The 284,713-nt window shown below is 50.5% G+C and overlaps 6 protein-coding genes and 1 pseudogene across 16 annotated transcripts; 4 read left to right on the top strand and 3 right to left on the bottom strand.

Annotated features, from left to right (window-relative positions):
- The first annotated feature begins 33,752 nt into the window (after positions 1 to 33,752).
- Positions 33,753 to 40,548, top strand: Stmn1 (stathmin 1). Of its 4 annotated transcripts, none has more exons than XM_038333953.1 (5): positions 33,753 to 33,918; positions 36,220 to 36,292; positions 36,757 to 36,929; positions 39,551 to 39,742; positions 40,044 to 40,548. In XM_038333953.1, exons 2-5 carry the CDS (start codon positions 36,280 to 36,282, stop codon positions 40,113 to 40,115), a joined length of 450 nt encoding a protein of 149 aa, XP_038189881.1. In that variant the 5' UTR covers positions 33,753 to 33,918; positions 36,220 to 36,279; the 3' UTR covers positions 40,116 to 40,548. The 4 variants fall into 4 exon arrangements, with proteins under 4 accessions (XP_038189881.1, XP_038189880.1, XP_038189879.1 ...); XM_038333952.1 differs by having other exon boundaries at positions 33,753 to 33,945; XM_038333951.1 differs by lacking the exon at positions 33,753 to 33,918 and adding an exon at positions 34,490 to 34,547.
- A 25,286-nt stretch (positions 40,549 to 65,834) lies between these two features.
- Positions 65,835 to 77,641, top strand: Paqr7 (progestin and adipoQ receptor family member 7). 2 transcript variants are annotated; one of them, XM_038335232.2, is made up of 3 exons: positions 65,835 to 65,995; positions 67,001 to 67,038; positions 75,661 to 77,641. In XM_038335232.2, the coding sequence occupies exon 3, from the start codon at positions 75,682 to 75,684 to the stop codon at positions 76,717 to 76,719; it is 1,038 nt and encodes a 345-aa protein (XP_038191160.1). In that variant the 5' UTR covers positions 65,835 to 65,995; positions 67,001 to 67,038; positions 75,661 to 75,681; the 3' UTR covers positions 76,720 to 77,641. The 2 variants fall into 2 exon arrangements, with proteins under 2 accessions (XP_038191160.1, XP_038191159.1); XM_038335231.2 differs by lacking the exon at positions 67,001 to 67,038 and having other exon boundaries at positions 65,836 to 65,995.
- Positions 77,642 to 79,645: 2,004 nt separating this feature from the next.
- On the top strand, positions 79,646 to 95,131 carry LOC119817185 (aurora kinase A and ninein interacting protein). The gene is made up of 3 exons (XM_038334374.1): positions 79,646 to 79,732; positions 92,725 to 92,851; positions 94,066 to 95,131. Exons 1-3 carry the CDS (start codon positions 79,646 to 79,648, stop codon positions 94,851 to 94,853), a joined length of 1,002 nt encoding a protein of 333 aa, XP_038190302.1. The 3' UTR covers positions 94,854 to 95,131.
- Positions 95,132 to 97,139: 2,008 nt separating this feature from the next.
- On the bottom strand, positions 97,140 to 108,139 carry Mtfr1l (mitochondrial fission regulator 1 like). Of its 6 annotated transcripts, none has more exons than XM_042055274.1 (7): positions 108,059 to 108,139; positions 105,385 to 105,516; positions 104,893 to 104,997; positions 103,153 to 103,262; positions 102,762 to 102,973; positions 101,206 to 101,491; positions 97,140 to 98,096 (listed from the first exon to the last, which is right to left on the bottom strand). In XM_042055274.1, the coding sequence occupies exons 2-7, from the start codon at positions 105,397 to 105,399 to the stop codon at positions 97,991 to 97,993; spliced, it is 834 nt and encodes a 277-aa protein (XP_041911208.1). In that variant the 5' UTR covers positions 105,400 to 105,516; positions 108,059 to 108,139; the 3' UTR covers positions 97,140 to 97,990. The 6 variants fall into 6 exon arrangements, with proteins under 6 accessions (XP_041911208.1, XP_038190141.1, XP_038190140.1 ...); XM_038334213.2 differs by having other exon boundaries at positions 101,206 to 101,527; positions 108,059 to 108,138; XM_038334212.2 differs by having other exon boundaries at positions 101,206 to 101,527; positions 108,035 to 108,078.
- Positions 108,140 to 110,252: 2,113 nt separating this feature from the next.
- Positions 110,253 to 124,902, bottom strand: Selenon (selenoprotein N). Of its 2 annotated transcripts, XM_038333633.1 has the most exons (13): positions 124,720 to 124,902; positions 124,193 to 124,310; positions 120,959 to 121,092; positions 118,430 to 118,639; positions 118,123 to 118,247; positions 117,537 to 117,674; positions 115,707 to 115,788; positions 115,370 to 115,558; positions 114,982 to 115,087; positions 113,684 to 113,796; positions 113,495 to 113,596; positions 112,095 to 112,296; positions 110,253 to 111,694 (listed from the first exon to the last, which is right to left on the bottom strand). In XM_038333633.1, exons 1-12 carry the CDS (start codon positions 124,900 to 124,902, stop codon positions 112,117 to 112,119), a joined length of 1,680 nt encoding a protein of 559 aa, XP_038189561.1. In that variant the 3' UTR covers positions 110,253 to 111,694; positions 112,095 to 112,116. The 2 variants fall into 2 exon arrangements, with proteins under 2 accessions (XP_038189561.1, XP_038189560.1); XM_038333632.1 differs by having other exon boundaries at positions 110,253 to 112,296.
- A 10,730-nt stretch (positions 124,903 to 135,632) lies between these two features.
- On the bottom strand, positions 135,633 to 278,689 carry Man1c1 (mannosidase alpha class 1C member 1). Its single transcript, XM_038335379.1, has 12 exons — positions 277,424 to 278,689; positions 217,935 to 218,031; positions 167,203 to 167,318; positions 165,404 to 165,484; positions 159,116 to 159,210; positions 155,765 to 155,882; positions 153,022 to 153,115; positions 148,622 to 148,737; positions 141,309 to 141,528; positions 138,727 to 138,899; positions 137,084 to 137,199; positions 135,633 to 136,422 (listed from the first exon to the last, which is right to left on the bottom strand). The coding sequence occupies exons 1-12, from the start codon at positions 277,916 to 277,918 to the stop codon at positions 136,296 to 136,298; spliced, it is 1,848 nt and encodes a 615-aa protein (XP_038191307.1). The 5' UTR covers positions 277,919 to 278,689; the 3' UTR covers positions 135,633 to 136,295.
- Positions 223,837 to 224,256, top strand: LOC119817916 (annotated as a pseudogene).
- Positions 278,690 to 284,713: the final 6,024 nt, after the last annotated feature.

The following is a 284,713-nucleotide window of genomic DNA, read 5'->3' as shown; positions in this document are numbered from 1 at the left end:
GTTTGGAGACAAGATCTCACATAGCCCAGGCTATCCTCAGACTTACTATGTTGCCGAGGTTGGCCGCTCCTGGTCCTCTGGCCTACACCTCCCAGGTGCTGGGATTACAAGTGTCTGCTCCCACCGCCGGCATCATGTGCATTTCTTTGTACACACTGGTTGGGTCCCCCCTCCACCTTAATTTTTTTAGATGTAGAAATTGAGGATTAGAGAATTGAGACAACTTGTCAAAGACTACACTGCTTTATGTCTGTTTGTGTTGACAGCCAGGACGAGAGCCAGAGCCCAGACACCCTGAGCCTTGGAGTCATGTTCCGACCCTGACACCCAGCCCCGGCTCACCGGAGACCTGGCCCTTCTTGCCGTCTTTTCTCTTGGCTGGGTGGCTCTGATCTCCCACTTTGTCCTCTGACATCGCCTCTCTCCCTTTCATCATCCTGCAGTCCCTGATCCCCCGGGTCTCCTGGGAAGCGGAGCAGACAGTGACTAATGCTGCAGAGACCCAGCCTCATCCTCCGGCGCCTCTGGCTCTCTGTGGGCTGACGCTGTTTGCAGTCACATGGGCCTCTGTGTCCTCTCCCCTACCTGCAGTGCTGTCTGGCTTCGCTGAGGCAGGACAGTCGACTTTAAAGAGAATATAGTATTCTCTCTCTAATCTTAAAAATAATGATGATGGTGATGATGATGATGATGGTGATGATGATGATAAGGAATCCAGCCTGGGCCGGTGGCTCAGAGGTTGAAGCACTTGCTGCAGAAGCAGGAGGGCTGGAGTTCAGGGACCCAGGGAACCACATAAATGCTGGGAAGGTATGGTAGCCGCCTGCAGTTCTAGCCTAGGAAGGCAGAGATGTGGGATCTCTGGGGCTAGCTGGCTAGCCAGACTGTATCAGTGAGCTCTGGGTTTGCTTGAGAGATCCTGCCTCAGTGAAGAGTTATCAAAGGTAAGCCCTGGCCATTAATCCCGAGTCTCCACTGTATTTGCACATATGTGCACCTGACACACGCAAAAACATGCATGTGCACACATACATATCACCCATGTACATACAAAAAAATGGAAAAAGAGAAGAAAAAAAGGAAGAAGAATCAGAGGCTTAGCCATGAAGGTTCATGAGTGCAGGTGTGGACGAGAACCAAGATGCCCGGACTGTACCAGGGTGGTGCTAGGCAACAGAAGTGGATTAAGTGATGTCCACTTTGTGGAAAGGAAACCCACCCAGCACAAATGAGACAGTTGATGGAAAGCAGGGGATGTGTGATCCTTGGCTACACAGGGATCACATCCTCCCATCATGGCAGGGAGGGCATGGCGGCTGGGGAGTGGGGCTCTTCAGGATGGCTCCTTCACCACTGGGGTGAATCTGGAAGCAGAGAGAGAGAGAGAGAGAGAGAGAGAGAGAGAGAGAGAGAGAGAGAGAGAGAGAGAGAGAGAGAGAGAGAGAGAGAGAGAGAGCGCTACATCCAGAAGTTTCCACAATCCTCCAAACACTGGAGGCTGGAACCAAGTAGCTAGGAACCACTAGCTAGGAACCAAGTGCTTAAACACATAAGACGGCAGGGGGACATTTTACAGTCAAACCACAACAATAGATAAGGTGTTGGTTAGTGTGGAAGGTTGGCTGTGCAGGCTTTTAGAGCACAGGGGGTCCCTTTCCAGGATGACTGTGTGACTGTGCTGTGTGTGGATATGTGAGCATGGTCTGTCAGTACGCAACCGAGTTCCCTTTGAGATTTGTTCGAGTCTAAGCAACAAGGGGACTTACTGAAGTGGGAAATCTGAAGTAGGGTTATCAACTCTCCGCACGGAGGCAAGATGGTTGCTGGCAACCCCAGGCTCCCAGCATCCTTTCTAGACCACAATCCTGGAAGACCTTGGCTCTGCTTTCTCTCTGGGACCAGATTAATGGACCCCTGAGGTGCAAAGTGGTGCTGCGTGGGCAGTGTGTCCCCCTCTTAGACCTGTCCCTGTGAACAGGAGGGGGGTGGGTCCTGAGACTGGCCAGGCCTTGTCTTCACTTGCCTCTTACACCCGAGAGTCTACATTGGGCTGTGTTTGCATGCCAGACCACAAAGGAAGGCAGAAGGACAGAGCGCATGCCAAAGCAAAGGATTCCAGAAAGACCACAGGTAACCTCACAAGGATCATCAGGTGTGCCGTTCCTGCAGCTTCCTCCTCAGACCTCTGACCTCTTCACCTGGGAGCTTTCCTAAATCTCTCCGTGTAGAAAACCTTCCGCTGGGTGGTGATGGCACTTTTAATCCCAGCACTTGGGAGGCAGAGGCAGGAGGATCTCAGTGAGTTTGAGGCCAGCCTCGTCTACAGAGCAAATTCCAGGACAGCCAGGGCTGTTACACAGAGAAACCCTGTCTCGAAAACCAAAAGAAAAAGGAAAAAAAACCTTCCAGCACCTACACCTTCCATGCCCTCTCATACTTCCTAGTGTCGTTCAATCATGCCTCTGAGTCCAACCAGGACATTCATTTATAAGACCAGATAGTCATGCATGTTTTAAAAGATTTTATTTCTATCATTTTTACTTATGAGTCTCTGTGTGTGCGTGTGCATGCAGCAGCCCTCAGAGGCCAGAAAAAGGGGTGTCAGATTCTCCTGCATTTGGAGGTACAGGCAGTTGTGAGCCGTACAGCATGGGTATTAGGTCCTCTGAAGAGCAGCCAGCCTTCTTTCTCTCCAGCCCCTGAACTAATGTCTCTAACTTTTTTTTTTTTTTTTTTGGTTTTTCGAGACAGGGTTTCTCTGTGGCTTTAGAGCCTGTCCTGGAACTAGCTCTTGTAGACCAGGCTGGTCTCGAACTCACAGAGATCCGCCTGCCTCTGCCTCCCGAGTGCTGGGATTAAAGGCGTGCGCCAAAATGTCTCTAACTTTTACCCTGAAGTGTTACCTGCAAAGCCAACATCCCACTTTCCCTCTGAACCTCAGCCTGCCCCAGTTTTCAGCTCTGGAAACCAGGAATGATCCATCAGGGGTTGGGGGTCAGAGGCCTGGTCACAGTCAGGAAGGTCAGTGGTGGCAAAATGGTACTCAGGCTGGGGGAGCCTCAGAAAGCAAGCAAGGGCTGGATCTTGCAGAAACAACCTGGTTTTCTATTCTATTCAATGCTTTGATAGCAAAACTCCTCTGGTATCAAAAACGTCCCCTGTATCCCTTGGTTTCCCTATCCCACCCCCACCCCCACCCCGGCTGCCCTTCTGTGAGGCACAGTTTGACTGGGATTCCTAAGGTAACTCCCAGGCCAAGGCTCTTATCTGCTAGGGCACAGTGTTGAGCAGGGCGGATTCCGGCTGACTCTACCCTCATCTACTGCCTGAGCAAATGCTCCGCCCTTCTCTGGTCTCCCACACACTGCATTCCTTTCCTCCCCTAGTTGCAGGTTTGGCCAGTGAGGGTAGAGGGGATCAGCCGCTTCCACCGGGACTTCCAGCCCCGGGCCCTGTCATGGCGCTCCAGACTCCCTGTGTAAAAAACAGCTGAGGCAGGGGAGTAGTTTCACCTTCTTGCTCTACCGAGGTCACAGCCTGGATGGAGCTGCAGAGCTTGGAAGACCCCACTCTAAACCAGAGAAAGGTCAGAGCCCCCAGGTCCCTGTAGAAAAGCCCCAGGGAGCCATCCCTTCTCCGTTTTGGGTCTCTGCCTGACGTCCCTATTTTAACTTGCTTTGGGTTTGAATTTCTCTGGGCCTCATTTGCCCCCCCCACCCTGTGTTTCACACCTCCCACCCCACCTCTTCATTTGTGAGAAACAGATGCTGTCTCTTCAGCACAGGCTGCAATGACAACGATAAACCAGGCTAGGAGTCAGAAACAGGAAACAGCCGCTGAGGTCCACTACCTACGAGACTGGGAAGGCCGAGTTTAACGCTACTTGAAGCCAAGGATGGCGGCACGTGCCTTTAATCCCAGCACTCGGGAGGCAGAAGCAGGCGAATCTCTGAGTTCAAGGCCAACCTGGTCTACCTAGAGAGTTCCAGGACAGCCAGAGCTACACAGAAAAATCTGGTCTCAAAAAAAAAACAAAACAAGGGGTGGTTAAGAGCCCTGACTGTTCTTCCAGAAGACCCGGGTTCAGTTCCCAGCACCCACATGGCAGCTCACAACTGTCTGAAGATCCAGTTACAGGGGATCTGACACCGTCACACCAATGCACATAAAATAAAGTTAAGTAAACCATAAAAATATTTTTTTAAAAGGTACTAGATGGGTTGGTTCCTAGTGGGTTCCCCACTTTGGATGGCCACCATTGTGTCCTGTTTGCCGTCTCTCACGTGGTGCCAGAACAGGGCAGCTTTTCCTTCCTTTCCACTGACTGTCCCCTCCTGTCCCATCCTCCTCCTACAAGGACATTAATCAATCATGGCGTCCACTCCCATGATCTCTTCTTTCCCAAACTGCCTTCCAAAGCCCCCATCCCTGGTATCATTATATCACAAGTTATGGTTTCAACATGTGCCTTTTGGGGGGCTGGGGCGAGGACAGGGTCTCATGCAGCCCTGGCTGGCCTTGAACTTGCTATGCAGCCAAGAACGACCTTGAAGTTCTGACCCTCCTGCTCCCACTTCCTGAGCACTGGGTCACACGACAGGGCTCAGTTTATGTAGTGCTGGGGATGAAACCCAGAAGCCCAAGCATGCTAGGCAAGCACGCCACCGACCAAGCTACATCTCTAGCCTCACGTGTGGATCTTACTGGAGGACACTCACGCATAATGGGTTCAGTATAGAAAATCACAAAACGGGCTGGAGCAATGGCTCAATGGTTAAGAGCACTGGCTGCTCTTCCAGAGGTCCTGAGTTCAATTCCCAACAACCACGTGGCAACTCATTACTGTCTGAGTTTACTCAGGAGATCTTGTGTTTTTCTACTTCCCATGTAGATTTTTTATTTTTGCTTCTTTATCGAAAATCAGGTGTTCGTAGGTGTGTGGATTGATATCCGGATCTTTGATTCGGTTCCATTGGTCCTCCTGAAAGACCCCCATCTTAAAAGATGAGGGATGGCATCCGAGAAACACCTGAAGTTGACCTCTGGCTTCCGCAGACACATGCACATATGTATTCATGCATCAGCACACACACAAACATGTATAAATATATATACATATAAAAAGAGAAGGGAGAGACACCGGGCAAAGACTCTACTGAATATGTCCACAGTGGTCCCAAGTCATCACTGTCAGGGGCAGATACAGGAGCTTGGGGGCCAGGGTACCACTCTCTCTGCAGGACTTGAACGGGGGCAGCCTATATTTGCCCGTTAGTATTCCTGGGCTTCTGCAGTTTGCTAACTCCTGTCTCATAAACACTTCGTTCCTCTAGACATGTGAATGTTTAGCAATAAAGTTTTTCAGTCTGTCTCCTAGCAGTGGTACCCAACTCCTGGTTCAGTAGGCTCCAAAAGGCTTAACACTCTCAGAACTACTTGCCAAATAGTACCTGGTCAAATGTGTATTTCTCAGAGAGCTTGTAGTGTTTACCAGAGTTTTAAAAAGAGATTTTTTAAAATTTGATAGTGGGTAGTGTGAGCCGCTTTCCTCCTTCACCCCCAACGTGCCATGCTTTGCCATGGGCAAGGCTTTTCCAAGTGTGATCTTATCTAATCCCCACTGAAGCTGAGCCTGGGCAAACTGAAGAAACATCTCACTCAAGTGACTTTCTAAATCTCTTGTCTGGACTAGTCAGTGTTTGTGCTGTGGGCAAGCCTTCTTTAGCCTTTTATCTTCCTAGATGAAGAGGCAGGAGGAAGCATTGGCAATACGCAGACAACCCATGCCACGTGGCATTGTGGAGCGGTTCTGCCCCGACTCTGAGCCTTCCCACCTGGCCTGCTCTCCAGTTGCCTGCGCGCCCTTTTCTTGTTCACTTAGCTCTGTGTCTGCTAAAACTGACTTGCGAATGAGCACCTTCTGCCCCATCTTATCTCCTGTGGTCTGGATGCCACCTCCTGTAAACACCCTTCTTCCCAGGGTGCCCTGCGCCTGGTCGTCTTCCTTTTATCCCTGCAGAGTATAGAAACTATAAGCTCCCTAAAGGTTCCTGGATTATTCTTTTTTTTTTTTTTTTTTTTTGGTTTTTCGAGACATGGTTTCTCTGTAGCTTTTTGGAGCCTGTCCTGGAACTAGCTCTTGTAGACCAGGCTGGTCTTGAACTCACAGAGATCCGCCTGCCTCTGCCTCCCGAGTGCTGGGATTAAAGGCGTGCGCCACCGCCACCCGGCTCTGGATTATTCTTTATCAAAAGTGGCACATACCAGTGATCCCAATTGTCTTAGTCAGTTCTATCGCTGTGAAGAGACACTATAAACACTGCAGCTCTTATAAAGGAAAACATCTAATTGGGGCTGGCTTACAGTTCCAAAGGTTCATTGTCATCAGGGCAGGGAATGTGGAGGCACACAGCAGACATGGTGCCGGAGAAGGAGCTGCAAGTTCTACATCTGGATCCATAGGCAGCAGGAAGAGAGACACACTAGACCTGCCTTGGGCTTCTGAAGCCTCAAAGCCTGCCCCAAGTGATACACTTCCTCCTATAAGGCCACACCTCCTCATCCTTCTAAGTACTAATACTTCCTGATGACTAAGAATTCAAACATTTAAACATTTGAGCCTATGGGGACCTTCTTCTTCTTCTTCTTCTTCTTCTTCTTCTTCTTCTTCTTCTTCTTCTTCTTCTTCTTCTTCTTCTTCTTCCTCCTCCTCCTCCTCCTCCTCCTCATTCTTCTTCTTTTTTCCCCCACAGAACTTGCTTTATAGACCAGACTGGCCTTGAACTCACAGAGATCTACCTGCCCTTGGCTCCCCAATGCTGGGAAAGGCCATTCTTATTCAAAACCATTCTTTTTTTTTTTTTTTGTTTTGGTTTTTCAAGACAGGGTTTCTCTGCAGCTTTAGAGCCTGTCCTGGAGCTAGCTCTTGTAGACCAGGCTGGTCTCGAACTCACAGAGATCCGCCTGCCTCTGCCTCCCGAGTGCTGGGATTAAAGGAATGCGCCACCACCGCCCGGCTTCAAAACCATTCTTATTCCCACTCCTTGGCAAAGGCCATTCTTATTCAAAACCACAACACTTAGAGGTTGAGGCAGGAGGATTGTCTAAGTTTAAAGCCAATCTGCATTATGGAATGAGGCCTTATTCAATAAGCAAACAGGTGAAGAAGAATCTACCAGGTCTAGTGATGTAACAGAAAGGAAAGAGGCAGGTACACTGACTGCCAGGGACAAGGTACTTCCTGGTAAATCAGTTGGGGAGGCCTTGCTATGAAGCAACAATTGAACCAAAGTCTCTATGGCCCCGAGAAAGCCTGGGTCTGGGTGTTAGGTGGGCTTTTGTCCAAATCCTTCCTCTGGACTATTTGGTTTGGTTTGGTTTTGTCGTATTTCAAGACACAACCTTGCATTTATACCCTTGACTATAGACCAGGCTAGCCTCAAATTTGTGGTGATCCTCCTGCTTCTTTCTCCCAAATGCTGGGACTGCAGGCATGCACTCACTACATGGCTGACTTTTTGTTTTGTTCTGTTAACTTCTAGATTACGTTTTCTCCTTGGAAGTTAGAGAACTTCCAAGGGCTCAGTTTTCTCCTTCCACTGAGTGGGTCCTAGGGATCGAACTCAGGCCACCAAACTTGGCGGCAGTGCCTTTACCAGCTGAGCCATCTTGCTTGTGTTTGTTTTAGTTTGTCTGAGACAGGGTCTCCAGCCTAATGTGGTCTCCAGCTCCCTACGTAGTCAAGGATGACCTTGAATTCTGATCTTCCTACCTCTACCTATGGGAGGTCCTTCTGTCTATGGGTTGCTTTGATTGGTTTAATGAATAAGGAACTGCTTTGGGCCACAGCAGAGCTATAGGGGAACAGAGTTTGGCGGCAGGAAAAACTAAACAGAATGCTGGGAGGAAGAAGGTGGAGTGAGGGGACACCATGGATCTGCCACTGAAGGAGGATGTGCTGGAACTTTGCTGGTAGGCCACAATCTTGTGGTGATACACAGATTAATAGAAATGGGTTAAATTAAGATGTAAGAGTTAGCCAATAAGAAGCTAGAGCTAATGGGCCAAGCAGTGATTTAATTGATACAGTTTCTATGTGATTACTTCAGTTCTGGGCGGCCAGGACAACCAAGGGGCCCTCCTTCTACATCCACCTCCCGAGGGTACTGGGATTACCAGTATGTTCCACCACATCCAATTTATGGGTACCAGAGCTCAAACACATGGCCTCGTGTACACTAGGCAAGCATCCTACTGACTCACTACATCCTCAGCCCTTATTTTATTTCTGAGACAGTGTCTTACATATTCAAGGCTGGCCTGAAACCTTCTGAGTTGTTGTGACTAGATTTGAACTTCTGATCCTCCTGCCTCCTCCTTTCCAGGGCTGGGACCCACGTGAGCAGCACCAGGCCTGGTTGAAAGAGTGGCTCCCTCTTCTCAGGTGACTCTAGTTGGTGTCAGCGGGACAAGAAAAACCAGTACCCTTCCCTTGAACCCTAATGCTGCAGAACAAAGGGCGTGACAAAGTCTAGAGGCCACGTGTGTGTAATGTGTCTGGTACCAGGTTTCACATGGGAACCACTCTCAGGTGCCCTCGTTTCTGCAGCGTCTTGCTTTGATCCAAAAGCTTGGGAGAGGGACTGAAGTCCACCTGTCTTTCTAGAAGTTGTCCCCAAGATGCAAATTAAGTCTTGCTGGGAGGTAGTTGTGCACACCTTTAACCCCAGCACTGGAAAGGCAGAGGCAGGCGGATCTCTGTGAGTTCGAGGCTAGCCTGGTCTACAAAGCGAGTTCCAGGACAGCCAGGGCTGTTACAAAGGGAAACCCTGCCTCAGAAAGAAAAGGAAGAAAGGAAGGAAGGAAGAAAAAAAAAGAAAGAAAACTAAGTCTTCTCTAGAAAGGATTGCGAAAGCTCTTCTCCACACAGAGGAGATTAGTTTTTTGGTGTAAGCTTTTAAGTTTATTTATTTATTTACTTATTTATGTCTATGAGTGGGCACGCATTTGCCATGGCATGCACTTATAGGTCAGAGAACAACTTGGGGGGGGTCAGTGCTCTCTTCCCATCATGTGGGCACCAGGAATCGAACTCAGGCTGTCAACCTGGGCCGCAAGCCCCTTTACCTCCACGCCACCCTGTCGTCCCCAGGGTTCATTCTCCCTCCTCCCTGCTTAATAAAGGAGTGGTCTTAAATCCACTGGTTAAAAAAGAAAAGAAGAAGAAGCCTGGATTGCTTCAACACTTGATCTATTTTCATCTCCCTACCACTTGCTCAAAATAAAGAGCTCATTGCTATTCTGCCCACGGCCGCATCTAACTCATAACTGGACTGGGAATTGAATTCATTTTTCTCTCTTCTGCTAAATACCATTTTTATCTTGGCTCAGCCCATGAATCCTTAGATGATAGCATCTGCTTTAGCAGTCCATGCCTGAACCTGAAGGAACAGACGATAAAGGACCCCTCCTCAGCCCCCCCACGACTGTCTTTCTTCCAAGGGAGGATTCTCCCACCCACAGAGCCAGGCCGCTGAAGCTGCCTGTCAGGTGCCTCTGGCGTTTGTCTTTTCCTTCTCCCTTCCCTGTTTCCTGAGTGAGGGATGGGGGCCTTCAGGGTTTCACCACTGAACTCCGACTCCCCAGACTTCTGACTTCCTCTCTTTGAAAGAGGAAAATGAGTAAACGGTGAAGATGTGGCTCTCTGAAGGCAGGCTCATATTCCTACGTTAAAAAGAGACTCCTAGGTTGGGCATGGTGGCACACGTCTTTAATCCCAGCACTTCGGACGTAGAGGCAGGTGGGCCCCTGTGAATTCAAGGCCAGCCTAGTCTACATAGAGAGATCGAGGCTAGTTAAGGCTACGGTGAGATTCTGTACCAAAATAAAACAAAACAAGGGGTAGGTTGGGGAGAGATTCTTGGGGGTGGGAAGATGGCTCTGTGGGTAAAATGGTTTCCTAGCAACCATAAGTCCCTGCATTTGATGCCCAGATACCAGGTGAAGTGGTGTGTGCTGATCATCCTAGTATTGGAGCAGTGCCGCTAGATGGGTCCCCAGGGCTCACTGGCCAGTTGCTTAGCCTACTTGGCCAGTTCCAGACCAATGACAGACTTGATCTCACAAATAAGATGCCCAAAGGACCCCTGAGGATGTCTTCTGGCCTACACACACACACACATACACACACACACACACATACACACACACACACACACACACACAGAGAGAGAGAGAGAGAAAGAGAGAGAGAGAGAGAGAGAGAGAGAGAGAGAGAGAGAGAGAGAGAGACTCTTGGACTAGGTTAGTGCAAGGCCCTGGGTTCAATCCCCAAGCCAGGGCAGAGAAATAAGTCTTGATTCCCGAAAGGAATGATGTCATGTTTATAGTAAACCTGAAATTCTTGCTTTTTCATCTCTAATCTCCTGTCCTGGCCTATGTCCTCTCTTCCCCCCAGCAGGGTCAGCCTCGACGTCATCACTTCATAAGTAGAAGAGCTTCCCCACCCCACCCCCGTCGCCCGACACACCCTCCCCCCTGCTCCCACCCTCTGCCTGCCGCCCATCACGTACACTCTGAGGGAGTCAGCAGGCCAAGTCTAGATTAGGATGCCAGGCTCCCCTGAGGACAGCTGGGGCCGGAGGTGTCTTTCAACTGCATCATTATTTTATTCATTATGAGTTTTCCCTTTTCAGTTAGCACCTGTGAACAGAGGTCCCCGAAACCCGCCACTGCAAACTCTGGCACTAAGGAAAGACATCGGAGAACAGGACTGAGAGTCCTACTCTGCAGCTGGAGCGCCGATGGGAGCACCGTAGGGAACTGGGAAGGCAGGAAGGGTGAGAGTCGGAGAGTCTGGATGGAAGTGCGGGTGCCTCAGCCTCAGCCTGAGCTGTGTTCCAGCTATGGAAACAGACAGAATCTGATACCTCTCAGGCCAAGCCTGAACCTGTTGTCTGGAGGCCATGCCGCCCTGGATGTGTTACTTGTCTTTCTGAGCTGGTCTCTTCATTCGCAAAATGGAAAGACTACTCTTTCCTATTTCCAGGACTTGGGTGGAGCTCAGTGGTGGAGCTCTTGCTGAGCATGCTCAGTGCCTGGGCTTAATCCCCAGTGTTCTTAGTCTGTGAAGCTGTTGAAAAGAGCAGATGAGGCCTGTCTTGCACAAAGCCCTGGGTTTCATCCCACCACTGAGTAAACAGCATGGCCATGCACACCACACCTGTAACCCCGGTTCTTATGAGATAGAGGGTCAGAAGTTCAAGGTCATTAGCAACTGTATAGTGAGGTCAAGGTTAGCCTAGGATGCATGAGACCATGCCTAAAAATAGAGCATCTGACACAGGATGCACTCAGCGGTAGTCATACTACTTAGTGCCTCCAATATGCCAATCCCATGCCAGCCGCTAAAGAGCTGATGTGAATAAGACAGGATCCTACACTGGAAGCTTGGGGCTAAGGCAGGTAAGGGGGCATGGCCCCCACTGCCCATTGGCAGTGGTGCTGGCTGGAAGGGACTGTGGAATGCATACCTGGCGAATACAGCTTCCTGCCTGCTGGGGAAGTTACTTGGGTGAGGTAGAGACTGAACTCATGGCTTCCGATAGTGGGAACATAAAAGTCACTAATGACAGAGCAAGGACGGGCCAGTTCCAGGGGGGTGTGCAAAATGTCATGGCGGTCAGGGATTTTGCTTTATCCTCCACAAGGTCTGGTAAGACTTGGTGCTAACTGAAGAGATGAAGGTGGTTTTTCTGGAGACTTGAGCGACGTCATTGTCCCTCAAGCCCTGCAATGTCAAGTTCACTTCCTACTGGCACAGTTAAGACTGCCAGGGTTCATGCTTTGAATCACATGACCCCCAGCCTCATGGAAGGAGACTATGTCGAAAAGTAGCAGTCAGAGACTGGCTGCTCTTTCGTTTCTGAATGCCCTGACCCGAACAATCACACAGAAACTGTATTAATTACAACACTCTTTGCCCAATAGCTTAGGCATATTCCTGGCTGACTCTTATATCTTAAATTAACCCATTTCTAGTAATCTGTATCACCATGCTGTATCACCATGAGGCTGTGGACTACCAGGTAAGGTTCTGGCATGTCTTCCTTCGGCAACTACATGACATCTCTTTGACTCTGCCTACCTTCTCTCTATCTCTTCCAGCCTGGCTATATTCTGCCCTGCCATAGGCCAAAGAAGCTTCTTTATTAACCAATGGTAATAAAACATACTCACAACATACACAGGTAAATTCCACATCATCTCCCCTTTTCTGTCTAAATAAAAAGGAATGTTTTAACTTTAACATAGTAATATTACATATAACAAAACAGGTATCAAGCAAGAATTACAAAAACCTTTTTTATTTAGACAGAAAAGATGAGATCATGTGGTATTCCCCTCTCTATGCTGTAAATATGTTTTATTATGATTGGTTAATGGCTATAGCTGTTTTGGCTAATAGCTTAGCAGAGCAAAGCCAGGCAAAAAAATAAAAGCAGAGATAGAGAAAGAGAAGGCGGAGTCAGAGAGACACCATGTAGCTGACAAAGGAGACAGACACTGGACCATTATCAGTAAGCCACAGCCTCGTGCTAGTACACAGATTAATAAAATTGGGTTAATTTAAGATATGAGTTAGTTAATAAAAAGCTTGGGCTAATAGGCCAAGCTCTGTAGCTTCTGTGTGATTGATTATTCGGGTCTGGGAGGCCGGGAATGAAGCACAGTCTCCAACAACAAAAAGTAGCCAAAGAATTATGTGGGGAGAGCTGCTGCCCAGAAGTTGCTGGATCTGCGAGCTGGAGCAAATGGGTCTTTTTCATGAGCACAGGAAAAAAACAACAACTCCTCCCTGGTTTAGGCTGACATGAACTCTGCCCTGCCCTTCCTTAGTTGAAAATCAGGGGTAGACCCTGAACCTTCCCACAGTGTGAACCCTACCATCCCCTGACAGGCATATGACCCGGGATCCCCACCATTTCTGTAATAGTTCCATGAAAGAGGCACCTGTGACCAAGGAAACTGAGGCTCAGGGAAAGCAAACAACGTAATTAAATGGGCAGCCAGGTGTGGTGGCAGGTGTGTGAGCTCAGCACCTGGGAGGCTCAGACGGGAGGGCTGTGCACTCAAGGCTAGTCTGGACCATATGACAAGACCCTAGCTCACTTCTCCCCTCATTCCACAAGAAAAAGGATCACGTGGGAAGAAAGTGGACATCACAGCTCTGCAGGTTCTGAGTCCTTATGTCCATGGTCCTTCCCTGCAGTCCTTGACTGGGTTTATGCTAAGAAGAAATGACACACACACACACCCCAAGTCACAGGATTCTTCCATTTCCAGCTTGCTTATTCCAGACGTTAACAGGGCACTTACACCTGGCAGAGGAGGCCAAGTGAACCCGGGCCAGGGAGCGGGGCTTTCTAGCAACTCAGCTCCTCTCTGACCTTGAGCACTGGGATCCTTGTCAACTACAGGGCACAGGTTCCCTTTCTTTGTGTGCCTCTTGGGTGTCGTGAGAAGCAAATAAAACTTGCAAAGTCAGGAGCATTTTGGAAACACTGAAAGCACTGCACAACCTCAAGGCATGATTCTGAACATCTTCATTCAAATGGGAGCTACAAGGGGCTGGAGAGGTGGCTCAGTGGTTAAGAGCACTGGCTGCTCTTCCAGAGGACATGGGTTCAATTCCCAGCACCCACATGGCAGCTGACAACTGTCTGTGATTCCAGGGAACATGACTCCCACGGCTGAACACCTTTGTACATAAAAAATAAAAACAAACAACAAAATGGGAGCTGGAGGCAGCAACCGGCTCCTCCCTCTTTCCATCCATTCATTCCCACCTGACTGGAAAAGCACTGAGAGAATCCTGCCCCTGTACCAGACGCTGTTTCTTTCTCAGGGACCAAGGACACCCACAGGCTCTCAGGAGCCCAAAGGGAGGAGGGAACCGATCTAAACAATAATTAGGACTCGTAGATATGACACCTGTCTATTTTGAGACAGGATCTTGCTGTGTAGCCCAGGCTACCCAGCTGTTGATGGGAGGCCTTTTAGAAAGAGGTTCCATTTTCCTTGCGGTGTTCAGGAAGTTGTAAAGCCTCTAGAAGAAGGCAGGGAGGGCTGGGCATGATGGCACAGGCTCACTACCTCAGTGCTTGGGAGGCTAAGGCAGGAAAACTAGGAGCCCAAAAAGTCCTTCCTCAGGAACCTGGCTGTGTGACTGAAAATGGCCCCAGTAGAGGATGACGTTATACTGCGCCCAAGGAGGAAATATGTAAATCTCTGACTGCCTGTCCTTCGATGACATCTGGGGCAGGTGACCCAGGCCTATTTTTATTTCTGTCTCGTCTTCCTAAAACCAGACAGGCCACAGCAAGACTTCCGGATCCAGCCCTAGACCAGTAAGAGCACAGAGGAGTCTGAGGGAAAGGAAAGGGTGCCATTGGGTGGCCTCCTGGCATATGGCCTGTCTCCTAAGTCGTGTGTGCTTACAGATCCCCACTCAGTAGCCCAGAGCATCGAGGGGGAGGCTGGTGGTCTTAGAAACACAAATCATTGGTGATTAGAAAGCCAGTGGGTACCACACTCTTTGTGTTTCCTGACAGGGATTCAGGGAGTGTCTTTCTGGCTGGCACTGAGCCTGCTGTCCCCACACAGTGGCAGGGACTGGGACGATGGTGACAGAGACTCCAGGGAGTAGCAATGGCCTGGCTTCTAGAAAGACAAGTTGAAAACCCAGCTCCAAGGTAAGCTCCAGAGCTGGACCCCGGCAAATTAGTCTTTTGGCCTGGTTGCCATGGAGACAGACAGGCAGCAGCTGCTAGGGAAGAAGAAACTGCAGCTTCTACATCTAGCATCTGAAGACAACCGCGATGGGGGAGGGGTGCATACCCTCCTTTTTTCCTGCATGCAGAGGCCCCTGTCTGTCCCCAGCTCTCAGGCTCCCCGGATCTTCACAGTAGCCAAGTCACAAAACAAGAGATAAGATAAACCCCATTTTTTTTTTTTTTTTTTTTTTTTTGCCTCTAGGCCAACGCCCACCCCAGGATACCCGTTGCCTTCTGTTCAGCTTTTGGCGCAAACAGACCTTCTAGGGCTGACGCCTGGGGCCCCGGGAGGGTTTCTGAGACACTTCCCCAGAGGGACCAAGTCCTTAGAGGTGAATCCCAGGGTGTTAGCCACCAGGGGCCAGTTTGGCCAGCTTTCTGTCATTCTCCCTGGCTGGTCAGAAAGTCTGTGAACTGCCATTGTCTGGGTAGAGAGCGAGCTGAAGCCAAGCTCCGAGGCAAATGGCAAGTGACAGGGTTTATTGTCCCCTCATTTGATGCTACACTGATATCATTAATTTGCTGCCTGGCAGGCATCCTTCAGGCTGGGACCTTGCAGGCCAGAGCTCCCCACCTCCCCAACAGGTTATCTCGGGAAACCAAAGATGGGAGGGGCCTGGGATCCAGGTCGTCGGTCCTCTTTCCCAGCAGGACTGCCAGCATCTAGCTTTCGTCTTATGTGAAAGGAGATGCGGGGTTGGTGTTATCTGGGGCTTTGAGCTCGTGCACTGGGCATGTGAGCAGGGTCCTTATGTAAGAGAACAGAGACGAGTGTGGAGGAGCAAGAGAGGACAGAGCAGAGCGCAGATGAGCCTGGGCTTCCTGGGCAGCGGGCAGCGGTTTTGAATCGTGAAGGTAGTGTAGACAGGGGCGGGTGTTATGTAAGAAAGAAAGCCTGCGCCAAGGAACACAAAGGCAATGATAAAACTTCAAACCATAATGAATTCTCTTGCGCAGTCTTCCAGCTCTCTGTGTGCTCACTCCCACTCCATAATACTACTGTTTATAAATTACACAAAGGATACCAGAGCACCTTTTTAATGAAAAAATACTACATGTGCCTGCATACGCGTGTGTGTATGTATGTGTGTGCGCAGAAGTCAAAGGACAACTTGTAGAAATTGGTTTTCTCTTTCTACCATGTGGGTCCCCAGGGCTAGAACTCAGGCCATCAAAGTTTGGTCACGACTGCCTTTGCCTTTACGTACTGAGTCACGCTGTCGGCCCAGCCCGGCCGAGAACCCCTTTTTATAAAAGACGCAAACACCAGAGATAAAGTGGCCTTTATTGAACCCCTCCTTTCTCCCGACAGTAATAGTTTCGTGTCCTGCTAGAGTCTCCGTTTTTCTTTCTCAAGCATAAATGAAGCCATCACATCGCTTTGTCCCTGTAATTTTTCTCACAGTTGCGTCCTGCAGCCGCTGCCGCTGCCGCCCCACACTCTCCATTACAGAGCATGGCGATTTGTTTGCACCAGCGCGAACAGTCACATGCTATTTATAGTCTTTTGTTAATACGAATAATAATGCTTTGGCACACATACAGCTGCTCGTGTGTGGAGGGAGGAGTTATTTCTAGATGTGGAACTGCTGGGGTAACATGTCTGTGTATCTAATTTTCCTAAATATCATGGGGACTTATTTTTAAGCTTTTTGGTTTTGTTTTTTAATTATCCCAGACAAAGCTGTCCATTGGGGAAAATTTTTTTTTTTGAAAACCATGCAGGGAGGGGGAAAAAAATCACTCAGTCTTTTTATCCAGCAGTCACAACTGTTTACAAAATTTGGGGCATGTTTTTCTTCCAATTATTTATTTTTATTTTCCTCTTTCTCTCTCTCTCTCTCTCTCTCTCTCTCTCTCTCTCTCTCTCTCTCTCTCTCTCTCTCTCTCTGTGTGTGTGTGTGTGTGTGTGTGTGTGTGTGTGTGTGCGTGAACTGGGTAGTATAGAGTTGATTCTCTCCTTACACCTTTCGTGGGTTCCCGGGATCAGACTTGGGTCCCCAGGCTTCTGGGGCCCCACCTTATCATGAGCCACCTCTCTGCCCTATTGTTTATGCTGTTATTGGTACAGCTGGCCAACCAGACTGTATCATTTTTGAATCAGCCTTTCTAAACCTTTTGGCATTTCCCTGCATCACTAAAGTATTTGTAAAACAATCTTTCTATGATATTATGATGGCCATTATACGAACATACCTTAGTTTTTAAATCCCATTTCTCTATTGTTGGTCTTTAAGTTGCCCACATTTTTTTCCTACTACATGATCCCAGTGATTTTTTTTTTTTACTCTGTGTCCTAATTCCAATGATTTTCTTTCTTTTTCCTTTATTTTCTTGATTTTACGTTCTAACTGAAGTTTCCCAGCCTCTCCCCCACCTTCTTCCCCATCTTCCACTGCCTCTCTTCAGATACAGGCAGGCCTCCCATGGGTATCAGCCAGCCATGGTATCGCCAATGATTTTCTTAAGCAACATTCTCCAAAGGAGTACCAGTTCCAAAACCAGAGATTTTAGCAAATCTATTTTGTCAGTTAAATTTTGCATTGCTAATGAGTGCACATGACACAGAATTCCAAAGGAATGGGGGATTACGTGAATGAAAAGAACCTCTTTCTCTTACTGGCCCCACGGCATGTTTCTTCCCTATAGGCAATTGATATCTACTTGGCATGTTTTTGTTTGTGAGAGTCACATTGTGTAGCCCAGGCCAACCTGCGACTTGCAATTCTCCTGCCTCAACCTACCAAACACTGTGATTCACAGGCATGTACCGCCATACCCAGCTTTGTGTATAGTTTTTAATGGGGAAACTTTAAACACACCCTCCTTTTCATACAGAAGTGATGGAGCATATCAGAGGCATAATCTTACATTTTTTTCTCATAAATTATTGGTTGGTCTTTTTATGAAAACCGCCTGATTTTTCTGAAAAACATTGCATAGAGTTCATTTAGATTAATGTATCCTAATTAAATTAATCAATTCTATTGACGTAGTTTAGGGTTTTTTTTCTTCCATCTTTACGTATTGGGCCAGTGTAATAATGAGTATCATTGTTCATAAACCATTCCACACACATCTGAACAATAGATTCCTGGAGGTGGAACCGTGTCCCAGAGATTGGCCTCTTACAGACCTTCGGTAGCGGTTGCTCTTTCCTTTATAAGTGACCATTTCATCATCAGAGGCAGTGGACAAGGCTAGCAGCTCTTCATACAAAAGGCCAGCTGGGAGACACCTGTTTGCTCTCACTGGCTCCCTCCCGCCTCCCACTCGAAGTGAAACAGGTTGGCTATTTGCACAATGTCTGTCCTCAGTCGTCTTTTTGAAAAGGATCTGTTTAAAATTAGCGAAATTGATCTTTAAAATCTTTTTTTTTAAAGTGGTCAGTTCTTAAATCTTAAAATACATTGATACAGACTTGTAATCCCAGCACTTGGAATCGGAGGCAGGAGAATCAAGGAGTTCAAAGCCAGCCTCAGCTAATAAAGAATTTGAGTACAACATGGGCTACACGAGACCGTGTCTGCAAAACCCTAAACCAAACAAACATTTCAAAATCGGGATCTGGGAATTTCCTTACCCCCAGTTTTACCACTTTTTCCGTGTGACCTTGGCATAGGACTCCTCCTTGTGAGCCCGTACTGCCTTAGAACTGTTCGGCGGAGGGAGTGACAGGCACTTGGTAACGAGTTGTACCCCCCCCCCCCCCCACTCCACCCCGCACGGTCTCAAAAAGGTGGCAGCTGCCGGGTCAAACCTAAGACCTGAGGAAAGGAGGGTTCCCGGCTGAGAAAAGGCGGCTGGGCGGGGCCGCGGCTTTGTTCTTTCAAAGGCTGGCGCTGGCCTTTGCGGCACTGCAGGGGGCGGAGAGCCGGTCCCCAGTCCCGGGGGTGAACAGCGCAGACCCCCGCCCCGGGGCCAGAGAGCTGCGGCCGGACTCCGTAGGGCTGACCGGGTCGCCAAAGCGTCCCTGGCCCGTGCTGGGCGCTGGGCGCTGCAGTCGCGCTCGCACCTGCGCCTGCATTCCGGACGGTCCCTGCGGGCTTCGCCGGAGTCCATTGAGCCTCGTGCTCCGGCCCCCAGCACCCAGCTGCAGCGCCCACAAGTCAGCGGCGGAGACGCCACGGCTCTCCCCGCCCCCCCCCCGCCCCGCCCGCGACCAGCCAAGGACAACGCCAGTGTGCAGCTGTGCGCGCTGCAGGTGGCTTGGGAGCAGCTCCAAAGAAAGGGGCGAAGCCATTTTCTGGGCGGTTTTGCAAAAAATTTCCACTCGTGGTGTCATCACCATGTTGGAGCATCATAGCCGTGCCCTCCCCCCACCCTCCCTTTCCTTTCTCTATCGACTTGATTTCTCAGGGAAAGCAGACGCCGACCGCTTTGTGCTCCTCACGTGGCCCCACCTGTTTGGCGGGGGTGGGGTGGGGTGGGGAGGAGGGTTGGGGGGGAGCACTGACCTTGAGGCTTAGTCTACATTCTGCCCCAGACGGCGCAGGACTCAGCCCCCACATCTCAGTCTTTTCATCTGCGGAAGGGAAGGGAAGGATTAAAGCCAGACCAGGGGAGGTATGGGTGAGGTGAGCGGGGAGAGGGACATAGACTAACCCAATTTGTCTTCACCTAATAAAACTAAAAATGTTCACTACGCGCCTGTCATTCTAAGGGAGTTTGTCCTCTTTAGATTGTATCTAAAAGCAAACCTTTGCTATAGTTCAAGGGCCAGGATTACGGAATGTGTAAGCAAGAGGGAGTCTGTGAGGGTTATGGGTCACTAGAGGAAACTGGAAGCGGTAAGCTAACTATGTGCAAAGAGGTACGTAGAGCTTAAAATATATTAAATACGAGTAAAAGGGTGAATCCAGAACAAAGCACACAACGTAATATAATTCTTGCAACATAGCAAGCAAAAACTCTGTTTTTTATAATTATATTCAAACACATAAATAATAAAATAATATTTTTAAAAAGAAAGGATGAGAGACAAATGGACTCCTAACAGGGATTGTCTCTGCGGAGAGGGCAGCGGCTGCATATGGTGAGTAGAGAGGAGGATTCGGGGGGCTGGGGTGTAGCTCAGTGGTAGAGAGTTTCCCAGCATGCCAGGTCCTGGCTTCCGACTCTTGCACGTCATATAAATATCTTCGAAAGCCAAGTCATTCGCAGATCACTGCAGGCATTCTAAGTTGTACATTTGTGAGAAACACTCAGCCGCTGTTGAGATGGCTCATTGGCTAAAGATGCTTGCTGCCAAGCCTGATGACCTGAGTTCAATTCCTGGGATTCACAGAGGAGAAAAAGGGCTAAGTGGGTTGTCTTCTGGACTCCACACACACACCGTGGCCCAGATGCCCATACTCACAGGGCTGGGTGGTGATGCCGTACTGCACAAATCTTTAATCCCAGCCCTTGGGAAGCAAAGGCAGGCAGGCGACTCTCTGTGAGTTCAAGGCCAGCCTGGTCTACAGAGTTCCAGTTCCGGAACAGCCAAGGTTGCACAGAGACCCTGTCTCAAAAGCAAAACAAACAAACAAACTACACGTACACAAATAAATATTTTAAAAATAATTTTAGAAAGAAAATACTTAGGACAAATACAACTAATCCTAGGCAGTAGATTAAGTTTTTAAAATATTTCCTCCTTTGTACTTTTTTTGTTTGTTTTAGTATGTGTGTATGTGTGTGTGTGTGTGTGTGTGTTGGGGTGTCAAATCTCAGATTTTGCACGTTCCACCAACGTGCTACACCCCAACCCAGCCCTCACACTAGTTTTTGTTTGTTTGGTTGGTTGTTTTTTTGAGACAGGGTTTCCTTTTGTAGCTTTGGAGCCTGTCCTGGAACTAGCTCTTGTAGAACAGGCTGGCCTCGAACTCACAGCGATCTGCCTGCCTCGGCCTCCTGAGTGCTGGGATTAAAGGCATGCGCCACCACTGCCTGGCTCCTCACATTAGTTTTTAAACACTAACAGAAGGAAAGAGTCAAGGCTGCCTGACTCCCCAAATCCCTTGGCTCAAAGAGTCTGTTGTCCTGTGATTTTAAGCAATCGCCTCTAAAGTACCTGTACCCGCACTCTACCCACAGAGCTTGCTCTGCCACCCCAGACCCCTCCCTGGTTTCAAGTCCAGTGGCAACTCCCTTCCACTTGACCCCTGTGGGTTTGCCATCCAGGGCACACCCCCAGCTTCCCCCAGCCGTGCCAGGCTTTCTGTTTCCTGTTTCCAGCACCCTCTACCCTTTCTCTGCCTGCAAACTTCCTTCCTGTCTCTTTCAGATGTCCCTTCCCTTAGACAAGCAGTTTTCAACCTGTGGGTCACAACTCCTTTGGGGGTCAAACAACCCTTTCACTGGGGTCACCTAAGACCACTAGAAGACACAGGTTGGATATATTGCTATTCACAACAGCAGCAAAATTACAGTTATGACGTAGTTTTATGGTTGGGGGTCACCACAACATGAGGAGCTGTGTTAAAGGGTTGCAGCATTAGGAGGGTTGAGAACCACTGCCCTAGAGGGCTCCCCTGCTTGGGTGAGGGCTGGCTGTTCTCAGTGCTCAGAGCTGATGGTTTATCTACTGGGGCCTCCTTGAGATTTGCCTTCCAAAGACACCTCTGACATCTCACGGGTTCCTTATCTGTTGAATGGGCAGAGAGATCAGCAGCTTCGAACTCAGTCTCTGGGATGAGTTCTCCGATGCTTATCTGATACATCAGAGGGATTTGCTCCTGTTAAGAAGCCGAACCAGGACTTGAACTTACAGACTGTGGTTTCAGAGTCCATACTCTTTCGGTATTTTTTTTTTTTATGCCACAAAATAAATCAAATGCAACTTCTAAACAAATAGCTCCCTTCGGAAACCTTTGTGAAATCCTTCACAACGAAAGACATATGAACATCATTCAAAATTCACTGCCTTTTAAATATGGATATTTCCATATTGTCTGTATGTGTGCATGTACATGGTCATAGAAGTGCTGGTGTGTGCAAGTCTGTGAGATTCCCCCCTCTAAGAGCTCACAGTAATCTCCTTCCTGTCTTTCAAATCCGTATTTTCTATTTCATTGTTATTTACTTATAGGTTTATACATATATATTCCTAAAATAATAACTGCAGACAAAATACTCCCACACATAAAATAAAATTTAAAAATGATGTATAAGAAAATCTTTCCTGTAATAGGATCCCCCTGGACCCTTATCTCAGGGGTGAGGGGAAGAGCCGTGCTCGGTCCAGGAAGAGATCACGGTAGCAGGCCTGGAGAGCAGTTTGAGAGAGGGTACCGACTTGAAGAAGGAGAAAGCATGGAGGGGAAGACCAGGGAACCTGCACTGGGTCACATCTTGGCTCATCTGTGCTTCTGGATCCCGCCTGTCAGCACACGCATGACCTGTTCTGCTTTCCCGTGGCACCTTTCTTATCCCATCAAACATGCCTGGTCCTGGTCCTGGTTCAGGCAGAAGGCAGAAGTGCAATCAGGTAACGGCAAACGGGCTGTGTGGTGTGGCAGAGAATCTTAGGGGATGGTAGAGACCTACAGAAGGAAGAGGCTAACTCTGAGGGATGGGGTGGCCGGGGAAGGCTTTAGAAAGCTAACGACAACAAGATATAGCCTTTCAAAGATGGCCAGGAAATACTCCGTAGGCTGGAGATGACAGAGCAAGACCAACAGAAAGACGTGGCAAGGCACAGAGGGGTTCAAGGTACAGCTTGTGCCTCGTCATGGCTGGGAGACAGTAAATACTCTGACAGTGTTGTACTGGTTGAGGGTGTAATGGAACCATAGGGAAGGACCCTTGGGATGAGCAACAGTTGGACTCTTGCCGTAGGATATTTGTACACTGTGCGAAGATGTATTTGCACATGTTCCACCAACGTGCTACACCCCAACCCAGCCCTCACACTAGTTTTTGTTTGTTTGGTTGGTTGTTTTTTTGAGACAGGGTTTCCTTTTGTAGCTTTGGAGCCTGTCCTGGAACTAGCTCTTGTAGAACAGGCTGGCCTCGAACTCACAGCGATCTGCCTGCCTCGGCCTCCTGAGTGCTGGGATTAAAGGCATGCGCCACCACTGCCTGGCTCCTCACATTAGTTTTTAAACACTAACAGAAGGAAAGAGTCAAGGCTGCCTGACTCCCCAAATCCCTTTGGTGTAATAAAAAGCTGAACGGCCAAGTGTTAGGCAGGAGACAAAGGTGGGATTTCCAGGGAGGGAAAGGAAGAGGAGGAGGAATCTAGGCATGCAGGAGACACACAGGAAACAGGAAGTTCCAAGATGGAAGAAAGGTAACACCATGTGATAGAATGTAGGTTAATATAAATGGGTTAATTTGAGTAATAAGAGCTAGTTAGGAGCAAGCCTAAGCTATAGGATGAGCTTTCATGATTAATACGAAGTCTCTGCATCACTCTTTGTTAGCTGGCTGGCGGGACAGGAAAAGACCCATTCCAGTCTATGGATGGTATCATGTGCTTTGATCCATCTCATGGGCACCAGGTGATTACCAAAGCTTAGAAAGACCCTTGGGGCATTAGCGGCAAAGGCCGACTCATTTTCAACTGGAAAGTTTATTTCTATCTGACTAGATGTCAATACTTAAATATCAGAAGGTTTTTCTTGGCTCACATGGTTCTAAGGTAGGCATTACTGAAACTGAGTAGAGTATACCATTCTGAACTGAATCCTGGCCTCCTAAAAAAATGTAGAAGTCCTGACTCTCCCATCCCCCATCCTCGTGACCTTATTTGGAAGTTGAGTCTTGGTAAATGGCCAAATTAGAATGAGGTCATCAAGCTGGGCACCAATCCAGTACTACTTCTGTCAGACAAGTAAGGCATTTGTGGACTCAGAGGCAGACAAAGGCAGGTGGGAAAATGAGGCAATGACTGAAGGAGAACTTGGTGTCCATCAACCTAAAGCTGAGGTACCAGAAGCCCAAAGAAGATTGGAATAGATCCCACCTTGGAAGAAACCAACCCCGTGACACCGTGACTTCAGGCTGCCAACCCTAGAAACTTGAGACAGCACATTTATTGAAGCCGCCCAATTTGAGACACTTTGTTAAGGCAGCCCAGACAGAGGCTGACCCATCCCCATCCCCATCACCTTTACAGACTGTGTCCTCCCCCCTGGCCTCCTGCTGGACTGCTCTGTCCCTGTCCCTCTGTGGGGGTCTTAGCTGGCGCTGTACCCTAATCTGGTGGAGTGATGGCCCTGAATGTGTCACTGTCGTCTGTGGATAGAGGCCTGAGCTCCACTAGGAGAGACTTTGGAGGAAATACCTGCTATTTCTTCTTATTACTCAGCATCTCTGCTTCTCTGCCTGACTCCAGCCACCTCCACAACTTTCTAGCTTGAATTCCACTCAGTGTAGACTTCCACCCCGCCTGCAGGGCATGTGATTTCAGCATCCTCCTTTTAACTTCTGGGCACAGCTGTAACCTCAGTCCCCTTGACTTGCTGACTCCTGACAATGTTGATTGTTTAGGAAGACTGTAGGGACTGAGAATGTTTCCTGTGGGAGGCTATGGGATAGCCCTGAAATATAATGAATCCAAAGAAACTAGCGATTCTCCTCTGCCCATAAGAGCTCATTGGGGACGTAACCAAGGGCCTGGCCATGTAGCTCACTTGGAGAGCACTTTGCCCAGCGTGCCCAAGCCCTGGTTTCTGTCCCCTGCATCACATAAACCAGGAGTGACAATTTATGCACATGCCTGTAATCCTAGCACTCAGAAGGCAGAGACAGGAGGATTGGAAAAGCAGTTATCCTCAGCCACAAAGTGACTCAAGGCCAGACTGTGATCCAGGAGACCCTGTCTCAAAAGTAAACAAATAAAAATAAGTAGACTAGATTGAAAATGGAAAATTTACAAGTGTGGGGACACACATAATCCTAGCATTGGGCACACAGGGTTAGGAGGATTAGAAATTCAAGGCCAACCTAGGCTACATGAGACCATCTCTCAAATACATACATACATACATACATACATACATACATACAAATGAAATTTGATGGCACGAGATAGGATAAAATCATTCTCCCAGTCCCATGTAGGAAGACCAGTCAAATTATTCCCCTGAAGCCGCAGAAGCCCAGCAGAGGTGGGGGCATCCATTTTCCATCTCCCTTCCCCATACCTTCTCTTCCCTCTCTGGATCTCTTGCTCTCCCTCTGATTTGGAGACAGGGTCTCACTCTATACCTCAGATTGGCCTGGAATTCACTATGTAAGCCAGGCTATCCTTGGATAATCTTACTGCCTGGGGTTTCCCGAGGGCAGGGATTATAGGCACAGGCACCACACCCAGTTCACACTATTTATTTCTCGTTTGCATTTTGACCATCCAGAAAAGACTGGGTGGGAAAAGCAGTAGAAAGCAATCACCCCAGCCACCCCAATAAAGAAATGACATCAACTAAGGAGACGAGACTCCCCATGCAAGCTGGAGTCCTAAGATCTTGGAACAGAAAGAAAAAAGGCCTGGTGGTTGGCAGCCACCCCTTTAACCCCAGCTCTTGGAAGACAGAGGCAGGAAGATCTCTGTGCATTTGAGACCAGCCTGGTCTACAAAGTGAGTTCCAGAACAGTTAGGGCTATACAGAGAAGCCCTGTCTCGAAATACCAAACCCAAACCAACTAACCAACTAAGCAAGCAAACAAGCCAGTGTGAGGATGGAAGAGGCATTTGGCCAGCTGTTTAGTTAACAGCTGTGCACTAATGCAAATAGCCTACTTCGGATAAGTGTCGTCTATTAGTCCATGTGGTCCTGACACAACCCGAGTGGTACAGGGGCTTCGTGCGCTTTCATGAGATGGGGGAGACACACCTTGAATTCACACAAATGTGCTGAATGGGACCTGCACCAATGGACAAAGCACAGGATGAGAAGTCCCTTTGTGACACTTTGGGTCTCTCTGGGCAAACGTCTTCAGTTCTCTGACCACAGTCCTCATCTGTAAAGAACAGGAGTAGCAGTTAAGATAATGCAGGGTGAGTGATTGCTCAGATTGCGGAGACAGAGCCAGACTAGACGAAGAAGCTCTGTTGCTTCCGAGTGGCCTAGTTGGACTGGTGATGTAAGCTCTGCAGATCTGACGCTGAGCCAGGAGTAGAAGAGAGAAGCCAACACATCGTATGTGCTAGTGTTTCAGCTACAGATCAAGTCCACAAACCAGTTTTTAAAAATGCATGCTCTATTCTTCCACTGTTATATAGCCTAGATATACATATTTGAGTTGAGAACTCTTTTTTTTTAAAAAATTGCATGTACATGTACGTAGTGTTTGTTGTATATTTGTATATGATATATGTACTTATGTAAATGCTTGTATGTAGAGTCAAGTGTCTTTCCTTGATCTCTCTCTCTCTCTCTCTCTCTCTCTCTCTCTCTCTCTCTCTCTCTTTCTGTTCTTTGAGACAGAATTTCTCTATGTAGCCTAAGCTATCATGGAATTGGCTTTGTTAACCAGGCTAGCCTCCAGTTGGGCTGTGATGACACACACCTTCAATCCTAGCACTCAGGAAGCAAGCAGATCTTTGTTAAGTTCGAGGCCAGCATGGTCTACAGATTGAGTTCCAGGACAACCAGGGCTACACAGAGGAACCCTGTCTCAGAAAAACAAAAACAAAAACAAAAACAACCCCCCCCCCCCCCCCAAAAAAAAAGCCCAGGCTGGCTTTGAACTCACTCTTCACCTAACTCTGCCTCCCAAGTACCAGGTCTAAAGGCACATGCTACCATGCCCAGCGCCTTGATCATGCTCAACATTTTTTTTTGATGGGTATGTGCACACTAGTGCAAGTACCTTGGAGGCCAGAAGAGGGCGCCAGATCCCATGTAGATGGAGTTACAAGCTGTTGATGGGGTTACTGTGAACTGCTGGGCTGTCTGTAAAAGCAGTAGATGTGCTAACCACTGAGCCATCTTTCCAAACCCTGGCTGTCCTGGCACTCGCTCTGTAGACCAGACTGTCCTTGAACTCAGAGAGCCGCCTGCCTCTGCCTCCCCAGTGCTAGGACAAAAGGTGCACACCACCACTGCCTGGCTGACTTTTTTTTTTTTTTTTTTTTTTTTGGTTTTTCGAGACAGGGTTTCCCTGTAGTTCCTAGAGCCTGTCCTGGAACTAGCTCTTGTAGACCAGGCTGGCCTCGAACTCAGAGATCCGCCTGCCTCTGCCTCCCGAGTGCTGGGATTAAAGGCGTGCGCCACCACCGCCCGGCTTTAATTTGACTTTTTTAAAAAATATTTATTTATTTATTTATTTATTATATATACAATATTCTGTCTGTGTGTATGCCTGCAGGCCAGAAGAGGGCACCAGACCCCATTACAGATGGTTGTGAGCCACCATGTGGTTGCTGGGAATTGAACTCAGGACCTTTGGAAGAGCAGGCAATGCTCTTAACCTCTGAGCCATCTCTCCAGCCCCCTTAATTTGACTTTTAAAAATGATTTATTTTATGTGTGTGGGTGTGCTGTTGACATGTATATCTGTATACCTCTTGTGTGCCTGGTGCCTGAGAAAGTCAGGAAAAGGTGTCAGATCCCCTGGAACTGGAGTTATAGATGATTGTGAGCTGTCTTGTGGGTGCTGGGAATCAAACCTGGGACCTCTGGAAAAGTATACTGCTGAGCTATTTCTCCATTTTTACTGTGTGTGTGTGTGTGTGTGTGTGTGTGTGTGTGTGTGTGTGTGTGTGTGTGTACTGTGTCTGTCTGCCTGAGCCATCTCTCCAGCCCCAGTCTTTATTTTTTAAAGGGTCTCTCAGTGACCCCTGAGGCTCAGGAAGTTGATGAGATTAGCTGGCCAATGGACTTTAGGAATCTGCCCACAGCCAACCTGGTGTCCCGTTACAGGCATGCCCCTCTGTGACTGACTTTTCACATGTGTTCTGGGCATCCAAATCCAGGTCCTCACGCCTGTGTAGCAGGTACTTTGCTGACTGAACCATCTCCCCAGCCCCAAGTTGAAAATTCTTGGATTGCCTGAAGCACCACATATGTGTGAAGTCAGACCCTTCATTTCCCATTCCCAGCCCCCATGTGCATCCATGGACCATAGGCTGCAAGAATTATCCATGGTTTGGGTGCACTCACAAGTAGGAAGCTTGGGCCTGAGAGGAAGAAGCTGGCATACATACACCATCATTTTGGCAGGGGGTTTCTGCAAGCTGACCTAAAAAACAGGGTGTCCAGGCCACTGAGTTCCTTTCTTTGGCCTCAGGATAGTGAGCTCAGGAGAAAATTAGAGAGTCACTCCATAAAAGCAATCATTAGAAGAAGGCAGAACCTTCCATAAACACAGATGAGGCTTGGAACATGGAGTAAGAATCAGGTGTGGGGGTGCACACTGGAAACCCGGCACTCAGGAGGCTGAAGTAGGAGGACTGTGGGTTTGAGACAACCTGGGCCACACAGGAAAACTCTGTCTCAAAACATCAAAAATTGAATAAAGAGCCAATCCTGATGGTGCATGCATTTAATCCCAGCTCTTGGGAGGCAGAGGCAGGCGGGAGATAAAGGCAGGCAAATCTCTATGAGTTCAAGGCTAGCCTGGACTACAGAGGAAGTTCCAGGACAGCCAGGGGTACACAAAGAGAAACCTGTCTCAAAATTCCCCCACAAAAAAAAGAAAAGAAAAGAAAAAAGAAAGAAAGCAAAAAGCAAATCTAACGAAGAACATGGGACAGCGATATCTTTATCTTAACTATTTTGTGCACACACATAGCGTAGACATATCTCCACACTTGATAGTAATACTTGCTTGTAAGTTATCACCAAGAAAAGTCACTGTCAATAATCCTAATATTTCAGGATCAGAAAAATGTAGGAGAGATGTAGTTTGAAATTAACCAAGTAATATCTGTGTCAGACATTGCATGCATGGGGCAGGGAGGGGTACAGAGATGTGGCGGGGGGGGGGGGGGTAACAGAGAATAGCAAGGAAACCCTTCCTTCAAAGAACTTCCACCCTCTGAGTGACACCTGCAGAAACTTGCACAAGACCTGAGAAAATCACTCTGGTGCAGCCTGAGTTGTTCTGAGCTCAGTTGTTTCTCTCTGAGCCTTTACATGGGTTATTAATATACTCGAGGAACTGACAGCCAAGCCTTCAGTGGCTTTTCTCCTCCCCCTGCTTTCCCCGGAGCCTGAGATTTCCAGAGACAAAGCCTTTCAAACCGCTCTTGAATGAACTGAGAAAATGAATTAAACCACCACATGGTAAGTGCTGAATTGGTACCACACTCGTGGCAGGCAATTTGGCACTACCCAAATTCCAAACGGACTGGTTCTTTGACGTTGCAGTTCCGTGTCTAGGGGTGTGTCTTGCACATAGGCTCACCTACATGGGAAATGTCAGGTGTACTGGGTCGTTTACCACAGAACCATTTGAAATAGCAAGTAGCAGGGGGGGGGGGGAATGACCTGGGAGCTATGGAGTAAGCGCGGTTGAACTCAGTCATGGGATAGTCGTACTGTGGGTAGCAGAAAAAGGCAAGCTAGATGTAGCGAGAATGAAACAGTTAAATACAGAAGAGTCTTGGCCACATGTAAAAACGGTCAGGAGCACGTATCAACAAACACTGTGACACACAGAATGCTGAAGTGATGATCATTGTGACCAGAGAGGAAGGTGGAGAAATTAGCAGGTAGAGATCAATAAAGTAGGAGGGATATATATTTTTTTTTGAGACAGGATCTCTCTATGTAGACCTGGCTGTCCTGAAACTCTCTTGTCCTTGAAGAGAAGAAAGTTTTATACTTAAAAATATATGACATTTATTCTGTGAGCAAATACATGTATTCATGTCTATGTGTGTATGTGTGTAGGTACGCCATACAGCACATATGTGGATGTCCGAGGACCAAGTTTGGAGAGCCAGTCATTTCTATTGTGTCGGTTCTGGGAACTGAACTTAGACTTGAGGGCAAGTAACTTTATGTACTGAGCCCTCTCGGCAGTCCTATCTGCTCCCCGCCTTAAAACTTTCTTTTCTAGGTGACTGTTTTGTCTGCATGTTTATCTGTGCACCACCTTCCTTTAATGCCCTGGCAGCCAGAAGAGGGCCTCTGATCCTGGAACTGTAGTTATAAATGGTTGTTAGCTGCCATGTGGGTGCTGGGAACTGAACCCAGGTCCTTTGGAAAAGCAGCTAGTGCTCTTAACTGTATAGTCATCTCTCCAACTCCCCCCACCCCGTTTTTCTTTAAGTAGGGTCTCAGTATGTAGCCCATTTGCAATAGCCCTGCCTCTGAATCCTGAGTGCTGGGATTATAGCTATGTGCCCTTGTACGACTGTCTTATTTTTAAGTCATATGAATGTTTTCTAGGAAACATGTGAAATTAATTGAATTAAAAAAAAAACATACTCTGTGGGGAGCTGAACAGATAGATGGCTTAGTGGGTAAGAGTGTTGCTTTACAAGCAGGAGGATCTAAGAGTCCCCAGTACCCAAATAAGGAGCTGTGTGTGTGTGTGCGTGTGTGTGCGTGTGTGTGTGTGTATAGCCCAGCACTGATGGACAGAGACTGACATATCTATACAGCTCACTGACCAGTCAGAAAAGCTGAAATTTCCCCTATACAGTGAAAGCCCGTGTCTCAAGATAAGAAAGGGGAGAACAATAGAGCATGCACACACACGCACACTCACACACGCACACTCACCCATGCACACTCATACATACACAGCTCGCACACTCTCTCTTTCTCTCTCCCCCCATGGGGAGGCAGGGGTGTTCATTGCTTGCCTAGCTTGCAGAAGACCCTAGGTTTGATCCCCAGCGGTGCAAAGGATTGACTGATTAAATCAAATCCCTTAGTGAAAGGCTGAGAACGTAGCTTAGTAGAGTATGTTGAAGATGCTGGCTGGTTCAGTGCCCAACCCCCCAAGATGAAGTCACATAGAGGGTTCCTTGATGTCTTAGTTTTCCATTGCTATGGCAAAACATCTGAGAAAGTAACCTTGAAGAAAGAAAGGTGGATTTGAGCTCAGAGTGTCAGAGGTTTTGCTCGTGGTCACCAGCTCCATCGTCTCTGGGATAGAGGGGAGGTGGGAGACAAAAGTACCCCTCATGGAAGCAGACACATACTCCAGTGTCCCCAAGGAGTGGGTGGGGAGGGGCTGGGGCAAACACAAACACCCCCTTCAAAGGCATACCTACTGAGACCTACTCCCTCTAACCAAAGCCCACATCCTAAAGTTTCTGGTGCCTCCAGGAAGTCATTAAGCTATGAATTCATCACACTTGCTTTACAGTGGCCCCACCTCTGAACACTGCTGCAATTGGAGACCCAGCAGTCAACACACATCTCTTTAGGGGAACATTTCGTTTCCATACCGTAACACTAAGCATGCGCATGGATGGCCCTGGTTGTTCCCTAGCACCACAAGAAAAAATAGCTTTAGAAACAAAATAATGCTGGGGCCAGAAAGATGGCTCAACAGTTAAGAGCACTGGCTGCCCTTCCAGAGGACCAGGGTTCAATTCCCAACACCCACATGGCAGCTCACAACCATCTGTAACTCAGTTACTGGGGGCTCTGACACCAATGCACATAAAATAAAGTTAAAAAAATAATTCCATGGGAAGATTTAACTCAGTTAAGGACAATAGCAATCCTAAGGATAAAAGTCTAATATTCATTCATTCATTCAACAACTTCTAGCAATCAAGAAACTTCACTATAGCAATGCTGGCTATTGCATGCTCGACACCAAGGCTGAATGAGCCTGTGCTCAGGGCTTTCGGTGCATCCTCACAGACCCCACTCCTGTAACGGAGGCTCTAACAGCTTAGGACAGGAAGTTGGGTGTGAGAGAGAGCTCTTCCACCTCTCCTCTACAAACCTCTAGGCCCTCACCATGTATGAAGCCCTGTACTGGACACTCAGACAAGACATGACATCGCCTCTACCCATTACGGGAGACAGATGTGTGAAATATGCTCAAAGATAGGGTTTGAACAGAAACAGGTACATCAGAGCCTGGGTCCTGAGAACTAGAGACAAAGGGAACAAAGACGCTTCAACAATAAAACTGACTTCTCCCGTGACACCCCCTGGCTGAAGACAGACCCCGGGAGCAGCGGTGGACCTCAGAGGCGCCTATGTGGGAGACAAGCTCTATGGCCTCAGAAGCAACAATGAACAAAGGCTGTCACCTCTCTGGGAGTAACAGAGATCTGACAACAGCCTGGTACGTTTTCATCAGTGTAGACATCCTTTCTCGGCTTTGAAGCCTGAAGTACTCTCCTTTGGCTGTCTACACAGATCAAATAAGCTGGACAGCTGCCATATCTAGACTTCACTTTGTGCTAATCCATAATCACAGCCGGCCCCATCACAATCCTACCAAACCATCTGAGCAGAAGCAAAAAATAATTCTCAAAGGCAAAGACAGGCAGCTTGGAGCCGGAAACATTAACCCCTCGCTGCCTCTTGGAGAGGGCGGAGATCTTGCTGGTGTTAGGGGAGAGGGAGGTTGGGACCCTTTCCACAGGGCAGCCGCAAAGCCGCTGGCTACCCTTTCCGGTCCTGGAGACCAGCCGTGAACGCTGAGAACTGGCTTCCAGAGAAGCAACCCCAATCTATCACCTTGCCACCCGGCACAGGCAAGCACCTTGTTATGCACAGGGTCATTCCAGGAGGAAACTTAACCCCACCCCCATCTTCCTAAGCAGCCTTAAGAATCGCAAGTCTTGTCAAAGATGCCAACACAAGCAGGCACCCAGCAACAAATCCAGAAGCCCAGAGGCATTGCTAAAAAAGATGAAAAATCTCCATGAGTTCTAACATCCACTTCGTGCCTAGCTGTGGTTTCCATGGAAATAGACATCTGCTCTGGGGAGAAAGGTGTGTGTGGGGGTGGGGTGGGATGGTATCAATGCTTTAAAATAATCAGTGTTTTGAAGGATTAATTTTTCCCTGTCACAACATTAATGGAAATATGAGATTTTGGGGTGGCAATTACTTGTATTTGGGGAAGAAAATGCAACACATGGGTGGGATCTGCCACGTACATCTCCAGATCCAGTACAAAGACTTGAAGACAAAGTGCTGGTTCAGGAGGTCCCAGACCTCTTGGCATTGGAGGTCTTTGCTCAATTGTGTTACCCCTGCGGTCAATGTTCAGAAAGGACATAGTCTCGTTCCTGTCTAGTGTTTAAATGATTTCTGAGATCCATTCAGAAAACTGAAGCACCTGGCTGTTCTGAGGCTATGTTTGTGAAAAAAAGAAGCCTTTCAGCGTGCAGAATCGGCTCCCGCAGCTCACACCCTAAGCAAGAACCATTCAGACGGGCTGGGGTGGGGGCAGAGAGAGACTGACCCCACACAAGAGCAATTGTTGGAAAATGTGTCTCTGTAAGCATATTTCAGGCAAAAGCACTCTGCCAGTTGCTTGTTTTGTGCCTTGTCTGCTGCCTGTGTAATAGTTTTCATTGTCCTGTGTACCTATTGTTTTTTATCTCGGGTACTTTCCTATTGGTTAGCCAGATGTAGGATTTGTTTAAAATTAGAACCGTGGTTCCACGGAGGTCGTTTTATGTGTGGTTTGGTTTTCGGGAGACCAAACCCATTAATAAAATATTATCCCTCTGTATAGCGTTTCTGAGCAGGTGCCTTGGGGAAATGACCACCACACGGGAACACAGCTTTGGTCAGAGGAGAGAAGGAGTCTAAGGGAGACAGGGTCAGGCTAATTTCCTTTTGTGTCACTGTTATAGTTCCGCTTTATCCAAGCCAGAGGGAACTGTGACCTTGTGGCTCCTTTTGTTTACATTCTCAAAAGAGAGCCCAGCCCCGCTTCGGGGAGCACGTGCTTTCAGAACAAAAGCAGCCCTTTACTGCAGTCGGTGTATCTCGAACTGCCATCGCTCTTCCCTTTCCTGTCACCGCAAGGCTTTGGCAGGGCAGATGGTGTCTGCCTTTAAAGCTTAGTGTCTTTGTTAGACCCAAGATCAGATTCCAGAGCCTCACGCAGCCCTGCACAGATCCCAGTGTTTCCAGCTCGGGAAGCTGAGGAAGGGGGAGAATGCAAATAGACGAGGGAAGGACCACGCCCGTGACCTGTCAGCACGAAACGGGTTAGCGACTGCGATGTTTCCTCACAGGTGACAATCTGGCGTGTGTCCGTGGTAGGACGCCAAGGGTAGAGGACCGTGCAGGAGGGCAGAGAGGCACTGTCTTGTCACAGGGGCTCGGGCGTCTTGGGCGACCGGGCGGGGTGTGGCATCAAAAGGGACACTGCCTAGGGAGCGAACCTGACTCGCGTGGCTCAGCTGACGGAGTCCAGACGGTCAAGGTCTACGCGACCAAAGTAGGTTAGGACCGACCCCTCCCTTGCGCCGTGCCTCGCCTTGCTCTTTTCCTAGAGATGTAGTCCCGTAGCTGATTTAGTCCTGCGGCCAAGGCAAGTGCTTTTCCGCGCAGAGACCCGGGGTCCAGCCCGGGTTCACACCTGGGAGAAGACCCCTCCGGAGCACCCCACCCCTTGCATTGTCCTCCTGCCCCACTGGCCTGGACTACACTTCCCAAGATGCTCCTCTCCAGAGGGGCGGGGCACTCCAGGCTTGGGGGGGTGGGACCGGCACGTGCCGTCACTCTCAGCCAATGCGGAGCCCCGCGGCTAGATCACGTGCCGCTGTTTGGCGCTTTTGTGCGCGCCCAGGTCTGTTGGTGCTCAGAGTGTGGCCAGGCGGCTCGGAGCGAGCAGGTGGGTGCTGGCTTGGCTTAGGCTGCGGAGGTGGCTGGATAGGGACCATCCAGGAAGGCGGCGGGCCGCCAACGGGGGACGCTTGAAGAGGCGGGGGCCCTGAGACCTGGCGGGCAGGGGGCGTTCGTCTTTTGTGTGAGGCTCTGGCGGAGTCTCGGCTTTTGTCCCTGGTCCCTGGGGACGCGGCTTGGTGGGGAGGGGGCGCGGCCAGCTGTGGGGTTCAGCCCCGGGTACCAGCGTGGAGACAATAGGGGCGTGGGCCGTCCCTGCTTCCACCGCCCGGTGGGCGCGGCTCTTCAGGGGTCCCCATTGTCTGATGGAGAGCCAGGCTGCGGGCGCCCGTGCTCTTGAGGGGCGGCGCCCGCCCGGGCTCCCGGGGCTCCGTGGCGGAGGTCGCGGGCAGCTCTGGGGACTCGAGCTGGGGGGGTGGAGGTGGTGCGACCGATCCCGCTGCAGCCACCCCAGGGCTGCGTAGCCGCGAGGTATTTTTGGCGGGAGTTGGTGGGGGGGGAGACGGCCGCGCGCTGCCAGCCTGAGAGGGGCGGGGCCACCCCGGAGAACCGTTAGCCCCGCCCATCCTGTCGCTGCCCACGCGCGCGGGCTCCCGAGTGTGGAGAGGTTCGGGGAGATTCGAAAAGGCGCGGGGAGCAAAGGGGCGGGACCAGGGGCCGGAGCGTAGGGCGGGTTCTGATTGGCCCGGGCCGCCAGCCTGCCTGCCCGGGCCAGGACCACGCCCATGCTGGGTAGGTGCTGCGTTGGGTGCTGTGCTACAGCTAGACGTTTTTTTCGGTGCCTTGGAATTCAATGTCTAGCATTTGGAACCTTTAATCATACGCTTCGAGTCTAAAAGAGTGGGAATCTCTTTAAAAAATAATCGACAACTGTCGAATTTTTTTTTTTTTTTTTTTTCGACATAGGACAGCAAACGAGGCAAACCTAAGACGGGTGTGGTGGTTGGATATCTAATCCAACACCCAGAATAATGTCCCCAACCCCCTTCACGTGGTCCTCGAGCCCGGGGCTTTGCAAATGTTAAGCCACTGCTAACCCACTGGGCTAAACCCCACCCTTCTACACTGGGGGCGCTGAGGCAAGAGGATTGCAATTTCAAGGCCAGATTGGGCTAGATAGCTAGACCCTGCCGTCAAAAGAAGCCTAGAGGTTCATAATACTTCATTTTCCCAATGTTAGGCGAGTAGCTTAAACCCTAGGAACAATGGGACTTGAATACCATTGGCTGCTAGCTTGGGTGTTCTCCACCATGGCAGACACAGACAAAGCAAGGGTGGGTATTTCAATTGCACAATGAGTGTACACAGAATTAAGATGGCTCCGATCGCATTGTTGGGTTGAATCTGGAATATCTTACGTTGGATGGAAAGAAATTGAGGTTATGGGAAGGAATCCTTCAATCCTGTGACTGAACCTTGATTTTAAGATTACAGGTTTTTTTTTCTTTTAAGAACATCATTTAATTTTCTGCCGCCAATATTATTCAGTTTAAATTTCCCAATATGTTTCGGTGTTTCTAGATGATTTTTTTAAATGATGTCACTTGATTCCACCTAACGATTTTCCTGACATTGGCATGGGTGTGATTTGAGGTTCCTTTGTGCTGCTCACATAGAGAAATACAGAAAAATTGATTGCGTGTTTTGAAAATAATTTTCAGGACTCTCTTTACCAGTGGATTGTAGAGGGTGCACTGCCAGTCTCTTGTCTTCTGTTCAACATGGCATCGTCTGGTAGGTAATTGATTGAGAAAAGCTGAAACAGACGGGCTTACTGCTTTAGAATTGGAAGTGGTGCAGGTCTTAGGCTTTTTATTGGGCATTTGTGTTCTTTTCAAAACTGAATTTACAATAAAAAAGACAGAATTTTATCATTTGGATAAGTATATGGAAAGCTCATCATCATTTATAATTGGATAAATTGATTTGCAAAGCAAGTCACAAAGCAAAATTGTGAGGTTTACTTCATTCTTTGTTTAATAAAATGGTTGTCAAATACTAATTCCTCCTCAATGGTATTTGTTAGCCCAAATGTTGAGGGGTGGTTTTTTTTTTTTTGAGATGTTATTTGATTTCTTACCTACAGCCTAGCCTTAATTCTGTTTATTAAATTGTTGATTTTTAGAAAATTATAGAATTCTTTATTTTAATAAGCAAACTGGGTTTTCCTCATTTATCATAAATCTGATCAACTCCAGATATTCAGGTGAAAGAACTGGAGAAGCGTGCTTCAGGCCAGGCTTTTGAGCTGATTCTCAGCCCTCGGTCAAAAGAGTCCGTCCCCGATTTCCCCCTTTCTCCCCCAAAGAAGAAGGATCTTTCCCTGGAGGAAATTCAGAAGAAATTAGAAGCTGCAGAAGAACGGCGCAAGGTAAACCAGATGATTTACAGGAGACAGGGCACTTATTGGTGTAACGAGGCAAACCGGTTTAATTTTCAGAGAAAGGAAGAAAGAATTGTAGCTGTACTGTGATCGTAGGTAGGAAAGGTCCAGTGCCCATCGATGGTTGGAAGAAAGCAGCAGCTATCGCTTAACGAGCTCCTATCAGAAGCTCGCTCCTTGACTCAAGCTTTCTCTAGCAAACGGAGCCTCCATGGTGGGAACTGTCTCAGCTAACATACTGGAAAATGGTGTTATTAAGTCATTTTCCTAAAGTCCTATTCCTGAGTGCTGGAGGCAGAATTTCTCCTAAGACCCATGTTCCTGCAGAAGCTCATGCTTCTCCTCTTTGAAATACAGGACATTTGTTGGCAGGTAATCCTTTGTTTCCTTAGTTTTGCTTTTTGGGAGCTATGCAATAAAAACTTCAAACTTCCAGGGATGTGGCATTGTAACTCTTTCTCCTTCTAAACAATTCCGCTATCAAGGACGACCTTTGAATCCCAGTGAGGCCTGGAGGAGTGGCTCAGCAGTTAGGAGCACTGCTGTCTTTCCGTGTGTGGTTCCCAGCACCCACATGGTGGTGCACAACCATTAATATAGCTCCATTTCCAGGGCATCCAGTGCCTTCTGGTCTTCATGGCCACCACACATACAAGTAGTGCACTCATAGATGTGCAAACCAAACAATCATGCACATGAAGTAAAGAAGACCCAATGAGAGGCTGGATGTGGCCCAGCTGTGAATAGTGCATGTTCTTGAAGAAGACCAGAACGTGATTCCTAACACCCAGGTTGGGTGGCTCACAGCTGCCTGGAATTCCAGTTCTAAGGGATCTGATGCCGCCTTCTGGCCTCTGAAGGCCTGACATGCACATGTGCATATATTCACACAGACCATACACATAAAATAAATAATGAGAAAATTTAACAGTTGTTAATATTATAAAAGAGTTGAGAAATGGAATTATAACTGGAAATCTAAGATGATCAATTCATTTCCCAGAAATATCCACTCAGCAAGATTCTTATTAAGGACTTTAGATAGGGGCTGGAGAGTGGCTCAGCAGTTAAAACCCTTGCTGCTCTTGCAGAGGACCCGGGTTTCCATTACCAGTACAGCTGCCTGGAGCATACAGCAGCCTAACTCAAGTTCCAGGAGACCAGTGCCCTCTTCTGGCCACAGGCACCAGGCCTGCTGCAGTACACTTACATGCAGGCAAGACACTTGTACGTGTAAAATATAAACAAAAGAATTTCACATAAATTTTCATTAACTCTCCCCAGCAGCTATGATTTAGGTGAGTGGATATAATTTTAAGTTGGGGAAACTGGGGCACAAAAAGGTAAAGTGTAAAGTAATAACCAGTCACACGTGAGCACCCTGGGACAATTTGTGGTCTAACATGACACATGTCCTTTTCAGTTCTTGAATCCTGTTGTTAGCACTTACTGTCTGCAGGGAGAATGGGGTGTTAGCTGGGTATGTCTACAGTCCTAGTACTTGTGGGCAGGAGGGCCAGAAGTTAAAGATCATCCTTCGCTACCTACCCAGTTGGAGTCAGTCTGGCCGTGGGGTGGGCTCATTGATAGAGTGCTTGTGTGGTATGCATGAAGTCCCAAGTTCAGTCCCTGGTGCTGTGTCATCTCGGGACTTGGGAGGTTGTGAGTTCAAGGCCAGCCTAAAGTCTGAGACCTTGTCCCAAAAAGCAGATGAAAAGCTGACAGCATTTACCCTGGTGTGCCATCTGCCCGCTCTTTGTTGTAGGTTGGAGTTGGTGGAGTAGGAGGAAGCAGTATAACCAGAAACTAGACAGGAAAGCTGGGCCTTGTGCGCAGTAGCCCTGTACTAAGTGACCGCCTTAGTGCACCTCCCATCCGGACAAAGGTGCTGTGGAAGACAACCGGCAAAACCAGTGGCAAATGCCCTGTGCTTAGACCCTGCAAGTTCATTCTTCAAAATATGTCTGAATCTGTTCATTGGCCACTGCTAAAAGTTTGACAGGGATTCTGTGTGTAGCCACGGCTATCTTGGAACTCACTCTGTAGACCAAAGCTGGCCTCAGATTCAGAGATCCACCTGCCTCTTGTCTGTGAGAGCTGCGATTAAGGGTGTGTACCACCACGGCCAGCTGACAATGCCCCCCCCCCCTTTTTTATAACCTTTGGAGTTAAATAGCAGAAATTCATTAAAGTGCCATTCCTAAGTAGATTACTCAAGTCCTCTAAATACTTTGCATCTTAGAAGGATTTCCTTATAAAATCTAGACAAGTTAGGTTGGTGTGGTATATGGTTATAATCCCAGTGCCAGGAAGTAAACGCAAGAGGATCATGGGTTCCAGTGAGCCCTTGCTACATAGAGAGTTCCAGGCTAGCCTAGGCTGCATGAGATCTTGTCTCAAAAACAAAAACTTGAACAGTTTTCCAAAGTAAATACAAACATTGGTTAGAAAACAAGGGCAATTTTTCACTGTTTCAGAAGATACTTCGGCTTCTCGCTTGAGCATTAGTTCCAGGGTTCCTTTCTTCTTCCCGTCCCCTGACGATAGTCTCTGTCACAGTTCTAGCTAATGCCTGAGGCACTTCTGAGGGCTGTTGAACTCTTTTGCAGTCTCATGAGGCGGAAGTCCTAAAGCAGCTCGCCGAGAAGCGGGAGCACGAGAAAGAGGTGCTGCAGAAAGCCATCGAGGAGAACAACAACTTCAGCAAGATGGCAGAGGAGAAGCTGACCCACAAGATGGAAGCTAACAAAGAGAACCGGGAGGCGCAGATGGCTGCCAAGCTGGAGCGTTTGCGAGAGAAGGTTGGTTTCTTCTTTATAGAGGAGTTAGGAGCTTGAACTGTCTTGATAAGGACTGGTTGTTCCTTTTTGTCATCATATTCAGTAAGAAGGAAGTTCATCTTAAGATAGAATGTTCTAGAATTCTCAGCATGATTTTATATTGGAAGAGCAGTTAGAGGTTTAGCTGTTGTCATCCCAAGAGGGCCAGCAGGTTCGAAGATGATGTCGTGGGATTCCCAGGGGCTGTGTTGCACCTCCAGGTGGGCAGGACAGGACTCAGCGATTTGTTTGACAGATGACACTTACACAGAGTTTCTTCTAGGACAAGCACGTTGAAGAGGTGCGGAAGAACAAAGAATCCAAAGACCCTGCGGATGAGACGGAGGCTGACTAATTTGTTTTGAGAACTGACTTTCTCCCGACCCCTTCCTAAATATCCAAAGACTGTACTGGCCGGTGTCATTTTACTTTTCCCTCCTGACAAATATTCTAGAAGTTGATGTAGGACCCTAGAGGTAGATCCAGACCGTGAGATGTTTTAGGGGCTCAAGGGGAGAAACTGAAAGTGTTTTACTCTTTTCTAAAGTGTTGGTCTTTCTAACGTAGCTATTTTTCTCGTTGCATCTTTTCCACTTGAGCACACTCGGTGTGCTGGGTTAATGGCTAGTACTGTATTGCCTCTGTGGAAGACGTTTGTGAGGAGTGTAGTGGCTTCTTCCGACCTGTTAGATGCTGATTCTGTTCACACCTGCGATCCCAATTCTGTCCCAATCTTATCAGATGCTACTGTACTTGAATGGTTAATAAACTGCACAGTGCTGTTGGTGGCAGTGACTCCTTTCTCTTCAGGTAGTGACCCGTTGTGACTGCTTCACGGGGCTGCTGCTGCAGACAGCCGCTTCTCTACTCCCCATCTCTGAATTGTCCTTCCACAATCACGGCTTTGTGTGGTGCCTCACCCGGATCAGCTGTTATTTTCTTTCAGATGTTTATGTGCAAACAAGCAGTGTTTTGTTCCCTTAAAAAGGAAGACTACAGGCACAAGTAGTGTTTTCTAGAGCACAGTTTCTCGCAGTGACCTTAAGGTCTTAGGGTATTTAATGGTTTCTCTGCTTAACAGGACAGTTGGGAGTAGAGGTGTCAGCTAATGCTCCTTCCTTCTCAGTGAGGTCTTGAAATTCCGAATACCCATGAAACCTGCGAGCTGTTGTGGTGACCTCTGTGGAGTGGGAAAGGACCATTGAGGCAGACACCTGGTGTCCAGAGGCTGCACTCATTGCTACTGTCAGCACACCACACCGCCCCTCAGGTCAGGGACAGCCCAGGCAGCTTTCCTATCCCCTTTGGGAAATAGCTTTAATTACATACACTCTAGCTGCCTTGCTTCGGCATAAAAGCTTTTAGAAGCTAAGCATCCACAGTAAGAGCCTGCTTGCAGGAGGGCTAACAGTGCCTTGGGGACCAGGCTTAATGGCTTGTGCCTGTAATTTCAACACTTGGGAAGCAAGAGACTAGAGGGTATTGTGGAATTGAAGGCCAGCCTAGGCTACAGACCAAGCCCCCACTCTAAACAAAGAAGTGGAGCTCCCCATGACTGCACTGTGCCTCTGCAATCCCGCCTTCACCGTGTTTCCCAAATATGAGCAAGAGCCATAGGGACCTCCTGTCTTAAGAGTCGGTTGGGGGGATGGAGTTTGACTGTGGAGCGATGGTTAGAACAGCTGTCTATTTGGCACACTGATTCATAATCATGACTATTGTTTCCAGCAATGAGTGATCCATTTCTGCTCTTGAGCTGGGCATGGTTATGTGGTGTTGGTGTGCCTCCAGATGACTTTCAAATTGTGTAGAAGGCAGACCATCGTAGTTCTGAGAAACAAAGTCGGGTGTGGCTGCATAAGTGCTGTGTACACCAGAGAGAGGTTCTGAAAGGCTGGCCTAGGCGAGCTAGAGAGGTGCTGAAGGCTGGCCTAGGCGAGCTGGTCAGGACTGAGCAGGTGGAATTCAGAGGCAGCCTGGAGGGAGGAATTAGCAGTAATGTCTGTGACCTACAGATGGTACCACTTCTGTTGGAAAGATAGCAGAAAAGGGAGTAGTCTGGAAAAAGCGAAGTGGTGATGTGGGTCTGAAGGACATACCCCAGTTAACAGCCAAGCCAGTGGCCCCAGAACCACAGTGCACACTCTTCATGACAGCACTGTTCCAGGGAGCTGCAGGGATGCATCTAAACATAAAACCAGGAGCCCTGACCTTAGGGGAAGCATTTACTCCTGGGCCCGTTTCTCAAGACTGGTGGCCGCGACTGCCAGTATCCCTGTGGAAAAGAGAGTCATGGGGATCATCTTGGTAATGCACTTTTTAAAAAGCTGTGCTAGGGGTCACAGGATGCCACACACTAGGTAAGCACACTGCTGAGGGGCGTCCCCACCGCAGAGGGGTCAGGGCTTTTTCCTAGGCCTGGGTGCTTAGCTGCCTTAGGAGCCTGCCTCTCACCCAGAGGGCCAAGTACCAGGGCTTCTCTCATGACGTTGACTCTTTAGGTCAGAGTAGGTGAACTATAACCAGGGCCTGCCACCATGGAACATTCCTTTCATCCTGAGTGGAAAATGAGACTTGTCCCTCCCTAAGAATTGTTTGCTTTAGTGGGGTGGAGTTCAAGACTGGGTTTCTGTGTGTGGCTCTGGCTACTGTGGAACTCGCTCTTGTAGACCCGGCTGGCCTCGAACTCACAGAGATCTGCCTGCCTCTGCCTCAAGAGTGCTGGGATTAAAGGACGAGTGGCACCACTGCCCGGCTCTCCCTAAGAATTTTATATTGCTTGCCTCTGTAGAAGAGGGCTGGGCCAGGAGGTAAGACATTTGTCGGTAGATGAATTTAGAGACCTGCCTCTGCCTTCATCTCCAAGTGCTGGAATTAAAGGCATGGATCTTAAAGAAAATACAGGGGAGTGACTAGATTGTGATGAGCCCATGGTTGGGGGGGCTGGAGGGCTCTAAAGGGGTTCATGTAGTAGGGCAGTGGTGGCGTACCCCTTTAATCCCAGCACTCAGGAGGCAGAGGCAGGCAGATCTCTTGAGTTCAAGGCCAGCCTGGTCTATAGAGTGAGTTCAAGGACAGCCAGGGCTACACAGTGAAAAGCCAAGATAGACAGACAGACAGATGATTGATAGGTGGTGAAACCCTGTCTTGGAAAAACCAAAATAGATAGACAGCTAGATAATTGAGAAATGGGTTCATGAGCCTTACAGTGAGGAGCCACCTGGACTGTGCAGCTGCCGGGAAGTGGGAGAGAAAAAGCACTCAGTGCTAACACGGGAAAGGACAGCAACTGTTGGAGCCTTGGAGGGCAACAGAGCCTCCGTTGTCGCTACACCATCATTACATTGTCCTGTAAATGATTGGAGGAGGAAGGAATGGTCAGGAGCAGGTCACATGTCCCACTTGAACCTGTAAGAGTCCACCTCAGGCCCTGGGCTGCCTGAAGGGGGGTGGGAGTGGGGAACCTGGCAGCCCAGTGTCCTCTAGCCTGGGATAACCCACAATCCTACTCTTGCATCCAGACTCCACCAGGAGAAAGCTCTAAATGCAGCCAGGGCCACGCCCTTAAAGGCAATTCCCAACCCTCTTGTTACTCTGGCGTGTGCAGAAAGAGGTTGTCAATCCCTGCACCTCATACAGCGCCTCCCTGTCTTCTGCATGTTCTCACAGCAGGGAGCTGTGGTCCCCAGTGCTGGCTGACCTTTCCAGGTAAGTCTCCTGTAGCGTAGCTGTCTTCACAACTCAGCTGGCTTACCTGGTGTTCAGTGTAATAACTGCACGGAGGTGCTTTCCTGTTTGGGTGCAGGTTAGGATAGGTGCCCTGGAAGTTACCTGCCAGGTCCAAGACTGGCTTTCTGGCTGGACAGCTGCTTCTGGTCATGTGGAGCACCGAGGCCCGGGCATCACTCTCAGTGGAAGCCTGAGTTCTGCACGTTAGAGATAGCAGAGGCTGAGGGTGGAGCTTAGTTGGCAGAGTGCTTGCCTCACGTGCTTGAAACCCTGGATTCTGCCCCCAGGACCATAGAAATCAGATGTGGTACTGCACTTGTAATCTTGGTACCGGGGAGGTGGAGGCAGGAGGATCAGAAGTTCAAGGGCATCTTTTGTTGTATAATGAGATACATGACACCCTATCACAAAAAAAAAAAAATAATAATTTAAAAAGGCACAGGAAGCCAGGCGGTGGTGGTGCACGCCTTTAATCCCAGCACTCAGGAGGCAGAGGCATGCAGATCTCTGTGAGTTCGAGGCCAGCCTGGACTACAAGAGCTAGTTCCAGGACAGGCACCAAAGCTACAGAGAAATCTCATCTCAAAAAAAACCAAACAAACGAATAAATAAAAATTAAAAGAAAAAAAGGCACAGGAAAAGGTTTTAGACTCATACACGCATGTAGATTTTTAAAGCTTAGTTGTGGGGTTTGGGGCTCTAAAAGGTAGCACTTTGGGCAGGCCCTTGCCAACATGACTGGGTTATACCCTTAAATCCAAGAGACAAGATGCTTCTAAGGGAAGACACAAGCTAGGTCTGTACTAATCAAAGAGCTTCAGGTTCAGTGGGAGACCCTGTCTCAAATCCTAAGGCTTTGAGGAGGAATGCCCAAGACTGACCTCGGCCCTACACACACACACACACACACACACGTGCACACACAATCTGGAAAGAGCCAGATGCCCCATGACTGTCATCTCTGCAGATGGCAAACGAGAGGATGACTGACCTCAGGGGATACAAGGGCTTCTGGGTCAGGACTTCAACCCCTACAGTCCCCTTGCTCTCCCCAGGTAGTCACTGCTTGGGAGCTGGAGGGCGGGCTCTCCATGCTGAGCTTGGCGCCTCCCAAAGCTCTCACAGATTTTTGTGCTTTATAGTTAGTAATCATTTGCGTGAGCTCATCGAATCCCCCCGCATAACCCTCAGATGAGTCCACTTGTCCAAAGTGGTAGGGTCGGATCTAACAGCCTCTGTGACCCTGCACCTAACAAATGTACCTATCTCCTTCATGTATCCAGCTGGGACACAGCAAGGGCTGTCCTCACACGAGTCCCATTGAGTCTTCAAACCTGGCTTATAGTGCGATGTTAGTTTAAAAAGTGCTGAAGGGGGGCTGGAGAGATGGCTCAGCGGTTAAGAGCATTGCCTGCTCTTCCAAAGGTCCTAAGTTCAATTCCTAGCAACCACATGGTGGCTCACAACCATCTGTAATGAGATTTGATGCCCTCTTCTGGCCTGCAAGCAGACACACAGATAGAATATTGTATACATAATAAATAAATAAATAAATATTTTTTAAAAAAGTGCTGAAGGGGCCAGCGAGCTAGGTAAATAAAGGTGCTTGAGTTCAGTCCCCAGAACCCCTTGCCTGCACCTACACAATACACCAAGGAAGTAAATGTAAAAAAAAAAAAAAATAGTGCTGAATTAATGATTCCCACAGTCCACCTCAGGTCACCTGCTTTGTCCTGTAGACCCCGAGGAGAATCGGTTGAATTTTCTGGAGGCAAAAAGCTAGCTCTGCCTCAGCTCTGCCAACTAGGCGCGGAGGTACCCAACTCGTAATGGAATCCTCCTACCCCCAAAGGCAAAAGCTGACAGGTTGGTGGCCTGCAGCCAGCAACGGTCTGCAGGCATGTTGCTGGCCCATGCTGTGTCTTAGATGATTGAATTAACCGACATTTCCACAGAAGAATCTGATTCAGGCTTCTTGAAAAACGGTTAGCTTTGGCTTACAGCCCCACCCACAACCAGCTCCTGGTGGCTGCTGCCCCCTGGCGGCAGGAATTGTGCACCACAGCTCCCCTCCTCCAGGTGTACCTACTGGCCCGTACAGGCCCTCACCTGCAGGAGGCCTGGGGCGGCTGGCCTCAGTCTATCCTAATTAAAAAGCTCCAGGTTTAGTGGGAGACCCTGTCTGAAAATCCAAGGTGGGGACTGCTAAGTCCTGCGCTGTGAACTCCTGGGGCACAAGTGTGGATGAGTGGCCATTGGGGTGTTCCGTCGAAGGCTCATCCTGGACTGGGAAGGCACCTGTCTTGAGGCTTTTGCGGCTGCAGGATTTCCTTCTGCCTCAGGTGGCGCGCGTTTTCCTTCAGTCCCCACCTTGGCCTCTGCTGGTAAGCCCCTGGGGTTTGATGGAGTCTACCCTCTCAGAAAAACCTCGGGCTACAGAAAGGACTTCTCAGCTGTCTCTAGGCAGTTAGCAAAGGTCTCTCAGAGATCTTTCAATTTCCGTACAGCAGCCAAACAAACTGTTTTTGAGTCACAGACAGTGAGATTCAAGGTCTGGTCTAACAGCTGTATGGGCTTTGGGCATCATAATCCCCTCAGCTGGGTGGGAGGAGCTGGGTGCGAGGTTTAAGGAGGTGACACCCAGGACCTGCCTGCCCTCTCTGCCGCAGTGACTGATCCACAGCTTCATGGGTCTTCTCAGCCTGCCCATGACGGGAAGGCCCTTGCCTTCCTCACGGAGAACAGGCTCACAGCCCACTGCACTGGCCCAGAGGATCACCTCTCTGCAGCTGGCTTTCTGGATTCATCTGAACCTCTGTCTAGCCTCTGGGAGTCTCTGCCCTTCCTGAGACTTAAAATATTTGTAAGGCTAGTATTGTGGTGCACACCCTTTCATCTCAGCACTCAGGAGGCAGAGGCAGGCGTGTCTCTATGAGTTCAAGGCCAGCCTGGTCTACAGAGTGTAGACAGGAGTACTCAAAGCCAGTCTGGAGGGAGGGGTTGACCCTTGAGCGCTCTGTCTCCTCTGAGAGGATGAGCTCCAGTCCGCCAGACCCCACTGTCCCTGTGAGCCTGTGCTATATGCGCGTTTGTTTTTCTTTCTCTTCTTTCTTTTTATGACATTAGGTTCTCTAAGCTTTTACTGATTTACACATTTAATGTTTAAGGTTTTGATTTTTTTTTTTTTTTTTTTTTTTTTTTTTTTTGGTTTTTGAGACATTTCTAGCTGTCCTGGAACTCAGTCTGTAGATTGGGCTGGCCTCAAACTCACAGTGATCCTCCTACCTCACAAGTGCTGGGATTAAAGGTGTGTGCTACCATGCTAGGCCAACACATGCCATTTTAATGTTTGAAATGGCCTTGTGATGTGAATCCTCTCTCATCCCGTCTCATGGTTTACAGGGCATTGAAGGTTGGAGTTACATGCTCAGGCTCCGAGTTTGTTTCCTGGGTCCCTTTCTGGTTCAGATTCAGTATGTCAGATGTGGTTGGTACCCGTGTTTACCATCTCCTCTACCCCATGTTGTGTCTACCCCCACTCCCACCCCCACCGATTACCACCACAGTTTTCTTTTCTCAAACATCCCTGATTCTGCCCCTGTTGCAGGATCACTTGGGCAGGCAGGGGTTGGGTGGCGATGGGGGACCTCATTACTTCTGGTCCTGACATGTGTATCACCCCCACCCCAAATCTTCTTCAGGTTTCCAAGTGCTAGAAAGTTCCCTAAGAGATTACTCTAGCTAGCCTCTGTACTTGCTCAGTCATAGCACCTCTCTCTCTCTCTCTCTCTCTCTCTCTCTCTCTCTCTCTCACACACACACACACACACACTGTCCTTCCTGCCAAGCACGGCTCTGGGCCCTGGCAGTACAGTTGTGGGAGAACGAGGCCGTGCCTCCTGGTTTACGCTCTGGTGAGGAAGGCTGACAGAATGCTTTCGGTGAGTGCCATGGGGAGAACGAGGAGGGAGATGGCAGCAACTGGCAGGGGAGAAAAGCAGGGACCCCTCCCTGGAGCGGGGAGCCTTCCTGGAGGTGGGGAGAGGAGCCAGTGAGTGCAAAGGCCCCAAGCAGAAACCAGCAGGTGTGAGGAGGGAGCCCAGGTGACTGGGCAAAGTGAAAGGGGGGGGGTCTGTGAGGGAGGGCAGTCAGGTGGCAGCCTGCGGTCCAGGGCAAGGGTTCTGGGACAGTCTGAGTGAGGAGAGCCTTTGATGTGACCGTACTTTGTGCAAAGGATCTTGCCACTGTGAGGAGAATGGACGGTAGAGGAGGGAGAGGGGAGGGAAAAGGGAGAGCAGCCTGGACAACACAGGAGGGAGACAGGGCAGATCTAGGCTGAGCTGACAGGATGCCAAGATTGTCAGTGGCCATAGGCCTGGAGATGGTTCTGGGCTTACACCTGGGGACATGAGGGACTGGAGGGAGGCACTGTTGCTGTCATGAAAAAGCCAGCAAGAGTTGGCGATACAGCTTGGTAGACTGCTTTTCTAGCACAGGAAGGCCCTGGGTTCAATCCCAGTATAAACAGCAGCAGCGCTCAGGGGGTGCAGGAGGGAGCGTCCAAAGATCAAAGAGTTACAAGTTACAGTCAGGCTGGGTTACAGGAGACCCTGCCACAAAAAACCCACAAACAAAATCGAACCAGGAGCCCATGGGGAGCATGCTGGGGAGAGAAGCAGGGGCTCCATCTGGTCATTGTAGGCTTGCTAGCTGCCTTCCCCGGGATCCATCCTTTCCTGATAATGAGCATGGCTTTTCCCAAGCCGGGTCTAGCCCCCCTCCCCCGACCCCTGCTCACACATGCCCCCCTTTCTGCCATCCTCATGCCCTACCTGGAACAGAGACATAATGTTTGGAGTGCAACAATCATCTTGTGACCAAGAAGGTAAAATTCCATGATAAAGGTGACTGAATCAGGGGACAGAAAGACCTAAGGTCTTGGTGATATCATTTAGCTGCCTCGTTATCTAGTACTCACCAGCCGGGTTCTGTGGCAGGAGGCAAATTAATCCAGTTGCCTATTTAGGCTCCTGGTTGACTCGTCGTTGTTGTTGAATAAAGTCAGTGTTAATAGATTCAGGCTGAGTGTGACGTGGGCGAGAGCTCCAGTGGATCTGGAGCTGGGGTGGCATGGTAGCAAGTCCCCGCACCCACATTGAAAGTCGGGCATGGGGCACATCTGTGACCCCAGTGCTGGGAGGTTAAAGGGGAGGGGGAGACCGATGGCTCCCTAGAGCTCTCTGGCTGGTCGGTATAGTCAATCAATGAGCTGGGTTTTTGTTTGTTGTTTTCTGCTTTTCTTTTGGTTTTTGGTTTTTTGAGACAGGGCTTCTGTGTAGCCCTGGCCCTAGCTATCTTGGAACTCGCTCTATAGACCAGGCTGGCCTCAAATTCAAGGATCGCCTGCCTCTGCCTCCCCAAGTGCTGAGACTAAAGGCGTGCACCACCACTGCCCAGCTAATGAGCTGAGTTTAATGAAAGAACTTGTATCAAAAAAGTTAGGTGGGATGGCCATGGTGGTGCAAGCCTTTAAGCACTTAGGAGGCAGAGGCAGGAGAATCTTTGTGTGTCCTAGACCAACCTGGTTTACATAGTGAATTCTAGGCCAGCCAGGGCTACATAGTGAGACTCTGTCTCTAATAAAAATAAATATAATAATATGGAGAGCAATTGAAGACACCCAGTCCTCCTGTCCTTCTAGCCTCCACTTGAATGTGTACACACATGCATGTATACCCAAACACACACACATGTCCATATCCACATGAACACATAGCATACCACCTATATAAGAAGGAAGAAGAGGAAGAGGAGGAGGAGAAGGAGGAGGATGAGGAGGAGAAGGAGGAGGAGGAAGAGGAAGAGGAAGAAGGAGAAGCAGAAGCAGAAGCAGCGTAGGGGCTCCCTACTTATACCAAGTTATCTACTCAAGTCATTCAAAAATATATTAAGCGCTGGGGTGGTGTTTGAGTATGTGATTAGAATGCATAAGGCCTTGGTTCAATCTCCAAATCAAAAATAAAAATAATATTTGCAGAACTATGTAGCAGACACTATCCCAGGGGCTGAAAATTAGCAATGATGCAATAGACAGAACTCCAGCCTTACGAAGTGCGCCCTCTGGTGGAATCTGGAAGACAGACCAGGTTTCTGCACCACAGAATTTAGACGTTCCTTAGGTGCTGGAGTTTGAGGTCCCAGGTGGGGTGGGGCATACCTGCTCTCACAGTCCTTACCCACACACGACCTGAGACAATCTGAATCACCAGCATTTCTCCCAACGTTCTGCATGAGCCAATTACCGCGCCACCTTCTCTCTGAGGGAGGTGTCCTTGCCCCCATTTTATAAGAAGACAGAGGTCAGTCATGTGGCTAATAACGACTGTGCTGGATTCAATCCCAGAGCTTTTGATTCCAGAAGCTTTTGATTCCATCTACCCGCCATCTTTTTCTGGGCCTCTTCTGTTTACAGGGAACACGTCGTCTCTTGTCACCCACCCTTTGTGATCAGGCACCCGGAAGGGTCTTGCACCCTTCACTTATGTGTGTGCTTTTGATGACAATTACTGTGTGCTGGGTGCTAGGAATGGAGGACAAGTCCCAGGACAGCACACATGATCCGTCCGTGTGCAGACAGCGGATGAGCCTCATGGTATGACAGGGGCTGGTGGGGTCATTCGTGGGACTGATGCCAGCCCAGAAATGTGCAACTAGCAGTCAAGCTTCCTAGAGAAGGGAGCAGCCGAGTCCCGTGGGAGAAGTGGGGATTGAGTACAGTTAGCAGAAAAAGTGTTAAGGAGATGATACAGCCAAGTGCGCGCCGTGCAAACATGAATTCCGTTCTCAGAACCCATGTGAAGATGGTGTGGTGGTGTGTGGATAATTCTAGAGCTGGTGGGGCAAAGGCAGGAGGATCCTGGATGCTCAGTGTCAGCTTATGTGGCCTACTTAGTGAGTTCCAGGTCAATGAGAGGCTGTTTAAGGAGGAAAAAAAAAAACAAAAAAAACAGAAGGAGCCCAGGGCTGGAAAGATGGCTCAGTAGTTACGATCACTTGCTGTTCTTGGGGACGAACCAGGTTCAGTTCCTAGCACCTAACACAGTGGCTCACAATTACCCACAACTCCAGTTCCAAGGGATCTTACACATAAGCCTTCTGTTCTCCATGGCACGGGCACACACATGGTGTACACCAATGCGTGACTGCACGTACACGTACAGACTTTAAGAGATCTGTTTAAGTGGATAATACCCGAGGAGTTGCACCCAAGGTTGCATGTAGAAGGGCCAACTGGAGACGTGGCAGTGTGCGTGTGTGCGTGCGTGCGTGTGTGTGTGTGTGTGTGTGTGCGTGTGTGTGTGTGTGAGGCTGGGGAGGTCACCAGCCGCACTTATGCCGCGGTTAGGTAGGCGGACAGGAGCAGTGTGGCCTGGTTGGAGCCGTCTGGGTACTCACAAAGATACTCACAAAGAACGTCCAACAGCAGTGGTGACTATGGAGTGCCTGTCATGTGTCCTGCAGGGCAAAGGACAGGGGAGACAAGTAAGTGAGCTGGCAGTAGAAGGACAAGCCATCCGTGTGCTTGGACACAAACCAGCACCACCTGCCTCTTCTCCATGCCCTGCCTGGCCCCCACTGTTGGTACCAGGGTTGCTGCTGCAGCCTCCACACTAGCCCCCTGGTTCTGCCCTTGCCCTGGACAGAGTATGCCCCATGGGCAGTCTTGAGATCTTATAAAGCCAAGTTCCCCACCCCAACTTTCCACCGAAATCAAATAAATTGCTACACTCGTCTCTGACGTGACGTAGACAAAGCTGGCTATGGGACACGGTAACACGAGTCAGGAATACAGGTGGTTAGCATAGGGCAGGAGGAGAAACGTTGGGAATCTGTTGATCAGGGTTTCTGGTTGGCTCACTATGCTGGCTAACACAGCACCTTACGTCACCGGACACCCAGGCGTTAAGCTGCCTTGAGAAATTGACATCTGCTTCCTAAAGCTCTGACAGAATCCAATCCACAGGGGATGACCCAGGGCCTGCAGGTGCCAAACCCTGCATGCACCATGCCAGGGTGGCACCCGTCCCTGCTGCATCTGTCCATACCACTGACATGGCTGGCAGCTCTCTGGAGGTGGGTACCTGGTGCCCATGCCTGAGGGTCACGTCCCCCGTTGGCCTCTGGACTTTGCTGACTTGGCATGAGAGGCAACTCAGGAAGGTTCTGCTAGGAAGAGCTTCCAGGCTGGCTGAGTGCTTACCTAGGGTGTGGGAGGACCTGGGTTCCACAAAGAAAGAACAGTCAGCTTTCCCACAGCTGCCTCAAGAAGGGCCAAGGAGGCGAGCGGCCATGTGGCTTGTCTCAGAGTCGTGCCCAGCTTGGTCCTGCAGTGCGATATTGTCACCTGAGACTTGTCATCTGCCAACATGATCTTGCCAGGCTCCCACCTTAGAAGGCCCAGGGCTGTGACAAGGATGAGGGCTGCTCCCTGGTGTCGAGGGCCCTGAGTTGGCCAGTCAATGCTACTTTCTCCCATCCCGTCAGAAACTGAGTCATAGAGAGAGGAGGGTGAGCAGAGACCTGCTCTGGCTGCTCACATCTCTAAGTGTGGTGGTCACAAGAGAGGAGGGTGAGCAGAGACCTGCTCTGGCTGCTCACATCTCTAAGTGTGGTGGTCACAAGATCTCCCAGGAATCCCTTCCCAACTGACTGACACACTTATGGTGGCCTCACAGGAAGGGAAGAAGCCTTTGAGAAGCCTCCCAAGATCAATGCCACTCATCTGCTAAAAACACCTCCCATGGGATCTCCATGGCACCAAGTGGGAAATCCAGTCCATAAGAAGGCCAGTGGGTTCCCAGCACCCGAAGCTCTTCCTCTGCTGCCCTCCCCTGCCTCAGAGCCTTTGCACCTGCTATTCCCTTGCTATTACAAACATGACTTTCTCTAACACAGCCACTGCAGACCCCAGCATTCTTCCTTGTCCCCAACCTTGCTGTGCCTTCGTTCACAGTATTTATGTGGATCCCTGCTCCTCGACAGTTAATACTGTCACTTGACAGGATCCAGATTTGCTGAACAGAGAAATCACTAGACATAGCTGTAGGCAGAGGTATGTGATCCAGAGCCTGAATAAAAGGATATCAAAGATTTATTAGGGAACACTCATGAATAACAACAAGATAGAGAGCCGCTGAGGTTTTCCGCTCTGCCAGGGAGTGAATGGAACCAGTGGACCTGACCAGCAAGCGCCTGTCTCTGTTGTTTAAAGGTCTCAAGTCAGCGAACAAGAAACTCTGCCTTTACCAGGCCTGATAGCCCAAGGTCATGGGCGGGGTAAATACCCATTAAGCGTGGCTACAAGGAATTATCTAGACTGGGTGAATTGAGGTGGGAAGTTCAAGTGTGGACTGCGGGGTGGGACTCAAAAAAAGAAATGTGAACTGTACCATTCCACGGGCTGCTGACCCAGACCCAGACTGGAGAGGACAGAGAGCTAAGCACAGTCATTGCTTTGTGTTTCTTCCTCCTCCCCCTTCTCTCCTTCTTCCTCCTCCTCCTCCTCATCTTTCTCCTCCTCCTTCTTTTTTGACTTTTTTGAGGCAAGGATTTGTCTGTGTAGCCCTGGCTATCCTGGAACTGGCTCTGTAGACCAGGCTGGCCTCAAACTCATCGATGCACCTGTCTCTGCCTCCCGAGAGCTGGATGCACAACCAAGCCCAGCTACTTTCTGCTTCTTGACTGGAGCAATGCAGTCAGCTGCTCCTGCCTCGGAGCCTTTGCTTCCACGATGTGCTGTGCCCCTGGAACTGTAAACTGAATAGATGTTCCTTCCATAAGCAGCCTTGTTTGGTCAGGATTCTTGTTGCAGCAGTGAGAAACTTAAGTACCCACCTCCCCTGTGACATCCTTCAGGAAGGTAGAGATGTCTATCCTGTTAGCAACCATGTCCCTGGTAACTGGAGTAAGCTCTAATATGTGTCAGGTAGCATACTCAATGTTTCTAGAAGAAAGAAAGATACCTGGACCCCTGACTATCCTCCATGTAGCAGGAACCGGAAGCTGTCCTACATCTCCTCCTGCTGTGAGGATCATTGTCTGTCTTTAGCTCCTTGTCACTGAATCTCCTGCCAGCTTGCACTCTCTCCTTTTCTTCCTTCCTCCTCCTCTCTCTCCCTCCCCCCCCCCCTCCCTCTCTCTCTCTCTCTCTCTCTCTCTCTCTCTCTCTCTCTCTCACCCCTCCCCTCTCTGTGTGTGCATATCTGTGTCTCTGTGTGTGGAAATTTCCACTTGGAAGCTTAAAGGACAGCCTCATTTCCCTGCTGGGCTAGAGGGGCCGAGTGGAAATTTCCATAGCCGCACTGTGTCCTGCTGTAGAGTGAGTAGTCTGGCAGGGTCCTGTGGGGATGCTCACTGATGCCAATGTGTGCTCCTCTGCCAGGCTTGGAGAATGGGTGGAGTCTGACCACCTGTGGTCCTTCAACTGTGCTTACTGCACTGGAGGGTCCAGCCTATCTAGTTAGGATCGAAGGGGTCTAATTCAGTCTGTTTCATTAAGACAAAGCAGGCATCTTTCATCTGTTCTTTGACAATTCCATGTCTATAAGTAATGCATTTTGATTATATCCACGCCAGCCCTGCTCTCTTTATCCCCTCCATCACGTCTTCTGCCTTCTTGTTCTCTCTCCCCCCAGATAGGATCTCGTTATGTAGACCTGGTCTAGAACTCACAGAGATCTGCCTGCCTCTGCCCACCCCACCCTCCTTAAAGATTCAATAGCCCACTGAGTCCTCCTGGTCCTGTGGGACTGTGGGACTGTTGACCACGTTGAGTTAATCTTGTACTGTAGCCCATATTTCTGTATGGCGTGGCAGCCAAGCCGTCAAGCCATAGGCCACACCTGAGACGGGTCACATATCCTGTCAGGCTGGCTGGCAGGTCAGGATGTTTTGCTCCTTTCTCTGTAATAACATACAGAGCAGACAGGTAGTTGTGGACATGACAAAAGGCCATTCACCTGGTTACCTAGGAGACAGAACGCTAATGTATTTCACCCTCAGTTAAGTTTTGGTATAAAGGCTGTTTGGAGAATAAATGAGAGGAAATTCTTCAGGATGTGAACTCAGGACTTCATGAGGGACCACTGAGCATCTCCTTCCCGATGAAACCATGTGAGTCGTGTCTTTATTCCCGTCTCCTCCACGCTGGTCCAGAGAGAGATAGTTTATGTTGGGGTCTGGTAGAGAAATAATTGAGGGTCCAGGCCAGCCACCAAACACTGACATTGTATGGATAACCACAGCTGCAGGGGGCTGCTGATCACGGCAGCCAGACCACATCCAGAAGATAGCTCGTCACAGCCCCCCTGAGGACAGTGGCCACACCAGTCCAGAAGACAGCTCGTCACAGCCCTCCCCCATGGACAGTGGCCAGATCATGTCCAGTAGACAGCTCGTCACAGCCCCCCTGAGGACAGTGGCCACACCAGTCCAGTAGACAGCTCGTCACAGCACCCTCCCCAGCTTCTGTCTCTTTTCACCTGAGTCTTAGTGGAGGCAGTGGTGGTGATACAAATGTCCCGTGTGTGACTGAATGATCAACTGTCACTTATTATCAATGTGCCCAGATTACGACCCCCAGAGAGAGACTACCAGAGAGGCCCAGACTATAATAAGCAAGGTTTAATCAGCATAATGTAAACATGTTTGGAACCCATCTCTGATCTCGCTGCAGTGAGGTAGAGAGGAGTTGTATCTCCTCTGTGGGGTAAGCTTTTAAAGGCGTAACTACAAAGAGGCTTTTTGAAGCTGCTTTGGCACAGGTGCAAGGACTTTTGCTCCCTCCCATCCTGCTAATTCAGCTTTCTCCCTGTTTTCTTGGGATCACCAGGTGGCTGGCTGGCTGGGCTAAGTGACCTTGTGCTCGGAATCTCCCAGGTGGAATCTTCCCAGGGGAAGGCCACTATCTTCCTGGGAAAACGTTCTGCTAGGAAATGAGAATAAGGGGTGAGGGTCCTACACTCAACACTGGCAGGTTGTGAGTCTCTGCCCCTAACTGCTGCCCACTGTAGAGAACAGCTTCCCTGGCCAAGGTCGAGGCCAGTGCTGACCTGTGGGTTCAAGCATAAAGGATTAGAAGTTGGCTCCTCGTAAGAAACTGAGGTCCAGAGAAACAGCAAGTCGCCCACACTAACAAAAATGAACACAGACAGACTCAACATCATGATCCAGGCAGGGGTTCGCTTTGCTATCCACGTCTCCCTCTGTCCTGCGCTCAGCTTATCTTTCCCCATACACCTGCTATACGCCAGTCCCTAGTCCGAACTCGAGTTCTCTGCCTTAGAACCTCAGGTTCCCCATGGCTACACCGTTGCTCCTTAGACATCAAAAGCTGCTGTCCCTCCTCTCTATACCCTGTCCCTTCCATGAACTGCTATGCTTAAAAACTTGAGGTGTGTGTGTGTGTGTGTGTGTGTGTGTGTGTGTGTATGTAATCTGTGATTAAGAGCACTTGCAGATTAACTGCATTTGCAGAGGACCTGGGTGCACCTTCCAGTACTCATCATCCGGTACAGATGATGGTTTTGCAATCATCTGTAACTCCAGTTTCAGTGGATCAATGCCCAAGCATCATACAGTACACATACATACATGCAGTCAAAACTCCCCCCTCCCCCCGAGGCAGGGTTTCTCTGTGTAACAGCCCTGGCTGTCCTAGAACTTGCTTTGCAGATCAGGCTGGCCTCAAACTCACCGAGATCCACCTGCCTGTTTTACAAGTGCTGGGATTAAAGGCATGTGCCACCACCTGAGAAGGCAAACTCTTGAAATAAATTTTTAAAAAGTATCTGGGTGGTGGTGGTACATTCCTTTAATGCCAGCACTCAGGAGGCAGAGGCAGGTGGATTTCTGTGAGTTTGAGGCCAGCCTGGTCTTCAAGAGCTAGTTCCAGGACAGGCACCAAAGCTACAGAGACACCTTGTCTTGAAAAAACCAAAACCAAAACAACAGCACCAAAAAATGCATGGCTGGGCAGATCTCTGTGAGTTCGAGGCCAGCCTGGTTTAGGGACAGGCTCCCAAACTACAGGTTTTGAGAAACCCTGTCTCAAAAAAACTAAAAACGCATGCCTGTAATCCAAGCACTCATAAAGGATTAGAAATTCAAGACCATCATCTTTTGGTACATAGTTCAAGGCCATCCTGGGCTACATGAGACCCCATTGCTAAAACAAAAACAGAGTGGGGTGCACAGATTCTCATTTTGATTAGACTTGAAACATCTAGAACTGGCCTGAGGTGGTTCCACTCTACAGTCAGAGCCGGAATTAGTGGCTCCTCCTCCTTTGCCTCCAGGAGGAGATGACCTGAAGATTCATTTGCTCCCAGGGTTATTTTCTGGACCGTTACATTCCGGCCTGGCCCCCGTTCAGACCTTACCTGAAATGTCCTATTTCTGTGTCCTTTGCCCAGCCCTCCAGGCCATCTGGGTGACCTGAGGTTGACCTGTATCTCCGGCTCTAGGTGCTTAAATATTTACTGGTGATGATGCCAGTGACCTCGAGGCTAAAGAAGAGCCTGGGCCAGAGGATCCTGAATGTCAAAGATGAGAGACAAGAAGGACCACGAGGACAGGCATACTTGAGTTTGAGTACCAACCAGTTCTGCTGGCTGTGCCTCAGTTACCCATCTGTGGGTGGGGTGGGGGCTGGGTGGTAGAAATGCTGACGGAGGCTTCCCGAGGAGGACCAGCAATCCCACCTAGCATGTGCAAAGGGCACAGGCAGTCCTGAGCTGTGGTAGGGACAGTGCATTCTGTCTCTCTTGGTAGAGAGAGGTGAGAGCCTTCAAAAACAGCCACTCCTGCCCAGCATCTCTCTTTCTCTCTCCCCCTATCTTTATCGAGGGTAGCCCTGGCTCTCTTGGAACTCACTCTGTAGACTAGGCTGCCCTTGAACTCAGAGATCCAACAGCCTCCGGAGTGCTGGTATTAAAGGTGTACCACTTAGCTTCTCCCTATTCCCTATACTGAATTTTAAAACTCATGGTATTTATGTAGACCCCTGTGTGTGTCCCAACCCACAAATTATATAGTGTGTGTACCAGGAGGGCGGGGACTGTCTCTCCAGTGAGGACCTGTGTCCCTGAAACAGTAAGGGGTGTTCTCCATCAGTATCTACGGGAGGAAGGTGCCTGGGCTTCCGGCCGTGTCAGCTTGACCTGAAGCGACAAGTTCCCGAGGAAGAACTTGACTCTTGACTCCCTTGACTCTTGTCTTCAGCTTCCGATGCTGGCCAGCAAAACCTTCAGAAGAAAGGTGATTATGTCTGAGGCTTTTTATCGTGTGAAAGCACCATGCCCAAGCAAGGTTCTCCTACTGCAGCTGGATATAAATGCAGACACTGAGGGGTAGAAAGCACACAGGAGCAGCCTTGGGGTCGGTTCGATCCAGATACAGTGAGACCCACTTACAGGTCAATAGAAGCCTTTCCTACATCTTGCCTTTTCCTCTTACGAAACTGCCTTGGCAAGCAAGGTGTGGAAATGATGCCAGGATGAGCCAGTGGCTCACATTGGTAATCTCGGGACTTGGGGGTTGGCCTCAGGTGGACCAGATGTGCACGGTCATTATTAGCTACTTAGAGCATCCCAGGCCAGCCTGGGCTACATTTGACCCTGCTTAGTAACAGAAGAAGCCGAGGAACTGGGTGATGTTGCTCCATCATCGGTAGAGTGAAGGCAGTTATTGGTGCTGTGTGTGTGTGAGGGTGTGACCCACAACTGTAAATTTAATACTCAGGAGACAGAGGCAGGAGGCTTGTGGTAAGTTCACAACCATCCTGGTTAACAGACGCAATATTAAGCTACCAGTGCTCCTGCAGAGGGAGACCCTGTTCCGATAAAGCTAGGAGGAGGGAGGGAGGGGGGAGTTGACACATTCCCTTCTGCCCAGCTATTCCAGAGCAAAACAGGCAAAGGTTTAGAGGACCCACCTTCCATGCCTAGAAGTCTTGGACTATAGACAGGTTCAGGACCATCCTACCCCAGGCCGAAGGGTTCTAGGAGAGTCCCAGGGGCTCTAGGAACCAAGCAAGGGACTGCCTGCACCAAACCAGATTGCTTTCATGCAATGGGTTCCTTGGTAGTCTCCAAGGAAAGCCAGTCTGTACTTGCATATTGGTGAGACTGCCACCAAGGTGCCTGGGTGCTGGGCCCTCTGTATTCTGGGCCCTGTTTCTTCAGTTGGAAGTTGCCTCTGGTCAAAGGGTCCACCCAGTCTTTGCTAGTCTATGAAAGATCCCGGGACTCTCAGTTCTAAACAGGAAAGCAGTGAATTCAGAGCCCAGGGCTTGATATAAACTCTGAGAGGCCTCAGGAAACCAGGCATTGAGGCTGGGAAGTATTCTGTTTATTTAGGGCTGGGTTTGTAGTTGAGAGGCAGGATGCTTGCCTGACCATGTACCTCAAGAGGGCCTTTTCCAGGTAGGAGAGGGAGCCTGACCGAGTCTCGCTGTCCCTAAGGGCTAGTCACTAAGTCACGGCTGCTCCTATGTATTTCTCCGCCCACCGTGCGTCCTTCTTCTCCTGCAGAAGTTAATGAGACTGTGCAACTCGATTTGACCAACTCTTTAGGACATCTGATGTATGTTTGTCACAGCAGAGAAAGCAATGCTTCTCCAAATATAGCTGCTTTAGAAATCCATATAAAGGTGATGGAAGGTCTTTAAAAACCAGCTTAGAATCTGGTCTTCCTGACTTCCCGTGCTCCTCACACGAACAGTGAGGGGGATTCCTTGGACTACACATAGACCAGATTGCTGAAGTCAACTTCCATTCACACCCTAAGATCCCCTTGCCTATCCAGAAAACAAGACCAAAGCCAGGAACCACACCCAGATGGGTTTCGCTTGTAAAGCAAACATTCTCTTGGGTCACTCAGAGTTCAAGAATTATTGTGGAAGTTCATTTCTGTCCTCATTTACTTATTTGTTTTGATTATTTATTTATTTTTGAGTTTTTTCGAGACAGAGTTTCTCTGTGTGGCCCTGGCTGTCCTGGAACTGGCTCTGTAGACCGGACTGGCCTCGAACTCACAGAGATCCGCCTGCCTCTGCCTCCCAAGTGCTGGGATTAAAGACGTGCACCACAACTGCTATTCCCCTGTTTCCATGTTAATACATTTATATGGTTTTGCTGTTTAGTCTTCCCTGGGCTCAGAGGGGAGACATGGAAAGAGAATACATGGACCACAGCACACAGACTCTGCAGTTGGGGGTTGCTGCTTTACAACCCAGCTTGTCCTTGGGGGCCAGAGAGATGACTCAAGAGTTAGCACTCTTGCTGCTCCTCCAGAGGACCTGACTTCAGTTCTTAGCCCCCATGTTGGGGGCTAAGGGGCTCATGATTCCTCGTAATTTCAGCTCTAGATTAGATTAGATTAGATTAGAAGAGGCTGGCCTTCCAGGATATCTGCGTGTGCATTTACACACACACACACACACACACACACACACACACACTGAAAAATGAGAAACAAATCTTCAGCAGGACATGGTGACGCACACTTTTAGTCCCAGCACTCAGGAGGCAGAGGCAGGCAGACCTTTGTGAGCTCAAGGCCAGTCAGGTCTATATAGTGAGTTCCAAGCTAGATCCTGGAGAGAGAGAGAGAGAGAGAGAGAGAGAGAGAGAGAGAGAGAGAGAGAGAGAGAGAGAGAGAGAGAGAGAGAGAGAGAGAGAGAGAGAGAAGGAAAGATGGGTCTGGGAAGACGACTCGATGGTTAAGAGCACTTGCTGCTTTTGCAGGAAATTCTGGTTGATGCTCTGCACCCACTCGGTGGCTCACATCTGTCTGTAACTCTGTTCCCCAGGGATTCCGTGCTTTCTTCTGTCCTCATGGGCACCAAGCCCTTAACTGCTGTGCCATCTTTCCAGACCCATCCTCCATGGAGTTCGATGCAGACCCAGCAGTACACGCTAAAGAGGAGAGGAGATGGTGCTCTAGCAGAACCAGCCGGCCCCTCTGCAAGTTTTGAGGTCAGGTTCTCTGATCTACACCGTGGCTCCCTAAACCATTTCTCTTTGACTCAACTCTTCTGTGTCTGGGACTTTGCCCCACAGAAATCCTGCCTCAGCAAAAAACGATGTAGGTGAAAGGTCAGCCAGTGCAGTGCTGTTTGTAACCAAAGATCAGAGGCAGGGAGACGTCTGGGAAATGAGGCAGGAATTAAACCTGGGGGTGGAGGGGACCACTCAGAGTGGGCATGAGTGTGTGGAGTGTACACTACAGAATGTGAGAGACAGAGAGAGCTCCAAACACTAAAGGGGATTTAGTCATTCGTGTAAATAAAAGGATTAGGGATGAATGTACATAAAGGGCCAGCACACCCAACAAGGTGGGACCCCTAGTTCTAGAGAAAATGATTTCCTGTGCCTTCGGGACCCCAGTACCTTTTGGGATACTTCTTGTGGACTGGTTCTGGTTTCACGGCCAAAATCATTCACACTTTCTGTAACTTGACACTCAGATTTTTAAGAAAAATGCTCCCAATTACTTTATCAGGAAAAAAAAAACTATTGATTTTATTTCTGAGACAAGATCTCACTATGTAGCCCTGGCTAGCCTGGAACTTAAATTTGTGTGTGTGTTTTGTCTTCATCTGTTTGCAAATCATTTGCATGCAGTACCCAAAGAGGCCAGGAGAGGGCGCCAGATCTCCCTGAAACTGAAGTTAGACTGTGGACAGCTGCTCTGTGGGTGCTGAGAATTAACCCAGGTTCTTTAAAACAGCAGCCAGGGCTCTTAACTGCTGGTCCGTCTCTCCAGCCCCTCTCCCAAAGCCTTTAGATCACTAGTCTCCTTTGGACAACTGAGTTGTATTCAAGAAACTGCTTTCCTAAATTTAGATCAGCTCCAGGCCTGAAGATCTGCCCCCTCCCTCCTTCCCCTCATCCCTCCTTTGTATTCATCTCCACAGTACTTTCTGGGCGTCTAGAATGTTCTGAGATACCACAGTGACCAGGTGCCACCCAGGAGGCCTGGGAGCTGACATTCCCGGGGGGTGGGGGGGGGCAGGGGATCGATCCTTCCCGTCCAGGAGTGGAAGGCTTTGACGGAAGCTGAGGGGGGCAGGCCCTCTATGATTAGGTAACATTTAAATAGAGATTGGGGTAAAGGTCAGACAGGCATGACACTCTCTGGACTGTGTGGCAGTCCCCAGGTCTACTAAGGAATTCTCCATTGCCGTCTTGAAATCTTAAGGTTGGTGCCTTGGTTTTATACAGGTTCCACATATTCAGTTGCCAGTCCCGTCTGAGGCATGTCAAGTCACCTTCCCACACACCCCAAAGGACACCATGAGACGTGCAAAGGTCACAGGGCTGGGCAGCTGTTGAGCCTTTGAGCCTGGAGTGGGAATGGAGTTTCCAGGCCTTTGTACCTTCATACTTCCTTCCCATTGTGCTCCCTCATCCTTCCCATTGTGCTCCCACCTCCTCCAGAACCCAAGCAGGTGAAGGAAATAACAGTCCATCCCAGATTGCTGCTTAGGTAACAGAGCCTGTATCCTGGGGCATCTCAAACGCAAACAGGATAAGTGGTTTTCTCAGGCAAGATGCCAAGCCGTCTCTTCACAGGAGATGCCTGGCTTGCTGAAGCCCCGTCCCCATCCTATCCCACTCTCTCCAGAGTCCTGTCACGTCTCTTCCCCCAGAAGCCCCATCTGCTCTCAGCCCACAGCTCCATTTGGACAGGAGGCCAGACCTATACAAAAGCTCCCAGACAGCAATGTGTCCCCAGGGTGCCAAATGTCCGCGCTAGCCGACAGTCCCCAAGGCAGGAAAGTGGAGGTGGCTGAGTCAGTGAGCGTGGTGGAGTCCTCCACTGCTGAGGCTGAAGCGGAGATGGGTCTGGCCTGTGTCTGTCACACTGGAGATTCACTGTAGGCTCGCCACCTGAAGATCCCTGCCAAGGGGAATCTCTGCCAGCAGGTTGTCTGGGACCACTCCCTTTCCCAGCCATCCTGAGGGGCCCAGCCCAGGCTCAGGGTACCTGGGGAGATGTTCCTGTAGCTGGCTCTGTCCAGTGGCTCAGGCAGCAAACGCACCCGGCCCATCTCCATAGAGATGCAGCACCCTCCACTTTGAGGCCTTTGCTGGGCCATTTTTTTTTTTTTTGAATTCTCAGGCAAGATGCCAAGCCATGTTGTCACAGGAGACACCTGGCTTGTCACAGCCCCAGCCCTGTCCTTTCCTACTCTCCAGAGTCCTGTCACGTCTCTCCCTTCCGTACCCTAGAAGTCCCACCTTGCTCCCAGCTCCAAGGTCATGGCCCATCAGTCACCATCCTGAGTCTTGGCTTCTTGGCCTTTGGACTTCCTCTTTCTTCTGCCGGAAGTCCTCTTTGCTCCTGAGGGCCTGAGGATCTTCATCCTGGGTTACTGGTCCCAGGAGAACCAACAACCTGGAAAGTCATCCTACCCCAAGCCTGGCTGCAACTGAAGTCTTCATCTAGACCCTAGGCTTTCAATACTAGCTTTGTTGTGTGTGAGGCCAGGAAGCCTTCAATGAAGCCCAACCTCAACCTTCCTGGGCTACTTTTTTGTTTCTCATTTTGAGCAAAAGTTGGTGGGGAAGCAAAGTGTGAGATAATAGACTTTTGGGCAGGCAGGAAGGTTTGGTGGGCAGAGGCACCTACGGCAGGAAGGCTAGGTGGGTGGAGGCACCTGTTGCTTAGCCTGGTGGACACGCATTCAATTTCTGAGACTCAGGTGGTGGGAGAAGGGAATGGACTCATACTTTGTGCACTGACATCCACACTTTCTCTCTCTCTCTCTCTCTCTCTCTCTCTCTCTCTCTCTCTCTCTCTCTCTCTCTCTCTCTCTCTCTCTGAGATGTATCCAGAGAGGGTATGTGACTTGCTCACGGTAACCCAGCTGGTGCCTTGCAGAGATCCAATGCTCGACCTTGCTGGGGATGGCACAGGCGCCACCTGTTGATCCTTTTTCTTACCATGAGCAGCACCTTGAAGGCCTTTCCAGCTCACAGCCTGGCTTCTGAGGCCTCTTGACTTCTGCCAGAGGCTTAGGAGACACTGGCCCAGGAATCCAACCTCACTAAAGACCTTGTTCTTAGGATCTGAGACAATTGGACAATACCAAAGGATTCTGGGGGTTCCGTCTGTGTCTCTGGAACATTGAGTCCTTGTCTTGTCCAGTGGCCTGAACTGTGGGAGGTGGTGTCCCCAGTGCTGTTTTCCTGCTGCCTGGGATGGGGACAGGCGTTGCTGCATAGCAGGACACGTGAAGGAAGCACCCAGGGTTACTCCTTCATACCAGCCCTGTGCCACAGATAAGAGCTGACCTGGATTCGGGCCCAGTGCTAGGCGCCTGGGTGGCCTAGGGCCGGTAGCACACTGGAACCTGTTTCCTTAGCTGCAGACAAATACGATGACAGAACATGCTACAGATGAACAGCATACGTGATGGGCTCTGCATAGGGCTGGTAGGCAATGGAGGTCCATGACTGACCACCACTGTCCTTACGGAATCACCGGGCTCTCAGATATCCACAGTGGAGGGGCAGTGCCTGCATGATTACACCTCCCAGGCCGTTTCCCAGAGCCCGGGGCAGACACATCTAAGCTGCCTGGGCTGGGACACATCTTTCCCGGCTCTCGGCCTCAATTTTTCTATCCATAGAACAGTGGTTGCCACATTCACCTCAAAGGAATGCTCTAGGTTTAATCTGGACCATCGAAAAGGCCCTTGTCACCTGTCCGAGCTCACTTCCGTCTGTGCAAAGTGAGTTAAACGGAATACCTGTTTCGCAGGATTGTTTGGAGCAAGAGAGGTCCCCATAGCAACTGTTTGGCTCATTGCTTGTCACGTGCCAAGCACATTAAGTGTAAACTGTGGATCTGAAAACAAGCTGGGGGAGGAGGGATGTGGTGATGCCCACAGGCTCTGCACTTGGGAGGTGGAGTCAGGGGGATCAGGAATTTAAGGCCAGCCTTTGCTACATAGTGAGTTAGTTCTAGGCAGAAGCTGCATGATGTTCTGTCTTTAAAAACATACAAATGAGCAAAGAAACACAACAACAATAAAACCCAAACCAAAACATAACAAAAAATAAAAGCAAGCTGAGCTTGGCCTTCCTTCCAAAAATGGCAGCTGAATCCATGGGGTTTTGTTGTCTTTGTTTGTTTGCTTGGTTGGTTGGTTTTTCAAGACAGGGTTTCTCTGAGTAGCCCTGGCTGTCCTAGAACTTACTACGTAGACCAGGCTGGCCTTGAACTCAGAGACCTCGTTCCCCACCTCTGCCTCCCAAGTGCTGGGACTAAAGGCACGCATCACGATGCCCCGCACGTCTTTAGTTTTTATTCGTCCTTTTGAGACAGGGTTGCTTTGTGCTGCCCAGGCTGGCTTTGAACTCCTGGGCTCAAACAATTCTACTGCCTCAGCCTCCAGAGTAGCTTGTCGCATGGATTTAGGAAATTGGGGGGGTTTGTCTGAACTTGTTGAAGGAGAGGCCGGTTTTACACTATTCCATTAAGATCATATGCTTCGTCACGGTTCAGAGTGAAGTACGCATTCTGCAGTTTTCCAGGACCCCATGCCGTTTGACCTAACCCCCTAACAGTCTTGCTAGGTAGCACTGGTCTCCCTAACACTGAAACCAGAGACCGAGGAGGTTTGCCCAAGGTCACGTGGTTAGCTGGGCAGCAGCACCGGGCTCCAAGCCTGTTAATGTGCCTGGGCACCAGACTCAAGAGCTCGCTAACAACAGAGACCCAGCCTCCATCCGTTAGGCCCTAAGCATTCAAGACCCAGTCTGGGTCTCCATTTTGGTTAGGTACTATGGGGTCTCTGCACATCACAGGAAGTGGCACGTGAGGCACCGTGAGCCAGTATTTACCCTGCCTTTTAAAAATGCTCAGGGATGTGCCCACACCTGGAGGGAGATGTGACAATAGGGAGTGGCTGTTGTGACACTAGAGGTCTAGACAAACCAGGACAGGGGAGTTATCCGAGGTCATGGGATGAGACCTCACGATAAGCCAGAGAGCCCAGTTTGGGGAGCAGCTCCCCAGGCAGATCTGGACTACAGTAGCCCCGTGAGAAATGAGCGATGTGGGTTGAGCTCAGAGCCCTGGCTGGGACACTCATCTCACGCCAAGCTCTTGCAACTACCACCAGACTGAAGCCTGCACTTTGGGGAAGTGGACCAACTTCAGCAGGAGTTTGCAGCCCCATTGCCGAGCCTAGGATCTCTGGACCTCCTATTTCAGACTGTACTGTGACCACAGGAAGTCCTGGGATGCAGCCGGGAGTGACTCCTCCGGCAGCCCGAGCTTGCATAACGCCAGGCGGGAGGCTGCAGGGTGGCGGAGGCAGCTAAATCCCTGGTGCCCAGCGCCGCCCTCTGCGCTTGGGGTGTGGCCGCCCCTTTATCTGCGACTCCAACGCCGGGACGCAGCAGACAGCTCTCTGCTCTTCTCAGGCCACAGGTAAGGCTGCGCCTGGAGATCCCGGGGCTGGGATGGGAGTAGAGAGATCCTCCTGCGGGCGTGGGGGTTGGGGGTGTGCTCCTAGCTCTACATGTGAGCGGTGCCCAGTGGCGGAAGTGGAGGAAGGGGGGGTCGAGGTCGAGAACAACAGGACTCTGACAGTCAAGTAGGGGAGCACCTCCCAGTAGGGTCGGGAGAGGCCACCAGGGGAATCAGCAGCAAGGAGGGGACAGGAAGAAGCAGAGTCCGAGGTCATCCTCCGGGAGGGCAAGAGGAATAGTGGGGAGCACTGTAGCTTGGGGCAGAGAGCAGAAGTATGGGGGGACCAGAGGCAGCGTGTCGAGGAGGGAAGGAGGACCAGAACCGGAGCATGGTTTATGAGCTGGCAGGATGGAGGGAGTACTTCAATATAGTCTGCGGGAAGATAGGCAAAGGGACGGGTCTGCAGGATCACAGCCTCACTCTAGAAGGAAGGAGATAATGGGGCAAGAAGGGACATGAGTGTCTGTGGTGTGTGTGTGTGTGTGTGTGTGTGTGTGTGTGTGTGTAGGGTGCAGATCCTGTGGAGAACCCTGAGGAAAGTTCTAGGGAGGTGGGAGGACCACCAGGTCACAGTATTGACCCCTCCCTGAATGTCTGGAAAGCCAGATTGCCTCAGGGAAGGACAGGGACAAGACGCCATCATCCACAGCACTACCCTGGGAGGTTTTCCCCAGCAACCCCTGCAGACCCCGAGTCGGCCTCAGGCCGTGTGCTGTGAGGTTTGGTGGATTCTCCAGGCTGGCCTGTACTTGTTGGACATGGGGGCACCCTGTAGAAGCTCCTGTCAGTAGGACTGTGTACCTCAGGTCCCCGCCCCTGGAGAAAGGGTTCCCTATCCAGCCTCCGCCCCTGTCACAGATAACCCTTGCTGGTCAGCGGTGCAATTCAGGTTCCTGTCCTGTGTCCCATACTGGTGACTGCAGCTAGCTGGCCCGACTTCTCTGGGCTGTCTCCCCTTTTCAGGATACTCTCCTTGGAGCAGTGGGGTGTCTGAGCTCCGGGTAAGAATTTTCTTAAAAATTACTCATTCCATTCTGGTCACATTTCTGAGTACAAACCGAGGCCCACGGCAGTTACAAATACAGACGGTTTTGTTCCACCCTGGAAGCCACGGGGCATGGGGGGGGGGGGGGGCTTTTTCTTTAAACTGGTTGAGCTGAATTGGAGAATTGGTTTGCAAAGAGGGAGGTGACTTGGTTGCCGAGAGATCTGAAGGCCTGCCAGCGCTTGTCCAATCTGCATTCATCCACTGGGTGCACATGCATTGCCCGGAGCTCTGCTTCTGGAGTTAGCGTTGGTGTTAGACAGCATCGGTGCTATCTTGCCTCTGGGCCTGGATTACCAGATGGACCTGGGGTTTGAAGTTCTGCAGAACCGTGTGGGAAGCTGGCTACTGTAGCTAACTGATAGAACACCTAAGGACAAGCATTTGGGGTCCTCCGTGGCTAGTCTTCCCCTCAGGACCCCTTTGGAGGCTTTGCCTCCCACACTCCCAGTGTTAATTCTGGCTAGACTTCTTGTTGCTAGTCTTTATCCTTGGTAGCTACCACGTGGACCTTCTGCCCCCAAGTAGGTGTTAAATTATTTTTTTTAAAGCTTTTAAATGGAAGGCCCATCAAGACAAAGTTTTTTTTTAAAAAATATTTATTTATTTATTTATTATGAATACAGTATTCTGTCTTCATATATGACTGCAGACCAGAAGAGGGCACCAGATCTCATTACAGATGGCTGTGAGCCACCATGTGGTTGCTGGGAATTGAACTCAGGACCTCTGGAAGAGCAGCCAGTGCTCATAACCTCTGAGCCATCTCTCCAGCCCTGTTAAATTATTTTTGAGGCAGGGTCTTATATGTAGGCCAGGCTGGTTTGGAACTCTCAGTACTCATGCTTCTCCTCCCAAATGCTAGGGTTATTTTTTTATTGTTTTGTTTTTGAGACAGGGTTCCTCTGTGTAGCCCTGGCTGTCCTGGAACTCACTCTGTAGACCAGGCTGGCCTCAAACTCAGAGATCCATCTGCCTCTGTCTCCCAAGTACTGGAATTAAAGGCGTGCACCACCATGCCCAACTGGGTCATTTATTTATTTATTTATTTATTTATAAATCTTTTTTAAGATTTATTTTTTTATTATGTATACAGTGTTCTGCCTGCACACCAGAAGAGGGCACCAGATCCTATTACAGATGGATGTGAGCCACATTGTGGTTGCTGGGAATTGAACTCAGGACCTCTGGAAGAGCAGCAGCCAGTGCTCTTGACCTCTGAGCCATCTCTCCAGCCCTATTTATTTGTTTTTGACAAGTTCATAGAAACATGGAAAATTAGGTGGGCATGGTGATGCAGACCTGTAATCCCAGCACTTAGGAGGCAGAGGTAGGGGAGTCATGAAGGCCAGTCTGAGCAACATGGTGAGACCATGTTGAGTGGTTGCTGGATAAGCCCAAGGGCCTGAGTTCAGATCTCCAGCACCCACATGGAAACCTGTAACACATGGGCATGCACACACGTGTACAAAGCCACACAAAAAGACGAAAGGAGGGAATAGGGAAAAGAAAGAGTGGAGGAAGGGAGAGAGATGACGTTTGTACACGGTGTCATTTCTGGATCCTGGCTTTCTTTATTCTCTTTATCTAATGAGGTTAAACTTTGCTCTTCATGGCAAGATAAAATAGACTTTAAGAGAATGTGCTGAGTTGTCAGGGTCCACAAAGTAACAGTGGAGCTTTGTGTGTCAAGGAGGTGGGCCTAGTCCTTAAATATGTCCCCAAGGATCAGGTAAATGTTTCAGGGGACAGTTATCCACCCACTCCCCAAGACGATCTCATGCAGCCCAGGTTAGCCTTGTTCTTGTGACATAGCCAAGGATGACCTTCAACTTCTGATCCTCTTGCCTCCTCCTCCCAAGAGCTGAGCTTATGGGTTGACGCCACCACACCAGATTAGTTAGGGTACAGTTAACTTTCTGTCCATCCATCTGTGTTCCCACCAACCCCCAGCCCCCTTTCCCCTACCCCATCCCCAACTCCACCCAGATTCATTGGCTCGGATGAAAGGTTTTTTGTTTTTGTTGTGCTGGGGTGGGACCTTGGGCCTCACGCCACCTGCCAGGCCACACTTCATTCCAGGGACAGATTTTTGAAGAACCCATCAGGCTGATCTTAGGCTGAGATTCCTCTAACCATTCTACTGGTATTCCTTGAAACAGCAGTTGTGGTTTACCGAGTCCCTAAACGGTATTCAAACTTGGTTCCCGTCCTTTAAATTTCTGCAGCAATCTGCAAGGTGTGTGATTTTGTCATTCCCGCAGGGGAGCTAAGAACCAGAGGGTCAGTCAGTGGCCCAAGGTCATGGAGCTTGTGTTTTATGGGATCTAGTGTCACATTTGATTGTCCCTAAAGTCCATCCCCCAACAAGTCCTTCTAAGAAAGTGACCGCTTACTCCCCCTTCATCCCCCCTCCTCCCCTCACCACAAGGCAATGTTTCTCTGTGTAGCCCTGGCTTGCTCTGTAGACCAGGCTGGCCTGGAACTCAAAAATCCTCCTGCCTCTGCATCCTGAGTGCTGGGACCAAAGGCGTGCGCCACCCTTCAGGGCTTGCTTACTCTTTTATCTTTCCTTTTGATTCCTATGCATTCGGGGTAGGAACCCACCAAGTGCACCTGCTATCCATCTCCCAGACCCCAGCCACTTGGTACCAGCTGGCTTGGCTCTTCCTTTTTTATACGATCCTGGTATGCCACAGCTTTCCAGACAGCAATACACTTCAGCCACAGAGGTGTTGTTTGTGACTGAGCCTGGATTTTACTAATGCGGGGGTCAGAAAGAAAGGGAGAGAGAGAGAGAGAGAGAGAGAGAGAGAGAGAGAGAGAGAGAGAGAGAGAGAGAGAGAAAGAGAGAGAGAGAGAGTCCCACCCTCCCGAGACATCACACAGGACACTTCCAGGCTCCACCCCTAGTGTCCCTTACCTGTGCAAGTGCCATTTAGCACTGGGCATCTGGTGATCTCATGCAGTTCCACAGAGATGTCATTGGCCCAGACTCCAGAGAAACACCCCCAGGTTCACAGTGCAATTTCAGGGGCCTAGTGAGTGGGGGTTGCTGTTGCAGTTTGCTGGGCTGGCTGTCCATAGGCAAGGCCTGGCTGCCTGATTGGCAGATCACTCTGGATGCCATAGGATCTCTCTCCATCACCCCTTCCCATCTGGCTCAAGCTTGACCTCTGCCCTTGCTCCCTCCTTTCCTCTGGATTCTGGATCTGAGGTCTCTATCTATAGATTAAAGAGGACAGGGCCTAATTCTGAAAATAGATCTATTTATATGGAGTAGTGCCTCTGCCAGGGTCCTAAGGGAAATCAAGCCATGGGGCCTCTATCCCCCTAGAATATTGCCTCTGGGTTCTGTGTTCAGGGCCTGCCATGTCTAGGTACACTGGGGTTGTGCGTTGGTATTGTCCCTCACCTGAGGAGTGGCTTCCCTGGTGCAGATTGAGAGGGTAGGACTGAGGGAGACTAGAAGCCTAAGGAAATTATTTACACAAGCCCTGAATGTCTGCTTCAAGTCAGTACATAGCAGTTCTGAAGGGGCAGGTGGGTGTCACAAGGAGGCAGGCCAGCAGCAGAGGAGCTGATAAGTATCCAGGTTTGCAGGCAGAGCACTGGCTCCCACAGGCATGCATCTTCCCCTCTCCCCTTGAGTAAGAATCTCTTCATCCCTTAGATTGCACCATCTGAGCACCAAATGGGTATACTAGGTCCCAGAGACGTTACCAGAATCGACTATGCTGGGCGGCACTCGAGAGGTAGGCAAAATCTCAGTGAGTTTGAGGCTTGCCTGATCTACCGAGTGAGTTCCAGGACAGCCAGGGCTACACAGTGAAACCCTGTCTTGAAAAAACAGGAAAAAAAAATTGGTCACAACAAACATTTGCCTTCAGCCGGCTTTCTCATGTACTCATGACTGGTGGAAGAAGCCTAAGTCATGTAAACTTGGCACACGTAGGTTCAACAAAGCTAAAGACACTTTGCCGTAGAAGTTCCCAGAGCCTCTGCTATGTTCTTGTGTCTTGAGAAGTCCCAGGAGTGGGAGATGGAGCCTGGGAGTGGACTGAAAAGATTACAGGGATCACATGGGCTCCCTCCAGCTTCACTGTTCCCCTGGTAGAACAGAAGCCTGCTGTGCTGGCTGTGTCTAGTTTCCTTGTGAGCCACCCAAGATGTATTCTGAGGCCAGTCTGCCCCTGCAGACAAAATTGTGGACATGAACAGAGGCCAAATTGTTATGGCTGAAGTCCAGTCCCTTGGGATGAGGAAGAAGTCTTGGGTGAATACTGTTAATAGTTCTTGTTAATAGCCCATCTAAAGAACCTGCTTCCTGAGTCCGCCCCAAGTCAGGCTCTCTGGGATGAAGGAGACCAAGAGGCACCGTGCTCTCTGTGGCTGAGGAGCCACCATGTGTAGTGGTGGGTGACTGATCGAAATTGTTGTTGTTGTTTTGTTTTGTTTCTCAAGACATGGTTTCTCTGTGTAGGCCTGGCTGTCTGGAACTCTCTCTGTAGACCAGGCTGTCCTTGAACTCACAGAGATCCACCTGTTTCTGCCTCCTGATCATCAAACTCTAGAAGAAGCATAAAGAGTGGGGTTTAGGGAGGGAGAGCAGGCTCGGGGCAGGTTCTGATGCCACCTATACAAGCTCTTGAATTGTGCATGAGTCCTTTAGGCGGTTGGGGGGCAGTAGCAGAGAGGCTGTGAGAACATAAACACCTGCATATGCAATGGCTGGGACAAAGGTGGCCTTGCCAGACATCTGATAATCCATGAAGAGAACACCTGCATGCTGAGTCTAGAAATCTTGTTGAGGGAGTTGTCTGGCAGATACCAAGAGGTACTTGAGTTAATCAATGATGATGTCTTAGTCAGAGTTACTGTTGCTGTGGTGAACACCATGGCCAAAGCAACATGGGGAGGAAAGAGTTTATTTGGCTTATACTTCCACATCGCAAATTGTAGTTCATCATCGAAGGAAGTTGGGACAGGAACCTGAAGGCAGGAGCTGATGCAGAGGCCTCGGAGGAGTGCTGCCTACTGGCTTGCTCCACATGGCTTGCTCAGCCTGCATTTTTATAGACCCCAGGTTTTATAGACCCCAGGACCACCAGCTCAGGGGTGGTAACACCCCCGTGGACTGGTCCCTCCCCCACTGATCACTACTTAAGAAAATGCCGTATAGGCTTGCCTACATCCCGATCTTATAGGGGCATTTCCCCAGCTGAGGAGCCCTCTTCTCTCGTGTATCAAGCTGACATAAAACCAGCCAGCACAAATTTTAAGCCTGCATGAAGCAGTAGGTGCCAGGCAAATATGCTGTGCTTATGAAAAGACTGAAAAACAGCCCGTCAGCATGTCTTAGATATTAGTTACTTTTTCTTCTCTGTGACAAAATACTTAACAAAAGCACCCAAAGCGAGGAAGGGTTTATTTTGGCTCACAGTCTGAGGGGATACAGTCCATCATGGTCCAGAAGGCATGGCGGCAGGGGCTTCAGGGGTGACTCTCTGGAGCCGGCCACTTTGTAGCTGCAGTCAGTCAGGAAACAGAAAGAAAGGAGTGCTGGCATTGCTGGTATTAGCGGGTTTTCTCCTTTTCTTCTCTCTCTCTCTTTCTTTCTTTCTTTCTTTCTTTCTTTCTTTCCTTCTTTCTCTCTCTCTCTTTCTCTCTTTCTCTTTCTCTCCTCTCTCTCTCTCTCTCTCTCTCTCTCTCTTTCTTTCTTTCTTTCTTTCTTCTTTCTTCTTTCTTTCTTTCTTTCTCCTCAACCAGCAGGGTTTTGCTGTAGCTTTGGAGCCTGTCCTGGAACTAACTCTGGCCTCAAGCTTCTCTCTCTCTCTCTCTCTCTCTCTCTCTCTCTCTCTCTCTCTCTCTCTCTCTCTCTCTCTCCTTCCTTTCATTTGTCATAGAGGAAATACTTTTAAATTTAAATATATCTTTTTCATACAATGTGTTTTAATTATGACCTCCCCTCCCCCAGCTCCTTCCATATGCTCCCTACTTCCCCCTACCCAAATCATACCTTTTTTTCTTTCTTTCCCTCTTTCTCTTATCAGAATACAAACAGGCATCTAAAACATTAATAATAAAATAAAATAAAAACAAGTCAGAATAGGACAAAGCATACAAACAAACAGGAAAAGAAAAGAGCTAAAGAAAAAAAATCACAGGAAACACATATAGGTGCTGAGAGGCACACCTTCACAGACACAGATAATTCATAAAAATAAAATCAGAAACCAAAATATATAAGCAAAAAAAAAGAGTGGGTTAAAAGAAAAAAGCTAGGGCTGGGGAGATGGCTCAGAGGTTAAGAGTACTGACTGCTCTTCCAGAGGTCCTGAGTTCAATTCCCAGCAACCACATGGTGGCTCACAGCCATCTGTAATGAGATCTGGTGCCCTCTTCTGGCCAGCAAGGATACAGACAGACAAAATACTGTATACATAATAAATAAATAAATCTAAAAAAAAAGCTATTGAGTTCATTTTGTGTTGGCCATCTTCTGCTGGGAATGGGGCCTGCCCCTAAGAGTGGTTTGTATACCCAGTGAGACCCCGCCAGAATCTCCTCTGGAGAAAACGAAGTTTTCCTTTGTGAGCAGTTATCAATTGGAAGTAGCTTCTGGGTTAGGGATGTGGAGTTGTGTTCACTTCCCCTCGCAATGTTCACTCCTGATGTGCAGGCCTGTGCACACTCCCACATTTCCTGAGTTCATGTCCCAGTGCAGGTGCAGGGGCAACAGAGGAATGTAAAAAGAAGGAAGAAGGTTTGGGGTGTGACATGGGCTGGGTGGGAACCAGGACAGGAGCAATCGACCTTTGAGGAGGGAGGGATTAAATTTGGTCTAGCTAGAATTAGGATCCAAGGGGCAGCAGAGAGAAGACCGGAGGGAAGGGGGTGAATCTCTAGGACTGGGTCCTGAGACTTGTCTCAGGCAAAAGTGGTTTTTCAGAGTTGGCTCTTGAAGAGGTGCCAGAACATGTCATGCTGTTCTCTCATTCAGAAAATAGTGCAAGTACCTTGAAGTCCATAAAGTCTGGAGAGAAACTGCCTCTTTGAGCTCATAGTAGCATAGTTAATACCCTTGAGAAGCGTAAGAGTCTAATGGTAGGCACTCAAGTAGAAAAGTCAGGGAAACAAAGAGGAAACAGGTTTTGTTTGTTTGTTTGTTTGTTTGTTTTTTGAGACAGGGTTTCTCTGTGTAACAGTCCTGGAATTCTTGCACTGTAGACCAGGCTGGCCTTGAACTCACAGAGATCCACCTGACTCTGCCTCCCAAGTGCTGGGTTTAAAGTCGTGCACCACCGCTGCCTGACTAAGAAATAGGTTTGAAGGAATGAATAGGAGTTTGCCTAGTAGACCAGATGGAGATGGGGAGGAGACTCGGAGAGGGAACGGCTTGTGCAAAGCTATGACACAAGGCTGTGGCTGCCGGAGTCTGGTGTGGCTGCGATAAGGACCGGGGAACCCTGTGACTTGGTAGTGAGGCTGGGGGAGGAAGTAGGGGCAGGTCACGTGGGGTGGGAGTGGTGTCCCTGGTAGTGGGAAGAGGTAGTTGGGTCTGATAATATGGTCATTGTCACCCAGAGTGAACCTGGATGGTGGCACAAACTCACAGACTGAGAGAGCCTGACCCCTTCTCCTCTTTGCTCAAGCAGAGAAAACAGCTGGGGCTGCTGTGTGGCAACTGGGCTGGAAGGGAAGTGACTGCGGCAGGAAGCCTTGCGGCAGGGAGCCTTATGAGCAATGCAATGGAACGAGGCCCTTCCACGGGTCCTGAGTGTCAGGGGTTCTGTGTTGTATGAGTCGGTAGAGGAAAGAACTCAGCAGGAAGGTCCAGCCTCCGATGAGCTGAGCCCCGGACAGCGGTACAAAAGAGTATTTATTGATTGTCACACAAGGTTGTTTTTCGGGTAAAGTATTTCCTCATACCCAGGTCCCTAGTCTAATTCATATGCTTTCCTGAAGGAGAGCATCGTGTCCCTGCTACTTTAGTTCTTTATTGGGTACCATTTGCAGGACACAGCCATCCAAGAGCTTTGTGTGCCAGAAGCATCTTGTGACCAAAGTCATGAAAAGGATGTAGTGTCCTCTTCAGAAAAATGATTCTGTAAATCATGGAAGACAATCACTGTCTTCCACAATGGTTCTTCAAGGTCGATGTACTTCTAGCAGACAGCTGTTCACTCTCAAAACGATTTACCCTAGATAGAGTGGCCCTGCTAGGCTTGTACAACTGAACACTTATCAGGTCCTGTTTTGAATGCCAGGGGAGAGAGCTTGCCTTTTTTTCTCTTCTTTTTTTTCTTCCGAGACAGGGTTTCCTCTGTGGCTTTGGACCCTGTCCTGAAACTAGCTGTTGTAGACCAGGCTGGCCTCGAACTCACAGAGATCCGCCTGCTCTGCCTCCCAAGTGCTGGGATTAAAGCATCCGGCCTAGAGCTTACCTTTTGTAAGGGTCTCTTTGGTTCTCAGACTCAGCCTAAAGACAGGGTATGGGAGAAGGGAGGAAGTCTGGGGTATCAGAGCCCCAGGTGGAGACACAGGAACTCTGACTTTGCTTTGCCCTCTCTCTAAGTTCCCTGCCCAGGACTCAGGCATGGCGATGGCAGTAGCCCAGAGGTTCAACCACCTGCTGTCCAGCCTGTGGCACATGGGCCAGAAGCCCCTGCAGCCAGAGCCCGTGTTCACGGTGGACCGGGCTGAGGTGCCGCCTCTTTTCTGGAAGCCGTACATCTACGCTGGCTACCGGCCGCTGCACCAGACCTGGTGTTTCTACTTCCGCACACTCTTCCAGCGGCACAACGAGGCTGTGAACGTGTGGACCCACCTGCTGGCGGCCCTGGCGCTGCTGCTGCGCCTGGTCATGCTGGTGCGGAGTGCGGACTTCCGGGAAGACCTGCACGCCCGGCCCCTCTTCATCATCGTCCTGACCTCCTTTACTTACCTCTCCTTCAGCGCCCTGGCGCACCTCCTGCAGGCCAAGTCGGAGTTTTGGCACTACAGCTTCTTCTTCCTGGACTACGTGGGCGTAGCCGTGTACCAGTTTGGCAGTGCCCTGGCGCACTTCTACTATGCCATCGAGCCCACCTGGCATGCCCAGGTGCAGGCCATCTTCCTGCCCACGGCTGCCTTCTTGGCCTGGCTTTCCTGTGCGGGCTCCTGCTACAACAAGTACAGCCAGACACCAGGCCTGCTGGGCCGCTTTTTCCAGGAGGTGCCCTCAGCGCTGGCCTATGCGCTGGACATCAGCCCCGTGGTGCACCGCATCATAGTGTCCCCCCTCCCTGCCGAGGAGGACCCCGCGCTTCTCTATCACAAGTGCCAGGTGGTTTTCTTTCTTCTGGCCGCTGCGTTTTTCTCCACTGTCATGCCCGAGAGTTGGTTCCCGGGCAGCTGCCACATCTTTGGTCAGGGACACCAAGTTTTCCATGTCTTTTTGGTGCTGTGCACTCTGGCCCAGCTAGAGGCGGTGACGCTGGACTATCAGGCCCGGAGGCCCATCTATGAGCCTCTGCATGCTCGTTGGCCCCACAACTTCTCTGGCCTTTTCCTGCTCACCGCGGGGAGCAGCGTTCTCACAGCCCTGCTCCTCAGCCAGCTGGTGCGGCACAAACTCCATCAGAAGACTAAGTGAAAAGCAGCGTGGGTGGGAGCTGGCAGGGCGAGAGAAGGCGCTAGGGACAAGGGCCTGGACTTGGCTCCAGATGGGGACAAGGTCTGGTAAAGTTTTTCCTATCTGGCAGGCCATGACTCCCTGCCTACAAGCTCAATGGCCAAGGTGGCGCTAGCCAGTCCTTGGATCCTGGGATTGACTGGTATAGTGTCCCTGGCAAGTTCCCTGCCCTGGGAGTGGAAGAGAAAAGGGAGATCTTCCTGACTGTCCCTCCTTTGCCTCCTCTCAGGGATAACGGTTGGGGTTCAGCTTTGGTCAGCACCCTGGTTTGGGGTTTCCAGGTTGTTGGGTGGGAGATGAGACTTTGGCCAGTGTCAGATTTGAACCTAAAAGGAAGGGCCACCTTCTACCACCACATTTCATTGGTGGAGGGGAAAGGAACAGGCCAAAAGATGGGTAGCATTTTAATCTTACTGTCCTCTGCACCCAAGCCTGGATCCCTGGGCTCCAGAGAGTCTCCGAAGACAAAAGATCCTCTCCGCTGCCCACATCGGTTCATCACAGCCCCAGCCTTAAGCCTCACATCCAGCATTGGCCTGTGCGTCCTGTACGTTCTTTCCAGCTTCTCTCACACAGTTCTCAGTTTGGATTCTGAGTTCTGTCTCCTTAGCTCTGTTTCCCAGGACTCCAGGCTTTAGTACCTTAAGGAGCTGTCAGAGGAAGTTCCGAAGCCAGGCTAACCATAGTACTGCCTGGGTCATTCAGAATCCTGGGCTGGGGAGAGTGGGGAGTCTGCTCCCCGAGCTTAGACAGGCATTCCAGGCAGAAGCGGACACCTGGGCCCAGACCCAGAGACACAGAGCAGGGGTTCAGTGGGGCTGGAGGTAAGGCTGGAGTCTGGTCCCTGACATGTTCTAGATTTAATAAAGCGACTACGGCAACAGCTTCCTCTGTTTTTGACTCCTGCTCCAGGGAGGGGCCCCATTCACAAGGAGGTTTTTTGTTTTGTTTGTTTTTAGAGTTGTTTTCAGTGAACACATCTTATGCCTCTTTTTAAAAAAATTCTTGGGCGGGGCAGTGGTGGCACACGCTTTTAATCCCAGCACTCAGGAGGCAGAGGCAGACGGATCTCTATGAGTTTGAGACCAGCCTGGTCTTCAAGAGCTAGTTCCAGGACAGGCTCAATAGCTACAGTGAAACCCTGTCTCGACCCCCCAAAAAAAAAAAAAGTTCTTGTGGGAGGGTGTCAGCTCTTGGAGTTACAGACGGTTGTGAGCTGCCATGTAGGTGCTGGGAATTGAACTCCTCCCCTCTGGAAGAGCACTCTTAACTGCTGAGCAATCTGTCCAGCACCCAAAGGAGGTTTTTTTTTTTCTTTTGAAGCTTCAGGGTGCTGAGGGGTTGTTGTGGAGCGGGGGGGGGGGGGGTTTATGTTTACCTGAGGATAAACTTGATGTGGAGAATGTGTGTGTGTGTGTATGAAGTATATACATATTTGGTATTTTGAGGGATTAAAGAGCAGTTTTAAAATTAACTAAATTTTAGAGGTAGATAAAATAGTGTTTGGACGGATCTCTGAGTTCGAGGCCAGCCTACTCTATAAGAGCTAGATCCAGGACAGGCTCTAGAAACTACAGGGAAACCCTGTCTCGAAAAACCAAAAAAAAAAAAATAGTGTTTAGAATCTAAGGGTTGAGGACAAGGCTCAGTGGTAGAATGGCAGCCTGGGAAGCAGAGAGACCCTGTCTCAAAGTAGAGAGGACTGGTGATCTAGCTGATTGTAGAGCCTTTGCATGAGGCTCAATCCCCAGCCCGGCGAATGAATAATTGGCTAGGACACATCCTTCCACCGACAACAAATTCTGGGGCTCGTCATAGAAGACACAGGAAACTTACACATGTGAAAATGTATATTAAATGCCATGTATAAAATTTATAAGAAATATACACCTGAGGCTGGAGAGATGCTCGGTGGTTAAGTGTGGACTGCCCTTCCAGAAGATCTGAGATTTCCCACACACATGTTGGTGGCTCACAATCTCCGGGTCCTCCAGCTCCAAGGGTAAGGTGCCTCTGAAGACATCACTCACATGTACACCCCCTAAACATAATTACACATAATTGTAACAAACTTATATTTAGTTTTACTTTGAACTCACAGAAACCTGCCTCTGCTTCCCAAGAGCTGGCATTAACACTCTCCCACCATGCGCGGACAAGCAGTCTATCAAATGAGCTATATCCTCACCCCTTGATTTCAATTTTTATTTCATGCTTTCAAAAATCTTCCGTGTAGTAGCTCAGTGATTCTCACATGCCAGTTAGTGGCAACCTTTAGTGTCAGGTAGCTAGGTCAGCGCTGGGGCCGGGAGTTTTGGAGTGGGGTCCAGAGCCTGGTTCCACGGCTTCCTTTGTGGGAGAGGAGGCTCTGAGTAGGCAAACTCAGAGTGCAGCTCTGGGCTGGAGAGATGGCTCAGTGGTTAAGAGTACCCGGGTTTGATTCCCAGCATCCAGGAGGTCTGACTGCTCTGCCCTCGTACACATGCACACGCCTATATATAATTAAAAATTTATATATACACACACATATGTGTAATAGGTGTACATACAAATATATGAAATATGTATATAGTTTATATATACATATACATACACATACATACACATATTGTGAAAAAATGTATATGAAAAATGCGCAGTACTGCCAAACCAAACGCGGTGGCGACCCACGCACGCAGAGGGCTTTCTAGACCTCTCTCTGCTCCAGGGTCCACACAGGCGTGGATAATAAGGCGGGAAAAGGAGTCTCTCTACGGCACTGGGCGTGGTCGGGGGCGGGGCCTACGTCTTGGCGGCCGCGGCGGGGCCCCGCCTCCCGCAGCGGCGCGAGATCCGAACGCGCGTCGGCGCAAACGCCGTCTGCTGGGGCGCGGGGTTTGCGGCCGCCATGGGACGTAGAGGGCGCGAGGAAAAGAAGGAGGAGGCGTGTGGCATGTGGCTGGACGCGGCGGCGCTGAAGAGGCGGAAGGTGCAGGTGGGCCGCAGTGGTTGAAGCGGCACGCGGGCTTTGGGGACGCCCGAGGGGAGGGGGCCGGCGTGGAGGGAGGACGGCTTCGGGGCCACGGGCTGCGCGCGGCCTAAGCCGGCGCCTAAGTCGTCCTATGGCATCCTGGGAGAGGCTCAACTAGGGTCACCAACAGGGTGTGTTCTCCCCAGCCTGCCAGAACATCGAAAATGCAGGGCGAGGATCTGGCCCAACATTAAATTGGCATCCCTGGGGTGCTGGAGACTGTAGTAGGCTTTTAATATGCGTTGCCTGTGTCATCGATCTTTTCCCAGTGAAGGAGGGTTGAGTATGCCAGGTTCGCCTGATTAGGTCATTACCAACAAGTGTGAGATAGTTGTTTAGCATTTCCTGCTGGCCATTGTGCGAGGTTTCAGGTAATGTTACTTTTTGTGATACCGCTGTATGGTAGTACCGGTCCATTTAACCAGGCAGGACGTGGAGTCAGAAAGATTACTCCTGACTTGGGACTGTTAAAGGCTATTTTTCCCCTACTCCTGACTTGGGACTGTTAAAGGCTATTTTTCCCCTCTAGAGAACATTTTTGGAATCGGTAATCTATTGACGTGCTCTGAAATTTAAAGGTGTAGCGTGAACAGCGATAGGTAATCTATTGACGCGCTCTGCAAGTTAAAGGTGCGGTACGCAAATGAGGCGTAGTCTTGTCTTGCCCTGGAATTACTGTAGTTTTCCAGGGATTTCTGTGTCTGCAACAAGCAAATGCATCTTTTTTTTTTAAAAAAAAAAGTTTATTTAAATTCATTTATTATTATTATTCATTTACGTGCATTGGTTTGAAGGTGTCAGGTGCCCTGGAACTGGAGTTAGAGACAGTCGTGAGCTGCCATGTGGGTGCTGGGAATTGAACTTGGGTCCTCTGGAAGAGCAACCAGTGCTCTTAACCACTGAGCCATCTCTCCAGCCCCATCTTTTCTTTCCTATTTACAAATAGTAGCGTGCTATACATTGTTTAGCAATTTGTGTGTGTGTGCTTAGATTTTTTTAAATTTTATTTATTTATTATGTATACAATATTCTGTCTGTTTGTATGCCTGCAGACCAGAAGAGGGCACCAGACCTCATTACAGGTGGTTGTGAGCCACCATGTGGTTGCTGGGAATTGAACTCAGGACTTTTGGAAGAGCAGGCAATGCTCTTAACCTCTGAGCCATCTCTCCATTTTTTATTAATTTAATTATGTATTTTTTGGGGGGGTATGTGCACATGAATGCAGGTGACCACAGAGTTCAGAGGTGTGAGATCCCTGGATCTGGGGTTACAGGCAGTTGTAAGCCACTTGATGTGGGTGCTGGGAATTGAACTCAGGTCCTTAGAAAGGGCAGCATGTGCTCTTTTTTTTTTTTTAAGATTTTTTTTATTTATTACATATACAGTGTTCTGCTTGCATGTATACTTGCAGGCCAGAAGAGGGCACCAGATCTCATTACAGATGATTGTGAGCCACCATGTGGTTGCTGGGAATTGAACTCAGGACCTCTGGAAGAGTAGTCAGTGCTCTTAACCTCTGAGCCATCTCTCCAGCCCGCAGCATGTGCTCTTAACTACTGAGCCATCTCTCTAGCTTGTGTGTGTGTGTTAAGATTTAAATTTTTTTTTGTTTATGCATACATGTCTGTATTGGAGGTGAGCTGGAGTTTTGTGGGTGCTGGGAACTGAACTTGGGGCCTGTGGAAGAACATCAGGCTCTCTTAACCACTGAGCTATGTCTGCAGCCTGTAACTTTGTCTTTACTTCTTGCTTCATGAATGTTTTCATAGAGCTGCCTTGTGCCTTTGTGATATTACACATATCAAATGCCATTCATTGTATGCAGTGATATTACTTTAGTTAACCCAGGATGTCATAAGAAAATACCATAGTCTAGATGGTTTAAACAGCAGAATTGGTCTTCTCAGTTCTAAGGATTGCAAGTCTTGAGATCAGGGGGTCATCATACTCCTCTGGTGAGGTTTCTTGCAGTGTGCTTAGGTGACACTGTGGTGTATGCCTGTGTGGGTACATGCATGGAGAAAGAAACAGCAGGCTCTCTAGTGTCATGAGAGACCCACTTAGCCTCCTCCAATACTAATTACCTCCCAAAGGCTCCATCAGGTACCATCTCATTGGGAGTTAATGCTTCAGTGTATGAACTCCACGTGACCAGTGTCCATAGCACTGTGTGTACGTGTGTGTGTGTCAGTGTCCATAGCACTGTGTGTACGTGTGTGTGTGTCAGTGTCCATAGCACTGTGTGTACGTGTGTGTGTGACCAGTGTCCATAGCACTGTGTGTACGTGTGTGTGTCAGTGTCTTACGTGTCTTCCTGTATCTTTTCAGTAGTCCCTAATTGATGAAAAGTTGTCTTCCATCTTTTGCTATTTCAAACAGCTTATGAGCTAGGTTTGATGGCATGTGACCCAGAAGCTGGAGGCAAGAGGATTGCGTGTTTGAGGCCATCTTTGAGTGGATGATTTCCAGGTCAGCTTGGACTATACAGTGAAACTGTCTTGCGAAATAACAAAACAAACACAAAACCCATGGAAACAGACTGTGTGTTTGTTTCCTGGCTTCCCAGATCCGAATAATCACACAGAAACTATATTAATTAAACACTGTTTGGACAATAGCTCAAGTATATTCCTAGCTAACTCTTATATCTTAAACTAACCCATTTCTATTAATCTGTGTATCACCATGAGGCTGTGGCTTACCAGTAAGGTTCCGGTGGCATATTTCTCCTTCAACAGCTACTTAGCATCTTCTTGATTCTGCCTACTCTCTACATTTGTGCTTGGATTTCCCACCTGGCTTTACTGTGCCAAGCCATTGGCTGAAATAGCTTTATCCATCAACCAATAAAAGCAACACATATACAGAAGGACATCCCACATCAAACCTAAAAGCTATTTCTGTGACAAGAATGTTATACATCCCTTTCCCTCACCATCTACACCATGTATGTGTGTTTTCTTTGGTATCCTGTGTAATTATTACTATTTTTGTTTGTTTTCTTTTTATGTAGCCCAGATTGACCTGGAGCTCCCCATGTAGACCAGACTGGCCTTCAACTTTCCTTGATCCTCCTGCCTCCCTCCTACTGAGATGTCAGTGTATGCTATCACATGGAGCCCTTGGTAATATTTAAAGAAAACAGGAAATGCTAGTATTTCTCTGGGCTCTGTGAGCTTCTCCAGAGCAAATGACTGTGGTTTGTGGAATGCATAGCACAGGTAAACAACCCTGGGCTTGGGATTGGCATCTAAACAGGGTAGCTTTTTGGGGCCTGACTCAGACTGTGGGATCTGACATCATCTATGGGAAATGGTGTCAGAATGAATTGCGTTAGAGGACACTTGGCTGGTTTTTGCTGCCTGGATTGTTTGCTAGGCTGTGAGGAAAAAGCCACACACTTAGTGTTGGGAATGTTTTCTTCCTACTACATTCTCATAAAACACTGCAGATACCAGAGAAGAGCACCGCAGCATCTCTAACAGAATACAGAAACTTGCCTTTTCTAGATCAGCCAGCAGGGAGGTCACAAAGCAAAGCTACTGGCCAATGCTTTGGAAAACCTGCCTCTCCCCTCTTGGTCTCTGAACAAAGCTGTCTTTCATTTTTGGAGCAAACGAGGGAAGCATACCCTTCAGTCTATGTTTAAAGTGGGTTTGTGTCTTATCTGTTCTCACTACCATAGACATGTAGTGTTGGCCTCACCACCTAGGTTTTGGTACAGCAGATAGTTGTTTTCTTTCTTTTTTTTTAATTTAAAAAGTATTTAGCCAGGCATGGTAGCACAGGCCTGTAACCCCAGCATGTAGGAAATGGGGATAGGCAAAATCAAGAGTTCAAGGCCACTGGGCTACTTGACAGACACCCATACATACTTATAAAAATAAAACCAAACAAACAATACTGAATTGTTTTAAAAACAAAAGGCCTCATTGGTGGTAGCTACAGTTAACAGGTTGGTATCCTTCAAGACATGTATATATAGTAATGTCCCCCTAATCTAGTGGGTGTTTGAAACCTCTGTACTGAACCCTATATATGCTATATGCCCTCAAATTCATAGAACTCCGCCTGCCTCTATCTCCTGAGTGCTGGGTTATTATTTTGAGAGAGGGTTTCACTGTAGCCCTCACTACCCTGGAACTCACTATGTAGATGAGGCTGGCCTCTCCTAAGGCCTGGAATTAAAAGTGTGTGTCACTATAAAGGGGGAGATTTATTGTTCTCTAGTTATGTGTAGGTGTGCGTGCCTGTGTTGGGGTATGTGCACATGGATGCAGGTGCCTGTGGAGGCCAGAGATCCCCTGGAAATGGAGTCAAAGGCAATTGTGAACTGCCTGATTATAGGTACTAGAACCAAACTTGGATCCTTTTTAAAACCAGCAAGCACTGTTGACTCTACAGCCCTTATGAAGAAAGGGTTTCACATAGTACAGGTTGGCCTTGAGCTCAGATGACCTAAACTTCTGATCACCCATCTCTGTCTCCTGGATGCTGAATTTTAAGCCTGTGCTGTTATGCCCAATTTTATAGGGTGCTAGAGATCAAATTCAGTGCTTTATGTATGCTAGATAACCACTCTACCCACTGAAATCCATCCCTATCCCTAAAGTTTTAACCTTCTACAGAACAATAATAGAAAAGAAGTAGCTCTAACAATATGCTGTTATAAGAGTCACACAAACACGGTCTCTCAGTTCTCATGGGGAGAGTAGAATATATGGTGTAAATACAATGGAGAAAGATGTTTTACGTCCTGCTGCAGTAGGATGGTGTAGAAATTTACCACCATGCTGAGTATAATTCAAATTAAAATTGTTTATTTCTGTGACTTCCATTAATATGTTAGGCTTGAGTTGCTGTAGATAACTGAGACACAGAAAGTAAAACCTCAAGTAAGAGGGATGTCCTCACGGCCACAGCTGCCCACCCCCACTAGATACAGAGAGCGAGGGAGTCCTCACGGCCACAGCTGCCCACCCCCACTAGATACAGAGAGCGAGGGATGTCCTCACGGCCACAGCTGCCCACCCCCACTAGATACAGAGAGCGAGGGAGTCCTCACGGCCACAGCTGCCCACCCCCACTAGATACAGAGAGCGAGGGAGTCCTCACGGCCACAGCTGCCCACCCCCACTAGATACAGAGAGCGAGGGAGTCCTCACGGCCACAGCTGCCCACCCCCACTAGATACGGAGAGCGAGGGATGTCCTCACGGCCACAGCTGCCCACCCCCACTAGATACGGAGAGCGAGGGATGTCCTCACGGCCACAGCTGCCCACCCCCACTAGATACGGAGAGCGAGGGATGTCCCTATGGCCACAGCTGCCCACCCCCACTAGATACGGAGAGCTCTCCACAGAGGACCTACAAGTTAGGACAGTATGATACCTCAAAAGGCTAATTTATGTAACTTCTAAGTTTTATATTTAACTGTGCTGCTTCTGTGTAAAAACACTGAAAAATATCCACTGCCTCCTTGCTGGCAGCACTAGGGATTGAATCTAGGGCCTCGCACATGCCAGGCAAGTGCTCTGCCACTGAGCTGCTTTCCCAGCCTTTTTTGTCGTTTGTACTTTATATGCGTGTGTGTGTACGATCCACTGAGTACATGTGAACACACCCTAGTGAGCCTTAGGGAAAAGGGTTTTTTCTACACGTTAGAGAGACAACACAAATTTAAGATGATTAATATATTTGCCGGCTCCATTGTGTTATATTTCAATGTCATAATTAAAGGACATGATCAGGAGAAATGGAATTGTGAGCATACCATTTCGGCTGAGTCGCCATCGGTTTCTAGGCCAGCCTGGTGGAGCACTGACCACCGCCCTGATCTCGGCAGCTTCATTAGCATTCATCCAGTCAGCACATTCTCTGCTGGGCTGTCAGATGGAGTTAGAGTTCTTCCCTCCAGTCCTCCTCCCATCCTATCAGTTTGTCCTTGGATTGAACATCGGACCTCACTGTGTCTGAGCCTCTCTCTACCACCTACTATATCCTCAGTTCTGTCCCCCTCCTCCCTTCAAACTCAAAATCTTCCAGCCTCAGCTTCCCACAGAGTGGGATTATGAGAGAATGCCCAATGCCAAGTTTATAGTCACATTTCTTACTCTGTCTCTCACATGCACCAGAATGACCATTTGCTCAGTTTAATTTACTCCACCCCCCATAACAATCAGACGCTCCTTTCAGTTCCTCGAGCGCTGTTCCAGTGTGTGTGCTCTCATGCCGTTCAGCTTTCATCCGGTCCATTTCCCTGCCTCATTCTGTCCGCTCCAGCCGTTCTGACCTTGCTGTTCTCCGGGTACCTCTGCCTGGTGCCTTTGCACTTCTCTGCCCCAGCGTGGAGGGATTAGAAGGTTCCACTGCTCTATTCTGTGTGTGCTCAGATCAGTGAGTTCTTCTTAGCCTCCAAAGCCACACACTCCTCGCTGTCTTTGTTTTTCACCATGGCGCTGTTCATCAGACATGAACTATGCTGTATATTTAACCTGTCCTTCGGTGCATTTCTCTCCATCGGCATGAAAGTCCAGCAGGTGGTCTTCCAACCAGTTCTGCTCAGTAAACAGTTCTCTGCTGAGTGAATGAACACATGGTTCCAGCTTTGCGTTCTCTGCTCCTGTTCTTCACTCTGCGGAATGAGTGGGAGGACTTTGAGCTTTGGGGGATAGAAATCATCTGGAGAGCTCCAGGAACGTGGCTGTGGGAGTGGTTAGCGCTCCCCCTTTCTGACACTACCTCATTCTTCCTAATAGAGAGGCAAAGCTCATCTCATTGAATGGAAGGCTTAACGGTGGCAGAGTCCAAGATGGCAGCACTTGTGGGATCTATACCTATAGCTTGGCAAATGCAAGATTGTAATCAAGTCTCATGCTTTATGTCATCCTGGCATCCATTTTAATTAGAAGTTACATTTTCTCATGCTGGCAGCGGAAGCCATTGACTATAACAGTTCTCAAGCTTGTACTCTAACCTGGGACCTCTGAGCTCCTTGGTGTGGTAGATCCAGTTTCCTGCCCTGTACAGTTCTTTGCTGGTGACCAGTTCCCTGAGGGACAGCTAGATGTGGCCTGTCTCACGGGCCTTGCTGATCTTCCCTACCTTACACTGACTGGCACTAACCATACCACCTTCTGGAACTCGCATCTGCTTGCTTTAAGCCCACCAATTGAAACCCTTCAAGTAAAACTTGTTTGGATAATGTCCTGGACTGTCTAAAAGGCATTGACCCCATAAGTCCTCTGTCCTGCCTTGGGATTATGGTCATGCACACCCATACTCATCAGAGAATAAAATCAACACACACACATATCCCATGCTGACAGACCTCCAACTTACTTGCTGTATTGCAGAGAATGATTTTGAACTAATGATCCTTCTGTCTCTACCTCTCAAGTTCTGGAATTTTAGGCACGTACATCCAAGCCTGGCTCCTAGGCAGGCTTTCTTCAGCACTACAGAGTACACATAGACATAGTATCTGTCTTTATGTTCAGATACAAGAATCAGCCAAGAACTTTGTACCTGAGTCACTCTCTGTTCTCACTGAGAGTGCTCAGTTGCTCCCCAAGGCCATAGGTATTCTCAGACAGCTAGAGCTGACAGTGTCATTGTCTGCCAGCACTTTGAATTTCCTTTAGTGCCTACCAAAGATGACCTGTGGCTTAGACAAGATATTCCCATAGTCTGTTTTGGGAGGCTTAGGAGCTCTGGCCTTATTTTAGAGGAAGTGTGTCAGTGGAGGCAAGCTTTGAGAATTTAAGGACGTGTGTGCTCTCTGCCTCATGCTTGCAATTCAAGATGTGATTCCTCAGCTAGGAAGGGATCCTTCCAGCTGCCACACTTGGCCATGACAGACTCTTAACTCTCTGGAATTGTAAATAAAATTCCTATAACCTGCCTTGGCATGATGTTTTAGCACAGCATTAGAAAAGTAACTAATGCCGGGCGGTGGTGGCGCACGCCTTTAATCCCAGCACTCGGGAGGCAGAGGCAGGCGGATCTCTGTGAGTTCGAGACCAGCCTGGTCTACAAGAGCTAGTTCCAGGACAGGCTCCAAAGCCACAGAGAAACCCTGTCTCGAAAAACCAAAAAAAAAAAAAAAAAAAAAAAAAGAAAAGTAACTAATGACCAACCTAGCAAAACACTTTGTTTATATGTAGCTATTTATTACACTATGTAGCCCTAGCTGGCCTGGAACTCACTATGTAGACTAGGCTGACCTTGCCTGCTTCTGCCTGCTGAGTGCTGAACTTGAAGGCTTGCACTACCGAGCCTGGCTACATGTAAAAAGCTTTATTCTCAGATGTCTTGCCAATTGAGGGCTTATAATTCTGACCTGTAGTTTTCTTTATAGAATTTAGCATATATGTAGTAACTATCTATTAATAGCTTGTTTTCTCTTCAAAGCTCCAAACTTCTCCAGGGCAGAGTCTGTTTTGTTTTCATTTCAGCATCTTGCATGTAGACACTCAAATATTCACAATATTTCACATATTTAAGATGTGTGTGTTCCTATAAAACTGAAGACCCATATGCTAGTGTGGGCGTCTTCAAATGTGTTGGCTAGGTTCCAAGAGTGAGCATCTCCAGGGAGCAAGGCAGAAGTGCGTGCATTCTCGTTTGGAGGTTCAGGACAGTCACAGGATTTCCCCCATATTCAAGGTGAAACAATAAGGACTTCTTTCATGTAAAAATAGGATGGTCACATTAACAGAGAGCATATGACATGGAAACTCGTGACTGTTTTCCCTGGGTTGTGGGAACTCCAGGGTCTTGGCCTTGTGTGAGCTCTGGGAATCATTCAGCCTGCAGTTTGAGCTGGCTGTTTCCCAAATACAAGTGTAGCCTGAGCAGAGACTGAAGGGATCTCTGCAGATGTCTGGAAGTCATCTCTGAACTGCAGATCTTACCTCAGCTTCCCCAAGTCCCAATCTCATGTTGACTTAGCTCACGAAGACCGCAGTGCTCACGTTGACCTGGAAAGTGTTTCCAAACACAAAGCTAGGGAAGTCTGCCGTGCAGCATTGGTGCTGTTTGATGCCTTGTATTTTACTATTTTTTTTTTAGCATGCAAAACAGCAGGTGTTTTCTTTTGGTTCCATTTCCGGGTACCACCTTCATTACTACATCTCTTTCCTGGGCCAACCCTTCTGCCCTCGGTATTTTCACTGCCATACACATCTTATCACTCTCACTGCTTCTTAGTTTGTGTTTTCTCCTCTCATAGGCCCTTTTCTAGTTTCCTGGAATTGACACTCTCTCAGCCCCACACCGGTGTGAATTTGTACAAATTAGAACTTAGTCTGCCTTCATGAGAGCACAGGCTGTATTTGTATTTCTGAGGCTTTGTTGCCTCACAATGTAAGTTTCCCAGTTCTATCCATTTTCTTGAAAATTGCATAATTTCATTTTTTTAAGGTTGAATAATTCTATTATGTATGTATACCACATTTTCATTATCCGTTCTCACTGTTGATGGACCTCTGGGTTGATAACGTCTCCTTGGTGTTGGGAATCGAACAGCAATAAATATGGATGAACAAGTATGGCTGCAGTAGGTTATAACCTCGGGGCATATGCCAGGAGTGGAAGAGGTGAGTCACCGATTCCCACTGTGGCTGCATCCGTTACACACCCACCAACAGTGAATGGGGCTCCTTTTTACTCAGATTTGTTGTCATTTTTTTCCCCTTTAAGTTTTATTTTTTTATGAGTATGGGTGTTTTGCCTACACATGTGACTGTGTACTGGATGCATGCCTGGGGCCCTCAGACAGGAAGAGGGCACCAGATCTCCTGGAACTGGAGTTCTAGACCATTGTCAGCTGCCAGTAATAATGGTGCTGGGAATTGGACCTGGGTCCTCGGGAAGAGTAGTAGCCAATGCTCTTAGTCGCTGGAGCCATCTCTCCAGCCCTGTACTGGCTACTTGACACAAGCTAAAGTCAACAGAGAGGAAGGAGCCTCAACTGAAAAACTGCCTCCATAAAATCGAGCTGTAAGGCATTTTCTTCATTAGTGATTGTGGAAGGCAGGACCCAGCCCATTGTGGGTAGTAACATCCCTGGGCTGATGGTCCTGCCGTCTATAAGAAAGCAGGCTCAGCAAGCCATGTAGTAAGCAGCACCCCTCCATGGCCTCTGCATCAGCTCCTGTCTCCGGGTTCCTGCCCTGCTTGACTTCCTGTTCTGACTGATTTTGGTGATGAACAACAATGTGGAAGTATAAGCCATGAACTCATTTCTCCCCAGCTTTTTTTGGTCATGGTGTTTCATTGCAGTAATCGAAACCTAACTAAGATAAGCCCCTTATTTATGTTCTTGATAGCTGAAAAGGGTTAGATGGAATATCAGAGTCATTTATTTATTTTGAGACAACGTTTCTCTGTGTAGTCCTGGCTGTCCTGGAATTCATTCTGTAGACCAGACTGGCCTTGAACTCAGATCTGGTTGGCTCTGAGTGCCAAGATTAAAGAGTGCACCACCACCGCCCAGCGTCAGAGTAGTTTTAATTTGCATTTCTCTAACCACTAAAGACATTGGATATTTTTATATTCATTTGAGAACTATTCACAGTTCCTTCACACATTTTAATTTTATTGTTTATTTATTTTTAAGGTAGGGTCTTTCTCTGTAGTCCTGACTGCCCTGGAACTCTCTCTGTAGACTACTCTGACTTCCCACTCATAGAAATCCTCCTGCCTCTGTTTAAAGGTGTGTCTGTGGGTGGATATGTGCTTGTGAATGCAGATACCCACAGAAGCTAGAGAGTGTCAGATTTCCTGGAGCTGGAGTTACAGGCTGTGAGCTGCCTGATGTGGGTACTGGAAATCAAATTCTAGTCCTCTGCAAGAGCAATATGTGCTCTTAACTGCCAAGCCATGTCTATAGCCTCTTCTTAGTGTATACTTCTTGATTGGGTTTATTTTCTTGTTGTTTAGTTGTTGTAGTTGTTGGAGAAAAATATGGCAAAATTTTTCTCCTTTTCTGTAGACTGTCTCTTCTTTCAATTTAACTGTTTATAAAGAAGCTTTTTAATTTCAGGAGGTTCTATTTGTTAATTGGTTCTATATTCTGAACAACTGGAGTTATACTCAGAAAAAGTGTGTTTTCTCTACTTTTTCCCTTAGCAGTTCTAGTTCTTACATTAAGGTCTTTGATCAGTTTGAAGTTGGCTTGTGTTGAGAGATGGGCCTAGTTTCATTGTTTTACAGCTTTCCCCAGCATCTTGTTAGAGACGCGCTCTCTCTCTCTCTCTCTCTCTCTCTCTCTATCTATCTATATATCATGACTGTAGACTGTAGCTGCCTGTGTTAATGTTAGGTATTTTATTCTCATCTATTGATCTACATGTGTGTTTTTGTGCAAGTACCATGCTGTTTATTACTATAGCTCTGAAGCATAACTTGGAATCGGGTGTGGCAAGATCTCCTGCATTCTTTTTACTCAGGATTGCTTTGGCTATCCAGAGTCTTTAGTGCTTCTAAATGAATTTTAAGGTTTTCTCCTATTCTGTGAAGAACGATGTTGGTGTTTTGATGGGGGTGGCATGGGATTTGTAGATTGGTAAGTTTCCTGTGGGTTAATTTTGGTTCATGTTGGAGGGGGTAGTACCTTGTGGGTGGTTATTTGGTCGCAGTTAGTAGCAGAGAATGACTGCTGGTGGCTCAGCCAGCTTTCTCCTTTTTCTGCATGGCACTGTCTATTTAAGAGTGAGTCTTGGGGCTGGAGAGATGGCTCAGAGGTTAAGAGCATTGCCTGCTCTTCCAAAGGTCCTGAGTTCAATTCCCAGCAACCACATGGTGGCTCACAACCATCTGTAATGGGGTCTGGTGCCCTCTTCTGGCCTGCAGGCATACACACATATACAGAATATTGTATACATAATAAATACATATTTTTTAAAAAAAGAATGAGTCTTCCTACCTCAGTTAATTTAAAATAATCCTGCATGGCCAGAAGCGAACCTAATCTAGATAATTTATTCCCAGTGTGCCCCAGAAGCTTGCCTCCTAGGCTGTTTTAACTCTTGTCAAATGGACAGTATTAATGACCAAGGTAAGATAGCCATTTTCACAGTATTAGTTCTTGGAAGTCATGAGCATGGAAGATCTTTTCTCTGAGTGTTTTATTAAAGTTTTCATTATAATTAGAGATTTTTCAATTATTTGGTTAAGTTTATGCTAAGGTATTCTTTCCTGAGGCAATTTTGGATATGCTTTCTTCCTTGGCATACTTGTTATTGGTATATAGGAAGGCTACAGATGGATGTATGCTAATGTATCTTGCCGCCTTGCTGAAAGTATCAGTTCTTAAGGTTTTCTGGTAGTGTGTAGAGCCACTATGTACAGATCGTCATTTACGAGAAGGGATCTTTGGTGTTTCCTATATGTGCCCCATTTGCTTCTCTTATTCTCTAGCTAAGACTGCTAACACTGGTTCAGAGTAGAAAAAGTAGACAGACACCTTTGACTTTCTCTTGATTTTAGTGGATGCTTTGAATTTTTCCTTAAGTACTGCAATGATGGCTATAGGTTTGTCCTATGTCACCTTTATGTTTGTTTCTTCTGTGTTTCTTTAGGACTTTTGACCATAAAAGGTTAGACTGATTTGAACCCAACCCATGTGGTTCTGTGGCCATGTTCTGAACCATTAAGTGAATATTTGAAAACCATTGAAAATGTATCAATTGCCAGTGCAGAATTATTCTAAATCTAAAGGAGAGTGCCTCATTTTTGGATACTTTGGTAATTCTGTTTGGTTAGCCTTATTGATAACTGTTGGAAAATGCAAAGACTGGGCTACCTGGAATATGTGATTCCTGAGGTCAGGATCCTCAAGATGGCAGAAGTAGCGGGAGGTGATGTCCAGTACGAACCACCCAGAGAGCAGGGTGAACTAATACGCATCACTGGTATAGTAATAGCTTCAATTATTTTTCTCCTTCAGACACATTTAATCAAACCAGGCACCAGAATGCTGACATTGCTTCCTGGAGAGAGAAAATGTGATATTTCTTTTATTCAAAGAAGTACTCGGCAGACCAGTATTGCATCCTTTGTCACCTTGCAACCAGGTATGGTGACCTGCCTGGGAATATTTCATTATCTGAGGAGCAGAATAAGTGTGTTCATTTCTCCATGTTGAAACATTTATGAACTGTAGATGTTGCTTTGGAAAAGGAATATATTATACATGCTTTTTATATTTGTGCTTTCTTGGATCTGTTCTTCTCTGTCTATTTGTATTTACCAACAGAGCAGTGAGGAGGGGCATACATGAGCTCAGAGCAGGCTTGAGCATACAGAGCCAGGTGGAGGGGGTGGGCCCACTCTTGAGTGTCACTCAGGATTGTTCTGTATAAACAGAATGTGCACTATTCGTCCTCCACATAAAACTTACACTTTTAATTTACATACAAGGAAAGCTTCCTCTGTACCCCCAAAATCAACTTTCCCCAGTAACAAATCTTGTGTATTTATTTTATATACTGTTGAATTCTAAGAAAAAGCTAGTGTTCTCACAGAACAGTTTCTGCAGTGTAACTTATTAGGAGAGGACAAAAATAAACCTACCATTCTGCTTTTTAAAATCTTGATATAATTTGTGTAGACTGGGAATCTGTTTCATTCATCCTTAAGGGAGAACAGGATCCATCCTACACTTAATGAAATGGACTAGCTAGACGCTAGTTTTTCAGTTTGTAACTGGTTGATTTAGCATCCTAATATAATATCTTCATTGGCTTTCCCATGAAATGTCTGAATTGTGGAAAAGCTACATTTATTTTTATTATTACCAGGAAATTTTAGAGTTTGATAATGATTTTATGACCTTACGAAATATCTGCCGAGAATATTTCCTTAAGGGTAATATTTGGATTTGTGTTAGCTAGTGGCAGGATCATTTGTTCAGTAGGAACCAGGGTAAATAAAAAGTTTAAAAAGAGAAAAGAAAAACTATTTTGCCCTGTGTTAAAAATCATGGAACAAAAATTGAGTTGGAGAAGTTGGCCATGGTCTAACTGTAAACCACACTTGACATATTAGGTAGATGTAGGTGACTGGGAGCATTCACGTGTTTGAGTAGGGGAATATATGACGGAAGTTTTAGAGCATTCAGCAGAGAAAAGCAAGACTGAAAACAGGACTATTAGCCATGAAGTTATTTCAGGAGTCTAGGACTCCTGTACCCAGTAGTAATAACAGCTGATACTGGTCTCAGAAAACAACAAAATCCTGCTCAGGGCAATTTTTTTTTTTTTAGTGGAATTATCTTTCGTTTCATTAGGAATGGCAAATGGTTGGAACCAGAAGAGCATTTTATCTCTCAAAGAATGTAAGCGAACCCAGGGATTGGGGGATTGCTTGGTATCACCTTTGACTACGTCAGCTCCTGCAGACATCCAGGAAGCTGGACATTCTCCATCTCCCCAGTTCTCTAGCTGCCACAGTTTGGAAACACCGTCTTTGACTACAACATCTTTGCTCCAACCTGACATCCTGATGGACGCTGGACTAAGTAAAGCCTCCCTGACTTCTTCCTTTACCCAGAACATGGACAGTTATTGTTTGCTGGACCAAAGAGAGGCCAGGAAGAAAAGGGAATGGCTTCATGGATCTAAGACAAACTGTCCAGGCATGAGAAGTCACATTAGACCGTCTGGGGGTAAATGCTATCAGACCTTGAACAAAGCTGAACTGGGAGAAAAAGGGACTGCCAAGGAAAACAGGCAGGCCTCTGTGCAACTTCAAACCTACAGACTAGAATCCTGGAGTAGGAAAAAACTGCTGTCGGTGGCAAAAAGCCCTCTCCTTTCTGTGTTTCCCTGGGATGGTGAAAGAAATGAGAGGGACTCCTGGAGTCAGCTTTTCACTGAGGATTCCCAAGGCCAGCAGGTCATTGCCCACTACACTAAAATGCCTTTGCAAGATATAACCAATGATAGGAATCAAGGCTCAGGGCTGTTTCCTGACAGCCCTCAGGCTCAGTGCCAAGAAGAGCCTACTCTGTTACAGCTGCAGCCAAACCTGCTCTTTACCCAGGACTCTGAAGGTAATCGGGTTATCAGACACTAGTTTTAAATGTTTGTGTGGGTGTATCTTGAAGTGGCAGAGATGGAGGAAAGTTGAGTGGGGCTGGGTAGAGAGGAGGGTTTAGGTGAGAGGCCATGTGGGCTGAAGCAGTTGTCCTTGTGGAACATTGTGCTCATGTAAATAAAGCAAGCAGTGTGTTAGTAGACATGCTTTTCTCTCAGGAAGGTGACTGGTGCATTCCATGGATGGATGCCAACTGAGACAGTAGGGCAGGACTGCTGACTGAAACCACTTCTCAGTTCAGAGTTGCTATTCTGTTCTTCCAGAGGCCTGGCTGTTTTTGCTTCCTACAGATATGTTCTCTTTTCACCTCTGGCTGGACCACTCAAGCATGATCTTGGGACCATTATTCCCAACTGCATTTTAAGAGATGTCTCCCTCCCCAACCCAGGTGTGTGGAGCTGATGGGAGGGCAAATGATCTTTTTTTTTTTTTTTTTTTTTTTTTTTTTTAATGGTAACTATATACATTGTTGACCTGGAACTGGAGAGATGGCTCAGCAGTTGAGCATTTGCTACCTCTGTAGAAGACCCAGGTTCAGTTCCCAGCATCCACATAACCTCTGCAGGCACTGAGCACACATGTGGTACACAGATATAAAATGAAATCAGTTAAAAACAAGTTGTTTGCTCTATCTTCCCATTCCCAAATCTGAGCTGTGTAATCTAGGTTTTTTTTTTTTTTTTTTATTACTCCCTGCCCTGTTCCCCCAGAAGAGCGAGGTTCCTTTTGGAAAACTGTGAAGCTGGATCCAGTGATAATTCAAAAATTAACTTTTAGCTGGGTATATGACATCTTAGACTGGATTTCCGTGAGTTCAAGGCCAACTCACTGCCACGTAGGGAATACTCAACCAGCCTGAGCTAGAATGACGCTGTGGCTCGAAAGAAAATGGCAGCAAAGGGAGTGACACTATTAGGAGGTGTGGCCTTGTTGGAGGAAGTGTGTCACTGTGGGGGTAGGCTATGAGGTTTCTTGTTTTCAAACTTTCCTTGGAGTGGTGGTCAGTCCACTTCATGTTGCAAGATGTAACTCTCAGTTCCAGCTGCCATGTTCCCCTTCATGATCATAATGGATTGAACCTCTGAAACTGTAAGTAAGCCACCTCAATTAAATGTTTTTATTTTTAAAAGTTGCCATGTTCATGGTGTCTCTTCACAGCAATAAGAAACCTAACTAAAACAGACATCCTGGCTGGGCATTGGTGGCGCATGCCTTTAATCCCAGCACTTGGAAGGCAGAGACAGGCAGATCTCTGTGAGTTCAAGGTCAGCCTGGTCTACTGAATGAGTTCCAGGACAGGCTCCAAAGCTACAGAGAAGGTCTGGAGAGATGGCTCAGAGGTTAAGAGAACTGACTGTTGTTCCGGAGGTCCTGAGTTCAATTCCCAGCAACCATATAATGGCTTACATTTTGCCAGCCCAATATAGCCAAGGTATCCTGGAACTCACTTGTAGACCATGTTAGCCTTGAACTCAAAGCTCCAACGGCATCTGCCTTCTGAGTGCTGGGATTAAAGGTGTGTGCCATCTGGTCCCAAGTCAGCTTTTTAGTAACTGGTATCAACTGTCCTGTGTTCTTTCTTCCCCCGAGCACCACTGTTCGTGCAGCCGTAGTGTCACGGTACAACACCTGAGGAATAAATAGCCTCTAGGATGTGCAAACACAGAATGCTAAATAATGGAACTACTTTTAGGAGTTTGGGGAAATTTTCTATGGAAAGGAGGACAAAACCCTTGAGAATAAAATGGCTGGGTGTTTTCTCTGAATGTTATGTCTGTTTACCTCATGTGAGCCTGGTACCTATGAGACCAGAAGTGTCAGATCCCTAGGACAGGAGCAACAAATAGCTGAACAGCCATGTGGTGCTAGGAATTCAACCTGGTTCTCGGAAGAGCAACCAATGATCTTGACCTCTGGGTCATTTCTTCAGCCTCAGGAAACTTCCTAAGGCAATGGTTCTCAATATGTGGGTCACAACCCCTTTGGGATCGTGTATCAGGTATCCTGCATATCAGATATTTACATTTTGTTTCATAACAGCAAACTTACAGTATAGAGTAGCATTAGAATAATTTTATGGTGGGGGGGTCACCAAAACATGAAGAACTGTATTAAAGGGACACAGCATTAGGAAGGTTGAGAACCACTGTCCTAAAGACAAGAAAGTAAGTAAGCCTGTTTAAGAAAGCTCACATACCTTACAATTAACAGGAGTCCTCCCCAAAGGCCACTGTGGTCAAAAACTCAGATAAAGAAAATGCACCATTTCTCCAAATCCTTCATTTAATGTCAGGTAGTACTTCAACTCAGACACGCAGTATTCATAGAGAAAAGGGCCCTCAGGGCACCTGAGTCATGCATGATGCAGAAAATAAAATCTTGGCCCAACCCAGAGAAATCAGCTATTTTATTTTCCTAGAAGGATAGTATGCTATGCTCTTTTCTCTCCCCAATTCTCCTTCCCAGACTTAAGTCCGTGGAAGAAAATAATTTCACTCAGTAGAACTGCTGAGGCCCTGGAGGGTAGATCTGGTTGTAGTTTTATAAAATATGTTTAAGAAAAAAATAGCCCAGGCCTCCCTGCAGCAGCCAAGTATTGGCTGGTCCAGTGGCCTGACTGCCATAGCTAGAGGAAAAGGTGACTGCTGGGCACTGGTGTGGGTTCTGATGGAGCAGCATAAGATCGTCCCTGTGAACATGAACATAAATAGCCACTCCCCCTTAACCTTGTGGTGCTGCAAGGAAGCTGCTGAGAGTGACAGCTGTGCACAGAGTGTCCAGTAGACCAATTATGGAGTCTAATGCAGTGAACTGAGTCATTCATTTAGGGCCTATTTTCACGCAGAGACTAGGAAAAACAAGAAACTTGACCTCTTAAACAGACACTCCACCCTACCTGATTACCTGTAACAAATGCCTAAACTCAAACCACAGACCTTAGCTTCTGTCAAGGTTTAAGTGCAAGTAACACATAATCCAGCTCTTCTCTTCTAGCCCAAGCCCTAGCTCGTTGGCAAGACACTTGCAGACTTCTAACGGAGGCAGAGACATCTGCAGCGAGGAAGGCAGCTATTGAAGGAGTCAGGAGCATGAGACTGAGGTTGCAGTCAGTGCTGTCAGTTTCCTTTTCTACTGATGTCTTCTTCCTTCAGAGCAAACTTCCTCCTAAGGACCTCGGAGATAAGCACAGCAGGGTCTTCTTCCTTCAGTAAACTCCGGCTTCTGGAGACACAATAAGAGCTTCTATTTAGGAAGTAATTGCTCTGTTCTGGGTTGTGCTTTATGTGCCTTTTTTTTTGTTGTTGTTTTTTTTTTTTTGTTTTGTTTTTGTTTTGAGACAGGGTTTCACTGTGTAACAGCCCTAGTTGTCCTGGAACTCTCTCTGTAGACCAGGCTGGCCTCAAACTCAGAGATCTTCCCGCCTCTGCCTCCCAAGTGCTAGGATTAAAGGTGTGCGCCACCATGCCTGGCTTCTCTGTGCACTTTTTACCTCCTCAATCTTCACAGCTATTCCGTGAAGCAGTTGCCAGTGCATGTTCCCACACCTATGGGAAGATTCAGCACACAAAAGACATGGAGTCACAGTCAACCTCTGGCCTTTAAAACCAGCTGTTTCTGTACCCCATCTTCTCTTAACTAGAATGTATATTTTTTTTTTCGAGACAGGGTTTCCCTGTAGTTTCTAGAGCCTGTCCTGGAACTAGCTCTTGTAGACCAGGCTGGCCTCGAACTCAGAGATCCGCCTGCCTCTGCCTCCCGAGTGCTGGGATTAAAGGCGTGCGCCACCACCGCCCGGCGAATGTATATTTTTTAATGTATTTTATGTATGAGTGCTCTGTCTGCATGTACATAAGACTGTATGCCAGAAGAGGGTATCAGACCTCATTATACATGGTTGAGCTGTCATGTGGTTGCTGGGAATTGAACTCAGGACTTCTGGAAGAGCAGCCAGTACTCTTAACCACTGAGACATCTCTTCAGCATATAATACTTGCTTCTTGATTTCCTTTTAATATTTTATTTTATGAGCACATTTGTATGTGGGTGTCAGATCCCCTGGAATTGGAGAGCTGCCACGTGGGTGCTGGGAATTGAACCTGGGTCCTTTGGAAGAGAAGCCAGTGCTCTTAACCACCGAACCATCTCTCTAGCCCGGAATGCCTGTTTCTTACATGGCTACAAAAAAACAGGTAAAATAAAGGCCCATCAATTTTTTGGAGTTCTGATCTAGTCTCAGATGGCTTCGCCATTCTGATCCTTACTAGTTCTGGAGACAAGACACCATACCACCATCTTTCCTTAATAGATAAAAATAGCAAAACATTTACATTATAAGGAACTGTGGGAACCAAATCAACTCTAGTGTAGGCATACATTTATCACACAAGAGGGTCCTGAATGCTCTAAAAATTAGTTGTCTGAAGCTATTAATTTCTACACATAAAACACAGGTGTTTTATGGGTCTTGGAGGCAATACACAAAGACCAAGACTGACTGACTCACATGTCTGAACTTTAGCTGACCTGGCTAACTGAGCCAGTCTTAGTTACTTCTATTAGAGAAAAGAGGCCAGTACACATATGGGAGAGATTTAGTAAAAATTTTGGATATGATTTGGTCTAGGAAGCCAAGTAAAAGGCTGGGAGGTAGTGGTGCACACCTTTAATCCCAGCACTTGAGAGGCAGGTGTATCTCAGTGAGTTCGAGGCTAGCCTGGTCTACAAAGCGAGTTCTAGGACAGCCAGAACTTTTACACAGAGAAACCCTATCTCAAGGAAAAAAAGATAAAAAAAGCCAAGTAACAGAAGGTGACCTGGTGACAAACACCTGCATTTCCAGCACTCAGGGAGCAGAGGCAGATGGATTCTAAGTTCAAGATCAGCTTGAGTTACAGAGAGACAGACAAGGGGCATGTTTTACAACACTGATTACAAGAGGAAGGGTACAAAGCCAACCGAAAATGAGGTAAGGCAACAGCTAGATTTGGGGAAATGAGAGATCGAGAAGCCCCTATGGGGCAGATAGGAAGAACAGTGACTAGGATAGTTTCTTGGCCAGCACTAACAAGGACAGCTCTACTGGCTACCTGCTATCAAGGCCAATCTCCAACTAAGGCACCCAAAACTCCTATGGAGTGGTTCAGAGTACATTTGGAGAAACTGCAAAGTGCAGGCTCCCTCAGGTAGTTCTAGAGCTTTTCTACCAGGAAGCTTCTCGAAGGAGCTCAAGAGAATGGCCTTGCTTCCAACTTGGCCTGTCCAAATTCCCTTAGACTTGAGCATAAGCCAACCACAGCTCCATTCCCTAGGCATTCTGATTTGGTAAGTTTGCTGTGTACAAATTTGGGCCGGGTGTAGTGACCCTTGCCTTTGATCCCAGTACTTGGGAGGCAGAGGCAGGCAGAACTCTCCAAAGTGAGTCCCAGACCAGCCAGGGCTTCACAGACTGACTGAAAAGACCAACCAAAGCCCCAAATCTGAGCAGTTTAATGGGCAGCCAGATTTAAGAACTAATTATGAATTTTAAAACCTTGCTCTCAAGCTGGATGTGGGGGCACATGCCTTGAGGCCCAGCACTTCTGGAGTCAGGTGGAGTTCAAGGCCAGCCTGGTCTATGTAGCAAGTTTAAGGATAGCCAGGGCTATACATAGAGAAACCCTGTCTCAAAACAAAACAAAACAAAAAAAAACCCCACTGGGTTCTCAAGTCCCAGAACTTGAAGGTTTTATCTTACAGAGTATCATATGAGTGCAGGTGCCTGCAGAAGCCAGGGGTGTTAGAGCCCCTGGAGCTGAATTACAGACGGCTGTACTATGGGTATTGAGAATCAAATTTGGGTCCTCTACAAGAGCAGTCTTGCTCTTATCCACCAAGCCATCTTCCCAGCCTCAAGCTATTTTATATAAAAATAAAATCTTTATGAAATTCTTCCACCAAAAAGTCTGCTAGTTTCCCAACTCTGAAGGGCAGAGCATGTTGAAATATGGTAGCTAGCAGTATGCAAATTAAAAAGCTACTGAGGTGAGGTTTGTTTTAAATGTGCATTGGTATTTTGCCTGCGTATGTTTGTGCCAGATGCCCTGGAACTGGAGTTAGACAGTTGTGAGCTGGGAATTGAACCTAGGTTCTCTGGAAGAACAGTCAGTGCTCTTAACTGCCATGTTCTCTACAGCCTCTTAACAGTTGATGTGACTTAACAGAACAATTGGAGGCTCTTGCTTTTTCCTCAAACTAGGTCCTAGTCAGTCAGCAAGCTTTGTGAATGTAGTAACAATTACTCCTCGTTAGCCACACTGACTTGAGCTCACCAGAGCTCTTATCAGATACTCACAGGTCTTGGCTTTGTTTGATCCGGTGAAAATCCTTTAGGATGCCCATCATGTCTGCAAAGCTGCTGGCCTTAGACAGAGAGATGCAGTCATCCTCTTCAGATGAGCTGCAGGTAGCTTTGTGTTCTGATTTGCAACATTCAGGGCTGGCAGAACAAAGCAGGGGGATTGCTGGAAGCTCAGAGACCTCTCCCTCAGTCTCTTCAGTGATGTCACTAATGACAAAGGAAGTTGTAGAGTGGAATGAGGATCCAAAGCAAGGTAAAGGAGAAGAGACATTTGAACTTCCTGGAGATAAGAAATCTGGCGTTAATGAAGACGAAGCTGAAAGAGAAAACAACAGATGTAATGGACACTGGGCTGCCATGAAGCTTCTCACAAACACCGCCTACAGAACACACTCATTTCCTGAACCCACATCATGACCTTCCTAGAGTGCTAAGGGAGGGATGTCCCCAAGGGAGCCTTCCCCACTCTACTTCCCACTGAGGGCTCCAGGTAGACAGAGAAACAATGGATGGCTCTTGTGTTCAAGACAGAAAACTGTCCCACACAGTCATGAGTCCTAAATGCTCCCAATGCACAGTGAACTACAGGTTGGCAGCCCTGTTCTAAACTGAAGCCAAGTAAGGCCTGCAGTTCCTACATTTGTCATTTTCTCGTTTGTGACAGCATTTCAAGTTGATAGTTTGAATTCTGCTATCTATGAGCTTCAAGTGTTCTAGACAAAACTCCCCAGTTTTAATTGAGACAACTGTCTTAAGAGTTCCTAAGAAATGATACTGGTTTTTTATTATCTATGGCTCAATTTAAAAAAAAAATACTGCATTTATTTATTCTATATGTGTGGATATAGGTTTACCATAGAGTAGGTCAGAGGACAACTTTCAGGAGTCTGTTCTTTGCTCTACCATGTGGGTCCTAGGGATGGAACTCAGGTAGTTAGGCTTGGTGGCAAGTGCCTTTACCTGCTGAGCCATCTTTCTGCCCCATACACAACTTTTATGTATGTGTTCTACTAGCTGATAGTGTTTAGGAGCCATGTCTTTCAATCACTTGGGGGAGATTGATTGTCTATGCCTCTGGTTAAGGCAGGCTCCTCTCCTTCTGTTTAAGGCTCTGCCTTAATTGTATGCAGAAAGCTGCATAGAAGTATTCTCTGGTAGAAAAGACAATTAGAGGGAGATAGGTAATTAAGGGGCTATGTCTTATGGTGCTGGTGAGGAATGCTTATCTTGAGAAGTGAGCTCTCTGGATTCATGGGATATGTGATATTAATGACAATTAGAAGGGGGATTAGGTTTTGTGGCTTAGAGAAGGAATTTCCTCAGCGTTACTGGTTAACTTAAAATTTTGTTCCTAATAAAACCAATCAATAAATGACTCGTAGATATCTTCTAAAAAATATTACAGGATATCTGGGCCTCAGGTCAACTCTAGAGCCCTAGGCCTAAGTTTCTGAATCAGAGAATATAATTTTTCTCATCCTTGTCTTGCTCAATAACCAGGGGCAGGGGAAAGGACAACCTGCTATGCTACATCCTCAGTGAGCTCCTACCTGCATCTGCTGCCACTATTTTAGCAATCTGACTGCGCAAGTGGCTTAGTTCATCCTGCAGCTCAGTGGTGCGGCTTAGGGCAGGTAGGCCTGGCTTCTTCAGGGCCAGGAGCCTCTCCTCAGATCCACGCAGATTGGGCACTGAAGCATTCCGCTGCATGACAATCAGAGGGCTGGGCTTCCAAGTGTGTCTTAGGGGGCGTGTATCACTCCTGAACCAGAGGGATTAAACCCGATTAAATTCCTTTACCCCACAGGGTCTACCACTTCCCTCTAAGCCCGTAGCTCTTATTCCTGTTGGCCTCAGCCTCAAAAAACACCCTCCTTGCTGATCACCACTCTGGTTGAAAAAGCTCCCCATCACCAGCAGAACAGCTACTGTCTCGACTACCTGACCCGAGCATATGTCTCCTCTTCATCTGCAGCAATCCAGGCAATGTCAGCCAAAGTAGGGACTGGAGGTACATCTCTCAAACACAGGTCAGAAATGTTGGGCAGAGTCTGTAGGAAAACAACATTTATCCAACATGATGACAGCTAATTGGATTAATGCAAAATGGGACACCTAATCCAGTACTAAGGAAGGAAGGTGTCCTAGAGTGAGGAGAAAGTTTCTTGGTTACAAATCAGGCTATTTAATGGGACTGGCCTGAGCTTCTCCACCCCCAATGTGTTTGGATGCTTTGCCTGAATGTATGACCGTGTGCATGCTTGGTACTGACAGATGCCAGAAGAAAGTGTCAGATCTTCTAGAACTGGATTTACAGGTAGTTGTGAGCTGTGATGTAGGTGCTGGAAACCAGACCTAGGTCATCTGGAAGAGCAGCTGCTAAGCCATCTCCCCAGCCCCATATACTAAATGTTAATAGTACTTATATAGTCCTTCTTTGAAGAACCTGTGTCCTTAACTATCTTTGCTCAGCAGCATCTGGACAATGGGTATATCAAATGTGGGAAAACTTCCACGGTGTTTTCCACAGTGTTCCATTCTACAACTTTATTTCCCCTTGATTCTGATGCTTCTGAGTACCCAGATCCTTCCCATGTTCTTTTGACAGTTCTGGACAGTGGTCAGTAATGAGACACTAGTCCCGTAACTATACACTTCTGATCCCAATCCTGCCTCCTAACACCAACCCTGGATTCAGTTCCTACACAAATTGCAGCTATCATCATATATATGACACACACACACACATGCTTGCTCTTTCTCCCTAGGCCCATGTTTTTTCATGCGTGTGTTTCTACCTCCTCTGTGTGCTCATAATGCTTTCATGTCCATTTCCCACACTAACATTTACCATTTCTAACACAGAGCTGGTGCCTCGCCAGTTCTTCTTTTCCTTCTGAAACTAGGTTTCTGTGCAGCCCTGGCTGTCCTGGAACTCACTCTGTAGTCAGGGCTTGCCTCTACCTTACAAGTGCTGGAATTAAAGGTGTTTGCCACATTACCCAGCATCACCAGGAGTTCTTAATGGAGGCGTCTGGCTCTAATGAACATTTCACTTTCTACTACAGAAGCAGGTCTCAGAGACTTAGTGCAGATAGGGATCTCTGCTGTAGAGTGGATGCTAAAGCCTCCATAGACACAGAGGTTAGCCTGTAACACAGCCCAGTAATACAGTGGCCATATTTGGACAGAAAGAGGAGGATGGGGATTTGAGGCCACAGAGAAGCACTAAAAATAGAAGCTAAGTGGCCCACTCACAGTGCTGGTGAGAAAAGCAAGAGTCACAGCACTCATGTAGAGAGAGAGAGAGAGAGACCTGCCAGGGCACAAATGCCTCAGAGCTCTGATGTAAGTCATCTGGAGGCTTGGTTTAGCAAAGGCTTTCTGGCCTGCTTTGATAAAATGCATCACTGGAAGCTTATAAAATCTGAGTCACTGAGCAGCAGCAACAAAGATAAGATGAAAGTTTATCAATTTATGAGTAAACGAAGTCTGACTATTGTGGTCACATGTCTGTATGCAGTCAGAAAGGTACCATGACCAGGGTCTATTATATAAGCACTTAGGAAATGAGAGGGTAGACAAAAGCCTTGGCAACTGACGAGGTATCTGCAGCACAGAGGTAGCACCCACCTCCCATACTCTTGAGACTTGACTTTCCTCACCTTCCAGTATACTCACCTCAAAGGATGCCCGGGGACAAGGTTTCAGGGGTAGATTGGTCCCAATTCTTCTTACCACACTCCGAGCAGCCCCATGTGGCTTGTTTTGCCAGATTGGAATAGTCTAGAGAAGAGAGACGGACAACCCAAAGGCCCCAGAGTGAGTCTAACTACTGTTCTTGCCTTCCTTTCTCCTCTGGAAGTGAGTCAAGTCAATTGTAAGGGCCGGTTTCGACACCTAGTGCTGTTAGTCAGTGGTTGGGAGAGTCCAAAGAAGGAACCAGAATTAGCTCTGGGTATGAACTGTTTTGGTTCCCTCATGTTCCTCTGCACAAAAAAGTAAAAACATGGATTCATGAAATGTACCAAAAAGGAAGTAGGACTGCAGTTTCCTCAAAATCCAGGTCCTCAGTGAAAAGCAAAAATGAACTGGTGTCTCAGGGCCTTGTATATATAGTTCTTCAGCAAGTTCAGTACTCAGCTCTCTAGCCCCTGCCTTGGGACTCCTTACCACATTGGCTTCCATTCCTGACAGCTCAGCCAGCTCCTGCACTTGAAGGACAAGGCACCCACAGGGCAGCTTGGGAAAGCTGGAGGTATGGCTCCTTCATATCAGGCCATTCCTGGGAGCATGAGATCTTTCCTGTGAAACAAACCCAGAGTAGGGACTTGGTAGTCACAAAACAAGCCTCTAAAGTCACTGCTAAAACCACCTCCAATGTTTAAAGGAAGAAAACTAGCCCAAGAGACTACCCTTACTCATCACTGGCTTTTCTAAACCCGGATCCTTACAGGTTATGTTTCAGGTTTGCTGAGAAAGCTTGGCCAACCCAGGGAAATTTCCAGGCTCTAAGGTTAACTGAAGCAAAGCTTCAAAGATGCAGATAGAACCCTTCAGTAGTTACATAGCTCAAAGGAAAGCAAAACCTGGGTATGAGCCAAGCCCAGGCATTTATTCCTGAAAATGCAAGTAGAAAAGAGTCAACAGCCAACTCAGGCTAATTTCAAGCTACTGGGCTGTGAGGGAAGTTGAAAGTGGTCGTAAGGCTGCACCCTATCCCCAGCTGCAAACAATTCTGTCACAGAACCACACCTCCAGCCTCAAGAGCCTTTTTTTTTTTTTTTTAAATTTTGGCTTAGTTTTCTATGGCTATGTCTCTTAATACTGGTTTCTTCATCTGTAAAATGGGGAAAAGAAAATTCACCACTTGCTGGGCAATAGTGGCACACACCTTTAATCCCAGCACTCGGGAGGCAGAGGATCTCTGAGTTCAAGGCCAGCCTGGTCTACAGATTGAGTTCCAGGACAGCCAGAGCTGTTACACAGAGAAAGCCTGTTTCAAAAAAAACACGAACAGAGAAAAACTGCCATTCTAGGCTACCCTAAAGGTCAGTGAAATTGGGGTAGGTGGGTGAAGTGCTTAATGAAATTTAAAACAAGACACTTACTCCCAAGTTTTATTGTAAAAACTCATTTCTAAGGTACAAAGCAATACTCCTGACTGCATTCTTCACAACTACCTTGGCATGGAGGTTCAGTGAGCTTTATGTCCATCGAACACCAAGAATATACATTTTTCTATTTTTCTAAAGAAGGCTGGGCATCAGGCGGGTGGGCATCTGAGTTGACTACAGCCCAAGACCCCATGTTGAGTTTGGAGAAAATAGGAAAGAGAGGGACTTGTAAAAGACAACAGAGTAGCCTAAGATTGCAGAAGGCAGACAGGGGTCTTGTCATGAGGTTTGCAATGCCTGGGTGAGGAGTCATTGGGAAACAAGGTCTGGTGCTGAACAGGGATGAGCTGAACTTGCCGGGAAGTATCTCTCAAGGGAGATCTGAGTTCCTCTTCTACCAGGAGAACTGTCATGATAAACACAGAGCCAGTCAGTGGCTGTAGACAGTGCCCAAAGTCTCTGGTCTAGGTTCTGGCATGTGCAACCCTGTTGACACTTACAAAGTCCCTGTGTGCCAGACTTCTTGCCGAGTGTCATCTAACTGTGCTACACCAAAGACTGCAGCTGAATCTAATCCTTAGGTGAAGGCAGATTTTAATAAACTGCTCATTCTATTGCTCTGGTGTTTAAATTGACTCTCTCCTGGACTCTACAGCCCTCCTGCCAGCAGGGCCTACCAAACAGCCAGACCCCATCTTCCAGCTCCCCAAACCAAGCTCTGACACTGGCCAGTGCACGCTTTGTGGCCACCCTTCCTCCTTAGTCCTCTGCTCTGAGCCACACAGTTACCGGGCCATCAGCTCCCAACACGCCCTCTCTGAGCCCTGGTCCATACCATTGCCTCCGTGGGACTGGGCAGAACCCTTATCCAGGTCATCCCAGTCCCTCAGCGCTGTGCTCCTGCATCACGTGGGTCCTCAGTGCACGCCATGGCCGCTCAAGCCAGAAATGAAGTAACCAATCGGCCCATGGCGCGGCCTCTGCCAGGCACCGCAAGCGCTCAGCTTTAGGAACCGTTGTCGCGACACCAACTTAGCTCCGATGCCCCGCCCCCCGCGTGCCCGCTAGCCGCGCTCGCCCGCTCCGCAGCCCCGGGTCTTCGCACCTCGGCGCCGCCGCAGCCCCTTCCGCGGTGGCAGTGTACGAGCCCCGATGCGCGATCTCTCTCGGCAAACCCGTTCTGCTCCACGGAGGGCCTCGGCCCGCCACTCCCGGGTCAGGCAGAAACTTTGCCCAGCGGTGCCCAGCGGACACCCGCGCCAAGTGCGCGATGGTGTCTCGCCAGCCGGAGGGAAGGCCTTGCGCCCTCAGTGAGGCGCCCCCCGCCCCCGCGAAGGCGGCCCGGTCCAGGCCAAGGTCGGCCAAGTCCTCACTGCGCGTCCGGTGGCCCTCGGACCCACGGGCCGGAGCCTGCAGGCCGGTGTGGATCCCAGAAACACCACGCGGCCGGGGCGAGAAGCCTGGGGTCGCACGCTAACGGCGGGGTTGACCCCCACGGCTGGGGGACTTGGCCGGCAACTACGCCTCGGGACCAGTGTCCCCGCCAAGGAGGGGCAGACAGCGGCGCCTCCCGCGAGAACGCGCACGGGACTAGGAATCACGCGCTGCCCCTGCGCCGGGACGCAGGCGCTGGCATGGACCCGCTGCGCCCACCGCGCCTCCCTCCCTACCTGCCTGCCTGCGGTGCTGCACCGCGTCGGGCTCACCTCAGACTCAAGCTCCGGACTCACCTCAGCCCCTCCTACTACAGCAGGCCGCCGAGCCTCAGACGTCATTTCCGCTGACCCGCCTCCGGAAGCAACTGTTTGCAGCTGCGCAGCTTGCCGCACGCCCCGGAGAGGCGGGCTTAACAAGGGGCCGGAGCGGACGCAGTCTCTTGAGTGGACCGCAACCCTGGAAGCCACGCCCCTCGTAGGCCCCGCCCAGTGCGCGGTTTGCTCCGAGGGCTCCGAACCTGAGCTTTAGCCGCGGGGCTTTGCTATCTTGTTGCTTCCCACATTTAGTCTCAATTTCTGGACAGCAGTAGTCTGCCTGTGTAGCAGCTCAACACTTAAAATAGTTGGTGTCGCGCCTACTCCCGCTGCAAGTCTCCGAATCCTCGTCTTGGCATTTCTGCCCTTCTTGTCTCGTCTGGCCTCTTCGTCCCGTTCCGTTCTGTGGTTGCCTGACACAGGCCCCCAGCAAAAATGGCTGTTTTCTCCTTTGACACATGCCTTCCAGGACTTCGGAGTAGCTTTCTTCTGTTTAAAATCTCGGCGTCTCACACACATGCATACACATACACACGCGTGCAGCATAATTCAGTTTGTGGGTTAGATGGGTTGATTGATGACACCGGGAGATTCTTCCAAGCTCACAAGCTCATTCCGCTGGTCTCCATGGCATCCAGTTAACGGGACACATTGCAGTTTCTGCCCTTGGTACAAGACTTTGCCTGACTCACCAGTTGCATTCCCTTGGTCCCAAAGCCTGCCATCCCCATCTGCCAGGAACAAATCTGTTGGCTTTGTGGGCGGACAGCCCGATGTAGTCACAATGGGCACTACGCCCAGACCTGCCTGATTACGCCCGTGCATGGTTTCTCCATTGTTGTCCTCTTGAAATTAGTTATGGGTTGCCGAAGAAAGGGTATTCTCCGAGCAACGTGTCCTTAGGTGACTGAGTTATTGAGTGTGCGCGTGCACACACCTACGGTAATGTAGTGTGCGAACCTAAGGGAACTAGTGCAGCCCTATTGCTCCAGGCTGCAAACCTGCTCAGCTGCGGTGCCGGATCCCAGGGCAGTTGTACCACAACTGTAAACATTTACATCGAAACACAGATGGGGCACCACTCAAGTCCCAGATAACAGAATTTCTCAGCTCCTTTGATTGTAGGATATCACTGTCACACAGCCTCTCAGTGACAAAGCCGCCACTGCGGAGCACCTGACTAAATGCTTCTAACGTTTTTCTTGCACTTCATTTTGCACTGGTTCCCATAAGATGTATCAGTGGCTAATCTGGAAACTGACTTTACTTCGCCGCAATCTGGAAACTGACTTTACTTCTCCTCACTAGTCGGATAGGAGCACAAAAGGCTGCTTTGGCTCTGCAATGTGGTTTGCCCCAGAGCCCTCTGTGGACGGCTAGGTGTTGACACTCTCTGGTTCTGTGTTTTTTTCCTTGCCCTCTTCTGACTCAACCCTTCTTACAGGTCTCCCCCTTCTGACCTCCTCCCCACCATGTGTGTGCACTATGATGCCCATGTGGCTGTCAAAAGAGAACTAGGAATTGATTCTTTCTACCACGTGGGATTGAGGGACTGAACTCAGGTTGTCTTGGTAGCAAGCACCTTTACCCAGTGAGCTAACCCACCACCCCTACTGGCACATTTCCTCCCATAATTACCTAATGCCTGCCATAGACTCACCTTCTAAGACAATGGGTTTAGCCTCAGGACCACTCTCTACACAAAGTTCCAGATTCTTTGGTATATTTTATCATTCTATCTATTGCAGACTTACCTTAGGCGAGTCACTCAAGACCTCTGCTGACAGACAGAACTCCAAAGACAGACCAGCTCAAATGTGCCCATCCTTGCCCATCTCCCGACAGAGGCAGCAGTCAGACTGCACAAGGTCGAAACCAAACATCCTGCTCAAAGGAAAAGCGCCAAGATCCCTTCAACTCTCCAATTTTATTACAGGACAAGCTAGGGATGGGGCAAGAAAGAGGCAGAGGGGTGGCAAGCTGGCAGCTGGGGATGTGCAGTGGTATCAGCTGAAGACCCAGAAAGCCCCAGCAGTCAGTGTGGAATCCACTCTGGCCCCTTCTGAGGCTGGGTGGCACACATGCACCATGTCTACAAGATGGCAGAGGCACTGTGAAGCGCTCAGATGCTCTCCTTCTCTGTAGGGTTCTGGAAGAACCTACTCCCCCCCCCCCCCACACACACACAGAGAACCTGGCAGAGCTATCGGCACCTGCTCTCTTCAGTCATATCACGAGTCATGGTTTTCTTTGTTTCTCTGAGACAGGGTTTCTCTGTAGCTTTGGAGCCTGTCCTGGAACTAGCTCTTGTAGACCAGGCTGGCCTTGAGCTCACAGAGATCTGCCTGCCTCTGCCTCCTGGGATTAAAGGTGTGTGCCACCACCGCCTGCAGGAGTCATGATTTTAGAGGAGTTCCTTCCCACCACGGGGGGGGGGGGGGAATGAGTAGTGATATCAAACAAAGCACCCCCAAACCAACACACAGCCGCTGGAGTTACATGGATTTAAATCACAACTCCAGAGCTCTGAGTGACCCTGAGAAGCCACTTGGCTTCCCCAAGATGCGAGCACCTTGGTCTGAAAATGGGGGTGATTTTCCAATTCACTGTTCTGTTGTGAGAACTAAATGAGAAAGCGTGGGTGGTTGGTGCAGAGCATCCCAGAGACTGAGGCAGGCACCGTGGAGTGACTCCAGCAGCAGACGGGGGTGGGAGGGGAGCTGGGCTCAGGCAACGGCTACCAGCCTTCCTCCTCTGCCAAGCTGAAGGCTGAGCCCCTGGTGGGCAGGGGAAAGAACTGGGCACACAGGGAACCGGGTGAAGTCAAGAAGGCCTTAATGAGATTAAGTGTGCAGCAGGACAGAGCTGGGGAAAGGCTGACCCTCCAGAGGACTACTTATAAAAAAGGTAGAAGAGAAGGAAGACGGGCGTATTCCCACCCCCACGTGCAACTGCGAGGACATCAGGCTGGACCCATCTGGGATTTCAGACCCAGCCATCATGCGGCTGCTGCTGGGGGAAGCCACTGCCCCCTTCTTTCTCCTCAGCATTCAGATTTTTTAAAAATGTAAACTGTGAGAAAGTTCATATAAAATAAAAAAGTTCATATATAAAAACACTTTTCTTGTGTGTATAAAAAAGACTGGCCATGGTTAGTGGTTCAGGATGTGGACTGACTCCCTAAGAGTAGCCCGGGGGAACTGGTGATCACCCAGTGGCAACGAGTCTGTCTGCAGGACCCTGAGGGCCTAGACAGTGCTGGCTGTGTGGAAGGCTGTGGTCTTTAGCTGGGCTACACTTCTACCGAGTAGGGGTCACAGAGTGGGAGGTGTCATGGGGACACTGACTCCAATGGTCCTGTCATGAACCCGTGCTGGGGCAGGCAGTAGGACCCCGCTCCCCAGAACCCATCGCTGATGTACAACCTACTTCACAGTGAACTTCAACTCCCCAAACAGGACTGGACTCGGGCCATTGGGTCCATGAAGCGCTCTGAAGGGGGCCAGTGTGACAATATGGTCTCCGCTTCTGTAGAAGGGCCCTGCACACAGGCTTCCACAGCTATCTTCGGCTGACAACGACTCCAAGCTGGGAGCACTGGGCACAGAACGTTGCCTGGGGGATGGCCAAGACAGAAGGTGCCAAACAGGCATGGGGCTGGCAGCCTGGCACCCAGGGCCAAGCTCATGAATTCCTTTGGCTTGAGAGGGGAGCCAAGAAAGAAGGGCAGTCTGTCTTCCCAGCCCCAAGGCCCTAAACTATATCACTGGGTGGAAGGGCCACGGAGATCACCCCAGACCCTGTTTTGGGGGACTTGAAGCTTTGGGAGCCCGATGAGAATGGAAGAACTGGTAGTGGTAGCAGGCCTCTGGCTCACTTACACGCTCAGCCAGGCCCTTTGCCTAGCCACCTTCCTTTGACCTCACTAGGTAGCCTGGGAGGCCATTTCCAGTGCGAAATGGATGGAGGGCATTGTGGCTCCAGGGCGTGTGGAATCTGTCCACCAGGTTCTCACCAGGTCAGGTTTCTCTAGGAGTCTAGGCACCCGGGGGCTGGAGGAGGGGCAGGCCACGCCGGAGTCCCTCCCTCAGGAACTGCATGTAGGTGGCTGTGGATGGGTCCTCAAAGGTCGAGGAGAAGCTGAAGACGTTGTTTTCCATGTCTTCTGGCTTCATGGAGGTGATGTCCAGGAAGTAGTTGGCATTGATGTGGTGGACCTGGGGGAAAGGCAGGGTGAGGAGGACTGGAGAGGCCGAGGCCACACCTGCCCAGGCCATTGCAGCCTCTGCCAGCTTCACGCGGGGTGAGATCAGACAGGCTAGCACACTGGCTCGAGCTGCCCAGGCCAGGCTGCTCCCCTCTTCCTCAGCTCCCATGTAGCCCTCTACTGAGGGAGTGCCCCCCACCTCACCCACTAAGCAGAAAACCAACCTTCCAATACCACCTTTCCTCTACTATGCCCCACAAATGGCCTCTCTTCTGTTCTTGTGACCCCCAACACCTGTCCAAGTGCTCAGTTAGAGCCCCGTGCTCAGGGTGCACCCCATGCTCAGGGTGCCCGGTACTCAGGGTGCCCGGTACTCAGGGTGCCCGGTAGCCAGAACGCCACCGAGTCCTTGCCTTTCTGTGGAGCTTGCTGGGGTGGGTGCGTAGTGAAGGCACAGATGGGTGAGCCACAAGGAAATGAAGCAATGGACATGTGAGATGCATGCCAGTCAAGAGTCTCCCAAAATCCTGTCTCCTTCTCTTCAGGACCTCAGGGTAGGCCCCATGGAGTAGGAGCCAGTAACACACCAGCCTCCCCACTGTCCCTCTGGGCCTTTCCTCCTTGGCTCCCCAATACGGCCAGGGGCTTCTCACCTGAGCCTGGACCAGCAGAAGCCTCAAGCACACCGTCCTTCCCCTTCATCAGCCCACCTCCTGCTCCTGACTCCCCTCCCTGGAGGCTGGCCAGCTCACCACCCTCCCATAGCCCTGTCTTCCCACTCTGGCCGCACTGAGACTGAACACAGCAGCTGTCAGAGCTGGAGCCTTTCTCTACTGCTCTGATGATGGACAAGTTTTTCAAGGCTGCTGTGACCTGACACCAGGCCCTCTAAGCAGCCTGCCCGGAGATGGGGACCTGGAATGTTGGCTCAGGCCAGGCCTTCCTCTGTTCCTCTCTACCCTCCTTCCCCGGCTCCCAGGGAGCCTTCCCTTGGGCCATGTTTTGTCCAGCGAGGTTCCCTTGGGGACATCTTGACTCTAGTGCTATATTAAATGCCTTGCTGTACGTGATCACCCCCACCCCAGGATCTCCTGCTCAGGATCCCTAGGCCAGTGATGGAGATGACAGCCTCAGACCAGCTGAGACCAGCTCAGGAAGAGACCACCCCCATGCTCGCTGTCCCCTGCTCCCTGTCCCCTGGGACCCACCACAGTGCCGTTGGGCAGGCAGACCATCATCTCCACAGGGAAGCTGTACTTCTCCAGCTGCAAGCCTGCCAGCTGCCTGTGAAGTGGGTTCTCCTGCTGGACCTGTGAGGAACAATGTTATTTCCTGGTACCTGGGCCTCATGCTGTCTTGGGGACTCCACAGGCTGTTCCCCCTGACCCCTTGCTCACCTGCAGGTCTTCCAGTTCCTTTACCAGGGACCAGGTACTGATGAAGCTCTCATTGAGGAGCGTGAGGATGGGCGGGCTTTCCAGGACAGTCTCCCGGAGAGTCCGCCCTGAACCTGTTTGGGGCAAGGCCAAGGGTGAGCAGCTCTGATTTTTACAGCAATGATCTCAGTTTGGGTAAGTCCTGCAGGCTGCAGAATGTCTCTGCACCCAGACGAAATAACGGGTTAGAAGAGTAGATACTATCCAGGAGTGGTGGCACACATCTGCAGCCTAGCACACAGGAGGCTGAGGCAGGAGGATTGCTATGAATTGAAGGCCAGCCTGTGCTACATGAGTGAGTTATAGGCTAGCTTGGGTTACTGTCTCAAGAAATGATAAAAAGCCAACAGCAGCCCCCCAAGGGGTAGATGCTGAATGAAGGGACGGTGGGATTAACATGAACATACTGGCATCCCAGGTTCAGGCTGGGGTGGCCGGGACCTTGTTAGCAGCTACAGCCTCTCAGTCCACTTAGTTCTGTCTCTAGGGCCTTTACACAGACACTTTTTACCCCAAACACTCTTCCTGTCAGGTGACAAACCTCTAATCTCTGAGTTTAAAAGTCACTTTCTCCAGGAAACCTTCTGACCACCACTCCCCCCTCCCCACCAGCTTTGCTTCTGTTAATCCACTTTGAACTCACTCTTGGACACCCAGAGAACTTTCCAGAAGGTCTTTGATGAACATTCTGAATAAGAAGCCCAAGCCCTGGGCTGGAGAGATGGCTCAGTGGTTAAGAGCACTGGCTACTCATCCAGAGGTCCTGAGTTCAATTCCCAGCAACCACATGGTGGCTCACAACCATCTGTAATGAGATCTGGTGCCCTCTTCTGGCCTGCAGGCATACATGCAGACAGAATACTATATACATAATAAATAAATAAATTTTTAAAAAAGGAAAGAAAAGAACCCAAGCCCAGCTTCTGGCACTGTTTCTTCTCTCACTTGGAGACTTGACTTTACAGAGTATAAGATACATTAACACCCAATGATGAAAATAAGCTCAGAGGGGAAGTTGCTTGGTCAAGGTCACCAAACTAAAATGGCTGAATATGAACATGTCTATCTGGTCTTTTCTTCTACACTTGGCGTCATGTTCTAGACTCAGCCTGAGCACAGCAAACCTCCCCTGGGAGTCAGTTCCTAGGTGGCCGAGGTCCTATGGCTTCAAGTTGTATTTTTCTCAGAGCCTCTTGTGCCCTATCCAGAGGGTATGAGGTCCCCACTTTCTCTTAGAGCTGACCAGGGTGTTACCTCACCTCAGCAGGACTGGTCGTCCAGGGCTCCCCACAGCAAGATGGAATGCACAAGTTTGTTCTCAGCCTTGGCCCTGTCAAAGGCCTCCGTGAATGGCAGGTAGTTGACCTGTGGTCAAACCAAGAGAGAAACTGAGTGGCTGGGGTCCTGTTTGGGTTGTGCTTGTAAAGTATGTATTTATTCATGTGTGTGTGTGTGTGTGTGCGTGTCTGTGTGTGAAGGGGCGTGGCTGAGTCACATGAACTCTTTTTCAAGTTTAGAGAAGCAGAGAGGAACCCCACGTCCAAGCGGGCCCTGAGCCCCAGGTTCCGGCACAGTGCCCACAACTAGACTATAGCTCCCAGGCTTGGCTGCACGGAGCCTTACCCTGGCCTTTATGCCCAGTCTCACCTTCTTGAAAGGGTACATGGCCACCTCTAGGCGCCGGGCAGCTTCCTCCCAGCTCAGCTCCTGGTGCCACTTGATTTCCTCAAACACGAACTGGAGGGGTTCTCCCGAGGGCAGGCGGCTGTCAATCATGTTACCATCCTCATCCAGAATCACAGAGGGCACCGAGGGGCCCGTGGCCTCCAGCTCCATCTGGGCCAGAAGTCAGTGGTGAGGGGTGTCTCAGAGAGGGGCCCTGAGAAACTTTCAGGGATGGTTTACTCTGCAGAGGTGGGGAGATGGGACTCGGGGCAAGGCCTTGCAGCTGGACACACCTGGGTAGGGGCACCTGAGTGTTCACCTGGGGTATGTAGCCGATGTCCACCTCCATGTTACTGGTCTCACTGGCCCCATACAGCCACTCCATGTCAACATTCAGGGACCTGAGGATGGCCAGGGTAAAACAACATTACCATCAAAGCCCGTTAGTCACACATCAGGTGCCATGCAATTTTTTTTAAAAGATTTATTTATTTATTATGTATACAACATTCTGCCTCGATGTATGCCCGCACGCCAGAGGAGGGCGCCAGATCTCAGTACAGATGGTTGTGAGCCACCATGTGGTTGCTGGGAATTGAACTCAGGACCTCTGGATGAGTAGCCAGTGCTCTTAACCTCTGAGCCATCTCTCCAGCCCCGCCATCTAATTTTTTTTGAAACTAGGTTTCTCTGTGTAGCTTTGGAGCCTGTCCTGGAACTCGCTCTGTAGACCAGGCTGGCCTCGAACTCACAGAGATCCCCTGCCTCTGCTTCCTGAGTGCTGGGATTAAAGGCATGAGCCACCACTGTGCGGCTGGTACCATCTAATTTAATGCAAGCAGTTGTCCTATTAACAGATGGAGACATTGAGACTCCAGACACTGGGATTTTGACAGCAGAGCCTGAGCCAGGCCTCGACAATTCAAAGGAGTCTCATCACATGACCCATTTACAGCAGAGAGGTGGCCAGTGTCTTGCTGCAGGACACAGGATGAAGCTGCAGGAAGAACCCTGTTGGTGCAGAGGTCCCTGGAAGAACCTCCTAGGCTGGCTCTCGCCTCCACAGGACAGAAGTTTGGCTTGGTCAGTGCAATCTGAAGGCTTGCCACACGGGGGAGCCCCAGGACTGCCACGCAATAGTCTCTGTGGCAGTGATTGAATACCATCAGGGCTGTCCCTGTGGCCAGGTTCTTAGACACAGGCCCAGAAGTAGGTTCTGCCTGGTCATCTACCTCCTGTGTTAATCAGTCCAGGACCTCAAAACAGGCACACTGAGGCCAGCCTCCGTCCCACTTGGCAAAACTCATGAGGGCAGGTGTACAACCGTGTCTCTGTCCTGTCTCTTTCTCTCTCTCAGTGGGTTCAGCCTCTCCCAACCATGATTACCCCTGCTCCATGGGTGAATCAGGGCAGGAGTCAGTCTTCTACCTGGAAGGTGAGGAGACGGGCCCAGAGAGGGCCAGGGCCTTGCTCACAGCCACACAGCCCATTGCTACCAAAAGCAAGTTTTGAATCAGTGCCTCAAGGCTCCCAAGCTCAGGTCCCAGCCTTGTACAGGTTCTCATGAGCCTGTTAATAGTCCACCTGCTATCAGGGAAGAGTCTCTGGAAGTCATCCCCACCCTCCACATACCCCCTCAGTCCCCTGATCTGCTGATGGGGCTGACCCGAACAGGCAAAGAGCTGGCATGGGGCTGAACTAGATGTCACCTGTCTGGGAAGCCTTCCTAGACTCCCATGGGCCCTGTGCGGCTGCTGGCATTCCCCTCAGAGGCATACGTAGGCTAGCTGGGCTGTCTTAGGAGAATGGCAGCTCCAGGGAGGCCCTGCCGGTGGCTATGGGGCAGCAGTAAAGGCTCGACGTATCTTGTTGGGCTCTAGGACCTTGTTCTGTAAACTGCTGGCTTCCCACAGAGGTGGAGGGAATGCCTGGAGATGTCTGAGCAGACAGGAAGACCACTTAGCTACCTCATGCTGCCTCCTCTTAGTCAGCAACCAGGTCCCCAAGTGGTGGTACTGGGGGGCAGGGAAAAGGGCCGAGACTCAAGGTTCCCTGGGCCCCCGATGTCTAGGCTCAGGGGACAGGGTAACGGGAACAGTAGCAGAAAGTAGTAGCGGCGCGCTGAGGCTGTGCTGGGGGCAGCTCCTACCTGTGATTGGGCACGAACAGCCGGAAGTCACGGATGTGTGTAGCATCTTTGGACAGGATGATATGGCCCGTGAACTGGCCCGGTGAGAACCAGAAGGGGAAATCAGGAGGCTCACTGAGCTGGAACTCGGCATGGATCCTGTGGGAATGGGTTTACTAAGCCTGGACCGCTCCCCAATTTCCCCCGGAACCTAGGGAGCCTTGGCCAGACTCCTGTGGGGTTGGGACAGGGAGACAGCGGGAGACACTTCAAATGGCGCTGTTCTTGAAGACACAATCTCTGTGCTGCCTTCCCTGGAAGCCTTGCCCTGACCTTCTCACCACCTCCTTATCCAAGGTGTGTGCACACATGCATGTATGTGTATGTGTCCCTCTGTGTGGGTGATACCATCCTGGTCATCACCCAGGTCCAGTTCAGACACCTCTCACCAAATCGTGTGCCCTCTGAGGAAGTCATTACTCCTCTGACCCACCGAGGAGGAAACAGGTTCAGAGAGCCTGAGTCCACAAAGGAGGGAGGCAGTAAAGTTGGGGGGGGTGTTAACAGATAGGCCTTCCCCTACTCTCCCAAGCTTTGTGACACTCACCGGAACATCACCGTGTAGTAGGAGTCGCTGATGGCAGTTAGGCAGGCCACGGTGCCCTGAGGGGCAAAGCGCGTCTTCACGAAGGGGCGTGGGTGAAACATGCTTAACAGCCGGTGGATGATGACCTGGGGGCGGCAGTGAGACCCTGGCTGGCTTGTCGGACCCTAGGGCCTGGGTCTGTAAGCTGAGGCCCAGAGGGCAGACACTGAAGGAGAAGGATGCCTGGTAGTTGGGTCCAGGTTCAGATAGGAAGGACCACCCCTGAGCTGGGGCTGGTGGGGCCTGCCACTCCTGGTACTGCCCTTACCTCCTTGTCCTTGGGCGGCGGTGGGTAGAAGCGGTTGTTGGACAAATAGCCTGTGAAGACACTCAGCTCGCCAGGGATAATCCACCAGGGCTGGCCCAGCTCCTGACCTGGAGGGGGCAGGAAGGGCCGGAAGTGGCGGGCAGCAAACACTGCGGTCGGTGATGCTGCGGTCGTCCAGTTGCGGAGGCCTGACAGAGCGAGGCGGGAGACCTGGGACAGGGAAAGCAGCGTTCTGGGATGCCCTGACTATGTCCCTCAAGCCCAGTCAGACGACAGGCTGGGGCAGCAGAGGGATCATGGGGAAGGTCACACCTCAGCCACGGCCACAATCTTAGCACTGTCTTGCCAGAGAGTGGCTCGTCTCACACATACCCTGCCCGGGCTCCAGTGGTTTCCCAGGTCCACCCACACCAGGGCAGCTTACTCAGGCCCGGCCACTGAGTAGCTGGATGGGCCACCTGGCCTTGACCAAGGTGGTTGAGCTCTGGCTTCACACAAGTCCAACCCGATTCCCTGCACAAGCCTTCAACCAGTCCCGGGTGCCAGGCCCTGCCCCAGGCTGCCTGGCTCCCACAGGCAGTCCTGCTTTTGCCCCAAACCACATGTGACAAGAGTCTGGGTTTGCTGTTGAGTCTGATGATGGAGGGAAGTGAAAAAGCCAGAAAACTCCAGAGTTAAGAGCAGAACGCTGGGAAAGTAGGAGGGTCACCCCAAAGAAGGCCCTGCCACAAGTCACCTGACCATCATGTTCGGACCCTGAGCAAGGTCTTTCCTCACCGTTTTCCTCCCCTTGAAGAGTGTGTGTGGGCAGAAGCGGTTAGCCAGCAGTCAGAGGGCTATCTACACATGGCACGGAGTTGAAAGGCAGGGCCCTGGAGGTATGTGGCCCCTTGTTACAGCTCTACCCTCTGTAGCTCCTCTACGGTCTTAAGGCCATCATTGAGCCATCATTACCAGGACAGGAGGACCACCATACTCCCTGCCCCTGCAGAGGGGATCTGGACCACTGGGAAATTGCCAATCCTTGCTGGGCAGCAGGCCCCTCCCTCCCTCTCTACCTCCAGTGTTAAGAGCCAGGCTTGGAATCTAATAGGCAGGTTCTCAAAGGAGGGCCAGGTTAAGTTGCCTGCCCCACTGGTCCTGCTCACAGGCTGGCCAACCCTGCAGGGCACTGACAGAGGAAGGGTCCTGTGCTGTGGCAGGGTTGGGCACTGCCCTGCCTCCCTGAGTATTGAGGTCCCCCTGGTTTTTATCCCACCACCATTTCCAGCATTCTCTGGGAGCTACTGGCTGAGCAACGCCATCACTGCCAACCCCTCCTCCACTCCCGGTCTCCCATGTAAAGCTGAATCCATGTTTGCCAACCCCTCCTCCACTCCCCGGCTCCCATAAAAAGCTGAATCCATGTTTCCACCTACAGAACTCCCCCTGACGTGCCCTGGCCACCTCAGTGTGCTGTGTCCCGCGAGGTGATATTCTCCCTCTTCTTACAGCCCCCATTAGGGCAAAGAGCACACTGAACCTGTTCGCCAGCCAGGAGTTTCCATCACCTGATCTGCTCCCCACTTTCCATCAGCAGCCACACCATGCCCTTTCCTCTTCTGTATCCTCCAGGCTGTACCCTCCATCCATCCCCCTGCCTCTACCAACTCCAGGAACTGGTCTGCTGGCACCCCCACCCCCAGCCTGATTTCACAACCGACCCACTGAGGCATTTTGCTTCTGCAGAACAAAGGTTAAAGGTCAAACAGAGACCCTCAGCAATCTAGCTTCTTCTCTTGCTGCCGCACTAGCGAGCATGCCTCTCACTGGCCCTGGGCCAGCCGCACCTGCCCTCTGGCCTGCCTGCCACCTTTTGCCACAGTCTCTTGCTCACGCAGAAGTGGGGCTTTGCTGAGCAGGTATGGGCTGGGCACAGAAGGATGGTTGCTTTCCTCCTGGCAGAGGGAGCAGCAGACAGGGAGGTGGGAAGCAAACCCTGTGGTTAGGAAGGAAACCCAGAGGATCTGGTAGGAGACAGGTGACAGCCAGCAGGGGTGGGGACGGGGCATGGCCCTGCAATAGGCTCACTGTGTCCTCAGGGCCTGGAGCTGGGAACTAGCTGACACCTGTCTCCTCCCTTCTCTCCCCCAGGGGCTTGTCCTCGCCACAGTCCCCACCAGATGCTACACTGTGCATCCAGGTCACCATTGACAGAGCACCTGCCACATTCCAGGAGTTGGAACAGACAGAAAGTGCCTATCACCAGGGCTCCATGACTCTAACTCTTTGCTTCAGCCCACCCATCTGTCCCTGGGGACAGCCTCTGTTAGATGTCACCCTTGCCAGGAAGCTCTCCCAGACTTCCCTGTGTACAGAGGAGCTCCTGCAGCTTCCTCTGGCTCTCCCACCAGACTGAACTGGGAAGCAAGCTCAGCTTCTTGGATGCCGTGGGCACCCTGAGGGACACTGGCAAGGGTGAGGAAGAGGGCACAGGCCTGGCACACAGGCAGTTTTGACATCCGTGGTCCCTCCCTTGCCCCGACTCACCCCTAGGAAGCCATCTTTGCTCTTCGTCATGGTCTCTGTGAGCAGAGGCTGGAATCGGGCTTCTATGGTGAGAGTCTCCTCGCTGGGATCATGGTGCAGCTCCCCCTCCTCATAGCTGGCCGCAGGAACTGACCCTGTGGGACAGAGGTGACTGGGGAGACCTTGCCCAGGGCTCCAGGCCTCACTTGTCTCAGGATGCCTGTGATGAGGGAGCTAGGCTTGGGACAGGGCTAAGAACTAACAGTCACCGAAGTGACAAACACCATCCAGGGATCCTATTTCAGCACAGCCCGGGAGCAGATGATATAACAATTTCACTTCACAAGCACGTGGAGATGATGTCACTTCGGAGGGAGTCAGGACTCAAAGCCAGGCCCGTGTCACTCTGAATTCATGATTAGTTATGACCTTCTTCTGGATCTTAGGGGACTGTGAGGAACTCATTCAAGGGAATCTTAGCAAAAAGAAAAGCAAGCCACATCAGGCTATAGGCTATGACGTATGACGTCATTGTATGAGAACCCGTGGGCAGAGACTTGACTGTCTCTCCCTGCTCTTCTGGCTGGCTTGGCCTCGCTGCATGAGGAGCAGCTCTCCCATAAGGAGATGCAAAACTCCTCATATTTCCCATGTGGATGGAGCCACAATGCAATGTTTAGGGGAGGAAGCGACTTCCAAAGCAATGGCAGAATGGTTGTCTACGACAGAATGAAGCATGCTAACGTTATCCTCCAGGCTCCCGAGGATGGATGAAGGTAGAGAGACCACGCCTGGCACTTAGTGGTGGCACTGTGACTAGCCAGGCTGACTGGGGCACATCCTAGGTACCTCGCAACCACAGGCATCAGAAGTACCCAGACTCCCTCTTCACACTGCAGATGCGCAGGGCCCACCTCTGCCTACCAAGTGGACCCTCCAGGGGTTACTCCACAGCAGCCCTGTTCAGAAGATCGCTTTTGGGCTGGCAAGATGGCCACATAAGCCTGACCTGAGCTCTATCCCTGCAACATGTGCTGTACAACAAACTAGAGAGGCTCGGCCTCAGCTGGGCAGTGATGGCACGCATTTTTAATCCCAGCACTCAGGAGGCAGAGGCAGGCGGAGCTCTGGGAGTTCGAGGCCAGCCTGGTCTTCAGAGTGAGTTCCAGGACAGCCAGGGCTACACAGAGATGGAGGGAAGAGAACTGACATCTAAAATTTGTCCTCTGGGCTCCAGGTGTGTATTGTTGCACACACGTGTGATTGTGCATATACGCACTAATAATAAACAATTTTATATGATCGTTGATATTTCTCTATCTACAAGTCAATGCAGGAAAAACCTTTATTTTATTTATTTATTTATTTATTTATTTATTTATATTTGAGACAAGGTCTTAGGCTGACCTGGAACTTGCTATGTAGATCAGGCTGGCCTAAAATTTGTGGTACTGTTCTCTCTTCTGCCTCCTGAATGCAGGGATTTTGGGTGTGTACCATCACTTCTGGCCAGCAGAAATTTGGAACAGCATTCTGAACATCAGAGAAAGGAAGGGAGGACTGTGTAGGGTTATTATTAGTTATTATTAGCCCTGCAAACTGAATGATTTCAGTGGTAATTATTAAGAACAACTGGGCTTTGGTGGCTCAAGCCTTTGTTGTTGCTGTTATAGAGATCCTGTCTCAAAACAAAACAACAAAAACAACCAGACATGGTGGCGCAGACCTATAATCCCAGCTACTTGAAAAGCTAAGGCAGGAGAATCCAGAGTTCAAGACTAGCCTGGGCAATTTTGTGAGATCATATTTCAAAATTAAAAGATGGGGCTGGAGAGATGTCTTGGTGGTTAGGAACACTGGCTGCTCTTCCAGGAGACCTAGGTTCAATCCCAGCACCCACGTGGTTGCTCACAACTGTCAACTCCAGCTTCTGGCGATCTTCTGCCCTCTTCTGGCCTCTGAGGGTACTTCACTCTAATGGTGCACATACATGCAGACATTCATGCAAACACATAAATATTTTTTTAAATTTTTATTTTCACCTGACTGTCCTCCTCTAGCAGTGATCACAGGAACCTGGACCAGCAAAGTGACCATCCTTCATACCCATCCACAAAAGCTGGCAAGCCCGTGATGGCACTATGGTACCTGATCCTGAGAATAATTGGTTTCTTCAGCCCCTGACTCTCGCCCACTGACAGGCTTCCACAACCAGCTGGTGCCCAAGTGGGTGCCTAAGATCATAAGTCTGAGAATAGAAGAGGGCACTGGGGACACTGAGGCAGGAGGCCTGCAAGTCAGAGGCCTGCCTGGGCTATACAGCTTAGTTGAGTGGTAAAACATTTGAGTAATATAAACAGAGCTTTGTGTTCAATGTCCACTGTCTCCAAAAGCTGGGGGAAGGAGGGCGAGTGACGGTGTGAGCTGGGGAGAGGGCTCACTAGAGCCCTTGTCTCACAAGCAAAGTCAGGCAGAGTCTGCTGCAATCCCAGCACTAGAAAGGGGAGGTGGAAAACAGAGGACCCCTGGCCACTTGCTGGACACTTGCTGGCCACCAGCCTAGCATAAGTAAAGGAGTCCAGCGCTAAAGAGAGAGTCTGCCTCAAACAAAAGGCGGGAGGTGCCGGAGCACTGAGGTTTTCCTCCGACCATCTGACATACACCCACACTCACAAGCACATCGACACCCAGCCTGGGTGGGAGGGGACAAGCACTTTATAATTTATTTATTTGAGATTCAGGTTATTCTGCTCTTATTTTACGAAAATTAACAGTTGCACCTGGGCAGCCCTGGCTAGCAGGCGCTGGGAATCACGCGGCACCTGGGAGTCAAGAGAGCAGCGGACACAGCTGTGGGTCCTGCTTGTGACTATTTGCACATTGGCCATTGCTCACAGCCCCTCTGAATCTTCAACCCTGGGAGCCAGGGCAGGGCCCCACAATCAGACGGCCAGGTCTAACCTGGTTCTCTGCCTTCTAGCCCAGCAAGCGGGTGTCTCCACCTTCTGAAGTACAGCTAGCAGGACAGTGTCCACCTCCCCAGGCCTGTGCCAGGGGTAAAGGCTGAACCTCCACAGAGTGCTTCAAGCCAATGATGCGGCGGGGAAGTGGTGGAGGAATGCCAACGTTACCATTCACAATCATGACTGAAAAGAGCTTGGGTGCCAAAGCAGCCCGTGCACCCAAAGTAGTGGGGGTGGGGTCAGGGGGACCTGACCTGGTATGCGTCCCGTGAGTGCCCAGCATCTCTGGTACCTGTCAGTTTCTCTGCAATGGGTTTGAACTCTTCCGGGCTGATGTACATATCCTGGTCCGTGTCCAGCGAGGAAAAGAGAAAGAGGCCATCTGTCCCCAGAACCTTCAGTGCCGATTCCTGTTTGGGAGGAAAGGGCTGAGATGACAAGCCCCAATCTCCCCATCCCAGGCCGCAGCAGGCAGCTGCTTCCTGCTACAGTGAACTCCTGCCATCCTCTTCCAGAGTCCCTTCCGTACTTGCCAGCCCATTCGTCCAAATACCAGCTCAACAGTCCCAGAGTTCCTTGTCCCCTTTCCAGTCGCTGCTGGCCCCTGCCTCACATCCACGCCTTCATCCATTGTCTACTCTGGGTGCCCTTGCTTCCCTTCCAAAGGCCCGGTCCTACTTTACCCTGTCCCGGCCACTGTCCCCTCCAGCTTTCCCAGTCCCCCTTCCCGGGTCCGGGGCAGAGCTTCACTCTGAGCCTCAGTTTGCAGCCACTGTCCCAGGCAGCCCCGTGCACCGTCCCCCTCCGGTCCCCACCGACCTGCCGCGCGGCCGCCTGGGCGTCGGCTAGGAGCGCGCAGGCCCGGGCAGCGGCGGCGGCGGCCCCAGCGGCCACCAGGGCTCCGAGCAGTGCCAGGGTGCGGGCGCGCCTGCGGAGAGGCGCGGGCTGCGCGGCGGGGTCCGGGCTGTGCGAGCGCTGCGCCGCAGGGCGGGCCTGGCCCATGGCGGCGGCTCCCGGGCTCCTGGCGGCTGCGGGGACCGGGGAACGCGCGGCGCGGACGGCGCGGGGCGGAGCCGGGAGGGAGGGCGTCAGCTGGGCCCACTCTGCCGGCCTGGCTCTGCCCAGGGGGAAGAGGGAGGCCAGAGGGAGGGCGCGGCGCCGGTTCAGTCGGCCCACGGGCCCTCTGTCCTTACCTCACCTCTCATTGAAAAAAAGAAAGGAAGGAAAAAAAAAGGAAAAACAATTATTTTAGACATCCTTTCTACTCTGTAGTTCAGCCTAGCCTGGAACTTGCTGTGTTGTCCAAGCTGGCCTTAAACTTGCAATGATCCTCCTGTCTCTGTCTCACGAGCCTTCAAGTATGATCACCCTCACCCCTGCACAAACACCGGGTCGTCTTTCCCTTCCTTCCTCCCGTCCATCTAGGTTTCTGTTACTTTTGCAAAACATGGATGCCATTTTTGAAGACTGCTGTTGAAATCATGATCTAAAATACCCGTTGGGGCTCAAGAGGACTCACGGGGACTGGGGAGATGGCACAAGCTTAAGGATGTGAGTTCGGATCCCCGGCACCCATGTGAAAAAGACAGCCGCGCCTGCACACATCTACCTGTAATATAGAAAGGCAGAAACAGAAAGATCCCTGGGACTTGCTGGCCAGTCAGCCTAGCGAAACAGACGGGTTCCCGCTTCAGTGAAAGACCCTGTCTCAAAAAATATGGTGGAGGGGGCTGGAGAGATGGCTCAGAGGTTAAGAGCACTGGCTGCTCTTCCAGAGGTCCTGAGTTCAATTCCCAGCAACCTCACAGCCATCTGTACTGAGATCTGGCACCCTCCTCTGGCGTGTGGGCGTACATGGAGGCAGAATGTTATATACATAATAAAAAAATATGGTGGAGTGATAGAGGAAGACTTGTGACATCGACCTCTGGCCTATGTGTGCACACGTGTGTGCAAACCACACATACACATACTCACAGAACCAGGTTTCCATGATCCCCTATAATACCAGAGCAGAATATAGCTGAACAGGTTTTAGCCATACATAAAAACGAGGCTGAAGCTCAGTGGTCTCCAATGACGACCCTGTTCTCTGCAGCGTCTTCAGGCATAAACGGCCAATGATGAAGCCCGCACCTCCCCTTCCCGGTCCAGCTGAAGGGCCCTTCTTCAGATTGCTCTTTATCACGTACAGGTGATGAGCCCTGAGACCTTCACAACCCAGGGTCAAGGTTTCCTCCTGTGTGTGGAGGGTCAGGCTGCTGGGACTGCAAGCTCGGCAGGTGGTGTAGTTACCAACTGGATCTGGCTGACACCGGGAATAACTCTTTTCTGGAGAACACTGGGCATGCTCAGGGCAGGGCGTTAGGAAAAGAAGGGATCCAATTGGAGGAAATGGTTCCCTCTTGGTCCAGTCCCTCGAGTCCTCTTCCTGTCAGGCTTCCTTTAATGATATCCGGCTCCAAGGCCCCAAGGTGACTACTCTTTCCCAGAGAGCATTGGGCCTGGATTTCCTGTAGACCACTCAGTCTACAGGAAGAGATGCAGCCTTTGAACACCACCCCCAACTCCCATGCGCCAGCGACCCCCGGGCTGTGTGCACTAATGGAGTCCAGGCCATCGTGTGCTAGACAGAATCGGCTGCTTCATGATGTTGTCTTCTTTTGTTCCTAGACTATTTATTGAACTTGCCTGGGGGCTGAGGAGATGAGTCAGTGGGCCCTTGGTGGCCTGCCCAGCCGTGGGGACCTGAGTTCATATCCCCAGCACTCATGTAAAAGTCAGCGTAGGACCTACCTGTAATCCCAGTGCTGGGCACACAGGCGCTGGGAGGGTGGTGGGTGAACCCCTAGCTCACCAGCCAGCTACCCTAAATAACGGTCAGCTCCCAGATTCAGTGAATGAGGTGAGCACAACCTGACTTTGCTGCTATTCTGTAGCACTTTGGTCCCTAGTTGCCACAGTGCCACGAAGGCAGGGCCTTGCCTTCCCAGCACCCATTCATGACTTCCAGAGGTGGGCACTCCACAGTGTCCATTGTGTAGCTGGCTTCCTGGAATGTTCCAGGGCTGTGGGCCTGGCCTAGCCTTGTCCTGTGCTCTGACTGCACATCCTCAGAGGAGGCGGAGGGCCTGACATCTGGTGTTGTTGTCCCAAGCTCCTAACTGTGCCACTTCCAACTCATTACAGCTAATGTTTGGGGACACCCCACATAAAACAGATGCCATTAGAAAACCAGATTCTGTTCTCTGCGGAAGCACAGCTAACAGAGGGCAGAGCAGGTTAGGAGGGAAGATTGATGAGACAGGTACCCGGGAAACAAGGAGGGGAGATGAATTTGCCAGGCTCCCTTTATTTATCTCACCGGGTTTTTGTTAAAGGCATAGATTCCGTGCTGCCCGTGCAGGGGTGGGGGTTGGGAATGAGGGTTTCTTAAAGCTCAGGAGGGATGTAAGGGTGGGGTGGAGCCTGGCCAGGCTGCGGTACTTTAAACGGGGATTGGGAGGGTTCCTGTGCCCTGGCCTGCCTTTCTGTGATACTTCATGTTTCTCCCTCTCTCTCTCTAACACACACACTATCCTCTGGCTGCCTTCCTGTTCCCCACTCCTTGGTGTGCTAGCACAGAAGAGACCGCAGCTCCTGCAGGGGGCGCTGCTGCTCCCTCCCGTTTTCCCCTAGTTCTGTGGCAGCAAGCCAGGGAGGGCCATTTGTTTCCTTTTTGTTATCTGGGGCCCTGGAAAGAAAGTTTTTACTCAAACTCTACCTCTGTCACCTTGGCAGCAGTGGTAAGAGCAGCATAAGAGAGAACAGTGCTGCTTGGGGAACCGGGCTTCCGGGGCTGAGGCAGGAATAGCGCGAGCATCCCTGGCACAGGGGCACCTCTGAACTAAATAAGGGCCCGCTGTACCCCAGAACACAGGGGGGAGGAAGACAAGGTGTTCCTCTGTCAGAGGAGACTGTCCTGCAGGAGCAGAGAACTGACAGTTCGAACTAAGGTTAGATAATGGTTGTCCTGGTGGAGCAAGTAAAATAAGACATGGGTACAGTGACACGGGCAGGGAGGACAGCCTGGACTGAGAGGTGACAGTTACATGGCAGCCTGGATGGGACCAAGCTGCTCGCTGTAGGAAGAACATTCAAGCGAATGTGGAGACCCCGAGGTGGAGATTGTGTGGTGTGTTCAAGAACTAAAGAGCTGGAGAGATGGCTCAGAGGTTAAGAGCAATTGACTGCTCTTGCAGAGAATCTGGGTTTGATTCCTAGCACCCACAAGGCAGCTCACAACCATCTGTAACTTCAGTTTCTGGGGGTCTGATGATGCCTCCTGCCTTCTGTGAGAACTGCATGCCCATAGTGCACAAATATACATGCAGGTAAACCACCTATACACATAAAATAAAAACAAGTATATCTCAAAAAAAAAATTACAAAAGATCAAAGAAGGCAGTGTGACTGGTGGGAAGAGCAGCAGGAGCAGGTGGACCTGGGGACATCAAGGCTCTGGCAGGCTATGGCCACAAGTTTCCTTCCAAGTATGATATAGTCTCCCCCACAACATCCCCAAGACAGGGTGTCATGTATCCCAAACTGGCCTCTAACTTGAGCTTGGACTCACTCCTGGTCCTCTTGACTCTGGCTCCCGAGTGCTGGGATTACAGGTGTGCATCATCATGCCGGATGAACTTGTTTTCTCTTGAAATGAGTCTCATTATGCGGACCACGCTGGCCTTCCGCTGTGACTCGGTGTCCTGAGAATTGGGTGGCAAAGCTTGCACTACGATGGTCTGCTGTGACTTAAAGAAGAAAACAAGAAGAAACAAAGTCAGGTGGCGGCGCCACTCACCTTTAATCCCAGCACTTGGGAATCAGAGGCAGGTGGATCTCTGAGTTCGAGACCAGCCTGACCTACCGAGCGAGTTCCAGGATAGTTAAGGCTACATGGAGAAGCGCTGTCTTGAAAACCAAACCAAACACGCGAAGTCAGGAAAGCTCAACACAACAACCCTTGTATTAGCCAAAAGAGAAGAAACAACCCGGTTTTCACGGTTGAATGCAAATGGCAGCGTAGCTAAGCCTTAGGGAAGGTAGCCAGATGCAGAGGCCACAAGTGTTAGGAGTCCATTAACAGGAAATGTCCAGAGCGGACAGACCCATGAAGAGAGTGGAGAAGGGGGTGCTGTGTCCTGGGGTGGACGGATGTGTGTGACTCCCAATGGGGACAGGTTTTGTTTCGTTTTGTTTTGTATTCTAAAATTAGGTGAGGGTGATGGCAGAATGACTATAAATACACTGAAAATATTAATTATGCACAGCAAATGGATAGATTTTGTGGCATGTAAATGATATCAGCAAAGCTACTGGGAATTTTTTTTTTTAAAGAGAGAGCTCATGTACCTCTGTATGACTGGGAAGCTGAGGATGACCTTTAACTTATGATCCTCCTGCTTCTGTTTCTGAGTGTTGGTGTTACCAGCATGCATCACTCTGTTCTAATGAGAAGGGAAAGGGGGAAAGAAAGGCTGGAGCTGTCTTTCTGAGAGCGACATCACCTGGGGTGAGCCGGTACAGGTACAGGAGAGAGGCTGGAAGGTGCAAAGAAGGTTCTAGAGCCAGAACTGGCACTTGCTGGTGGGTTGGAGGGGGAGAGGAAGCAGTGTGGCTCTGAGGTCCAACTCTGGCCTCTAGCTCACCGGCTGCCGGTGCCATCCTGAGGGAGAAGCCTGCTTGGTCCAGTCTGCCAGGCTGGTTCACACTGCTAGTGTTGGAGGTCACCTTTCCGTGTGACTGTGGGCCACAGGGAAGAAGGCCGTGGGCTACTAATTCCAGAGGTGCCTGTGAATGGCATCTAAAACCCCAAGATCCAGTGAGGTCATCAGAGGAGGCTGAGGAGAAGTGGGCCTTTGGTTGGTGTGGCTGCAGATCACCGTACCTGTGGGTGACAAGCGGCTTTGGCAGGATTCACAGGCACAGGTGGGGGGCCAGGACTGCTTAGCTAGAAAGAAGGTCTGTATTGGGGACCTGGATGAGCTTGGCATGGCTCCTGTGGTGTCCAAAGACAGGGAGAGATTTGTTTTCCGATGCTCCTGTGTGGTTCTTCAAAGGAAGGAGGCAGATGCCCAAAGATGCCCCAAATGGACGTTGATTCTAGTCCAGTGGGAACAGAGACCTTGTCTTAGCTAACCTCACTACCCACTAGCTTCTTGCGGCCTTTGAAAAAAACAAAGAAACAGTGAGCTGGCCACACCCCCAGCTGACTGTGGGTATCACTGGGCAGGGCTGAGAACCAGCTGACTTCCCTGGCGAGAGCTTTGGGGTGCTGGTCATTGAATGTCTGATCTGAGTTTTCATACCCCCACCCCTGCCCGTCTCACACACACACACACACACACACAAACACACACACACACACACACACCCTGATGCCGTCTAGGACTAGAGTAGGCAGGAAAATGGAGATAGCCAAGAGTCCTGCACGGGCTCCTAACATCGGTTTCAAGTCTGGGGCCTTCCACAAGTTAAAGTCAGATGGGCAGCAGGCATGAGGCTCACTGTCCCAGCTTCTGCTCTACAACATGCTGAGGACATCACGGTCCTGTTGAATCAAAGGTCACGACCACACAGGAAGTTTAAGGCCAGCCTGGGATACACGAGACCCTGTTTCAAAAACTAACGAAACCCAGCTGTCCTGAGCCAGTGAGTGGAATATAAGCTGTGTAGACTTGGGTGCTGGGCAGAGCCTATAGGGAATGGTAGCAGGGCACAGCCGCCTCTGGGGAGCAGCTGACTGGCCGTGCCACCTGCAAAGGCAGGTGAGGTACTAGCTTTCCCTGCCTCTCCCCACTCCCAAGCAGCAGGAAGGATCTAGAACCAGAATGCATTGGGCCTCCAACACCCCCCAGGTGGAAGGGCCTCCGGGTCAGCACTTTCTCTCCTCCACCTGACTTCAGCTGGAGCCCCTGGGCGGCTCGCAAATCTTCATCTCCGTTTCCCAATGTCAACAAACTCGGGCTAATGGCAAAGGCTTGCTCAATGAGAAAAGCAGAAAAGCATTTGGATTTATTGCTTGGAGAGTTTGTTCCGTCTCCTGGGCCTGCTTCGCTTGCTTCGTGCTGTTTTCTCTAAGTTTCGAAGCATTGTGTTTAAAAGAGAACTTCCGATGGCAGTGTTTTGTCTCACATTTAAGCGGGGCTCTACAGTTTACAAAGACGTTGGCATAGTAACAATAACAACTGTCACTGCTGCGAACGGCATTCCTGCAAGGGTCTACTCAAGTGATCCCAATGTTTCCATCAACTGAACAGCTTTGCTCAGAGAGGTTAAGGGGTTTACCCTGGGCCACACAGGCCAGGGCAGGGGCCACCTGGCTTCAGAGACTGGGCTGGCCCTCTGACACCTTCCTCTCTCAGCTTACCCTGACCTATCTCAGCCATCTGCAGATAAACTGCAAGCAAGAAAAGCCAAAATGGGACAAAACCCAGGGGTGTCCTTGGCAAACAGCCAAAGGAGAAAACAGTATAAAAATAACCACTTGTGTACCGGGGGATGCCTGAGATCCCAAACAGAACGTTTTGTGCTCAGATCATTTTTGCGACGGAGCCGAGGCTGAGGGCTGGGCAGGGTCTGAGGAGGACATTCGCTATCAAAGTTCTAATTCCATGCTGTCTAAATGGCAACTTGGAACCACATGTGGCTGTTTAAACAAAATGAAGAAAATTAAACCTGTACTTCGGTCGCACCTGCCAGAACTTCAGCGTTTCATCTCCGAGGCACGTGGCCAATCCTGGGCCGCAGAACCTCAGGAAATCCCTCTGACCAGCTCTGCTCAGTCACCAGCTGCCCGCTCCTGTCTCGTCCTTCTGTCTGTTCAGAGGTGATGACATCGTGGGTCACATCTGTTTTGATGTAGGTCCTGTGTACAGCTCAGGCACCTATAGATGTCACCCCAATAATGATCCCTGGACTCCATCCTAGTGCCACTGAAGCTTCAGGGGTACAAAGGGAAGCCAGCCAATCAAGAGGTGGCCCCAGAGCAGGCCTGGCTGCTCGGAGTCCTGGTCCAGTCATATCTGCAGGAGATCAGGACATGCAATACCCTGCTCTTGTGTGTGTGTGCACGCGTGTGGTATACATACCCCCCCCCCACAAACACACAAAGCAAATGGAGATCCTCGGGGAACACCCTAAGGCTCAGATGGGTTTCTCACACTACGGGCACAGAGCAGTGGCAGGAACACTATGCAAGCTGTGTCAGGCCCTGGGTTCCGTCCCCAGCATCCACAAAGAAATGGGTTTCCTCGTGCTTTTGCTTTGGGAGGTGGCAGTCGCTGTGATGGGGCTGCAGCTGTCCCTGCATCTGTCTGTGGGGTCACACGGCACAGGGCTGTGTGGGCCTGTGGGAGTACCTGCCTCACCAGTGGCTGCTGGCGGAGCACTCGGGTTGCTCGGCTAGAAGCACGCTTGGCTTCCTAGGTTTGAAGCAATGTTTACACCTGCTCAGCCTGGCTTCTAAATCAGACCTTCTCAAGCTAAATGTTCACATGAAGCACGTGGGGACCTCATTAAAGAGCAAGGTGGGGAGCTAGCTCAGGGAATAGAGTGCCTGCCTCCCAAGTGTGAGTACCTAAGTTCAGATCCCCAGAACCCATGTAAAGAGCCTTTCTCAAAAGATAAGGTTGAGCACAACTCAGGGAGATGTATGTGTGTGTGCCAGAGGTTAACGTTGAATGTTTTTCTCTCTTATTCTCCACCATAAAAAAAAAAGAAAAGAAAAAAAGATTTATTTTTCTGTGTGTCTGTGTGTGGGTACATGCATGTGAGAGTGTAGGTGCCCAGGGAGTCCAGAGGAGGCCACTGGATTACGTGGAGCAAGAGTTACAGGCAGGTGTGGAGTGCCAGCACAGGTTCTGGTAAGCAAACCTGGGTCCTATGAAAGGGCAGTACATGGCACATGCTTTTACCCCCATTACATCTTCATCTTCCACTCCACTGTAGTTTTGAGGCAGGGTCTCTCCCTGAACGTCACTAGTTTGGTTAGACTGGCTGGCCAGGGAGCTCCAGGGAGCCACTGGTCCCCCTCCCCACCTCTGGAATTACAGACTGGTGCAACCCAGTGTGGCCCTCACGTGGGTTCTGGGATCTGAACTCAGGCCCTCATGCTTGTATGGCAAGTGCTTCACCAATTTAAGCGTCTCTCCAGCCACCAGTTTTACCTCCCCGACGCCCAGCATGGCTGGCTATCTGACCACATGCACACAGCATGCACACAGTTTGACGGAGGTGCCCAGCCAGACTGTGCCCTTTGCTTACCATGATGTCCCAGGGCTCAGGACCTGAGCAGTGGGTGAGAGGCTGGCACAGAGCTGTTGGTGAGCTGCAGGAGGTGCAGGCTGCTGTAGGGAAGGGTAGCCTGGGGCTTGCCGCAGGCCCTCTCCTGCCTCTTGGGTCTGAGTCATCCCCAGCGCCTGTCTCTTTCTAGCCGCCTGGGGTTTTCCTTCTGTTTTATCCCTGGCATGGTGGTCTATGCTGACAGGGTGGTGGCTCAGCACCTGCAAGAGCTCTCCTGGAGGAAGGAGGTTAAAGCAGCCAGTTTTACACGTTGCTCCCAGCAGAAAGGCAAAGGACAAGCCTGTGACATGGACCCAGCGGGGAGCTTGGGGGCTTTGTTGGAAGAGACATTCTAGTTGACATAGCCCAGGGATGACTGGGCAGGGTGGGGGGAGGAGAGGCCAGGGAACTCTTCACAGCTCTCTACCTTTCTGGGAAAGGCAAATGGAACTACCCTGTTCTCCTTACCACTCTGACCAAGGCCCCATATGTAGGTAGTGACCTCATTTACATCCTCCACGAACACCTGATGCTCAGGCCTTGGTGGATGTGCCAATCACCTTGACTATGGGCCAGCTGGCACTCAGGCCAAGCTTAGTGGGATGAAGACAGAGAAGGACCTGGGTGCTTTGGGCTCAGCCATCCTGTTGAGGACCTGGAAGGCCATCCCTGGTCTTGAAGGACTCCGGCCACCAACTCCTCTTTCTTGTCTTTGTGTGTATGTGTGTGAGAGTCTGCCATACGTGTGTGGGTGCCTGTGGAAGCCAGAAGGCGGTGACAGATCTGCCGGAGCTGCCTGACATGGGTGCTAGGGGCCAAAATCGAGTCCTCTGGAAGAGCAGGAAGTGTCCCTAACCACTGAGCAATCTCTCCAGACCGCTTGTCCTTCCTGAGATCTAGCGGTGTCCTCATTCCCAAGATTCGGGAGCGTCCGTCCCACTGGCAATTCAACACACGCTTTCGTTGCTGTTTGACTAAGAGCCCCCAGAGACACGAACCCAGGTGCCCAGCATCAGGGCGTTGGATGCACACAGCGTGAGACGGCACACAGTGGAAAACCACACAGCCAGGACGAGTGCTGACATACGTGTATATTTGTTGACATGGAAAGAGGTTCACAATATATAGTTAAGTGCAAAGGCAGGTTATAAGAAAACAGTATGCATCAGGCTGATACCATGTTTGTAAAATATATATTCTATATATTCATAGAAAAAAGGTCTAGAAGAAAATATAAGTTATTCATTCCAGAGAGTGGAATAGTGGCCGTGCTTTCTTGCTCATTATCTCGTTTTCTTTTAATTGTCCTACAGTGTTTGTGTGGTGAGTTTCCCTTTTCTTTTGACGTGTGTGCTGTGGGCTGCAGGAGACCCCGTTCTGCGACCCCTGATTAAAGTGTGACCGATGCTCCTGCTCCGGGGACTGCACATGCACAGCCCTGCTTAGGAAGAGCTGCAGTGTCTGAGCCTGCAGAACAAGGAGGCCGTAGATCCTGGAGCACAGGGTACCAGGAGCATCTCATCAGTTGAATCTGTGCTGGTGAGTAAGAGAGGTGAGGTGACTTGCCTGGGCACACATGGTGGGAGGGGGGGTCACCAGATTCAGAGCTCCAATACCTCGATGGCCAGCTGACCAGCATAGCTCAATGAAGGGGCTGGGAAAGACTCAACATTCCCGAGGACCTCAGCTGTGGCCAGGCTACAAGCGGGACCTGGTTGGAAAGGAAATCCTGGCACCTCAGTGTAGTGACGTGGACTCCCTGCTATGCAGACGGTCTCTGGGTTCACAGGGCAGCGGAGGTTGGCATAGGGAGGGTGGGAAGGGGGTCTGAATTGGCAGACCTCACCCCACTATGTCCTTTCCTATAACTTCCTACTTATCTTGGCTTGAAAGTCTCCTTATTGTCCCTAACCCCTGAGCCAGGTCCTGGCTATTGTTGGAATTTCCAATCATCTGAAGTTATTCCTCTGATCTGAGTCCCTGACCGTAGGACAGTGACTTGTCTCGCTGCCAGCCTTGCCCTCGGTCTGAAGCGCAGCACCTGGTCACGACAGTTGCTCCCCAAGCATTGCTGAATGGCAGCAGATAAACAAAGGGCTTGGGCGGCCAGGAGATCCCAGAAGAAGACACATTTCTGCCTTTTTCCTGGCTGTGTGACCTCGGGAAGACAGCTTCACCTCTCTGGGCTTCTTCCAGTCCTCCATCTGAGCATGTATACCCAACTCTATCCAAGGGCGGGCCTCACACTTCCTGGATCTACTCGGGCCAACTGAAGGGAGGTTACAGAGGCAGGAATGGTTGGCTAAATCACACCTCAGCTCTGCTGCCGGCTGGTGGTTGTTTCTGATGACATTGTTTGAACGCTTTTCCCAGGAGCCACTGGTGGGCAATGAGTCCAATCTTACCTCTTATCCAATAAACTCCTTTATTCTACTTCACATATTTTTCCATGACAGTAATGAAAATAGTATTAGTGACTTGGTAACATTTGGGACCAACTTAAAGGGGAGCACCTCCTCAAATGATAAAGCAGGAGACACGTGGTAGAACAGGTCGGTGCTGGGGTGAGAGGCGTTGAAAACAGACGGGGGGGGGGGGTCAAGAGCACGAGTGAGTGCCCCACACTCAAGTCTCCTCGAGTGAGGGGACGCCGTTTCAGAAGGTGCATGACTATGATTCTGAAAGCTGTATTTGTAATCGTCACAAAACTCAAGTGGGAAAAAAAATGCAAAATCAAGCAAAACCAACTCCCTAAACCAAAAAGGAAGCAAATCAAATCCATGGTATGGCTATGCAAACCTCCAGTCCTTTGGCCCTGTGACAGCGAGTGGGGGGTGGTGCAGAAATTCCCCCCTAGAAAGGAACGTATGGGCTCCGGGGACCACAGCCTGGGCCCGGTGCTGGTGCAGTCACCAGCTCCTGTCTCCTCACAGAGGAAAAGTAGTCGCCTGTCCGACACATCCGTCCAGGGTTGGCTCACGATAGGCCTTCCGTCCCCAGTGCCTCTGAGAACGGTCCCGGATCCCAAGAAAATAGAGGCATCCCTGAGACACGGGCGTGGAGACAGTGGGTCAGTGGCGTTGCCCGGCCATGGTGGAGCTGTCCCAGTGATTGATGGGCAGCGGGTGGGCCTCGGTGTTGAACACCCAGTCCTCTGGTGACAGCACATTGTCTTCAGAGAACAGAAGATAGAGGTATCTGTGTGGCGGGGCGGGAGTGAGAGAGTGGTTAGTGCCCAGGGGAAGGAGGGCCACGGGAGGGGACACCCACACCTGCTGGGGTTGGCCCTGAGAAAGCACAGGGATTCGGAGCTCTGGGGTCAGAGGACCTGATTAATCCCGGCCCACATCCCTGCTTCATTTGTCTGACTGCCCTGTTGTGAGCCCTGCAGACTTGGGCATCAGGCGGCACAGGGTCCGCACCTGCACAAACTCTGGCCCAGTTCCCAAGAAACAGCTAAATTTCTGCAGCAGTGATACAGCCAGGCTCTAGGGACCCCAGCCTCTGGTGTGGGGGCTTACTGGAAGGAACCATGAGTGTAAGAAACGTAGTGGGGTAAGCAGGACAGTGGACTATACCCGGAAGCAGGCAGGAGACTGCCATGCACTCCCAGCTGGGCTGCAGAGGTCACAGGGGGACACCCCCAATGGTGCTCAGTATCACTGTCACATGGAAGGTGGCTGAGTGGTAAAGGACCGGGTGAAGGGGTTTGCGGAATCACCTCTGTGGTCAGTGCTGGGGCCTTGCTGGAGCTGGGCCTGCTGGGTAGCCCTAAGCCTCCAGCCCACATGGGCTCCCTCCCTTCCCCCCACCCCGTGATTCCTGAGCTGCTGCCTGACCCAGGGACAGCTGCACTCACTTCAGCGTTTCAGCCAAGAAGAAACTTTGCTGCCTGTTGTCGTGGTTGGGGTTGCTGCTGTACACATCCTGGATCCCCGAGAAGCCAGCTTCTGTCCGGCAGTGTTTCTCCAGGGCCTGGAGGAAGGGAGTAGCCTTGGTGTGAGGAGGAAATGCCCAGTGGCCAGAGCTCAACAACACAGATGCCAACCCTTGGCTGGCCACCGGGGAGTCCAGGCCAGGTCCTTCTCCCAGGTTCAGCCTGCCCACACTGCCCTCGCCCACTCTGGGAACTCGGCCCCCATGCTTCTCCGAGTAACTGAGCAATTCCCTATCTGAATCTAGCCCAGGCTTCTCCACCTTCCAGGGGCCCGGGTGACCAAGTGACTGACACTTTCACCACAGAGGTGAAAGGTCAAGGATTTTTGCTGGCAATCTGCAGGGGCCTCTAGGATTGAGAGCAGACTCAGGAGCCTGGAAGGAGGCCTCTGCATCAGGGTGGATGTGAGCTTCCTATTCCACACAGAAATGTAGTTTTGTACATTGTAGGGTCTGTGGGCCAGGCATCCTGCTGGGGATGACAGGCCACTTGTGGTGGCTACCATCACAAAGGGCAAAATGGATCTTCCCCCTTTCCTTGCCACTTGGAAATCTGACTGTAAGAGCGTATTACAGTCTACTTAGAAACTACGTGGTATGGGGCCTTCCCCTTTCTTGAAATCCTCTAACGGGGAAACCCCTATATCTGTGGGGCTAAACTCTTTTTGGAACCCTGGCACTTCTACAACTAGCGAATCTTACCTCTTGATCTCAATCTTATATATGGTGTTGTGTTTCAGAGAGGGGGAGACACTGCTGAAGTACATTGCCTTTTGGGGTGCCCTCAGACAGAACCATTGCTGAGAAACCTTTTGGGGGGCTCTTCTGTTCTTCTCCACATGCAACACTGGCCCCTTCTGCTCTAGTGATGCACATGAGCACAAAACATTTGGCCCCTTTGGGGGCTTGGAGAGATGGCTCAGTGGTTAAGAGCACTGCCTGCTTCTCCAAAGGTCCTGAGTTCAATTCCCAACAACCACATGGCGGCTCACAACCATCTGTAATGAGATCTGGCGCCCTCTTCTGGCCTGCAGGTGTACATGTAGGCAGAACATGAACGAACATAAATCTTAACAAAAACCTTTGAAGGTCAAGATCCAGGGCTTCAAAGCCCAAAGTAAATGCCTTCTCTATAAGAGTTGCCTTGGTCATGGCTGTCCCTTCACAGCAACAGGACAGTGACTAAGACGCTCTAGGAGGGCCAGGTTTCTACCTAGTGCTTGGGATGGAGGGAAGACCACGGGGCAGGGTGAGCTGCTGGCTGGCAGCTGGTCCTGTTTCAAAGGAGGCATCTCAAACAACTCATCCAGGCTCCAGGGCCAGAGCATAGAAACTAGATGGTACTAGCCATGGCCACCAGCCATGTCCCCAAGGTCACAGACACTTGGACTCTCCTTAGCAATTTCAGCCTCACCTCAGGGAGGTTTTGCCAGAGCTGCACTCTCGGCTCTGCAGCCTCCCAAACAATCCTATCCTTTGGCCAGAGGACGGTCTGGTTGCTGAACCAGAGGCTTTAAGCCTCCACAACGGTGGCTTCCCAGGGACACCCGCTACCCCCACACTCACCATCACCACCTCCCAGCCCCACTCCCTGTAGATGGGGTCATGTGTCTGCCGCCAGAGGTACATGTAACTCTCCACCACCTCAGGTCGCAGGATGTAATAGCTCTCGCTTAGCTGCGTGGCCACCGCCTCTCGGCCGGAATTGAACCAGAAGGCCTCAGGCCCCAGCTTGGTGTCTGTGGGAACAGATCAGCAAAAACCGTCAGAACCCCTGCTTCCTGCTTCCTGCTTCCTGCTTCTGTGGCCGCTGTCTAGGATAGACCTGGATGCCTCTTGGGGCTGCATCCAACTGTGGCACAGCCTCCCTGGCAAGTTCGCAGAAGCTTGAAGAATTTAGCAGTTTAGCTGGGTGTGGTGGTGCACACCTATAAGCCCAGCACTGGGAGTCAGAAGCAAACGGATCTCTCTGATTTTGAGGCCAGCCTGGTCTACGTAATGAGTCATAGGCCAATTAGGGCTACATTTTAGAACCTGACTCAATCCTCTCCAATTCCAACAAAAAAGTTGGGGTTGTAGGACTTATCAGATCTTTATTATCTGAATGTGCCACCAATCCTTCCACCAGCTCCCTGCCTTCCACACAGCCACGGCCACCCAAGAGAACACCGAGCAGGAGCTCCCGGAGCATCAGGGCTGGTGGGTTGGTTACAGTCAACTTGTCGCTAATCTAGACATATCTGGGGGAGGGAATCTTAACTGAAAAACTGTGTCTCTACGACTGACCTGGAAGCAAGTCTGTGGGGTACTGTATTGATGATTGATGTGGGGGGGCCCAGCCCAAGGGGAGCAATGTCATCCCTGCACAGGAGGTCCTGGGGTAGAGAAGCAAGCTGAGCAAGCCTTGGAAAGAAGCCAGTAGGCGATGCTTCTCCACTGTCTGTGCTTCAGTTCAGGCCTCTAGGGTCCTGCCCTGACTCCCCTCAGTGACGGGACATGACCTGAGAGACATAGGATGAAATGGATTCCTCCTCAGGTCAACTCTGCTCATGGTATTTTTATCATGGAAACCCTAACAACGACAGGGGGAAAACACCTGCCTAAGCAGAGGGTGATTGCCTTGATGGGGCCCAGGATTTGTCTGTAGGGAGTCTACTACTATTTGGTTTTCTTCAGGACTCAGTGTGTACAGAACAGCACAGCCGCCGTCTGTGATCTTAAGGGCTCCACCAGGCGCTTTACACAATCCCAGTCCTCCATTTTCCTTTCTCTTTTGCTAAGGGCAAGTCTTCTCTCACACATATGGAAACAGGATCAGAGAGGCTAAGCATTTTAGTAAAGGCCACACAGCAAGGTATGGCTGAGCTGGGCTCTATTGTGTTCTCCCCATCCTGCCTGGCCCCAGGGTGCGGGATTTCCTCTAGAGCCTGTTGGCACTTTGGAGGATTATCTTCTCAAAAGAAGAGTCAGCTGGGCTCAGCTTCTTCAGCCTCAGCCCCCATGCAGTCTTAGGTGGCCCCGAGGCTCTGCCACTGGGAAACAGTGCTTTTGCCAAGTGCCTAATGGGGTGAGGGAGGAGGAGGCTGTACAGCCGGCAGTGGGTGAGCCAGGCTGGCTGGGACAATATGCTCAATTAAGCTGCTGTCTTTTACAGCCCTAGATGATAGTCCAGACAAACAGCTCTTTATTATTCCTGAGATTTCCCATTTGTTTATGGCCCCAGCCCAGCCAGTGCTGTGGAAAGAATGGGAGACCTGATTTCAGGCCCAGCATGAATATGACTTCCTAGGACCCATTTGGAACCAGCTCCAGCCCCAGATACGTCAGAGCCTCTTTCTGCTGGGCGGCTTGGACGCTGGCTCGTGGAATCCGGCATGGCTCAGGCAGTTGCATGCTGTTCTCCCATTGGACAGAGGAGAAAACGGAGGCTCAGTGCAGCATGAAGCCTCTCATCCACCCAAGGTCAGGACTGTGGCTCAGAGAGGCAGCTCTATCGCCTAAGTGAGGCTGGGCAGTACACTTTCAGAGGGGGACAGTGTGGGGTGTGTGTGACAGGCTGTCGGGGCCTGATTCTCAGCCAGGGGACTTTCCCTAACTAAGTCAGTTCCCCTTCTCTGGGCTGACTGTTTCACCAAGTATAAAATGAGGCTTGGGGCTCACACCCCTAGACTGACTATTTGCCAGGTGTGTGTAAATGGCGATCTTAAACTCGGTGGTGGTCGTAAATCAAAGAGTGGCTAGACACAGGCTGGACCACATGGGTGCAGAGAACAGGCAGAGGGACCCGTGCAGGCAGGGGTTTGCAGGGGTCAGTTGTCAATCTGCCATGGGTGTTGGAGCACCCTCCAATCCCTGCCTCCCGTGCAACCTTGGCCAAGTAAGACATCTCTGAGCCTCAGTTTCTCCATCTGTGCCGGGGTGGGGGGTTGGGGGAATAGGGGGCTGAGGGCGGGGCTCAGTAGTGACACCTATCAGTGCTGGACACAATTAGTACCAGGACTGCATGTCTCTCGCTCAGATTCTGGTAACTTCCCAGGGCAGATGATACTAAGAGCTCCCCCCGCCCCCCACTGCTCTGCTGCTCTGGCCAAGTGCTTCCTGGTATCTAACCTCGGTATCGGCTGCTGCTTTTCCCCCTGCAGGGTTACCTGAGCGAGCATAGGACTCGTGGCATGTTCTGGTGATCTGGGCTGCGAGGTCTCGGTAGTAGGCCTTCTTGTCTTCCTTGGCATCCTCGGCACCAAGGGCGATCATGCCCCCTGAGAAGCAGGCCAGGTGTCCCATCTTGTGATCCAGAACTCCCCCTCGCCACTCGGCAATGTAGGTCAGACCCCCAGGAGAGACATTCACCAAATAGGTATCTATGGCCTGAAGCAGAGAGAGCACCGCAGTGAGGGGAAGGAGAGAAGGGGGAGACACAAGTGAGCCCCAGGGAAACGGGGTCAGGGTTGCTCTGCAGGGCCCTGTCTCTGAGGGCCAGTTTTGGGGGGGGGGTGTCCTTCTGGGAGCTAGGATGTAACTCAGGCCTTTTAAATCTACATTTTGTGGCTGGAGAGATGGCTCAGTGGTTAAGAGCACTGGCTGCTCTTCCAGAGGATCCAGGTTTGTTCCCAGCACCCACATAACAGCTCAACCATCTGTGACTTTAGTTCCAGAGGATCTGACACCCCTCCTGGCCTCTGCAGGCACTGCATGCACATGGTACACACACACACACACACACACACACACACATACAACCCATAAAATAAAAATAACAAGTAAATCTCTAAAGGCTAAAAAACAAAATAAAACAAACAAAACAACGAAGTTTTAAAGAACATTTAAAAATCTTTACAATGGGACCCGTGAGATGGCTTCGCAGGTAAAAATACCTGATGTGCAAACTTGTCCACTGAGTCAGATTCCCAGATCCAACAGTAATCACAATGAGTAAAATAAAGATCAACGAGGCTTCCTTCCTCTCCACTGCAGTGTCTGCTAAGAAGGCCTTGGCCTGACGGCTGCTGGCCTGTCTGGGCTCCAGCACCCAGAAGGCTCTGGAGTTCCCAGCCTTCCTGTGGTTACCAGCCTTTGTGGGAGGGAGGCCCCTGTGTCTCATTAGAAAATAAACCTCGTGCCGGGCGGCGGTGGCGCACGCCTTTAATCCCAGCACTCGGGAGGCAGAGGCAGGCGGATCTCTGTGAGTTCGAGACCAGCCTGGTCTACAAGAGCTAGTTCCAGGACAGGCTCCAAAGCCACAGAGAAACCCTGTCTCGAAAAACCAAAAAAAAAAAAAAAAAAAAAAAAAAAAAATAAACCTCGCTGGTGGTAGTGGCTCACGCCTTTAATCCCAGCACTTGGGAGGCAGAGGCGGGCAGATCTCTGTGAATTTGAGGCCAGCCTGGTCTACAAGAGTTAGTTCCAGTACAGGCTCCAAAACAGAGAAACCTTGTCTCAAAAACAAGCAAGCAAGCAAACAAACAAACAAAAAAGCAAAAGGGAAAAAAAAGATATAAAGAAAAGGAACATCTGCCTCTGTCCAGGGCTTCAGCAGCGCTTTCTCCCTCCGCGCTGGCCGTGGGAGCATCGGCTCCCCCTCACCACTCACTGGAGCTCTGCTCCTTCTGCTAGCTCTGTAGACTCCTTTAGTACAAAGGGGCCCCTGAGAAATGACTCGTGATGTTGGGGTACCATCTGCCAATAGTTCCAGGAACTCTGAAGCTGGGTGCTGTCCACACAGCCCAGCGCTGGCCTTCATAGGCCCATGAGTCCTGTCTGCACGTATGCCTGAAGGCCAGAAGAGGGCACCAGACCTCATTATAGATGGCTGTGAGCCACCATGTGGTTGCTGGGAATTGAACTCAGAACCTCTGGAAGAGCAGCCAGAGTTCTTAACCTCTGAGCCATCTCTTCAGCCCTCAATCTACTCTTAAATGAATGGATCACATCATAGGCCCTTATGCAACCTCAACAGATTCTTGGCACCATTGAAAGAAGGCCCAACTAGACCTCAAAGGCACCCTGACCTGGACCCCAAGGAGTCATTGGTTTTCAAGACTGGTTCCTGGGCACACATTCTGTGAGCTCAAATCCCTTTTCTACCAGTTCTGCTGTGTGGCACTGGGCAGGTTACATGCTTTCTCTGTGCCATGTCAACTTTGTCTCTGTATCAGAGTTCCCAAGAGACACTGCCCATAAATCCTCGCAGTCCGTCTCCTGCCCTCTACCCACAGCCTCCCCAGCCCCATCGGCCTTTTCCCATTCATGCCCGCCCCTGTTTGGATATCCCAAGAGGGCCAGGGTCTTTTGGGGGGCAAGGGCTAGGGACACAGTAGCACTGTGGATGGGCTTAGCTCTGGGTGCAGCAGGAATGACTGTCTGTGACCAGCAGTCAGGAAGAGAAAAGAATGAGGGTTCGAGATGAAATATGGACGTTCTACTTTGTAGAATGAGGTCAGAGAGGTCTCTTGTCTCTGGCTGTGTGTGTCCCACTCTGCATTCTGAGCCCTGGAAGGGCTCCTCCAGAATGCTGTGATTCTTGGAGGGTCAGCCTTCTATGCCTACCTCCTGACTCTCCACTTGGAGCATGATTGCGCTCAGTGCCTTATCCCCACCTCGGAGTGTCGCCTGACACAGCTGTCAGCCACCAGCCAGGACCTGGCACATGAAGACAGCCTTGGCTTCTGGATCTGTTTTTCTTTTTCCTCTCCTGTCAGGGCCAGGGCTGGGAGTCTGGCTGTGGAACCCTCGCTGAGTGGCAGATGGGAAAGGGGCTGATGAGGTGCCTTGCTGGGGCACCAGCTCCACGTGGGGAGTGTGCTGAGGCCTGAAGTGTGACCAGCTGCTAGGCGGGGCTGCTCTAGGCTCAGCACTGGCTCCTGGGTAGAGTGGGGTTCCAGCAGCTGGTCTGTTAAGGGTCACTGCAGGGGGTGGGCATCTGGGCAACTGCAGGGGGTGAACATTAGGGTGAATCCATGGCCCCAGAACCTACCTATGTGTTGGATGTAATAAAGAAGATGTATGGGGATGTCATGATGCCAGGATGCCATGCCACACGGCTGGGAAACAATACCTTCTAGACCCCCTCCCACAGGCTGGGTGAGTCCCGGGCTGCGTAACGGCCTCTCTGAGGACACCACAGATCTGTGTCTCTGACTGCGATAGAGACAAGCAGAGGTGGAGACAGAAGCCAGGCCACATTCTGTTGGTTTTCATATGTGCATGTTCATGTGTGCACTGTGCATGTGTGGGTATGTTTGTAATGTGTGCACATATATGTGGAGGCCAGAGGGCAGCCACAGGTGTTCCTCAGGCGCTGTCCAGCTTGAGGGACAAGGTTTCTTACTGGGATCTTGGGCTTGTTGGTTAGATTAGCTGGCCAGTGGGACCCCTCAGGACCCTCATCTCTGCCTCACCAGCTCTGAGATTATAAACGTAGGCCACCGTGCTGGGCTCAGGTAGGTTCTGGGGTGTAACTCTGGTCCTCACTTTATGGACTGAATCATCTCCTTAGCCCAAACTAAAGCCTAAAGCCACGAGACATGGTATGGGGGTGGTGTGCCTGGACAAGACTCATGTTCCAAGACATGGCATGGAGGGGCTGAGTTAGGTCAGCGGACGGGGTCTGGATACTTCTGGGCCACTTCCCGCTTTTCTGAAGACTCACTTTGCTCACCTGTAGAATGGGAATGCAAGCTCACACGCAGGTTATGGTAAGGCCCAAGGAGAGAGTATTGTGACCTGGCTTGGTGCCTGACCCAGTTCCTTCCTATGCCTATTGGGAAGCTCACCTGCATCTTCTTACAGAGACCCAAGTGACTTGCAGCCAGCCAGTGCAGGCAGACAGTAGGGTTAGCATCAGGCAGGCCCCTGCTCCTGCCTTGGCTCTTGCTGTGGTGTGGCCAGGCCTTTTGGTTTCTTTATCTTTAAGGTGGCATGAATACAGGGACTTACTGGGAGGCCACAGCGATGAGGCCCTCCTTGACTTCCTTAAGTGTCCTCCTCTTATGGGTCTCAAGGGTGTGTCTATGGGGTGTCTTGGATCTTCCTAGCCACTCTAACTGGACCCAGGTTGAACCTGCAGGTTCCCAGCCCTTGCTTACACAGGCTTCCCTGGGAAACTCCACAGAGGCATCCCTGGGCCACCCCAGAGGGTCTGGCACCATTGCTGAGGTCCAGCCTGAGAAGGGGTCTGAGTCTCCTAAGTGATTTCAACATGCCAGCAAGGCTGAGGACCACTAGAATATTCTTCAAAGTCCCAGACCTGCCAGAGGCTTGCCCTTCACTCAGGGTCTGCCGCCCCAGGCTCCTAACAGAAGATCAAATGTGGGAGCCGAGTTTTCTCTGCTGAGCCATGCTTTCGGAGGCTTCCAGACTGCTTAATAATTCATGGCCATCTCTCCCCTTGAAGCTGCAGCCACAGTGTGCCCTAAGGGCCGTGAGGCAGTGCACTCGTTAACTTAATGTTTACTCTGCAGAGAGTTGCAGGAAGAAAAGAAAGCAATCCTCCTATAGGGGACGCTGGCCAAAGCCACGGGCAGTCAGGGCCAAGAGGGAATGAGCTGAGCTGTACTGCTTCATGCCAGGGCATGGCACCAGGGGGCCAGGCGGAGACCTCTCACCCCTAAGTCCACGGTTTAAGAGGCCCAGGGCTCAAGCAGTCTGCTTCAGTGTGCTCCTATAAGCATTCCCATTACCAGGCAGACTTATGCCATCAAACAGCGCTTAGAGACCACCTATCCACCCATCCGTGCATCCACCCAACTGTTCACATCAATCTGCCCCTCCCCCCAATGTATCTATCTGCTCACATTAGTTCACCCAACTCCCATTCATCTCTTCATCAACCCATCCATCCATTCATATCCAAATCCACCCATCTACCCATCAACTAATCCATGCACGGATACATTCATCCAACTGTTCACATCAATCTGCCTGCCTGTCCACCCATCTACTCAGCTATCCATCGGTCTGTCTATCTATCCACCATCTACCCACCAACCCATCCACCCATCTACTCAGCTATCTATCCGTCTGTCCATCATCCACCATCACCCACCAACCCATCCAGCCACCTACTCCTCTGTTCACTGGTCCATCTATCTGTCCACCCATCCACCCACTAACACGTTCATGCATCTGCTCAACTGTCTGAAGTGTTCATATCAGTCCACTAATATATCCACCCACTCATAAATCTATCAGGCCAACCATCCATTTGTCCATCCTTTCCTCTATCCATCTGACTGCCCATACCAATCCACCCATCCACTCACATGTCCATCATCTGTCCATCCATCCATCCACCCATCCATCCATCCATCCATCAACTGTTCACATCTGTCCACACATCCACATACCCACTTATCTATCCATCTGTCCATCCATCCATCCATCCATCCATCAACTGTTCACATCTGTCCACACATCCACATACCCACTCATCTATCCATCTATCCATCCATCTAGCTATGGAACTGTTTATATCCATCCTTCAATCCCTCGATCAACTGTTCACATCTATCCACTATACACCCACCCACCCACCCATCCATCCAAACACCATTCATTCTTCTTTTTTTTTTTTTTTTTTTTTTTTTTTTGTTTTTCAAGACAGGGTTTCTCTGTGGCTTTGGAGCCTGTCCTGGAACTAGCTCTTGTAGACCAGGCTGGTCTCGAACTCACAGAGATCCGCCTGCCTCTGCCTCCCGAGTGCTGGGATTAAAGGCGTGCGCCACCACCGCCCCATTCATTCTTCTTATCCATCACCTAGAACCTACTTTGTCAGGTAACAGTTATTGTGTGCCGGCCATTGCCAGCCTGTTTCAGGAGTGAGGCTTATGGGGTAAACAAGGAAACAGGACTGTTGGTTGGAGAACTCACAGCGTATTTGGGGGAGGATCAGCAAGGATTAGGTGTTTGTAAGCAATCATTTTGGATTCTGTTACAAGTGAAGAAGAGAATAAGCCTGGACGTGTGACGGACAAGCTAGGAAGGTCATTTGGCAGCATATGAATCAAGAGTTGGCTGCTCTAAAGGACCTGGCTTTGGAATGGCATTCTGGGTAGAGCATTTGGCATGTACAAAGGCGCTGAGGTGGGAATAGCCTGGTGCACCTGAGGAAGCAGACGGGCAAGGGAGGAGTGGTGCGGTCCTGGTGATTGACAGGGTCCCAATCAGGTAGGACCCAGTGGGTGGAGGGGGTGGGTCATGATCAACTCCAGGAGGAAAGGGGAGATGGCGAGGAGACAAGCAAGCATCTCCAGCCCCACAGCTGCTGTGTGTAGAACTGATTTAGAGGCAGGGCAGAGGGGAACAAGGAGCTCACACCAAAGGACATGAGGTGGTATTCTAGAGCAAGGCAATGGGACAAGGAATCCAACTAACTTCATGGGAAACCAAGGCCCGAGTCTTCTCCATGCTTTTTCTTAAAAAAAAAAAAAAAATTTCTTTAGATGATGATGATAATTTTGTTTTTTCAAAACAGGGTTTCTCTGTGCAACAGCTCTGACTGTCCTGGAACTCACTTTGTAAACCAGGCTGGCCTTGAACTCACAGAGATCCACCTGCCCCTGCCTCCTGAGTGCTGGGATTAAAGGCGTGCGCCACCACCGCACAGCTAGATTCATTATTTTTACTTTATACGTATATATGAGAGTTTTGCCTGCATGTATGTCTGTGTACCATGTGTATGCCTGGTGCCCAGGGAGGTCAGGAGATGGCACTGGATCCCCAGACAGTTGTGAGTCACCAGGTGGTTCTGCGACATGAACCCAGATCCTCTGGAAGAGTAGCCAGTGCTCTTAACTACTGAGCCACCTCTCCAGCCCTGCCCTGTGCTTTTCCACCTGTCAGGTTCGAAGGCGTCCACGGCTCCAGCCAGTCAACTCCTGGTCTGCTCTCAATGTTCCTCTTTGGAGGGCCTCACTCCAGCCTTCACCCCTCTTCATTCCACAGCCCACCAAGAGACCAGCAGTGGCACTAACTCCGCTAGCTCAGTGCTGTGTGGCCTTGGGCAAGTGTCCTCTCTCTGGATCTCGGCTGGCATCCACATGGGAAAACGAGCAAGAGCGTACGCTCTACACATCCTGGATGCCACTCTCTCTCTGCTGAAGTGTCACCTCCCATTTACAGAATGACAGCTGAAGATCCCAAAGGCTCCTGGCTGCCATGTGGGCTTTGGCACATTAGCTGAAGCCCAGAGACTGTTGGGGGAGGGCTTAAACTAAGCTTCCTAAATCAGACTGTCACTTCCTATGAGACCTCGGACAAATGGGCTGACCTGCCTGAAGCCCGGGTTTCTGAGCACGAGGGAGGAACACGCAGATGTCTCCTGAATCTGGGGAGGTGTCAGTGTGCAGTGTGGCTGGGGAGGCCTCGCCTGTCACTCCCTGCCCATTCTGTGGCCCCTCCCAGCACGCAGGGCCCTGAGGACTGGTGGCTGCCCACTGGGCAGGCAACAGGAAACTTCTCTTACCTCCAATGCTTCGTCGTACATATTTTTAGCCTCCGTGTCTGTTTTGGCGGACATCAACCAGGACTTAATCAAATATTCATAAAAACTGTCCCCAAGTCCTCCAACCGAGACATGGTCTGCGGGAAAAGATGACAGGAAGGATTAGCACATTTATTATTGGCTGGGTTCAAATGGCAGCCTTCGTGGCCTGAGCTGGGCTTGGAGTGGAGCCAGCATCTGGTCAGCTGCCACCCAACCCAACTTGGGTGGGCTGAAGGGACCCAGTGGGAACCAGGACATCTTGAGCCAGGTGTCCTGTATCCCTGCACAGGGTCCTAGGGGCCGTAGTCCATCTGGCCTTAGCAGGATGATGACAAGGACCCTGGTTACTGTAAAGGGCGGATTTTCTCTTTAAAAATCCCTTGAGATTTAAAAATGGATGCAGAGCAACTATTCCGTAGTAAAGTTATCGGAATACGGACCAAAAGGGGGCAGCTGTGTGCAGGGCTCCTTCCCAACGGCTTTGCAGGCTCATGCATGAAGTTTGGAGTTTCTCATAGTCTGTGTTTTTCTTTTTTATTACAAACTTATAATAAATACTAGGACATATATATGAATGCATATACATAGATATGTGTGTCTACGTGTATGTGCACGTGTGTGTGCATATGTGTATCTCTTCACTGGCTGTTCGTGGTGAATGCTGGCCCTTCATAAAAGGCTAGGAAAGAGGAGTCAGAGTGAGTCCTGTGTCAGACCCCAGCTGCAGAGAACCCTAGGAAGCTGCGTTGATCTGTGCAGATCAAGATGATGGGAGCTGGAGGGGAGGGAGGGTTGGGATCCCTCTCTGTCTGGGGACCGTGAGCCAGCGCTACAGTGGTGTGCTGTGTTTGTGTGGTATGTACATGGTTTGTATGTATGTGTGTTTTGGCTGGGCTTAACTATGGGTCTATGTGGTGTATGTGTGTTTATGTAGGTCTGTGTGGTGTATATGTGTGAGTCCGTGGTGTATATCTGTGTGTATGGTGTATCTGTGTATGTCTGTGTGGTATATGCCTGTATACGTGTATGTAATGTGGTGTGGGTATATGTGTTTGGTGTATTTGTGTATAGTGTGTGACTATGTGGTATGTGTGTGTGGTGTGTTTGTATATACGCATGGATCTGTGTGGTATGTTTGTGTACATGTGTGGGCCTGTGTGGCATATGTCCATATTTATGTGTGTGGTATGTGTGTTTATGCAGATCTGTGTTGTTTATGTCTTTGTGTCTGATGTGTGTTTGTGTATATTTGTGGGTCCATGTAGCATATGTCTGTGTGTCTATGTGTGTGATGTGTTTGTGCATATGCATGGGTCTCTGTGGCATATATCTGTGTGTGGTATGTGTGTTTGAAGCCCAGTGGATTATCCTGGGCATAGTTTACACTGCAGGTGGGGTTGAGCATCCTGAGAGACTGAAGCCAGGTGTGAGGAGCCTAGGAAAGAGACAGGAGCAGAGGCTGGGTGACTTGCACTGTGGCCCTAACACCTCCCCCTTCACCTGCCATTTCTGCAGTAGCAAATGATGCAAGCAGCCTCCTGAGTGCACTGCCTCGGGGCCACTTGGAGAATCCAAGGAGAGGGAAGGTTGGAAGGCACTCAGTTTATGCAAGGTGGAAGTGGGGTACCTACTGAAAAGATACAATCACACCAAAAGAACCCAACAAAGTCCAGAGACCCTGAGATGACCTGGGGCAGAAGCCAGGAGGAGGCAGCCCTGACAGACCCAGCAGGCCCAGCCTTCCCTCTGCTCTCCAGCAGGCCACTGATTCATCTGTTATTAGCATGAAATAGTCTCATACACGTGACTCCAGGAGCAGCCTGGAAAGAAAACGATTCCCTGTGGAGCGGGAAGTCACTCCATGGCTCTCTTCTGCTTGCTGCGCCATCCCAGGCTGCCAGTGATGTAAGAGTTCTTAAACCCTTGCCTTCCATGCTCATAACCTGTATTGGAGCCTCAGTTTCCTCATTCTGACAAGTGTTTTGGTTGAGAACTCCACATTTCTGTGACTTTTTAGAAGAGGCTGTGTGTGGCAAGGGCATCATGGCAAACTTCTTGGGTGGAATTTCCTGGACCTCTGGGCCTGCTGAGGTAGAGAGAGGCTCATGGCAGAGGCTCTGCTGGGGAAGAAAGCCCTCGATGGATGCTGTGTGGAGTCTGTTGGCCAGCCAGGTCCTGCCTGAATCACTTTCTTTTGGGATGACCTAGGTCACCTTTGGAGGACACCTACAGCCTTAACTGCTATTCCTAAGCACCTTCCTGGTTGTAGATAATGAATTCTGTTCACTTTCTTCTTCATCGGAAACCAAGACTCAGAGACTGAGAAGGATGAGAATGTACTTCAACTGGAAGACGGACAGACAGACAGATGGACACACAAGGATATAGCTCAACTGGAAGATAGACACAGATAGACAGACACACACGGATGAATGTAGTACAATTGGAAGATAAACACACACACACACACGTGAAAAGATGTAGCACAATTGTAAGAGAGAGACACAGGCAGACAGACAGACACCACACACACAAGAATGTAGTACAACTGGAAGACACAGACAGACCACACATACTCTCTCTCTCTCTCTCACACACACACACACACACACACACACACACACACACACACACACACACACGAGGATGTAGCACAATTGGAAGACAGACAGACAGGCATACACAGAGAGGCATGAGGATGTAGCACAACTGGGAGAAAGAGACATAGACAGATACACATGCATACACACACACACACACACACACACAGAGAGACAGAGAGAGAGAGAGAGAGAGAGAGAGAGAGCATTAGAAGTCAGACAGACACACATAAGTACAGAGAGAGAGGGAGCTCTGGAAGATAGACAGGCAGACAGACAGACAGACACACACACGCACACACCAGTTCCTGCTGAGTGACCATATGGCTGAGCCTTAGAGACAAGGCCAGAGTAAAGCTGTAGCTTGCCTCTCCCAGAGCCTGGTCCCTCCAGCTCGAGCACAGCAGGGAGACTGGTCAACTCCGCATGCCATTCTGTGTCAGTGGGTGGGACTCGGGAATGATGCTCACAGGACTGACAGCTCTGTGGATGAAAAGTTGCTAGGTGTGGTGTTGCACACCTGTCATCTCAGCACTTGGGATGTGGAGGCAGGAGGGTTAAGAGTTCAAGACCAGCCTTGGTTATCTAACAAGTTTGAGGCCAACCTGGGCTACCTGAAGACTTTTTCTCAAATAAAAAGTCTTTTAACAGCTGGGCATGGTGGTACATGCCTTTAATTCCAGCACTCTAGAGGCAGAGTTAGGCAGATCTCTGAGTTCGAGACCAGCCTGATCAACAAGCAAGTTCTGGGACAGTCAGGGTTAATTCTTTAAACAAAACAAAACAAAAAAGCTAAAAAAAAAAAAAAACCCAAAACCCAGTACTGATTCGGGTAAGTTTAAGATACAGTGGTGAGTGAGACATTTTTACATCACCGCCTAGTTTGGCCCTGCCTTAAATTTTGCCTAAATCAAAGCTGGAAGTGGAAAACCAGATCAAAGGGGCTGGGGGATGTCACAGGGTCTATCCTGTAGTCATTTCTGAGTGACAGCCCTAAGTGGGGCATTCCTGCGAGTCTGGGGATCACAGAGGAGGGTACGGAGGTTCTGTGAGAGATGGACGCTGTGGTGGTTTGAATGGCTGGGTCTGGAGAAATGGCTCAGGGGCTGAAGAAATGGCTCAGCAGTAAAAAGCACTGGGTGCTCCTCTAGAGGGCCCGGGGTTCAATTCCCAGCAACCACATGGCAGCTCACAACATCTAGAACTATCCAAGGAATCCATGGCACCAGGCATGCACATGGTGCATAGATATATGTACGTAGGCAAACTATCCATACACACAAAATAAATAAATCTTTTAAAAAAAGAATAGGAATGGCCCTATAGACGTGTGTTGAATGCTTGATCCATCGGGAGTGGTTTACAGGAGGTGTGGACTTGCTGGAGGAAGTGTGCCACTGTAGACGCAGGCTTTGAAGTCTCATCCATGCTTAGGCTATGCCCAGCGTGGCCCACAGTCTCTTTCTGCTGTCTCCAGCACCGTGTCTGTCTGCATGCTGCCATGTTTTCACCCTGATGATAATGAACTAAACCTTTGCAACTGTAAGCCAGCCCCAATCCAATGTTTTCCTTTATAAGAGTTGCTGTGGTCATGGAGTCTCTTCACAGGGATAGAAACCCTAAGACAGATGCTAAGAAGGTTGGCAGGAGTCGGATACGCAGTTACTGGCTTGTCCTGACCGGTGAATTCAAGAGCAAGTGCTCTTGGTCAGTGCCCGCTTGGGCTCAGGAAACCCGAATAGGAACCCATGGGATGAGGGCTAGGATTCCAGTACTCACGCTGCACCCAGTTCCCGCTCACTGGGCTGAGGAAATTGGGGTAAAGGCCGAAGGGCTTGTCAATCTCCCTGAGGACCTTGCGGATTTTTTTGACCTGTGAGAAACACCAGGTGTAGTTACTTTCTGGAAGAAGCCACTCATTCCCCACCGGCAAGGACGGAACAAATGGTTCAGAGGCACACGTGTGTGTGTGTGTGTGTGTAGGCACACGTGTGTGTGTGTGTGTGTGTGTGTGTGTGTTAAACTTTCCGGTGCGTGTGGAGAAGCCATGAAAGAACCACAGGTTCTGGCCGGGCGGTGGTGGCGCACGCCTTTAATCCCAGCACTTGGGAGGCAGAGGCAGGCGGATCTCTGAGTTCGAGGCCAGCCTGGTCTACAAGAGCTAGTTCCAGGACAGGCTCTAGAAACTACAGGGAAACCCTGTCTCGAAGAACCAAAAAAAAAAAAAAAAAAAAAAAAAAAGAACCACAGGTTCTGTGCCCACACACAGAGCATGGTGGGGTGTGGCCAAGTGGGGGGCGGGCCCACCACCCTCTGCTGACTGCTCTGCCCGGGACAGTCCCAGCCTAGGCCGCCTGCCTGGGATACCTAGGATACCACCCTGTGGACCACTCTGCGTGAGGAGTTAGATGAGTGGCAGTGGCTATCCTGTAATCACCAAATTTCCCTCTTTAAGAAAGACAAGTAGCTCAGGCTGCCCTTGAACTCTTAATCTTCCTGCTTCTGCTGAGTGCTAGGGTTACAAGCGTGCACGACCACACCTGAGGCAAACACCGCTGTTGGAGCTCTATCCCCAGACCCAGTGGTGTGGCTGTGGTGAGCTGGGGCATCAATACTCAGGTTTCTCTGAGCCCTTGGAGCTGTATTCCTTACCCTGCATGGAACATTGAGGATGACCCAGAAGATGAGCACACAGTGACACAGAGTTGTGGCTGGGCTTGCAGCCTTGGGGACTGCACATGGTGAGAGATGCAATTGAGAGCTTTGTCTAGACGGCTACTAGAACTGAACCCTCAGGGAGAGCAAGCCTCCAGGACCATACTGCTGCCTGCTCATGGATGAATTGGCGCGGCAGGGCCGCTGGGAGGTGGAGCAGTCAGCCTTCCTATTCCTCAGAGGTACTTGGTTTCGCCTCGCTGGCCCTCACGTCCCTTTAAGGTGACAGAGACCGTGAGAGGGCCAGGAAGATTCTCGGGCCTGACGTAGGCTTCCCTGTCCTGGTGGGGGCCAGGGAAGCATGCAGGGCGCTGGAAGAACCAGCCAATTTGGGCCAATTTGTTGACTGCTAATAATCTCCTCAGTGGGAGGCGTGAGGAGGGGCTGAAAATAGCTTAAGTATGCAAATGGAGTGTGGCAGAGGGATGGGGAGATTGGAGGTGCACCAAATAGCTGGCCTTGCTGATCTGCCCAGGGAAGAATAGGCTGGAAAGTTCCTGGCCCAGTTCTTGGCTGTATCATGGCTGGCTGCCCTGAGGTCACTCAGCCTCTCTGGATTATTCCACCTTCTACCTCTCCACTAGACAGGCTTGGTAGAACTCCCCACCTCCACCCCAGGGCTGCTGAGGCTTAAATGATATATGCCCAGGACATGACAAGGGTCAGTGTGCACTCATGGGATCCTTTCCTGAGCTGACCAGAGCTTCCCAGGGGAGTCTAGCTGGAAGGTCAAGAGAACAGAAAGCCTGGGCTGGGCAAAGGGTCAGAGAGCATGCATGGCATTGGGCTGTGGCAGACAGGTAAGGGTGGGAGGGTGAGGAGGTTGGAGGCACCAGCTGAGAAGGTGGGAAGCTTGTCCTGGTGGAGGCCCACGTGAGGACGCAGTGATGCTGAACCTGATGTTAAGGAGCACGGGGCTTCGTGTGAACGCACCAACTCTGGAGCCTGGGGCAAGCAAAGGCCAGGAACAGCCCCCCAAATGCTGTTCTTGAGGGGCTCTGGACAGGGCCTCTGCATATACTGCCTTCCTTTGGATCCAGGATTAGATCTGAACCCAGACATTTCCTTGGCCATAGCCCTTTCAGAGAGCTTCCCAGGGCCCAAGATGGACAGTTGTCAGAACTGGGCAGTGATCTGGATGTCACTTCTCAGCACCCATGTAGCCTTGGGCAGCCGAGACGAGAGATAAGGAACCATTCTGCCAGCCTATTGCCAGCCCGAGCCAGACAGGCACCTGGGAGGGAAAGGCAGGCAGATCTCACACACACAGAAAAGCAAAATGTCCCTGGAAAGGGTACGTGTGCATACCGCCGCCTGTTCCTGCCAGTACGAGGAGCCTGGCTCAGTCACAGTCTCCAGATTTCAGAGTTCACAGCTCTGCCACCAGTCAATGAGCCAGCACAAACCTCCCTGGCAGAGTTCTGGTGGCTTCTGTCCCCATCCCTGCCACCTGCTGTTGAGCACAGTTGGTTCTTATACCAGCAACCACTATTAGAGTGGTGACTGGGGGTCCCGCACACTCTGATTGCAGACATTTACCCTCTGCCCCTCCGCTGAGGTGTGGGATGCTCGCCCCCTGTCCCTCTGCCCCTCTGCCCCTCTGCTGTGGTGTGGGATGTTTGCCCCCTGCCCCTCTGCGGGGGTGCAGGATGCTCACCCTCTGCCTCTCTGCTGGGGTGTGAGATCCTGCCCCCTGCCCCTCCGCCCCTCTGCTGGGGTGTAGGATGCTCGCTCTCTGCCCCTCTGACCCTCTGCTGTGTGTGGAGTGCCTGTCTGAGGAGAGAATGGGGGTGGGGGAGAAGCTTACCTTTTCTGCAAAGACCCGGTTGCCAGAGAGTTCAGTGAGGTGCAAAAATTCCAAGTGCAGGGATCCAAACTCAGCCAGGATGCTGCTGCTGCCCGCGGTGGCCCAGCCCCAGTTACCACTGAAAAGATATCAGCTGCATCACCCTGCTGGCTTCTTGGCGGAGAGGAGCAGTGGCTATGGTAGAGGGTGATGGCTATGGTAGAGGGTGATGCCTGCTGGGTGCCAGACACCTCAGTTTATCCTCCTGGGCCCCACTATGTGGATGGCACTGGGCCAGGTGAGGGGACGGAACTTACTGAAGGGGGCCTGAGGCTGCGCCACAGTTGTTGTCCCTACCAAGCAGCCTCTATAACGTTTGGGGCTCAAGGCATGACACATTTATTTACACAGTGACATCTGCAGGGGATGCTGACGGTGTGGTCAGGAGCCACAAAGGCCCCACAGGACACACAATGGTCATCTGTAGGCTTGAAGAGGGCAGTTCCAAGCAGGGATCCCCGCTCCCCAAGGTACAGACGTACACGTTTGCCTTTCCCCCCATCCAAGGTCATAGAATAGCCCCAGACTGGAGTTTCCTGGGACCTACAAGGTGTGACCACAGCCCTACAACTGTTGGACCCAAGGAAGCTGGAGCTTAGAAGTGGAAGAAGTGGATCCCCAGCACCCAAAGGAGAAAACCGAGCTTGTCAAGGGAGTGATGTGTGTGCTTATAACCGGAGCCCGCAGGAGGTGGGATTCCAGCCTGAGCGTTCTTCCTCCAGCTGGGGAGCTCAGAGGTCTTCCTTAGTGATATCGAATCATGTTTCATAAAATAAAAAGCCCCAGCCCCCCAGTTAGCTGTCTTATTTCTTTCTAGGCAACATCTCACTATGCAACCCTGCATGTTCTGGAACTCACTCTGTAGACCAGGCTGGCCTCGAACTCTGCCTGCCTCTGCCTCCCGAGTGCTGGGATTAAAGGCATGCGCCACCATTCCCCCTCTGTCTTCCTGATAGGTTTTGTCCTCATTGTCCACCACATGGGCCTCTCGTCCTCTCTCCTGCCCCTCACAGTCACTTTGGAAGTAGGGAAGCATGGGTGTTCTGGCACTCTCTGCCTGGCTTCTTCTGTGTTCCTACGACCATGTGTCCTCAGGAGAGCCCCACCTCTCCCTTTGATCAGCTTCCTCCTTAGTTAAACCCAGACACTCAGCTTCCCAGAGCTATTGTGAGGCATTCATCACGCACGTGACTGTCATTTTTATCAGCATGTAATTATGTATATGTAAAGTAACAATAAACTTCTAACAGGAGCCAGGTGGCTTTGGTGGCTTCGTTCACGGCCACCTCCAACCCTATAGCAGATACTATGATCTTCATTTCATAGGTGGGATACTTGGGCTCAGAGAAGGGGAGACACTTTTTCAAGGTCACACAGCCAGTGGTAGAACTGAATCCAAATCCAAAATCTAGGTACTAGAGGCACCCACTGCATGCGTGCAGCATGCGTGCTGAGCCGTGTCCTGGAAGGAGGCGGTCCTCCCACTATCTCTGTGAGCCGATGGACCAGCAGTAAGATCCACCCTGCTCTCCTCTCCCCTAGCTAGGGGTGCTGTTCCACAATACCTCTCGCTACCTGGCTAAACCTCCTGTGTACGGTGCAATTGTTACAGCAGAGCTGAGCTCAAAGCCTACCTTTATTTGGTTGCTGTGTGACCTCGGGGATGTTACTGCACTTCTCTGAGCCTCATTTTCTTCCTTGGCAAAATGGTGCCTGGCCCACTGTGCGCTCCAAAGCTGTTAGGCATTGCGTAGGTGTGTATAGGCATGTTTAGAGGGAGCACACCCGCACGAACATACATTTGCACAAGTCCACACGTGGATTTGAAAATAGCCTGTCAATGGTCAACTTGAGTGTCTGAGACCTTACTAGTGGCATGGGCAGAAGAAGGAGTGTTTTGGCAGGTGTGTACACATGCCTGCACGCTCATGCACGTGTGCACACCAGTGTGATTCAGTCTGAGGTTCCTGGATTGACCACAGTCACTGCCTCAGATAGCCCAGTGGTCACTGCAGGCCACAGCTGGCCCTGCCCCTCCTATGATGCCCCCTGTACAGAGATGAGTGCTCACTTCCACACTGGGCAGTATGGCACACCTCACCCCTAGCTGCCCGGAACCAGGCCTGCTGAACGCTAGAGCAGCAGCAGATAGCTCCCGCCCTCTACCAGGTCATCTCTGCAGCGCGTTCGCAGCAGCACGTGGCCACTGTGTCCTCGCTACCCTCCCGTTTTTAGCAGTCACTTCTTTCCCAGAATATGAAAGCAAGCAATGCCAGGAAGTATATGCGCGTGCTGCGTGCTGCGTATCTCGATGGTGAGCATGCAGCCTAAAATTATCCATGCCTGTGCCAGGAATCCTAGAGTCTGTGGAACCAGCTCCATGGGGGCCACAGGTGAGACAGCAGGCTAGGGCTGCAGCAGAGGAATGGACCCTGAGGGCTGCGCCCAGACCCGGCGTGAGGGTGTGGGTCACTTCTGTCTTGATTCTCAGGATCGGTGTTTGTGGAGAGCACAGGTCTATGTGCAGACCTCTGAGGCATTAACTCTGGGGTGGAGAAGGGCTTCCGTCAGCCCTCATGGCTGCCCTGGCTTCTGTGGAGTTTTAGTGAGGACACTGGGACAGTTTCCCACCAGGAGGCAGGTGAAAGGAGCACTGGCTTGGGGGACATGGAGGGCAAAGCTACCAAGGCCACAAGATAAGAGACTAGCAGAAGCTGGGTTGGCTCCCCTCCCAGGTGCCCAGCCAGCACTCCCGTGAGGTACCCCAGGTGGGGGCTCAGGCAGGTCAGGGAGCATGAATTTCCCCAGCCTTTCTCCCAGCTCAGGTGTGCCACACATGGCCGCACATGGCCTAGGGAGCTGCAGGTGTCTGGGGACATGGCCCTATACCTCTGTGTCTTTCAGAGGTCTGCTTCACCTAGCTCAGAGTCAGGGCTCTGATCTCACAAGGAGAATGCTCTACCTGGAGGCGCTGAGCCCTGCCTCTGAGGGTGGGAGCCAACTCTGGAGACTCTGAGTCAACAGTGCTGGGGGCTATATGCAGAGGAATAAATGCCCCCTCCCCCCAGGAAGGTCAGGCCTGGGTGGTCCAAACCCTAGACTTGGTAACCAATAACTGTCCAGGACAGTACTTAGCAAAGACCAGTTCTCACTATTCACAAAATAGGAACTGTGCTTTTCTCATACCTCAGCCCCCATGTCTGTAAAAATTTAGGTCAGACAAAAGTGACCCTCTAGGACTCTATTCTGTCCACCACTCGGGACCCACAGATGGAAGTGGAACACAGTCGCTGTTTACAAGGGGCACCTCACCTTTTGAAGTTCACGACGCCCTTGGGGATGCCTGTGGGTGTATTGAAGGCAGGCAGCAGTTTCTCACCCAGCTTGATGGCCTTTACTCGGAACACCTGCCAAGAAAGGTCAAAGGGCACTGAGTTCCTGTTGGGGGAGTCAACACTAGGGGACAGGATTGGGAAGAGGCCCAGTGTAGCTTCTATAGCCAGACAGCCTGGATGGAAGGTCAGGCTCCCAGATGGCTGGCTTTATAGCCATAGACCAGGTATTTCTCTCTGTCAATGTCTATGTTCATGACATGTCAGTGTCACTACTCAGATGGCAGGGGGACCTTGGGAAGAGGAGGTGAAAGCAGTCAGCATCACCTTCAAGTCCAGAGTCAGACCTCACTGAGGAGGATGCTATCAGCATCAGCACCACCCTTCGAGGAGCTGTGGGATGGTGCATGCTGGATGGTGCTGCCTGGACCTGGAGCGACCCGAGAGGTCTATGTGTTGAAGGCTTGATCACCAGGCTTGTTACTACCGGGAGATGGTAGAACCTTTAACAGCTGGAACCTAGTGAAAGGAGGTAAGTCACCGGTGAGGGGAGGTGGGGACATTGGGCTTCCCCCTTGCTCTCTGTTGCTTACTGGTCTTGCTTCCATCATGATCCTGCCATGATGTTCTGGACCACTATGGAACCAAAGAAGTATGGTCTGGGACCACTGTAAATGTGAGCCCAGTCGAGACCGCTGGAACTGTGAGCCCAGTCGAGACCACTGAAACTGTGAGCCCAGTCGAGACCACTGGAACTGTGAGCCCAGTCGAGACCACTGGAACTGTGAGCCCAGTCGAGACCACTGTAAATGTGAGCCCAGTCGAGACCACTGGAACTGTGAGCCCAGTCGAGACCACTGAAACTGTGAGCTCAGTAGAATACTTTCTTTTTGTAAGCTGGCTATCTCAGGCATTTTATTCCATGAGGAGAGCTAATTAATACAATGAGAGGGAAACAGTCTATTTGGACAGGACAAATACAGCACTGGACTAGGAGCCAAGACCAAACTATTCTCCAGATTCCAGAAACTTCTACCTTCTGGATGACAGCTTCCCCATGAGATGGCAGGGCAAGGGCCTTTCTTTGGTACTCTGAGGCCACTCAATTGTTTCCATTTACAGACAGGGAATGGAGGGCGAGGGTGAATGGGTTGTTCTAAACCCTCCACATGATGGCTAAGGAGCCATAATGAGACCCCAGTTCAGGGTCCCCAAGCAAGGTTCCAAGCTCTACAAACTGTTCCTTTGAAATGCCAGACTGACACAGAAGGATGTGTGACCGTATGACTAGCGGTGTCGCTAGTAACCATTGCCTCCTAAAGGACCAGCACGATGACTCAGTGTGTAAAGGCGCTTGCTGCTCGAGGACCTGAGTTCGATCCCTAAGACCTCCACATGTGCACCGTGACACACGTGTGTGCACACATCCACAAAACAAATGAAAAAATATAATAAATCCCATTTGTTCTTAGGAGATAAATAATTGAGAGTGTTGTGAAGGATTTTATATGACGGTTGCTTATACCAGCATTGCCTAAAATAGACTGCGGTGCACCAAGTGACAGGGAGGTGGTTCAGCTCTGGCTTCCACGCAATGTAATGTCACGCAGCCACTGAGATGATGTGGTAGAAGAATAGTTAGGAGCAGAGGAAGTATGTATACCTATGACGTAGATAAACATGCCCAAACAGGCTAACTCAGTTTAAAATGTGTTTACGTGTGGATGCATGGAAAAAGGAAACACATCAAAACGTTAGCAGTGTCCTCTCAGAAGGGTTAACCCATGGGCTGTATTTATTTCCTTCTTTTGATTTATCGGTGCTTTTTATGTAATCATTTTGATTTTGAAAGGAAGGTTTTGCTGTGTTGCCCAGGCTGGTTTTGAATGTCTATATTTGAGTAGTCCTCCTGCCTCAGCCTCCTGAGCAGTTTGGATTACAGGTATTTATGACCATGCTCAGCCTGTGTAATTTTACGATAGGACTGGGGAGATAGCTTGGTGGGTAAGACACTCATTCTGCAAGCATGAGGACCTGAGTTCGGATCCCCTGTACCCACATAAAAAGTTGGCTGAGGTTGTGGCTCCCGGACCCTCAGCACTGGGCGGGGCAGAGGGAGGTGGTGCTCCCTGGCCAGGCAGCCTAGTCTAAATGCCAAACTTAAGGTTCAGTAAGAGACATCTGGCTCTGGTCTCCCAGTTTGTGTGCGGGCACCCACCCACATGCATGACAAACATCACACACACACACACACACACGCACGCACGCACGCACGCACGCACGCACGCACACAACAGACCTAGAACACAGTTGAACTCCATATTGAACAAACTGCAGACTGGAAAAAAACTGGCTATGATGGGGAACACCTGTAATCCTGACGCCAAGGCAAGAGAAACATTTGAAGCCAGGAACTTGAGGCCAGTGTGGGCTACTCCTCGGAGGGAGGGGTAGAAGGCACATCCGTGTTGACCATGCACGGGATTTTTATTCTTAGAGGAGGGAGGGAGAAGAACACAGCTCCTGCTGCTGGGTATCCTAAGGACTTCGAGAGGATGAACGGAGGCTCTCTGCAAATAGCATGCTATTTCAGGGAAGAGCTGGAGCATTCCTGGAATTTGAGATCCATAAGGGGTCATGAGCTCAGTCACCATGGATACCTAGAGAGGATCATAAATGCCATTTAAGAGATGGGATGCAAGTCCCCAGTCTGTAGCTCTGCTGACTCAGTTTCCTGACCTTCCTAACACCACCAGCAACACAAGTCTGCTGAATGAGGGGCTGGGAGAAGAGCTCACGGACAAAGGACTCAAGGCCATGGGTCTCCTATACCACAGAACAGAACGCAAACAAACAACGAAAGTCCCATGAGGCAGCTGCTATGAGCTTCCCAACTCTGAGCGGTAAATAGGTTTGAGGACTCTGAGGGTACACGGCCTTGCCAAGGAAGAGGAGAGGGAGTGGCAGGGCTGAGGACACTGTCCAGTGCCTGTCGGTGAGTCCTGGAAGTAGACCTTGGGAGCTGGTCACCTGCCACCTGGAGCTGCAGGGTCGGCCTTGTGTGTCTGCTGCAGTGCTCCAGGTGTGTCACCAGCTTAGTGACAGAAAGGACTTGATCTCATGCAGGCTTTGGATGTCTTTACCCATCCAGAAGGTTGCTGGTGGTGAACGGAACCCACCCAGCGGTGCGGCCCAGGCAGCTGCATGGTTTCCTGAGGAGGCTGAGCTAGGATCTTCATGTCCCTCCTGTGCACGGCCCTTAGGAGGCCTTGCTGTAGCTGTCACTGACGGTCCCAGTGGTCCTGGGGAGGGACTGGGCAAACATGTATGTTCTCGAGTGAAACACGGGTCCACTCTGCCATCTTGAGAGGGAGTGGGGGGAGGAGCTGTGGCTGCAGCCCTATAGCGTCTGTAACAGCTCCCAGGGAAGGGCCCTACTAAGGCGGAGACAGCTGAACTTCAGAGCGGCTCCCTCGGGACTTTCTCTAGGACACCTGGTGTCTCTCCACATAGGGATGTGGGTTCGGTGGTCACAGTTCCAGAATTGGAGAGAACAGGAGTTTGATTCTGTAGGGCAGAAAACACGCAGAGCCAAGGGCCCAGCACACAGCCTCCCATGTCACTGTGTGACCTTCATTGAGCCCCACACTGTCTGAGCTTCAACTCCCCACTCTTCACAGTAGAATGAGGGGGTGTGTCCATTGCAGAGTTTTTGTAGAAATCGGGAAAGAGGAAGCTTATATGTGAACATGCTTCTAAACTGTGAGATGCTGTCCCAACACCTCCAGGACTAGCTCTGTCACCTTTTTAAAAAATATTTTAGCCGGGCGGTGGTGGCGCACGCCTTTAATCCCAGCACTCGGGAGGCAGAGGCAGGCGGATCTCTGAGTTCGAGGCCAGCCTGGTCTACTAGAGCTAGTTCCAGGACAGGCTCTAGAAACTACAGGGAAACCCTGTCTCGAAAAACCAAAAAAAAAAAAAAAATTTTATTATTTTATGTGTGCAGGTAATTTGGTCATGCACATGTATGTCTGTGCACCATATGTGTGCAGTGCACATGTGTGTCAGTGCATCATATGTGTGCAGTGCACATGTGCATCGGTGCACCATATGTGTGCAGTGCACATATGTGTTGGTGCATCATATGTGTGCAGTGCTCGGGAAAGCCAGAAGAGGGCATCAAATCCCCTGGGACTGGAGTTACAGAGGTTTGTGAGCTTGTGGGTGCTGGGAATTGAACCTGGGTCCTCTGCTAGAGTATCCAGTGCTCTTAGCCACTAAGTTACCTCTCTAGTGGGAAGTTAAAAAATGGAAAGCCCCCATCAGGCACCCACTGGGTGTCTGTGAGCTTCGTGTGACTGAGCCCTGGTAGCAAGCAATGACAACGGAGACAGAGGCAAGAAGGCCAAAGGGCTGGAGTAAGGCCTAGTACAGCCCTCAGTGCCTCATGGATTTGTAAGTCTGTTTCGTCACCTGCTAGTGGGTGATGCCCTCCCCGCACTGATGGGGCATCTGTGGCTCCTACAGAGCTGTGCACAGAACTCACAACCTGGTATTTAGAAAAATAACATGCCCGGAGATAGCAGGGACCATGGAGGTATGCTGCACCACTGGACAGGGGGTACAGACAGAGAACTGTTTCTCAAGTCACCCATGCCCTGGTCCACAACCCCTGGCCAGATACTGAGAAGACAAAACAAGGCAGGGGTCTGAGGGCTCAGAACTACGGACTCTTCAGAGAGGGGTCAAAGAGGACTGGGTGGCTGTCACCGAGGAACCACCAACTCCTTCCTGAGTGGCTAGTCCTCAAACACCTCCCCTCCTCCTCCTCTGCATCCATCCCTCCAACCACACCAGCTGCGGAGGTTGGGCAGGTGCCCATGAAGCACATGATTGACTTTGCCTTTGATTTTTCTGCTCCCTCCGTCATCTTCCCGTCCTGAGGTTTTCGAATGAAATCTAAGCTCTGGGTGGCTCGAAGCTGACGGCTCCCATCACCATTTTTTCGGTGGTGGCGGGGGGAAGACACGACAAATTGGTACAAGCAGTAATCTCTACTGAGGAGATTATGTTGATGGAGAGCAGCCTGAAGCGACTCAGGAGACAGAGACTTCAGCCATGACAGCTAAGGGAGGAAGACGTTCTCGGACCACAGTGATGAAGGAAGGAAGGCAGGATTTCTCTGCCGCTTGCCTGGTTTACCTGCCCGGCTCCTGGTTCCAAGTGGCAGCCGAGCTGGGCAGGGTGGCTCTCTGGATCCCGGGAAGCAGCCTGACTGATGACCTGTATTCTGGGGACGCTGCCAACCTAGCCACCCGATACTGAGACTGTGCTGTGATGAGCACTCACAAGGGGAGATGGAAGGTTCCAGTTTCTCCCAATCTCAGTACAACTCAGAATTCCCTGGCAGAGAGAAAACGTCCTTTGGAGGTGACAGCCCTTGGGCCAAACTCCTCCCTCCTGTCCCCTGTCACAAGGGCTCTTTGATCTAAAGAGGTATCATGACCATCAAGTGACCGGGGAGAAAGTGATAAGAAGGGTATTTAAGGCCACCAGCAGGTGACCCTGGGCGCTTCCTGGCCCGCACAGCCTTGCAATTACAGGCTACGGCCAGCAGGGCGGCCCCATTGCCACACTGCTCCCTTGAGAATGGGTGCAGGCCAGTATCTGGCTACAGTTCTATCCAGGACTGGAGGGAAGGAAAGTGCGGGCTGTGAGGGACATCGAAATCAATGGGTTCCGCAGCTTGGCATTTAAGACTACCAGCTGCCCTTCCAGAGGACCCAGGTTCAATTCCTCACACCCACACGGAGTCTCACAAGCGTAAACAGTTTCAGGGAATCCAATGCCTTCTGACTTTTGTGGGCACTGGACACATATGTGGTACACAGACATCCATGCAGGTGAAACACTCACGCACACTAAGAAAAAGAAAAAAAGCAGAAGGCCCTGGGAGTGAGAAGCAGCGGCCTTAGCTTTGTGGGTCTTGAGAGTTCACTTGTGAGCTGCCTAGCAGTTTGCTGGGGCGAGCGTGCCGGTTCTCATGGACATGGTTCTATTCTCAGAGGACTCCTCAGCTGCTCTGGGAGCCAAGGGTGCTCACCTGGGCCACAGATCTGAGCAATGTGGAATCCTCATGGGGACTCCTGGCTGGTCTCTGGCAGACCACACATCCCCTTGCAGCCGCTGTGAAAGAAGAGGCAGGACTATGGTTTCTCTAAGACCCGCCCAGCCTGGACAGCTCTTGGACCTCCAAGAACCAACTCACCTCTTCTCCCGTCAGGTAGTAGGCCGAGAGCAGTCCTCCGATGTAGCGGATGTTCACTTCAAACAAAGATGCTTCTCCACTCTGCAAGAAGGCAGGGAGGAGACAGCAAGGATCCGGGTGAGCTCCCAGAGAGTTCTCCAGGCCCTGGACACAGGCCACACTGCTCCCCTTAACACACACCTGTGTCCTGCTCTGGGGACCCCAGCAGGCCAGGCCACGGCTCGGTTTTCGTAGCAGAGGTCGAGAGGGGCCAGCACCTGCCTGGCAGTTGCTACTGTGCATTTAAGTGTTCCAAATAAACACCAGCTTTGGCTCCCTTCCCCAGCCTTGCCAGAGGCCATTGGAGCAGTTACACCTGGCCGTGCTCCAAGGAGCTCCAAGGACCTGTGCCGAGCTGCGGGAGAAGCTTAGCCCGAAGAGAGGCAAAGCTGGAGTGAAACGAGGGAGGTCCTTCCCTGGGGTTGCAGAGCCGGGTAGGGCTGAGCAGGAGGCTATGGACAGATGTCTGTGTGAGAGCCGCCAGTCTCTGGGCTCATTCACTCTGCCCTGCTCCATGGGCATGCGAAACAGGTGTGGGGGCATCATGCCAAGGACAGGGCCTTGCTAAATTCCCCACGTGAGCCATGTATACGGCTCTGTGACTTGAAACAGACCTCTCTTCCCCCGCCTCCCCCCCGGGGTTTCCTACTACATAGAACAGGTCTGTCACTACTTCCCCGGCAGGCCTCGTCACAGAAGCTGTGGCAGGGTCTCACACAGGCCCTGTTGCCACCTCCTTTGCCCCAGGTGCTCACTTCACCAGCTTTCTGCATCGTATTTTAAATTTTTATTTGTAACACTGACGGCTTAGACAAATGCTTCATATCCCCAGTTTTCTTTTTTCTATATTTTAAGGCAGGATCTCACTAAGTGGTCCAGGCTAGCCTTGAACTTTTGCTCGCTACCTCAGTCTCTAGAATAGCTGGGCTTCCAGGCTTGCACTACCAAGCCTGGCTCAAGCTTTTGTTACTGATAGCAGTAACAAAATATTTGATAACAAATCGGGATTTGTTAATCTGGAGGATTTTTCCATCAGCAAAGGGTGGGCAAAACTCAGTTCAGTTCCTTCCTGCTTCATAGCGCTCTATAACACCACTCCATTCTCCAGATGAAAAAGCTAAGGTTTAAAGAGGTGACCTCCCACCTTCATTTTTTCTGGAAACACTCTAGCTTGCCCCAGCCTGTCTGAGTGTCCACAGCTCCCTGGTCCCCTGGGCAGGCCCATCCTCTGCCTGGAGGACCTGGAGGCCGCCCAGGGCGATCAGGTGAGTCCTGAAAGATGCCCGTCTGCTTCTCTCTCATCACAGAAAAGGAGCAAGGGCGCTATACTCCCTCCCCTGGCCTCACGGACACCAGAAGCTGCAAAGGCCTCAAAGTGAGTCTAATAATTATAAAAACGGAGAGGAGGTGACTTTGCACTTGTGTTGACTTTGTGGGACCATAAAATCCTCGCTACAGCCTCTGTCATGGTCATCCTTCCTGTCTTGGTGAGGAGACTGATGTTCAAGGGGGCGGGACGCCTTCCGCAGTTCTCTGGTCCAGTTCTCAGGTCCCCCAGGTCTCTTGCCTCTAACAAAGCCACTTCCCTTCCTACCTCTTGCTGAGCAACACGCCCAAGATGAGAAACGTGGGGAGGGGAGGGATGGCTGTCAGCTGGGAGACAGCCCCACCGCAAGGCTGCTCTACTGCATAGCCGCAGGCACAAGTGTGCCGTCTGTAGAGCTGGAGACTGGCCCATCTCCCCATGGCCGCTGACTCACCACGTTCAGGTGGAAGCTGTCTTGCACCCAGGCCTTGGCCTCTTGGAACTCCTCCTTCAGCTCCATGAGGTAGAGGGTGTCAAGGGAATCGATGATGGTTGCCCCACCGAGGCCACCTGTAGGCACAGAGAATTGCATGTGTGACCTGGGGCCATTTTCATCCTTCTCATTTTCAGGTAGAAAAGTCACTCTTCCTCCATGGTCCCCAATACTTGGAAAACTCCAAGGCCCCAGCCATAGGGACTCCAGTACCACCAGTGAGGGCCAGGATGGATCCATCACCCTGTCTCCTTGTGGGAGGAAAGATGGAGGCCAGGATGGGCCTTCCAGGACCATGGTCACTCCTTGGTCACCGAGTGACTCAGTTCCAGGTAACACCTGCACTGACCCATGTAGCACACACAGCTCCCAAGGCACAGCCATTCCCATGGCTCATTCACCCTGATTTCTGCTTTATCCTGTGGAAAAATGCAGGTGGTTTTGCAGAGAGAGACACTGCAGGACTGTGAACCCAGGGAGGATGTAGGCAAACTCCAAACCTGTGCTACAGACTGGAATATAGCACAGGGGCTCCCCACACACAGGTGAGGTAGGCCTGCCTTGATGAGCTTGGAAGAAAACCCGGGGATCTTTTCAGTTATAAACAAACACAAACAAAAATCTCAGAAGTCCTAAGGCCAGACATTGTCTATCAAATAAAGAGGCAGGTATGGGTTACCTCTTTTCAAGTGGTTGGTCAGTGGGGTCCCATAGACTCCCCTAAATATTTCAGGCTATTCCTGTTCCTACTGCTTACCATCTGTAACTTTATGGTAAGATCCTATTGCTGAAGGCAACACACACCTGAATCATAGCACATGGTGAAATCACGCTGCTACTGATTTGGCCTCTTCATCCCTACTGGCTAGCTTTCGCGGTGCTGGGAGGGGCTGTGCACGCTATTGGAGGAGTAAAGTAATTATGGATCTTACCTAGTTCTGAACACTGACAGCTGCAGTAGCAACTGGCCTGGCAAGAGACGCCCAGTGGTGCCGTAGCGGCTCTAACGTTATGGGAGTAATCAACCACTTTCTGACTGGACTTGAATCCTGTACTACAAGACTAAACTCGTGCCTAGCACTATTCACTGGGTCAAAAGCCTGTGATTGGCCAGGCCATAAGCCCTAGGGGAGAACCTAGTACTATTACTTTGCTAAATGGACAGAATATCCAGCTGCCTCCTAAGTACTTTTCTTTGTATGCATAGATTAACACCCCGCTCAAACTTCATCAGAGAAGATTATTTGTTTACTCGTTTACTTATTGCAGGAGATGGTGACTTAGACAGAGAGTCACCACTGGCTAACATGCATAGACTAAGAGACCATGGAGAATTGAGCTCTAAATGGGACATCTATACTCCTCACCCAGGGCTCAGGGATTGTCTGGGAAAGGGGGTGGAAAGATTTCGAGAGCCAGAGAGAGCAGATGTTTGAAGCAAAACAGTATTTGCCAGACATGACAGGCCCTTGCACACACGAACTCACAGTGGCTGGGATAGCATGCATAAGAACTGCACAAGACCAAGCCAGAAAGAATCCCAGAGTGAAGTCCCAGCCCAGCCGAGGAGCTATTGGCAACCAATGGCAGCTGGCGGAAGAGAGCCCGTTCTTTCCAGGAATTTCCTAATACATCATTAGGGGCGGGCTTTGAGGGTTTGCAGCCTTGTTCTACTTCCTGTTCTCTCCCTCCCTCCCTCCCTCCCTCCCTCCCTCCCTCCCTCCCTCCCTCCCTCCCTATCTCTCTCTCTGCTTCCTGTGTACAGTTGAGATGTGACGGCTCAACTTCCTGTTTCAGGCACTTGCTGCCACGCCTCCTAGGCCACTATGGACTCTCTATATGGAAACAGACCCTCAAGTAAACGCTTCCAGATGCCACTTTCGGCTGTGTGTTTTATCCTAGCAACAAAAGAGCAATTCATACACGACACATGAGCCAGGAGATGCCTGTACCCCAGTAAAGACAGACAAGTGATGCCAAGTGGACTCAGGGCTTTTAAGAGTACATGAAGTTGGGGAGGAAGAGTGGTAGAGAAGACAGGGGAGGGACTAGAGGGGACAGGAAAGGGATGGGTTTGATCAAACAGTACAGGCAGGTAGGATATTCTCAAGTAATAATAAAAGAAAATTAAAAAATGAAAACAGTGGCTGGAGAGATGGCTCAGTGGTTAAGAACACTGACTGCTCTTCTAGAAGTCCTGAGTTCAATTCCCGGCAACCACATGGCGGCTCACAACCATCTGTAATGAGATCTGGTGCCCTCTTCTGGCCTGCAGGCATACATGGAGGCAGAATGTTGTATACATAATAAGTAAATAAAACCTTTAAAAAAAATAAAAAGTGAAAACAGAACGGGTGGTAGAGATGGCTCTGTGGGCGAAGTGGTGGCTATGCCTGTACTTCCAGCGCTGGGGAAGCAGACGCAGGCGGATCCCTGGAGCCCTATGGCCAGCCAGCCTAGCCTTGTCAGCGAGCCCCAGGCTCATGAGTCCCTGTGTCATACAATCTAAGACAGCACTTGAGGAGCGACAGTTGAGGCTCTCCTCTGGGTTCTACATACATGTGTACATGTGCGCACATATCTTCTCTCTTACACAAAGCCAACGACAACTAAGCAAAACTCCAAAAGCAGCATGGCGGGCGCACTTCACCGCAAAGAGAAAAGTGAGAAGTCTCCACGCTGGAGACTGCGGGGCTCGGAGCTTATCTCTGGGTGCTGGGGCAGAAATGTTCTTTATTTCTTCTGGGTTATTTTACTGCTAGAGATTTATTTCCATTAAAAAGAAAAATGGGAAACAGTTTTAGACAAAGAAACCAGACAAACGTGCAACCCAAAAGTCCTCCAGTTCTCGCCTGTTCCAGTTCAATGAGTCCACGAAGAATAATCACCGCTTGTCCTGCCGCCCTGACGCTGGTCCTGGGTGTGAAAACTGAGATAACTTGTCCCCGCCTTCATCACTGTTGAACCAGGCAGGAGAGGACTGGGGAAAGACTCAGATGGTTGGGTACTGTCAGAGCCCGGAATGGAAAGGACTGGGGGGAGAGAGAGGGAAGGGTGAACATGGTGACACCTGGAGAGATTCCTGGAGGGGGGAGAAGAGGAGGAGGAGGAGGAGGAGGAGGAGGAAGAGGCTGACTTTCATCAATATCTTATAGCTAGAGTTACAGCCAGCAGCAATGTCCTTTAGGGCCCAGAGCACTTTCACCCCTAAATTCCTCCAGAGAGACTGGTACCCAGATTCTCCTCAGATGTCCCAATTTGCAGACACTCAGGTACCATCTAGAAATGGTATCGATTTGGGTATGACCTAGGCAATTCTCCCATGAACTCTATTTCATCCCAGATGAGTTACAAAACTTAGTCTCAGCTAAGTCCCTGTCACACTGTGTTATGAGAGCCTAAAGATAAAAATAAGATCATGTTTGGTATACACCTTTCCCCCAAGTATTTTCCATTTGTGGCCGACTGAACCCACTCATGTGAAACCAAGGGAGGCAGAGAGCCTAGAGTACAACCTTCAGGAGAATGGCTGTCTCCTCTCTGCCGCTGCTGAAGCTGGGGGGAATGGAGTCACAGGCTCTGCCCTCCTGAGCAGAACCCACCGAGTCTGGCCTGGCTTCAGGGCCTGCACGTTCAGCGTTCCACGGCCTGTGTGTCTCTAACTGCTCACTCGTGTCTATAACGCACACAGAGGATCCTGGACTGAATCGTGGGAGGGCATGGTGTGATAAAAGGCACAGCCCGAGAAAGAACCAGAGAGAGGAATGACAGGGAGAACTGGGACAAAGACAGGGTCAGAAGTGAAGGACATAGCTATCACCAGAAGGGAGGGCTGGCCACAGAGAACGGGGATGTCACATGTCTGGGTGCTTAAACTGGGCTGAAGTGAACTTGTGGAGTATCGGCCCCTCCCACAACCACAAAGTCAGGCCAGCATGCCTTTCCTAGCTGCCCCCTCCCCCGCTCTGGGTGTTCTCTTTAGGTGTCCCCTCTAGATGTCCCCTCTGGGTGTCCTCTTTAGGTGTCCCCTCTAGATGTCCCCTCTAGCTGCCTCCTCTCTGGGTCCAGCAAGGCTCCGGTGAAGACTTTATCCCCTGGAGATGCTTAGGCTCCTTGGGTTGCTGGTCTGGAGCCCAGGCCCCATTCTGCAGGGCCTGGTGACCTGGGGCCCTGTCTAGCGTATCCCATGCAGGTTGCAAAGCTGGTGTTTTAAGGCCTGGAGTGACTCTGAGGTCCTGGTGGATCACCCTTTCATCTCACAGACTAGGCCCTATAAAGGACTAAGCCAGCTCAGGGGAGATGAGCTTCCGCCACCAGTGTGGCCTCTCAACTCTGGACAAAGGGACCTAAGCGCTCACCCATCTGGCAGCCAGCTACAAGCCGGAGCCAGGTGGAAGCTGAGCCCCTCCCTCCAGGGCACAGCAGTGTCTTATTTCAGAACCCTGCTCTGGGTCACCTGTTTTTACCTCAATCGCCCTCTGTCTCGTGGGGCCCTGCAGGAGAGCAATCCATCAGGTCCCCACGTCACCTCAAGACACCTGATGTGGACACCTGAGTTTGCTGGTCTGAGGCTCTGGGGCTTCTTGGTTTGGTTGATCTCTACCCCGCCCCCACCCCGCACCTGGCTGGGCTGGGGTCCAGCAAGGCACTCCAGGCTCAGGATTACTCCAGAGCCCAGGCTGCATGAAAAGAAGGCCCTATCCCCAGTCCAACCCTATATGGTGCCTGGACAGCTTTCACAGGGAACAGATGACAGCCAGTAAAGAGGCCATGATCTATGTATTCCTAAAGATCCAACAGGGCTCAGAACAGCAGCCAGGACCTTTCATGCGGCTGCAGCCATGGTGGGCTCTGGCCTGGCTTCCTCTCCCAGCTTCCTCTCTGAGATCTACCTTCACATAGGATAACCTCTCAGAGCAGGAGACAGCAAAAAGAACAATGAACAAAGGCCCCGGGAAGCAGAAGAACTAGCTCAAACCAGCATGAGCCAGCAGCACACCTGTGAGCATCAAAGTTATCTGTGAATGAAGGGAAGACCCCTGAGCGGGGCACTGGGGAGAGCCATCGCGGGTCCCTGGGCATGAGCCACCTGCCGTAAATTCATCCACCCTTGCTTAGTGAGCACTAAGTGCTTGATAAATCAGTTCACTGCTTTTTCCTGGGGTCCCTTTGTCCCCCTTGAAACAACGGCCTGTCTAGGGTTGTGAAGTGTGGGAGACTCTCCTGGTCCTCCGTCCAGGGGAGGAAGAGGATGTTGTCATCTCACTGTTCTGATGTTTGTCCCTGAAAGAAACCTTCTCCAGAAGCCTCCTGTGGGCTGAGACGCTCTGTCTCCATCTCCACTAGCCTGTGGATGGCGCAAGCTAGCTGGGCTTTCTGAGCCTCATTCTCCTCTTTGACATGGGACAGTATGTAGGGGACCTGCCTTGTGATACTGCCGGCTGCAGTGGGACACCATATACCAGCATCTGGGTCCTGTACCCGACTGTCTCAGAAGCCCCTCTACAGTGGGTATCTCCTGCTTAGACCATCATGACCCCTGACCTCTGTGTAACAGCTTCCAGCACGGCTTCCATTCTCCTATGTGTTGTCTTCCTAAAACCAGAGCCAGTGGTGTCTCCCCAGGTTCAGGGATCTGCCACGGCTCCTCAGTATCCATAAGGCATGTTCACCCTGCCTCCACAGCGTTGAATGATTCTCCCCGTGTTGTGGAAGGATTATAGCTTCCATATTCTTTTTTCTTTCTTTCCTTTTTTTGTTTTTTTTTTGTTTGTTTGTTTTTTTGTTTTTCGAGACAGGGTTTCTCAGTGGCTTTGGGGCCTGTCCTGGAACTAGCTCTTGTAGACCAGGCTGGCTTCAAACTCACAGAGATCTGCCTGCCTCTGCCCCGGAGTGCAGGGATTAAAGGCGTGCGGCACCACCGCCTGGCTAGCTTGCACATTCTTTAAGGCCTGCTTCCCACACAGTCTTCCCTGATTCTACTTGTGAACCTGTTCCCACTCAGAGCATGCCCACAGCATTCTTGTGGGCCATGCTCCCTCCATGCATTGGAGGGCTTTAACTTTCCTTCCAAACATCTGATGAATGTCGAAGGTCAAAGGTTCCTCTGTCTCTCTTGTCCCTCTTCCATTGAACCTTGTAGCTTTGCTTCCCAGCAGCCCTAAGGGGGGAGAGTCCCATGCAAAGGGTCACCAGTCTTTCCTGTGGCCTCTTCATATGCCTCTGAGTTTGTAGCCTCTCTACCAACTATTGTTCCCGTCCCCCTGTGGTAGTCTAGTGCCCACCTTGCACGCCCTTGGCATCGTCTGACGCCCATCCCCTGGTGTGAAATCATGCCTTCTGCTATGTCCTCTGAGAAGCCTTCCCTGGCATGCCTGGCACAAGGGCTCTCATTCCTGTTAGTTCTGAAGGAACCATCCGTGTCTGTCCTTCCACAATAGTTGGAACCCTAGTCTTCAGGGAGTTGTCCCTGTACCGCCCGCCTGTACTACATGACAGTACGGTACTACTCTTGTATTGCAGCGCCTGCACTACAGGGCCATTTGTGAGCTGGGCAAGGGCCTGGAGATTTAAACACACACAAAGACACACAGACAGAGACACGAGTCATCCTTGAAACAGGAATGCCCTAAGAATGCCCCCTTTATTGTATCCAGGGGCAGCTTATATATGGATCCTTAACTGATAGCCACACCCCAGCCAAACCCACCAGAAACCACTCCCCGTCATTAGGAACTCCTGAGGGTCTCTTGCTCAGAGCAGCTGCAAGCATAACACGTTGTTTACAAGAAATTCAGGATCTGGGGGTTCACAGCTCCCAACATGTCCCCATGCCCAAGAAACAGCTGTTGGGGAACGGTGAGAAGGCAGGAGACAGGAAGCCAAAGATGTTCCTATGGCCTCTTCCTGACTCCATCCTGGGTTTAGACGGGGGATGGGGAAGAGGCATGGATGACACGGGGTACAACTCTCCGACTTGCTTCTCCCTATGGTGGCTGATTCCTAGTCACCTTTACTGACTCTTCACTGCCTGCCATCTCCACACCCTGGGCTGTCTGAGATTCAGTCTGGGCCTGTTCCTGTCAACACGTTTGGGACCCCAGGTTTAAATGTCCTGCCAGGACCTCGTCCCTTATGTCGTTGGAGATTGCAGGCACTATCTCCATGAACACTCTGGAAGCTTCCTGCTCCTCCTTACAAATGGACCCTCAGCCCCTGTGCTCGCTCCCCCATAGCCAACCCCTGCTCTCTCCGGTGCAGCCCTTTTCTGCAGCATAACCCAAGCTATAAGCCCCTAGGCTTCTTCCCCTGTCCATCCCTCTTCCCCGCCTGTCTGTCCTCTACGAGGCTAGAGGGAGCCAAGTCACTGACGGAGGGTGGCTCAGGCTCTAAAGTATTTAGCACACAAGCATGAACGAGGGCATATCTCATTCCCGGAATCATATCTCGATTCCAGGATAACCTGATTTGTATCCTCAGAACTCAAGGAAAAAGCGGGGCATGGGGCTGGCGAGATGGCCCTGTGGGTAACGGTGCTTCCCAGCAGGGCTGATGACTGAGTTTGGTCTTCAGGACCTACCTGGTAGACGAGAGAAGTGACTCCTGTGCTGTAGGAGGGCTGTGTTTGTTCCTGGCTGCTCAGCCCCAAAATAATCACACAGAAACCATATTATTTGCAATGTTGTTTGGCCAATAGCTTAAGCTTATTTCTGGCTAACTCATATCTTAAATTAACCCATCCCTGTTAATCTGTGCATTGCTGGGTAAAGTTCCAACATCTGTCTCTGGCAGGGCTGCATGGCTTCTCCTTACTCCCCCTTCTTTCTACCAGCATTCAGTTTAGTTTTCCCTACCCACCTCTTCTGCCCTGCTATAGGCTCAAGCCGGCTTTCTTTATCCATTAATCAATAAAAGCAATACATATATAGAAGGCCCTCTCACACCACTCCTGCAATTTGTCCTTTGACCCCCCACACATATATGCACACGAAATAAATAAATGTAATAATAAAAAAGCCTCAGGTGGCATGTTTTTATAATCCTGTTCTGGGGAGACTTAGGGTTAGGGTTAACCTTTACTCTTGCTGGATGTGGTAGCATAAAGCTTTTGTCCCAAGCATTTGGGAGGGAGATGCAGATGAATCTCTGTGAATTCAAGGCCAGCCTGGTTTACATGAGTTCCAGGGATACATAGTGAGGTCTTGTTTAAAAAAACAACACAACAAGGCCGGGAAGTGGTGGCGCACGCCTTTAATCCCAGCACCCGGGAGGCAGAGGCAGGCGGATCTCTGTGAGTTCTAGAGCAGCCTGGTCTACAAGAGCTAGTTCCAGGACAGGCTCCAAAGCCACAGAGAAACCCTGTCTCGAAAAACCAAAAAAAAAAAAAAAAAAAAAAAAAAAAAACAACACAACACACACACAAAAAAAACCCTTGACATCTCTGTGGAACGAGAAATGGAGACAGGAGGATCCTTAAGGCTCAATGGAGAGCCAGTCTACCCTAATCAATGAACTCCAGGCCAATGAGAGACCAGGTCTCAGTAACCAAGGCGGAAGCACCTGAAGAGGGTGGACACTCGGGGTCACCCTCTGGCCTCCGTAGGTCTGCACACTCCGCCTTGCACAGCTTCCTACTGAGAGAAGGCAGGGTGAGAACCCCAGGCTCCAACACCCCCTCCAGGGCTGCCTCTACAGAGCCACTCGCCCAGCCTGTGTCTCTACCAACTCTGCCATATAATAATGATTTTTTTTTTATGTGATGTTATATTAACACAGAGAAACGGGCCAGGGTGGGCAACTCTAGCTCCGGGAAGAACATTTAGAAGGAAAAAAAATGACCCAAGGCCTAGCCTATTACGGCGTCTCCCCAGAGCCACACACTAATGGCTGCGTTTAATTTAATGATACAATCCGCAGAGACTTCTCTTGGTCTCAAGTGCAACAACATGTGCGTCTTTTCTTGGCTGCCACGGAGAGCAGGGTGGCTGTGTGCGCCAGGCTGTAATTTCATAGATTGAGGCAAAGGCGCTGCCCACCCACGGGAATGAGGCTCTCCGGGATATTGAGGGATACTGACACTCTGTCCATGGCCCTACCCCAACGCCTGGGCAGGACAGGTAATTACCTGGACCAATGGAATAAAGGATGGCAGGATATGCTGATTTCCAGGCAGAAGCCGAGTGGCACCTCTCTCCCCTGCATCTGTGGGGGACGGTGCCATATCACAGGGGAGCCCAAGACATTCACCAGGAGGCCATGCACATTCATCCCGACAGTCTCACAGACTGACAGTCTCGTCAGAGACCGGCTAACAACTGCCGTGGACTCCAGATGCACCAATAGAAAGCTCCACCTCCAAGCCTCCCCAGCTGAGTGCCTGCACACAGCTACAGAAGAGCCAAGCCTGCTGAGCCCGCTGAGAATGTCTGACCTGTCTAATCGGAGAGCCTCAGCAAATACCTGCTCAAAGCACTAAACCCGGGAGCAGCCAAGGCGCCTAGAAAGCCCACTCCATGCCTTTCTAGGAAGATCTGTGAAAGTGGCACATGCCCCACCCCCACCCCGACCTCTCCACAAGCATCCTGTACACTGTTGAAAACCACTGTCCTGGAGGACGAGGCCATCTGGCTGCACTGAAACCTGTTTCTTTCCTTAGGTAGCCCAGGCCCCTGGCCCTCCTGCTGTGGCTTCCTGTGGGTTGAGAGCACAGGAACAAGCCAGCCACCCAGGAGCCTTTCCATCCCTATGTGGCCTAGGTTTTTTTTTCCCCTCCTGGAATGTTTATGATGCCGTTTCCTGGGTCACTCGAATTGCACTCAGAGGCTGTTTCCAGGCAAAGGCTTCTTGGGGCCTCTCTGAGGAAAAGCATTATTAGGAACTATTCCCGGAATCCAGAATGCTCGCTAGAAGCTGAGTAACACAAGGCTCTTTACTCAGTCTGACCTGCCCACACCGCTGACCTACTTAAAAGCTCCATTCCTCCTGCTCCCCACGGTCAAACTCCTGATGCACTGAGAAATGATGCAGCCCAGGCCTCACAGACCCTGCACGGTGCCTGTTACCCACTCTGCAAGTGATGGCCTGCACCACCACAGGGCACCAGCTGTGCCCTGGGTCCCCCAGGGGCAGTCGCTAGCACAGCTCTCTGTGCTTGGGATGCATTTTGCTAGGGTTCCAAGGTGTCCCCCACATCTTAGGAACATAAATTCCAATGCAACAGTATTGCAGACGGGACCTAGGAGACACAGAGTTCCCCGGGGCTCCGTTCACAGGGCAAAAGGATGCTGTTATCAGAGGAGTGGGCTGGGTATCACAGGATGCGCTTGGCCTCCTTCCTCTCTGCTGCTCTTCTGCCTCTCACTGTGGATGACAGCAGAAGAGCTCAGCTGCGCAATGCCCTCAGGTCCTGGTCTGGGGTTGACACCCCAGAAAATGCTGTCCATGAAGCATGAAACCTGACAGATGCCCATGGCCGGCATGACCTCACCGGAGCTGGCCCTCTCCGTGCTCACTTGGAGCCAGGCACCGCAGCGCTACACAGGGCTCTCTTAAGCCTCGTGACAGTTCTCGTAATGCTATCCTCTCATAGATGAGGATCAGGGCTTAGCGGATTAAGTCACTTGCTCAAGATTCATCCATCCAGCCCAAGTCTGTTTTCTGGGTGCAGGAGCCTGGCACAGGAGTGCTGTGGGGAGAGAGAGACTAAGGTCCAGGCATTAAGGTCCTGGAAAAAGGTTGGGTGACTTTGCGGGGGCAATGTGAACACACACTTTCTCAGCCCAGGCAGGGTACCAACGACACACCACAGTAACACACGCAGCCTGGCTTGATTAACCAGTAATGAATGGTGCTTACTTACTGGAGTGTGACCCCAAAACTGCTGCATCACATAAAAGCCTCACCCACCTAATCTTCCTTTATACAAGTAGTACTTTTGGACCACATGTACCGAGGCATAGTTACAGGCCGCCAGGGGCAGAGGTGGAGCTCCACAGCACAGGGGAAGAGGGTAGCTGAGTGGGGGCTGCATTTGAAAGTGGTGGCGGGTGGGGGACGACTTTGGTCAGGAAGAGCTGTGTCCTTCTGATCAGAGCTGGCAGGGCACACACAGGGCAGAGAGTGGGGTGTGGTAGGGGGAATGTACACTGCAGAGCTGGGAGAGAGTAAATCTTAGCAGGTTCATGGAACAGAGGGTGGTAGCCGGCGGCACCGAGGATGGGGGGGTGGGGAGCAGCAGGTGGAGGGGGGGTCAGCCTCAGGCTATACAGGGCTGTGGGGCTAAGGGATGGGGGTGTCTAGCTAGCTTAGGACCACATCTGATGGGCTGCTGTGTGAAGAGTGATCTGGAGGGGACCCAGAGAAGATCTTAGGGAAAGCTATGATCTGAGTCTGGGGTGTACCCAATAGTCATTTAGGGACGTGTGCGTGTGCGTGTGCGTGTGCGTGTGCGTGTGTGTGTGTACTGGCAGGAAGAACTTAAGCTTTAAGGACCCCCGCCCTCCTACAGATCTAGGTGGAGTTAGCCAGCTGCCCCTCTCTGCCCTGCTAAGAGAGCCTCCATCTGTCTGTAACAGCGGGGTCTCCCCATCCCAGGGCAGTTATAGATCCTGCCTGGTATACACTGTGGCTACACAGAGCTAAGCACTGACCACTATCACTAAGCATTCTCTTACTCAATGGGCCAGAGCCAGGAGATACAGATGTGTGGCTCTGATAACCAGAGGAATATTTATTAGGTCACCCCCATGACACACATGGGATGGCAGAAGCAGTGCGGGGTTAGGTGGGTGGGAGCCTGGCACAGAGCTGCGTCCCTGGGATGGATGGTCCTTCCAGCCACAGAGAAGGGGCAGGACTCTGGAGATGCCAAGCAAGCCTTCCTCAGTTTCCTTGTCTGTATAATAGGAGCAATTACACCTGTTAAGGCTGCCCCGGGGGCTGAAGAACGCACAAAAGGAGGGCTGTAGCAGCTCTCCTGGAACCCAGGAGCACTTCCTGTCTGCAGTGTTGAGGACAGAACGCAGGTCCTCTCGCACGCTGGCACCCTACCCGTGAGGGGCACCCCGAGCCTTGACAGCACAGCCACAGCTTCCTGACAAGCTGGCAAGAGGCTGTGGTTACAGATACGGAACAGAGACTTAGATTCAGCTAAATGTCCCAGAGTGGGGAGTGGGAGCCAGGTTCTGCCCCAGACACCTCTTGTCACCACTGTGACAGTCCTTGGTGCAGGGGGTCAAGGGCACTTCTCTGCAACCTGTGTTTCTTCCTACCCAGGGCTCCAGTGCTATCCCTTGGCTGGCACTGTCTGTGTGTAAGGAACCTGCTGTCTCTCTCCCTGGAGGCCTGGAGGCCTGGGGCCCCTCATCACAGTACGGGGACCCCAGCTTGCACGACTTTCTATAGGTTCCTCCAGGCTGATGTCTCCCCATGCTGTTCTATGTCCTACAGTGCACTGTCTGACCCAGATGGGCTCGCAGGAAGTGCTGTTTCCATGATGTAGGATCTGGGAAGGCAGAGGTCTTGAAGCCCTGTTATATATCTCCAAACCCTCAAAGACCCAGGAGGATGCTGGCTCCATGGCAGGTTCTGAGTCAAGAGTACAGAGTAAGCCCACAGAACAGACCAAGAAGCAAGTGTGACCAGCATCTGGAGCAGTTGGCCCCAGCATTGAGAGAAGAGGCAGAGAGAGACCCAGTGGGCAGCCCTGGGCTTTGCCTTTCTTGGATCGCAGAGCCTTGAAGTAAAATGTACTCTCTCTTTCTCCGTTTCTCCCCTCTGAGTCAGGGTCTCACTATGTATCCCTGGCTGGCTTTGAACTCAGAGATTGACCTGCCTCTGACTCCTGAGTGCTGGGATGAAAGACTCTTGAACACAGTGTCCACCACCAAACTGACCCTCACTGCAGGACAGACCTGGGATAGTTGATACAGACAGGGAGGTCAGTAAATATTCTCCTCTCATTACCAGCCATGTGTCTCCCGTCACCTGGCTCATCCTGTGAAACAGGACTCTGGTTCATTACCGCAGCAAATGGTCATCCTAGGTGGTGACAGCATGTGGTGCGTAGAGGGTGCCTGTCACCTTGGGTTCCTTAGAAATGGCAGCAATAACGGGGTTAAATCTCTCTCTCTCTCTCTCTCTCTCTCTCTCTCTCTCTCTCTCTCTCTCTTCTCTCTCTCTCTCTCTCTCTCTCTATATATATATATATATATATATATGTGTGTGTGTGTGTTTCTATATATGTTTGTCTATATATGTGTTTATCTATATATGCCTCTCTCTCTCTGTGTGTGTGTGTGTGTGTGTGTGTGTGTATTTCTAGTAAAACAAAATTAAGCCTTGGCTCTAGGGTTTAGCAGCTGTGTGGCCAAATCAAATGACTTAACCCCCTGAGCCACAGTGAGCCTGAATCCATCGGAGGACCAACAGTACCCAGTTGGGATGTACAGGTAGGGGGCTACCTGCAGACTCTTCAGAAGAGGAAGCTGGGCAGGCCCCTCCCATAAATCCAGCCCACCTTCTCACAGCAAACCCGAGCTCATGCTGGTGCCTGAACAGCTTTCTGGGTGCCAAGGGGCTTTAGGCTGGGTGGGGGTCAGGGGCGACTCACAGATGCAGCAAGAGCCTGGGAGCCTGCTCTGCTTCACAGTGCACAGAGCAACCTAAATGAGAGGGAGGGTGTCTCGGGTGTCTAGGCTACCCCAGATAGAATGATTCTCAACAGTCAAAACCATGAGTATTTGTCACGCTTGGCACCAGCGGTGGGAACGGTAGAGGAAATGACACAGATCTGATTTGGCAGCACAGAGTTTTAGAAATATATGGTAATCTGTTTTTTGCCAGTCAATGAGAGGCTTAGCTCAAGTCATTAAGACGCCATCGGAAATAATCAAGCACAGAGAAGCCGGGCGCTGCCCCCAGATCATTTCGAATGCTCCAGGGTAACTTGCAAAAACCATCAACGAGCCAGGAGAGGATTATGGCAGATGTGATCTGTGGAGTTTCTGGGCCTGGTCTGTCTCAGGGGGTGAAGGATTTGAGAGATAATCACCACCCAGACTGAGGTGGCAGAGACAGTGAGCCCCTGAGGGACAGTGTCCACGATGGCTCATGCCTGACCCCTTCCCACAGCTGTTTCTTCAGGAAGATGCTAAGGTCTAGGACAGTGACGGGTGGTGGGAACAGGTGGGACACTTACTCCACGGTCAGGGCTCTGCCCTGGTCTGGAACTTTGCCTCTGCTCTAGGTACTTATATGACTTCCTGCATTCCCTGGGGGCCTCTAGTTCTCCATCTGTGAAGTGGGCTGGACAGCAAAGGAGTTTATTACCTCAGAACAGCTACCACAGCTCCTCAGAAAGCCCTTGATACACGCCTGGCTGAGCAGCCGCCGAAACAGGAAGCCTGGGATGACCTTGGATGTGGATGAAGAAGAAAGAGCAGACAACCGCATAGTAGCAAGCTGGAGAATGGCCACCCCAAGCGGACTCCAGCATATGCAAAGGTCCTGAGGTGATCACTTAGAGAGTGTGTATGGGAGGGGGCTGGAGATCCCTGGACATGGGCACAGGCTGAGGGTCTCAGACTCGGAGGTAAAGACAAGGTTGGAATGTGGAGGTCTGGCTGCAGGGGGGTGCTGCTGACCGTCACGTGGACTAGGGGAGGACTAGGGGCACTGGGAAGGGGTGCAGAGACAGCAGGCAGTGTGACTTCAGGCTCTTTGCAGGATCCAGAACCACACAGCATTGTTCCCTCCCAGCTCTCAATCATACTGTGTGCTGCTCATAGGTACTAAGGACATTCCAGCATCCCTAGATGTTGCTGAAGAAGGCCCTCTCAGGAGCTCATCCCTGGGGTAGAGCAGAGGGGAGATGCCATGACATGGACGGGACCCGCGCTTCAGTCTGCGGTTCAGCGGGACCTGGGACTGTTCTGCTCAAGTGAATGCGGGCATGAGTTCCATATGTCACCAGGAGCCCTGATCCGTAAAATCCTCCAAAGCCAGGGTGACTACGGGAATCACCAGGGTACTTCCAACACCCTGAGTCCCTAAGAGCCTGTGAGTAGCAGCACAGATACCCCCTCCTCCAATGACTAGCCCTCACTTGGGTGAGAGTTAACAAATTGCTATTGTCTTCATGTCCTGTGGGTTCTGGTTTGACCTGTTATAGCAGCTAGCCCGATCTTAAACACATGCGCCCACTAATGGCCTGGCCTCAGACACCTGCCTGCACCTCTCGGTTTTGCCCTGACAGACCTCTGTGAAGGCTCCATGGGACTCTATGAACAAGAGGTGCCTTGTGGGGAGGGTAAGACTAGAGGCCTGCCCATGCCCGGCACTGAGATTTCTGGCCTGGGTCTCTGTGAGCCTCAGGCTGCTGAACGGGACTGAGCATGCTCCCTGAAAGCAGGGGTTAGCCAAGGCTGAGGTAGCTCTAGAAGAGAGGGAAGAGGAGTCCAGGCTCACTGCTGTCCTGACCCAGAGGGAGACTCACTCCAGGAGTTAGTCCTATCTCTCAGCAGACCTGAGAGAAGCTAAGGCTCCCTGGAGGGGAGGGTGGCAGGGGGGCGGACTGAGATGGGAAGGCCGGGCAGGCTTCCATTGCAGGTTGCTCTCCGGGGAAAGAGAGGGCCCAGTTCCCCTGGATAGTTTCTCAGCCTCCCACCGCTCATGAGCAGGAAGATGCTCGGCTGATTTTTAGGCACGTCGGGCAGACTGTGTTATCAAAACCTGTCATGTCTTCTTGAGGCCCCCAAACACTCTGCTGCACCCTCTGCCAGGCTTTGATCCGCACAAGCACGCCGCCTGCACGAATCAGCCCTGAGCCAGCATGGGCGGCTGGATAAAATCTGCCTACATGGTGGCTGAGGCTCAGCCTGACCTCGGATCTGGAGCACCCCACGTTCCAGCTCAGGAGTGTTGCGGCCCGCAGACAGGTGACAACTGCCTCCGACTGCAGGAGAGTTCCGCAGGACCCAAGGCCACCCCTTGTCATTTTGATGCCCCAGCTTGAAGCAGAGTTGAGAATGCTGCACTTTGCCCCTCGAGCCCGGGGTTGGGAATCAGGCCACCTCATCACACACAAGGGCACCCCCTGACCCACTCATCAGCAGGGCAGACGCTGGGCTCCACCTAATTGCTCTCCTTTCCATCAGTCTCACTCACCGGCTCTGTCTGGTGACATTTAAGGGGTCCTCGTTCTGCCCATGGGAATGAAAGTCATCGGTATCCTGGACCACAGCAAGGGTTTCACACAGTAATTAATTAGTGTTAATTATTACGATCCCTAATTTACAGAGGAGGAAATTGAGGCTCGTGGAAGTTAAATGACAGCCAGTTTACTCAGTGGTCATATGGTCCAGGTCTAGCAACTTCCGCAACTGTTGCCACCATCTGTGTAATGACCCCTACCCAGACACAGGACACCGAAAATGGTTTCTCTCAGTCCTCAGCAGTTTACAACATGGATTGTTACGGTGCCTCCACGTCAGACGGCAGGTTCAGAGAGGCTTAGCAACTCGTCCAACACTGCACTGAAAAGCTGGGGCTGATGCCGACTTAATGGCAATAAAAGGGTCTCCTCTAGGATCAACGACCCCTCCATTACCACTGCCAGATCCTTAAACCAGCCTAACTACCTAACTCCACCCTAAATTCCCAGATACCCACAGTAAGCGTGGCTCTCACCCGTTTCCAATAAGCCTCTTCCTGTAGTAGACAGAGACCATCGCAGAAGGCCACAACTGGTCAAAATACAGAGAAGAGCTGACCATGGGTGTCCAGCCCCAGCTGGTACATGTACAGAGAAGAGCCTACCAGGGGGTGTCCACTCCAGCTGGTACATGTACAGAGAAGAGCCTACCAGGGAGTGTCCAGCCCCAGCTGGTATATCTACAGAGAAGAGCCTACCAGGGGGTGTCCACCCCAGCTGGTATATCTACAGAGAAGAGCTGACCAGGGGGTGTCCACCCCAGCTGGTATATCTACAGAGAAGAGCCTACCAAGGGGTGTCCAGTCCCAGCAGGTATATCTACAGAGAAGAGCTGACCAGGGGTGTCCACCCCAGCTGGTATATCTACAGAGAAGAGCTGACCAGGGGGTGTCCAGCCCCAGCTGGTACATCTACAGAGAAGAGCTGACCAGGGGTGTCCACCCCAGCTGGTACATCTACAGAGAAGAGCCTACCAGGGGGTGTCTAGCCCCAGCTGGTACATCTACAACACCACCCCTGCACCTGATACTCAGGGAACACTTTTAACAGAGGGATCAAACAAATCGTAAGAGTCATTGGACATCAGCAAAGCGAGAATCTTCTATGACAGGAGAGCTGTACCCATGAAATACCAACAACACAGCTGCCTGATGGAGACCCACACAAGACAATGTCAGCTGACACGCCAACGTGAATGAGGAAGATCTCACGTGGCCCAACCCCTGGATGAGGCGCTGCGGGGAAGTAATGGCAGCGGAGAGAGGGAGAATCAGTCCTCTCCAAGGATGAGCCCACTGACAGGTTACCCAGTCCTAAACGGTCACCCCTATAGGTTACCTAATCCTAAACAGTCACCACCATAGGTTATCCAATCCTATATGGTCACCCCTATAGGTTACCTAATCCTATACGGTCACCCCTATAGGTTACCCAATCCTATACGGTCACCCCTATAGGTTACCCAATCCTACATGGTCACCCCTATAGGTTACCCAATCCTACATGGTCACCCCTATAGGTTACCCAATCCTATATGGTCACCCCTAAACATAGCACATATAAATGTACACTGCAGGTTGAATCTCTGTGTGTGTGTGTGTGGGGGGACAATGTCATGAAGTGGAGAGGGAGTTGGGGTGCACAGCAGGAGTTGGAAGGGAAGGGGAGGGGTGGACATGATGTAAATACGGCACTCGTGTTTGACATTCTCAAAAAAAAGTTAAACTTGAAAAATGACGCAGCAGTAGGACACATGGCCTGATGTTGACAGTGTCATGTGACTGTGCTCTCCTCCCACACCAGGTGTGTCCCAAGTGAGGTGGGACCCAGTTGGGGAACCCCAAGAAGGAGGCGTCAAGATTCCAGGAAGAGAAGAAAGCAGGTTAAAGTGCTGGGTATTGAGACCCCTGTGTGGATCAGACAGGGGTCTGGCCACAGAGGACCCAGCACAGGGTTGTCAAGTTCCTTTAGTATATTTCCTCAAGTTAAGGAGGCCCCAATCATAAACCTGTTTTTATGCTACTTCGTAACTGTAACTTTGCTACTGTTACAAATCTTTCTTTTGTTTTGTTTTGTTTTTCAAGACAGGGTTTCTCTGTGTAGCTTTAGAGCCTATCCTGGAAGTCGCTCTGTAGACCAGGCTGGCCTCGAACTTGAATTCACAGAGATCCACCTGCCTCTGCTTCCTGAGTGCTGGGATTAAAGGTGTGCGCCACTACTGCCTGGCTCCTGTTATGAATCTTGTGCTTTCCGGTGGTCTCAGGCAACCCCTGTGAAAGAGACGTTGAAGCCCCGTCATGACCCACAGGTTGAGAACCACTGACAGGACTGGCCTCCTCTGTGAGTTCCGTCATCCTTGGCTGAAGGTTTGGGTGGTTAGATGGTTAGGGTGAACAGGATCCGGGGAGGGGAGTACAGGAGTGGTACTCAAACTTTCCTTGACCTAGAGGGGGAGCCCTTTCCTCCAGCAGGTGTAGGAGCCACCTGGCTAGCATCCTCTCTAGCCCATGGGAGCCCAGCCAAGTTTCTGTGTTGGCTGCGATTCACATATCTGAGGCCCAGTGCTCTCCAAGACTGGCCGGCTGGGGCTGCCCCAGTCACTGGAACTCCAGCTGTATGAAGGCTAGGCCCACGGCCCCATCATAGAGGTCACAACCTAGAGACTGCTCTTCAGTGGCCTCCAAAAGGGCCTTTGTGGTTCACCCTGCCTAGCAGGTCAGCACCCCACCCCTTATATGGTGGACAGTTGCTTTAGTTTGCCCAGGCTATGCCACCTGCCCAGACTCTCTCTTGAACTCTGATTCTCCAGCTCAGATGGTCACACTGACTCTTTCTGATGACCCTGGATCTGTCCCCTGTCTCAGATGGCTCAGAGTCTCCTCAAAAGCCACTCAACTTAAACTTCCATTAAACAAGCATTTTTGAGAGATTCCTCAAAAAGTGTCAAGGGGGACAAAGTCAGGGGGAAAAGGGTCAAGACAGATGGTTCTGGAAGGCCTGCTGTGGTCTCTGAGGGCCTGGGCATCTTTCCCAAGTCCCTCCTGTGGGACTTCAGGGTCTCCCTAACTCCTTGCCCTCCTCTGTCCATTCTTGGAAGCTCAGCTGAGTGTTGCCAGTTCTGTGAAGTCCCCAGGAGTGACATCCATAACTGCTTCCCCAGGTTCCCACCACCCTGACTGATGCTCAGGGCAAGGCCACGGCCAGTTCACCTCTGCATCCTGGCCTACGCTGCCTGCAGAATGAATGAGCCTCGCTTGGGCTCAGAGGTTCCTCTCACTCCATCTCCGGCTGGGCCTTCCCTCCCAATCACAGGGGAATAAAGAGCCTCTGCTGTCCCCTCCACCTTGGTATTGACCGGAGCAGGGTTTTAATGGCGCTTAGACAAAAGGCAGCTCCCACATCCGTCTTCCTTGGCTAATTACACTCCCCAATTGCCATGCTTATCTCTGGGCTGGTGTTAAAGACATAATCAGTTTCCAGAATGGATTCAAAGGCGGTGAGAAGTAAGAAAGTAATTAAGCCAACTTCTGATTGAATCAAATAATTAAGCAGATTAAGTCGACCTCCTGTGATCAACAGCCCAGGCAGGGGCTCGGAGGTCGATGCCAATGGAGAGATCATTCTGATAGGTTTCCAGGCTGGCACTGTGGCTCCCAGCTGAGGTGAGGGAGACAGTAATGCAAATCAGGGCAGTGGGCTACCTGACTCAACAAAATATTTTCGGGTCAGCAGAAGAAAAACAGGGTGAGGGTGAGGCTCTGTTCCAGAGCAGTGTGGGACCCCCACGGTAGAGGGATACGTGGGTCCGGTTTGTCACCTTGTCCCGTACCCATGCCCTGTGTGCCACGGTAGGTTGTCTCCTCTGTACGCCTTTAGTCAATGACTGCGAATGTGACCCTAGTAATGGTTCCGAAAGGCACTCCTAGGAGCCGAGGAGATGGTTCAGTTGGCTCAGGAGGACTTGAGTTCAACCCTCCAGTACCCAGGTAAAACGCTGGGCCCGGTGGCATGTACCTGTAATCTCAGTGCTGATCAAAGGCAGGGAGATCCTCCGGGCATGTTGGCCAGCTAGCACTACCCTAAGGGGTGAGCCAGGTTCCAGGAAGATACTTTGACTCCAACAGCAGGGCAGATGATACCTGAGGAATGTCCCCAAGGCTGACCCCTGAACTCTACGTGTGTCATGACCCATGCATGCTCACTGAGACACATGTGCACATAAGAACACACACATTCACCAGGCACAACCATCCCCACCAAAGGCACTGGCATATCCCACCTGCTTTCTTGCCCTCCCCCACCCCTCCCCTGAGCACGGCAGAGTTGATCCTAATATTCCAGACAACAGTGAGCCGACAGCCATGATCTAAAGGTTTGCCTGGGCCAGCAGGACTCTAGAGGGCCCTGGGTTGGATGATGATGGCTGAGCAGCCAGGATGACTTCCCTGCAGCCCTAGTCTCTAGAAGGTTCCCTTGCTTCCACAGTCAGGCACCTGGCCTCAAAGGCTCATCTGACCCTCACAAAGGCTGCTGGGCATGTGCTAGGTTGGGGCTCATTTTTAGAGACCTTCAGATATGCAGGAAATTTATCAATTATGAGCTAGGGACTGGGGAGAGCTGGAGAGATGGCTTGGCAGTAAAGAACACTGGCTCCTTCTGAGGACCTGAGTTCAATTCCCAGAACCCACACGGCAGCTAAAAATTCTAACTCCAGTTCCAGGGAACCGAACACCTTCTTCTTGCCTCTGAACACACATAATACACAGACATACATGTAGGTAAAACACCCATGAATATAAAATTTAAAAAAAAGATCTAGAGACTGCTAAAAATGCTGAAACAGAGGAATACCCTAGCCACTAACTCCCAGGAACCAAGATGACTATTTAGAGAATATTTGATACATTGATCAACCACAAATCATTCACAAACAGCCAGGGACAGAGTGATGAGAACCAACCTAGCACTGCCGAAAACTCAACCGGAGAGTTGAAGATCGAGTTGAGGAAAACATTTTGACACAGAATCCACAGCACAGACATGGACACCAGGAGGATGAGACACAGGACCCACGGCACAGACAGGGACACCAGGAGGATGAGGCACAGGACCCACGGCAGAGACAGGGACACCAGGAGGATGAGGCACAGGACCCACGGCACAGACAGGGACACCAGGAGGATGAGGCAGGCACCGGTAGCTCTCCCATCCCAACTTAGCAGCTCCAGGAATACAGAAGACGGCAGCTAGAGGCCTGAGTTGGGACTGTGGACAGAGTGGACACAGGCACTTACCACTGTGATAGTTCAGGAAACAGACCACAGTGGAAGTCTTATGAGCTTCTAGAGAAACGCATACCAGTCACATCTCCCTGAGCGACTGGGTGAGGAACAGCACCAGGCTTCTCTTCGGGGATGTCAGAATCTAAAAACTGAGTCCACTTCAAAACCCCGAGGGAAAACAACTATGATCACACCTCAGGCTACTCATGACCTGAGAGTAGAATAGAGTTCAGATTTCAAACGTTTCAACCATTTCTTTCTCCCGCCCCCACCCCCGCCTTTCCATCTGCTGGATGGAGCATATTAGAGCGTGAAAGCAGCAGGTGTGTGTGTTGGGAATGACAACACCAGAAGTCCACCAGAGCTGACACACTGAATGGGTAGGGCCAACGCTTTCCTCCAGGGCCAATAATAAATGAAGACACCGCCCTGGTTTAGATGGGAACTGCTCCTCACAGGCCCGAGGGTTTGAGCACTTTATCCCCAGATGGTGGCACTGTTCTGAGAGGCTGTGGACTCTTCAGAGGTAAGGCCTGGCTGGAGGAAGTGGGTCTCTAGGGGTGTGCCTTGAGAGGTCTAGCCTGGGCCATGTCCTGTTCCATCAAGATGTGAGGTGAGTTCCATGGTGGAGCCACCTGCCCCCGTGCGGTCCACCTGCCCCCGTGCGGTCCACCTGCCTCGGCGTGCCTCTCTGTAGTTCACCTGCCCTGTGCTGTCCACCTGCCCCTGTGCAGTTCTCCCCAGGATGGATCCTAACTGTGGGCTGGAGTCAACCTTTCTCTCTAAGTTGCTTCCATTGGGCACTGTCACGCCCACCGGGCACTGTCACGCCCACCGGGCACTGTCACGCCCACCGGGGACTGTCACGCCCACTGGGGACTGTCTCGCCCACTGGGGACTGTCACGCCCACCGGGCACTGTCACGCCCACTGGGGACTGTCACGCCCACCGGGCACTGTCACGCCCACCGGGCACTGTCACGCCCACTGGGGACTGTCACGCCCACTGGGGACTGTCACGCCCACCGGGCACTGTTAGTCACGCCCACTGGGGACTGTCAGCCACCGGAAGACCAGTTAACTAGTACAACTGTCCATGTCTCACTACGGCAGAGTGTAGACTGCGACAGGCAGGTAGGAGAAGCAATATCTCTGTAGGAGGCACCACTCGCAAAGCAAACTCTTGCGCTATTAAAGCACAGCAGAGCAAAGAGTTTAGCAGGGTGGAGGCTGCACCAGCGACGGACATTCCAAACGGAACGGAAAGGAGAATTTTGCTTGGAAAAGGCATTTTTAAAAAAAGAATAAAATACCTACAGATTTAACAAAAATCTGCAAGACTTAAACATTAAACAGAAAACACTGTCGAACTCAACTATTTAATTAAAATATTTACTCGCTTTGTTCTTTTTAAGACAGGGTCTTACCAGGTATCATTGGCTGGCCTGGAACTCCCTATGTAGACCAGGCTGGCCTCAGACTCATAAAGATCTGCCTCCCAAGTGCTGGGACTAAATGCGTGTGCCACTGCACCTGGCTTATTTTATTTTTAAATAAAATAAATAAATATATTTCTAAATAAATAGAAAAATATCTCATATTTGTGGTTTGGAAGTCAAAATTAAGTCCCTTAACTGGTCTATACTTTCAATGCAATCCCTATCCAAAGCCCAACTGGATTTTCTTTCTTCCTTTCTTTCTTTCTTTCTTTCTTTCTTTCTTTCTTTCTTTCTTTCTTTCTTTCTTTCTCTTGCAGAAGTTAGAAGACTGATACCTAATTTATACAGAAATGTACAGAACAGAGGAGCGGCCAGATGCCTCAGAAGAGCAAGGAGGAAACTCACCTGTGCTGTGACATTCATGCTCGCGATTCCAGCCTTACAGACCATCACCGTGGGCAGGTTACAGAGATGGCTGGGCACACCACACCCACAAGCAGGAGCAGATAGAAAGGAATGCAGGCACACTCCCTCATTTGCTCAGCCTCTCTACCTTACACAGTTCAGGATGGCCTGACTAGGGAATAGTGCCACCCGCAGTGGGCTGAATCGTCTCACTTCCGTTAACTTATTGAGACAATCCCCCATAGACTTGGCCACTGGCCAACCTAATGTAGACAGTCTCGCACTGAGACTTTCTTCCCAGGGGAAGAAACTATCAGGTTGTTAATGAAAGCTAACTATCATAGTCTATACCAGGAGGTTGAGGAAGGAAGAAATTTAGGGAGGAAGGGGAGGGGGACAGTGAGAATAAATACTAATGGATTTGAATGGCACCTCCCCCGATGATCACTCTGCCTTGATTCTACAGAGCTACTGTGTCTTAAGCTGAGCACAGGGCCATGAGAGTAAGGACTAAGTTACCTATCAGCTATCAGGCGTGTGACCAAGTTCTGGCCAATACGCTATCAGCTAAAGTGGTGTGTGTGATTTCTAGGAAACATGTTTGAAGGGAAGGGGCAGTCTTGTCCTTTGCTCTGTTCCTGGAATATGCTCTGGATGGAATACGGTCATGATGACTGGAGCCATAACAGCTATCCTGGACTACAAGGTAGACGCCACCACTCAGGATGAACTGGGAAGCCCGAGTCCCCCGTGACCTAGAGTCAATAATTATTGCCATCCCAGACTACTCTGACTTGGGGATGGGAGTAAAATTTTATTTTGCTTAAGTCATTGCTATTTTGGGCTTTCCATCAGTTCCACCAAAATGTAATTCTAATTAATACAGTGAAGGAAGGCAGAGGTGAGGGTGACGAGCTAATGTCCCCAGGGCCTCAGGCGCTCCAGGACAGCACCGTGGCCATTCACTCTACGCTGCTTGAGGGTGGCAGCCCTGGTTTTCCTCGTCCATCTGTGGACAGGCTTTGGCACCTTGGGACTCAGTAAAGATAACTCATGTACAGTCCCAGCCTCAGCTGAGACACACAAACCGCTCTGACTGAGATGCCCGAGTCCTAGTGGCACCATGGCTGCCCCTGAATCCCTTCGAGACGCTTCTCACAAGGCCTCAGCTGCTCGCTGAAGGAAATGACTGGATGCAGGCTGCCACTGAAGATGCGAAGATACGCACGGGGGCCTCAGGGTGAGGGGTTGACAGCTTGAGTCGCCCTCTAGAACATGACCGTGCTTCCGCTGTGAAAAGCTGCTCATGTGTTTAAACGCTGGGTCACTGGGGAAATTAGCCTAGAGCAATGGTCTCAACCTGTCGGTCGCAGCCCCTTTGGGGTCAAACAACCCTTTGGCAGGGGTTGCCTATCAGATAGTCCGCATATCAGATGTTTACATTACGATTCATAACAGTAGCAAAATTACAGTTATGAAGTAGCAATGAAAATAATTTTATGGTTGGGGATTCACCACAACAACAAGAGGAACTGTATTAAAGGGTTGCAGCATCAGGAAGGTTGAGAACCACTGGCCTACAGGGACGTAAATGTAGCCTCTGCTTCCGGTCCAAGGTCTTTGCTTCCTGATATGCGAAACTGAATAAGCCAAGAAGCCCTGAGCCCAGCTGCCATGGTCTCCCCACCATGATCGACAGTAAACCTTCCAACCATGAATCCAAACAGCCCTCTTCTCCCTTAAGTTGCTTCTGTCCATTTGTCACAGCTACAGGTAAAGTCACCAATGCAGGCCTCTCCTCTGTGGCCCTGCTCCTTTTCCCTGTGCTGATCTGGGGCAGAGCTGTAAACGACCATGTGGTCTTGGCCTGAGAGGGTCCACACACCTCCCATTCCTCTGTAAACAAAGATCAGTTAGGGACAGACAGAACCACAGGCACACGCACAGGTGACCAGAGTTGACCTGGGTGCTTGAGAGAGACAGTCGGGAAAGCAAAACTCACACACACCGGTAAATGAATGAGAAGGGCCCCCATAGGCTCATACGTTTGAATGCTTGGTCTCCAGTGAGCAAAACTCTCAGTGGAGGATTAGGAGGTGTGGCCTTATTGGAGGAGATGTGGGGGGGGGTGGACTTGGGGGTTTCAAAAGCCCAATCCAGGCCCAGTCTGTCTCTGTTTCTCTCTCTCTCTCTCTCTCTCTCTCTCTCTCTCTCTCTCTCTCTCTCTCTCTCTCTCTCTCTCTCTCTCTGTCTTTCTCTGGCTCTTCTCTGCTGCCTGTAGATCAGGATGTAGAGCTCCCAGCTGATGCCCCAGCACCATGCCTGCCTGCCTGCCTGACACCTTGCTCCACCATGACGGTCAGGGACCAACCCTCTGAAACTAAGTGGCGCCCCCAACGAAATGCTTTCTTTTATCAGAGCTGCTTTGGCTATGGTGCATCTTCCCAGAGCACAAAGACAAGTGCGTGCCGACTGTATATGTAGATGGAGGCCCAGGTGTCAACACCAGCTCACACAATGAAAGAAGGAAGGGCCAATCGGAGACACAGAAAACCAACTGTGAACATAACTGAGGCTTGCTCCCTGGATCAAGCTGAGCCTGAAGTCCAGTGCTAATGACTTCCAATCAAACAATCTGGTAAACTCCTTTTGACCCTAAATGGCCTCTGATCAATTGTAAGTTACTTCACTGCAGAGTACAGCGCCAATGTCGCCCTAGGGCAGCGGTTCTCAGCCTGTGGGTCATGAGAGATATTTACCTTAAGATTCTTAACGGTAGCAAAACTAAAGTTACGAAGTAGCAACAAAAATAATTTTATGGTTGGGGACACTACTACCTGAGGAACGGTATTAAAGGGTTGCAGCATTCGGAAGGTAGGTACAGCTAGTGCCTTGTATGTGTGTGTGTGTGTGTGTGTGTGTGTGCATGGGGGGGAGCGGGGTTGTAGCACCAGGTGGGGCGTTGACTACACTCATCTGAGAACTCAAACAAGGCTCATTCATTCCACCTGCTCTGCAGCATTGCGAACCAATCTCACATTATAAGCGTGGCAAAAACCCTCCTATATAAAAAATACAGGAGTTGAAAATGTTAATCCTAGAATTAGTGGGCATTTGTCTTTTTGTGGATCGGTATAATTTCCTCCTGTTAATATTTTTTTTATCTGCTTTCTGAGCCATCTCGTTTATCTGAGCTTTCAAAAGCTCATGCAAAACACATAATGCACTTGAGCTACAGAAATCGATGCTGCGAGGGCACATCTTTACGGGGATTGCTATGGAAATCCTCTCCCTGCGTCTCAGAAGCCGACTGCAAACACTTCTAAATACAGCAGACGCTAGGGGAGTTTTACTAATAAACAAGGCTTTTCCCTAATTACCAAATCGAGGAAATGTAAATTTCAGTAATGTACATATGTTCTGTTTCTGTGAGAGTCTTAGGTAGCCCAGGCTATGTAGTTCAGGTTAGCCTTGAACTCTGGACTCTCCTGCCTCTACCTCCTGGGTGCTAGGATCACTGTCATGAGCCATTGCATCTGACTATAGTTTTCCAGTGTGTGTGTGTGTGTGTGTGTGTGTGTGTGTGTGTGTGTGTGTACGTGCGCACGTGCGTGAGGTCACAGGCTCACTTAAAGTGTCTTCTTCCATTGCTTTTCCACTTGTTTGTTTGTTTGTTTGAGGCACCGTCTTTCACTGTACCTGGAGTTCACCTTGTCCACTAGACTGACTGGCCACTTGGTTCACTAGACTGACCTGGACTCTCCCTGTCTCTGCTTCCCCCGCGCTGATGTGAATTTTACATGGATGGGGGATCTGAACTTAGGTTCTCATGCTGGCACAGAAAGCCCTGTACCCACTCGCCATCTCCTCAACCCCCTTGCCTTCCATTTTTAAAGAGGAAAAGAAATCAAATTAGCTTGGGCTCCAAGCCCCTTACCTCCCTCGAGCACCAAACACAACTGACTTTAACTAAAACCCACTCACCCTGGCGGAGGACAGCTTGACGCAATTTGCGCAAGTACTTCTGCAGACAAATGGATGGATTGCAGGCCTTAGATTTTTGCCCAAATGACAAAAGAAGCAATTATGTTCCCTCGTCACTTCCCCACTCCCAAGAACTCTATTAAGAGACTAATTTGAGCTGACTCGCTGCTGTTCTGCATTCTAAAGTGTGATCTCTTTCGGTGCCACCAACATCTCTTCCCCTTTTAAAAATGAGTGGTATTTAAGAAAAATGCCAGCTGGGTGTCTATTTGAGGAGGGGCTGTGGGAGCCTTGAGGCTGATTTAACTGCCTCTGGAAGCCAGTTGCTTGGGAGTGCACCAGAAGCCTGGCGCCTGGGACCACAGTGCAGTCACGTGGCCCTGCTGGCTCTGGTCACCTGCTTCTGGGTTTGTCTCCTCCTGCCCAGTGATGGAGGGCTTTGTGTGGGGCTGTCCGGCCATGAGGCTTCCAGATTCGCCCACCGTGGGGCTGAGCGAAAGCCCGCACTGAAGGAAGGGTTCTGGAGCTGCGTCCAAAAGAGGCCCAGCCACACATCCTGACTGGTCCCAGGCAGGCTGCAATGCAGTGATTTATCCGGCTGGCTCAGCTCAGGCCTGGCATATGGATGTGCTCCATAAATGCAGAAGGGACGGTGAGGTAAAAAACTCGGCTTCTGGGTCCATCCACTTCAACAAACGGAGCTAAGCGCCGAGCCTCTCTTACTGGTCTGTGAACTACGTGAGTTTACTGTTGGGGTGCACATGTGTGAGCACATATGATGCTTGTGTGTGTGGAGGTCAGGGGATAACTTGGGGTCGGTTCTCTCCTACCATGGGGGTCCAGGCACTGAACTAAGGAAATCAGAGTTGGCATCAAGTGTCTCTGCCCTCTGCCCTGTCCACTTCATTGTTTTGAGGCAGAATCTCTCACTGAAGTTAGAGCTCACGGGTTCAGCTACGCTGGTTGGTCAGCGAGCCCCAGGGATCCTCCCCAACAAGAATTACAGACACATACCATCACGTCCAGGTTTTTGTGTGTGTGCTGGTGACCTGAACTCGTATCTTTACGATTATACAGCAACCCTGATAGCGACGGAGGCCCTCTGAGCCCCTGCTAAATCTCTGGCCATAGAGATGTTCCAGTGGGAAGGGAGGTGGCTGCTATCCTACAACATCCCTGGTTCTCTGCCCTCCCTCCCGGTGGCCATGGCCATGGCTCGGGGCCTGTGACTTAGCAGCCGCTCCTGTCAACAGGAGGAGTCAACACGCTCACCCTTTACCTCTAGGCTGGGCTTTCACGTGCCTTGACCAGCAGTAAGCACAGGGCATGCGGTGCGCTGTTCTGAGCCCGGGTCTTCAAGAGGCTATGCGTGCCTCACCCTGTTTTCTCGGACTCTGCCTCTGTCTTGGGAAGAAGTTCGGTTTCAGACAGAGTAAAGCTGAGTAATTCAGGGCTACCCCAGACCGAGCAGCTCCCAGATGACCTGACACTGACCAAATCCACATGAGCTAGCCCAGCCAAGCAAGGCCCACAGGCACATCAGAAATAACACAGGCTTTTGTTTGAGAACACTGAGTTTCAGGGTGGTCTGTTACATAGCAATAGCTAACTGATACACTGAGTTCAGCAGTCCAGAAAGTCGAGGAGGAATCTGAGGCCCCAGGAGGAACAAGGCCTTTTCTAAAGTCACGCCTGCTGGTGGGAACCAGTCACCCGGAGCCTGTCCAACGACACCAATTCCTGCTCCTTCCTCAAGAAGCCATGTTTCTCATCTTAGCTAAGCCGCCAGCCCCGGGGGTCTGAACAAAGGGCAGGGGCAGGTGCGTGAAGGCGGCTGAGCAGCTGTAACGAGGTCAAGTCTATCTGGCCATTTCCCAGCTGGTTACCTCGGAGATTAGAGATCGGCTCTGAAGAAGCCATTAGGTTGCCTCAAATCATCTCATTCTCTGACCCAAAAACCAAACCACGGTGGCCTTTCCCCAACCTGAGAAAACTTGTAGAAGCAGATAGGATTTTAATATTAGCAGCAATCTTTAAGAGGCACGCAGAGCTGCGTTTGGCACACAGTGAGCGTTCAATAAATGTTAGTCATTGCCGTTATTGTGTTCTCCCACGTTATTCGGATGCCTCCGGTACCTGTCACCATTCATCAGCCAGCAGACCAGGTGACTGAGCAATGGCCACCACAGCTCACTGAGGCCAGCCCCTTTACACGAGTCTTGAGAAACACGTAAGTTTTGAGGCCGAGGAGCAAAGACGGCTAGCCCTGAATGAGGGCTCCAGTTTGATACGTTACTTCAGACCGAGCTCTTGGATGCTGTGGGAAAAATACTTTACCTGAGACCTTTCCTTGCGGGTTTGGGGACTGGGAGTTGATGCCACCACCTCTGTGACACAGACTGTGTACCCCATTGCAATGCACCACGTTATCTACTATCTGCTCCCCAGATGTCCCTGCCCACTGCCACACGCAGGCCACCTTGTCTGCAGGATCTAAGCTGTGCCCCAGAGTCCTACAGGACTCCTCAGAGGACCCAGCCTGGCGGCTAGGGACAGAAAACAGAGGCAAGGCCTTTGCTCCCGCGCAAGTCTCCACACAGAGTCGCAACAGGTGGGAGGACTCCCTTGTACATACCCTGCCTGCTTTCTACACCTGGATTTCACTTCCTGCACCTGCCCCGACTCTGCAGGACTTCGCTTCCTCTCTGAGACCCCCAGTGCTGAAGGCAAACCCAGGACCACTGATGGAATCCAACAGTGATCCTGCAAAGCTCTGTCAAGAGACCCAGCTGGTGGCATTGTCTGTAAAGACAGTGACAAAAGGGGCTTGAGGGGTTAGTTGTTCAGGGCCACCTCAAAGCTCACAGCCTTTTCCAGCCTCCAATCCCTCTTTCTGACCCTCCAGTGCATCCTTTCCTCCAGATGCAGTCGCTTCCACAGCGGCGAAACCAAATCTCTGAGTTAAGTAAAAGAAAGGGAAAAGGTTGTCTTCTTGATTGGCACCATCCCAGTTTGCCAGAGAAAGCTCCCCTACCTGGGCTCTGCATGTGGCCCTGATGGACCAAGTGGCAGCCTGTGGGGAGGTCCAGGGGCCAGCACTCTGCATGGCCTGATTTCACTGCTGTGTGCTGACGACTTCGAGTTGGCATTTCCGCTCCCCGGGTTTTTAAAGAATGAGAAATCTGTGGCTGATCACATATTCAGCAACCAAGTGCACTTATTCGAAGACCTAAATTGCAGAAATAACTCGCGTGATTAGTTGAATGAATATTCGGTGCCTGTATCATCAAGCGCAATCTATAGCTAAATCGAGGAGATGACTGGGCCCGGCACAGGGCAAGCCCTCCCCATTCTGTCTCTTCTTGTGGACCAGGAGGTGGTCCAGGATGGGAATCCTAGACTCTCTCTTGGCATTGCAGGCCCAAGGGAGAGGCGGCTGAGCCTCCAGTTATCTCCAAAGGGCAAAGCCGCTGACATGGAGCGAGGCCCAGGAATGATTGTGAGATGAGTCCTGTTCATCTCAAGGACATAAACCTGTCGGGGTACCTGTACCCGGAGTCCTTGCAAAATAGCCGGCCTACTTTGGGGCTCTGGCCTTGGGTGTGCCCAATCTAGGGACATTTTCACTGAGCTAATTGTCTTAAGTCCCCATTTGGTATCTCCTTTCCTCTTCAGCAGAGTTGATTCCTGTGTGCAATCAGGCTCTCTGCAGAGGGGCCTGCAAGGGTTCTCCCCATCGGAGATCTGACCATGGGCCCCCAACCTTGGCTGCATCTCAGTCCATAGACATACTCAGGCTCCCTAAGAGAAAGAGCCCCCTGGGGACTAGAGAGCAGGGCCCTGAGAGACAGTGCAAAGGTGCAGCACAAACCCCACCCACCCTTCTTCCTGCTGTGGTGAGGGGTGAGAGGACTCCCTGAGACCAGATTTCAGGCCGGTCGGTCACAGACTCAAGAGCTGGTGGAGAAGTGGACAAGAACCCTATTCCCATGAAAACCAATTAATTCTTTACACCCAAAGCCTCTAGGACCAAAGAATTTTGGTTCCAATCCTGGCTCTGCAATTTGCTAGCTGTGCAACCCTGATGAAGGTACCTAACCTCTCTGTGCCCAGCCTCCTCATCTGTAACATGGGACTATTCCTGTACATAGATACTCTTTGTAGGGTTCCATAGATGATATGGCTAACGTGCTCAGCAGAGCAGCAATGGCAGATATGTGGACACACTAACTAGTCTGTAGGAAACATTAAAACAACGGGGTAAAGATGAATGAACCGTGGCTGGGGAGACAGATCCAGGAAGACAAGCGCAAGGAGCTAAGTTCGGATCCTTAGAACCAAGGGAAGTGGATGTGGCAGCACCTGTCTGCAACCCTGGCCCTCAAAGGGCAAAATGGAGGTGGAGACACAAGAATTCCCGGAAGCTCGTGAGCCACCCAGCCTGGCACACGCAGCTGCAGACAAGAGGCCCCAGTCCCGAAAAGGTGGAAGGCAGGGCTGATACCCAAGGTTGTCCTCTGACCTCCATGTCACACCGTAGTATGTGTGCCTGCACACACACACTGCACATAAACACACACATGGAATGCACATACACAAAGTTGTTGAAAAGTTTAATGTATGGAATTATGAAATTCCTCACACCGTTGCTTAGCATGGGAAATAATATTGTATAGCTGCTCTTTCGATGCTGTGACTACTACCAAAATCGAGTTAAGGAAGAGACAGCTTATTCTGGCGTATTGTTCCAGGGGGATAAGAGTCCACCATGGCAGCCGGGCAGTGGTGGCGCACACCTTTAATCCCAGCATTTAAGAGACAGAGGCAAGTGGATCTCTGTGTTCGAGGCCAGCCCGGTCTACAGAGTGAGTTCCAGGTCAGCCAGGCCTATCCAGAGAAATCCTGTCTCGAAAGAAACAAACAAAAGACCAAAAAAGAGTTCACCATGGCAGACAGGCAGGGAAGCAAGCAGCAGGCATGGTCGCAGGAGCAGGGAGTGAGAGATCACATCTTTAACCTCAAGCACGAAGCTGACAGTGAGTAACTGGAAGCAGGGCGAGGCTATGAACTCTGAAAGCCCACCCCAGTGACATACTGCCTTCAGCAAGGCTGCACAGCCGAACATGTGTGCAAGTGCATATGTGCATGCATGCAGAAAGAGAGAGGGAGGGAGGGAGAGAGGAAAGAAGGGAGGGAGGGAAGGAGGGAGGAAAGGAGGGAGGGAGGGAAAGAAGGAGGGAGAGAGGAGGAAGGGAGGGAGGGAGGGAAGGAAGGAGCGAACGAGGGAAAGAGGGAGAGAGCAAGGGAAGGAGGGAAGGAAGGAGGGAAGGAGAGAGGGAGGGAGGGAGGGAAAGAAGGAGGGAGGGAGGGAGGGAGATAGAAGTAATTTTAAGAATCGAAAAGACTTCCAAGCCTAGTGTAGTGACACACATCTTTAATCCCAGCACTTGAGGCTAAGGCAGGTGGATCTCTGTGAGTTCGAGGCTAGTCTGGTCTACTTAGTAAGTTCCAGGATAGCCACGGGTGCCAACACAGACAAAAGAGTTTTCTCAACCTTCACCAGACTGGGAAGATAGGCAAGAAACAGCAGAGAAAGGACACCCCACCCAGTGAAAGGCTTTGCATCCATGAAAGTGGCCTAGAAATGACAACATCAGACTGGAGTGACGACCCGGCAGTTAACAGCACCTGCTGCACAAGCGGGAGGACTAAGGTCAGATCTCAGCACCCACGGACAAGCCAGGGTCGCCCCAGCACAGAGGAGCAGGACAGACAGAAGGATTGCTGGGGTTTACAGGCTGCCAGCCAAACAGAAGAACTCAAGCTCCAGGTTTAGTGAGAGACCCTGCCTCAGAGGAATAAAACTGAGAGGGATAGGAGGCACCCAGCACCCTCCTCTGGCCTCTGCACGTACCTGTGTATTAGTGTACACACACACATACATATACACAGACATACACACATATACATACACACATACACACATATACACACAGACATACACATACACATATACACATATATGCGCATATACATACATACACAATACACACATATACATACACACATACATATAAACACATATACACACACACTACACATACACATTAATAAGTTAATATATATTAATAAGAGACGACACAGTCTCCAGCAAGGCTTCACTATTCCATCGTGGGAGAACTCAGCCTTGAAAACCAGTGACAAACCAGACATGAAGCATGCCTGTCTCCAGATCCCTTAACACCAGAGCCTCAGGTGACAAGACAGTTCTGCTCCACCTGGCAGAGAGGCCCTTCCTACAGAGAAGAGAAAAATTGGGACACAAATCAGCTCTCTGGAAGCAAAAGCGACATTTTCACAGGATCAGCTGGAGGCCGGGAAAACTGCAGACTCTAAGTATTCCTGGTGTCGTAACTCTGTCAGCTGTGTTGACGCTGACAAGATGCTTACCCAGCGCCTCGAGACCTGTGCCAAACTGAACTGGTTAGATGTGTAAGCCACAACAACCGCCCTCCGGGTTTCTGCTGGAAGCCTGTGTTGAGCAGGCCACGCCGCGCTACCACAGCCTGCCTGGTGTCGCTCAGGGGGCCTGCTTCCCTCTTCTCCCCACACTGGGGGCCGTGTAGCTCTGGATGGGTCTGGGGCAAAAGCCGGGTTCAGTTGTTCAGTCATCTGGCCAGGGACAGGGTGCAGTTTGAAGGCCAGGGGGAGGTTGCACCTGCTTTCCAAAAACACTGTTGGCTGCAGTGCCGACCTTTACAGAGAGGTGTAAATCCAGGGACCTCACACAGTCAGCAGCAGCTGGAGGCCGGAAGGGAGATAAGGGGGATGGATGGAGAGCCACTCAGCCTTGAAAGAGATAAAGTACTGGAAACCCCAAGGCCACAGACCTGCTTTTCTGGACATTGATCAGAGAAGAGATGAACCTAATGAGCCAGGCCTGTGCACAGCAGTGGTGTCTGTGGGTGGAGCCAGCTTGGGCCAGGGCAGCAGGACCCAGCCCCACCATGGGGATGGGTTGTTTGTCTCAATAAAACCTCAAGGCCTCCTTTCCCCTCACTTTTAGACAAGGTCTTATTATGTAACCTAGATTAGTCCTCAAGTTCTGGGCTCAAGCCATCCTCCTGCCTCAGTCTCTTGAAAAGCTGGAACTACCGGTATATTATTTATTATTATTGTTTGTATATATGTATGATGTGTGGGAGGATATGTGGATACCATGGAGAACACTGAAGGACAGAGTCTCCACTTCCCTCTCTGTGGAGCTGGTTCTCTCCTTCCACCTGTATGTGTATCCCAGGATCCAGCTCAGGTTGTAGGCTTGGCCACTAAAACCTTTACCCACTGAGCCATCTTGCCAGCCCTCAAGGCTTTTCTTATTAGAAGTCCTAATAAGGAGTTGACGTTCACCCATAGTCCCAACCCCTTCTTGGCAATGCAGAGTGGAGGTTGGTGGGAGACGTTCTCCACTGGGGCCATAGTCTCGAGTACTTAGCCAGCTGGATGACATCTTAGAACTGCTCTGCCTGCCATGTGCAGGTTCCACAGTCAGCAAACACCAGCCGAGTGAAAGCCACTGCTCATACAACATGACTGTTTTCCAAGTCACCTCTCCTGTTCCCAGCATAGAAGGAAACCAGCTCCGAGGCAGATTCTGCACCTACAGGGTGGGAGGTCCCCAAACCCTATCTCTGTCAAATAGTGGGGGCTGGTCACTTCAGGTCCCTAAACCGGTTCTGGGCATCAGAACCAGCGCAGAGATAACCCAGATTCCCAGGCCAGCTCCAGACCCTCCCCCATTGGATCTGCTGTGATGGAACCAAAGTCCACATTACCAAAAGCCCCACTGGGAGCTGTGGGTACCAGGGGGAACTCTGGTTAAGAGGTACATTTTGGGCTAGAGAGGCGGCTCAGTGGTTAGGAGCATGCATTGCTTTTTCTTTAATTCCTAACACCCACATCAGGCAGCTCCCAACTGCCTGTCTGTAACTTTGGTTCAAGAGGATCTGATGCCCTCTTCTGGCCTCTGCAGGCACTGCATTCATGTGCACAAACACACAAGAGACATAGACTTTAAAAAATAGTAAAAAAAAAAAAAGTATTTTTAAATAGAGGCACAGATTCAACAAATAAACATAAAAATAATGTTTATTTTATAGTTTGTGAGCTTGCATTCAAGGGAGGGTGAAAAAAGGGAGTCATAAGCAGTAGCTGGTACCTCAGGGGTGGGGCCCCTCAATGGGCAGATCAAAATACAGTCATATGTCTCGAAAAACCAAAAAAAAAAAAAAAAAAAAAAAAAAAAAAATACAGTCATAATAAAGATGATGGTGATGATGATGGGGGACTGAGCACATGCAATCTTGCCTGTGATCTCAGCATGGAGGAAATGAAGACAGGAGAATCATGAGTTCAAGGCCATCATGAGCTATAGGACTCTCTCAAAAACCCCAAACCCCTAATTTAAAAATAAAGATAGCTTCCAGGTGGCGGTGGTGGCGCACGCCTTTAATCCCAGCACTTGGGAGACAGAGGCAGGCAGATCTCTGTGAGTTCAAGGCCAGCTTGGTCTACAAAGTGAGTTCTAGGACAGTCAGAGCTACACAGAGAAGCCCTGTCTCAAAAACCAAAATAAATAAAGACAGCAGTGGCAGGAAAAGTCCTCTACAAATGCATTAACTAATCCTGTTCTCATAACCACCGCAATTCCTACATTTCCAGGAAAGGAAACTGAGGCATAGGAAGGTTAACTCACACGCCCAAGGTTAACACAGCCAGAGTAGGGCGCACCTGGCCTGCTGGTACTGAAAGCTGTACTTCCATCTAGTTGGCTTAACTGCCCAGCCCCAAGGGGTTCTCTCCTTCCCCAGTCAGTGGGTTGAGCTATGGACTCCAGCATGTGTCTGTGCAGGGAGGAGAGGGGGACTGGTCCCTGGAGACAAGCCAGCTTTGCTCCCACTCCCTGCTCCCTGGAGGAGAGACATGTACAGCCCCCAGAACCTGGCAGAGCCTGGGGAACAGATCTCTCCATGGCTACAGAGCTCTCTTCTGGGTCGGAGGGAGTTTGATGTCTGGGATTTCAAGCCCTTCAAATGAAGCCACTCCAGGGTTTGCTCCAGGCAAGAAAGCAAGCTTCAGCCTTTCCCCACAGAAGTCTTCTTCATTAGCCGGCAGCCGTGCCCTCTTAGTGGCAATAAGTGTCAAGTGATAGCTTTGTCTGGGATGTTCAAGATTTCCTCATCCTCCGTGTGAGGGAGGCTATGCTGGCTTTATTTTTAGAACTTAATACAGGGAGGAGGGACACCAGGAACCAGGGCAAGCAGTGTCAACAGAGCAGCCCTCCCCCAAGTCATCAGAACACACCCCTGCCTCCTCCAGGTACCTCTGGGCCTGATGCCGGAGGAGACTGCCCTGACACTTGTGTGGTTCCAGCCCCCACCCAGAAGAGAAAGGGGTCTCCACTTGGAAGCAAGGCAGCCTGGGTATGACCGCCTACGTAGCTGGGGAGGTCACTTCTCTCCTTCTCTCAGAGTGTTTCCTCTTTAAGATGTGATGGCAGATGTTCAAGAGGAGGCATCTGGAGGTAGGAGCCCATGTCCACACTGGATAAGAAAAGAGACAAGGGAACAAGCTGTGTCTGGGCTCGCCTGCCAGCTCTGAGGGCAACAGTGACCCAGGTCCTTTCCATGAGATCTGAGCAGGCGCAGGTTTCAGCCCCCACCCCCACCGGGTGAAGGTGGGGTCCAGGCAGCAGGTGGGTCTGACTTCCTGAGCCTCGGCAAGGTTGTCTTTGGACCTCTTTCTTGGGGTTCTCAGGTTTTTTTTTTCTCTTGTTCTTTTGAGACAAGTTCTCACTCTGTGGCTCAGGTTAGACTTGAACTCCTGACCCTCGAAAGCTGGGACTGTAAGCCTGTATGACTATACCCAGCTTCCCTTGCTCTTTTAAAAAGAAAAAAAAAAGAAAATTATCCTTTACAGCTGTATCAGTAGGAAGACACATCTGATCTCCGCTGGGTACATTATTATATGTGTTTTTATTCTTCTGATCAGAAAGAAATTGAAATTAAAACATTCCGCGAGCCCAGGGGCCCTGTGTATTATGCTTAATGAAGAAGTCAGACTGCGCAAGGCCATGGGGAATGAGCTATGGCTGAGCGCACAGAGATCTCTGCTTTCCAAGCCTGCACCCCCACTACACCGAGCATTCTCCCGGGTGCGGCCTGTGCCATCCCTCACCTGTAACAGATTTCACTACCATCTGTCAGCATGCGCCCTCCCAGAAACCCAGCACCCAAGAACACAGACCCCGCTCCCACACAACCCCTCCCCAGTCCACCACCTTTGTGGCTCCCCACGGCGCAGGGCTCGATGGGAAGGCGATAACAGCTTCAGGAATGGAATGTGTGCCCCTCCTCAGATGCTCCGAGGCTCTACAGTAGGAGTGGCCCTTTGCACACATTCTGACTGGTGGCAAAAGTGAACATCACTTTCATGTGCCCTCTCATGGGTCCTCTGGGCCTGGCTCATTTGCGGCCGTCCTCCCTGCCTCACTTTCAGCTCCCAGCTAGGCACACAGTGAAGCCTCAGGACTATAGATGCCAAACTAAACTCCAACTTAAGCAATAACACATGCCGCCACCCCCATCTGCTGCCGGATGCAAAACAATGTCCAGCTGCCCTTGTAGGGCATGGCTATGTCAGGAGCAGGGTCCTCAGCAGAGCCATACCCCGCCTACAGGAAGTGACAGGCACAGGGAGTTTGAAGCAGATGATGGCTCCCTTCCTCTGCCCTTCCCTCCTCAAGGCCTTGGGGGTATGGGTACAACAGCAATGACCTCCAACGGACTAGTCCCGGAATTCACAGTTACTGGGGGAGAAAACATGATTGTATGTTATCCCGTCATTAAAACACAAAACAAAAGCCACGGGCAGAGAATTGCAAGTTGTCTCTCAGACTTTGATGAAAAGAGAAAACAAACTTGAATGTTAGCACCGAACTGTGCTGACAGCTCACTTCCAGGGCTCTTTGTCTCCTTGGGGCTCTTTGAGAAAATGTCATCGCTCCTATTGATTCTAGTTATGCTCGGGAGGACCGCTTCCTGTGGAGTATGGAAAGGGATCTTCTTGTGCCAGAGGCCCCTGGCCAGCAGGGGAGAGGCTGTGGCTGTATGCCGCTCTCTGCAGTGGTCAGTGATCCGTCCCTGCAACCCCCATGGCTGACCCCACTGTCCACTCGGCTGCAGGGGCTCTCATCAGCTGGAGAGAAGTACACCCCAGGGGGACACAGCCGCCCACGGTTTTCGGACCTTGAAGTAACCCAGGAGACCATGCCCTAGGCACCTGTGTAGTATGAGGTAGAACCTGCAGCCCTGAGCAGCTGGCCGAGGAGCCAGGGGTCCTGGCTGTTGGCCCTGGGGCGGAAGGGGGTATTTTGAGCTACATCTGCAGACCCGGTGTTTATTCTCACAGAAGCCCTCTTCCCACAGATATGCCCCACCTGTGCCACGCGGAGAATCCGGCAGCCCCAAAGGAACCATGGGCTAGCTCACGCTCGCCTCTGGGTATTTCTGTGCCGCTACCCCCCACTCACAACTCTTCCGTTTGTGTTTCTCTGCTCTGGGAAACCATCCCCTCAAGAGCAAGCTAAGGGGATGTGAAACTCAGGTTTGCAGACATGACCCACACGCTTTATGCTGACCCGTGTCTACACAAGCTGGGGAGGGCCGCACAGTGGAGACAGTGTCTGGCTCACAGGAGACACCCCCACAGCACTATGTGGACAGCATCTAGCACACCGGAGACACCACAGATGTCAGATGAAAGGGACAGGCTCCTGTGATCCCAACAATGGTCACAAGGAGACTGTCACCATCCCCGTTACACAACAGAGAAAGCAGGGTCCTGGGAAGGGATTTGAGGAACCCACAGCGCCTCACTCCCAGGCCAATGCCGTCCCCAGTTAATGCTTGTGTCTCGCAGTCCCCAGACTGGAGAAGTCCCGTTTGCCCTGGGGTTGACTGGTAAGCAGAGAGACCACTCCATAGCACTGGGGGGAAAGCAGGGAGGGGTGGTTGAAGGAGGAGGGATTTAAATGTGAGAAACATTTGTGGGTATCCCAACTCACCCCTAAGAGGAGTCAGGAAGATCAGGGCCCCTGCAGACCGGGGCTAAGCAGGCAGTGCAGGGCACTAAGAAGAAGGCAGCATGCAGCAGGAGGCTAACATTGGTGCCGACAACAGCAAGTGTTGACAAGCATAACAGAATAACTAGAACTCACACAGCTTGGAGCTGCTAATTGGCTTAACCAACTTGCAAAACTAATACTGTCCCAGGAAAGCTGGGAATGCTAAGCAGTATGATACAAATATGGGGTGTGTCTCATATGACCACCTGCTATCCCCACCAGAGAAAATAATACCCAAAGTACTCTTCGCCCTCAGACAGACCCCTGGTGGAAAAGCAAACTGGTGTAGCACGAAGGGAAACAGTCAAAGTTTAGACATTTGATTTACCATACAACCCAACAATCCTCTCCTACGCATATACCCAAGAGAAACGAAAACCTATGTCCATACATTAATGGTCATGGCAGCGTTATTCATTACAGAAAAAAAATGAAAACTTAAAATGTCTGTCAGTGACTGAGCCCATATCGTGGCATATCCATACGATGGAATAGTATTCAACAATAAACAAGAGCGAAGGACTGATACAGGCTGCAATTTGCCTAAACCACCACACACACTCAGAGGAAGAAGCCGGTGACAAAGACCAGGTGTTATACGAAGCACATATGGGTTCCTCTAGCGCTGCTATGAGAAACGTCTGGACAGAGAGAAACCTGACTTGGGCTCATGGTCTCCAAGGGTCTCAGTCCACCGTGGCAGAGAAGGCATAGAGGGAGTGACTCGCCTGTACTGCAGGAGCTTGTGGTGACTTCTCCAACACAGGGCAGGTGTAACCTCCAAAGTCCACCCTTTGTGGTACTTCTACCAATCAGGGCCCACCTCCCAAAGGCTCCACAGCCTTCTAGATAGCACCACAAGTTGGGGACCATAAGCCTGTGCGGGCCAGTTCAGAGTCATAACATATCATTTAGATAAAGCACTCAGAATTAGCCAGTTACACTGGGCTGGGGGGTGGGAAATTGGAGCCACGTGGGACCACCTGCCTGTGAGTGTGGGGTTTCTATGAGCGATGATGCAAATGTTGTAAAATGAATTCTGGCGATGGCTAAAACATCCATCAACATACCAAAAAGTATTTCACAGTAATCAAAAAGCATTTTACAGGAGTCACCAAATACCAGGATTGAAAGTGGTTAGCAACAGGAGAACAGACAGGCAGACCCGACAAAGGATCAGCTACCATCCACAACAGGATAAGGAGGTAAGAACCAAGTCCGGAAGGCGCAGGGCATAATTAAAGCTTAGCGCACACAAAATGAATCCGTGGTGTCAGGAGTCCAAAGAGCAGCTACCCCTGGAACCTAATGACCAGAAAGAACCTTCTAACGGAGCAGGACTCTCTCCATGCAGGTCTGCAAGGCCAGCCACAGCTGCATCTGTGTAGAACTTGCAGGACTGTGTGCCTTACAATTTTACCCTGCAGATGTTGCAAGCAGTGCCTTGGAGCTTGGGTAGTTTTTTTTTTTCCTCAAGCAAGAATTATGTGGCTTTTCCTGGAGGTACACTATAGCAAACCAAAGAAAAGGAAAGAAAGGGTCCCATATGTCTAGCTGAGGGAATCACTGAGTTTATTGGGGTCACTTAAATGAGCATGGGCAACTTGAAGGCAGGTGCATTACCCTAACAAGGTGGCAACTCATGAAATTGGCATCCCTAGAGCTCCTTGTGGGACTGGCAGGGGGCACAGCTGGCCAGTTTCCCTTTCCCAGCGATTGCCTCTACTCATAAAATCATGGGGGTAGGGCTTTGCAAATCTTTTAAGTTTCAGGAACTTCCTGTGGTTTTTGTGTTTCCTTTACTTCCTGGGTCTTATTTACCAAGTCTCCTTTCAACAGCAAATACTTTCTCTCTAAGGACAGAGCTCTGTAACAACTACATATAAGAAACACTTGCATGTTCCAAAAGCAGGGCTCACATATAGGTTGTCAAGCCTCCGGGGAGTCCCTACCCTAGGTACTATCTTCCCCATCCTCAGGCACCAGACCAGATGGCTGTAGAGAATTCTACTGGCATTGCTGATCTGCCACGGTGTGAATCCACATTCCTATGAGTCACAGAGTTTGCTGGGAAATTTGGCGAGTGCGTGCCATCAGCGTTGTGAGAAAGAGAGGGGGCTGGTTGCTGTCGGCTCAACCTTGTTTCCAAGGAAAGAAAGGTCTTTGGAGAGTGGGTGGAACACGCTGCCACAGGGAGGGAATGTCAATTTCAATATGAATCATTTCACGCATGGCAGTAACTCACTCTGGGAATAGATACCCTGACTCACTCAGCTCCCACAGGAGCGTGGCTTGTTGCTAACATTTCAGATGCCAAGAGAATCAGCAATAGTTGGGAGAGGACAGAGAGAGAGAGAGAGAGAGAGAGAGAGAGAGAGAGAGAGAGAGAGAGAGAGAGAGAGGTCCAGAGGCAGAGGCCCTGTGCACAGACCCTTTGTGCGGACACTGACAAGGCCCGGAGGATATTGTGAGCTCTGGTGACAGCCGGCGCCAGTGCTGGGACACCAACCCAGGCCTCTCGCCTGAGAATTCTTTTTACAACAACCTGCTACTATATTTTCGAAGGAAATAAATTCTCCTCTGTGCTAAGGCTTTTAAAGAAAAAGAAAGGGGCCATGAAGCATCTTAATTAGAAACTGCTTGGAGGAGAGAGAGAGAGAGGCCTCGGAGGGAGCGAGCAGAGTCCTGCCAGTGGCCAGCCGGCTACCCCAGAGCCTGAAAACCCAGCGCACCATGCTGCAGAGGAGTATTTACTCTGTAATCACCAAGGGTGACCCAAGGGGCATTCTGGTCACCAGAAGGTGGCTAGGAGATTGCCATTCAAGATCCCAGGGAGACCTCATGGGACCCGCAGCATCTGTCCAATGACCGCAGGCCCAGCCTGTCCTTCAACACGGGGGCTGACTTTCATCCAATTACCTTCCTCGGGCCAAAGGCACATCTGCCAGTGGCCTGAGTTTCTGGTTCATTTCCTTTGTGCTTTTCTACCCGCTGGCCTCCGGATGGAGCATGCAGGGCTTCCAAAGCATGTGACTTCCCGGGAGGGTGCTGGCCGCCCCAGAGTCTGACCTGTTCTGTCCGAGGAACTGCAGTGTGGTCGCTTGCGAAGCTGATGACAGTCATTTCTCAAAGCAAACTCCAGCCCCAGTCAGGAATGTGCGCACAGCTTGCCAGAATCAGCCAGCCGCCCAGCCCCACACTGAGGTTCCAGGAACTATAGATGGTTTTTCTTCCCCCGAAGAAAAACTAGCTCGCAAAACAGAAACTGTATTTTCACCAGACAACTTGAAATGCTATTACTTAACCAAAGAGAAGAAAACGGTACCGGGCGGGAGGCAGTGAGACAGCTCAGCAGGTAAAGGCACTTGCCACCATGCCTGATGGTCTGAGTTCGATCCCTGGAACCCACAGGATGGAAGGAGAGAACAAATTCCTGAAATTTGCTCTCCGACCTCCACACATGTGCCACAGCGTGTGTGCACCCACATACAACCAACCACACGTGTGACTAAATAAACGTAATCCTGAAAAAACAAAGCATCAGGAACAGAATGCACGTGTGCAAGGAAGAGAAAACTTCTTGTATGTATTAGCATGCAGGTGTGTGCACATGCGTGTGAAAGCCAGAGGACAACCTCAGGTGTCTCCAGGTCTCTAGGCACTGTCCACTTTGTTTTCTGAGACAGGGTCTCACTGGCCTGGATCTAGCCAAGTAGACTAGGCTGGCTGGCTGGTGACACTCCCTCCCCGGATCCGCCGGGCTTTATATCCCCGGTGCTGGGGTTACACGCATGCATCACCATGCCCGCGTTTTTACATCACATCTTGGGTCATTATGCACTTTGCTGACCGAGCCATCTCCCCAGACCAGGAAGAAAATCTTAATGTTTGGTGTCACTCTCTGTGTCTCGAACCCTCCAGCCTCATACAGCGGGAAAACTGAGTGCCCCAGAAGCCTGCAACTTCGGCTGGTGAATGCTAGGGATGGGATTCGAACCCAGGTGAGCGTCTGCAAACAAACTCTTGAGAGGCAGGGTAGAGACCCAGGGAGACATGAGATGTGGAGAAACCGGTCTGCTTCACAAACTAGCTAGCTGGCAAAGCTGGCTTCTTGAAAGGGAGCCCCACGGGGAGGAGCTCTCACGTGTGAAACCGGCCAGGAGGAATGGTGTGTGTACCAGTGTGCACAGGTGTGTAGGAGAGTGTGAACGGCAAGCAGGTGACACTACTAAGCCACACACCCTACAGCAATTGTAGAAATGGCACCGGGGGGCCTGGATTTATTTGCTCCTCAACATCCTATTTGCTCCGTTTACAAGGCAAAGATGATTTTTCTCTCTGCCAAGGCCGAGCACCACCAGCCCCTAATCTGAAAATCGCACCGTGTTCGTTTAGCCTCTCGGCTCTTTCACGGCTATATATCATACCCGTGATGGGGACTGGGCTGGCAGTTCTATCAGGGAATCCATGGGCAGAGACAGAATCCAATTTGGGGCTTCCACAATCACCCTGGGTCTATGGCTTGGAGCTGGGGAAATATCGCTTTGGGCCACACAAACACCTCCATCCTCCACAGTGAAGATTCAGGGAACCAAATTTGCTGAGCAAGCGGGACAGCTACTTTTCCAGGCCTCTCTGCTGATTCTGAGCACGCTTCACGGCAGGAGGTCAAGACCACCACCACAGAAGGGGACGGGAGCTGCTGCGGAGTGAGCAAGGCCGAGCCAGGCTGGGAACAAAGGGGAAATGGTCCAGGCAGAGACCGTGGCAGGCTGCTCATTCTTTCTACAATACATCAAGAGCCTGCTGCGTGCCAGACACTGCTCTTTCCTGGGTTAGAATTAGAGTCATTATTATTAATTAGCAAGTAGAATGCTGACAGCGGCTGCCATGCGAGGAGTGCACGTGGGCAGGTGTTGCACCAGGTGGCTCTCACACACAACAGCTGCATTAAATCCTCATCGCAGGAGAAGCTGCTGCTGCCGCCATTGTACAGACGAAGAAACTGAGTGCAGAGAGGTCAGGGGAATAGCTCTGCAACAGAGGATGAGGAAGTGGCGGACCCAAATTTCAAACCTAGGCTGGCCTGACTCTCAGATCCCTGCCCCTTGCTGCTCAGCTCAGCCAGGCTGCAAGCAGGTGTTCCTAAGGTTGCTGGGCAGATTTTCTAGGTGGAAGACAAGTCCTTTGAGCCCTAAAAGCTCGGCGGGTATTCAGTAATGACGCAGAGAGACAGGTGATGTGGACCCTAACTGTGGTGTATGGGGGCGTGGGGATCGGAAGATGCATGGCTCCAACCCTGAGACAGCTTTCTGTTCCATTCCCTACACTGTGTTCGCTGCGGGACAGGGCAGCGTGGTAGCTTACTGCTCGGGCTTCAGAGCCCACACTACACCCGGGATTCAGCTACTGCAAGTCCTGGAGATTTCTAGCTCTGTTCTCTCGCCTGTGAAATGGGGCGACAATGGGTAAGTGACACCTTACAAGGGATGGGAGGGCACACTAGAAAACACAGCTATGGTGTTGGGAGTGATGTGTATGCAGGGTGTGGTGGCCTCTGGACCCCAAATCCCACACTCTTGAAAGGCAGTTCTGCTTACAAGGGATGGGAGGGCACACTAGAAAACACAGCTATGGTGTTGGGAGTGATGTGTATGCAGGGTGTGGTGGCCTCTGGACCCCAAATCCCACACTCTTGAAAGGCAGTTCTGAAACTCTGAGACACAGAGTATCTGTCACTGGTGGTGGTGACCCGGCCACAGGGGCAGGTCACAGGGGACAATCTGGCTAATCTCTGGATGGGTGTAGCCAAGTGCAGTGGCCTGGGATTCGAGGCACTAGGGTTAATGTGGGCTGTCATCTCCACCAAGTCCCTTCTCTCCTCTCTGAGCATTAGCTTCCCCAACTCTATAACAGGAATAAGCCACGCAGTGGTGGCGCCCACCTTTAACCCCAGCACTTGGGAGGCAGAGGCAGGCAGATCTCTGTGAGTTCAAGGCCAGCCTGGTCAACAGAGTGAGTTCCAGGACAGACTCCAAAGCTACACAGAGAAACCCTGTCTCGAAAAGTAAACATTAAACAAAACAAAAACAAAAATGAACAGTCACACTATCAAGGGCAGGAAGACTCTGTCCCATGACATTTCTTTCAGGAAGGGCCAAGATCTCACTGTACTGACAGAAAGACGGGCACTTATTGAGTGCAGTCACAGCAGGCTGACGTGGACTGCAAAGAAAGGGGGTTGCCAATCACATGCCTGGGCACCCCAAACTCTTCTGCTGGCAAGAGGCTGGTTTACTTTCTGCTGTTTTCCTGTCATGAAATTCTAGGTTGCTGCTCAAATGAGGGGCCAAGAGGTGCAGTGTTCACTGCATTCCTACCAGGGCAATGGGGATGGGGCGGGGACAGCCCTATGGTACTTATGTGGGTTTCTGGGTCCAGGAAACTTGGACATGCCCAAACATGGGAGCAGCAGTTTGACCTCAGGGCTCTTCCTGCGCCATGCTCACAGCTCTGGACGTCTGCAGGGTGCCGCCTGTGTGCTGAGCATGCACCATACTCGAAGCACTGGACAGCTGCTGAGTGCCACCTTGTACTGAGCATGCGCCATGCTCACAGCACTGGGCATCTGCAGCTCGTCACCTGTGTGCTGAGCATGCACCATACTTGAAGCACTGGACAGCTGCAGCGTGCCGCCTGTGTGCTGAGCATGCGCCACGCTCGTAGTACTGGGCATCTGCAGCACGCCGCCTGTGTGTTGTGCATGTGCATCAGTTTGTGTGCACTACTTCTTCTGAAAACAATTCTGTTACTGCCTCACCTTGCAGCTAGCCAAACCGGCCCAGTGAAGTTAAGAGACTTGCCCAAGATTACACAGCTAGGAATAGCAGTGACATTAAATCCCTGCCCTCTGGCTATGGAGTCGGGGGGGGGGGGGCGGGAAACTTCTCTGTCCCCAGGTTCTAGCAGTGGGTATTAGTGGCTGGCCTCTTCTACAGGCAGGGACACTGGGCCTCTGTGAGCCAAGCCACTTACTTTACGATATGGTGGCTGCCAACCTGTGCTGGCTCTTCTGCCCCTGTACCACGCACTGCCCCAGTCCGAGGACTGGCCTCTGTGGCAGGAGCAGGAAGAGCTACTGCCCAAGAGCCTCCTCGGTGCTTGGGGCTGGATCCTGAGCGCATCTCCTTATTAATTACCAGGGACAGGGCCAGCAAGATGACTCATTGAGCAAAGGTATCTATCAGCAAGCCTGTCAACGGGTGTTCAATCCCCAGGACCCACACTTAGGAGACTCCTGTGACCTACACCTCTTACACACAAAATATACAAAATAATTATAATCACCGCAGGCTCAGGAAACTGAGCCCTTGCCCACTCTGCGGAGAGCCACACAAGCTTAGCGGAACCTACAGTCCATGCGCCTCTACCATCCAGCCGGACAGTAAAGGTCCCACATGGCGAACTTACAGAGGAAGGGAAAGGCCTGACCGACAGGCCAAGAGTGGGTTGTCTTCTCTGATGGCCTTGGGCGTGTCTTCTGATGGGGCCTGCTGAGCCGGATGTGGATGAGGACAAGCTACAAGCTACTGGGACAGTGGAATGCCCAGTTAACAAAAACTGTCCTCAGTAAGAGGATCTGCCCTCGGGGCAAGAATGGCTTTGATGAAGGACGGGGCAGCATGGGGTTGTTGGCATGGTGAGGGGCCACACAAGGAGACCGGAGAGACCAAGCTCAAAACAGTGACCACTGTCACCATAGCTCCTACAGATCTTGGCAAAGGGAGGCACTGGTGTGGTCTCAGGACCCTCCCCATATGCAAGCACACAGTGTGGTCCCCAGAAACCGGCTGTGGGAGTCCATCCCATCTGAGCGCTGCACACATGGGCACTGGGCAGGGTCCCCCTGTAAGTCTCATTCAGTCAGGCAGGGCAGGGTGAGTCTGCCTATTCCTGCCTAGCCCAGGGCATCTTGTGTCTGTCTATAGGGCCCAGCCTACTTGAGGTCACCGGTGATGGCAGAGGCCACCCAACAGCTGCTCTCCCCTTCCCCACCCCGGGCCAGGAAAGAAGCAGGAGTGTGGTACAGAACAGGGCAGCTGCTCCTACCTCTGGAATCTTCTCCCTGGATCCGAGAATGGAGTCTTATCTTCTGGGTGTGCTCTCATGGACTCTGAATTCTGAGAACTGTCACCATTGCCGGGGCTCTGAGACAGGCAGGCCCAGGCTGCCTTCAGAGTCACCTGTGGCCCCAACTCCCAGAAACAGCTACGGGGGGGGGAATACCAGCCTAAGAGCGCTCAACTAGGAAGCAGGGACGCCTGACTGTGAATCTCGGTCTGTCTGACTCTAGGATTTCAGACCAATAAATGCGATTTACAGCACTGTCTAATGGTCACCTCTACCTGTCCCTTTCTGAAGACCCTGGACAGGAGAGGGCCAGGAAAGGGGAGCCCCTTGAGTTCCAGGCAGCTGACCCCAGGCCCAGCACCCAACAGCGTGGAGAGTGAAAGAGTAAATGCATCAAAGCGGCCTTCCTGTCTGTGGTCCCACACCTCTCCCTTCCCCAGGCCACCAGGACACCCTGGGGGGGGCATGTTTACAGCCAGGAGTGCCGTGGGGACCAGGCAATGGGTTCCTCGGGCCTCCACCTAGGATCAATCAGGATGTTCAAGGGACCGCAGAACTCATGGCAGGCTTCCTGGGTTAACTGCTGCTCTCATTGACTTCGGTAGAAATCATGCCGCATTCCCAACACGTAGTCCTTCGGGTACTCAGACATGCTCCCACGGATGTCCTCACAGAGGCCCAGGACAAAAGCTGCACCACCTGGAGCCCAGAAAGGTTAAGTGACTTGGGCACAGCCACAGGCTAAGGACTGAGAGAGGATTCGCACCTAAGTCTTCTAACTTGAGGGATTTGTTCTTTCTATCCTTTCAGGAGCCCAGGGCTCTCCCTTACTAGATAAAGTCTGGAAGGGCTGTGACTTAAATCCTCAGCTCTGAGACAGATGGTGACGGCATACACCTTTAATCCCAGCACGCAGGGATCTCTATGAGTTCAAGGCCAGCCTGGTCTACAGAGCGAGTTCCAGGACAGCCAGAACTATAAAAAGAAACCCTGTCTCAAGAACATAAATAAATAAATGAGTGACTGAATAAATAAATCTGTCCTAGGCCCCAGGAACCGTACTTTGGGCCAGAATTAGCCCAGTCCCTCCTAGAAGGGTTTCCTATAAAACCTGAGCAATAGCTGGGACTATACCAAGCAATTTCAAACCCCACGGTCAACACCAGTTCCCCTTTACGGAGAAGAGAGGGGGACAATTTAAACTACTAGTGTCCTTTCCTATGAGCTGGGCAGACTGTCATCCCAGCCACTCGGGAAGCTGAGGCAGGAGAACTGTTTAGGCCCAGGAGTTCAACATATTGAGAACCACCTCAAATATGTATTATTATCATTATTATTGTTTTGGTTTTTGAGATAGGGTCTTTCTATGTAACCCTGGTTGTCCTAGAACTCACTATGTAGACAAGACTGGTCCCAAACTCATAGAGATGTGCCTGCCTCTGCCTCTCAAGTGCTAGGATTAAAAGTATACACCACCACGCCTGGCTCAAATATTTTTTAAAAGATTTATTTATTTATTTCTTATGTATACAACATTCTACCTCCATGTATGCCCGCATGCCAGAAGAGGGCACCAGATCTCATTACAGATGGTGGTGAGCCACCATGTGGTTGCTGGGAATTGAACTCAGGACCTCTGGAAGAGCAGCCAGTGCTCTTAACCACTGAGCCATCTCTCCAGCCCATGGCTCAAATATTAAAAAAAAAATACAAATATTCTGTGACAGTTAAACTTCCCCATCAACTTGGCTGGTTTAAAAATCACAAAGAGACACACCTCTGGGTGTGACTCGGGACACAGACTGAATCGAAAAGCTGAGCACCAAATTCACCTCTCTCTGCTTCCTTGCTATGGAAACCATGACAACAGCCACCTCACATGCCTGCCCCGTGCCTTCTCCACCGTGATGGACTATGTGCCCTAAAACTGTGAGCCAAACAAACTCTCTCTTCCTTAAGTTGATTTTGTCATATATTTGGCCACAGAAAGGAGAAAAGCAACCAACACACATCATTTATCATTTACAGAAATACTTACAATTTACCCTAGGCCCCTCCCACAGAGTCAAAACTGTGTAGACAAGGATAAATGCACAGGAGGGAAAACTGTAAGGACATGGGCAAAGATGTCAACAGTGGCTACATTTACAAGACAGATCAACTTTAATCTCTTCACTTGTTTTGCCCACTTTTGTAATTTTTGGATCCCTTCTCCTCCCACATTTACAAAGGCCTAAGGCTGTTCAAATCCACATCCTTTTCTCCTGCGACAGAGGTGACTCATCTGGATAGGCTAAGAGCCTCCAGCACTGACTGCAGGAGGAGGATGTGGGTCTGGGGCATGTCTCCTAAACACCAACCCTGATACTGGGAGCTCCACACACAGGCCCCGGTCTCAGGTATCCAACCACCCTTCAGGTTTCCCTGGGGATTTTCAGCTCAGGCCTGCTTCTCTGGATCCAGCTCCAGCAACCTGTATTCCTCGGGAGTGAGGACCAGTGGGTATGGTGCCATCTTTATCTGGTCCTGCATAGCATCCTTCCCTAAAGGAAGGAGATGGCTAGGCTGTCCAGAGCATCTTCTCTCTAGAAGGACATCTGGACAAGGAGGCTGGGCTTGCAGCCTCTAGGAGATGCACCAAAGGGTTCTGGGTCCAGAGAACGCTATAGCAGGGAGGTGGCACAGCCAGAGGGCTGCGGAAGAAACACAAGGGGCATGTGTCTGATCTGCTGTCACCAGGTAACGTGAACGACACCATGGAATTTAATCTAAAGGCAGCCTGAACCCAAACTCTTTATATACATTTACTCTCTGTGGGGTAATGCCATCTCACCGCCCCCCCCCCCCCAGTAAAGTTAATTTACCCAGTCTTCTGTGTTCACATCACCAAACTCTATCCCCTCACCATCCTCACCATCCTCACCATCCCATGCTCGGACGCAAGGCTGTACGAGTGGGCAGATGCACTTGGGTCCTCCGAGTCCAGAAAAGTTTGGAAAGCCCAGAGAAGGGCAGACCAAAGTGGAGCAGCACTCGACACCCCGGGGTCTGAGAACTCACCGAACATGCTGCCCTCGTAGCCGTCCTTTGTGAGTGGCCGGAGTTCGTTCTTGCCCATCGCATAACGGCGGTAATTCTGCCACGCAAACCGCATCATCTGCGGGAAAGAGCAGGGGACCAGACCCCGGTGAGCTGGCGGCTAGTGGTGCCCTCCATACCCTCTGCCAAGGTCTCAGCCTGATTTCATTCCCCATCAGAGCTGCCTGGAAAGCCGTTCCCCTCCAGTCACTCCGCACACCAAAGATCATCCAGAGATTTCCCAGAAGGAACTCGAACCACCTGCTAGGCGTTAAGTGTGGCTCACTGCTAGGGCCCTGCCCATCGTGTTCAAGGTCCTCCTTTTCATCCCTAGTACTGAGGAGAAAAAAAATAAAGAGCACCTCTTTTATGTAGCCTTCCCTGCTTTGCCCTGGCTTAAGGTAATCCTCTCAAGAGAAGAGTAAGAATGCACTGACTCAGGGCGTGTGCCTGTCTCAATTGAACAGAATGATATCCTCCCTCCCCCTTCCTCCTGAGAAAGTACTGTGAATCACTCTCTATGCATAAGGAGCTGGGTCAGAAGTGGGGTGACCTGGCCAAACTGCCCCAGTGGTTTATTGAGAGGGCTGGGAATGGAATCCACACTCTGGTTCAGAAGTGTCGGGTCTGTTCCTTGAAGACATGAGAGTCTCTATGGACGGTAATGACCTACCCTGGGCATCATGGGCTCCCCTGGACCCAACTGGTCACTGATGTTTGTGATTTTTATGGCCGTGGACCAGGAGCTCCTTGAAACCAGACACTATACCTACCTGGCCTCAGTTTACCTGACAGAACCCAGCCCAGGACAGTATACACTACCAGAGTGCCTGAGAACTATCACTATGTGCAACAGTCTCTAGATAGACGAGAGCTTTGCCAGGCCCCCAGGAGGGTGGGCATTTGCTCCCTAGCTGCACTCAGCCCTGGAAGCTGAGGGACACGCAGTGGCAGTCGGTGCCCACCCTGCTTCCTCCTCCCCAGTCTCCCTCTTACACTGAGCCTGGCAGGGTGCAGGAGGTCGGTGACAGTGGAATGGAGCCAGGAGCAGAACTGGCAGGAGGCACAAGAAGCTGGGAAAGCAATGGGGGACTAGACAGAGCTGGGGGCTTGCATTCTAACCCCGCCTCAGCCACTCTCTGTGCGGAGTCTGCTTTAACAATGCAGGGTGACACCTGTTCAGCCACCATCCAGAAGGGTTCAGCGACAAGAAAGAAGAAATACCTGCGTCCAATGGCAGAGATTGACAGATATCAACTGTCCTCTATGGTGATACAGAGGATCCCCCTGTATCACACAGGTGAACTTCCTCTATCCAAAATGCTTGGAGCCAGAGCATTCTGGAGTTCAGATTTTTTTTTCTCGGTATTTCAAATATCTGCATATACATTATGAACGATCTTGAAGAGGGACCCAGGTCAAAATGGGAAATTTGCGTTCCTCCTGTATACCTTAGACACGTGGCCAGAAGGTAATCTTACACAGCATCTTTACTGCGTCTGTATCTCATGGGGCCAGGTGTGGAAGTTTCCATCTGTGAAGTCATGCTGTCTCCCCCAAAATTTCAGAGTGTAGATCACTTTTGGATTTCTTTAAAAGTCTATTTATTTTAACTTATGTTATGGGTGTTTTGCCTGCATCTATGTACACGTATGTACATGTAACAAGAACATCCTGGTGCCTGCAGAGGCTACAGAGGGAGACAGATTCCCCAGAATGAGTTACAGGTGGTAACTGGAGTTACAGCTGCCATGTAAGGATTGGGAACCGAACCCAGGTCCTCCAGAAGAGCAACAAATGCTCTTAACCGCTGAGCTACCTCTCCAGTCCCTCACTTGGGTAGCCTTTTGTCTTCTGGTACTTATTTACTTACTTACTTATTTTGAGACACAGCCTTACCCTATGGCTCTGTCTGACCTCAAATTTGCTACAGACCATGTTGTCCTCAAATTCATGGAACCCTTTGGTTCCCCAGAGCAGCGGGCCCCATCATGCACAGCCACTGTGGGGCTTCCAGCTCCCATGGCCTATGCCAATGTCATGGCGGTACATGGCAAGAACTCGGCCTGCCTCCATTCCTCTGTTATTTTCTACTTATCCCGAATTGGCAATAGCGGAGAATAATTGCTGGGTATGTGTGTGGAGGGAGAATAGAGTCCTCCCTCCCTCTCTCCTGTGAACTCCCCCACCCCCACCCCCGCCATTGCAATTGGCAGTGGGGTAGAAGGCAGAAACAGGATCTCAGAACACAAACCATGGAAAAGCTGGAGCCGAGGTATGAGGGCTGCCACACCCTGCCCTGAACCTACTCTTACTTAGAAAGCGGCCAGTGTACCAGTGTACAAGAGTTTTGGGGATCACAGGTATCTACCCTCTCACCAGAGCTGTCCCCTCTGGGCAGTGGCCTGTTTGTCCTCACAGCCGGCCACATCGGTGGAGGACGACAGAGGTGGCCAAAGGCACCAATGATCCCTGTGTCATCTGGGCCTCTACGTGCAAACCCTCAAACACGCAGGCGCATACACCTAGCACGCGTACACCGCTAGGCCTGGGCGTGGGCTGCAGTGTGAACGGTGCCGTGGAGGCAATGTTCTCCCAGCCTCGCCCTCTGTCTCCCTCCAGGTCCCAGCTGAAGGATGTGTGTGCAGGGTTCTGCTGTTCCAGCCCCGCCTGAGTCAGCCCACGTCCCACACAGGATCATCTCAGTTACGTAGTGTGTTCAAGGCCAGCCTGGGCTGCATGAGACCCTGACTCAAAAACCAACCAAGCAAACAAGTACCTGGATGTCCAGGGTCAAGCTTTTTTTCCCTTCTGCTTTCGATTTAGCCCCTCACCTCCTATTCGTGCTGCACACCCCCACTGCCTAAACACTGGCACATGGGAGAGACTTGTTAAATACTTAGTTAATCCATGAATGAAAGAGCAAATAGGAAAACTGGCCTTACAGCTTAACCTGGGGCCAGGAGGCTTTATGCGGACCCCACAACACAGATGGGACCCAGCCACTGAGTAAGGGCTGCTCCCATCGGTCTTCAGAGGAGCTTACTGGGCCCCAAATGCTTAGAAAGACATGTGTAGGGACACAAAGGGCACATGAAGAGACTTGTTCAAAGGCATAAACTGTAGCCATGTGATCCCCAGGTCCCAAAGACCTCAGAGGTCACTAGGGCTCCCTCCTGTCTCACTCATGTTCCCCAGCAGAACACTTCTCCTTGGATACAGATGCCCACAACGATGGAGGGCTCACCTTCTTGGGCAGCCCCATCAACTGCAGAACGTCACAAGTCCTTCCTGAATCCATCAATTCTATTGTCCCCTAGTGCTCAGAGGGAAGCATCAGCTTCCACGCCACACACGCTCACTTTGGGGACCCAACTGTCACCTCACCCTGGCTGAACGGCCCTGCTCTGTCAACAGGAAGCACATCACTAACCTCTGAATCCCCCATGGTGAGCCACGGCACCATCTGTGACCACACACCTTCCCACACCACGTGCTCCTGGGGTACCCATGACTTAATCACCCCGTTAGTGTAAAGAGCAGAAGCAGTATCACCTGCCCCGGCCACCCTGCAGCTGTGGATCTGTGTGACCCCTGGTGACTCCCGGGTCACGGGGCTCTGCCTGCCATCCCACGCTATCCAGATCTTTGCGGGACCAGCTCTGACAAGGCAGCTCCATGTCTGTCTGCTCTGAGCAATGGGCGATCTTGGATTAGGTGGGCTGGCATCTGTGTGCAACCCAGCTTTGGGGCGTTATAAATGGCTGGGCTGGGGGGCAGGAATCACCAGAGGCCTTACTCTTGGGTCTGGCCCCACGCACTGACCACTGCTAGCCAGGAGCTCACGAGGCTGTCAGCAAAAAACCCATCTTCTGAGAAGCCTGAAAGGCTGAAATGTAGACATTGGCCCCAGTATAGCAAATGCTTTTTTCTTCTTTTTCTTTTTTTTTTCTTAAAAAAAATAAGGGGTTTGGGCTGGCAGGACTCTTCTTGGAGAACTCATTTTGGCTGCCTCTGATCATTCCTTTTCGTCCTAAACGCTTACAAATCGCCAACTGCAGGCCCCGTTAGTCCCGTCAGGATGGCTATATGCAGAAAGATGACGGTATAATCGCTAGCAGGGGTGCGGGGAACGGAAGGCCTCAGCAGTGCCGGGTGGTTATGGAGATAGCACAGCAGCTCTGGAGGGTTCAGCAGGGAAAGCTTCCACGAGGAATATTCTAGCTTCTTTTTTCTGTTGTGACACACACTGTGACTGAAAGCAGCCTGGGGAGGAAAAGGTTTGCTTGCCTTACAGTGCACATCACAGTTTATCGCGGAGGGAAGTTGAGGCAGGAACCTGGAGCAGAACCCACGAGACATGCTGTGGGTTCTCACTCACTCTGGTCCCAGCTCAGCCAGCTTTCTTATACAGCCCAGGACCACCCCTGCCTAGGAACGGTGCTGCCCACAGTGGGCTGGGCCCCTCCCACATCAATCAACAGTCACAAGAAATCCACAGAGACAGGACCACAGGCCACAGTGAGTGTAGGCAAGTCCACCACTGAGACACTCTTGCTAGGCGACTCGTGAAGAGGAGAAGAGAGTTAGCATTTGACCCGGAGACTCTGATCACAGTAAAATGGCTACTCAAAAAGTTCCTCCTCAGAAAGGTCTACTTTCAAGGTTGGACTTCAGCCAGCCCCTGGGAAGGTGGATTTCTAGAATGTTCCACCACTGACTGATTGATAAGGAGACCCGCTGAGCCGATATCAGACAAACACTCTTACACCGAGCACCGGCTTTTCTGCCAGGGGCCCGGGATTTCAGTCTATGTTAGGCAGAGGTACCGACGTGACCAGTCTCTAAGGAGTATGCATGTGACAGTCCCTTCCTCAGCCACAATCTCATGCTGCAGGTGCATCCTATGCAGCTTTGCTGGGAGGGGACCCTAGGCACCTGCACCTGGTCCCCCCCAGACTGTTGCCTCTGCATTTGCTTCTTAGTTCACTTTGCTGAGTGTCCCTTGCTTTAATAAATCATGGTTGTAAGCAAGACCACGCGCTGAGTCCAACCACAAGACCGTCTACTGAACCACCGAAGCCAGGAGTCGTCTTGAGGGCCCCTGACACACAAACAGAATTTAAACACAATGTCCTAGTTAGTGTAAGCTGTCAACCTGACACAGCTCTAAAGTCTACCGAGGGAGTCTCAATTGACAGACTGCCCAGATCAGACTGGGCTGTGGCCATGTCTGTCAGAATGATCTTCATGGAGGTGGGAAAGCCCAGCCCACAGTGAGCAGCACCACCCCCAGGTAGGTGGGCCTGGGCCGTACAATGAAGCTAGCTGAGCACGATGCCAAGGAGTGAGCCAGTGAGCAGCCTTCCTCCATGGCTTCTGCGTCAGTTCCCTGCCCTGATTTCCCTCATTGACGGGCTGTGACCTGGAAGTGTAAGTCAGATAAACCCTTTCCTCCTCGAGTTGCTGTGGTTATCACACAACAGAAGGAAACTAGAACACGTAGATCCACACAGAAACTTGGGTGCAAATGCTCAGGGCAGCACTTTTTCCAACAGCCAAAAGGTGGAAATAAACCGAATGCTAACTGAGTGGCGGACAATCCACAAGCTGTGGTCTATCCATTCAAAAGAATATGGAGCCGGGCAGTGGTGGAACGTGCCTTTAATCCCAGCACTTGGGAGGCAGAGGCAGGCGGATCTCTGTGAGCCTGAGGCCTGCCTGGTCTACAAGAGCAAGCTCCAGAACAGGTTCCAAAGCTACAGAGAAACCCTGTCTCTAAAAACAAAACAAAACAAAAAAACAAAACAAAAAAATTTGAGTGGTTATAAAAAGGAAGAAATGCGAGGATCAGGGTCTGGAGAAGGGGGTGTCTGGAGGCGCCATGTCGGGCCGGGAAGGTGGCAAAAAGAAGCCCCTGAAACAGCCAAGAAGCAGACTAAGGAAATGGACGAGGAAGATAAGGCTTTCAAGCAGAAACAAAAAGAGGAGCAGAAGAAACTCGAGGAGCTAAAAGCCAAGGCCGCGGGGAAGGGACCCCTGGCCACAAGTGGAATTAAGAAATCTGGTAAAAAGTAAGCTGTTCCTCATATCTTGAGATGATGGTGACCCTCTTCCATTCCTATTTAAACATCTGGATTCCCTGCCATAACATCTTTGCCATCTACAGCTAGAATGAAGTGTTATCCTGGAGCCTGTTAAACATCTGGATTCCCTACTATAATATAACATCATTGCCACCTATAGTTAGAATGAAGTGTTATCCTGGAGCCTGTTGTACATTGTAATAAACTTTTGTAAAAAAAAATAATAATAAAATAAATAATACAATGGCAAAAAAAAAGGAAGAAATGCAGCAATATGGACAAGGCTTGAACCCTACATGAAGGAAAAGAACCAGGCACAAAAATGCCACTTAGTGTATGATTCTAATTAAGAGTGATATCCAGAAGGAAACCTAGTAACAAAGCAGAATACTGGTGCTGAGGATGAGGGAGGGGGAGGAAGGAGGACTGCCGTGCCGATGGAGGGCAGAAGTCAACACTGAGTGTCTTCCCACAGGGTTCTCTGAGACAGGGTCTCTTAATGGGCTCACCAGTTTAGCTGGGCTGGCTGGCCAACAGGCCCCAGGGATCCTTCTGCCTCCCTCCTACTGAGTGCTGACTACAGACACATGTCACGGCTAACAATCTGCCTTCAGGTCCCCATGCTTGCAACATAAGCACTCTACCCATGAGCCCTCTCCAGCCCCACGATATACTTTTTAAAAGGTGGTCTTTGTGATGTGAGAATTATGTCTTAATAAAGCTGTTAAAAATTCACAGGAGTGGGGAAGAGAGGGAGGGAGGGAGGGAGGGAGGGAGGGAGGGAGGGAGGGAGGGAGGGAGGGAGAGAGGATGTGTGCACTAGGGAATCTTGCCAAAGGTCAATGCCATTGTCACTCAAATGCCTTGTCGTGTGGAATTCTCTTTCCCAACACAGGAGAATCCACGGTAGAACGCTCCCCTTGCCAGCCACCCTGCAGATCTTCCCACCCCAGGGCCTCCCCAGCCTGGCTGACTTTTCACCAAACACAGCCTGTCCTAGAGAAGACAGAGTCCGGTACACAAGTGGGAACCAAAGACTGCCATGTTCAAAGGGACTGTCCATCCTTCGTTGTTTTCATTTTAATCAGAGGCTCTTTTTACAGCTCAGAACACTTTCCAGACGGTCCCTGGGTGCCAGCTTCACCCCCTCTCTCCTCCCACTTATAGGCTGCTCCTTCCTATGGGCTCAGTTCTGTACCCTCAACATCCCCTTCAGCACACATCTCTTGCTATGGTTTGGGTGTGGTTTGTTCCCAGTGTAACAGAATTGTGAGGAGGCGTGGCACCCCTGAGCCATGAGGGCCGAGCAGAGGTGACAAGATCTCTGGGGGACAACACGGGGAAAGGATTAATGAAGGTCTTGCTGGAGGAGGATAGGTCACACTGGATGGAACTGGCTGCTAAGGAGGAGGATCACACCTTTAGTTCCAGCACTGGGATGCAGAGGCAGGAGGATCTCTGTGAGTTCGAGGCCAGCCTGGCCTACAGAGGGAGTTCCAGGACAGTCAGGGCTGTTATACAGAGAAACCCTGTCTTGAAAAACCAAAGAAAGAAAGAATTAAAGAAAAGGAAAAAGAGAAAAAAGAAAGAAAAAAAGAAGGAGGGGGAGGATTATTTTATTTTAGAGCCGGCTCACTCCACATCCACACTTCCCCTTTCTGCTCCTCCACCGTGATGTGTGTCTGTAGTGTGGAATGTAACATATCACTCTTGCACTCCACAACTGTGAGCCAAATTGATTGTTTTTTCTCTTTAAAGCATCCACTGCAGACATTTTGTTATAGCAGCACAGAGAAAACGATGGCATCTTTATAGATAATTAAAAAAAAAATAAGGTTGATGCCTATCTATGCGCCTGTTTCTATTCAATACAGGAGAAGTACACATGCCAAGTGGTCAGCACTCGGGAGGCAGAGGCAGGTGGATCTCTGAGTTCAAGGCACAGCCAGGGCTACTACACAGAAGAACTCTGTCTCAAAAACAAAAACGAACAAACCACACATACACCAAAACAAAAGGCAGTGCAAGTCAGAGGCGGAGGGGGAGTTAACACAGACTTACCGTAGAAAAGAAGACAGAAGGAAAACAATTACCCATCATTCCATCTGACTACACTCCTAGTCTGTATCTTGTTGTTCCCTATGAATATGACACAAGCACGCTGTGTTATGACAGACGCGTCCTAAACACAACTTTTAATAACTACGTAACAGCCTGGAGCAGAGCCACCAACTCTTACTTCATCTTCCTGCCCAACCGTAGACATGTCTGTGACTTCTAGTTTCAAAAGTGATGCTACGGTGTGCATCTTTATACAAACAAAATATTTCAGACACTTTCCTTCATTCAGAGCCTCGTTATCTAGGAAACAAATGAGAAGTTATCAGCATGTGTTGGGGGTGTGAAAAGTGACAGTTGGGGAGGCTAGGGCGATGGCTCTGTGGGGTGAAGTGCCTACTGAACAAGCATAAGGACTTAAGTTCATCACTCCAGCACCCATGGGGAAAGCTGGGCCCAGTGGTGCATACCCTACAACCGCAGCACTAGGCAGAGCCCCTGGGCCTCACTGACCAGCCAAGCTGGCCAAAACAGCAGGCTCCAGAGTCAGTGAGAGACCCTGTCTCCATAGATTAGATGGAGGGGCTAGAGAGATGGCTTAGCAGTTCAGAGTGCTTGCTGCTGGTGGAGAGAAGCCAAGTTCAGCTTCCAGCCCCCAAGTCAGGCAGCTCACAACTGCCTGTAATTGTGGCTCCAGAGGATTTGACATCTCTGACCTCAGTGGGTATCAGTACACACACACACACACACACACACACACACACACACACACACACACTTAAAAAGAAAATAAAAAATTTAAAATTAGGTGGAGAGCATAAGGAGGATACTTGACATTGCTCTCAGGCCTCCACATCTGCATGGACAGGCACGTGCACACACATACATAACACGTGTGCACACACACACAAAAGACTAAAGCAAATAGCTTATTTGCTCAATAGTGTATAAAACTTGCCTGAGCCAGATGTCTCACACATGTAATACCAGCACTCATGAGGTGGAGGCAGGTAACCCTTTAATTCAAGGTTAGTAACACATCAGACTAATTCAAATGTAGGGACGCCAGCAGGGTCATGGGAGGCCCTGGGCTATAGGATGAGACCAAGGTTCTGTCCGTTGTGGGTGGGGCTACCCCTGGCTGGTGGCCCTCCATGTTTAAGAAAGCAGGCTGAGCAAGGCATGGGGAACAAGACAGTAAGCAGCAGGCAGCAGCCCTCCATGGCCTCTGCATCAGCTCCTTCTCCAGGTTCCCCTCGTGACTTCCCTCCGTGACCCAGTGGGATCTGAGAGCTGTAAAGCTGAAATAAGCCCATTCCTCCCTGAGTTGCTTTGGTCATGGTGTTTCATGCCAGCTATAGAAACTGTAACTAACACATGGCCCAAGACACAATCTATCCCCAAAGTCACATTTCATAAGAACTATGTGCCACCCGGAGAAGTGATCTGCCCCAGCCAGGACATGAAGGTTAAGGAGAGACAAACGGCTGGGGTTGAGGCAGCCTGGGATACAGCAGATATTCATATCAGACCCAAGCATAGGCAATCACCATTTGTGCATATGTGTGCAGTCACACACACACACACACACACACACACACACGCTAGACAGAGCATGGCTTCCGCGAGCCTCCAGAAGCCTCGTTTCCACTCAGAGACCACTATCAACAGACCCCAGAGCCTTCTCTTCACCTGAGCCAATGAGCGGGGAGAGCGAAGCACCAGCGTAGTCATGGCAGAGCAAAAGCGTCAGACCCCAAGATGCCTATAGTTCTTTGTCCAGCGACACAAGTTCCTGTTCCCCCTGGGCACCCAGCTACGACTCAAGGCCACGTGAATGACAGTGGTGGGGAGCGGGCTCACGCGTCACTGTTGGAAGTTTTTAAGACTTTCTCCTGCGGAAAAGCAGCTCTCCTGTCTCAGCGGGCGTGGGTGCCCACACCACCGAGGAGCTGGGAACAACCCTCACCAGAGAAAAGAAGCCTGTGAGCAAGAGAAGACATACCCAGCGACAGCTTCTGAGAAGGAAAGGACACCATGTTTGGGACAGAAAGTTCCGGGGGCCGTTAGGGAAGAACAGGCAAGCAGGGTAACTTATCTGCTTTAAGATTCACTCAGACTAGAGAGACGGACGGCTCAGCTTATAAATGGCTTGCCCGAAAGTGTAAGGATCTACGTTCTGTCTCCCAGAAATCATAAAAAAGCTGGGCATGGGACAGTGACGTGTTGGGGACAGAGGAAAATGGAGTCTTGGAGCTCACGTGTCAGCAAGCTTGTCCCAGCTGTGACTTCCACTACAGTAAGACCCTGTCTTAGAAAGAAAGGGAGGGAGGGAGGGAGGGAGGGAGGGAGGGAGAAAGGGAGGGAGGGAGAAAGGGAGGGAGGGAGAAAGGGAGGGGTGGCACACACATGTACTACTGGCACCTGCAGACACGCATGCACACAGACTTGCATGCACACTGGCTCATAGCAGTGGCTCATAGCTGCTCCCTCCCAGGCTAAGAAGGGGATTGGGTTTCCCAGTCATTCAAGACCACCATGGGGCCGGGCGGTGGTGGCGCACGCCTTTAATCCCAGCACTAGGGAGGCAGAGGGAGGCAGGTGGATCTCTGTGAGTTTGAGACCAGCCTGGTCTACAAGAGCTAGTTCCAGGACAGGCTCTAAAGCTGCAGAGAAACCCTGTCTCGAAAAACCAAAAAAAAAAAAAAAAAAAAAAAAAGACCACCATGGGCATCCTGACTCATCCTGACTGCATGCCTTACTGGTACCCAGCAGTGACACCAGCCCCATCTGTAGGGCCAGGGGGGAAAGGGTTTGGTCTCTAATGACACGGGATCCAATGACTGCATGCACAGATTGGAGTTGTGGGCGGTGGTGGCTTCTCCCCACTTTTTGCAGCTTAAGAAACCAGCTGCCGGCTAGACGCCCAGGAGCCATTCCTGCTGGCTCGTTTTCTTTTAATAATTATTTACGTTTAAAGTATATTTCTATGTATGTAAGTGCACACAGGTCCTGGCACACATGTGGAGGTCAAAGAACAACTTGCAGGCGTCAGTTCTCCCCTTCCACGGTGTGGGTCTCAGGCATTGAACTTAAATCGTTACACCTGGCAGCAAGCCTCTCTACCCACTGAGCAATCTCTCCAGCCCTCTTTTTCTTTTTCTTTTCTTTCTTTTTTTTTTTCAGACAGGGCTTTATTTTGTAACCCGAGCTAACTTAATACTCACTATGTCAGCCGGGCGGTGGTAGCACACACTTTTAATCCCAGCACTCAGGAGGCAGAGTCAGGAGGATTTCTGTGACTTCAAGGCCAGCCTGATCTACAGAGTGAGTTCCAGAACAGCCAAGGCTGTTACTCACTCAGACTGGCCCCATTCTTGCAGCTATCCTCCTGCCTCATCCTCCCAAGCCCTGAGGTCATAGGCATGAGCCACCATGCCTGGCTGGCACCTGTTGACCTAGCCAGGCTGTGGGTGCAGCATGGGAACCGAAACATGACCGCTTCTCATGGTCAGGTTTGCTTTGGCTGCTCAGGGGCAGAGACAGGAAATGGCAAGTAGTGGCTGTGATGGACCTGCCTGTGGCCAATCAAGGCCCACTTACTACCCTTGGGGACCTGGACCTGAGCCACTGGAGCTCACCCAACTCACCCAAGCACTATGGCTGAGTGTGATCTTTGAGAAAAGAACTCCTTGCCACCCCAAGTATGGTCTGGAACCTGCAACTGGACACATCATGAGCTGGGATGCCCTGGACACCACCCCAGACCTGCAGGGGTCTACCAGGCTACTCTCGAGCTCTACCTCTATTGGCTGTGTGCTCTTGCTGGAGTGTCACCACAGGGAAAAATAACAACGCAGGTGAAGTGTTTAGCACCACGGCAGCTAGTGTACAGTACGGGCCCAATAAGAAGCGGTGGCAGGAGATTAGATCCTGTTAATTATCCACTGAGCATCTCCCCACCCACAAGCCACATCAGAATCCCCAATGAGCCCCTTCACAGGCCTCCAAAGCCATTATCCACACTGGAGCTGAAGCGGTTATTTGAAATGCAAATTTATGCCTAGCTCCAAGCTACCCCAACACACTTAGAACACTTTCATCAGATAGAAAAAGCAAACTCCTTAATGAAGCCGTCAAGCCCAAGTCCCGCCCACTCAAGACTCCTGTCAGTTCCTCCTTCCTGATTCTGCCAGCTCCAGTCCTCAGACATCCTTCCCCCTGCCACAGGACCTTTGCACGTGATCTTCACTCCCTAGGAACCGTCCCTCCCTTTTTTCTACCTTGTGAATTCCACTATTTGTTGGCTCTCAACTTGGCATGTTTTTTGTGACTGATGGGGAGCATGGTTTCATGTTAGTTAGGGTGGTCTGGACCTCATGATGTCACCCTGTAGTTGAGGATGACCATGCCAGACTTCCTTCTCCTCCTTCCTAAATGCTGGGATTTCAGGTGTGCACCACTGCACCTGCTGTAGTTGCCACTTGTTACTGAATCCTTGCTGGCATTCTGCATCAGGCCCAACCTCCCTACTGTGTAGACGGATTAGAATAGAAATGTCACAGTGATCATGATTCGCTAGTTTGTATCTAGTCACACTGATTGTGATTCGCTAGTTTGTATCTAGTTCCCCTCTAGATCATGGCTGTGGGCGCCACTGCTCACCACTGACTCTTGCACATACAGGTTCTGTGTGAATACATGTTCATTCAATGTCTAAAGCGAGTAATGACACAGGAGACCCTGGGTCTCAGGTCAGAGGACCCCAGAGAGAGAGGACTTTCTGGAACAGAAACCCCCAGTGCTGGGATTTAATGTGCCCAGTAAGATCACCTCAGAGGCCCAGCACAGCAATGGCTCTTGGGAAATCAATGGCTCTTGAGGTATGTGGCTGCTACACCTCTGAAGGCACCTGCCCAAGCCGCTACACAGAGGATGGGGGCCAGGAGCAAACCTTGCTGTGCTGCCTGCAGAGCGGAGGCCTTCCTGCCCCTTCCTGTGGCACTGGCTAGGTGTAAGGTAGGGGCCAGCATTTGGGTAAAGGCAGGGACAAGTGAAACCACAGCCCTGTGGAGACTTTCAGCACAAAGTTTCCCAGGATTTGGCAGACTAGCCAGCTTCTAGAGTGTTCCACCTTCCTTTTTTTCTAACTTCCTAGTTTTGCATGGGGGGGGGGCACCCTATTTTCCAGGAAACAAAGTTACCACTTTCACAGGCTGACATTTACGGCCCTGGCAGAGCATGCTGCGAGCATAGTTCACTTGATGCTCCACAGGCCTCTGGGAGATGCTCTCAGGAGGAGGGGAGGCAAGCAGGAGAGGGTCCAGCACCAGATCCCAGATCCACCCAGCTGTGTGTCCTTGAACATGAGACTCCAGCTGGTTCCGGTGTTTCCCACCCACTGTTATTCAATTTCCTTCATCGGTCCACAATTCCCCAGTGCAGCACACATGCACACGCATGGTCCTTCCTTCCCCTTCTTGCAGATCTCGTGAGATTAGCTCACTGTCACGCTCACCATCAGAGAAGGAAACTGAGGCACTGCTCTTGAGGATCCCAGCAAGCTTCAAGCCCACGACATTCACCTGTCTCTCTCAGCAGCCTGCACTGTCCACAGTCACCCCATCAAATACTCAACAACCCCAGAAGGTGTCATCAAAAGCTGCCACATCCTGGACCACAGAGCCAGGGTCCTCCCTCCCTTCCCCAGGAAACAGCACTGGACACCATCCTGCAGGTAGCTTTGCCAGAACCTCCCGGTCTCCTACACCTCACATCATCAAGTCTGAGGACTCGCTCACCTGTACCCTACCCTCCCTGTGCCCCAGTGGCTCTCCCCTGACTCACAAGCCCCTGTGGCAAACGCCTGCCTCTCTGACTTTTCCCTAAACTCTGTCTCTGTTCACCATGCTTCAGTCACACCCGCGGCCAAGGAGCACAGAAGTCCCAAAGTGGCACCAAAGTGTAAGTTCATGAGGTCACAGGTCAAGATGGCATTAATGTTTCGGGTGGATCTAGACTGTTAATCAGCTGACCTTGAACCTGGGAGATGAGCCTGATTATCTGGACAAGCCACCGGGTTTGCTAGGATCTGGACTGGGGTATCAGAGACGCGGTGGTAGGCACAAAAGTCCTCTGCAGGCCAAGGTGCAGCTGAGGAGGAGGAAGGGGCCAGAGCAAAGGAATGCAGACCCGCCTCCAGAAGGGCTTCTTCCCAGGACTGCTGACTTTAGACGCCAACCTGATGGGAAGCTCCAGAGGCTGCTGTAGCATGGCTTCCGAGTGAGTGTCAAAGGAAGCTTATGGAGAGGCTGATTTGAGTCAACGCCTGAGTTAGAAGGCCCTGCTCAGTGTTCAAGAGAGCCAGCCAAGCACTGAGGGTACCAATGAAGGAAGGGGAGGGCAGGGCATGCTCCCTCTCTTCTGGGTTGCAGAAGGGACCCCGTCTGTCTTTGGATATCAGAGCTCTGGGTGCTCTGGCCTTTGGCCTACGAGACTCACATCTGTCCCCTCACACAGCTAACAACCCCCTCCCCAGTTCTGGAGCCAAGGCCGGGTTTTGAGTCACAGCCCCAGTTCTTCTTTGGTTCTCAGGGGGTTGTTGTGGAACTTGTCAGCCTCCATGAGTGATCGGTTCTCCGGATAAACCTCACATCCTTCATCCATCCATCCATCCATCCATCCATCCACCCACCCACCCACCCATCCACCCACCCACCCATCCATCCATCCATCCATCCATCCATCCACCCTTTATGTAGTCTTATTTTCTCCTTTCATTTTTGCTTTTTATCTCCCATTTGGTTTTTGGAATAGGGTACTGCTGTTTTCTAGGCTGGCTCGTGCAATCCTCCTGACCACCTGGGCACTAAAGTACAGGTGTGCCAGCTGCGTCTGCGCCACGGGCGTACACGACAGAACCCGGCTCATTTCTCTGTGCTCTGTTGCCTCTAACTCCCTGGAGAACCCTGCCTGACTCACTCTCCAAGAGCAGAATGAATGCAGTCTGGCCAACGCCGTGATTCTTAGCCCAGTGAGACCCAACTGAGACTTCAGACTTCCAGAACTGTAGAGAACAAAAGTCACTGAGTTGGTGAGACCTGTCATGCAGGGATCAGGACACTTACACACTAGCTTCAGACCTTTGCATCTGAATGAGCAAATCAAGCCTGGTATTGCCCCCCACTTCCCCTCCATGGTGGCACTTTCTGCCGGGGTGTCTAATGTTCTGACTCAGGAGCCCCAGCCATTGCAAGCCATCCTGGCATCTGTTAATTTGTCTACTAGATAGAAATTCCACTTGTGTCTGTCTATGCTTCCCTTGAATATGTGACCCGGTCACCTCCGCGTTTTCAACACCTGGCACAACCTCCCAGAGACAGGGAGTCAACACAGCACGCCAGTCCTGATGGCTCATCAGCGACTAGGTCACCCAGCAATGGATGCACTTAAACATGACACTGGGCCGGGCCCTTCATGAACACCTAATCTGAGGCCATCCCTGCCAGCTGCTGTATCATTCCACACATCTCTCAGTGTGGGTGCCTTTTTCTATCTCTTTCTTTTTCTTTTTCTTTTCTTTTTTTTTTAGACACGGTCTTTCGACATAGCCTGGCTGTCCTGGAACCTGTTATGTAGATAACTGGGTAGGTAGCTGGGCTGGCCTTGGACTCACAGAGGTCTGCCTTCTTCTGCCTCCTGAGTGCTCAGAATAAAGGTGTGTGTCCCACGCCCGCTATACCTGGCGTTTGCCATGGGTTCTGGATATCTATCTTAGATCCCACACCCGGCTATACCTGGTGTTTGCCGTGGGTTCTGGATATCTACCTCAGATCCTTGTGGTTTCACTGCAAGCATTTCCCAACCGAGCCATCCCCCAGCCCCTGCACCCCTAACAGATGAAGCAGCAGAGTCTGAGAGGGTGAGATCACATGCTCACGGCCACAGAGCAGACAATGGCTGGACCAGGTAATGGTGTAAGAGGAGAGCTACGGAGCTCACACTCTTACCCATGAGAGCAAACCACTTCCCATTCAGCTACCTGCAGGGATATGACTACAGTCCCCTCTCCCCAGTGACATTAGGGGCTGTGTGGTTGGCAGGTGGCAGAAGCAGTGTGAAGCCTGGGTCTGACAGATCTGAAAGGCACTGTCCCTTCATCTCACCGGGATGCTCCAACTGGCTAATGAGTGAGCCAACAACACATCAGCACAGCACCTCTGGACAGCATGTGGCAACACAGTGTCAGGATGAGGGCCAGCTGATGTATGTTCTCTGTGAAGGCACGATGTCGCCATTCCTCTTTCTTGAATGCTGCCCAGGTGGAAGGCAGGGACAGCCTACTTTGCACAGCAGAACCTGGGGTACTCGAAGACATGGAAGAAACTGATTTTCTAACTGTAAGAGCCTAAAACCAAGCTGTGGAGATGCCTCAGCCAGTAACGCACTTGGCGTAAAGCACGAAGACCAGAGTTCAGATCCCAGCACCTGCATCAAGAAGCAGGAGAGACGGTGCACATCTCTAACTCCAGAGCTGGGGAGGCAGAGACAAGATGGTCCCCATGGCTCGCTGATCAGCTAGTCTAATCTAGCTAAATCAGTGAGTTCCAGGTTCAGTGAGAGACCCTGTCCCAAAAATAAGATGGAAAACGATTGTTAACATGCAATATCAACCTTCGGCCTCTGCATGCAAGTGCACACACACAGGTCTAGCTGCATGCAAGTGCACACATGCACAGGTCTATCTAGATCATGTGAACATATACATACAACACACACACACACAAATAATGGAGAAGCCGGTGTGAGTGAAAACCAGGGGAAAAACCAGAGCCAGTAGTGGATGGGCCCTGATCAAGCACAAAGAGCTAGGTTTCAGACTGCGTCACCCGGTGACCTGTGCCAGAGCCTGTGGGCTTTATAGGAAGCCCCAGGCCACCGGTGGGAACAGAGGCTTCAGGAGGACAGAAGTGTTACTTCTTAGTTGTCACGTGCCAAGAGGCTGGCTTTGGGTATGGGAGCCACACAGGGGCATCTAGAACTGTGCATTCCTGGAGCTTTACCTTAGACCAAGACGGTTTCAGTGAGGGCTCTTCTAAGAGGCCCTGCCCCTGAACTAGCAGAGGACTGAGTGGGACATAGTGGCATGTACCTTTAACGCAGCACCCAGAGGGCAGAGGCAGGGGGATCTCTGTGAGTTCTAAAGCAGACTGTTCCACACACAGTTTTCTGAGTCAGTCAGGGCCAGAGTGAGACAAAAGAAGAAGAAGGAGGAGGAAGAAGAAGAAGAGGAGGAAGAGGAAGAGGAGGAGGAGGAAGAGGAGGAAGAGGAGGAAGAGGAGGAGGAGGAGGAAGAGGAGGAAGAGGAGGAGAGGGGAAGAGAGGAGGGGAGGGGTGTGCCGGAAGAGGATCCTTGAAGAGAAAGAACCCCCTCTAACGCCTTCCGAGAAAGACAGAACCAGAAGAGAAGAAGAAGAAGAAGAAGAAAAATGTCTAAGAGCCCAGCATCCATACGATGTAAAGAACCCGGATCTGGATTCTGATCCAAATAAAAAGGTTCTAGTCAAAGATGGAGAATGAGGCAGGAAATCAGGCCCTGGGCCAAGTGAGACCACACACTTCATCGCCATGGCTACTGCAGGAAGCAGGTATAGAGCCCATCCTAAAGACGAGGGACCGGAACCTGAGACACACAGCAGACATGGAAGGTTTGAGGCCAGGTCAGCCTGACTGCAACCTCTGCCTCTTCCTGTCCCTATTTCAACCTCATCTACTCAGAGAGCATGCCCTGAGCACCAGCCGACTGCATGGCACCCTGTGACTCACGGCTCACACATCCATTCCCGTGTGAGCAGACAGACAGCAACCAGCATGAACAACTCAACTGGGGCAGGGAAAGGGGGCCAAGGCAGCTGAGGGGTGAGGTGGCCATGAGTGGCCTCTAAGATGGCAGCTGGGCTGAGCCCCCAGTGGACACTAAAGAGATAAGCCTGTTTCTTCATCTGCAGCCTAAGAACTCTCTCTGCACCCCCAGTCCCCCGCCCCATCCCCCACGGCACCATCTCCAGTGTAGCTTGCTGATCTCGGCTAGAAAGGCTTGCCGAACCTACCGAGAAGGTTACCTGCTCACACTAGGAGCGGGGGGGGGGGGATGCGGGGGGGGTGTTCGACAGCAGCAAACAGCATGAATCAGCCTTACAAATGTCATATAAAACGACTGGGTCCCGGACTCATTCATCCCGAGGCCGCGAGCTACCACCCCATAAGCACTCCTGGTGTCTGCATTTATCAGGCTGCTTGGGCAGGTTGCTTTTCATTTCCCTAGGTCTGTGCTGATGGATGATGCGTGGCAGGCCTTCTAGGTTCCTAATAAGGACCAGTGGCGCTCGCTCTCTCGCTCCCGCAAGACTGAATTACTCAGGACACACTTAGGATACGTTTCCCTGTGACAGCCTGAGCAGAAGCGCTGTATTCTTCAAAGGATCCCTGCAGCTGTCCTCTGAAAAGAGGGTCTAATCACACAGGAGCCAGCAGAACATCAGGCAATTTGATCTCAAACCCTTGAAAGAGACACCAAAGAACAATTAACTAGACACACCAAAAGGCCTACCCCTGATAAACTAGTGGGATCGACCAGGAGAGAGAGAGAAAACTCGGATCTTTTGAGCTGCTTCAGTGATTGCAATCACAGGCACACACAGGCCTCGCACACTTGCTCGATTTCCAGAGGCCTCATTCAGCCTCCCTGGAATCCATGGTCCCACCCCTGACAGGCTTCTCTGGATATGCTCTTGTATGGCACCAGGATTTTCTCCTTCCTAAGCTGCCTCCACATCTGGAGCTTTCCTGCTGGGGCCCATAAACCTGCCACAAGGAGATGGCAGCTCCCGCTGTGTGGGCAAAACAGACCCCTTCCACAGACGGGAGACAAACGAGCGGACAGCCATGACAGGTGATTGGACCAAGCCGGCACAAAATTCCTCTTTCCCTCACTGGCTCTGGAGGTACCGCTGTGGGTGACAGTGGCTCACTGGGGCTCCTCCATAAATTTCAGAAACAGGCTCTTTCTGACACCTCCTACAAAGGAAAGGCTGCGCTGAGATCCCTGTCCCTGACAGCCGTATATTTTGTATAAAGGCCGACACCATCTTGTTTTCTCCATTTGGAGCACAGTGGCTGACAGGCACTGTTGCTGAACACACTGTCAGCGGGCCAGTGGGATGGCTCAGCGGGGAAGGCACCTGCTGCCAAGCCTGACGACCTGAGTTCTCCCGGGCACCACGTGGTAAAGGCAAGAACCTACCTGAGTACCTTAAATTGTTTTTTGCCTTCTGAGTATGTGTGTGTGCAAGCGCTTGGGTGCACGCACGCATACACACAGATACACAAATGAATGGTTTTTAGGAAAAAACAACACTATCAGCTGGGCTGAAGCGATGGGCTAGAGGAAGGGGTGGGTAAGGTGTAGGATGAAGGTGAGGTAGTGTGTGATGGGGACAGGAAGGCAGGTGTGGGGGTGAAAGTTGGGGTTGGGTGGGGTGAGGTTGTGGGAGTGTCCTCCTGAGGCAGGGCCTCGGCTACACCCACAGACCTACTAAGCTCTCTCTGCGGCCAGTCTTTTCTGGATAGAAGGGAGAAATCCCTCTCACTTCCACAATGGGCAGTCCATGTGTGAACTTGAGAAAAATGAGGGGGTGGCTCATGCTCAGGTCTGACTCCAGGCCTAGCTGTGCCACGGACAACAGACGGTGGGGGGGGGGCATCGGTAGCTGGATTCCACTTCCTCCCTCCTGGAGGGGAGGTTCCCAACCAAAAGAGAGACCCTGCATGGAAAAGCAGCAAAAATAAACAGAGGATTTAGATGCAAAAAATATAGTCCCTGTGTGATTAGCCATGATCTCTTAAACCACAGAAGGTTTAAACCCTCTTGAGGTCAGGGACAGAACCATCTTCTTCCTGTGGACAGATGCAGCAAGATTTGAAAATGCAAAACCTCTCTAAACAGCTATTTGATTAGAGTGTTTCTTCTCCCCAACTAGGCTGTGGTAATTAGCACATGCCTGGGAGATGAGATTTAAATATGCCAATCAGTCCATCTCCAGAGTCTAGCTGCACAATGCAGAATGTGATTATCTTTAAGTGATAACCACTTTTGTGAGGTCACAGCCATGGCTGGGGCTCTGACGCCCCACAGATGGCCTCTCCAAGTGGTCTGAGCAGCTGTTCTTCAACTTAAAAAAAAAAACAGCCATTGCTGGCGGTATCTGAAAAATCCCACCAGTGTGACCTTTAGAGGAAATGATTCCCAGTGTTCCCGTTAGAATTGCCGCCATTTCTTCCATTAATGGGGCCTTTTCAAAGATCAGCAGCAGGAGGTTTCACAGGGGAGTCAATAGATTCTACCCAAGAGCTAAGAACACCCTGTCTTCTCCATCAATGAGCATTTCTTCAGCAGGAAGTCAAAACCCTAAAAACTCACAACGTCTGCAGTCCATTTGGATGTGCAGAGCGGGCTCGGGCAAAACATGCAGAACACAACAGGGTGCTATCCCGCATGGAGAGCAGCCTGCGGTTAACTGTGTAGAGGCTTCTGTCTGGCTGCTGGGAAACAGTGCCCCTAAGGAGCGACACTGTGCCTGCCCATCGTTTTGAAAGCAGACCCTTTCCTGGACTCAGGTTCCACCACACTGAATGGACCTTCCCCACCCATTTCTCCAGAGCAGTACTGGAAATCGAACCTAGGACCTCATGCATACTGTGCATACACACTGCTGCTGAACCAGACCTCCAGCGCTTTGGGGGAAAAAAGTTTAAAACATCTGTTTATTTAAGTGTGTTCATGTCCTTGCACCTGCACACACACACGTGCAGAAATCAGGCGACAGCTTGCGGAAGGTGGTTCTCTCCTTCCACCATGTGGGTAAGCCCCCCGGGGGTGGTACTGCCACCCGGGGATGGTGCTGGTCATCAGGCTTGGCGGCGAGTGCCTTTACCTGCTGAGCCATCTCACTGGTCCTCCAGTCTTCTAAGCTACTGCAAGGATGAGAGGGCTGAGAGAGCGGCAGGCTTCCCGTCTTCAGCAAGTGTGTCTTGGACACAACGGGTTGTTACCAGGCAACATGACAGAAATGAATCACAGTGATAATCCACTCCATAGTAATGGCTTTTATAATTAAAGATTACCGCAAATACAATAGATCCGAGCCCAAACAGGGAGGCAAAGAGACGGGCCACCTCTGCCTTTCTCGGCAACTCTTCTACTGTTTGCACGCAGGCCACGCTCCTCCACAGGAGTGGAGAGGCCTGGGATTAACCACCCGCCAGGGCCCATGGTGGCCAGGGGCTGTGAGTCTAACGGGGCCAGCTCTGTGTGCTTCGAGTCCTCACAGGTGGTAATTACAGCTGCCAGCCTGGCTTATGAGGTCTACTCACAGCTGAGAGGGCCACAGACTCTGTGGCATGTCTAGCGGAGGCAGATCCTTCCCGCCACAACGGCTGGTGTCTAGCAGCCAGCAGGTTTTTTTTTTTTTTTTTTTTTTTTTTGGTTTTTCGAGACAGGGTTTCCCTGTAGTTTCTAGAGCCTGTCCTGGAACTAGCTCTTGTAGACCAGGCTGGCCTCGAACTCAGAGATCCGCCTGCCTCTGCCTCCCGAGTGCTGGGATTAAAGGCGTGCGCCACCACCGCCCGGCAAGCCAGCAGGTTTAACCATGAGATAAAGATCACCACACATGAGGACCCAGCCCCTACCTCAGGAGCCTCCACCTGTCCCCTGCAGTTTCAGCCCCATCTACCAGGCATTCATTGCCCACTAACATGGCGTCCCACAGGCTAGCTCAGAGCCAAGCAACCCTGCGACACTCCTGTGTCCAGGAACAATTCAGACACCACACGCTGGACTTAAACTTCAACTGCTATTGGCCACCAGGCTGTAAAGATGCCAGTGAGAGCTTTAATTCATAATTAGATGTTGGCTAGACAAATTACCTGCCAATGATACCTCTGCCTACCACGGATGCACAGGAGAATAATGTTCAATGTGGGGGAGATGTGGAAAGGGGGGCTCTCCCAGGAGGAAATGTTTTACAAAAATCTATCTCCACGTCAACAGTTCTCCAAGCAAATTCTAGTACTGTACTGCCTCACTCCAGAGGTTTGAACGGTTCTGGTATCAACAACAGCCCCAAAGTTCTAACGTCCAAAACAAGAAGGAAAAAGAAAATAAGCTCAGAGTTGAAAAACAAAGCCATGAGCCTGCCGCTTTTGGGGGAGGGGAGGGTGGGCAGAACCGAACAAGAGATGGGCATCACCAAGAGGGGCTCCTAGGCTGACATTCAAGACAGAGGACCATGGGAAGAGTAGAAGGCATATGGCTGCCATGCCGAGCCTCTCTACTCAGAACTGGAGGCATACCTTAGTTTCTGTGGAGTGCACAGGCCCCGAAGACTCCCTTGTGGGAGCTTCAGGGTTCAAAGAACCCCAACGAGGCCCAGAAATGAGATCACACAGTTTCTGACTCTCTACAACTGGCCTGATATGAATTAATGCTTCCTATTGTCACACCATGCCCTAGGGAGTGTGTGTGTGTGTGTGTGTGTGTGTGTGTGTGTGTGTGATCACATGCACGCATGCAGAGACCAGGGGAGGATGTTGGTTGTCTTCCTCCAGCTGTGTCTGCATCACTGCCTGAAGACGGGTCTCTCACTGAATTGGAATCTTAACATTCCAGCCAGGCTGGCCAGCTGGACAGTGAGCTCCCAGAATCCATCTTTCTCTACTCCCCCAGCACTAGAGTTATAGGCACACACAGTTATGTCTGACAGTTTTACATGCGTGCTTGAGATTCGAACTCATATCCTCATGCTTGTATAGCAAGTGCTCTTACCCACTGAATCATTTCCCTGGGTGTTCTAAGTTCCATTTGGAAAAGAACCTTAAAGGCTAAGTAGGCTTCCTAGACGTAGACAGAACCACCACCCCAGCACCAGACCAGACGGGGACTAATGCTGGCTCATCCTCTGCTCCAGCTGGCCCTTTCCCCTCTACTCTGCACCTCCCTCCCCCTCCCTCCCCCGCCACGAGCTCAGCTCTGTATAGGTCACGGCAAACCAGGGCTCTACTTCACGAGTCACCTCACCTGATCATCAGATTCACCCAATGACACACAGCCGAGCTGCGAAGAACTAGACTAGAGCTCGGGGCTACGACTACTGGGCTCACTCACATTCTCTACAGTGAGCTTCTTGGTTGGGTGTTGACGGGTGGGCTTCAGAGAGGATGGGAACCCTTGGAAATGTAAAACCAGGTAGGATGTGTTTGTGTGCTATGAGCATTGTTCTAGGAGAGAATGGTTTCCAGTTTCATCGGATTCACACAGGAGTCTCTTGGCCCAAGAAAATGTTAAAAACCATTGTATGTAAGCAGAGTGTTCTCATCGGCCAGAGATAATGGAGGCAAAGGACTTTGGGTTCCCTACCTAATGTCAAAGGTCAAGACTTCCAAGTTGGTGTGTGTGTAGGTGTGTTCGCGCGTGTGTGCACGTGCGCGCACGTGTTTACACATGCACTCATACACAGACGTACATGTATCTATCTACTCTGTATGCATGCATGTCTGAGACTGTGTGTGCGTGTGGAGGCCAGAGATCGACGTTAGATTCTTCTTCAGATATGTACACCTTGTTTCTGGGACAGGGTCTCTCATTAGGCCTGGAACTCATCCATCAGCCCCAGGCTGTCACTAGCGAGTCACTGGGCCCTGCCTCCCCGGCTCTGGATCACAAGTGTGCACCATTACGCTCAGCTTTCACCAGGGTTCTGGGGACTGCACTCAGCTTCCCACTTGTGCAAGACAAGCGTTTTTTACCGATTCAGCCATCTCCCCCGCCCCTAAGGCTTTGTCCTCCCAGCTCAAGCCCCTCACTCCTGAGCCTCTGAGACCTGTTCCGTACCTCCTGGCTCATTGCTGATCCCACATTGTTTTTGTCTGCTCATTCAGGCTCTGTGCTTAAGGTCGGGGTCCTGCTAGCCTGCAAGACACAGACATCCACCATAACTAAAACCTACGCAAAGAACAAAACCAGAGGTGGAAAAATGGTTAATGATTCCACGACAGGGGAAGCTTCCAGAGCCTTCCGTCCAGGAGCTTTCCCCACAGGTCTGAATGCTCCTCTGGGGAGAGGACAGATCACGTGACTGTGCAGCTCAGGGAGTTTGAGGCCCCCAGCGCTGGGCAGGTGTTTGTATTTGCTGAACAAACAGACCTGTGGACGAGCTGGCTACCCTGTGATAGTTCTTAGATTAATTATTTTTAGCCCAGTTCTGGAGCAGAGGTCTCGTCTCAGATGTTCAACCCACGAGCAGTAGAGAAAGACCAGCAGAATAGGAGCGGGACAGCAGGCAGGCACCCCGCTTGCCCGACTGGTGCAACTGGGTCTACTTTCCTTGTTGATGTCTCCTCTCCAAACCCTCCCATGTTCACTTGAACCTTTGTTCATTTCCGATTCCTGGCCGCTCACACGCCACCCACCTCAGACCCTGCACTGAACTTCATCCCCACCAGCGTCAGGCGGAAATATGGACTACTTATTCTCGTCAGGGAGACTGAAGCAGAGGGATCCGCTAAAAGGGGTGAAAGTTTGCAAAGCCACTACAGGGATCTCACGTCTCTTTTGTTTTCAGACCCTCTCTGCCACTGAAAGGATCTATATGTGTGGCTGTTTTATTCATTCTGTGTCCCTAGGGCATGTCACACAGTACACAATGAAAGGGATCTCTAACAGTCTAAGGGAACATCCAGAAACAAAAGCTAGAAGATCGCGTATTCAACCTGTACCAGCCATGACCTTTGGTCAACAACCAGCTGTAGAGAGAGCAGCTACAGGAACAAAGAGAACAAAATGACAAAAGGCAAGAGCTGGGAGGGACAAAGACCAATGGATGCCCTGAGACAGCAGGCCAGAGAGGCTGGATGAGCAGATGAGCCCCAGAGTCAGGGAGAGATGCTGCCTCAGAAAATAAGGTGGAAAGCCATTTCCAAAGATGCCTCGTGTTGAGCTGAGAGTGGTCTGCGTGCCTTTAATCCCAGACCACTGAATGCAGGAGGATCTCTGTGAGTTCGAGGCCAGTCTAATCTGCATAGAGAGTTCTGGAAAGTCAGGATTACATTAAGAGATCCTGTCTCAAAAAAGCAACCAACCAACCAATCAACAATAAAAAGATACTCAAAGTTGACCTGCAACCGCCTCCACCCCAAAACAGAATTCCATTTGTTTGTCAATAAAACCATACACTTATTTGATGAACTGCATGGTAGGTGTGATGGCTGTTCTTGCTTGTCAACTTGGCTACATCTGCAGTGAACTAAAGCCCCAAAATAGAGGTGAATACTTCTTAACTAGAAGTGGGAAGATCCACTTCTAATCTGGATCTTTGGGATGAGAAGACACACCTCTAATCTGGGCCAGGCTTACTGTTAGAAAAAAAGGAAGAAGGAGGCTCTCTCTTTGCCTGTTCCCTCCGGCCCTCACTAGCAAGTCCATTTATTCACTGGCATTAGAGCCTACTTCTTCAGGATTCCAGCATCTACTGAAGAGAACAACTAAGACATCCAGCCTCATGGACTGAACAACTACTGGATTCTTGGACATTCGGTTCATAGGCAACCATTGTTGAATTAGGTAGATCACAGCCTGGAAGTCATTCTAATAAACCCCCTTAAGACACACACACACATGCACACACACACACACACACACACACACACACACACACACACACATCTAAATCATCCTAAAGTTCTAATTGTTGGGTGAGGCTGCTTGTTTGTTCCTAGCTGCTCAGCCATGAAATAATCACAAAGAAACTGTATTAATTAAATCACTGTTCGTAATTAATTAAATTAATTAAGTAATTAATTAAATTACTTAAGCTTATTTCTGGCTAACTCTTATATCCTAAACTAACCCATCTCCATTAAATTGTGCATCACCACATGGCTGTGGTTACCAGGTAAAGTTTTGTTGGGTGCCTATCTCTGGTGGGGCTACATGGCTTCTCCCTGACTTCACCTTCTTTCTCCCAGCATTCAGTTTAGTTTTCCCCACCTAGCTCTACTCTGCCCTATCACAGGCCAAGCCAGCTTCTTTATTCATTAACCAATAAAATCAACCCATATATAGAAGGACCTCCCACACCAGTAGATGACTTTTTTCTCAGGGTACCAGGCAGTGAACACACAGCCTCGCACATGCCAGGCAACCCCTCCACCACTAAGCTACGCCCCAGCACTTGGAAATGTTTTAGTTTTCTTCAGTTATTTTGTGACATCTACAATGACTTTCAAGTTGAATCTCTATTACCTTTTCCCCATTATTTTTTTAAAAGTCCAGCCCATGATTAAAACTCACATTTTGATTTACAGTGTTTGCCTGTTTCTGTAGTGCAACTCTTCCTGTCATTGCTTATCCTGGGACTACCAACGACGTCACTGGGCAGAGTCGGTGTGAATAACATATACCACTGTACACAGACACAACAGTGCTGCACAGATTATCTAAAAGCAGCAAAATGATTAAGGAGAGAGAAGTTCTGAGCCTTTGCTGTCCTTGTTTTCAATGTATCTCATGGTAAATTTGTATCAAAACTGCAGTTTTTAAACAATGGTTGCTTTTAACAATCAGCCTGTTACATTTCTTGCTCTTGGGAGAAGTGGTCTTCCCCAAGGGAGGAAGCTCCTAATTGGTTATCCAATGCCCAGTGGTCAGTCCTGAAACATATACACACGAGCAATTTAAATAAACTCAGCCGGTTATAGTTATATATTCATGGGTGAGTGTGTGTGTGTGTGTGTGTGTGTGTGTGTGTGTAAAACAATAATAATTATTGAAAAATAGTCCAGGAATTTGAGAAGGAGCCAGGAAGGCAGAGGATAACAGGGAAGGAATTGGAGGGAAATGGTGTAATACTACATTTTTATGTGTATGGATAACTTGCCTATATATGTGTCTATGCACCACTTGTACATACGGTGCCCAGAGAGGCTACAAGAAGGTGTCAGATCCCCCTGGAACTGGAATTACAAACAATTGGTGTAACATCTGGGTGCTAGGAATCAAACCAGAATCCTCTGGAAGTGCAGCCAGTGCTCTTAACAGCTGAGCCATCTCTCCAGTCCCCATAATTGTATTTTATTTAAAAAAAATCACTCTCTCTAGTCAGCTCGTGTACATCCATGGGTGCTCTGGCCAGGTAGGCCAGCCTCACTCCCATCACTGTCAGAGCCGGGTACCAGCCTCACTCCCATCACTGTCAGAGCCGGGTACCAGCCTCACTCCCATCACTGTCAGAGCCAGGTACCAGCCTCACTCCCATCACTGTCAGAGCCGGGTACCAGCCTCACTCCCATCATCACTGTCAGAGCCGGGTACCAGCCTCACTCCCATCACCGTCAGAGCTGGGTACCAGTGAACCGATATGTTTTGAGATCTGAGATCAGGGTGGGACAGAGTCAGGATGCAGAAGTGGATCCATGAGCCAGAGTGACTCTGGCAGGCACTGAGAGATGCCCTTGGAGACCAGCAGCAGACACAAAAGAGTCATGACTTTAAAGGCTGCCCCGGGTGCCCAGGCTGCTGGCTAAGCTGCAAGAAGAGCCATTCCTACCCTTCCTCACCTCCCCACCCATGCGCCTATCCTCATCCTGTATCCCTTCCATGTCCCAGCTGATGCAGCTGTAGTTAAATGAACAGCCAAGGCAAGGAGTGACAAACCACCCAAGTCTTTCAGTCAGGTGATGGGGAAGAGGGAACCCGGTGCACAATAGCCCTGGTTCCTCCTAACCTTTCCCTGCCACGCTTCTGATTCCACTGCTGGCCAGCCTTGAGAGATGCTGGCTGCAGATAACTTGAGAACGCAAATAACCTGAGCAGGAGATTCAAAGCCGAAGCAACTGCAGGAGTAATGAGAGGCACTGTGGTGTGCAGTGGGCCTGGAGAGGCCACAAGGGACATACAAAGCAGAGACGATGTGGAAGGAGCCTTGGGCACTGCAGGCCATAGCCCAATGCCCATCTCCCAACAGAGCTGAGACTGAGATTTAAGAGACACAGAAAACCTGACATGGAGGACGGGCCGTGTGGTATAGGAAACAACACACTCCAGACCCATGATCCCTGGGACTTCACCGTTTACCACACCACCCCAGACAAAGTTCCCTTCCCTACCTCGGTGTTCTCATCTGCAAAGAAGATAAAGTCCGAGACTATTGTAAAGACCAAATGAAAGAATGAAGAAATGATTCCTGGAGAGTTCAGGGGCTGAGCAGCTGAGAGGACGCTCCAGGAAGAGACAGAATGCTAGGGGGCAATCTGGGTGAGCAGGAAGCTGCCTCCTCACACCCACTCTGTGCTCCCATGAAGCCTCAGTCCCCTCTTCACTAGCTTGTCGTGGGAGCCACCATGAAGACGATAACTTACAGGAAGGACCACCCATCCTACCACTGAGTGTCAGTGACTTAATGTTTGCTAGGCTGCCCAGAGCATAACCAGCACCCCCTAAGGTGCAGAACTCATTTTCAGAACTGCCAAGGCCCCGGGAGATAGGGCAGTGAGTAAGGAGTGTTGAACTCACAAGATATCTGGCTGTAAAAGCCCTGCTCCTCCCTCCCTCCTCCCCGCCCTGAGAGTGGACCCTGAAATTGACAGCCATCCAGCCTGCAGGGCAAGCTGTGTGGTGGTCATCCACTTCTGCTCGCAGCAAGCTTCTTCTGCCCGGAGCTCACATCCCCAGATGTCACCCTAGATGGTGATAAGTGGCAATGTTTCCACTCCAGAGAAGGTGAGGGACAGGAGGCGGAGGGAGCTGTCATGACTGGCAGAGGGGACAACCGACAGCAAAGTCGCAGGACACAACACATGGTTCCTACACACGTGGTCCCACGTTCCTGCCTCTCCGTGGCTCTGGCTATGTCAATCTGGTCTCTGTGCATCCATCAGCCGGAAGGCCCCCCACCCCCAGCCCCAAAGGACATAAACAGAACTGAGGGACAACAGGCCACTATGTTCTCATCACAGGAAATGCAGGCCTTGAGTCTTAAAGTGGCAGATGGAGAGGAAATTATTTCTTGGTAAAGGAGAACAAGAACATAAATTGCTGCTCGGATGAGTCACTAGAATAACGTGCCTTGGGCTAAGAAAGGAAGGCGCCACGATGCCAGGCTGCAGGCCCCATAGGGCAGGGCCCAGACAGGTGACCTTTCATCTCAGCTACCTCCCTCACTGCTCCCCAGCTCCCTGTGCCCAGCAAACTTAGACAGCAAGATGCCAGCGTGGGCATGACGGAACGCGTGCCCTTTTCAAGTTTACATCTAAGGGCACTCTCAAATTAACCATTGCAATTAAGCAGGCCCCAGCACAGCCGGCTGCGGGCATGGGGACACAGAGCACACTGCAGAGGGTGGAGACCACAGTGCATCATGCAGACTGAGGCAGCACGAACACAAAGCTGACCCCAAAAGGTTGAAGCCAGATGTCAGCCAACACGCCAAAAAAGCGTTACTAAGACGTGGTGGTCCAGGGTCGGGGCTAAGGTACCTGTAGCCACATGACAGAGTGGCATCTGACTGGCAATATTGCTGGTAGAATGTTTACTTTACTAAAATGGCATCTTATAAAGGACTCGACTTGGCCATTGTATGTATTATACATAATTATACACTATATGTACGTGTCAAGAGATTATACCGTGTCTCATAAATTTTGCACAACATATGTGTCAATTAAATTTTTTCTCAAAGTTGGGGTGTGAAACACCTGCCACACAAGCATGAAGTGAGTTTGATTCCCAGAAGCCATGGGGGAAGCCACCTACGGCGGCATGAACTTGTAATCGCGGTACTGAGACGTGGAGACAGGCTGATCCCTGAGAACCACTGGCCAATCGGCCTGCCCTAGTTGGTGAATCCCAAACCAACAGAGGCCGTGTTTCAGGAAAGAAAAGCAGGAATACAACAAATCGACCTCTGGCCTCCACATCCATGTGCACACGCATGCACCTGTACACATACATACAAACAACTTGTTTTATTATTTATTTTTTATTTTATGTGTATGAATGTTTTGTCTGCATGTGTGTAAGTACGTCGTGTGCAAGCCGTGCTGGCAGAGGTCAGAAGAGGGTGTCGGATCCCCGAGGATGCAAGCTATAGACACTTGTGAAGAGAAGCAAGTGCTCTTGACCACTGAGCCATCTCTCAGGCCCCGCCAAGACTGTCCTAAGGGAATACTGAAGAGACACAGTGACTTCACTCCACCCCCTATATCCGCTTCAGGGTGCTGTGTCCACCTTTGTCCCCCAGAGAGGCATCCGCTGCTGAAGATGCTGCACTCACAGTTTGTCCCCTGTCCTGTCGGCAACCCTGGGGATGCCACTCTACGCTGTCAGGTTCAAGGACAAGATTTCCCTTCCTTAAATCAAACTACAATTCAAGAGAAACAGAGGTTTGGAGGCAAAAGTCCATTTCTTCACACTTTCCCCCTTTAACCCGAGAACACATTCTGAGGGAAAATTGGCATTTTCTGAAGTGTTGTTTTTGTTTGTTTGCTTGTTTTAAATAAAGATTTCTTCCAATAGACTTGGAAGTCACTCCTCCTGACTGGAGGCTGAGAAGACAGCAGAAGAGAGACCAGAGCGGAGCCACACAGGGAAGAGGCTGCCTTCTACCCAGTTGCACTAGCCGCCCTCCCAACCCCCATCGATCATCCCCTATCCCTTGGGCCCGAGCAAGAACCAGACAACAGGATTCCATTTGTATCTGTCAACTCCACTCACTCCTGGGAAGCCAGGAAAAGAGACTGACCCACAAGTGTCTGCGGTTCCCAGTCGTTTGGAGTCGCTAAATCACCTGAGGCAGCAATGGGCAAAACAGAGGTGGGTAAGGAGGGAGGCCGCTGGCCTCAGCCTGCCCACGCCTTTGAGGAGAATGGTGGATTTTAACTCCGAGCAGCTGGTCTACACCCTAAGTTCTACAGAACCCTAGAAGGCCACATGACGGGACATATAAATGAAACAGAGACTTGAAAGGGGGTGGCGGGAGCCCAGAAGTAAAGCCACGAGATTCTTCACCTGGGGTTTTAGGGGACGGCAGGACCTGGAGTGTCCATTGGAGCTATGACCTCGGCTTTGTGTATGTTTTAAATCAGCCTGGTTTTACTGCAACCTGAGAAGGTGTTGCTTCACTTCAAAGGTAACTGACATGAGGTTAGCACGTGTTCTGGGAACTCCACCTGACATTTGGGGCCACGGAAGCTTACCGCCAAACCGTAAGGAGATTACATTCTCTGACATCCTCATCAAGTCCGCTGCCCCAGTGCAGCCACCTACGTCTGAAGCAAAATCTTGTGGATTGCTATTTATTTGGTGAGCAACCCACCCAGCTGTGGGAGAGTCCTCTCAGCTCCCGGCCTGGATCCTGATCATAACAGCCCATCATTTAACCCAAAACAAGGCCAGCACAGGTTCCCTTTTACAAAGCCTGTCCTGTACAAATCAGGCACCTCATGAATCAGTGGAATAGCCCAGGGTCCTCGAGACAGCAGTCCGTTGAAGGAGCCTCACCTGTAAAGGCCGCCGCCCATGATGGGTCTGCCCGCAGCTGCACGGCTCATCAACAAGAAAGAAGTGACTGTGGCCCCTCAGACTAGGAGACATGAAAAGATGATCTAGCTGGGTAGCGCCACTTCGAGCACCCTGAAAGTCCCCAAAGTCACTTCATTGCCTAGCCAGAGAGCTGGCAGTGTAGGGAGGAGTGAGGGGAGGAGTGGGGGGTGAGGAGCACTGCCGAGTTTCTCAGCTGAGTAAATTCTTTGTTTACGGGGCCATCCTGCGCACAGTCTCATTTTGACTAGCTTTGGCCCATAGGAATCAGAGCCCATCCCCCACTGCCACACCCCAAACTGTCCCCAGATGCTGACAAATGCAGGGGAGAGATTCACAGCTGAGAGTCACTGGAATAGTTAGAAGGCAAGTTTTGCATCCCCCAATGGTTCCACTGCTCCTGTCTGGGGAGAGCCGGGCCACTCTGGAGCTTTCCCGCAGGGACAGAGGAGGGATAGGCAAAGCACATTAGTGAATTCTAGAGAGATGAGATCTAAGGTTTGTTCTCCAACATGGTACCCTGGCCAGGACGAGCATATCTATCAGAATTACGCCATCTGAGAAGCCAGGGGATAACAGGACACACATTTAGGAGGAATTCAAGTTAGAGGAGCACAGCAATCCCACAGAAACATAAAACCAGGCTTTCCTGTCAGTCTACAGTCAGCAGCAACCCCTGGAAACTGCCAGGGTTCTATCAGTGACAAAGTAAAAGCTAATCTTATTTAAACAACTACTGTGTCCCAGGCACTCTGCCAAACACTGTAGGTATCCTATAAACCCAAGGAAGTTCCCAAGGTCACCATTGTACAGAAAAGGAAACCAAGGCTGTAATTAAGTTAGCTTTGCTTGGGACCCAAGGTTTATCCTGTGAATCTGTGATTCCCCCCACACACAAGGTCGGCTTCAGGAGGAAGCCACTCCCTCATGGTGCCAGGACCCACTAAGGGAGGAGGAAGATGGCAGAAGGCTCCAGTCTTAGCTGAATGGCCAAGGTCTGAGTGCTGCCAGTGAGCCAGTCCCATGCCCAAGTGGGTGCTGGGGACCGTCCAGCCACGGGAGCAAGAATGGGGGCCGCCAGCTGGAACAGCCCTTGAGAACACATTAGCAGAGTCTCACTTCTCAGGAGAGCGTGGCTCTGCCACATGGAACAGCCTTCTTTGGCAGCAGGCGGCACTTGCCGGAATCTCAGTCACTGAGACGGACCTGCTGTTTGCCAACAGCAACCAGAAAGGTGGCAGCTGCCCTGCTGAGTCCCTCCATGCCCAGGCCGCCAGTCAGGCTAGGAAGTATGCGAGGCTTTAAAGAGTGTGCACCCTGACCCACAGAGCCAAGGAGCTTCGGCTAGATCCAAGACGCACCTGCAAACGTCCTTGGGAAGGGCCTGCGGCTCTGACCAGGTGAAATGTCAGGCCTTAGGAGGCCCGAGTGTCTACAGAGAGGGCCAATCAGGAAGCGAGCATGTGGCCTCCAGCGGGTCTGCTATATGGCAGAGGGGCCTGCTGGTTCCCAAGCCCTTCAGGAGTCCCTGCTCAGGCTGCCTCTTAGCCCAGGGAGGAAGCAGGGTCTCCAGGTTGTGATGCAGCAATCCTGCTAGGGTAGCATCGTGTGGCTAGCCGACTCAGAGCAGGACTTAGCTGCACTTCTAAATGCACAACCCATGAGTTCTAGTGAAAGTCCTGAAACCCATATAACTCCAAAGTGTAGCCATGCCCCACGGGGAGCATCTTATTTCTCTTTGGACATGTGGCCTCTGGTAGAAGTCAGGGCTATCATGACAGTCCATCTGTGACTTAAGGACTTCTCAGAGGCACTGCAGTTGGTAACACTGGGCTGCCCTCTCCCATCTGTTGGGAAGGAAGAGGTTGCTCAAGAACGAGAAGGGCAGATGCGGGGGCAGGAATCCATCTGGCTCATAACCTTTGCCGAGCAACAAGTGGCTAAGATCAACTGCCCCAGACCCTAGGGATGAGGTGAGCTCAGGGATGGGGCCACACGGAGCTAAGAACACCCCACATCTCACTGGGTTTCTGTCTTTCTGCACTCCTCAGTTGGTCCCTGTCTAGAGTCTCTAGCAAGGGCTCATCTGTCCACTTCCCCTCAGGGACAGAAGCAATGATGGGAAGGATCTCTGAATTCAGCAACAGCCGAGCCCAATTCTCCTAGACCACCTGCCTGGCAGTTGGCGGATCCCTCCTGGGCCCCCACAGGGTGGGACTCGTTCCCGTACCCAGCTTCAAGTTCTTCTCACCCACCACCGCCCCTGAGCGGGCCCCTCTGGTGTTCCAGGGAGGAATTTCTTATTTACTGAACACACCAGTGAGAAAGAAGGGAGTTTAAATATAAGCTCAGGTAAGAACAATAAAGCCCCCTTCAGCCTTTGCCATTAAAAGCGATTTGAAATAGGAGAGTCAGATTTTCCAGGTGAGAATTACAGGGTTTGTGGATTAAGGAGACAAGCAAGTCTCCTTTATTTTCCTTCTATAAGGACTAAATTGATATTTACTAGTACAAGCCAAGACTGAAAGGGAGGCAGTGGCTCTCCTAACAGCCATTCAAACATCCATGCCAGGAAGATTTATCAGCCAAAACTGGAAGGGAGAAAGTGGCGTGTGAGAGGCAAGTTCCATATTGTATCACACTACATGAGTGCACACCATTGTTAGAGGCCAGCTTCTTGCTAGAGGGTCGATTCTGTCAGGGCTGGAGAGCCCAGAGTCAAAGTCTCTTGTCTTGGTTTATCTGAGGTCACATGTTGTGGGATATTTGTACACTGTGTGAAGATATATTCTGTGATTGATCTAACAGGGGCTGAATGGCCAATAGCTAGGCAGGAGGTATAGGCAGGACTTCCAGGCAGAGAGAGGAAGTAAGCTATGATAATCAAGGCCCAGGGGAGAAGCCAGGAGAAAGGGAAAGGAAACAGGAGGTACAAGATGGAAGAGAGGTAACGCCACGTGATAGAACGTGGATTAAAAGAAATGGGTTAATTTAAGCTATAAGAGCTAGTTGGGCTCTGAGTTCTAGGCCAGCCTGGTCTACAAGAGCTAGTTCCAGGACAGGCTCTAGAAACTACAGGGAAACCCTGTCTCGAAAAACCAAAAAAAAAAGAGCTAGTTGGGGACAAGCCTAAGCTATAGGTCAAGCTTTCAATTAATAAGTCTCCATGTCGTTATTTGAGGGCTGGAAGTCCCAACAAGAAAGCACACTACAGTCATGAACCCCTTCACAAACTCAGAACTGGACCATCAGTAGCTAAAGGTTTCTTAGCAAGAAACAATCAGATTACTCGTACTTGTAATCCTAGAATTTGGAAGGCGAAATTGACAGATTGAGGGGGCTTCCTGGCTCGTCAGCCTAGGCTACTTGGTGAGCTCCAGGTCTGTTCTCTGAGAGGAGAAGGACAACCAAGACTGTCCCCTCTGCATGGAGAGACAGGTGACCTCCTGAAGTTGCTTCCTGACTGCCCTGAGCCTATGGAAGAGTTCATGATCACCTCAGAGAAAGCAAGTCAGAGGGCCTGCTTGATTCTGGGCCTTTCCAGCCTAGCAGAATCTTGTTACAGAAAGCAACCAGCAGTCATTCTCAGCCAAGAGATCCTCCAGCCCGGATGCCAGGAAGGAAAACACAGTGAAGTGGCCTCAAGTCCTAAGACAAGCTCTTGATTGTAAACCCAATAATAAGACTCTTGAACTTGAACTTCCATACCAGTAATGAGAGCTACTCCACCCTAAACCCAGATAGGGGCCAGTGTAGTAGCTCAATGTCCCAGTCAACAGACCGACCAGTACAAACCACAGAAGTTATTGGTAGTGAACTTCAAGGACGTCTTTGCACACAGAGTGGATCAGTTAAGCCAGTAACGACAGGTGAAAACACAGGGTTAGATCCTAGGAAAGCCAGGAAGACCAGAGACCTGGAGGTGGGGGCTACTTAGCTCTCTGGGGGCCTTCTCCTCTTTCCCTACATTCCGTGGATTCACACACTACTTGAAAAAAAAAGAAACCTTGAGACTTCTGATATTCAAAAGGTACCATGAAATCGGCACATCCTGTGCCACCATGCTACAGGCTTGTTGTGATGCCAAAGACTGAAGCCTAGGGTCTCCATTGGCGATCACAGGAGCCTGCAGGAGACCTACCTACTCAGCCTGCACTTCCTACAAAGAAATGTTGCCAAGGGTCCTTTCGAGCCTCAAGGGCCTGAGTGGCCAGTGCTAGAAGGTGCCCGGGGGTATACTTCCTGAGCCTCCAGGTAAAAATCAAATCAAGATCTGGGTTCCTTCCAAGTATGTGCTTGGCACAGGGAGTTGTGGGGGAGCAGATACTAGTGAAATTTCGGGGGAAGTGGAGGAGGGAACCCAGCCCTGTGTGCTGATTTGGATTCTACTGCAAAGTTGCTGCCGGGGAGGAGACAGGTAGTCAGGGAAGATTGACAGTTTGGGGATTAGTGTGATGACAATTAACCAAGTTCTGCTCCGCTTCTCTTTATAAAGAAAACTTCCCCTTCGCTGTGCTCTTAGCATGCCATGTTAGAAGAGAGACGTCTCCATGGCAACCGCATACACATTTAGTGATGTGTCACTGGATTTGTGTATGCATAGAGGCACATTAGGGGACTTTTTTTTTAATGTGGCTAGAGAAATAGATTTCATAATTGAATGCTGCCCTCAAGTAGGGTTTACCATTTGCTCCAAGCCAGGGATGCTAGATATGCCTCACCAGAGTCCACACGGGACTCAAGAATCTTGGGCAGAGTTCAGAGCAGGGCTCATCTCTCTGGGAGGCCTGCTGTCCACAAAGGGGAAGGACAGATGGGGGCACAGCCAGGGGTCAAGATGGCTTCAGCAGACCAGGGAAAGCAGATTCACCTCCCATCTGACCAGAGCCTGGGGAGAGAGAAAGTTGGCAGCTCCAGCACCAGACATGGCCCAGCTCCTGATTCCTCATGAGCCCAAGACCTTCCTCTGTTCTGACAAAGAGAGTGCAGGCAGAGATGACCACAGGTCTCAGACCTGTGCAGTACCTCAGGGAACGAGCATAACGAAAGAACTGCAGGAGCCAGGAAGCCCAGGTCCGTACCCTGGTTCTGTCTCCCTCGTGGTGGCACTGTGACCAACCCCATGTTCTTCCTAAGCCTCCATTTGTACAATGGGGAAACACTTCCTGACAGCCGGATGAAGTTGAGGCAGAGAAGAGAGGATGTCTGAAAACCCTCACATGGCTGAATTCCAACCCTGTTTCTAGGACGGTGTTGCCTGGGCTCACAGTCCCCGAAGGAGGTCTCCATCAGGTACCCCCGGTGTCTCGGGCCTGGGAACACCAGCAGACTCGCAAGCTGGCACTGCTGTACTGAACCAGGGCTACTGCTGATGGCCTGATGATCCCAGGTCTCCCCAGGAGCTGCTGGTCAAGTGACAGCTGAGAGGACAGCCCCACGCAGCACCTTCCTCAGCCTCACAGGTCCTGGCCTCAGACTTCTGGGTCCTTCCCTTGTCCTGATTTGTGTAGGTGCCTGCTAGCTCCTCCTAGCCTCTTCAATCTTTACTTTCTCCTCATTAAAACTAGACCTTGGTTTTTACTGTCCCAAAGGAGTCACCAAACAAATCAAAAAAGGGGATGTGATGGGGAAGCTCTGTTAACCAATCACACCCAGTTAAGGTGTGGCTACCTGGAACAGAGCAAGAAAAACTGAGAGGGATCAGGTGTGTGCTCTCTCTGCAGACACAGAGGAATTCAGACTCCCCATTCTTGTGGCGTGAGTTTCCCATTATAACCATTAAAAATATAATTGTTATCCTTAAGCTGGCCTCGTTATTTCCTATATCGAGCTAATTCGCTACAGGGATGGTGTGGGAAGATGACTTAGTGGGTAAAAGAGCTTTCTATGCAAGCACAAAGAACTGAGTTTGAACCCCCAAATGCTATAGAAAAGCCGGACAAACGCACCACAGTCTGTAACCCCAGCACTCCTACCAGAGACTAGCAGGCAGAGACAGGACAATCTCCAGAAACTTGAGGGCCATGCAGAAACTTTAGGCATAGATAGCCTAAAAAAAAAAAACCCAAAAAAACAGTAAGGAAACCCTGTCTTAAAAAGTTAGAAGATGAAGACAGACATCTAAGTTTGTCTTCTGACTCACACGCATGAATCCACACACACACACGTGTGCAGATGCACCCCTACACGGGCAAGCACATATGCACATACATATATACACACACGAGGCACCCACTCAGCAGCCTGCAGTCCCCTGGTGCTATCCAGACACGTGTGAGGCCTCAACTAAAGCAAGTCTGGAGTCTACAAAGCCTGGGACCACAGGCAGGGCATGTTGGTTCCAAGCGGCCTGGGACTGTGCAGTAGGCACTGAGTGTTCAGGACCGGATCTAGCAGCTATGGAAATAACAAAGGGTATAGTCAAAAAGTCGTGGGCTTTTCAACTTGGCTGGTGAGACGGCTCCAGGATCCTAACCAGCGTGGACTCTAAGAGGACGCCTTTCTGAGGGACCTGAGCAAGCCAGCACCAGCAGAGGGGAACACGTGGCCATCATAAAGTCACTTCTCATTTTGCGGTAATAAACTGGAATTGACTAACGCTGGCCTGGTCTCACCCTGCACCCAGGGGAGCCAGCAGGGTTAGCGCTAGCATTCAGACTTCAAGATGTCTGAACCGCTAAAGACAGAATCTGGGTGAGACGGAAAAAACACACTTCGTGAACATGGTATCCAGACGGGTATGTGGAAGCAGAGATGCTGCGTTTCCCAGCCATCCCCCAACCCAGGAACCTGTCTTCACACCCAGGTCAGACTCAGGAAGCCAGAGGACCTGTACGGCAGTGGGGAGCCTGTGACAGTGAACTGCCTAAGGAGGGAGACCTCCTTTGGGTGATGCATCCAGGAAGCACGCCTCTTCTGTGATGGGGCACTGGGTCTAAGAGCACACATCATGTGAGTGGGGAGCTCTGGACACCAACTGGGAGGAGTTGGAAGGAATCTCCTTGCCTACCACCAGCTTGTGAGATTTGCCTTTGCTCTTTTACGGTCTCTTCTCCTGGACCAAAATGAAGAGGAAGCTACACACTCCCTCTACACATGGCTTCCTCCCTTCTCCTGTGCGTCACCAGGCCACAGACATGCACACCCCATTTCCCAAAAAGGGGGAGGCCTGGCTCTGCACTTTCATCCACAGAAAGCAAGCATGGTGACACAGACCTGGAATTTCAACACGTGGGAGAGAAGGCAGGTGGCTCATGAATCCTAGGCCAACATAGTTACATAGCAAGACCCTATCACAGATAGATAGATAGATAGATAGATAGATAGATAGATAGATAGATAGATAGATAGACAGACAGACAGACAGACACACACACACACACACACACACACAACCAAGTGTGGTGATGGTTGCTTGGAACCCCAGCACTTGCAAGGAGGATCAGGAGTTCAAGGCCAGCCTTGTCCTTATAGCTAGTTCAAAGTCGGGTTGGGTTGGAGGAGACCTTGTCTCAAGAAAACCAAATCAGCCGGGCGGTGGTGGCGCACGCCTTTAATCCCAGCACTCGGGAGGCAGAGGCAGGCGGATCTCTGAGTTCGAGGCCAGCCTGGTCTACAAGAGCTAGTTCCAGGACAGGCTCTAGAAACTACAGGGAAACCCTGTCTCGAAAAACCAAAAAAAAAAAAAAAAAAAAAAAAAGAAAGAAAACCAAATCAAACAAACAAACAAGGAGCAGCCTGTGCATGTGGGCTCAGCAGCAGCCCAGCAGAACGGTCACATGGCTGTCCTCAGTGGGAGGCTGCAAAACAGAGAACTCAGGCACCCAGTTCTTCCAAGCTCTTCTCAGCTGACATCATGCCAGCAAATGGTTTCAGTCCTTGAGAGCTAGGAAGGAAGAATGGATTCGATGACAACAGAGGAAGGTAGCACAAATTCTAATTGCTCTTAATAAAATCCTGGATTCAGATATTAGGGGGTAAAAGCTGAGAGATCAGAGAAGCAGAGCAGCCAGCCACTAGAGAGACCTTTTACTTCTACCAACGCTCAGATCAAAGGGGCAATCCTGTCCTCAGACCTCATCCTCTGACTGCCCTGAGCTCCTGCCTCCTCCCACCTTATAGTCCTCTCTGCTCAGCCATATCTCTCCTGTCTCCACCTCCATAGTGCTGGGATCAAAGGCGTGTGATTCCAAATGCTGGGATCACCTTTGTGTGAGTTCTGTTTCTCTTTTAGACAGATTCAGTCTTGTGTAGCCCAGGGTGGCCTTGAAGTCACAGAGATCCTTCTGCCTCTGCCTTCTGAGTCCTGGGATTTAAGGTGTGTGCCACCACTCCCTGGCCTCTAGTGGCTTAGCTCTTCACTCTGATCTTCAGGTAAACTTTATTTGTGAAAACACAAACAAAATATCACTAGAGGACTATCTTCAGTTAGCCAGGAGAGAGGTGAGATGGAAGGACCAAGGCAAACCAAGGCTGAACTGAGGAAAACCCATGGCTCCACTCTCTTTTAAGATTTTTAAACTTTTATTTATGAGAGTGTCTGCATGTGTGTGTGCGTGCCGTGTGTGTATGCCATATGTATGTGTGTCATATGTGTGTGTGCCATATGTGTGTACCATATGTGTGTGCCGTGTGTGCTCTATATGTGTGTGTGCCGTGTGTGTGTGTGTGTGTGTGTGTGTGTGTGTGTGTGTGTGTGTGTGCCATATGTGTGCAGATAGCTGTGGAGGTCAGGAGAAGGCCTTAAATCTCCTGAGCTGGAGTGACATGTTTGTGCGCTCCACAACATGGGTACTGGGAACGGAACTCCAGTCCTCAGCTGAGCAGCCAGGGATCTCACCTTCTAAGCCATTTCTCCAGCCACTGACTCTTCTTCTAAATCTTGGAGCTTCCAAAAGCGTTGGCCCTGCCTTTCTGTTCAGGCACTCCTCCGGGGTCTTTGCAGGGAGGCCTTTAACCCCTGACAATGACTCCAGCAACCTCACTGCAACTGATTCCAAAGCCCTGCCTCCAGCCACCCCGCAGAAATGGCTGCTTCCATTTCACAAGCCTCTCACATTTAGTGTGTCTAGAATTAGTCTCATGGCTCTTCAGCAGGCAGACACCTTGGTCATACCAAATATCACCCCCCACACACAGTCACACCTACCAACCTCTCCACAATCTACCAACCCCAGCCTCAACTCTACCAGCACCACTCATACTGCCCCAGATGTCACTCTCTCCCTCAGCCCTCAGCTTGCCCGTCCTCTGCATAAGCACATAAGGAACCTCCTCCACGGGGCTACCCCTGTATGCCTGCGGCTGCACACAACCTACATGTTCCACACGGTGGAGGTGAAACCATACCTTCCCGCTTCACGCCTGGGGCTGAATGAGGTCAGTCCCCAGGAAAAGTTGAAGCAGAAGGGAAGGAACGGAACGGAAGGCAGCTAACATTCCTTTCACCTTTAGCTCAAGCACATCCATCCAGAAAAGGTCTGGGGCTGACCTGCTTGGCAACACAGAGCAGCTCTGCAAATCCCAGCAGCCATAGGAGGGCAGTTTTTAGGGTAACTGTGATAGAGGGGGGAAAACGCACAAACAGCGGCATTTCAAAGGACAGAATGAAGGGGCGAGGGGAGAGCAGGCTGAGCCTAGAAGGCCCCCAGTCCCTCTCTCACTTAAGGAATTGCACCCACCTGGGAGAACTGGTGGCGACGGACCCAGGCAGAAAAGCTTCAGCATCTAATTAAACATTTCAGACTCCACTGCACATGAGCAAGGAGCCTGCGTCCCCCACGGAACCCTGACAAATGAGTCGTTTCCAATCAATCTATCACTATAGCATCTGGGTACCTCGGGAAGATGAAAATAAGACCAACACATAAATGAAAACCAATATACAAACAATCGTCTTCCACATAGGCCTCCAGGAAACCACAGGCACGGCCATCTGCCAAGACGCCCATCACCGCTTCCTGCAGCCAGCAGCCCCTGAGTAAGCAGGGCTTAATGCGAGCTTTAACAACAGAGACTTCTCCTCCGAAGCCTGACTCTCCACTGCTGCTTCTTAGCTGAATGTCCATCCCTCCAAGCTGGAAGGAAATCAGGAAGGGACAAATGAGATGTGTTTTTAGATGCAGCATCCGCCAAGGAATTTGCTAGAAATAAATAGTAGGGAGAGAATGAAGAAAGATTGCAAGTTGGCTGGAGGTTGAGAATTCACAGATTTCTTACACAAACATGGAGATATGTAAGCTGCCATCCTGATGCCCTGGAGAGAATGCTTCCAGAAAGCAACAGTACATTCTCTGTTTTAAATTATTTCTCACCAAGTTTATTTGAAAAGAAGTAGATGGAGTCCTTTGTGCCATGACAACTCGTGGGAGTTGGGGTCTCTCCTGACTCCATTTGGGCCCCTGGGATCGAACTCAGGTGGTCAGGCATAGCAGCAAGCACCACTGCCCAGCCCGGTGGTAGAATATTCTCAATCAGTCCCCGGTGGCTTACACCACAGGTAGCCTCAACAGCCAAGGTCACTAGTGCTCAGGGTAGGTCACACCCAGCATGGCAAAAATGAGGTAACAGCAGGACAGGAGGTGGCTTCCAATCTTAAGTGTCCCTTTCTCCTGCATTTCATCAGTTACTGAATTTTATAGACAGCAAGCTGCCCTGCCGACCACAGGCTACCCAGAAGCCAAGATGCAGTGTGCAAAGACCGTTCTTGCCAGTCAGAAAGCATCAGAGGCACAGCAGGAAGGCAGGCAATGGCCCCCGCTGTGAGCACTACTCCTGGACGAGCAAATATTTTCCTCTCAGCGGTTTAGCCTGTCCGCTCCCCCACACACAAAGATTTAGGTGGGACAGGCAAATATTTAGACAGCTAAGCAATGCTTCTCTGCCTCTGGGCATCTGTTTGTGCGAGGAAGTGACCTGAGCCTGTGACAATATTATTCTATAAAGCTCTGTGAAGCCAGGGGCTCGCCTTTGCCCTTCCTTTAAGCCCACTGTGCAAACGAGACTCCATGAAAGTGTCTGTATTTTCAACCTTTTTCTTAAAGTTTTAATGAATCCGCGAGATCAAGGGAACAGCATGTACTCTCGGCTCAGGAAAATTTGGCTTTAACGGAGTCTTTGCCCCAGCTTTTCCCTCATCCAATCCCAGTGTGAGTTTTACATATTAGACAATTTCCAGCAACTCCCTTAAATAAGGAACAGAGAACTCTACTTCAAAAGGAGAGAGAGCCTGGAGTGCAAACAAACTCAGAACAGGGATGCCTGGTGTACCTCAGACCCACCTAAGAAGTGTCCAGAGGTCCAGCGGCTCGCGCTACACCCAGACCAATTAAGTCTGCCTCTCTGATTTCATAAAAGGAAGTGGCGGTAGCATTTACTAAAAGCCTACATGAGATTCTAGAAGGCAATAAAAGCCAGAAGCCGCAGACGACTAATTCTTTTGAATACCTAAGAATATGACATTTGTACCATGTCCCGTCCCAAAGCGGAAACTCGCCTCCTGAAATGAGCACGGTGGCTTTGGAGTGATGTCATGAGAATGTCAACCTCGAAGCCAGAAGGCAATGTCTCAGTCCACAGAACACAACGAAAACCTATTGGCCTGTGGCCTGCGGTCACTTTCCTCTTGGGGTTCTGTCAAGGGTGAGCCAGGATTATAGTCCTTGCTCTAAATATCGCAGTCTGTTGGATGGATCAGCTCAACTCCTAATGGGACGCCAGGGCTCTGCTATAAACACCACAGACAGGGGATCTATGACCTGATTGTTCTAGGATTAGTATCATTCAGTCTGCAGACCACTGAAAGAATATTTTTATTCCTAATTTAATTTAATTTTTAATTATTTTTGTTGCTGCTGTGGTTTTATTTTTAGAAACAGGGTTCCTCTGTGTAGCCTGGCTGTCCTGGAACTTACTCTGTAGACCAGGCTGAACTTGTACTCAGAGACTGCCTGCCTCTGCCTCCTAAGGGCTGGGATTAAAGGCGTGTGTCACCATCACTAAGTTTAATTTTATTTTTATGTGCTGGGAATTCAACCCAGGTACCCTGAAAGAGCAGCCAGTGCTCTTAACAGCTCCACCCCTGCCCTGAGGATTCCTACACGTGTGGGTGGCATTAAGTCAAAACTCTCTTTTTAAAATTTATTATTTAAAATTTATTATTATTGTATAATGAATTTAAAATTTATTGTTATCATATCTCTGCGTGTGTGTGTGTGTGTGTGTGTGTGTGCATGCACATGTTCACAAGCACAGAGGTGCACACGTGGAGGTCAGAAGACAACCCTTAGGAGTCAGCCTCTCCTGCAGTGGGATCGGGCTTCTGTAGAGAGAGGAACTTAGCCAACTCACCGGCTCTCAGCATCCTTCTTTGTCTTACATTCAAGTAGACCTCAAGTTCCTGGAAGAGGACTGTACTCCTGTTCCTTCCCCTGACACCAAGCCTAAAAACACTCTCCACTGAGCACAGGGAACCCCACAATGTAAGACATAGGAAACCTACAACACACACCTCTGTCCACTCTGGGTGGATGCCACTCTGATAGACTACTAGAAGAATAACAAGACATGGCTATGGGGAGGTTCCTACACAATGCCACCCAGAGAGCCCTGGGTGCCCCACCCATTCCCAACTGCAGTCTGGGAGCCCAGAGAGCACTGCATGCCCCACCCACTCCCAACTACAGTCTGTGAACCCAGAGAGCACTGCACGCCCTACCCACTCCCAACTACAGTCTGGGAGGCCAGAGAGCACTGCGTGCCCCACCCACTCCCAACTACAGTCTTGCCAATGCTGCAAGCTGCTGGAATCTCCAGACTGAGATGCTGTTTTCCTGCCAAAACAGGAACGTGTCTCTTTTATAAAGAGTTTCCTTGCACAGTGAAGTAGCAAAATCGATTATATTTTACTTGCTATTTTTAAAAAGGTGTACTTCTGAAAGGAAGGAATGAAAGCCTTCATTTCCCACTGATTCTTATCATTAAAACCCAAGGCCACTCCAGAGGTCTCTAAGGCAAGGGACACTCATAGGGGACGGCTAGTGGATAGCCAGAGGGATGGAGGATTGTGATTTAGGTCAAGAGCACACACACAAACACACAGGAAAACATAACAAGGGCTGGAATGCCTTCCTGGAAAGTAGCACTTACCAGCAAGGTCCAGGTTTAGCTTCCGAAAAGCCCATACCAGGAATGTGGCAGAGGAAAGAGCTCTTCAACAAGAGATTTGGAGCTCAGACTCAACACCTTCCCCTCCCCCAAAGAGACAAATAAAATTAAAGGCAGGTTGGGCAGGATATACAGTCCTGGCTACATTTGTACCAACTTGATACAAGCTAGAGCCACCATTGTGAAACTGTTTCCATAATACTATTCTGAAGGCAAGTGGCTAATGATGTGGAAGGGCCCAGTGAATTGTGGGTAGTGCTACCCCTGCACAAGTGCATATAAGGAAGCCGGCTGAGCCAGCCATGAGGAGCAAGCCAATAAGCAGCACTCCTCCATGGTCTGTCTGCTTCAGTTCCTGCCTCCAGGTTCCTGCCCTGCCTTCGCTCAGTGGTGGAGTGTGACCTGAGAGTTGTGAGCTCTAATGAACACTCTCTGCCCCTTTGGTCAGTGTTTTATTGTAGCAGTAGAAACCCTAAGATGGATGATATCTACTTCAGCTGGAACTTCTGAGAACACACCATGGAAATCCCTCAGTAACTCAGCAACTGAGCTTATATGAACTTTCTTTCCTTCCTTCCTTCCTTCTCTCCCTCCCTCTCTTCCTCCCACCTTCTCTTCCTCTCTTTCTTTTTTAATGTGGAGATTTATAAACCAAGTCTCAAAGGTAGTCATTGTGCTTAGGGTAAGGAGCCCAAGAAAGTACTTGACTGTTTATGAGACCCTGAGAGGCAACCACAGTAATGTCGGCGAGAACACCATGGGCCACTAACACATCTATCTCCAAACACAAAGAAGAAATGAATAAAAAATGCACAAATAATTTAGGATGTGATCAGTCAGAAGCCAGGAGCCCTTCCTGGAACTCCATTGCTGTTCACTCATAGTTTCAACAGAAAAATCATATCACCAAAAAAAAAATCAATCAATCAATCAGTAAGGTGCTTTAAATACCACAGTGTGCTACGAACTGTCCTTGATTCGGGAGTCATCAGAGGACTGCCTGCTGGCGCTTATCTATCAGGGTAACTAGCTAGATTAAATAGTTCACTAGCCAACCCCAGGTTAGAAAATGACAAACCTGGGAAGTAGGGAATAGCATCAGAAGACAGGAAGGGATGCTAGCAGGAAGGGGGAGGGGAACCAAAAGCAGGTGAAGTTAGAATCTCAAGGAAAGCAGCAGCCACGATGTTTAATACAGAGTCACAAATAGCTGGACAGAGGAACTGGAGGACACTGGGTGACCCATAACCAGGAGATTCAGAGCCAGGGTAGGTGAGGACAAGAAGGCATGCTGTGGAATAGTCTTTTTGTACACTGTGAAGATTTGTCGCTGTCATTGGTTTAATAAAGAAGCTGACTGGCCAGCAGCTGAACAGGATAAAGTTAGATGGGAAAGCCAAACTGAGAATGCTGGGAAGGAGAAGGGTGGAGTTAGGAGTCACCAGTCAGATGCAGAGGGAGCGGGAGATGAACATGGCATTCTAATAAGTGTACCACCATGTGGCAGGGCGTAAATAAGGAACTGGGTTAACTTAAAATATAAGAGCTAGTTAGTAATAAGCCCGAGCTATTGGCTGAGCATTTATAAATAATATTAAGCCTCCGTGTGGTAATTTGGAAGCAGCTACCGGGAGGGAGAACGGGTGGTCAGGACAGGAAAACTCTAACTGCAAAGGTTAGAAGGAAAAAACACACACTTTTTTTTTTTTAAAAAAAAAAAGAGCTATTATAAAGATACACTTTGTATGTAAAGGAAAACATACAATGAGCAAACACCTGGGAAACAAAAACCTTTACAAACAGAAATTAGAGATGTAAAATTATTCCAAGTTTTAAAACCTACCTGTTAGCCGGGCAGTGGTGGCGCACGCCTTTAATCCCAGCACTTGGGAGGCAGAGGCAGGCGGATCTCTGTGAGTTTGAGACCAGCCTGGTCTACAAGAGCTAGTTCCAGGACAGGCTCTAAAGCTGCAGAGAAACCCTGTCTCGAAAAACAAAAACAAAAAAAAAAACCTACCTGTTAGATATAGAACAACAAGCTACACACAACAGAAGAAAAGTTCAATGAACTTGAAAACAGACTTAGCCAAATGACAAACACTGAAGTTGAGAGAGGCTGAAAACAGACCTCTAGGGCAGCGTCAAGCAATCTAAGTTACATGTCACTAGACTTCTAAAGGAAAAGTACACAAACTGGATGGAAAACAAATGTATCTCAAGACATGTAAGCTTTTTATTTTTCCAAGTTGGTAGAAAAATATCAAACCATGAAATAAGATGAACAGCCCCCAAGAAAGCCAGGCTTGAGCCCACCTTTAATCCCAGTGCTCAGGAGGCAGAGATAGGCCCAGTTCTGTGCGTTCCAGGCCAACCTGGGCTGGTTAGCAAAGACCTTGACTTGAAAAATACAAATGAAGGTCTGGAAAACTGTTAGAAGTTAGAAGCAGACTGCTCTCCCGGAAGCCTAGGTTTCAGTCCCAGCACCCACACATCCACTCCCAACCCCCTATAACTCCAGTTCCAGGGAACTGACACCCTCCTCAGGCCTCGGCAGGTGCAGGAACACATGTGGGGCAGAGACATGCAATAAGACATCTATCTAGTCAGGCAAAAACACTCGTCCACATAGAAATAAATGTTTTTTTAGAATGAATGAATGAGCAAAATCCCAAAATAAAATGAATTGAAAACGTTATTAGATCATCAAAAACTGAAAGAAGCTGTCGTCGGCAGAGTTCAACACCCGAGATGCCACACCGTGGAAGGAGAGGGCTGACTACCGCAGCTGTTCACATGTGGCATACATGCACACAAAATAAACAAAGGACAGTCGATTCATCAAGAAGATGCTGTGGTGAGAGATTGCTTGTTTGTTCCCAGCTGCCCAGACCCGAAATAATTACACAGAAACTATATTAATTACAACACTGCTTGGCCAATAGCTTAAGCTTCTAAATTAACTAACTCTTACATCTCAAATTGACCCATGCCTATTATTTTATATTTTACCACAAGGCTCCTGGTTTACCAGTAAGGTTCTGGGGTGTCTGTATCCTTTGGCAGCTACATAGCATCTCCCTGACTCTGCCTTCTTTTCTCCTCTATCTCTGCTTGGAATTCCCGCTTTGCTCTATTATGTGCTGCCATTGGGCCAAAACAGCTTCTTTATTAACCAATGGTGATAAAACATATTCACAGCATACAAAGTGGAACCCCACATCAAGATACAATATTAAATGTACATATATATACCGGCTAGTTTTATGTCAGTTTGGTACAAACTGGAGTCATCAGAGGAAGGAGCCTCAACTGAGAAAATGCCTCCATAAGATCAGGCTATAGGCAAGCCTGCAGTTTTCTTAATTAGTAATTGATTGGAGAGGGCCCAAGTTCTTCTGGGTGGGGCCATTTCTGAGCTAATGGTCCTGGGTTCTATAAGAAACCAGGCTGAGGGCTGGAGAGATGGCTTAGAGGTTAAGAGCATTAGCTGCTCTTCCAGAGGTCCTGAGTTCAATTCCCAGCAACCACATGGTGGCTCACAACCATCTGTAATGAGGTCTGGTGCCCTCTTCTAGTCTGCAGGGATACATGCATACAGAACACTGAATACATAATAAATAGAATAAAATAAAAGAAGGCAGGCTGAGCAAGCCTTGAGTAGTACACCGGTAAGCAGCACCCCTCCAGGGCCTCTGTATTAGCTCCTGCCTCCAGGTTCCTGCCCTGTTTGAGTTCGTCTGACTTCCTTAGATGTGGAAGTGTCGGTCAAATAAGCCCTCTCCTCCCCAACTTGCTTTGGTCATAGTCTTTCATCACAGCAACAGTGACCCAACAAATAACTAAGATAAAACATGATGCAAAAATAGAAACAATTTAAGTAGATAGTAGAAAATATTTATCTCAGTGGGCAATGTACAAGTGTGAAAAGCTGAGTTTGGATCCCTGGCACCCATGTAGAGAGGAAGGCTGGGTGTAACACACACATACACACCTGTAACCCCAGATCTGAAGAGGCAGAAGACCAGGCTCTTTCTGATCAGTCAGTCTAGCCAACTTGGTGAGTTCCAGGTTCAGTGATGTGCAAGGACTGGGCGTGGTGGCACACACCTTTAATCCCAGCACTCAGGAGGCAGAGGCAGATGGATCCCTGAGTTAGAGGTCAGCCTGGTCTACAGAGCAAATTCCAGGACAGCCAGGGCTAGAGACCCTGGGATGGGAGTCTCTGACTCTGACCTCCACACATGCATGCACAGGTGAGCACACCTGTGTACAGAACTCTATATACATGCATATACCACATGCACGCAAAGAAAATATTAGACTCTGATTTTTAGAAAACATCAATAAAGTCAAGAAACTGCCGGGCGGTGGTGATGCACACCTTTAATCCTAGCACTCGGGAGGCAGAGGCAGACAGATCTCTTTGAGTCCAGTCTGATCTAGAGTGGGTTCCAGGACAGTCAAGGCTGTTACACACCCTGTCTTGAAAAAAGAAACCAAAAAAAAAAAAAAAAAAAAAAAAACTCAACAGAAAGAGACTGTCAATTTCAGGAAAGAAAGAGCACAGAAGAATCCTCAAAACATTAGAAGAAACTGAGACTTGTGTGAAGAATTTGAGTCTACAAACAACTTGTATGTGCTAGACAAATTTCTGAAAAATCAGTAAAGCTGACACAAGAAGAAATTCCGACTCACTTTATGACTGCCTTATGACCAAAGTCATAATTTTTAAGACTTATTTTAGTTCTGTGCGTGCGTGCGTGTGTGTGTGTGTGTGTGTGTGTGTGTGTGTGTGTATCTGTGCAGGTGAGTGCAAGTGCCCAGGGTGGCCAACAGGAGGCAGGGGAACCCCTGGAGCAGGAGTTACAGACTGTTATGAACCTCCTGACATGGGGCTGGGAACTGAACTTGGGTCCACTGGAAGAGCAGACCGTATTCTTAACCACTGGGCCATTTCTCCAGCCCTCCTGACGAAGTTATGCCGACCTAGCATCCCAGCAGCTTTACCAGTGAATTCTATCAAAACTGAAGATACGAACAACATTAAAACCCAAATTTTCTCGGGGGTAGGAATACAGCTCATACTGAAACACTTGTCTAGCACAGGCAAGGCCCTGGATTTGATGTTCAGCACTGAAAGGGGGGAAATATTAGATAAAAAAACAGCGTGTGTGGTGTTGCACTCATACACGCCTGTGATCTGTAATCCCTCCACTTGGGAGGTGGGGCCAGGAGGATCAGAAGTTCAAGGTCATCCTCAGGTTCCTCAACTCCCTGTGAGTTCAACACCAACCTGGGTTACATGAGACCCATAAAAAAAGTGTACACACAACACACAGTTCTTTCTGGATGCAAAGAGGAGAGAAGCCATCTATGAGGCTGCCACAATGTTGACACCAAGAAATAGATAAGGATTTTTTACCATAAAACTATGGACACTTCAAAGTATAGGGACATCAAGTGTACTGGCTTAAAACACCTTTTAGATCACCCTGCTTCACCACAGTGACAGGATTAAAGAGGAAAGCAGTGTCACCATCTCCATAGATTCAGGAAGGATATCTGACAGCATTCTGTCCCAAGGGCACCAGGACAGTGGCTCGGTCCATCCCCAGAAGCCAAGTATGCACAGCCAAGCACAGTGGGGCACACACTTGTAACCCCAACTCCAGGGAAGTAGCCTCAGGTGGACCCCCCAGGCTCACTACCCAGACAGCACAGCCTACTTGGCGGGTTCCAGGCCAGTGATAGACTATCTCCAAAGAACAGAGCACAGAACCCAAGCGATCACACCCAAGATTGACCTCTGGCCTCCACAGGCACACAGACGTGCACACAAACATACAGAAACCGTCTCAGCACACTAGGAATACTGTGGGAATTTCTTTGGCCTGATAAAACACATTTATCAAGAAACCTATGTCTAGGCTGGAGAGATGACTCAGAGGTTAAGAGCAATGACTGTTCTTCCAGAGGTCCTGAGTTCAATTCTCAGCAACCACATGGTGGCTCACAACCATCTGTAATGAGATCTGGTGCCCTTTTCAAGTGTTCAGGCATACATGTAGACAGAACACTGTATACATAATAAATAAATACAACTTTAAAAAAAACATAGTCCTTTATACTTATAAAATAAATAAATAAACCAATGTCTGACATCATGAGATGTCCTTTTTTTTCTTTGTTCTTTTTTTCCTTGAGAAGAATAAGGCAATGTGTTGCTGGGCGATGGTGGCGCACACCTTTAATCCCAGCACTCAGGAGGCAGAGGCAGGCGGATCTCTGTGAGTTCGAGGCCAGCCTAGTCTACAGAGCAAGTTCCAGGTCAGGCTCCGAAGCTACTCAGAAAAACCCTGTCTCAAAAAACCAAAAATGCACCCACAGTGGGCAAGATCTAGATAGTTACTATGACAGTGTTCTGGCTGCCTGTATGTCTGCACTGTAGGCCAGAGGAGGGTACCAGATCTCATTATTGATGGCTGTGAGCCACCATGTGGTTTCTGGGAATTGAACTCAGGACCTCTGGAAGAGCACCAGTCCTCTTAATCTCTGAGCCATCTCTCCAGTCCTGGTGGCACACATCTTTGATCCCAGCACTTGTGAGGCATAGGCAGGAGGACCTCTGAGTTCAAAGCCAGCCTGGTCTACAGAGTGAGTTCCAGGACAGCCAGGGCTGCACAGAGAAACCCTGTCTCAACCTCTTCCCCCAAAAAGGAGCTGTAGTAGGTAACTGTACTTAACTAAACAACGCCTACACCACAAAGCTGTGGAAAAGAAGAGAATAGGCAAGACCAGAGAGGACAGGTGACAGTCCTGGACCCTTGGGCAGATGGTTACGATGCATAGCAATGTGTATGAAAACCAAGAGTCGCCAAGAAAGACTTGTGTTTGGTGGGATGCTACAGAAAATGTCCTAGGTAAAAAAGGTGAGGAGGGAGGAAAACAATCCCCTGTTAGTTGTTGACTACAAATGGCAGCTAATTAATGAAGGCTCACCAGGAAAGGGGCTGACCCAGAATGTGCCGAACAAAAGCTCGATTGTTATTCATATACCCAGGAAGGCTCTAGTCAAAATACCAGAGTTGGTGCTGGAGAGAAGCTGAGAGGTTAAGAGCACTGGCTGCTCTTGCAGATGATCCAAGTTTGGTTTCCAGCACCCACATCAGGCAGCTCACAATCACCTGTTACTTCAGTTCCAGGGGATCCAGTGCCCTACCAAGGACACATGTATGCACATAAATTCATGCATGCGTGTGCACACACACACACACACAATCTTGAAGGGGGAAAAAGCCACAAATTTGCAAAAGTTTCCACAGACAGTACTAAATCCTGTGGCTAGCCACTGAAGCTTTCAGTTCCAGTTAAAGAAGTCACTGCTGCTAAACAGTGGTAGCGCAGGCCTTTAATCCTAGCACTTGGGAGGTAGTGGCAGATAGATCTCTCTCCGTGAGTTCAAGGCCAGCCTGGTTTACAAAGTGAGCTCCAGAACAGCCAGAGCTGTTACACAGAGAAACCCTGCCTCAAAAAACAAAACAACAAAACAAAAAAGAACCGTGCTGAGGTGAGAGACAGCCAGACCCCAGTGTGAGGAAGAGCTGTGCTGGACACCGGTCTCCCAGATCTGGGGTTTCTCAACCCAAATCTTAGAAAACAAACCTTGGGGGAGGCCAGCATACGCCTGTAGCTGAGCGAGGACACCGAAGCCTGTGGCTGTGTCTCCCTTGAAAGGCTTGGATGACAAAATAAGGCTGATGAGCATGATGAGCACACTCTCGCCTGCACAGACTGTTAGGAGAAAGAGACCTGGCGCTGGTGGCGCACAGACTGTGTTAGGAGAAAGAGACCTGGCGCTGGTGGCGCACGCCTTTAATCCCAGAGGAAGCAGAGGTAGGCGGATCTCTGTGACTTCGAAACTAGCCATGTCTAACAAAACAAGTTCTAGGACAGTCAGGGCTAAAGAGAGAAACCGGGTCTGGGGGTGGGGGTGGGGGTAAGATCTACGCCTGAGCTGGGACTAACTCCAAAGAGATGAGACGTGGAGGAGAAAAAAGGAAGTTGAGACTAGGGTCCTCTGGCTGTCAAAATTCTTTGAGGCATCTCCATTACCAGCCTTGGAAACGCGGAGCCAAGAAAAATGTATTGTTTTTCTCCCAGTTAAGCAAACATTTGTGTATCAAACCTCTGCCTGAAGCTGGTGGGAAAGCAGAAGCCATTACTCTCTGATTGAGCCTGGTGTTTCTGAAATGCGGGTACAACAAGCTGTAATAACAGTCATTCCTGGCTTGTGACACTCGGATATATTCCGTATGGAGTTCCTGTCCTCAAGACATGTGATAAACAGCCATGATTTCACTCAGGGCAACCACTGTCCTGAATCCCAAGTTCCTCAATCCACGGCTAAGCGGATGCCCATGTTGCCAATGGACACAAGACAGGAAAGAGTTTCCTAAAGCTCCTGAGTACCAACTGCCCACCCCCCACCTCCCCACCCCCCACCCCGCTGCCAACTGGTGATGTCCCCAAGCTTGGGCGCCAGTACTCTCAAGGACTGGTGCCCACCAAGATTACCAAGCAGCTTCCCTGTACCAGGCTTTGGCATCTACAAGCCTGATTTATTTTTTCCAATAAGAGAAAAGATATAAGACCTTCTGAGCAAAGGATGCCTAATATACATCACAATATTTATTTTTGGTGGAGGAATAGATCGGTCTTGCGGGAAAGCTGGGGAAAAGGCATCTTGTGAACATGGATGTAAATCAGTCACTCTGAACACCTCAGAGAATCTATATTCTCACCACCCCTACCCCCACCCCCATCCCCACCCCCACCCCCGCTAACTCTACTGTGAAATAAACCGCTGACTTCTTTTACAGGGATCATTTTATTTGTTTCTTGTCTAACACTAAAGACAGAGTTAGGGATGTGAGGCCCAGGAAGCAATTGCTTTTCTAATGCCCAGTCTCCCAAAAGACTGGCAATCCAGAGAGAAGGTAGAGAGACATCGATCTGCAGGTGTTAACGGCAGCTGACCGCTGAGGCACGAAGTTCTGTGGAGGAGTTGGGAGGGTGTGGCTTGGCTCAAGATACAAGAGTCTCCCGAGGGATGTGTCCAGTTATTACAGCTTGTCTCCACAAAGTCAAATGAACTATACAGCAAGGCAAGAAGGAAGCGGGGCAGCAGAGAAGGCAAAAAGTATCTTCGATGGATCTTCAAGCCAGCTCTTTGAGGCAAAGCCATCTCAATATGAGCCATTCCTAATATTAATTATCCTACGCATCTCCCAGACTCCAATTCACATGCTACAAAGAACACAACGCCTTTTAATTTTCTTACCTGTCCCTGGTCCCAGTGATGATAAATCAGAGACACTGAGAAACCACACATCACTAATGAACCAGCCTACTAATGAGGAGCAAAGATCACTCGCCAAGATGACAACATCACCTGTCACAGCCAGCAATGTCCTGGAGGCTTGGGGTGGCAGGCCCCAAGGGTAGAGCCAGGGACACGTCTTGCCAAGCCAAAGGCACTTTGGGACAATTAAAAGCATCCTCCAGGCGCCTGCTATCCAGGCAGGAAAGGGTTCATTCACCTCCGCCCCCTTCAAATTAGCCTTGGAAAATTACTGATACTTCTAGACAACCTCTTGGGTGGCTGAGCCATTAAGCCCTTAAACCTGGCTGGAGGTCCCTGTCAGCCTCCTTGGAAATCACAGGTGTTCTTGGGGCAAAGATCCAGCCTCAGCTAGCGTAGCACAGTCTTAACTGTTCATTTACAGATGTGTGTGTGTGTGTGTGTGTGTGTGTGTATACACATGTTGGGGAGGGTGCACACATACAAATATGCATGCATATGGAGGTCAGAGGTCGACCTCACGTTTTTGGAGATATCCATCCTGCTTTTGCTTTTCCTCTAAGAATGGCAATTCTTTCCACATTTATTTAGCCTGTGGGAAGAGGTGCAACACACGCCGTAGCACCACAGCTTCTCAATGATGGCCAAGGGACAATTTTGGGGAACAGTTCCTTTATTCCATCATGTGAGTCTCAGAGATCAAAGTGAAACTGTCAGGCCTGGCAGCAGGTGCCTTAACATGGCCTTTTTTTTCTCATTAGGCTGACTGGCCAAGAAGTCTAAGGATCCACCTGTCTCTACCTCCCTGTGACTGGGATAAGGACACACCACCAAGCTCTGCTTTTTGACATAGGTTCTGAGGTTCAAACTCAGGTACTCAAGCACTTGACCAACTGATGGATCTCCCCAGATGTCTGAGGTAGGGTTTCTATTGCTGTGAGGAGACATCATGACCACGCAACTCTTATAAAAAAGGACAACATCGGGCTGGAGAGATGGCTCAGAGGTTAAGAGCATTGCCTGCTCTTCCAAAGGTCCTGAGTTCAATTCCCAGCAACCACATGGTGGCTCACAGCCATCTGTAATAAGGTCAGGCATACACACAGACAGAATATTGTATCCATAATAAATAAATAAATATTTAAAAATAAATAAATATTTTTTAAAAAGGACAACATCTCACTGTGGTGGCTCGCTTAGAGTTCAGCATTTCGGTCCATTGTCATCACGGTGGGCATGGCAGCATGCAGGCAGACATGGTGCTGGACAGGTAGCTGAGAATCCTGCATCTTACAGGCAACAGGGAATTAACTGTAACACTGGGTGGTATTTTGAACACAGGATACCTCAAAGCCTGCCCCCACAGTGATACATGTCTTCCAACAAAGCCACATGTCCTAATAGTGCCACCCCTGTGAGCTTATGGGGACCAATTACATTCAAACCACCACACCAGCCCAATTCACAGATCTTGAACAAAGCTGAACCAATATTCAAGTATGCGGGCCAAGTAAACACCATACCAGAGCCAAGGACTAGGGCAGCTCCATAAACACAGCAATAAACAGGGAGGCAGGGGAAGGGAAGGCTGCTCTCTGAATTCTGGTCTCTTGGTTTTACCATAACAAGACCAAAACCTGGACCACAGCCAGAGGTCAGCCCAGGCTGGGTTCTTCACAGGACTGTGTGAGGTGACACAGGAGAGTCCAGGGCCAACTGGACAATGAAGCAGAAATTCAATCCAGGTTCTCTTTGCCCAGACAAGCACTTCAGGAAGAGGAATCAGAAGGAATGGTTCCTTCCTATATTTTGTCCAAAAGTAACATATGGGCTAGAAGGACACCCAAAACCAGAGACCAGTATCATGACCCTAGGTTGACCATTCCATTTGACAAAAGCCCCTGTCATAAGGTTTTTCAGATCAGCGACCTCCCTACCATCATGAATTCAGAACAGTATAAATTATTTCTCTGGAATGTGATGCTAACAGGGAGCCCATCCCCAACTCTTACCGTATTGTAATAAAGCCTGAGCTTGAATCCACAGACCACCCACCAATGGACAGGACTGCCATTCCCTAAAAACATGTCCAGCCTGCAGCCCTCGGGATACACATGTCCCAGGACAGCTATGGATTCATCCCAGAGCATATGGAGATGCTACCATACCACAGTGCCAAAAGGCATCCTTGTGGGTCCACACGCTCCTCAGAGCTGGAAAAGATGCCATTAACAAGCCTGCTCCTTTTTGCATTCCAGCCAGCACCTTTGCCCTTCACGAGCACAAGCTATGGAGCCAATCATCCCCATCTCCCAAGTTCAAAATAAGAATGCTGGGAATAACTAAATTCATCAACATTTAGATAGTTATTCATGGGTACGACCTAGAGACACAACAGTATCAATCACTGCCATCAAAACCATCACCACACGGGACTAAGCACCTCATGGGACTAAGAGGTGCAGGAATGGAGAAAGTCCAATTACTAAGGTGTCCCTGACTGTCGTAGAAGTCTACAGAGGGGCCAGAGCTGGACCAGTGTCCACCAATGGCCTTTCGCCTCTCTTTCATCCAGGCAGGAAGGGATGTAGCTTGCCCAAAGACAGACAGCGTGCAGCTGAGCTAAGACACCGACCCTTGTTCTCTTGGTTCCCCCCCCCCCCCGCCTCCAACACATTGCCTTCTCCAAGGTTCCAAAGCTGGGAGGTGATGAAGTATTTCCTGACTTGTGGATAGCCAGAACTTGCAACTTATCTTATCGGCACCCACATCTCTCAAACCAGAATGGCTCACAGATACATTTACTCGATCAGGAGCCAGAGTGTCCAGTTATCACCCTCTCTGATTCTGTCCCCATGTTTATTTTCGCTTTAAAAAAAATCTCATCTCATAAGAACAGGGCTCTTTTTATCTGATGCTAGCTCTCCTTCTCCCTGGGTCTAATCAATCCGTGTCTGGAAATAAACAAACCAGAGACAAATGCCACGGTCCCTTTTTGGAAAACAGGCACCTTTAAAATGATTCAGTCCTAGGCATGACACAGAGGGAATGAAGGAGAACCACGCACAGACAGCTCCAGCGGTAGTCCTGTGGATGCCTCCTCCCGTGGGACAGCAGGGACAGTCACTGTCTGTTAACTTCTAAAGGACTCCACCCACCGTGTTCAGAAGGGAGACATGGGGCAGGGTTCAAAGTCAAGCACCCCGAGAAGACCACAGGTCTCCAAACCCGACTGAGACTATAGTTCAGCGCCCGCCACTCTGAGGAGCTTGCAATCTCCAAGTCGGAATGAGAAGGCTGTGGAAGAGCAGCTGCAAGGACCCACGAGCACGAGCGGCAGCCGGGGTGTAGGAGATGACACATCACAGAGGCGGATACCTGGCAACAATGTGGGCTTCCTCCCACTGTGTTACTTCACACCCACCTGTAAAGCATGGAGTCCTGCACCTCCTACCAGCCCCAGTCACTGCAGAGAGTGGGAACCCCAGCCTCTGCTAGTAACAGAGGCCGACTCCGCATGGACAGAGCCAAGTTCCTCTCTAGCAGTCCAGCTCACCGCCGCCACCCGCTAACCACCACCGCCACCCACCCACCCCATCAGGGAGGCTCCAACCCAGCCTTGCAGAAGGGTTGCTGTACCTCTTCCACACTAGTGAATTCTCAATCCTTTTGGAGATCTTTTTGACAGTTTCTTGGCAGCTCTAGGCATCCCAGGAGAAACGGCATGCATGCATGCGACATATGCGTGATTGATTTCACCGGGGGTGGGGGTTGGGGTTGCAGCCCACCAAGGAGGTTCAGAAGAGTGTAAAGAGGGCCCATATTAAGAAGCAGCTTTGGGAAAGGGAGAGGCGAGTGGCCCAGGTGAACTGGGTCTTAAGACAGCCCCTTAACTGAAACAGGAGAAATGACATCTCCTGCTTAACTATTGCAAACTCTAGTCTTTGGTTACCCTTTGAAAGTTGAGTGAGAACTGGGGAACTGCGAGTTGCTCATGCGCACACATGAGCATGCACACATCAAGGACTTAGGTCTTGCGTGACTTCACATGTTCTGTGATTGCTTCTTGAGAGCCTCCAACAGGGCTCTACACAGTCCAAGCAGGCATAAATGGTGAGACAGGCACTGGGAGGAAGGGCAGCTCCCACACGGGAAGAGGGTAGCCAAGCCCTCCAGTGGCTGGAGTAGATGTTGGCAGGGGAGAGCCTAAGGGTGCTGCCGGTTCTCTCTAGAAATGGTAGCAGGCCTGCTGACTTCCTGCAGTAAACTCAGAGGTCCAGACTGAAGCAGAGCTTTCCTTCTGGGAAAGAAGCATCCTCCTCTTTCCAGGGAGGAGACCCTGGACCATTGCTTGCTCATGTCCCCCTTGTGGCCCGGGGGTGTCATTGCAGTCCCCTCTGCTATGCTGGCCACATAGACTACTCTTAGCTGGGGTGAGGTTGAACATTCAGGTACCAGTGGCATCTGGGCAACTGTCTGCAAGCCATGTCTAGGCTGTGTTTGGTTTTGATGTCTTAAACTAAGACTCTGACTCAAAGTGATCCTTCTAAATCCCTCTGTGGTCCAGTACTTACAGGGAACCAGTCCAAGACCCACCTCATTAAGTCAATAACCTCAGAGTTCTGTAACATTACCACTGCTTTATTGATCATTCCTTCCCTTCTCACATGCAAATATGTACAATTGTTGCAAGGCTCGATAGAAGCAGTTAGCAGGAATGCTAGACATCTCTGGTTTGCAAGATGCTGAGAGATTACAAAACAGAACACCAAATACCATATTCTGTTAGGGCTTAGGGGAAGTCAAGACTTAAAGACACACAAGTGAGCGAGAATATGTCTAGTGGCTCTCTCCTGTACAAAGGCAAACTAAGGACCTAGTGTCCATTCTGCACTAGCAGGCCAGCAGGGGAAAGCGTGGAACCCACCAGGGCTAGGGATCGGCCTGGAGGTTAGGTAGGGGCCATAAGCTAAAGTCCTAGTTACCCTAAAGTATGCACCGAAGAGTGAGTAACTTTGGAGAGAGAGGCAGTGCTGCAGTGTGACTGAAGGGTCTCAGGCAGAGCAGGAGGCAGGAGGGGTCAAGAAAAGGGAACCGCTGGTAGCGGGAAGTCTTGGCAGAGGGTGTGTTGGGGTCGGGGCGCGGGGGCGCTTACCTCTTTGATTTTCTCGCGCTGAGCTCGCACTAGACTCGGGGACTCCTTACTCTCATCAGTCCTTGTCCCCAAGACCGGGTGTCGAAGGCGGCTACGGAAAGCATTGTAGTCGAAACTGAACGGGACGCTCCCTTCCTCCTCCCGGGGTCCGGTGAGGCGGGTGCGCCGCAGCCAGCCTTTCCTACGGAGGATACCAACCCGGCGACCGGGATTGTCCTCGCCCGGGGCCGGAGCCGCGGGGACAGGGTTGGGAGGCGGTTCTTGCTCGGGCACCGGGTGGTGATCAGTGATTTCGGCCATCACCTCCAGGCCGGGCTGCTGGGTCCGCGAGGTCGAGAAGAGGCGCTTGAGGCGAGAGGAGTGGGGCAGCAGGAACAGGGCGCCGAAGCACAGGGTGACGAGGCCCGAGAGGAAGAGCAGGAAAAGGAACTTCTGCGGCAGCCGCAGCCCCCACGGCGAGGCCGGGACAAAGCCCGGCACTTTCCTCACGATCATAGCGGCGCGGCCAGCAGCAGGGGGCTGTCAGCTCCGCCGGGGCTCCCGGAGTCCTCAAGGGTGGGGAGCAAGAGCGCAGGGGCTGTTGTCACCAGGCAGGACTGCGCACCCCGAGGCCGCCGCTCTGGGACCCGCCCGAAGTTCAGGGAGTTTGGAGCGAGTCCTCCCGCGCGAGGGCGGGAGTGCGGCGGCCTCGGCGGGGCCCGGGCGAGGGGGGCTGCTCGGCTGGAGCCCGGGCCCGCCGTGCGCAGCAGCTTGCCCTCTGCCTGGTCCGCGGAACCCGAGCCCTCCCGCGCCTTCCCGCGCCGGAGCCGTCACATGCCGTCCACGACGCCCTAGCAGGGTGCGCAGGGGCGCACGCAGGCCCCAACCCGCCCGCACCCGAAGTTTCAGCCTCTGGAGCAGTTTGCAACGGGAGCCCCCGCGGCTGCAGCGCAAACACCGCTCCTAGAGCGCGCGCCCAGCTGGTGGTGACAGCGCAGGGCCCGGTGGTCCCCGCACGTCCACAACTTTGCTGTGCCGCGCGCAGCTGCGGCTCCTGAGGCTTCACGGGACCCGGGGGCTTCTAACACTCGCAAGCAGAGGGATGCCCAAGAAGCGCAAGCGAAGCCTGCAGCTGGCCTCGATCAGCCCGGGACTAGGCGGCTGCCGCTGCGCCCAAGAGCGCGGGCTCGGGCGCCGCAACTCGGGAAGGCGCGGGTCTCCCGCTGCGATCACCTGTTCCGGGCCCCGCGGCTCCACTCGCCGCGCAGCCTCCCCCGCCGCAGCTCCAGACGGGCCGCCGCCGCTTAGGCTCTCACTGCGACAGCGCCGCCGCCCCGCCCCCCGCCGGCCACGCCCTCAGGCCACGCCCACATGCGCGCCCCGCGCCCCGCCTCCCCGCCCGCCGCGGCGCCGCAGTCTGGCCAATGGGGAGCCTAGTCGGGAGGAATGGGCGTGTCCTAGTCTGGGCCACGCCCCTTTCCCCAGTACGGGCGCTGCGCTCCCCCATCCTGTGGCTCCAATGGTCCAGCTGCGCGCTGTGGCAAGGGCGGGGTGCAGAGCAAAGCGAGGTCATTGGCTGCCTCCGAGGGATCCCCGTTGGGCCACAGTCACCCATTGGTTTCTGCCCAGCATTCGCTGGACTCCAAACGACCGAGACTCCCCCTCTACCGCCTACCTCTTCCTTGCGCTGCTCTGTATTTCGGTCTCCCCCGGAAGGGCCGGGAGATCAGGTTGGTCTGGAAGGCTTTTCCCATCCATAGGCGACCCTGCCACTTCTCAACACCGGCCGGGGATGCTCAGAGCTCAGATAAGCCGCGGTGGTACCGTGGTACCACTGATTCGTGCTGAGGGATGGGGATGGCTGGACCAAACCGGAGAGCTGTGGCCGTGGTTAGTTCTGGCTGAATCAGTATTTTCAGTGGTCCTTGCAAACCGCCACCAAAAACGTAGCCAAGGCTCTTGGGTGGGGTTAGCTAGAGATGCTAACCTGAGAAGCAAGAAGAGCGAAACAGAGAGACGCGGGATACTGGACATAGGCATGGGTCATACAAACGACATGCATGTAGGTGCACATTTGCATTTTTATACATACAGAGGCTGCCGGGTGGGTGTGTGATTGCATGCAAACATACACTTAATTTCAGCACGGACACCCGAGCAATTATACCGAAGTGTACCTAGACACGTCTATATTAGCAAACATTGACATGTGCACAGGCGTAGCCTTAGACACCTCCACAAGCCCACGCATACACAGGCATGTGTTGTAAGACACGTGTGACCCAGACTCAAAGCACTCTCATCCGTGGAGTTAGTCTGCACCTTCCTTTGCTGTTAAACCTCACCGTGGGCAAAACAATACTGCTGTGTGGGTTTCAGGCAAAAGCACTTTCTAGAGACAACAGCAGAGGGAGAGACAATTTAAGAGGTGTAATAGGCGAAGGGGAAAATATCTGTTTCAGCTGCAATTTAAAACGAAACGCGGCATTGACAACACAGAAAATACTGCAGGGAGGCGGTCCAGGCAGGCTCTCACCTCATAAAGCTTGGTTTTCCCCTGAGGCCTACTGCAGATGGGCCACTGAGACTTCTAACCCTGGCCAGGCCATTGCCGACATGCCCACGCCTGATATTTAAATACCCCTGGCATATAAATTTCTCTCTGCTGAGAACAGAAGAAAAAAGACTGCTGTGGGTAACAGGCGCAAATACTCTGGCTGCTGAAGATGAATAATCCTTTGCAATACACCTAGCTTAAATGTAAATTTCTGCTTCAAATGCTTCAGTCTCTTGCGAGTTTGGCTGGCAGGAGTCAGTTCCCTGGAGTTGGCATGTCACCGAGATAAGTAAGCATGTGATCCTTGGCTACAAGCTCCGAGGCCTACCTTGGCTTACCCCCCTCTCCCTTGCCCTGACTTCTCACTGGATCCCACAGGAAACTGCTGGCATGTATTCGGGGAACAAGGCAGGGGTCCTTAGTTTCTGCTTCTCTAACATCGTTCTGCACTGCACGTGTCCGTGGTGGTGACAGGAGGGGGGGTTCACTGAAGGAGGTGGAGAGCAAGATGTCTGAACAGGGTGCTCACTGTGAGAGGACTTCCCAACCAGTCCCTGGCCGCGTTCTGTGAGCCAGGGGCTAAGTAGGGCCACCGAGGCACCTAAGTAAGGTACAGAACCCACAGAGGGCTCGTCCATTGCAGACTGCTGGAATGTGGGCGGTTCAAACACACACAAGCTTGTGATCCCCTAACCTTTCCACTCTTGCTAGTCAGCTCTCCCAGGCACCATCCAGACATCTGGCCCCTGGACACCCACACATGTTGTGGCTCTTCTCCCAGCAGCTGGGTCTCTCACCGTGTTCTGTAGTCCAGCATCTACAAAGACCCTCACTAAAGACTGGAACCTGCGTGCCCCGGTGACTTCCCTGACTCTCAACCCGATGCCGTGCGTGCCCTTGAACGCCGTGTCTGCTGAGTGAGTCGGTGGATGAGTAAATAAATACCCATTTACAGACGAGGAACGTACCAAAAAAAAAAAAAAAAAAAAAAAAAAAAAAAAAAAAAAAAAAAAAACCAAGCCGGGCGGTGGTGGCACACGCCTTTAATCCCAGCACTCGGGAGGCAGAGGCAGGCGGATCTCTGTGAGTTCGAGACCAGCCTGGTCTACAAGAGCTAGTTCCAGGACAGGCTCTAAAGCTGCAGAGAAACCCTGTCTCGAAAAACCAAAAAAAAAAAAAAAAAAAAAAAAAAACAGACGAGGAACGTGAGGCCCAAGGAGGGACACAGGAGCACATTTCCTAGGAACGTCTTCATTTACTCTTCAGAACAATCTCAGACGGCGAGTGTTATTATAACGCCATTTCACAGAAGACTTGGAGAGATCTGGGATAAGTGAATAAGTCTTTGTCTTAGTCAAAGTTCTCCAGGAAGCCAGAGCAATAGGGAGACAGCTTTATGCTGAGAGGTTGACTCACGTGAGTGTGGAGGCTGGAGCCCATCACTAATGATTGCAAACCATTGCTACAACTCCAGTCCGAGCCAGAAGTACTGAGCCCCAGAAAGGAGGGACAGTCGTATAGGTAGGCCTTCACCGGAAAGTAGGGACAATCATATAGGTAGGCCTTCATCTGAGCCTGAAGACCCCGGAACTGAAAGCCCCAACATCCCAGAACAGAAAATGGATATCTCATCTCATCCTCAGAACCTCCCTTGGTATTTATCTGTCCCTCTAGCTCCGTGAAAGGCCACCGTGGGTTAGAGACAGCTCCTGTGTAGCTGAGGCTAGCCCGTCTCTCAGTCCATGCGTTCATACCTTCCCTCCTGGCGATGGCCTCCCAGATGTCTGGGGATGGCGTCTTCCCGCTATCTAGCATCTCCCAGCCCAGCCAACTGTCACAGACGGTTACGCACCAGAGCGTCTTTCTCAGCTGGGCTGGAACCACAGCCCAGCAGCTTTTCTGGTGGGTAGATGTCACACAAATCTAGTTTCTGGCACCAGGATGGGCTGAGCGTGGTCTCTATTGGCACTGACTTACTCGACCAGTGCGGAACTATATTGAACACCTACTGTGTGCCGAGGCCAGAGGGGCTGAGGATTCAAACCTGAGTAGGACACAAAGCTTCCCTTCAAGGGGATTCTTTTCTGAAAAACAAGGCAGCTGGAGTGAACCTGTGAGGAAGGAACCAAGTACCACCAGTCTGGGCCACGTGTTTCATTTCCATCCTGTCCAGCCGGAATAGCGGCTCTCTCTGACAACGGGCCCCAGATGCCATCTTTTATATGTTTATGTGGTAGTGGATGAGGGGTATTCATGTGTGTGCAGGTTCATGTATGTGTATAGGTTTACATATGTGTGTATGCACTATGTGGTCCACTTTGGATTTTGAGACTTTCTCTCATTAGGACCTGGGGCTCACTGAATCAGCTGTGTTTGATGGACAAGTCCCTGGGACCCACTTTTCTCTGCTTCCATGGTGCTGGCATGAGCAGCCACTACTCCTAGCTTTTTAAATAGATGCTGAGGATCAAACTTAAGCCTTGTGTAGCCTACCAAATGAACATCTTCCTGCCACTCAGATGCCAACTTCACAGATAAGAAAACTGAGGTTCTGCCGGGTGGTGCTGGCACACGCCTTTAATGCCAGCACTCTGGAGGCAGAGGCAGGCAGATCTCTGTGAGTTTGAGGTCAGCCTGGTCTACAAGAGCTAGTTCCCAGGAAGTCTCCAAAGCTACAGAGAAACCCTATCTCAAAAAATCAACAAAAAGAAAAGAAAAGAAGAAAGAAAAAAGGAAGGAAGGAAGGAAGGAAGGAAACTGAGGCTTTGCGCTGTGACATATCCAAAGCCACTCAAGGAATAATTCGCAAATGTTATTTTACGCCTCTGTCCACCGAGGGCTGATGAGATGACTTCCTTGGGCAAAGGTGCTAGCTGCTGATCCTGATGATCTGGGTTTGATCCCTGGGACCCACATAATGGAAAGAGGGAACTGACTTTTGAAAGCCTACCTCTGACCTCTTCATATGTGATATGGCATGTGTGTTCCCATGCAACACACAGTTGGGGGAGAGGGACTGGATCTTTGCAACACATGTTGGAGAAGCCAGGTGTGGTGGTACAAGCCTAGAGTCCAGCCTTTGAAAGCCTGAGGCAAGAAGATTGTCACAAGTTCAAGGCCAGTCTGGGCTACAGATTAAGACTGTGTCTTAAACAAACAAAACAGCATGCTGGAGAAATTAAATTATTGGGTTTTGAAAACCACCTCTGAGAGTGAGCAAGATGGTTCAGAGGGTAAGAGCCTGCTGCCAAGTGTAATGACCTGAGCTAGATCCACATAGTAAAAGGAAAGAACAAATTCCTACAAGTGGTCCTGCATACATCACAGAGGCACACGCTCGCGCGCGCGCGCGCGCACACACACACACACACATTATTACACAATAAATAAACAAATAAATAAGTCAGGTAGTGGTGGTACACAGCTTTAATCCAAGCATTTGGGAGGCAGAGGCAGGTGGTCTCTGTGAGTTCAAGGCCAGGCTAGTCTACAAAGCAAGTTCCAGGACAGCCAGGATTGCTACACAGAGGAAAAACTCTCAAAAATTAAAAATAAATAAATAGATGTAGTTTTAAAACTAACTGCACTCCTGGGGCAGGCATTTTTTATGCACAATTTGCAAAAGAAGTAACAGCACAGAGTGGTCAGGGATTGGGCTGGTGTCACACTGCTGAGAAGGGGCCGAGGGAGGATGTAAATTTCGATGGGTAGGGTGCAGAACCCCCTGATGATATTCAAAGTCAATGGCTTGCCATCTTGTAAGGCTGTAACAACAGCTGCCGTAGGCTATCAGAGCAGGAAAAGACCACGGGCCAAGCACTGCAAAGAAGACTAAAACAACTGGGTACGGTGGCACACTCCCTGAATCCCAGCACTTAGGAGACAGAGGCAGGTGGATCTCTGTGAGTTCAAGATCAGCCTGGGCTACAAAGCGTGTTCCAGAACAGCCAGAGCTACACAGAAAAAAAAAAATGCTGTTTTGGAAAAAAAAAAAAGAAGGAAGAATTGATGATGATGTTGATGATGATGGTGATGATGATGGAGGTGGTGGTGGTGGTGGTGGTGGTGGTGGTGGTAATGGTGATGATGGTGAAGATGGTGATGATGATGGTGATGGTGATGATGATAATGGTGTTGATGATGATGATGGTGATGATGATGGTGATGATGGTGATGATGGTGATGGTGATGGTGAGGAAGACAACGACTGGACAGACTGCAATGGGAGGACATAGGCAGCCTTGCTGATAAGAACAGGGCAGGGAGCTGGGGAAGAAGGGCCAAATGAACTTTTTTTTCCTTTGTAGTGCTGAGGATCAAATCCAGTGCCTCTCCCATGCTAAGCAAGCACTTCACTCCTGAGCTACACCCCAGCCCTCTTTTTCACTTGCACACTTTGACACAGGGTCTCACTAAATTATCCAGGATGACTTAGAACTCGTGTCCCTCCTGCCTCAGCCTCCCCGGGAACTGGGATCACAGGCCTATGACAGCAGACCTGGCTAAAGGAACATTTTGAAGGGCTGATAGTGAAGGAGGTGGAGGCCTACTGGGGTGGGCTACTGTAGCCCCTGCTCAGGTTGCCTGGGACTGAGGAGAATTAGAAGGCATTGGGAAGCTTGATCTGGGCCATGACAGACGGAGACATTGGCATCCACGCCCAGGGCTCTAGCATGTGTCTGAGGTGGGAATATAAGCAGGGCTGAGGAACTGCTCCTTCTCTTGCACAGGAAGGCTCTAGGCAGCAGTGGACT

The sequence above is a fragment of the Arvicola amphibius genome, chromosome 6, assembly GCF_903992535.2.
Source record: "Arvicola amphibius chromosome 6, mArvAmp1.2, whole genome shotgun sequence".
In the NCBI taxonomy this organism is placed as follows: Eukaryota; Metazoa; Chordata; class Mammalia; order Rodentia; family Cricetidae; genus Arvicola; species Arvicola amphibius.
Note: the sequence above shows the minus strand (reverse complement) of the source record. Positions and strands in the feature narration are given on the sequence as shown.

Coding starts and splice junctions, on each gene's coding strand:
- Stmn1 (XM_038333950.1), top strand. CDS start 35,809: ATGGCAGACACAGACAAAGCAAGG. Junction 36,293..36,756: donor GTTCAACATGGCATCGTCTG/GTAGGTAATTGA, acceptor GATCAACTCCAG/ATATTCAGGTGAAAGAACTG. Junction 39,743..40,043: donor TGGAGCGTTTGCGAGAGAAG/GTTGGTTTCTTC, acceptor AGTTTCTTCTAG/GACAAGCACGTTGAAGAGGT.
- Paqr7 (XM_038335232.2), top strand. CDS start 75,682: ATGGCGATGGCAGTAGCCCAGAGGTTCAACCACCTGCTGTCCAGCCTG.
- LOC119817185 (XM_038334374.1), top strand. CDS start 79,646: ATGGGACGTAGAGGGCGCGAGGAAAAGAAGGAGGAGGCGTGTGGCATG. Junction 79,733..92,724: donor TGAAGAGGCGGAAGGTGCAG/GTGGGCCGCAGT, acceptor TTTCTCCTTCAG/ACACATTTAATCAAACCAGG. Junction 92,852..94,065: donor CTTTGTCACCTTGCAACCAG/GTATGGTGACCT, acceptor TCGTTTCATTAG/GAATGGCAAATGGTTGGAAC.
- Mtfr1l (XM_038334213.2), bottom strand. Junction 102,974..103,152: donor GAGACATATGCTCGGGTCAG/GTAGTCGAGACA, acceptor CCTCTGGTTCAG/GAGTGATACACGCCCCCTAA. Junction 98,097..101,205: donor ATCAAACAAAGCCAAGACCT/GTGAGTATCTGA, acceptor TTGTGTCTCCAG/AAGCCGGAGTTTACTGAAGG.
- Man1c1 (XM_038335379.1), bottom strand. CDS start 277,918: ATGATCGTGAGGAAAGTGCCGGGCTTTGTCCCGGCCTCGCCGTGGGGG. Junction 159,211..165,403: donor ACTACCTGACGGGAGAAGAG/GTGAGTTGGTTC, acceptor CTTTCTTGGCAG/GTGTTCCGAGTAAAGGCCAT. Junction 137,200..138,726: donor GGGGCTGGGAGGTGGTGATG/GTGAGTGTGGGG, acceptor CCCTTCCTCCAG/GCCCTGGAGAAACACTGCCG.